Source organism: Platalea leucorodia, assembly GCF_965183815.1.
Source record: "Platalea leucorodia genome assembly, chromosome: 19".
Taxonomy (NCBI): Eukaryota; Metazoa; Chordata; class Aves; order Pelecaniformes; family Threskiornithidae; genus Platalea; species Platalea leucorodia.
In genome coordinates this window covers 6,727,837-6,987,274 of record NC_138841.1, presented here as the reverse complement: position 1 = coordinate 6,987,274, position 259,438 = coordinate 6,727,837, and the positions used below count along the sequence as shown (strand labels likewise).

At 55.2% G+C, this 259,438-nt stretch overlaps 5 protein-coding genes across 10 annotated transcripts in view; 3 read left to right on the top strand and 2 right to left on the bottom strand.

Annotated features, from left to right (window-relative positions):
• Positions 1 to 2,107: 2,107 nt before the first annotated feature.
• Positions 2,108 to 9,585, bottom strand: RNPEP (arginyl aminopeptidase). Its single transcript, XM_082330188.1, has 11 exons — positions 9,499 to 9,585; positions 9,239 to 9,379; positions 7,583 to 7,731; positions 6,861 to 6,977; positions 6,502 to 6,737; positions 5,766 to 5,879; positions 5,379 to 5,491; positions 4,918 to 5,026; positions 4,076 to 4,300; positions 3,328 to 3,470; positions 2,108 to 2,276 (listed from the first exon to the last, which is right to left on the bottom strand). The coding sequence occupies exons 2-11, from the start codon at positions 9,329 to 9,331 to the stop codon at positions 2,112 to 2,114; spliced, it is 1,464 nt and encodes a 487-aa protein (XP_082186314.1). The 5' UTR covers positions 9,332 to 9,379; positions 9,499 to 9,585; the 3' UTR covers positions 2,108 to 2,111.
• Positions 9,586 to 11,454: 1,869 nt separating this feature from the next.
• Positions 11,455 to 89,628, top strand: NAV1 (neuron navigator 1). 3 transcript variants are annotated; one of them, XM_082330339.1, is made up of 31 exons: positions 11,455 to 11,525; positions 25,863 to 26,474; positions 26,840 to 26,940; positions 29,335 to 30,072; positions 57,207 to 57,309; positions 60,732 to 61,097; positions 73,110 to 73,248; positions 73,460 to 73,757; positions 74,193 to 74,886; positions 75,001 to 75,450; positions 75,656 to 75,697; positions 75,875 to 76,026; positions 76,701 to 76,871; positions 77,452 to 77,504; positions 77,791 to 77,868; positions 78,074 to 78,157; positions 78,342 to 78,453; positions 79,110 to 79,231; positions 81,086 to 81,282; positions 81,388 to 81,550; positions 81,656 to 81,830; positions 82,050 to 82,147; positions 82,274 to 82,369; positions 82,536 to 82,695; positions 82,813 to 83,048; positions 83,148 to 83,302; positions 83,507 to 83,578; positions 83,850 to 84,046; positions 84,567 to 84,685; positions 84,921 to 85,118; positions 85,716 to 89,628. In XM_082330339.1, exons 2-31 carry the CDS (start codon positions 25,888 to 25,890, stop codon positions 85,809 to 85,811), a joined length of 6,252 nt encoding a protein of 2,083 aa, XP_082186465.1. In that variant the 5' UTR covers positions 11,455 to 11,525; positions 25,863 to 25,887; the 3' UTR covers positions 85,812 to 89,628. The 3 variants fall into 3 exon arrangements, with proteins under 3 accessions (XP_082186465.1, XP_082186464.1, XP_082186463.1); XM_082330338.1 differs by having other exon boundaries at positions 29,329 to 30,072; XM_082330337.1 differs by having other exon boundaries at positions 29,326 to 30,072.
• A 24,322-nt stretch (positions 89,629 to 113,950) lies between these two features.
• On the top strand, positions 113,951 to 119,139 carry SYT2 (synaptotagmin 2; the record flags this gene model as incomplete). Its single annotated transcript, XM_082330043.1, has 8 exons — positions 113,951 to 114,116; positions 114,257 to 114,426; positions 115,961 to 116,077; positions 116,308 to 116,475; positions 116,638 to 116,805; positions 117,228 to 117,345; positions 118,102 to 118,235; positions 118,933 to 119,139. 8 exons carry the CDS (start codon positions 113,951 to 113,953, stop codon positions 119,137 to 119,139), a joined length of 1,248 nt encoding a protein of 415 aa, XP_082186169.1.
• A 4,706-nt stretch (positions 119,140 to 123,845) lies between these two features.
• On the bottom strand, positions 123,846 to 252,545 carry PPP1R12B (protein phosphatase 1 regulatory subunit 12B; the record flags this gene model as incomplete). Of its 4 annotated transcripts, XM_082330073.1 has the most annotated exons (25): positions 123,846 to 127,229; positions 136,850 to 136,900; positions 139,244 to 139,297; positions 139,548 to 139,652; positions 140,761 to 140,908; positions 141,424 to 141,440; positions 170,795 to 170,839; positions 173,243 to 173,355; positions 173,915 to 174,098; positions 174,832 to 175,002; positions 175,449 to 175,539; positions 189,155 to 189,340; positions 189,894 to 190,079; positions 195,402 to 195,527; positions 196,826 to 196,908; positions 197,732 to 197,929; positions 201,144 to 201,253; positions 205,591 to 205,736; positions 206,306 to 206,385; positions 208,891 to 208,965; positions 210,590 to 210,734; positions 213,158 to 213,317; positions 216,732 to 216,850; positions 218,952 to 219,082; positions 252,258 to 252,545. In XM_082330073.1, 25 exons carry the CDS (start codon positions 252,543 to 252,545, stop codon positions 127,143 to 127,145), a joined length of 3,099 nt encoding a protein of 1,032 aa, XP_082186199.1. In that variant the 3' UTR covers positions 123,846 to 127,142. The 4 variants fall into 4 exon arrangements, with proteins under 4 accessions (XP_082186199.1, XP_082186200.1, XP_082186201.1 ...); XM_082330074.1 differs by lacking the exon at positions 189,155 to 189,340; XM_082330075.1 differs by lacking the exons at positions 189,155 to 189,340; positions 189,894 to 190,079.
• A 6,636-nt stretch (positions 252,546 to 259,181) lies between these two features.
• Positions 259,182 to 259,438, top strand: part of CSRP1 (cysteine and glycine rich protein 1) — a 14,490-nt gene continuing 14,233 nt past the window's right edge. The window contains exon 1 of the mRNA XM_082330042.1: positions 259,182 to 259,340. The gene's annotated coding sequence lies outside the window, so the exon portion shown is untranslated. The remainder of the gene's footprint in view (positions 259,341 to 259,438) is intronic.

Below are 259,438 nucleotides of genomic sequence, written 5' to 3'. Positions count from 1 at the left end.
GGCAGATGCATCTGGGAGCCCAGGGAGTGCTTCCAGATGCCTCATAGGTAACGAAGTCTCATCAGAGGTCGTGTTAATTGTACCGATGGTCTGCGTGTTCCCTGGGAAACCAGATCTGCAAGTGGAGGAAGGTTATCCACTGCAACTTGTAAGAATACTACAAGTTATTTTCAGCAATGCTGAATCCACTAGAGGACACCCATTTCCCAAACATGCGCGGCCTGGTTCCCTTGGTAAGGAAGACCAGGCTGATTTCAACTGTGCCGTAACCAGCCCCTTTGACTCCATTTTCTCAAACTCTTTGGGGTTTGGAGCTTACTCCTGAGCCCATCGGCGAGGAAATGTGCTGCCTCTGCACCCTCTGAGCTGGGGCGCTGCGGGCGGCGGTTTTTAGTCCCGGCTCTAGTGACCGTAGTGCTTGGTCAGAGCTGCATTACATCGGTGGGGTTTATTGTCTGAAAAATTGCAGTCAACAGCGCTGTTACATCGTCGTCGTGATTTGCCCCTGCGCTGCTGTTGTGCAGGGTGCCGGGACCGTTGCACCCCTCCGAGAGAGGAGCGGGGGACCTGCCCCATGGGCAAGGCTGACGCCTTCGGCCTGAGCCGTTCCCCCGCACCTGGGAGCGCAGGGGGGCTGCAGCAGGTCCCCGCGGGGCTGGGGCTCAGGAGAAGGAGGCAGGGGAAGAGCCGGGGCTGTTGAGGGGGGAATGGGCCAGCCTTCCCGTAGGGTCAGGCGGACGCGCGGCCCCGCCAGCCCCACAGGCACCCCTGGGTTTCCGAAGGGCTCTCGGGATGGGAGGTCCGGCAGGAGCAGCTGGTGTTGGAGGAGCTGGGCCAGCAGCGGGCTTGGTTTGTGCTTCCTAAGGCAATTGAGAGTCCTTTTGTGCTGGTGGCCTCAGGAGCCTTTCTGGCCAGCAGGTTCCCAGGGCTACTGGTGCAGCCTTGGGGCAGTTTTGTACTGGAATTTTGGGGAGCATGCTCATACTTCTGCATTTGAAAAGGAATAAGTAACGGCGTGGCTGTCTAGCTTTGTCTCAGTCCTGCAGTCTCCACCATATGCAGGCCATGCTGGCTCTTTAAAGCCCTCAAGTCCTGCTTTACTGGCGTCATTGTCCACACGCTGGGATTTATCCCAGCAAACTGCAAAGAGCAGGTCCCAGCTAAGCACGGGGCACCACCTCCGTCCCCGTTCGGGCTTGCGGCGTTTGCTGTCAGCACGTGGCTGCTGGCCGGAGCAGGGCATCACTTTCCCGAGGGAACACGCCTGGCTGAAGGCCATCAGGCTGCACAGGGGCAGAGACCCCCCCCCATCACGCTGCTGTTCGGAAATCTGCTGTTGTCACGCCTGGGTGTTAGGTCCAGGTTTATGAGAGGCTCTTGGCCCCCAACAGCTGCTCCCGCCGGCGTCGTGCAGTGAGGCCGGGCGCCGTCTCCTCCTGCCTGCACAGAGCCAGGGGCAGGCACGGGAGCCCCGGCGATGCTGCCGGTTTGCTGGCAGCTCTCCCGTGGGGCTTGGTGGGCTGCCTGCCCCTCTGCAGGGCGCTGTCCCCGTGGGGAGGCACCGCTGGTGGGAGAGTGGGATGCACCCCTATCCCCAACCCCAGAGCGAGCCCCGGTGTGGTGGGGGGCCAGACACCTTGGTGTGTGAAGAGGGAGAAGTACTCAGGGGTGCTGAAGTCAAGAGGCCCCAGTTTTGCCACTCCGCGCCCACCACAGGGCCTGCAGGGCCCCCTCAGGACCAGCTCCCCCCGTCCCCGCTGCCATGTGCGACCTGTCACAGTTTGGCCGGAGCCCAGCAAGGACCAGACCCCACTGCGGATCAGGACCTCCTTCAGCTGCCCTGGGCCCGTCCCTCCTGTGCCACCACCAGAAGCTGCCAGCCTCCCGGAGCGACCTGCACATCCCAGCCAGGGCTAGCAGGGTCCCCTCCCGGGGCACCAGTCTGGTTCCCGGGCAGGAGTCATGCTAAGGCTGCCCAGGGGTTGCTGGGAGTAGGAAAAGCACAAAAAGAGAAAAATTACAAATTTTAATAAGGAAACGTGTAGTGAGGGAGAGCGCGCTGAGGTCCTGCCGGAGGGAAAGCCCACGGAGGGAGTGGGGCCCAGGCTGCGCTAGTCCTCCGCCACCTCCAAGCCCAGGATCTTCTTGATGTAGTTCTGGACGGTGACGTGGAGCTGGGGGGCCGTAGCCGAGAAGGTCTCCATGGCCAGGGCCCGGGCTGACTCCGAGCCGCCCCACATGGTGCGGTAGAGGGGCAGGGTGTACTTCTGCTTCCCCTGCAGGGACAGAGCGGGGGTTACCCCCAGCCTCCTCCCCAGCTCCGGCAGCATGAAGCCCCCCCCAGGGCCCACCACCTCCAGCATCGCCCTGCTCGTGGCCAGGGAGAGAGCGCAGAGGAAAGGGACAGGGTGGAAAATGCTGCCCTTGGCCATTGCAGTGCTTGGAGAGGGGAGACGACCTTGACCTTAGAGAAGGAGCAGGCCTAGGAGAAGCTCAAGTTCAGTAAGGCCAAGTGCAAGGTCCTGCACCTGGGTCAGGGCAACCCCCACTGTCAGTACAGACCGGGGGATGATGGATGGAGCGCAGCCCTGCAGAGGAGGACTGGGGGCTACTGGTGGGTGACAACTTGGACATGAGCCGGCAATGTGCGCTCACAGCCCAGAAAGCCAAGCGTCTCCTGGGCAGCAGGGTGAGGGAGGGGATTCTGCCCCTCTGCTCCACTCTAGGGAGGCCCCCCCTGGAGCCCTGCGTCCAGCTCGGGGGTCCTCAGCACGGGAAGGACATGGAGCTGTGGGAGCGGGGCCAGAGGAGGCCACAAAAATGCTCCGAGGTCTGGAGCACCTCTGCTGTGAGGACAGGCTGAGAGAGCTGGGGGTGTTCAGCCTGGAGAGGAGAAGGCTGCGGGGTGACCTTACTGTGGCTCTTCCATGTATAAAGGGAGATTGTAAGATTGTAAGAAAGATGGAGAGAGACTTTCTACCAAGGACAGGACGGGGGCAGCAGTTTCAAACTGAAGAAGGGACATAAGGAAGAAATGTTGTACACTGAGGGTGGTGAGATGCTGAACAGGTTGCCCAGAGAGGTGGGAGATGCCCCATCCCTGGAAACATTCAAGGCCAGGGTGGACGGGGCTGTGAGCAACCTGATCTAGTGGAAGGTGTCCCTGCTCACTGCAGGGCGGTTGGACTGGATGAGCTTTGAAGGTCCCTTCCAACCCAAGCCATTCTGTGGGTCTATCAAAAGCAAGCGTCAACCCCCGGCCCTCCGGCACAGATGGTGCTGTGCCCCGCGCCCGTGGCACGCTGCCGCCGCTGCCCGGGGACGAACCTGGCTGTGGAGGAAGTCCTTGACTTTGCTGTACTCTGCCTCAAGGTTGTTCTTGAGGACGATCTGGCACCAGCGGAGTCGCAGCTCGGCATTCTGGGCCTTAGAGATCTTCGGGTACATCTTGCTCAGCCTCTCCACGTTGCCTGTGAGAGGGGGATCGTCACCAGCCCCGCGGGGGCTCTGCCTCTGGCTCCTGTCCCCTGCTCCGAGGGGACCCTGCGAGCCCACGCCGGGTGTGCTGTAAATCCTCCGGGATCCTCCCAGCCCCGGGCCAGCCCCAGACCCCCTGAGCCCCCCAGCACCCCCAGCTCTGGGAGCACCCCAGGCACTCGCTGGCTCCGGGCAGGAGGGTGCCTGTGTTGGGCCTCCCGGGGCCAGGCAGCCCTGCAGAGCCACGTGCCTGGTGGCTTGGGATGCCAGCACGAAGAGTAGGGAGGTCCCTCAGCAAAGAGCGCAAGGAGAGGTGAACATGGGGAGGTGACAACCTGGGGACAGCAGAGCTCCTCCCTGCCACTGCATGTGTCCCCATACGTCTAGGGACATGGTTCCCCCGGCCCCACCACACCGATCGAGGCTTCCCAGACACCAGGAACCGCACTGCTGGACCACAGTGGGGATGGACTGGCAGCCACGCACCCACGCGTCCCGCTGACATGCCCTCACGTCCCCAGCCAACTGGCTGGCCTGGGGCACAGCACCCCAAGCCTCCCCTGGGCACTGGAGCCCCGGGAGGTGCCCTGGCCCTCACCTTCTGGCAGGGGGGATTTCTGCAGGACCTGATCCAGGAAGTAGACCAGCTGGTACGTCCTCCAGGCCGTGATGTCCACGGCTTCAATCGCCTCCATGTTCAAGCCATCAGCTGCCCAGAGCTCTGCCAGCTCATCTGCTGGCTTCATCAGCTGCTCCCCAGGCGAGAGGTCGGGCAGATAGGGGGGCCAGCCCGGCGTGTTCAGCCAGCGGTCAAACTCAAAGCCTGTCACGGGGAAGGGAGGGAGAGCTGGGACCTGTTCTCTGAACCCAGCACCGGGTGCTGCTGCCCAGACATCCTGCTGCCTTCTCCAAGAGCATCCCCAGCACCACCAAACCTGCCCAGGGATGGTGACGAGCAGAGAGTAATGGGGTGAGGCCGTTAAGCCACCCTGGGCTCGGTGCGTGCTTGTGCAGTAACAGCCTCACTGCTGCCAGTGAGATGAGCCGGCTCTGGCACGGAAAGCTCCTGCTGAGCCCGATCCCAGCAGCTCCACCAGCAAACGCTCTTATCCTGGTGCTAGAGATTTGCCGGGCTCAGCTGTCCATGGGGAAACCCCACGAAACAGCACCTGAGCACAGAGCATGGACGGGATGGGAAGAATCAGGCTGGGCAGGTGCACACCCAAGCCCAGCTTAGTGCCTGATCCCAGGCCGGCCAGCGCTGCGCTGCCTCCATCAGAGCCGAGGCCAGTAGCAGTAGCAGCAGCAGCGGCTCCAGTAAAACCCACGAACCGACGTGCTACAGGGTCTGCATGGGCCATGGGACGGCTCCGACGCCCGTGGGGTGCTGGTTTGCGAAGCGGCGCCCCGGTCCCCTGGCCAGGAAGGCGCCGTGCTGACCTGGGATGGAGTCCACGCCTTTCTCCTTCAGCTCTGGGAAGTACTCCAGGAAGAAGCCAAGGGTGTCGTCTGCTGTGATGCTCTGGAACTTGAACCGGTTCACATAGGCCTGCGGGGACGGCCGGGGCATGATGCTGCATGCACTCCCCCCGGCAGTGCTGCCCGGCCCCCCCCGTGCTCCATCTCATGGGGGCTTAGTGTTGCTGAGCCCACGCCGGCCCCCGTTGCCCCCCAGGGGCTGCCCAGCCCCCTGCATCCCCCAGGACACCCCTGAGCACTGCCACCACCTGCTGCCAGCGCGGGGCCAGGCTCTGCCCTCACCTCACTCCCCCGTGAACATCTCCCTTTCCCACCTCTTCCCCTCCCCAGCCTCCCTGTTCAGCCCGTCCTTCCCGGGGCCCCGCTGCGCTCTGGCCTTCCACCGCAGGCTTTTGTGTGACCTGGCACCTCCCCGTACCGACCTGGAGGAAGGCATCGAACTTGCTCTGGTCCCCCACGAGATGGGCCAAGTAGCTGACGAAGCAGTACCCCTTCTCGTAGGGTGTTTCGTTGTACGTGTCATCAGGATTGACACCTGGAAAAAGGGAAAACCCTCAGCAATCATCTGCCCATCTGCAAAACAAAACAGCCCTCGCGTGCGCCGAGATTTCTGCTTTCTGTGCCGGGTGCAAACCTGTCGCATCCCTCCTGAAGCCATCGCCTAACTCAGGTCCCACCACCAGCGCCGGTTTTATTGCAAGCCACAAAACGCCCCAGCAGCAGAACTTCCCCCCCCCCCCCCCCCCCCCCCACCTCGCTCGCCCCCGCTCCCCCGGCCGGCTGCGGGAGGACGGGGACGCCCCACAGACCTGGCTCGATGACCACCCGCAGCTTGTTGAGCGGGTGGTCCTCCCCCGTGTTGTCCATATGCTGGCGCAGGAGGGCCCTTCCCGTCGCAGCCTCCAGGCAGGTGTACGCCAAACCTGGGCAGAGACAAGCAGGAGGCGTTCGGAGACCCCGACCAGACCCCTGCGCGCTTCGAGCGCAAGGGGTGCTGCTACGGGAGGGAAACAGCGTTGGCTTATGAGCCGGGAGAGGAGGAAACCGATAAACAAGGCATTGGGATGGCAGAGCTGCAGAGAGGCACGGCAACCCAGCCCCCGGTTAGCAAGAAGTTTTTACAGGCATTTAAATTTATCTGGATGCAGCAAATGGCACTGCAAGCGCCTGAGCTGCTGGATGTGACCGTGTGTCCAGGGGAGAGCTCAGGGTGGCTGCTATCAGCTCCCCAAAGGAGCTGCGGGAGCAAGAGGAAGGTGAAGCTGGGCAGATCGCAGCGCCCATGTCCCTGGCACGGGGCTGCGGGGGCTCCGTCCATCTCTCAGAGTGAAGGCGGTTCTGTTGCTAACACAAAACCCCCGGGGCGTTGCAGGCTGCTGCTCTTCACCTCTTCCGAGATGCAGCACAAGCTCTGGCCCCGCACACGGCGCTCGGAGGGATGCGCTGAGCCGCAGCGCACGGACCCTGGACCCGCACGGGTCCTGCCTGCGACGGCACGGCTGCATGCGGGGACTCGGCGCCCTGCAGCCGGGCAAGGCCACGCACCGTAGACCTCGGTGGAAATGCGCCTCTGGGCGTACATGGTGAAGCCCTCGTTCAGCCAAAACTCGCCCCACGTGGCGTTGGTGACCAGGTTGCCAAACCAGCTGTGGGAGATCTCGTGGATGATGACGTCCACCAGGGAGCGGTCCCCGGCCAGCAGGCAGGGCGTCACAAAGGTGAGGCAGGGATTCTCCATCCCGCCGAAAGGGAAGGAGGGCGGCATGAACAGGATGTCGTACCTGCCGGGGAAGGGCAGGCAGCTTGGGTCAGACCCGCCTCCTCCTGCGGACCCTGCTGGGGAGGGAGGGATGCTCCCTCCCCAGCCCCGTGGAGCAAAGCCCTTCGGGAACAGGCGGCCGTACCTGCCCCAAACATAAGGTCCAAAGAGCCTCTCTCCAACCGTCAGGAACTCCTCAATCACCCCATCGTACTCCTTCTTTGCAGCCTCAATCAGGCAGGGCTCGGCCCAGACACGGCTCCTGGCCAAGCGCATAGAAGAGGAAGTTTTAACCATTAGCGGACTTTTACCCTATTGCTTCATCAGACAAAAACTGCACGTTTTTTCCACAGCAAAATAAAAGCCTGCTGATAAAGGAAGCTAATGAGACTGAAAGTGCAAACTGCTGTAATTTCCTTCCTTGTCTGAATATCAAAGGGCTTCTACATGGCTACTGCGACAGCCAGGACCCAAACAAACCAGCGGCCTTGGGAAGAGACGTGGGACCCTCCGTGAATGGGGACCCGCTGCTCTCATTCACGTGCACGCGGGAGAAACGAGCAGAGCCAGGGACACCCTCGAAGGCGATGGGACCTGGCACCGAGGCTCCTCCTCGCTCTCAAGAGCAAGAAGCACCCTCACCTGGCAGAGCCCGTGGTCTGATGGCGCAGCACCACGTGCACAGCAGCCCGGGGACTGACCAGGTCATGCTTACGGTCAGCGGCTCTGTGCCTGCCAGCTCTCCAGAGCCCAGCAGTGCAGGGAGAGGCAGCAGGCAGCTGCCACGGGACAGCACGGCACGGGAGCTTCACCGCACGGCTCCCTCAGCCAGGGCTTAATGCTCGGGCCTCCTCCAGAGCCACTTACCTTGGGCCAACGTCAGCAGACACAATGTCCCCGACAGCCAGAGCAATCAGGTACGATGGGATCGGCTGGGACATCTTGAAGACGAAGGTGTTATCCTTCTGCTTCTCCCAGCTCGTGGCACTCATCACAGCTGTGAAACCCTCGGGGACCTGGAGACGAAGATAAAAACATGTTAGATCCGTAACGTACAGAGTGGGACGTCAGCTAACCCAGCCATGGACACCGCGATGTCTGATGCCGAACGTATCCCAGCACGCTGAAGGTGGCCGTGTCCATGGGCACTGCAGGTTTTGGGGTGCAGAGCAGGAATGCCTTGAGCTCCACCTCGGGACCACAGCTGCATCCCTGCGACAGCACCACTCAGCACTTCGGCTCAAACATCGGCTGGGTGCAACACCAGGACACCCAGAGCTGCTGTGCAAGGTGCCAGCGAGATAAAGAAATGCTGGAGCTGCAGGTGCTGAAAGGGCAAAGGATGCAGCTCCTTCAGATGCTGGCTCACCTCCCGTTTCTTACACAACAACTCGTCTTTCCCGTTTTCAAGCCAAAGTAGAACCCGTGGCCGATCCACCAGCCTGGCCCGAGCCCTGGGAGACTGATCCGCTCTCCCTTCTCCCAAACGCGGGGTGAGCCACCGAATACGGTTTTCTTGGTACAGAGCATCACGCCAGGGCTCTACAACAGCCAAGCCCCGCGCTTGCCTGTCAGTGGGACGCTGCCAAAGCTTTAAGGGTGGAAATTAGAGCAAGAGGCAAAGTAAATAAATTTCAGCATCACCAGGTGATGCCACCGTGTGCCATCAGCCTTGGCTTGGTGTCACAACGATAAGCAGCTTCCCTTGCCCGCAGCAGGCCGGCACGCTGGGATCGCCCAGTGCCGGTGCCACTGCGTGACTGCCCACAGGCAAGGGGGAATGTGGATTATTTAGTCCATTTTTGTACTAAATCTGGGGACCAGCGGCTGCTCCTTCCATCCTGGAAGCCCAGCAGCCCCAGCACCAGGCGCAGCCCAGTGTCACCCCCTCCTCCAGCTGTGCCCCCCAAGCTTGGCTCGTCCTGGTCGCTACACAGGCCAAGAGCAGGCATCCCGCTGCCTCGGACCGCTACGGGGCAAGAATAGGGTTTTCTGTGATAATTAGAGGAATTACTGAGCCAAGTGCAGCATCGCACGGAGAGCAGAGCGGTTTAAACACTGAGCTGATCCCAACAGTTAGCTGATATTTTGGCACTATTTCAGCCACCTTCCACCGGGAGAGAAGAGCTTTCAGCAGGCCGGCCGGCACATCCATCTGCTTGCAAGCCACCGCATGAAGCAGCACCCAGCACGCGCGGCTGGCGACAAGCAAGAGGACCACTGGAGTCTGCTGGTATTCAACTGCAGATGAATATAAGAGAGAACCAGGAGTATACATGAATTATTTCTCAGTGCCTTCTCTGCTGGGGGCCCGCAGTGGAGGCTTTGAGGTGCGACAAGCATCGCCTCCAACGTGCCGGCGCCGCGCAGAGGCCCGGGCAGCGCTGCTGATGCGATGCCCCAATGTTTCGGCGCGTCCTGCGAGGGGGCCGGCAGCCTCCCGCCAGCAAACTCTGCAAACCGGTGGGGGGTTTTGCTCCCGCCTGGGGGGCTGCGGGTCAGCGCCCCCGGGGCACCGCTTACCTTCACGGTGGCCGAGTAGGTGCATTTGACGGAGGGGGTGTCGAAGCAGGGGAAGAAGGACCTGTTGAGGACGGCCTGGCCTTGCGTGTACATGTAGGGCTTCTGCTTCCCCGCCGTCTGCTCGGGAGCGAGCCAGCACACCTGGGGAGGAGCGGGAGAGCCCCTGAGGCCGCGCTCTGCTGAGGGAGCCGCGGCTGCTCCCCGCGGTCCGGGCCTGGGCCCGCCGCGGGCCCGGCGCCCCCTCAGCTCCCGCCGCTCACCCCGGGCCCCTCGCCCGCCTCGTAGTCGATCTCCAGCGTGAGGCGCTGCCCGGCGCGGGCGGGCCGGGGCAGGGCGACGTGCAGGGCGCTGCCGTAGCTGGCGAAGGGGCGGCTCTGGACGGGCAGCCCCGTCCCGCCCGCGGGGTCCCCGCCGTCCCCGGGCTCGGGCACGACGGCGGCGCGGCGCAGGGCCAGGCTGGGGTGCGCGTCCAGCACCAGCGGCCCCGCGCCCTCGCGCGCGCAGCGCAGCTCGAGCCGCGCCGTCCCGCGCAGCCGCCCCGCGCCCGCCGCCGCGAAGGCCACGCGCAGCGAGAGGTGCAGGTGCTGCAGCTCCCACGCGCCCGCGCTGCTGGCAGAAGCCGCGTCCCGCACCGCCGCCATCGCCGCTGCCGGGGGCGGGGCCTCGGCGGGGGGCGGGGTCTCGGCGGGGGCGGGGCCTCGGCGGGGGCGGGGCCCCGAGAGACCGCCCGGGGCGGGGCGGGGCGGTCCCTGGAGCGGGGGGGGGGCGTGGGATCCGTGGCGGGGGGATCCGTGGGGAGGAGGGATCCGAGGGGATCGGGGGGGATCTATGGAGGCGGATCCATGGGGGGAGAGGGAGCGGGGGGGGAGATCCATGGGGGGAATCTGGGGGGATCTATGCAGGGGGATCCATGGGCACAAAATCCATGGGGAGGAGGAATCCGAGGGGATCGGGGGGGGGGAGGGATCTGAGGGGATCTAGGGGTGGGGATCCATGGGGGGGAGGGATCGGGGGGGGAGATCCGGGAGGGGGGGTCTGGGGGGATCTATGCAGGGGGATCCATGGGCACAGAATCCATGGGGAGGAGGGATTTGAGGCAATCTCGGGGGGGGGAGATTCGCGGGGGAGGGATCTGAGGGGATCTATGGGGGGGGATCCATGGGGGGGAAAGATCTGGGGGGATAGCAGGGCAGATCCATGGGGGGGGTCTGGGGGGATCTACGCTGGGGGATCGATGGGGAGGAGGGATCCGATGGGATTGGGGGAGGGAGATCGGGGGGGAGGGATCTGAGGGGATCTATGGGGGGAAGTGCATGAGGGGGGGATCTGGGAGGGGGATCTGAGGGGATTTATGCAAGGGGATCCATGGGTGGGGGATCCATGGGGAGTAGGGATCTGAGGGGATCGGAGGAGGCGGGGGGTCCGGGGTGATCCATGGGAGGGGGGGATCCATGGGGGGGATCCATGGCAGGGAGGGACCTGGGGGGATCTATGCAGGGGGATCTATGGGTGGGGGATCCATGGAGGGGGGATCCATGGGGAGTAGAGATCTGAGGGGATCGGAGGAGGTGGGGGATCCGGGGGGATCCATGGGGGGGATCCATGGCGGGGAGGGATCTGGGGGGATCTATGCAGGGGGATCTATGGGTGGGTGATCCATGGAGGGGGGATACATGAAGAGTAGGGATCTGAGGGGATCGGAGGAGGTGTGGGGTCCGGGGGGATCCATGGGGGGGATCCATGGCGGGGAGGGATCTGGGGGGATCTATGGGAGGGACCCATGGGCGATCAGGGGGGATGCGGGGGGGGGGGATCCATGGGTCAAGGCGATCCATGGGGGATCATCCACGGGGCGGGGGGGTCCATGGGGGATCCGAGAGGGGTCCGTGGGAGGGTCCACGTCGGGATCCATGGGGGGGCCGTGGGGAGAGCCGGGGGGGCGGGGAGGGATAAAGGGAGGGACCCGCGGGGGATCCGGTGGGGGAACCCAGGGGACGGGGGGTCCTCGGGGAGGGGCCGGCAGCCGGGCGGCACCGGGGGCGGCGGGGCCCGGGCGGGGCCGCTCCGAGGGGGCCGCCCCCGCCGCTCCCCGCCGCTCCCCGCCGGGGCCGGGCCGGGGCCGGGGCCGGGGCCGGGGCGGGCACCCCGGGGCGGCGGGGCCGGGCCGGGCCTGCGCGACTCCTCCCCCGGCCCGGCGCGGCGCGGGGTCCCCGGCCGCTCTCCCCGGCGGCGGCGGCGGCACCGGGCGCTGCCCGCGGGGCCGCGGCGGGACGGGGCGCAGCGAGCGGTGAGTGCCGGGCCGGCGGCCGGCTCTGCCCGCGGGGCGCCGGGAGCGGGGCCGGGGGGCGTCCCGGTGGGACCGGGGTGGCGGGGGACGCCCCGCCGGGGGCCGGCGGTGATGGGGGAGATGCCGGTGGGGACCGGGGTGATGGGGGACACCCCGACAGCCATCGGCGGTGACACGGGGGACGCCCCGGCGGGGACCGGGGGTGATGGGGGACCCCGGCGGGGACCGGGGAGAGGCGGGGGGCACCCTGCCGGGGACGGCAGATGACGGGGGGCACCCCGGTGGGGACCGAGGTGCCGGGGCGACGCTGCGAGGACCAGCGGCGGCAAGGGGGACGCCCCGGCGGGGACCGGGGGTGATGGGGGACCCCGGCGGGGACCGGGGGTGACAGGCAGCGGCTGTGGGGGCAGCCCCCCCGCGTCCCCTCCCCTGTGCCCCCCAATGTCCCCACCTCTCCGCAGAGACCCTGTTTCGGGGGCCACAGCATGGGCGGCCCTGGGAGCAGCGTGGCCCAGCCAGCAAGTTCCCGTGTCCCCTGGTGTCCCCCAGACACCCCCGGTCCCCGTCCCCGGCAGAGGGGGGCTGTGGGAAGCCGCTGCGGTGCTGGAGGCCGGTGCCGGTGCTGCCTGCTCCTGCCTTGCCTCCCCAAAGCAGCCCCGAGGAGGACAGCAGTGCCAACAAAGGGCGACAGGGGGAAACTGAGGCACGGGGGCTGCTGGAATGGGTGACGGTTCTCCAGAGAGCTGGCCTGGGGTGGGAAAACGCGTGGCGTGCTGCCCCACATCTCCTCGCTGCAGGCAGAGCAGGTCGGTGCCAGCAGCTCATGGTGTCTGCCCTCGTTTCAGGCACGGGAAGGTGCTGCAGGGCTGCGGGCACCCATGGGTGGTCCCTGGATGGGTGCCCAGGGCCGTGTGGTTCCAGATGCTTCGTGTCCCCATGCTGGCGTGGGGACAGCAGGGAGGGCAGTGGGGACTTTGGGGTTTTTGCAATGCTGTTTTCACCCGTAGCGAAGGGGTTGGGGGCCTGATGGCTTCTCTCTGCTGGGTGCTTGGCCACCCTGGGGATGCTCCACCGCCCCAGGGACGCTTGGTCACCCCGGCCACCCCTGGTTGGGGTGACCAAGCGTCCCTGGGGCAGTGAAGCATCCCTGGGCCCCATGTGGGATGGTTCCCATTGAGCCATCGGTGCGGCAGCCCAGCTTCGCTCGGTGCTGCAGCCAAACCGGGATGGCACGGCACAGGGAGGAAAACTTAGAGGTCACTTCGGCACGGGCTGTGTCCCCCATGGGACATTAACGTGCCGTCGCCCCGCGGGAGGGAAGCGGTGAAGACCCGCAGCGTGTGTGTGTGCAGTGGGGCTCCTGTTTTCCTGGATTTCACCTAGGAAAAAACCAACTGGGAGGAGAGCCAGGGAGCCTGGGTGTGCCGGGCTGCAGGTCCCACAGCCATCCCTGCCGGATGCCCCCGGCCGGCCCAAAGTGGGCAACCGCGTGCCCCCGCGCAGGCAGGGTTTGCCCACAGTTGCTGGGGTGCTGCCCGCGCTCCCCAGGGCTTTGCCGTAGCTGCTCACGCTGTCATCCCTGGTGCTGGAGAGTGACCGGGTGATGCCAGGGGGGGTCACAGGGACGGGGGGAGCCCCCTGCACCCCCGGCAGGGTGTGTTGGTGTCCGTGTTGTTGCAAGGTGGGGTTGGACCCCCCCCCGCTCCCCCCCCAGTTTTGCAGCTGGGGAAGCTGAGTCAGGAAATCCCGGCTGGCCCGGCCGGATCCTGGCTGAGTCATTTTGCAGGCGCTGAGTAACTGCCCATGCCGTGCCGTGGGGGTGCGGGGCTGCCCGCGGCCTCTGTGGGTGGGCACGAGCTGCCTGCTTTGCCTGCTCTGCCCACACAAGCCTCTGTCAGCTCCCTGTGGCCCTGGCCTCATCCAGCTCGCAGCCTGTGCCCACCCCAGTGCCCTCCTCACCCTGCCAGCCCCGTGCCTCAGTTTCCCCCTGCGTTTTCCTGTGGGTTTCCCTCCTGCCAGGGACTGGATGAGGCAAAAAGCTCCTGGGACATGGGCACGGGCTGGATCCGGCCCTGCAGCACGTCCCTGGCACAGGGGACCGGCTCTGAATGGGGGGAGATGGGATGGGATGGGGAGCATGGGGCTGGGTGAGCTCTGGTGTTGGTTGGGAGGGGAAGGATGTCCCCGAGGCAAGGTTTGGGCCTCCTCCTTCTGCTAAGGGGGTCTCGGCTGAGCCTTGGTGTGTGGGGAGGGGGACGGGGTCAGGGAGAGGGATGGGGACGAGGACTGGGATGGGATGGGAACGGGGACAGAGATGGGGACAGGGATGGGATGGGGACAGGGACAGGGATGGGGCTGGCAGGGGCTGGAGCAGGGCTGGGGGTGCAAGTGGGGACGCTGTGGGGTGATCCGGCCGGCCTCGCTGGCAGCAGGTTATAAATAACCCGCCGCGACACGAGGTTTTTTCCTGCCACCCCCCCTACGCTGCAGCCCCACGGACAGGAAAAAGATGTTTCCGGCTGCGGACAGGAGCGGGGCACCGGCCCCGGGGGGGACGCGGGGCCTGGGCCACGGCAGATGGGTGGGGGGGCCAAGTGACCCCCCGGGCTGGTGCTTGGGGTGCAGCCACGGAGCCTGGGGCTGGCCGGACCCCTGACCCCGGCAGGGCCACTGCAGCGCCCGGGGCCCCCGGCTGGGCTGGCTGTGGGAGCCGCAGGCTGAGCCACCAACCCGCTGCTGGGCCTGGCTGGAGCCGTCGTGGGGATGGGACGTGGTGCCACCAGGCTTGGGCACCCTGTCCCGTCCCCAGTGCCACCAGGCTTGGGCACCCTGTCCTGTCCCCAGTGCCACTGGGATCGGGCACCCTATCCCATCCCCAGTGCCACTGGGATCGGGCACCCTGTCCCATCCCCAGTGCCACCGGGCGCAGGCATCTGGCAGGCCCGTGCCCTGGGGCCATGTTCCTCCTTCCCGTGACCGGATCAGGATCCGTGCGGAGCCGGGAGAGCCAGAGCCGGTGCTGTGGGGAGGAGGGCGCCTGGCTGTGCCCGTCACACGGTGCCCGTCACCCTTGTGGAGCCGCTTTCACTCACCGATCCGGCGGGACGTCCCCTCGCCTGTGCTTGCTCCTGGGGGTGGTCTGACGAGCTCCAGTGCCAGCAAAGTGACAATGGGACGTCAGCCTGGGATGGGGACGCCAGCATGGGATGGGGATGTCACCTTGGAATGGGGACACCAGCACGGGCCAGGGCTCCTCAGCACCCATTCCCACCGCTGTGGTGACACCCCCCTCACCGTGCTGGCAAAGGGGTGACAGCCCCCCGTCACCTGTTGGGTGGCAGCCGGGGACGCCCCGCGCTGTCCTCCCGCAGCCCTTGGCACCCTGGGCAGGGGGGGAACCAGGTGGCGACAAGGATGGGTCCCCAGGGATGGGGCAGCTGGGACCACGCTGGCTCTGCCTGCTGCCCCGTGTGTCCCCAGGGAAACCCCAGCTCATGTCACCAGCCTGTCCCCAAAGGGCGGGGTCGATCCTCAAGCACTAACCAAGCCCCGAGGGTGCCAGCCGGGGGCACTCGGTGGCCACAAGTGGTGCCGAGGCCGATGGCAGCACCTGGGGAAACTGAGGCACAAGCTGCAGGCAGGTGGCAAATTGCCAACACCCATGGATCCTCCTCGAATGCTCCCAGGTGACAGATCGGCCACCAGCCCATCCCAGTGGGCTCCGAGATCTTCCCTGGTGCATTTGCCGGCAGAGCCCAAGCTCCGCTCGTCAGCAAGTGACGTCTAACGAGCTTTGCCCGGCCATGCTGCGGGGTCTGGGCGGCCATACGGACATCGGGCACTGCTGCCGGATTAACTGCCTGGATTAGGGGATGCGTGGGGGGAGGGGGGCTGGAGGAGGCCCTGGCACTCGGCACCCACCACTGTCACGACAGGAGACAATAACTGGAGAAAGCAGGATTTTCGTTAACGGGGGCAGAGGTCCCGCTGAGTGGTGCGGGGGGGTTTGGAGCTTTGCTCTGTCCCAGGGGGTCGGTGGGGATGTGGGGGGCAAGAGCTGGGGTGAAGCCGCCTCTGGCTGCGGGACTTGGTCCCCCCGCGCTGCTCCAAGCTGGCCTGGTCAATGCCCCATGCTAACGCGTCCCCTGACCCACCTGCGGCAGCAGCGCTGTCCCCCGGGACCTTTATGAGGGGGCTCTGGGTCACCCCATCTCGGTGCTGCGTTCCCATGAGCACCCGCAATGGCTGCATGTTGCTTCACGGCAGGGTCGCATCCTGCAAATCCCCTTCCCCAAAAGGCTGGGCGGCATGTCCTGGTGCCACCTGCAGTCACCACGTGTCCCCATGTAAGCGCGGTGACACCAGCCTCTGGCACCCACTGGTACTTCGACCCGCGGTGATTTATGCCACGGCTCCTGCGGTTGGGGCTGGACTCAGCCATGCCCCTGCTGCGGGAGCTGCCTTTCACGCTGGCTGTGCGCCGGGGCAGGATTTGGCCACAGAGGGAGCTGGGAGCCCGGGTGCTGCCCTGCAGGCACCAGGGGTTGGGGTGCCCCAAGGCATCGCATGGGGAGAGGACAGGCGGGGACAAGCCCCAGGGCCAGCTGGGGCAGTGGGACTGGTGTCCTGGCATCTTCTCCCTGCCGGGATGTGGGAATCGGGCTCCGTAGGTCTTGGCCATGCTGCAGGGAGCGGGTTTGGGGTGGGAGCCAGCGCTGGAGTTAATGCCTCCCAGTATTTGCCTGGATTCCCTGGGTTCCCCCACTCCCATGGAGGAGCGGAGGTGGGAGCTGGAGGAGCTGGGTTTGTGCTCGTCCCTGCATCCTCATCCTCAGCTCCCACTGGACACGGCCGCGGGGCCTGTGCGGATGTGGCCGGGCGGTGGTCACCTCCGGCAGCGGAAACTCGCCCCGCTCGGGGCCGGCGATAAGTCACGGCTTCTCCTCCACCCCTTCCCCCGCTCCTCCCCTGCCCCTCGCCCCGCTGGGCTCTGCGCCCTCCCTCGCTGCTGGCCCCTGGGGACCTGGCTCCCCATCGGGGTGTCCGTCCCGGGGGAAGGCAGCAGTGCTGCCATCCGCACACGGGCTGCTCGCTGCGGGCAGGCGGGATGCTCGAGGGATGCTCAAGGGATGCTCGAGGGATGCTTGCTCTCCCCTCTGGGAAAGCAGGGCATCCTCCATGTGTCATGGACCCGCGGTGGCTCCATTGGCCGCATCCCTTTGAGGCGGGAGGTTTAATTTCATGTGTAAGAGGGTGGTGGGAGCAGAGCTGCCTCCTGCTCTGGGACTGCCGGGGGGAGCGCCGGGCCCGGGGGGCATTGCCAGCCCCTGCTGCCTCTTCCAGCCGCGTGCGTAAGGGGACATCGGCGTCGGGGACATCGGCGTCAGGGACATGCTTAGGGTTGTGCAGATAAACCCCGGGGACGCGGCTCCCTCCGGGCCGCGTGTCACTGGAGTCTGGCGGCGGTGGCGGGTGGGCAGCCTGCCTGCTCACGCTCAGTGCGGTGACCGCTGCAACCCCCCCAAGACTGGAGCAGGGAGGTTTTTGCCAGCAGCCACTGCGGATTTACAGCTCACTGGAAAATCCACTCATCCCATTAAGGGCTCCCCACGGCTTTTGCTTTCCATTGCAAATACCTGGTTGTCACAAGGGAAACCCCCTTGGGGTGCCACCGGGGCTCTTGGGGTGCCACCGGGGCTCTTGGGGCGACCACTGCAGGGAAGAGTCCTGGCTGTGAGAGCAGCAGATTTATTTATTATACAAGGGATTATCGGGCTGAGGGGAGATCTCATCCCGCTTGCCCAGGTAAGACCAGATGGGGAAGCGTTGCTCGTGGTGGGAATGGTCCGTAGTGGGGGGGATTGGAGGGTTCAGTTGGGAATCAGAGCCATGAGTTGACTTTCCCCTATGTGGTTCATTGCCTGAAGCAGATTCGGTGTCTAAAAATGCCCCAGCTTGGAGCTCAGCTGCTTCGCAGGGAGGGATGCAGCGATGGCACATCCCCAGCCCAGGCTCTGTGTCTCTGCTCTTGGGGTTAAAGCTCCTGTTTTGGGCCATGTTATGCCCAACCCTTCGCTGCGTCCCCAGCGTTAACCCCCCCCCGCTCCCTGCAGTGTTTTTTTAAATCCTTAACCCACTTTGGGGGGGGGAAAAATAACTTTTTTGGGTAGCCCGAAGACCCTGCTCTGCCTGCTGTGGGCTTGGAGAGCTGAGTATCAGCAGGAGGGGACAGGCAGTGAGGGTCTCATCAGTGAGCACTGGGGTTGCCGGGGATGCACCGCCCATGCCGGGACGGGGGAAGACAAGCCCCGCTCCCCCCCGACCATCACACCGCACACGTCCGCGTGCGAACGCAACAGCATCTGCCGCGTTAATGCATTTCGCAGCCCCGCCGCGCAGCTGCCTCTCCCCGCCGCCCCGCTCAGCAAAGCCAAAACGCGTCGGGGGCTTCCAGGTTTCAAGGGTTGAGGACTGGGGGGGCCGTTTCCGCACGGCGGCGGTGGAGGCGAACGCAGACACTGCGACATCTGCTCTTGCTCAGAAACGCTGGGAGCAAAGGGCCAGGCCCGTGGTGCGGCGGGAACATGGGGCTAAATAAATGATGCAATCGGCTTTGGGGAGTTTTGGCCCAGACAGACGTTTATCCAAATGTCACCCGTCCGAGCGCCTGCACCTGGGCTGCGGCTCCTGGCCAAGGGCTCGATCCGGCCAGGCCGCAGCGCTGGGGGATCCTCGGCCCCACGGCAGCGCCGAGGTTTTGGGGAGTTTTGGGGAGGTTTTGAAGCCCTCAGGAGGTGCAATAGGAGATGTTGCTTTTTGGTCACGCTGCTGGATGCCGAAGCGACCCTGGGCTCTGTGGCGCCCAGTGGCTCCTATGCCGGGAGGAGCCGGCCATGGGGCTGCCGATGGCTCACGCTGGGCAGCACGGGGGGAGCGGGGAGGCCGAGGAGAGCGGGAGACCCCCAAGCGCAACCAAAGCCTCCTCCCGGGCAGGTCGTTGCCACAGGGGCGTCTGGAGGAGGTTCAACGCGGTGTCACCCCACGGCGGGGCAGCCCCACCTGGGTCCCCACGGGTGCTGGGGACGCTGGGGGATGAGAAGCAGCGCTGCTGGGGGACAGATGGCACAGGCTCCGGACAGATGGTACCGGCCCCAGCCAGGCAGCCGCAGGACGGAGGGGCTCTGTGACCCGGGACGAGCTGGGCTGGTCCTTGGGGACTTGCTCTGGTGGCCCCGGGGCGGGCGGTGGTGGCCCAACGCGGAGAGGCACCACAGGGCAGGGGCAGGGTGCTGGCACTGCCGGCCGCGGGAGTGACACCGACCCGGGGGGGTGACACCGGCCGGGGGGCGGGGCGACACCGACTCGGGGGCGGGGCCAACCGGGGGCGGGGCCAGCCGGGGGGCGGAGCCGCGGGCGGCGGGGCGGAGCTGTCCAGCACCGGCGCCTCCTGAACGTTGCCATCGCCGCGGGGCCGGGGCTGCCCCCGCCGCCCCCCGCCGCCCCCCGCCGCCCCCCGGCCCCGCCGGCTGCCCCGGTGCCCCCCCCGTGGCTCCAGCCCGGCGGAGGGGACACCGCTGCCCCGAGCGCCCCGGCGGCTGCCCCGGGGATGTCCCGGCCGCAGCGACAGAGCTGCGAGATGGGGACGGGGCGGTGGGGCGTGGAAGGGCCGTGGGGAAACCAGAGGTGTGACCAGTGCCGCCCGGAGCCGGGCTGTCCCCGAGTGGCCAGGAGAGGCCTTCGGCATCGGGGCTCCTTGCACAGGTCCCGGGGTGGGTCCCAGCCCCGGTGCCTCCACCCCCAGCCCCGCAGCAGGATTTGTGCCAGGCAAAGCCCAGCCTGGGCAGAGCTCGCTTTCACTGCCGCGTACAGGGCTTTTGGTGGCAGAGGCTGCTGCTGAGTCCAGCTGAGAGCTAAACTTTGCTCAGAGCAAGGTTGTATTAAAGTGGGTTAAATGCCTAATGGGATTGCCATGGAGTGGCTAAAGCAGAGAATAGTGCTGCGGCTGCGGGGCTGGGCATCTCTGCTCTGACAACAGGTGGCTTCTGGCCTTCTCCTCCTGCCCCAGCCCGCAGCTCATCTCTCAGCAGCTCCCAGAGCCCCCAGCATCGCCCTGTGCCAGCCAGGGCAGGCAGAGCTGGGGCTGCCTGGGCCTCCCCTCCCACCCGCACCCCCGTCTGCTGCCTGTACCCAGGAGAACCGCCCGCCTGCACCCAGCCCGGGCCATCGAACCGGCCACCCCGGCATCGCCCCTGCGGAGGGGCAGGGAGAGGGGAGCAGCGAGGCCTCCCTGGGGAAGGACCCAGCCCGGGGCCCCGGCGATGCGGGCGGTGGCAGTGTCCCAGGCGGTGACACTGGCTGGCGGGCAGGCCAGGTCCCGGCCAGGGCACGGGGGCCGGAGGGACGAGGCTGGCGGCTGAATCGGCAGCTTGTTCTCCTCTGAAGGCTCCTTTCTGCCCCTGCTTCCTCTGTTTCTCTTAGGAAAGTTTTATGTCCCTTGTGTCACAAGGAGCCTTTTCTTTGTCATCCTTCCTGAGCGTGCCGGGGAGGAGGCCGCGCTGGAGCGCAGCCATCCCTGAAGGCAGCTCGGGGCCGGATCCTGCGCGGGGCTGCGAGGTGCGCGGGGCAGCTTCGAGGGGCAGCGGCACCAGGATCTGTCCCTCGGCGTGGGCTCAGCTCCTCGGGCCGTTCACACCCCAGGGTTCACCCCTGGGCTGCCCCCCTCCATCCTCACCCTTAAAAATGGAGGGTGCTTTGCATCCCCGAGCATCTCCCCAGGGACACCCCGCACAGCCGGCTCTGCCGCCGCCCCTGGCCCCGCTGTGCTGCCGGTCCCACGGGCGTCTCAAGGACGGCTCCCAATTTACGGAGCTGCTCTGCAGCCCGGCACACCCAGGGAAGGATCCGTCCTCCTTTATTCCTATTTATCAGCCTGGTTTCAGCTCCCTCACCCCTAGCAGAGGCTGTATCAGGGTGGGGAAACTGAGGCACGGACTAACACCAAGACACCAGCAGAGGCTGAAGGGTTTAATACCTTTTTGCTTCACTAAGTGTTCATGCTCAGACTCCTGCCAAAATTACCCCAGGGGCGCGGGGCAGAGTTTCATCCCTGGCAGGGATGTATCAGCTGCGAGAGATAAGAGAGAAGTGAATTTAATCTGGCTTATAAAAGCCACCCCAAAATGCTTCAGGAACAGAGCGAACCGCTTGCAGAGCCGTTAGCTGTTCTCTTGAGACCATGGGAGAGCCGGAGGCTGGATCCCCCCGAGGCATGGCAGAGGAGCCGGGGGCTTCGGCCACTCGGCACAGCCCCAGCACGGGGTCGGGCGCAGCGCAGCCCCGCGGGGCTGGGAGGGCCAGGAGCCAGGGGAGCGGCTGTTTCCAGCTCTGCTCAGGTGATGGGTGGCTCCAAAGCGGATCTGCTTTGGTGCTGGGGATGCTCCAGTCACCCCTCACATGCAAAATGGGGGCATGAAATGAGACTTGGGCTCCAGGTCCCTGTATTCATTTCTGGCTGCTAAAATCGCACGTGTGAGATGCATTCGAACACCCGGCCGAGGAATTAGCTTGAGCTTGAGCACAACAGATGCCTCTTTGAAGGAGATGCCTTCAGGGATGTGCTGGGTTGTGTTTGTCCTGGGATGAAGGACGCGGCTCGGCCAAGGCTGTTTCATTTTCTTTCAATGTGAACACCCGCGTCTCTGTGGACGGCATCATCCGAAGGGATCAGAAACCGCCTCGTCTCTGGGCTTAAAGGTCTTTAATTGAGGGAAAACTTGAGTTCAGTGTTGGAGCCGGTAGATACTGGCCCAGTGCTCCAGACCTGGGCTCTGGAGGTAGCTGGGATGAGCATCATCCCCCCGGCCGGCAGACGGGCACCTCCAGCTGCCCAGGGAGGCTCAGCCCTGGCTCCCAGGCAGGGCTCTGCTGCCCGCAGCGCTGCTGCGGCTTCTCCAAAATATCCCCTGGTGCTAAAATACCTTGTGTATATTTGCTGCTTTCCACCACCACGGGACCAAGTGATCCCAAGCTGGTACCTGGGGAGGGGACAGGGCCAAAAACCCACCCGGTGGCTGGAAGTCCCAAAATTAAAGCATCAGGTGCAAATTTCTGGTGCTCACGTTACCCGGAGGGCGAGCGGCAGCTGGTTCCCAAGAGCTGCTCTGGGACATGCAGCTTGGGAACATGGGCCGGGTTGCATTAAAGGCGAAAGTGGTTTCCCTTTCGAGCTAATTGCAAAGGAGCCGCCCGTGTCTATCTAGGTCAAGCCGTAACCTGCTTTAGCCGGGCAAAGCGGCGGCAGGACGCCAGCGTGACGCTGCGCTCGCCCGCTCCCCTGCTGCGGCGGCACGTGGGGCGCACGCCGGTGGGACCCGGTCCCTGGGGGCAGAGTTTGGATGGGAAAATATCAATCTGGAGGCAAATGAAGAATTTGTTTGGAAGAAGAATGGGCCAAATCTCTCCTGGGAATGGCTTTAGTTTGTGCTCGTTAATAAAAGGATGGGATGAGTAGGAGGGCTGCTTGGCAGGAGCGGCTCCTCCTGGGGCTGAGGGGGGGAAATAGGGACTTGGTGGGAGTTGCTTTGGTTTATCCCTTTGGTGGCATCCCTGGGTGCGGGACCCCAGCCCGAGGGTCCGGCTGGCATTACAGCCCGGGGAGCGGGCCCGCACCCACAGCTCACCCTGCCCAGCCCCGGGGAAGCCCCCCGGCATCTCTAAAGCAGGGTGAAGCCCAAGGAGGGGTCACCCATGCTTATCCGGGCGCAGCGAAATGATGGGTGTCCTCAGAGACCCCGGAGGTGTGTGCGGGGAGGGGACGGCTCCGGAGCCCGGCTCCCAGCAGGCATTGGCATCTCCTGGGAAACCTCAACCCTGCGAGCACAAGAGGAGGATTGATTTTTTTGTGGGCAATGTGGCAGCTTTGGCTTCTGCTGCAGCCGCGGCATCGCAGCGCAGTGGCCGCTGGTGGGCTCAGAAGGGAGAAATGGAAGTTGTGTCCATGAGAGAGAAATCCAAAGTGAATAGACTGGAAAAAAAAAAAATCTGTAAAACCTGGTTACAGCCCCGATGCTACGTGCCCGGTGAGCAGGCGGGGCCGGAGGGGTGCTGCATGCTGATGATGCTCAGAGGGTGCTGGTGAAGGTGAGGTCCTAGCATAAAACTGGATGAATTATTTTTGCCCCTGAGTTGGTTGAAGAGGAGCTTGGGACTGGCTTTATGGAGGCAGCGGCAGATGATTTCCCTCCGCGTTAGGAGAAAACCCACCAGCAGCAGCCCCTGGGGCTGGAGATGTTTGTGCAAGGGACCTCGAGGGTGAAATAGGTGAGTTAGTGCCAGTGGTTTAACCCCTCGTGTCCGCGAGGCTGGAGCTTCGCCGGCGTTTGGCCCCATCCCAGGCATCCTTGTGCCTACGGGCCCGAAGGTTGATCCCCTTGGTGTTTGCACAAGGTATTTTACAGCTCAAGGCTGTGAACTGCTCTGCCTTCGGGCACAGCGCTCTTGGGGCAAGGGGCTGGGTTAAAGAGAGCGAAAAAAAGTGCAAAATTGGGGTTCGTAAGCGTGGGTTGTGGGGCACAACCTGGGAAAGGGCTGAAGGGCTTGAGGGGAACCGGTTGCTGCTGATATTGGCTGCTGGGTGGGCTGCAAAGCCGGGGCAGGGAGCGTTGTGCTGGTCACCAGCTCCTGGCTGGTGCTGGGTGCTGGGTGCTGGGTGCTGGGCACTGGGTGCTTTGCTCCCAGGAGTGACCTTTGTGGGTGCAAGGAAATTCCATGGGTGTAGGGAAAGCCCCGCACGGCCCCCGCCTGGCTCCTGCCGCCCGCCCCGCAGCACCCTTGGGTGCGGGCTGGTGCCAGCACAGGGCCCCTCACTGGGGGCTGTGGTTGCCCACCGGGGCCGGATCCAGACCTATTTGCCAGCGGGGGGGTGGCAGAGCCCCAGTGTCTGTCTCCATCTCACCCCACGCAGCGGCTCGGGGATGGATCTGTCCCAGAGACCCCCTGAGCGCCTTGTCCCACGGCTCCATCCATCGGTGCCGTGGCTCGAGGCCATGACCACGGCAAGCTGAGGCAGAGAAGTCTCAGCCAGGACGTGGGGAGAGAGAAAACCTCCCCGGCCATGTCAAAGCCTTCTGCAAGAGCAAGCCCCGAGCTGTGTGTGGCGGTTCCCTCTTCCCCTTCATTAAAATTGCCTTGAAAAGACCTTTGTAGCTCCTGGCTGGCACTGGAGTCGGCGCTGCGATGCCTGGATCTTGTCCGCTGCATCAGCCCTTCTCCCCGTGACCCATGGCGCTGTTGATCAAGTGATCCAGCTCATGCCGGTCTGGCAAAAGGGAATTTGTGTGCGTTCACCCAAGCACTGCCTGTGGCAGGGACGTGGCCACCCCGAGGGGGCTCGCTGTCGGGGATGTGGAGCAAGGCTTGGTCCTTGCAGGTTCCCAAAAGCCTGGGGGGAGCCAGGCTCGGGGCAGCTGTAGGTTGGGGAGGAGGCAAACCGGGGTGGTCTGGGGCATTTTTGGACCTTGCTCATGCAACATCCTCCACTGGGAGATGCAACGGGTGCAGGGCTGAGGCCGGGTGCCGTTCCCATCGGAGTGATGGGAGCCATCCCCCTGCAACCCACAGCTTGCCAAGAAACCTTCTCCAGCTCTGGAGAAGCTCCGTCTCGGCCGGGTGGTTTGAAAGGCGGCCAGGCTGCCGGTCCCGGGCTGCAAACAGAGCAGCTTGTGTGCAGCCCCGTACCTGGGAGGCAGCGTCCCCCCAGCCCGCCGGGAACGGCTTCGTTCGGCTCCAGCACGGCCCCGAACGCGCTCGCTGGAGCGGCCGCACAAAGACCCGCTTGTGCTCGCTGCACCCACCCGGCCCTAAGCCAGCGCTGGGGGAGAGGAACCCCCCCGTGGGTGACGGGGACTGCGGGTGGCCAACCTGGAGCTGATGGTCCCCCCTAGGATGCTCGGGGATCCCAAAAAGCTTCCGCTCCCCTCCCTGGAGGTTTTCCTTCAAGGAGGCTGAGCAGAACCATGCTGGAGCGACCCACGAAATGTGTGTCCTGGGAGATTTGTGGCACCCATTTGCCTTTCAGCTCACTGCGGCTGTACCGGGGCAAGGGGACAGAGGTTGGCACAGGCGCCTGTGGAGCCACATCTCCCCGTCTTTCTAGAGACCACACCATCCCCTGGAGAAAACCTTTTGTTTTGAGGGTTTTTTTACCAGAGAGCTTCAGGTGGGAGGTGGTCAGAGACAGAGCTTTGCTCCGCAGCTGATTTTCTTGTGGAGCTCCGCTCTGCCTGCCCGGGAAAAGCCTGCGGGAGGGATGAGCTTCTCCACTCACTGCAACTGTGCCGACATCCCTGTCACTGGTGGTGGCAAAGACGGTCCTGCCTGTCTGGGGGTGCTTTGGGTGGGATGGGGTGGGGTGCTGAGCTCCCGTCCTCATCTACACAGAGTGAAACGCCAAGGCAAGGGGACGCGGGGCACCGTCTGGGTGGTGGTGCCAGGGAGAGTCACTGTGGGGCAAGATGAGAGCAGCAGCATGGAGAGATGGGGTGGCTGGCACCACATGGGGGGATGCTGGGGATGGGGAGGGCAGAGATGGGGCTCAGACACCAATAATGGCCTGAGGAATGAGGTGACAGAGCTGGTCCTTGTGCCACTGGAAAGTGGTCTCAGGTAACCAGGAGTTGGCCTTGGATGACCAGGCAATGGTTTTAGGTGGCCAGGAGATGGTCTTGGGTGTCTGGGAGATGGTCTTGGATGACGAGCTGATGGTCTTGGGTGACCAGGAGGTGGTTTTGGGGACCAGGAGAAGGTTTTGGGTGGCCAGGACATGGTCTTGGATGACCAGGAGATGGTCTTAGGTGGCCAGGAGACAGCCTCGGGTGTCTGGGAGATTATCTTGAGTGGCCAGGAGATGGTCTTGGATGACCAGGGGATGGTCTTGGTTGACCAGGAGGTGGTTTTGGGGACCAGGAGAAGGTTTTGGGTGGCCAAGAGGGGTCCATCCTGCCTGTGGTGCAGCCCTACCTGGTGAGGGTCTGTGCCACTGTGGCCTTGCTGCAGGGACCTGCCACAGGGACCTGGGGACACGGGGATGGGGCTGCAGAGGGTCCTTGGGGGAGGACGTCACATGTGCCCTGGCCCTGTGGATCCCTGTTGGGGGACATCATGTACGTCCTCAGTCTGGGGTGTGGGATGCAGTGGCCTCCTCCTGGGATGGGGACACTGAGCGCCCATGGTCCGTGGGGGCCAAGACCAGGGTCTGGTGTGGCCAAGGGGATGTGGGTGCTCCCCCCACCCACCCCCTCGCCGTGCCGGACCCTGCTCAACCCTCCTCTCCCCCCACAGCCTCGCTGGCAGCCACCTCGCCAGGATGAACGGGATGGCCAACGTCAACCCCGCCGGCCGCAGCCACTACGTCTCTGCCATCCCGGTGCCTCGCACCGTGGCCCACAGCAAGCCGCACGCCATGGCCCCCCCAAGCACCCTGGGGACCCCCATCCCCCACGAGGCTCCATCCCCCCAGCCAGGGAAGGTGCTGGCCCCCGGCCCCAAGACCCTCAAGCCCAAAGGCGCTGGCAGAGCTGCCGGCCACGAGCCGTCCGAGGGCAGGGAGGGCAGCCCCGGTGTCCCCACCCGCGGGGCACAGAAAGCCCCGGCGAGATCCCTGGTGTTCCCCGGGAAGTGGCCAGAGGCATCGGGCAGCGGCAGGAGAGGGGCAGGCAGGGCAGGGGAGCCCACCGAGCTGCCCAAAGCTCCCCCAGCACAGGGCAGGAGTGGGGGGCAGCGGGGGGGGTCCCCCGGGAAGGGCGGCGGGGTGGCCATGGCAGGGACGGGGGATGAGCCCCATGGCGGCTTGCAGGGCAGGGGCCCCATATTTGGGTCGGGGGCCATCACCTTCTCCTCGGGCCCCCCACACAGCCACCCCGTCACTGCCACCGTGGCGCCCTTCCAGTACCGGTGAGTCCCTGGGGACGGGGGGCATGGGGCTGGGGGGGACATGGGGATGGGGGGAGGCAGGCAGGCACGGTGGGGGTGGCCATGGGGAATGGCGGGGTTGGGTCTGGGGGCTCTGCCCCAAGAGGAGGGTTCCCACCGGGTTTGGGGTGCTGGGGGTTCCTGGGGCACCCATGGGAGCTGGTGTGGGGTAGGGGATGGGCTCGGCAGGGAATGGGGTGCCCTGGGACCCCCCTGCCATGAGACCAGTGTCCCCCAAACCCTGGCAGAGTCCAGGGCACCACATTCCCATCTCCTGGGGGTCCTCAGCTGGCTGCACCCCGTGATTTGCCCCTGCTCCCCCACCCTCACCCCCGCTCTGCCCCCAGGCTGCAGGAGGACCGGGAGGAGGAGAGGGCCCCGTCCCCGGCTAACGAGTGCCCGGGCCCTGCGGAGGGACCTGACCCCGACCCCAAACCCAGAGGCCTGAGTGAGTCCAGGGGGGTTTGCTGGGGATGTGGGGTCCTGCCGGGGGGCTGCTGCGACCATGTGGGGGGCAGAGGCTCAGACCCCTGTGGCCCTGTGCCAGAACGGGAGCCGGGGCTGGAGGTCGGTGGGGCGGCGGGGGGGAACCCCCACACAGGAGGTGCCCCAACTCCCCTGGGAACGGCACGGCTGCAGCTGCCGCGTCCGGTGACCCCCGTGGCCAAAAACCTACACCCAGCGGCGTGGCCTCCCCTGGCCGCAGCAGCCACGTCGGCATCCCCTGCAGCGGCTCTGGCACGGGGGGACCGTCCCCTCCAGTGACGCCACCGGGACATCGCCCCGCTTGGCTTCTTTCCCTCCTCTTCCCATTTTCCCGGCGAGCTCCAGGAATGACCCATTTCCAAGAAACCGGCAGAGAGCCGGAGCGGAGGCGGGTGCCGCGGCACCGCTGGCTCCCTGCACCCACCGTGGGGACACCCCCTTTCTCGGGGGGCGAATGAGCCCAAGTGCAAGCTCCCCGCTGCAGTGTTGGGGAGACCCCAGTCCCCTCTGGCGCTTGCTTTTGGGGGGAAATTTTGGGGGGGGCGGCCACTGGAGGGGATGCCGGGGCGGCGGTTGCCAGGGCAGCGGCAGCGGAGGATGGCGGGATGCTCCAGGGATGTGCAGGGAAGGGGAAAAAAAAGAGCCGGGAGCTTCGCCGGGTGATTCGAAGGGACAGAAGTCGGTCAGAGCCGCGGTGGCTCCCAGCACAGCCCGGCTTTGCAGCGGGGCCCTGGCACCGCCGCCACGCAGCCAGAGGGTAACGGGGTTCAATGCTGAGCCCCGATTTGGGAAGCACCAAAAGCAGCGGCGGTGAGCGGGAGGATTTTCTGGGAGCAAGCAGGCGGGGAGCGAGCGGGGCTGGCGTGCTCCCAGCGCAGCTGCCCTGCTCGCCTGGGGAGGTTTTGGGATGAGGCGGAGGGGGTTCGGTGCTGGGGAAAGGGCCGGATCCCTTCCCTTGCTCCACGCCTCCCCCAGCCGCCCCGGCCCGTGGCACCTTCTGGGGCTCTGTCGGGCCAGGCCGGAGGGGACAGGGGGCCTTGGGAGGCCCTGGCTCACCCCGCCAGCCCCAAAATGACACGACTCCCCCAGATTTGCCCCCCGCAGCAGGCCCGCCACCCAGGCAATAGCCTCGTAGCTCAGCGAGGGGTGTAACAGCCCCCCCAGACCCAGGGCGGGTGTGCGGCAGGGCGGCTTGTGCACCCATCCCGCCTTTTGGTGCAAAACACTTTTTTTTATTGGCCCCCTTTGCTGTCCCACCCAGGCCGGGTTCTTTCGGGGCTCCTTAGCATCACCATGGGCTGAACCCCGAATCACCCGGGGTGGCCGTACGGGGGCCGGGCTGGGGGGCTCGCGCCGCCCCCGGCCCTCCCGGCTCCTTATCGCGGCAGCATAGTGATGGGCTCTAATGCAATATTTTCCAGCGGTTGCCATGGCAGCCCGCGTGAGGTCACCAAATAGACTTAATTCACCCCTCCCGAGGGACGGGTAATTAACGAAAAATGATGATAACCAGATCCCGCTCCCCCCCTTAATTCCCCCGGATCACTACAGAGGCCCCGCTGGGTTTGGGGGCCACAGAGTCCCTCGGGGGGCTCCCGGGGCCCCCCCGGGCCTTTCCTGCAGCGTTTGGGGTGAAACGGGGAAGTTTGGGCCCCCCTGGGGCTGGGTGTGCGGTGCCGGGGCTGGGTGTGGGGACGGCGGCGGGCGGGACGGGGGGGTGCTTCGCAAGCAGGGTGTTGGGGTGCGCACCCCCCCCACTGGCTTCACCCCCCCCTCCCAGTCAGCACCCTGCCTGCAAGGGAGCGGGCAAGCTCTGGCCGCGGAAGCCATCAGCGGCTCCATGGCGGGGGGGCACCCGTGGGGGGGCACCCAGCACCGCGCCTGCCAGCTCCACCCCTCGCCCCGGGGGCCCCGCACCACCGCGGCGTCCCGCACAGCCCCCCCCGCCCCCGGGCTCCCAGATGCGGGTCCCGCATCACCCCGCGGGCTCCTGCGCGGTCCCCCCCGGCCCCCGCTCCCCCCGCTCCGCCGTGCTCGGCGCTGCACGGCCCCGGCGGCGGCGCGCGCCCCCGCCTCGCCCCGCCCCGCGGCGCGCGCGCCGCGCCCCGCCCCCTGCCCGCGCCAGCCGGGGCGCGGAGGAGGGCGGGCCCTTTTTGTTTGCCCCTGACATTCCGCTGGTTCGCAGTGTCCCGCCGGCGGCGGAGCAGCGAGGTGGGGCCGCGGCGCTCATCTTTCCCCCCCGCGCCCCGCTCCGTCTCCTCCCCGTCCCGCTCCGCTCCGCCCCGGCGGGGCGGGCGCTGACGGGGCTTCTCTCTCTGTCTCGCCCGGTGTGTCTTCGGTGCCGCAGCAGCAACAGCAGCAGCAGCAGCAGCGCCCGGCGGGTTAAATGGTTGCAGCGCGGGGATGCTGGGGAGCAACCTCAAGAGCCTTCCCGACGTGGAGCTGGGCGAGGAGGAGCGCGGCTACCGGCGGGGCCCCGACGGCGGCGCGGTGATGCCGAAGCGGGCGAAGTCGGCGACGACGACGACGGCGGCGGCGGGGCCGCGGGGCGCGGAGCTGCGCGTCTTCAAGGCGAGCAGCGCGGAGGGGCGGCTGCCGGCCGGCTCCAACCTGCGCAAGCAGAAGTCGCTCACCAACCTGGCCTTCCTCACCGACGCCGAGAAGAAGCGGCAGCTCTACGAACCCCGCTGGAGCGACGACATGGCCAAGGCGGCGGCAACGGGGGCGGCGGCGGGGGGGGGCGGCCGGGGCGGCGGCGGCCCCCGCGGCCGGGAGGCGCCCGCCATGTCGCGGAGCCTGTCCCGCTCCGAGCACTCGCTGCTGCCGCCGCGCCCCGCCGGCCCCGCCAAGCCGCCGCCCGCCGGCAAGCCCAGCCGCATCCCCCGCGGGCCCTACGCGGAGGTGAAGCCCCTCAGCAAGGCCCCCGAGGCGGGCGGGGGCGGCGGAGGCGGCAAGTGCGACGACGAGCTGCTGGGCGGGAAGGGGCCGGCGGTGGCGGCGGGCGCTGAGGAGAAGCCCTACCTGAAGGTGGACCCCGAGCTGGTGGTGACGGTGCTGGGCGACCTGGAGCAGCTCCTCTTCAGCCAGATGCTGGGTGAGTGCGGCCGTCGCGCCCCGCCGGCCTCGCCGTCAGGGGATGGGGAAATGGCGGGAGGCTGGCTGCCTGAGGCGTCGGGGGCCGCCGCCACCCCCGGGAGGGACCCGCCGGAGCAGCGCAGGGCGCTGGGGAGAAGGAGAAGGGATGCTGAGGGAGAAGGTGCCATCGGCCAGCCCGAGAGCCGGCACGCAGCCTCCTCCTGCCTTGGCTCCAGCCTCCTCGCAAGGAGGAATGGCAGGTAGCGGTTGAGCCCGTCCTGCCCGTGTCTCTTCGGTCAGCCCTTGTCCCTACACCCCGCCAAAGATGATGGAGGTCGCCTGGCCGGGTGCCACAGCCGCTCCCCGCCATCGGGGTGGCTCGCCCCCGGGCGTTGACCTTGGCCGCTCTTGCCGGGAGGCTGTCGGTGGTGATGCCGTGCGTGGGGTCCGCGCCGCTGCCTGCGCTTTGGGCAGGAGGCTTCAAATCCAGAGCTCTTCCAAGATCTCGGGCTCTGGCCGAGAAGGGTCCTCCAAGGATGCTGCCGTGGGGTTCGCGTGAGCCGGTTTCAGCCCGCGGCCGCCTGCATCTTGCTATCCCGGCGGGTTTGATCCCTGAGCCTGCGCGGTCGAGAGCTCGTTGTGTGTGCAGTGGGGTTTCATCAGAGCAAGGAGCGCTGGCCCCCAGCGCCGGCCGTGCCTCTGATCTCGGCCCCCCTCGTGGGCCGCGGCGCTGGGTCTCGGCACAGGCGTGCCCAGCCCTCGCGTTTCCCTCGCGGCCGTGTGCTGATCTCTAGGAAACCGCGGCAGCCCCGGGAGCCCTCTGCTTCCCGCTGAAGCCCGCTCTCCCCTGCGTCCCAACTGGCAGCGCCTGTGGGCTCACTGGGCTCGGCTGGGCAAGCACCGCAGGAGGCTCATGGCTCCAAAGAGCTCTGTTTGGTCTGGAAAACTGGCATGAGAAGGTGGCAAATGAGCTCTGCACAGCTGTCACGTTGCTCCCGGTGCCCGAACTAGGTGGGTTTAAAGCCCTGGTGGTTGGTGGCAGGAGGGAGCAGTGGTACAGGCAGGGATGGGAGCTCCTTTTAGGGGGCCAGCAGCTTCTCTGGTGCTTGGAGAGCTGGCTCGAGATGCCTTCTCCTAGCTGCATTGTGAGCAGAGCTCTGCCGTGGGGAGAAGGGGGAGAGATTCACCCCGGCTGGGGGCTGTGGGGGAGGTTTGGAGAGGTGGAGCGAGCTGGAGTATGTGCCAAAGTCAGGCGCCTGTAAAGCTGTGCTTGTTGAGTCCGGTTACCTGCTGCACACCCTGCCGCTCCAGGAGCCTTCGGGGTGTCACAGCCCCTGCTCCAGTGCAGGGCTCTGGCACAACGTGCACCGGCGCGTGCCGGCACACCGGCATGGAGCCTCCCAGGCCATCGCCCTTGGCCCCCTGGCCGTGCACAGCCACGGGAGCAGCGGCGGTGGTGTGCACCCTGCCCGATTCTCTCCCTGGCAAGGGTCTGCCCTGGCTGCTGGAGCATCCTGGGGCTCGCTGGGGCTGCACAAGCAGCTTGTGGGAAACCACAGAGTGAGCTCAAGGCATCGGCAGGCAGGCCGTGAGGATGAGCAGGCTGGATGTGTGAGGTCGGCCTTGCAGCAGGGGCTGCGGTGGCTCAGGCTGTCCCGGTGGTCCCAGCGCTGGGCTCATGGACATCCATCCTCAGCCCGAATGCTGGGGTAACACCGGATGCCATGGGAGCAGGGCAGGATGGCGGGAGGATTTGTCACTTATGGGGCTAACAGATCTCCACCCACTGGTGGTGGCATGTCTGGGGGGATCTCAGTGTCCCCCTGTGACACTCTGCTCTTAGATGGGGATTTCCTCAGCACCCCCAAGAGAAATTCTTGTGGCTTCCCTGATGGTGCAGGACTGGCCCACGTGGGAGTGACTCCTGGTTTGTGGCAGTTGCTGGAGTACCAGAGATCATGCCTGCAGGACAGGGACTTGTGCACACGCTGAGGAAGACCATGGGTTGCAGAAGTGCTCCCAACACCTGCTTTGGTTTTTGGGGTGGTTGCCTAGACCCTGCCTGCATCAGGGCCTGCTTCAGGGCTGCAGGGCTGACCTTGACCTTGGGAGGTGTTGAGCATCCTTTTGAACTGCACTTATCATCTGAAGGCTTGGTCAGCTGGCCCGTGAGGGCCAAACTCTGCTGAGTCTGTCCTCTCAACTCCCTGCTCTGTGTATTTGCTGAAATAGATAATTTTACGAGACCTATGGACTGCCAGGCTTCCTGCGGTGGGGACTGAGGGCTGGTTGTCCACTGTCGGGTGGGGACAACGCCTGGGGTGGACAGGGCAGGAGCTTAACCCTGCTGAAACGTCGCTTTCCTTCCATGGGGCTGTACTTCTCACGGTCATGGGAGTTGTGCTGTTGAGTCATACCTATTTAACCAAGCCAACCATGACAGCCTGTGTGGTGGGGATGCCGACGGGAGCTTGGGGATGTGCAGAGGAGGGAGCAGTGTCACAGTGGTGGTGGCTGCTCCGTGACTTCCTACGTGCCGGCGGCAGAACCACGGCGGGGGATGCGCGAGCCTGGACACGCTTCTGGTCCTGACCCCTTTGCTTGTCGTCTGGTGCAATCCAGGCAGATGAAACCTTCTCCAGGGGTGTCAGTACCTTCCACAACCTGGCTCCTCAAGGGAGAGGTGGTTCCTGTGGTGGGGACGGACCCAGAAGGGGCAGGATCCCACTTGCTCAGGAGAGTGGGCTTCATGCCCTGCTAGGGCTGCTGAGTAGGGCTAGGAGAGGGGCTTTCTCCTGCTTGCTACAGGAGGCGCTTGGGAGGGAAAGAAGGTTTCTCTTCTGTTTTCATGGATCCCTTTGGGAAGAGAAACATCAGCCTGAGCTGTTTGGCCATGTCTGCTGGAGGACACCCTATCCAGAGTGGCACGTGAAGACCCACAAGCTTGGTTCGTACTGGGAAGAAAGAGGCGGGAGCTGCAAGGTCTTTCAGCCTCTGCAGATCATGTTGTCCTTGAACTGTTGACCAGTGTTGAGAAGCCTGAGCTGTCTCTGCCTAACCCGAGCTCCCTGCTCCGCCAGACACCATGGCTTGCAGAGACCTCATGCGTCTTTGGTCTCCACACCTGAGTTCTCATCTCCACCTCGTGCTCCTCCTGCCAGAAACGCTCCCAAGCCTCTGCTGGCCAAAAATACAGTTTATTTAGTAGTGGCCAAATGCTACCTCTCATTCGGTTGCTGCCGCTGTGTCATCTGTTTGATGGCACCGAAGCCTTTGTAGAGCTGCTAGAGATGTAACCACGTTTAAAGCAGAGCAGCCTGCGCAAGATGGGAGAGGTCACTGGGACACAGCAACCACATGTGCTTTGTAGAGGCTATTTCCATCATCCAAATTATACACTTCACATCAACCAAAGACCAAGGCTTCTCATCAAAGCTGGCTGGCAGCTGGGGTTGCTAATTACACCAGCGCCCGGCCACGGGATGAAGGGTAGGGAGGGCGCGTGGCCAGCGTGGTGGAAGAGCTCACTGTACAAAGCTCGCCGTGCCCATCTCTGCGTGCGGCGGACAAGAGCGTGCAGGTGCAGAGGCGCATATGGACTGCGTGCGAGTTCGTTAGCACTGGGGTGCGGTGCCCAGCCTGATTGCTGCACTTACCTAGAGGTCCCCAGAGCACCTCCAAGATCCTGCAGTTACTTTCTGCAGCCATTACCTTGGCCGTCTCTTGCTCTATATGGTGCCTCTTAAGTGGCTGCTAATTCACAGAAGCGAATAAGCGGTGGGTGTTGCATGGGCCAGAGCCCAGGCGGACACATGTGTGATCTCAGGGGAGACGGCCTTCCCCGAAATGCTCGCTGCAGGAGTCTTTGCAGCCCTGCCAAACTCCGCAGGTGCAGCTATAACCCGTCTCAGTCCTGCAGCCCTCGGCTGGCAGCAGATGGGCAATGCCACCCTTCCCCGAGTGGCCCAGCGGGGTTGTCCTTGCTGGTCAGTGTGTGCCTGTGGAGACCCCGTACCTCCGTGGTGCCGACACGGAGGCAGGGCAGACCCCGGCGGCTGGCTGGGCAGCGGGTGCCAGCAGCCCATCGGTGGCGGGGAGGAGAGCCAAGGGGCTGGTATGGGCAGATGAGCTCCTTGAAGGGCAGGAGCTTCACATCGCATCCAACTGTGGTCGGTTTAAAAAAGAAACCACAGCGCAGGAAAGACGCTTGGCTGGTGTCTGACACATCCCGTGAGAGCACGCTCCCGGCTCCGGTGGAGATGGTCTCACCAAGGTATCCCTTCCCAAGGAGATCCCCTCCTGGTGACCGTCCATGCTGGCCAGGGATGTGGTACGGGATTTAAAGGAGCATCTCTGCCCCACGGTGTTCCTGGCTGTTTAATTAAGCGCTAACGGGCCCGTTGCAGCGCTGTGCGGCAATAGCAAGGCTCCCTGGCAGGAGACCATAAGGAGGTCAGAGACCAAGTAGCTCTTCACAGTGACGGGAGCGGGTTATTGCCTCGTAAAGTGGTGCGGCTGTCCCGATATCACTGTCGTGCTAACATTATTCCTCTCTTAAGGCCCCTGTGTGATGGCGCCCGTGTGACGAGGTCATTGGGGTGGGGATTTATTTCCTTCTGGCTGCAGAGCTGGACTTCTGCATTTGGGGTAGCGATGAGAAGAAAGGGGTGAGGTATGCGGTAGGGGTGCTGCTTCCAGCCTGCTCCCGGGAGCAGACAGCGAGTAGTAGATGTCTCCTCTCTCTGGCTGAGATGGCTGCAGTGACTGGGGAGAAGGTCTGGAAATGTGACCTGACGGCCCCAGAGCTTTCTGCTGAAGCTGTTTGGGATGTGCCACATTTCCAGTGATAATGGCAGTTCAGAAAAAGTGCTAAAAAAAAAAAATAATCCAGATTTGTCTTTCAGAATTTCCCACGGAAAAGTAGCAGAGCAAACCCTTGAAGGCAAAAATATTTGACGAACAAATTCCTCCCAAAGAGCCTGAAAAGCCCTGTTCAAATGGGGCTTGCCCAGTGACTGCCTGTATCTTGCCCCCAAATCTAACATTTGTCCGCTGAGAAAATATGTAAATGAATGCAAAGTTGTATGCAATTCTGGAAATGCTATTTGGGATCTGCTGGTGGGATGTGACCACAGTGGGGCCTGGGGGATGTCCCCTCAAGGCCTCGCCCTCCCCTGAGAGCGACTGCGGAGGGTTCCTGGGATGGTTTGCTCTTGCCGAAGCACACCCATGGGTCCTGCCTGGCCCGGGTGCCTCGTAAGCAACGTGCTTCCAGCTTGGGTGGCACTGGGGGAACTGGTGGCAGTTCTGGGTTCTTCTGGAGAGTCCCTTCCTGATGCCCACTGTTACCAGCTTCGCATCTTTGGCTTCTCACGCTGCGGCACCTGTCTCTCTGCCCACAGCCCTTCCCCGGCATGAGTCCCCTCTGCCACCGCCCTGTTATGTCCATTTAGGTTACCAGCTCATTGCCTTCCTATGCAGCTTCTCGTGATGCCAGACCACAATGTCCCTGGTCCTCCCTGCCTGCTCTCACTCGGGCATCCGAGGACAGCACTTGGCTGATGCTTGTGCCTGCTGCACGGGGGAGGATTCGTTCCAGCTCAGCGCGGAGCCAGAGCGTGCACCCTCCGAGGTGTGTAACCTGTGAGTGACGCCAGCCTCTAGTGCCAGCCCGTCTGCCGTGGCCAGCGTGTGCCTCCCAGCTTGCCTGGCTGAGCCGTGGTCCTGCCTGGGGGTGACCAGGCGGTTTTCTGTAGGGCTGCGGTCTCAGGGTCAGCTCGCACTGCTCGCCAGGCTCTGAGTGTCAGGCGGACCTGCTGACATGTCCTCCGAATTGGTCACTTGTCTGGTCCAGAGCATCCTTTGTGCCACTGCGCGTGTGGCATCTGATGCCCTGCATGCGCGGTGGCAGCGATGTCTTGGGGTCGTGCGCGTGTGCAGTGTTTCTGGTACCGGTGGCAGCTGCGGTTAGAGCCTGGCAGTGAAGCTGCTGAGTCTGGATCCACTCACTGGGTGGAGCGGGGATGGCTCCATCCTTCGGGGGTGGCTTAGTCCTTGTCCTCTCCAGGCTTCGCACGTTGAGGGTGTCTGCTATGGAGCTGTGGGGACGCAGGGTGTGGGAGATCAGATACGGCGCGATTTTGCCGAATCCCCTACCCTGCAAAGTCATGTCCTCCTCCAGGCACGTGAAGCAGCTCTCCCGGGGGAGCCAGGGGAGGGGTTGCTGGTTCTCGGGCAGGGAAGCGGTGAGCTCAGGAAGGCAGAGTACGTCAGAGGCGAGGAGCCCGGCCGGGGAGGCTCGGCGCTGCCTCGTGGTGGGGTGGAGGGGCGCGGGGCGAAGGGGGAGCGGGGCTTTCCCACGCTGCTGCATTGCAGCTCGGAGCTGGGGAGCCGAGCGCGGAGGGGAGCTGGGAAGGCAGGGGATGCTGCATTGCAGGGCTGAGATTAGAAGCTGTGCAAATGGAGATGTGCCTGTGTCAAGGCGGGTGTGACACTGAAAAGCAGTGCCCAGCGCACCCGCTCATCTGCTTGTCTTTCCTCTAATCCATTTCTTCCACGTTTTGTTTCGCTCGAGCGTTTCTTTCATCCCTTACGCTGTTATTTGTCTTGTCCAATTGAGGCAGTAATGTATTTTTTATTAATTCAGGAGAAGGGCTGAGATTCATCTCCTGCTGGAAGGAGCTGCTGGAATCCACGTAGGGAAGCCCAGCACAAGCGCAGCCCGGCTGGGCAGGACATTTTCCCTGCTCCTGGGAGCAGCCTCGCGGCGGGGAGGTGGCTCGAGGGCCCCGTGGCCCCGGCGCAGGGGCCAGCGCAGCGCGTGAGCTCCCTGGAGGTGCTGCGTGGGCAGACCACGGGCAGGCACGTGCCCCCGCGCTGACCGGCAAAACGCGGGTGCATCCTGCAGCAGGGACATGTGCCTCCACCTTCGTGAACATGTGAGCACGGCAGCACTGTAGGGAGCACAGGGTTTTCCACAGCTACCTGGCGTAGGCATCGGTAACACTTACTCCACATCCCTCTTCGGTTTGGTGTCAGCCTTGTTATCTCTGTCCTAGAGCCCTCCTGCTCATTAAGGGGTGTGCGTTTTGCAGCTTTCCCCTGGTCAGTGTACCTGCAAGGGTCTGGCCTGAAGCATCCCCCTGAAATTAGAGAAGGAATTTATGGCAAATCCAGGAATTATTAGTTTCTGAAGATGTAAAGGCAGGGCTGCTCTGTCCTCACGTTTCCCCCAGGCTGGATCTCGCCCAGTGGCAGTGTGGGTAAGGAGGGGATAGTGAGCTGGCTAGGAGGGACCTTCTAAAGGGGACCCAGGAGGTGACTTTCAGTCGGGAACTGGAATTGAGGGTTTTGTGCTGCGCTCACAAAGCCGTGGTTCGCTCGGCAGGTTGCGAGCCTGACTCACTGCCACAGGTGATGTGGCGGGAGGGCTGGGCTCCATGCCAGCTCTGTTGGCTCACCAGCCAGTTGGCTGGGTTCGGCTTTGGGATGGGAACCTCTCCTGCTCGGTGAGCTGGAAGGATGGCTCGTGGCTGTGGTCCTCTGCAGCTCGTTGAAGCTGCCGGAGGTTGTGGCTGTTCTCGTGTGACCCAGGAAAATGGGAAGAGCCATGCTGTGGGTGCTGAAGCCTGCGGTGTGCAAGCTGGAGGGGGAAATGTCGTAACTGCAGCATGGCAGAGGGGCAGCACCACGCCTTTAGCACCAGGGAAAGGCTGAACCACTTTTATTTTTAGTGCCAGCCCCGCTGGGCGCCAGCCTGCGTGGTTGGGATCTGGGGTTGCTGCATGTCCCACATCTGCACATCTCGTGCAAGGTTGTGTCACCACGCGTGGCAAAGCTGGCAGTGAGACCCTGCAACCAGACAAGCTTCTTCAATAGCGCCCTTATGAAGTGCACAGTCTTGGCCAAACCCAGTCCTTACTGGCTCTACTGGGAGCCCCGACTGGCTAAAGCTGAGCTTTTGTGGAGCTTACACCTCTGTGCTTTTTCAGTGGGACTGAAATGTCCCCAGTGCCGGCGCTGCCCCAGCCCCTGCACTGAGCAGCCTGGCTCTCCCGATTCGGCGAGCAGCCGTGAAGCACGTTCAAAGCTGCGACTCAGGTACGGCTCTGTCGCTGGCTATTTATAGCCGTGTGAGCTTTCAGCATAGCCGTGGGCTGAGAATAACTCACTGATGAGACACTTCTCAAAATCACACATTCATTGCCCATGCGCAGCATCGTCGTCTCAGGCTTCCCGCATGTCGGCGTAGGTACGTCTTGGTCCTGCGCCAGCCCAGATCAACATGAAAAGGAGTTTACTCCGGTGTTTTTTCTAGCCTGGGGAGTCAACTGGTTGGTCATGGCACGGCTGCGCGGCCCTGTCCTCAGCAGGACACTATCAGCCTTTTGGGGGGAGCATGGTGGGGACCCCTTCACGTGTGGGCACAGTTTGGGCTCTGTAAAACCCACCCCACGGAGAGCAGCCCTTCCCTTTCGTAGCCTGGTGTGTGGGGAGATGTGGGCGCTGGCAGGGAGGGATGTGCTTGGGGAGCAAGGCGAGGGAACCTGCTATTCGGGCTGGGACCTGCGATGTTGAAATTCATCTCTTTAATGAACCCCTCGGGCTGGAAGCGTTAGATGCTGGCGGGGTGTTTCCAGTTCGCTTTATCTCTGACTTGGCATTATATTTCCAAGCTGATGCAAACAAGTGGAAGAATAGATAGCGGCTAATTCACATCGATTGCTGTGGCACAGGAGCTCCCCAAGGTGAGCCGGGGCTGGCAGAAAACACGCTGTGGGCCATTCGGTGGGGCGAGCGCGTCCTTCCCCAGCCAGTTCCCGGTGTGGTGCCGCGGGGGACACGCTGTCAGCCTCGCAGGCGCCCGCTCCCACATCCTGAGGCTTCTCCCAGCCTTGGTGGCTCAGAAGCTGGAGAAAGCTTTGATGGGGCGAGTACAGCATCATGAACAAACCCGGAGGTGGTGGTGCCGGGCGAGGGAGGGGCATTTCAGCAGGCTCCGAGATGGGAGCACTGCTTTGCAGGAGTGGGACAACTGGGTCCCCCCATGTTAAAACCAGGAGGAAAGGCATTTGACAGATTGTGGCTGGGACGTGGGACTGCCTGGCTCTGCCAGGGCAGGACCGACGTGGGGCCGTGGGTGCTGTGGCCACCACGAGCGCAGGACCCACAGCCACCCAGCTGTGGCCTTTTGCAGCCACCTTGCCTTTAGCCTCCTGCCTTTCACTGCACCAAGGGCGTGACGAGGAGACAGCTCCAAACTCCCAGTGCGCAGAGCAAAAGCAAGGGAAATAATGAAGTTCAGCTTCCTCCCCATCCCAGCAGGGAAGACGGACAGACAGCATCCTGGAAACATCGCTGCTGTGAGCCCGGAGAGGCGTGTGCCGATTCCCAGGGAGTCGGCCTCGTGCCACAGCTGGGCTTCAGTGGGCTCAATGCGGCTGCAGACCGAAAGGTGGGAATGAATGGAGTCTTGCTCTGTTGGCGCTCGGTGTGTTGCTTTCCTCTCCCCCTGGGCTGGGGAGGATGAGGCTGCCGAAGGCAAGCAGCAGTGGGGAGTCAATGGGGACAGCCCACGGGCTTTCTCTGGTGCTGCTCCGGCCGCTGCCAGGCACCATGGAAGATGGCTGCTCTGCGCTCCTGTGCCTCCCACAGACCCCAGCTTCATTCAAAAATGTAACAAAAACCTTTCCAAGGAATTGGAGTCACCCTGGACAGGCCATGCATTGCACCTTGGGATGGGCAACAACGAGGCGTCCTGGGGCAGAGGTGCCAGTGCGCAAGGGACCCGTTGGCTCCTGGTAGTGGTGGTTTCTCTCCCAAATAACATGCACGTAGACTTGGCATGGGGTTAAAATCCTGCTCAGCCTGGAGAACGTGTTGTGTGATCTCTGGCCAAGGGGAAGCACCGACATTTGCCTGACTCCCAGCCGCAGACCTGAGTCTTTTGTGCCTCAGGCTGTACGTAGCTGGGGGCTCACAGATCATCAGCGCGTTGTCTTTTGGCAAATTCCATTTTGATGGCTCACCCCAGGCTGATTTGAGGCTGGATATATCACTGTCTGGACCTCCTGTCTCCCACTGTCGAGTGGTTAAACGCACGCAAAAGCTGGCTGCATCCCGACCCCGTGGGGACCAGCAGCACCCACAACAAATCCCAGCCCTCCTGCTCCTCAGTCCAGCGCCGGCGGTGCTGCAGGCACAGCTGTGATGGGGCAGCAAGGGTTCCTGCCCTACGTGGTGTCTCAGCCTTTCTCCCCAGGACTTTGCCCTGTGTCGGAGCACAAGAGGCACAGCCCATCGCACCGGCGTCCCCAGCCAGCACGGCAAGGGAGCCGTTACAGCCTGACGGAGCTGGTCTCCTTCAGTGCTCCAGGCTGAGCACAGCGGCAGTTTGGGGATCGATTTACCAGCAGGCTGAGACCCTCCGTCCTTACAGGCAAGAACATCTGGAAGAGGGCAGACGCTCAGGCAGCAGCACCTTCAGCCATCTCATTTTCATTATCCTGGACCCTTTTAGCTGTGCTTTTGCTGTGCTGTGCCAAACGGCGTCCCGGTGCTGCTGGAGCACTAATATCCATCATCCGGCTGTGGTCTGTAGAGCGCTGAGAAATTTTGTGCTATTTTCAGTGAGTTTTCCAAGTTGAGCTTATTGGCTCATGGGCATCTGCTCCCAGATGGAGAACATGTGGCCGGTTCCTGCAAGGGGAGGGGAACAGCCCTGCTCATAAAGCAGCATGGGGGATGAGCGAGGGAACCTCTTCCTGGAGCCTGCGAGATGCTTTCGGGGCTGTGCAGAGCGGGGCCTGGAGGTTGGGATTTTAAAGCTGCTCCGAAAACCCTCTGCAAGCAGAATTTGCGTGGCAGCGTTGCTTGTGGTGGGAGGTCGCCTCCCGTCAGATAGCTTATGAGTCGTGGGGAAAGTACGGTAACCTGGGGGCAGGATTAAATCTCAGCTCAGCTGCTGTTTGCACTGCTGTGCGCTTCCCGGCCCTGCTTACTTTTGAAAGCGAATAGCAAGTAATAAATTTTCTGGGGTGTCGGCAAATAGTCATTGTGCTAAAACTGGTGAAACTCTTGGGGTTCCTGAAAACCTCCCTGCCTTGAACAGGCTGCACGAGCACTTGCAAAATGTAACAGCACGCAAAGAGGAGAGAAACCCAGAGCTCCAAATCAAAAGTAAATTTGCAAAGCAGCTTTTCCAGCCTCGCATTCCCAAGTGGAGCACGTTACCGCGTACAATGCTGCCATGCTGCTTTCCAAAGCCAGCCACTCTGCGCCGCAGCAGTGACCAGCGGGGCGAAGCCGCCTTCCCTTTGCTCTGCTCTCGGTTTGCTCATCGTTGCGTTCAGGGGGCAGAGGTGCTGATTTGTTTTGTTGCTAAGATTCTTGTTCCCTTTGTGGGAATAAAGCAAATTTTGTTTGGTTGAGATTCTCTATAGCTTCAAAGACAAATCAAATCTGGGTTGCCAGCTTCTTTTTGTACTGCAAGAGATGCCTGTTTTCCATCCCAAACCGTCCATGTTTTGCAGCTCAATAGCACATCCTAGACAATGGCTTTAGAAATCAGACGCCTGCATTTTGGACCCACAGTGCTGAGGCAACGCCAAGCGACGCACGGGGTGCCAGAATTCGTGCACATGGGGAGAGAGAAGAAGGAGGAAGAAAAACTTGCTCCGATGGGATGTTTCCAAGGAGATCATGGTAATGATCTTCCATTTCCATATAGCTTTTCATCCCCTTGCGGAGCGTTCTCACTCGTAAGCAGGCGTTACACACGTCCTGTGCAGGGAGTGCAGCAGCTGTCCTCAAAATGCTCGTCGTAGTGGGGAAGCTGCGGAGCAGGATCAGCCTAGGGTGGGAGCAAGCCCTGAAACCGTGGGGACACTCGGGGATGCAGGATGTCCCTGCCCCTTCGGCAGCACCCCGCGTTTGGCATTTGCGGCCGCTGGGCACAGCACACTGGTGCAGGGAGTGACCTTGCTGCTGAGTAACGGTGTCTGGGTACGTCTCAATCCTTCCCCACATCAATGTCGTGCGTGGGACGTGCCTCACATCAACCAGCGTCCAGCTCAGAGCCGCACCATTGCCGTGCACCCTCTGGCACTTGGCTCGTCAGAGCGAGAGCCCCGTTACGAGCTGTTCAGGCCTCTGTGAGCTCAGCTGGGAGCAGCAGCCGGGGTTTACGGTCAGTGCTGGAGCAGCCTGCGTGTCGGCCTGCGTCCCACACCGACACGCAGGGTGGTTTTCCTGGCTCATCCGTCCCTTTTTCGCCAGTTGAGGCTGGCTGCCGTGCTGAGGGAGCCGCGTTAGCCCAGGGAGGATTGCAGGGCGCTGCGGAGGGTCAGCCGGGCTGCATCCGCCGCTGAGGGTGTGCGGGAGGTTGGTTAATATATGATATTCCCTCGTCCTTCTGCGCGCCTCTCGCTTTCCAAGAGGAGGAAGGAAAGTCTGGAGAGCTGCTTCTCCCCTGTGCGGAGATGGGTTTGCAAAAGCCATGGTTTCTTCCACTTTTTTTTTTTTTTTTTCCTTTTCTCTTTTCCTGCCCTGGATTTTTTTCCCTGGCCTGATGAATTTTTAAACAAAAACATGGTGAGGAGAGAACAGGAGAGCGGGGGAAAACCCAGGAGAGGACACACGGGGGAAAAAGTCTGTTTTCAAAACCAGAGTGATTTCAAGTGGAAGTGAAAGTTTAGGGTGTGTTTTTAATTTTAAAATTCCAACTAATTTTAAGTCACTATATTGACAGGAGAAAATACCTCTCCTAATGCTCTTTCTAATAAACCCCAGTTTTACAAGTAGAAAAATGCTTGAAAAATACCACGGAAATATGAAAGTGAAGGCAACTGCAGTGCCCTTTAATTCCTCCATTGCTGTGTTGTGGGTCGGTGCTGAGGCTGGGTTGGGGGACAGACCCCCCTTCCCCGCAGATGCCTCCGGGTGCTTGTCTGTCTGTCGGTGGGGGATGGCAGGATTGGTCACCTGTACGCGGTGGCTTTGCACGAGGGCAGACGTGGACAGATGTGGTTCCTTGCCTGTTCATGCAGGGCACCGAGCAGAGGCAGGGCTTTGGGTGCAACGGGCCAGAATTCAGCCCAAATCTGAGCCCTGCGGCTCTTTGCCCTCCAGCTGGAGGACCGGCTGCTTAATGCTGGAGATGGTGAAGGAGGCAAGAGGGAGCACGGGGATGGAGAGGGGAAGTGGAGGCAGGCGAGGGGGACAGCTCGTGTGGCTGAGCATCACGAGGGAGCCCAAAATCTCATCGCTGGGAGGGCTCATCCTGCTCCATAAGCCGGGTTTATGCCCAGTGCCGCTGCTGGCACTTCCCGTACTTGCGACCTGCAAAAGGCCTCTGGAGGGTTTGAATCGGTGATGTAGCTGTGAGATGGCGTGGACACCTTTCTGTGCAGCGCTTCGGCCCCTGCAGAAATCTTCCCTCGCCATGTCCCACCGACGCCGAGGCGAGGCGGTGAGAGCCATTGGAGACGGGCTGCTCTCACCGCTCTGGCTCGGGTCGGTTTCTCACGGCCGTCAGCGTGGCAGGTAGATTGAGTGTTGTTAGAAAAACAGCTTAAATCCATCGCCTTTAAATTTTGCAGAGCAGAGAGATCTCCTAGCAGATCTCATTGTATTTCATACTGCAGCAGAAAAAGAAACATTTTATGGTAATTTTTTCAATGACTTTCCAAATTTTTTTTTCTTGGTAAACTGTCTGCAATCACTTACAGTGTTCCTGAAGGGATTAATTACTCACTGGAGCTCATTGTGTGCATTTCATATTCAGAACTGTTGGATGCGATGCCTGGCTTGGATCGAGCGAGGGGTCACATGGCGTTTCTTTTTTCATCCTTTTTTCCCCTGTTCTGTTTTATCTGTCAGGCTCCTGGTGTGAGCGCTCCCAGTCGCCGATTCGGTGATCGCTCGGTCGGTACGCCGCACGTGATCACAACTGACTTCCCTGCTCCGCGCTCCTTTGTCAGGGGGAAGCGCAGCCAGAAGAAGACAAATCGCTTCCTTGTTTGAGTGACTTTTGGCTGATGCTTTCCCCCAAGCTGTAGTATTGGCTCAGCTTCTCCTGCAGCGGTCGTGGCTCCGGGCTGTGCATCGTCAGTGCTTGGACAGGCCCCCAGAGCAAATTTGGGGAGAAGAGCTCAAAGCACATTGCAGCACTGCTTCCCACGGTGGAGAGGGCTTGTCCAGCGCAGGCAGCTGTTGCGCGGAGGTGGGACGTCGTAGAGGGGATAAATCCTGGCTGCAGTGCTGCTGGAGACCCCACCGTGCCGTCCTCGGAGGGTCGCGTCCCCGGGAGGGCGCTGCCTGTGGGACGGCCGTGTGCTTGGCACTTTGGCGGCACGGGGAACGGCATTGTCTCCGGCTCAGCAGGAGGGGATCCCAGACTGTCCAAGCCGGGGCATGTAACTCAGCGTGCTCTCGGCATGCTTAAACGGTTCCTGCAGCACATGGGGGACGGGGGCTTGTCGCTGTGCAGGGGTTCGGATGCCAGCGACCGCTCTCCTGTTTAACATCCAAGTGAGCCGATGTGCCTGGGGGCTTGTGGCTGCTGTCACTGCATGTCACTCAGCCCTTGGTGTTGGCGGGGGTGTGGCGAGGGTGGTGGTGGGAGCTGGCACACGGTGGAGAGCCGGGATGCTCCACTGAAATCCCTCCTGTCGGTGCTGATGCCTTTTTTCAGAGCGTTTTCCGCCCTGCCCATCCCTGGCACTGCCAAGCCTGCAGTAAAACTTGGGCTCACGGTGCGGAACAGCAGTTCTTTGCATTGAGTCCTGAAGCGCGTCAGAGTCCCTCCCCTCGCCATAACGCAGGTGATGGATTTGAGGTGAAGAGCACTCTTCCTCCGTGCCATCCCCCAGCCCCGCTGGGGTGCTGTGGGCCTTGGGGTCCCAAGGAGGAGAGCAGGGACCGAGTGGCGGCTCCCACGGCGGTGGCACAGAGCCTTCTGGTCCCAAGCATCCCCTTCGCTCCCGCGGCACGCCCAGATTTCCTGAAGGAGACAGGATCTTCCTTCTCTGCAAATCACCTTTGGTGGGAAAAACACAACTGCTGCTCAAGAGAACCTTTTCCCAGTGGTGGGGACCCACCGAGGGCACTGCGAGAAGTGGAGCAGGTTGGGAAGCAGCCAGAGGATGGCGCGGGTCCTGCTGCCGAGCGCACCAAGCCCTCGCCCCTGTTCTCCCAACAGGGAACCGCAAGGGCTAAGAATAGACAATTTATTCATACGCATCCCTCTCCCTGCGAAGGGTGCCCGAGGCACTGTGCAGCAATTAAAACATGTTCGTAATAATAGTGCCGGCAGATCAGCAGCGTGGACTCTGGAGCTGGTGGAGGATTTGGTGGTGCTGAGTATGGATGGGGGGAGACCAGTGCCACTGACCTCCCTGGTGGAGACCGAGCATCTCCCCAGCAAGGGGACGCGGGGCAGCGCTGCGAGGCGGCAGCATGAAACCCAGGGTGTCATTGCAGCCGCTGTGCCAGCTGTGGGGCTGCAGGATGGGGAGAGGTGCATGGGGCCGGCACTGCTCCCGGCTCCGGTGAGGGGAAGGCACCTTCCCCGGGCAGGTCTGGAGCAGGAGATAATGGTGCCGGCAGAGATAATGGCAGCGTTCGTGGGGTGGGCAGCGTGCTGCTGGGTGAGGCAGGGGTGCGATGCTCTGCCCTCCCTTACTGCAGCAGGGGGTGGCCCCAGGGGAGCAGGCACAGTGGGCAGGAGAGCGGGGTTCACCGGCGCTAATTTGGGTCAGCCCAGGCTGTTCCCTGAGTTACCGGGATGCCTTATCCCACCTCTGGGCAGGGACCCCGGAGCTGCTGGTTCCTGTTGGCTGCATGGAGGGTCAAGGGGACAAACACAGGATTTCAGCGTGTCGCTGTCAGAGCCACGGTGTCCTCTTCCAGCAAACCTCCTGCTGCTCGCTGTGTGCCAGTTTGTCTCTGGGAGAGTGTAGTGGATTTGCTTCGGGATGAACGTCACCTGGGCAGCGTGCGCTGGTGGGGTGGACCACCCCAAAATGTGCGATGTGCACGTCAGTCCTCAGCCCCGCCTGGGTTGCTATTGCAGATACTGCTACGATTTTTTGGGGGGTGCATCTTGCCCCGGTGCCTGGTCGGACCAGCACCCCACAGGCACCCTGCCAGCCAGCAGCGCTCACCCACCCTGCTGCTGGGGGACCGCAGGTGGAGGGAGACCCGAAGCCTTGTGGGACCCCGGAGATCGTATGTGCAGGGGACTTGTTTCCGGCTCTCTGCAGGCTGCTGCGCCTGGTGCCAGAGTGAATTTGGCACCTGGCCCTCCTGCGAGGCCGGGGCGGGGGGAGAAGAAAGGCTGAGCCCTCCCTGCTGCCCGCGCCGCAGGCAGGAGATTCAATTACCCCCGCGCTCGCACAATGGCCGTTTATCTCCGGGAGCAAAACCCTGGTAACCATCAGGGCAGAGCGTGAAGGGCTGATTAGAGGGTGTGCGGGGAAGGGCGCCGGGGTCGCGTGCAGGCACTTCCCTTCCCATTTCCAGGGCTTTCCATGGTAATGGCTCCTATTTTCCTCCGTTGTTAGGACGTCACTCACACGCAGCTCAAACGGCATCTGTCAAAACATGTCCCCCCTGTCCTTGGGGCTCCTGGGGAAGAGGGATCCGTTGGCCCCGTAATGAGCCTGACATCAATTAATCATCAGCCTTAAAAATTAGCATCGTGGCAGTACACGTTGGAGGGAAATGATTCCCCAGATGGAAGCAAAAATAGCCTCGGTTATCTCCCTCCTCCCGCGGGAGGTGGCAACAATAGATCCACTAACCAGCCTGGAACTCGTTTAAGCTGGGTTCGCCCCCCGGGGCTGGGGGAGCCCGTGGTGCGCTGCCTCCTGCCCTGGCTCATCTCTTGAGGTGCTCTTGGGGGACCACCTCGTGCGATGGCTGATGACCTTCCCTGGGGTCTGCTCCTGCCCGCAGACAGACCCTCATGGGCTGGTGTCCCCCGGGCTTTGCAGAGAGCCCAGGGTGAGCTCGCAAGCCCTGAGCCCCTTCCCGAGGCTGAGGGTTTGGAGGAGAGCAGCACTGCAGGGGTCTCATTCTTCTGGAGCTCATCCCCGGGCAGCGCAGGTGGGCCAGGACGAGGGTTCAGCCAGTGCTTCAAGGACATGTCCTGCCCCAGGCGGGCTGTCTCTTGCCCCTCTCCAGGGTGGCATCTCTGAGCAGCACCGGTGCCCGTCGCAGCTTGGCGAGTGCCTTGCCAGCTCTGATGTTCAGGAGCTCGGCAATGGGCTGGAGGTCTCCAGAGACCCCTCTGTCAGGGAGGTGACTTGGGCACCTTCCCTGGAGGTTCATGGTGACCTGGTCTTTGTGCCCATGCCATGCTGGGATTTTCCATGCTTGGAGCTGCTTTCCCTCGCTCCCAGGCGAGCTCTAACCTGAGTGAGCAGCTCTGCTGCCCGTAGCCCCTTGCAGCTTCAGTTTCCCACCCCTGTTACTCGGCGAGGCAAAGAGCCGCTGCTTTCCTCCAGCACCGGCTGTGTTTCGGGTCCGTCTTGGTGGCTCAGATAAGCAGCTCAGCACAGAGCGGCTCTGCAGGCTGCGGCTGGCGGGGGAGCCGGGGAGGACATTTTGCATTCTTGCTGGAGACGCACGAGGGCTCTTTGGCTGATCTGGTGATGGACAGACAGACCAAGTGTCTACCAGAGCCCAGCTGAGGCTGGGGAGAATTGTGTTTGCAACGCATTGCTCTGCACAAAGCTCCCAGTCACAAGGCGAGGGGGACAAAAGGCTCCCTGTTCACTCCGTCCCAGTGGGTGCAATTCCAACAGTTAAAAAGCAAATGTGAGTTGTTTGTCTGTGTGAATATAAAGCTTCCCCAAGCATGGCCGTATTCTGGCTGGGAATGGGGAGTTTGGCTCTGCTAATGACTCTGTTCTCCCTGCAAAACGGAGCCAACTCGAGCCAAGAGCTGCCCAGCCAGGCCCTTCCCTGCCAGCCCTGGTACGGGGACGTGGGCTGGGGAGGGGACAGGCTCCTGGGTCTGATAAACGCCCTTTCAGCCAGGCCTGGGTGCCTGGCAGAGAGCAGCGGGGAGGGATGAGCATGGGGACCTCTGCCTGCTGCGCTGCCGGGGGTGACTGCCACCCGTGAGCATCCTGCCAGCGCTGGGGATCTTCTCCTGTGCCTAAGGGGTTCGATGTCCTCAGCAAAAGGGAGCCCCAGGCAGGGCGGGCTGGCTTCCTTATGTCATCAGGTCTGCTGATTTGGGGCATCTGACTGCGAGTCCAAGGGCGGCTGTCACAGATCGGGGACCTCTTGAGTTGTGCCACTCCTTACCTGAGTTTGGGTGGCTGCCCTGCTCATGGGAAGGCGTGCGAATCCCCACAGCGCTGGGTTTTCACCTGGTTTTTTATTCCCAGCTCAACTGGAGAAGAAAGGGGACGGGTGCATGTGGCTGGGGGTGCAGTGGTGCAGGGCGTTGTACCAGCGATGTGCCCAGTCCTGGGCAGCCCCAGTTGTGCCTGGGAGGGGGGCAGGCAGTCGTGAAGCTGCTGCAGGACCTGAGGGCGAGCGCGGGTCTGGGGGGAATGACTGTGAACCACGTGCTGCAGCCGGGCTCGGGGCACGGACACGTCCACGTCCACACTATCTACGTGGAGGATGCTCAGCAATAACAGGGCAGTTATTAATAACAGATGGCGCCGGTGCCCGACCTGGAACAAGCGCTGTCTGTGGCCAGCTGCGTGTGGCTGCTCTAGGGGCACGTGGAGCTTAACCCCCACGTTCGTGGCAGCCGAGTGGTGCTGAGCACAGCCCCTGGACATCTCCACCCTCGCCCAAGGGTCTCCCTCCTCCCTGGCTGCTTCTGCATTCACCCAGTGCTCCCCTTGGCTCACTTGCCCTCTGGGCCACGGGGGCTTTGGAGGAGGGTTGTGCACAGCGAGGGAGGGTAGTTATGGGAGGAAGGACATGGCCGTGACCGGCCATCGGCCCTGTGCCCTCCGTCACACCGTGGGATCCCTGCTTGGTCCCCAAGATGCAGCCAGAAGCGGGTGCAGGATTCTGCCTGCGCCCACGTCCCCCTCCTCCACCAGGCAAAGCCTGGAGCGGGGGCTGGTGACGTCCCCAGATGTAGGGCACATCTGGAGGGCACCGAAGCAGTTAAGTGAAGGGCTGATTTGTGCTATAGAAACCCGCAGTTCCTTCCTTTGATCCTCTGAATCAGCCCATTGCCTCCGTCTTATAAAGCCCCATTTATCTCCGTTCTTCCCAGTAAGTTTGAAGGCGGTCGTGGCTCGTGGCTCCTCGGCAGCAGTGAGCTCGCCCGGCTTTCTCTTCCGCTGAAGCAGAATCAGGTGAAATCTCTATGGCAACTAGCAGATGACAGCAAGTCTTGTTGCCTTGGAAATGAGGCAAGGAAAAAAAAAAAAAAAACCACCCAAAAAGAGCCATCTGGAATTTTGAATTTCCACAATGTCCGACCCGCATCTGGTGACGCGTGGGGAGCGTGAACCCGCTGCCACCGGCTGCTCCAGGGCCTCCGAGCCGGGGCCCGTCTGCACCTTCTGCTTCGCCGTGGTATTTTTTTTTCTTTTCCCCTCCCTTTCTGGCTTTTTTTTTTTTTTTGCACAGGGTCTGCAGCATCGCCTTGAACGTCTGCTGGTCGCTGCATTAATGGTGTCATGTGCGGAGCATTTGGGGCGCCTGAAATCCCCGGGCTGGGTGCAGCTGTGCCACATTGCTGGCCACACGGCACTGGCACACCCCGATAACACTCACCCCCGGGGGGACAGCAAACTCCAGGGGGGGAAACTGAGGCACAGAGCGCTGCATGACCGGCCTGACCCCACTCTGCAAGGGCCCCAGATTAGGACAGACCCAAGTGGGGTGACCGCTAGTGACGCCGTCTCCATGCGCCTGAGCCCACAGGGCTGTTAACCAGGGAGTTAGTGTCACCGTGCATTTCTGCCGCTGTGTGTGCCGGTCTCCGGAGGCTCTCGTGGGCCTCAGGGCACCCCTTGGTGTGCAGATCCGGCCCATCCACCCGCCGTCTGCGACCCCCCTCCTTCCCAAACTGCGCAGGCTTTTCCTCTGGGTTCTTCTGGAGACCCACGGTGCTGGGGATGGGGTGTTGGGATGCTCCCAGCTCCTCCGACGCTTTGCAGGAGCAGCTTTGGAGGCAGCCGTGTCACAGGGGTGTGCAGCGCCGCGTGCAGGAGCAGGGTCTGCCCCAACACGGGGGATTTGGGGCGCTCCCAGCTCACCAGCACGGGGGAGCGGAGGGTGGCGTGGAGGCAGGATGCACGGGGCGTTGAGCGCTGCTGAAAAAGGAGCTGTAATTCAGATGCGCAGGTGGGGTGGTTTGGGGCCAAGCGCAGCATCCATTGAAAGGATAACCCGCAAATGGGCTGGAGGCCCGGTCTGGATCTCTCCAGCGGGTTCACTTGGAAACTTGTGTATGGGAGAGACCCAATTAACTAGATTTATGGCTGCTCTAGCCTGAGAAAGTCTGAATCCCTTTTAAAAGCTTGGCTTGCTGGAGCCAGACGGGGTCCAGGCTCCAGGTCTCTCAGCCCTGCCCTCGTTACAAGCAGCGATTCGCAAGGCTTAGCAGCAGCAATCGCCCCAGAAGTGCTGATTCGGCTGAAGTCCCGGCCTGTCACCGCTGTGCCGCTGCTAATTTTCTGCTCTCGCCTGCCAGCGGGGAGCTGATGGCCCCCGCGCACGGTGTGGGGCTGCCCCAGCCTGCGCTGGCTCTGGTGATGGGGATGGCGGATGCAGGCAGGGGAAGGGGCTTCCTTCCCCGCTGCAGCCACCTTTGGGTGGCCATGTTGTTTTGCAGAAGGGTCCAGCAAGGTGTGAGACATGGGGTGGCCGTGCCAAAGCGGGGTCCTGCCACCACTTCTCGTCTTGCTGTGTCCCCATGAGAGCTGATGCTCCCTGGGAGGCTCGGACCGTGCGTGGGGCACGGTGTCCCCACCGGCGCTGCCCGCTGTAACCCCGTTGCCTGCCCTGCCTTTTGCTGCTTGGCCTTTCCTCCCCCTGCCAGGGGTGAGTGCTGGACGCGCTGGGCTGCATCCAGCCCACCCCACCGGGGTCGCAGGGCTACGTGCAGGGCAGCAGCAAGCAGGGAGCCCAGCCTGCCCTGGCTGAAGTTGGGGATGGGGACCTGTCCGCAAGTATCTGCGGCATCCCCTGCACGTCCCCCGTCCCCGTCGGCTGTGCCTCTATGTCCCCAGGGAAGAGCACCTCCAGCTCTGCCAGCCCGGGGGCTGCTGCCTTCATCCAGGGATGGCGGCCGTGCTTCTCCCTGTCGGTTTGCTCAGGGTGTTTCGGAGGTGCTGGTCGGCCATCCGAGTACCCAGGTACCGCGTTACCCGGGTGCTGGATGGCACAGGGCTCCCAGCCCTGTCCCTGTCCCTGTCCCTCCGGGAGCAGGACCCACTCCCGACACTGCTGCAGGAGACACACGGTTGGCAACCAGCCCTCAACTCATGCCAAGAAGCCCCTGGGAATTAAAGCAATTAAACCACGGCAAGTGCTAACGAACCTGCTGCCTTCCGATGGGGTGGGGCAACAGGTTTGCAGGAAAGGGCAAGATGCCCTCCTGGGGCACTGGGTGGGGGGGACGTGCTCTGCCCAGCCAAGGTGCCCTGGGGCATCTCCTGAGACAGAGGGGTGGTTTTGGGAGGGTCCTGGTACATCCCTGGGGCGAGCACAAAGGGATTGCAGGGATGGGCCAGGCTGGAAGACAAGGCCAATGGTGGAAGCAAACACTGCGGACCTGGCAGTCACCCCACAGAGCCCCATTAGCCATCTCCGCTGCTCATTTAGCCTGTTTGGTAGCTGTTGAGGGGGAGGAAGAAAATTAATTAAGCTACAGGGAGAAGGATTGCAGGTTGTGACCATCCCCCTGCCCAGCCATCCAGGAGCGTGAATCAGAGCTGGATGTAAGAAATGCAAGATAAAGCCATTTTACTCCATATGGAAAGACTCTGCTGTCGGCGCGCCAAGACGCCGGTAACCGAATCTTACGCTGCGGGGTGTCAGCTGGGAACCCGCAGGGCTCGGCAAGGTTTGCGCTGGGCTCGGGATCTCGGGTCTCCCCTCGGGCCAGCAGCCTGGCTGTGGTGGGCTCTGGGTGCCGGAGCAGAGGGTTTGCAGGGAAAATACCAGCAAAACAATGCCTGGGCTGATTCATTCATAAACGCAGCTGGGAGCGCGGGCTGAGGCAGCGCGGTGGGAGAAGAGCGTATCTGCGCAAGGGTTTGTGGAGCCGGGGAGCTCGGCTGGGCTGGAGGAGTCTCATGGCCCTGGGAGAATGGTTTTTATTTCAGAGTTTATTAGTGTATTTTTCAATGCGCTGGAAGGAATTGAGCAACCAGTTAAAAATGTTTCACGGCCTGGGGAAATTCGTTGCAGCTACTGTGTAATGGGGGCCCACCGTAATGACTCGGAAACGCCACGAGGCCTTTTACAGCAAATTCCCGCTTGCCATTAAAATCTTTACTGGGTCGCCAGGAGTCCTTTCAGAGTCTGATCTTCTGAAATGAGACCAGTTGGGTCGTAGGGGGCAAGAAAACACGCGTCCGAGTGCCACGCTCATGCTGAGCGTATGAACACAGGCACAGACGGTGCATCCATGCAAGCCTAGCATGCTCGTGGCGGTGTTGGTGTCAGCTGCTGCCATCCTCGTGCCTGCATCCGTACACGTGGGCACACGTGCAAGGTCGCAGGCACAGGCATGCACATGCACACACGTACCTTTCTGCAGGCGGAGGGGTTTTGCCGCCATGTGGCCCGCACATGAACATATGCATGATGCAAACAAGCGCTCGGGCGGCACACACACACATGCAGGTTTCTGTGCCAAGGCACATGGGGCACACGTGTCCCATAGACGCGGCTCTGCCTGGCCCCAGCGGGAGCTGTTGGCCACATGCTCCTTTGAAATGAGCTGTCACGAGCCGTTTGGAGTTGATGATTTCCTCGTTCCTTGACGTACTTGGCCACGTTGGCAGCGCCCGGCTGCGGGGACGCGGCTGTGCCCCATCGTGCAGGTAGAGGAGCTGCCACCGCTCGCTCTTGGAGGTGATGGGAAGGGCTGGACATGAGCACAGCCCGAAGCTCCCCGGTCTCCTCCGGCCCTGGCTCTGTGGTGCCCGGCACAGTCAGACCCGCAGCATGCAGCGCCTTGCTCTGAGCCAGCCCTTCGCAGCACAACTCTCTCCTTCTTCCTCCTCTTCCTCCTCCCTGGCTGCCTCCAGCCCCACATTCTGCCTCACCGATGCTCCTTCTCTCGGTGATGGTACCTGCTGCTTCCCCGGTTGTGCAGGGCAGGAGACGGGGGCGATGGGCAGCATGTGGGTCAGGGCCGGGCACCCACGGTGCCAGGTCGCTGTGCCGGCATCCACCGTCACGTAGCAGGCAGCGCTGGCCAGCGTTCAGCACAGAGGCAGGCGATGGAGGCCATGCGGGAGAGCATGGGTGGACGATGGGGTGGTCAGGGGTGGGCTAGGGCTTCCTGCCTCAGTTTCCCCATGTGCGAAGCGGAGCCGTATTGTGTTTGCCGATGTTGGAGAGAGCCCTGAGAGTGTTCAGTTAAGAAAGGAGCAGCAGCGGGGGCTGAGAGAGCTGCCCAAGCTCCGCTGCAGGCCAGGGCAGGACCGAGAGCTGGCACAGGCAGGTTAGACCCAGCCTAGCACAGGGGAGAGCCACTCCGGCAGTGGGGCTTGGTGGCCTCCCTGCACAGGGCTTGAAGACAGCGGCTGCATCTCAGGGCTGCTCTCCTCTGCGTGGCCAGGCTGGGGGAGCACAGGGCCGGAGCCAGCACCCCCTTCCCTCTCCGACAGCAGGACGGAGCCTGCGAGAGCGGCAGGGAGCTGTGAATGCGGCTGCAAGCCAGCCTGGAGCTGGGACGGAGGGGATGGCCGGTCCCTGAGCCTGCAGCCCCGGCAGAACAGGGAACACTGAAGGACACGTCCTGGCCGTCGCTGCCGGGAAAATGTATCCGGCTGAGGCAGGGTGTCCAACTGACCCCGCTGCAGCATGGGTTGAGCCGTCCCTGCTGCTCCCCGCTCCGGCAGATGGAAACATCTGGCTGCGGGAAGCTTGCTAAATCGATGCGGGGAGGAATCCAGCGCGCTCCTGCAGTTCCCACACTCTAGCCTCTCCCAGCGGCTCCGGTTTCGGCTCAGCTCTGGCATGCTGTGGCTCAGCCAGTCCCAAGACAACCCCCGGCCCCTCGCTGCACCTGGGAAGTGGACTGCGGGGGGCCCGGTGTCACCACCCTGGCCCAGCACAGTGGGGACAGGCAGTAGCACTTCAGTGCTGGCAGCAATGCAGCCAGCGGGATGTGTGCCAGAGGTGGGCGAGCAGCTCCTCAAGTCCCAGTTTGGCCCTTTCCCAGGTGAGTGCTGCTGCTTTTCCTGGGCTGACTCCAGAGGCTAGAGTGACCTGGGGGCCAGGAGAGCAAACTGTGCCGGGCATGGATGTCTGACGGTGCCGCGGGTGAAGCTGGGGATGGGGGCCAGTGCCATCGCCCTGACACACCGGGGCTGAAGCACCCTCCAGCCCTCTGCCAGGCACCTGAGCCCTTGGATGCTGCTTACCTTGGGTGCCCTGGGGGTCCTTGCTGTGGGGGGTCCCGCAGCAGCACTGAGGGTGCAGGGGGAGGTGGTACCCACATGCCAGCCCCTCCGGCCTTGCGTGGGGGACGCAGCGAGTGCTCGCCTCAGCCCCGCTGCTCATTGGGACGGGGGTGGCTGTAGCAGCCCCGCTGGCAGCGGCGCCCGGGGAGGAGGCAGTGCCAGGCCCAAGCGCTGGCTTCGTGCCTGGGGGAATGGCTGCGGGTGGCCCCGGGGGAGGCAGCCGGGGTGTTTTTGGGAGGGAGTCTTGCCCAGGAGGAACACGCTGCCGAGCTGGCAGGGGGGTGGGAGTCGCTGGCGGCGCCAGGGGACAATGGTGGCTCTTCCATCCCATCCTGCTCTGTCCCGCCCTAGCCCACAGGGACATGGCGCTGCCAGGGTGTGCGTGCCACCTTCTCCGGCTGCGGGAGCTGGGCTTTGGGTGGACAGCACCCACCGAATGCAGCCAGGGTGGAGGAGTTGAGGGTGCTGAGTCCTTCCCTGCATGGACCCGCCCGGTGGGTGTTTTATTGCTCTTCCCTAAGGTTCCGATGTGCTTCCCCTCCAAAATCTTCCATTGCCTTACGGACTGCACGTGTGGCAGCAGTGGACTTGGCCTCAGGTTTCTGCCCTGCCAGTTCAAGCCTGAAAATCCATCTTTCCAGGCAGCCCAAGGGCAGGACCTGGCAGCTTTGAGGTGCCCTTGATCTGCCAACACGGCCCTTTCTGCCTGCCCCCCAGAGGGGCACAGAGTCCCCTTGTCCCCAGCCGCAGAGCAGGGTGGGTGCCAGCCTCTGGCACCAAGGGCCCCTCGAGCCTCCTCTGCGCCCCGGCTCCACGTGCGGAGCCCCTGCTGCTCCAGCCCTGCAGCCCTCTGCCCTTGCTGCCTGCACAGCCCCATCCTGTGGCTTTGGGGCACTGGTCGGAGGCTCTGTGCCTTTGATTAACTCCTCCAACGTGCACGGGCCACAATGAAGATTTAATAATGAGTTCATGACTTGCCTCCTACTAAGCCTTGCTCTGAGAGCTGGACCAGGGTGATCGCACACACGCAGGGCTGGGTATCCTCACATGATGGCAAGTGCTGGCCGTGTTGGGTGCCCTGTGGGCTCACCAGCCCTCTTACCCTCGTCTACAACTGGCTTTAACCTGCTTGATTTCACCTGTCTCATCGGGGCTGTTACTGCTCGTCACCACCTTCCAGGGTCCCGTGTAAATCAGAGCTGCTTCACTGGTTTTCGGTGCTCCAGCCCGGGCCGGTGGGTGAGCAGAGCCCGGGGATGCGCAGCATCACCCATGGGTGCTGCCTGCGGCGTGGCCAGTGGCGCGGTTGGTGTGTGACGGGGACAATGGGACACGAGCCCTGCTTGTGCACTGGGCGTGTGGCCGTGCTGTTGCGGGGAGCCTGCTGGGGTGTGTGCCAGCGGTGTGTCCCCCGGTCCCTGCGTCGCTGCAGCTTACACGGTGCCGTTGCAAATCCTGAAGCTCTGGTTGCCACGTTACATTAGGAGGAGCCACATCCAGCGTCCCTGGTGCCCGCTGTCACTGCGGTTCAATGGCAAGCTGCAGCTGAAAGGCTTGAAATCGGGGATCAAAGCCGCGGTGGCATGGCTGTTAGCCGCCAGGGATGCACACGAGCGGGTCAGGGGCGTGGGGGCTGGAGCTGTGGCCCTGAGCCCGGCAGCGCTGCCAGGGCTGTGCCAGGAGTGACCCCCCTCCTCTCTGTGTGTGTGTGTGCGCGCACACGTGTGTGTGGGTGTCTCTGGGGGTGCATGTGCACACGCTTGTCTGTGCGTGTGTATTTGCAGGTGTGCGTGCATGCGTGGGTGGTTGTGCATGCGTGTATATGCACGTGTGTGCACAAGTGGTTGTGGTGCAGTTACATGCGTGTGCACACGTGCAGGTTGGGGGGTGCATGCCTGTGTGTGTGCTCGCACTCCCGTGCTGTGGGTGTGCACACCCGGAGAAGCCCCAGGGCAGCCAGAGCTCAGGGGTTTCCAGCCTCTGGGGGGCTGGGTCCCACCGGCTGCTCCAGCCCCCAGCAGAAGCAGCCGCCTCTCCCCGGGCACGAGGCAGGAGCGGGGCTTTGCTTGCCCCACTCCCCGACATCTCCTCGGCTCCTGCTGGCTGTGCCCTGAGTGCACTGCTGCAGCGCCCGTGTCCCCACGCCGGAGCACCCCAGGGCCTGAGGGATGCATGTGCAGGGACAGGTTTGGGGACATTGTCCCAGGGTGGCTGCTCCTGCGTGGCCCCATGGGGCAGGGTCATAGTGCTTTGGGGACACCTGACCGTAGCTGGCCTCTGGTCACCCGCGTGGGTCCTGTGGCCCCACTTGGTCCCCCCCAGCTTGTCCTTTCTCGACCAGACGTCCCCATCCCAGCTGCAGCACCCTTGGGGGTGACATTTCATGGTGGTGCAGCTCCAGCCCGGTGCCAGCCCTGCCTTGTCCCCTCCCAGCGGGCAGAGCGAGAGCTGGTGGGCACAGCTGTGGGCAGAGGGGCGCAGGAGCCATTCACCCCTTAAAAGCCACCACCTTGTCTCTCCGCAGACCCCGAGTCCCAGAGGAAGAGGACAGTGCAGAATGTGCTGGACCTTCGGCAGAACCTGGAGGAGACCATGTCCAGCCTGAGGGGCTCTCAGGTGTCTCACAGGTGAGGCCCCGACACCAGACCCCCACCACCCTTTCCCCACAACCAGTCTCCTTCCTGGGGCAGTGAGGGAGGCCGGGGCAGCCGGGAAGCGGCTCTGCTCTGGGTGAGGGCCGTGTGGGTGGGAGGGTGTCGGCTGTGGCCTCAGGACCCTGCACACAGGGGCTTGGAGAGATGCCCCCAAACCTGTGGGGTGTCGTGTGTGGGGCTGCGGCAAAGCCCCATCCCTGGCAGTGCTCTGGGCCTGACACTGCCTCACGTCCTCTGGGGCTGTGGGGATGGCACTGAGGGGAGCCAGTTAGCCCCAGACCCCAGGGGGTCTGTTCCCAGTGGTCGGGTGTCCCTGTATGGACAACCAGAGGTGAAGGTATCCCCTGCGCCTGACCAGGTTTGGACCACAGGCTCCATCCCCATCCGTGATTCAGCTTCTCTACTCTGTAGAGGTGGTGATGGAGAAACCCTTGGACAGAGCTGACCGAATGCCCGGCAGCCCATGGGCAGAGGTGGGGCACCCTGCCCCGACCGGGGCTGGCAGCACCCCAGGGTTGCAGCTGGGGCTGGGGGACGGCGGGGCTGGGGCAGGGTGACTGCTGGGTGGTGAACCGGAGCAGCCTGTGTTCAGAGGTCTCTCTGACACGTGCCTGGGACTGCCTGGGTCCCCCCCCGGGTCTCTCACTTGAGACCACTGCAGGGTTACCGCTCTGCTCTGGACGTGGTCGGGGTCTGTACGGCAGCTCCGGCCTCCTGCCTGCCTCCCCGTCGGGGCTGAAGGGCCCGGACACTGCCAGCGGCGGGCCGGGGGCAGCAGGTGGGGAGGGGGCATCTCCCCAGGGCACCTTCCCGGCCCCCACCCCGCTGGCGCAGCCACGTTCTGAAGCCTGGGCTTTGCAGGGAGGCTGGGTCGCTGTCAGGGAGCCGGGGAAGCCGAGGATGCGGCGAACATCCTTCTCCTGGTGTTTGTTGCCACCTCGCGGTCTCTCTCGATCCTCATTTTTGTGTGGAAAGGAGCAAAAAGCAGCAATTCCCCCCCCCCCCCCCCCCCCTTCACCCACCACTCATCATTACAGACCTTCCCTGTTTCCCCCTCGATCAGCTTTGTCCAGGATGAAGCAGCCCGCTTGATTTGGCTGCAGCGATATTCCCCGAGCTGGCTGTTTCCCAGAATTATCCATTACAGCTCTGCCGTCCCTTTGCTCGGTGTAGGAGCTGGTTCACAGCCTGGCGCTGCTCACGCCGAGTCAGGGCTGCTTTGTGTTCACTTCGCGTTTGCTTTGCGTTTGCTGTGTTCGCTTTGCATTCCTCTGCGTCAAACTTCACCTGCCGCCTTCTCGCCCCAGTGCTCAGCTCCTTTGCAAATCCTCTGTCAGCCCCGGTCTTAGGGAAATAGGGCGAGGACATTAAAGGTGATTAAATTAGCATTGCTGGTGGGTTTTGACTCTTCGCTATCACTTCCTTTTCTTGATGAGTTATGAATACATCGCGTGGCAGAGGCCTCAGCCAGATCCCTGCCACGGAAGAAAACAACTATTGATAGCTCAGGGATGCCTACCCCTGCGTTCTGTCCCGTCAGTGGTTCTTAAATACGTGGGGATCTTCCCTCTTATCCCATGGCAGCTGAGTTTATTTGGAAGCTTAACCTGCCTTTGGTGAGGGCACTCATCCACCACCTTCTGGTAGCCTGCAGCAGCCTCGGCAGCGTGCTCCCTGCATCCCTCCAGGAGCTCCACCGTGGCTGTGAGCCGGATTTTCCTTTACCAAAGCTGTGTCAGCTCTTCCCCGGTATGTTGTAATTATGCATGGACCCACTAATTCTGCTCTTGGGAACGCTTTCTACAAGCGTGTCTGAGATGGATGACATCTGCGGTCCTCTGGATGTGCCCTGCATCGCCGGTGTCCATGTAGCTGCTTTGAGCTCTCTCTTTATTCCATCCACAAACAGTTCCTGGAATTTCTGTTGTTCTCCTCGCTGTGTTCTTCCATCCAGTGGCTGGGGCCTCAGCCTTCGCTGTTTCCTCGCTAGGACACAACTTTGTTCCTGAAAGACGTCATCGTACTTCTGGCAGCCCTTGCGCCCGGCTGCAGGGCCGCAGGAGCTTCCTCGGGGGCTTGCTTTAGTCCTGCTCGGAGACGTGGTTTGCATCTGCTCCTAGCCGCCGGCAGAACATCCTTAAATAGCCTTTGTGCTGCCGACAAAAACTAAACCCTTTTAGCTGCCCCTTTTAGTTCCGCTTTAACAAACTTCCTAGTTTTTTATGTAGTTCCCTGTTTTAAATTCAATACTGCAGCCAGGGTTTGGCTTTTGGTGCTCCTGCAGGAACGTTTAATCCGAGCTAGGGAATAGCTCGCTGATAGTAATGTTTGGAGCCAAGTTGAGGGCTGTGGGTTCCCAAGTAGCTGCTCCAAGAAGTAATCATTTTTGGTGTCTAAATTTAGTCTCAGCATCACTCCCTGACATGCTGTTTGCCCAAAATACACCCCAAGGGGTGCGGGGAGAAACTGAACTCCCGGTTCCTGATGCGCTCGTGGGCTCTGGCTTGCTGGAGAGCAGCACGCTTGCCCCGGGCCGGGGCAGCCCTGTCTTGGGGTGTCCCCTCCTGCCCAGATGTGGAGGTTCACTCTGCAGGGGTTCGGTGTGGGATGCTGATGCAGGGACCCAGTCCCTGGTTTGCCCCTCGGCATCCTTTCGCTCACAGCCTCCGCTCCCCAGCATGGCCCGCTGCCGCATCACCTGGGATCAGCGTGCCACCACCCCAGTTCGTCCTGTCCTGGGTCTGGGGTGATATTGGGGTGCAGACACTGAAATGCTGGGGGGAAATGGCCGAGGGAGAGCAGCCCGGGCACGGGGGAGCACGTCTGGGCTTTCCACTAAAGGCTCCCTATTAGCGGGGTTCGGCACAACTTGGGTTGGGACTGGGGCCAGTCTCCAGAGAGCTCTGGACCCCTCTCCCACAGCGTGTTTGCAGCCAGCCCTGGCGGCACCCCCAGCCCCTGCAGCGAGGTGGGTGGATGGGGCTGTGCGGGGAGCATCGCCGCTGCCGGGTGGTTGGGGCTGTAGGGAGGCACAGACCTCCCCATCGCACCCCACGTCCCGCTCCGCAGGCCCTGGGGAGAAACAGACACCACCAGGCACCGGTGGGTGCAGGTGGTGTGGATGTCCCAGTGGGTCCTGGAGTGTGAGACACTGTGCTGACACCAGGCAGGGCAGGAGGGGACCGTCCCCTGCCAGCTGAGAGGGAGGGGGTCAGGACAGACAGCGTCCCTGTGCCCACACTCCTGGGAGCCGCTGGCCTTGCCCAGCTGCCTCAAAATGAGCAGTTCTGTTTTCTGAGCACTTGCAGCCCTGGTTTGGGAGGGGGTGAGGCAGGGCACAGGCCCCCACTGCCTGCCGTGCTCTGCCCTAATCCCCCTGCACCCTGTCCTCGCAGCTCCCTGGAGATGACCTGCTACGACAGTGATGAAGCCAACCCCCGGAGCGTCTCCAGCCTGTCCAACCGCTCCTCCCCGCTGTCCTGGCGCTATGGGCAGTCGAGCCCACGCCTGCAGGCGGGGGACGCGCCATCGGTTGGGGGGACCTGCCGCTCCGAGGGCACCCCCAGCTGGTACATGCACGGCGAGCGGGCGCACTACTCGCACACCATGCCCATGCGCAGCCCCAGCAAGCTGAGCCACATCTCGCGCCTGGAGCTGGTCGAAGCACTGGACACCGACGACGTGGAGCTGAAGTCAGGCTACATGAGCGACAGTGATCTGATGGGGAAGACGCTGACGGAGGATGACGACATCACCACAGGGTAAGTGCCTGCGCCGGGGCTCGTGCCTGGATCGGGGCTCTCCTGGAGGTTTCACTTCCTCCTGTTTGGCTGGCAATGGAGGGGCACGAGGCGCAGCAGGGACGGATGGAGGAGCACATCGATCACGGCCAGTATGGCTGGGTGGATCGTGTGCCTGCATCCCAGGAGATGCTTTCCCACTGGCAAGGCAGTGTAGCCCTTGCAGTGCTGGTGGTGCTTGGGCCAGCCGGGGCTTCCCGGGGCCAGTGAGCTCCTGAGCTGGGGCATGCTGCTCTCCCGGTGTGTGGGAAGTGTCCGGCTTGGTGTGGGTGTTCCCAGAGCAGGGGGCTGAGAAAAGCGCATGGTGTGTGGCTGAGGGAGCCCCAAGCCAGAGCCCTGCTGGCATAAATACTGCTGCTTTCAGAAGCGCTCTCCCAGTTTACACCAGTGGGGCTGAGCTGCTGCCTCTGACCCTGGCACCGCGGGGACGTCCTGTGTCCAGCCGGGAGTGCTGGTGGCCCGTGGTGGGACAGGCTGGGTCAGGTCTCAGCACCCCAGCGAGAACCGGGCACTGAGGTGTCATTGCCGATGGGTGGAGCAGGGTGTGCTGCTGAGCAGGGTCCCCTCCTTCTGGGACCCCCGTCGGCCTCCATCCCGCTGCCCATGGGGCCCGGGGCATCTCCTGCCAGGTGGGCACAACCCAGCACACCCAGGGCTTGTATTTTCTTTCCAGACGCATCCAGCTCCTACTGCACTGTTGAGGTGCCCCTGGCTCTGGCAAGGGGCCAGGGTTTCAACATGTTGGAGGTTTCCTGTTTCAGCACAGGAGAAAATAAATAACTCCCACATGTGAGTTGTCCCAGAGCAGGAGGAGGTATTTGGCCTCCTGACAGTGCTGCTCCGGCCCTCCTGGGGTGGCCGTAGTCACGTCAGCTCATTGCAGGACAGAGCACAGCCCATGGCTTCACACCCATCCTGCGGGCCAGCGCTCCCCAGACATGGCCTGGAGGCACATGTTACAGTTGGAGGGGACACAGGCCGAGGGGTGCCTGTGCTGGCCTCTGCCCCTGCGATGTTCCAGCTCGGGGGTGAGGGTGTCCACGGCACTGCAGGCGTCGGACCCGTCCTCGCCACGGGCACCTTAGGGCGCTGCCCTGTGCTTGTGAACAGGGGTGCCTTGGGCTGGCTTAGTGTGGACCCCTCCTGGGGACCGTAACTCATTGCTTGGTAGCCAGAGGTGGCACGTCACCACCTCCTGCCACTGGCCACTGGACCACGGGGTGAGATGGACAGTGGGGTGGCTTTGGGCTGCCCTGGGTGGCTGGGGCCACAGCAGGTCTGGCTGTGGGGATGAAGGGCTCCACTGCTCCCTTTCTCCCTCCTTGTCTCGTCTCGGAGCTGCTCGTGCAGGCGGATGACCTTGGGGTGCCCTTGGCTGTGGAGGCAGTGCTGGGAGGGGTGAGCCAGAGCATCACTTCGTCTCCATCAGCCACTGAGCAGGCAGAGTGTGGGCAGGGTCAGCCCTGACGGGACCCTCCCCGGGCTCAGCCCTGCGCGCTGCCCCGGGCAGGGTCTGCTTCTCCTCCTGGGAAGGGCCAAGCTTTGGGAATGGAGCCCTGCACAGCTGAGCCTCCCTTGAGGCCCTGGCAGCACCACAGTCCCCTGGTATGAGTGAGGCTTTCAGCGTCACGGCGAGTGGGGCCGGCACCACCACGGCCGGGTGCCACAGTCCCTGTTCCTATGCTGGGTCCCCAGTGTGATGCCCTGGATGTGCCCCGAGGGAAATCCCCGGTGTCCTGCTGGTGGGTGCAGAGACAGACTGGGTGCTCTGTGCTGGGTACCCCTCCCCAGGATGGGTGCAGGAGGGCAGCAGGGGAAGCACAGGACCCTCTTATCCGCAGGGACATGTCCTAGGGATCAGCCACGTCCCTAGGATGTTACTGGCACACAGTGCTGTGCGGTGACTTGGTCACAGTTCCATCTCCCATGGCCCCACAGCAGGACTCAGGGGGTCCCCCAGAGCAGGCAGCATGGCAGGGCCTCTGTCCCCAGGGGACGTCCCTGCCTGGGTGCTGGGGGACGCCAGGGTGCCCTGTCCAGGAGCCTGGGTGCTGGGTGCAGAGCCAGGGCAGGGGAGCAGGGCCATCCCCTCCTCCCAGAGCCGACCGGGGCAAGGAGCTGCCTTGCCGGCCGGGGAGCACTCATCCAGCGCAGCCCCTCATCCAGCCTCCTCGGCTGGCTCTGACCTAGAAAGCAAATACTGCCCCAGGCCCCGTCTCCCCGTGCCGCTAATGCACCGGGCAGGAGCTGAGTGCTGCAGATGGGGCCATCAGCCCCCAAGCCTGGGCCGCTGGGCCAGTGCCTCCCTGCACCGCGCCGGCGCACACCCAGGCTTGTAGGGCAGTAGGTCAGAGCCAGCTGGGGGGATGCAGCGGCACGTCCCCCTCGGAGACGTGTGGGGCCGTGGGCTGGGACCCGGCATCCCCATGGCTCGCTGGGGAAGCAGCCTGGAAGGAGAGAGGGCTGAGGTAGGTGAGGCATGGCCGGGGCGTGGGGATTGTCCGTGGGGGTATCGGGGTGAATTCAGCAGGGTGGTGGTTGGGGTGAGCCCAGTCAAGAAGGCGGTGGGGGTCTTGGGGCCCCGCTCAGAGAGGAGGTGGGATGATCAGGTCCGGTGGTGAGAGCAGGGAGCGGCTGGGGACACCCTGGTGCCCAGAAGCATTTCTCTATCGGCCGACTGTGCCGGCATCCTGGCTCCTTGCCCAGCCATGCCCGCCTGCTTGTGTCCGTCGGGCTGGCACTCATGGCTCCCCTCCACCAGCAACCTGCTGCTGGTTTTGGGGGGTGGAAAGCTCTGGCTTTGCCCCCCCTGTTTGGCAGCAAGGCCCTTCTTTTGTTCCCGGTGTCACCGTACCCTCCTTGTGCTCTGCAGCAGGCAGCCCTTGGCCGGCGGAGACCCGGCACAGCTCGGGCCGTGAGCAGCCCTGCCAGGGTGTGCCCACACCACTGCCAGCACTGTGGTGTCTGAAGGGCCTGGCGCAGGCAGCGAGCTCTGCTTAACACGGCAGCGTTCGCCGGGATGGTGCTGCTCTCCTGCCCTGTCCTGCCTGTCCCTGGGGCCTGGGCAGGGCGCAGGCAGGGACAGCACCAACCCCTGGGATGTTTCCCTGGCACTGAAAGATCTTTGCTCCCTCCCTTGGCCTCTGTCGACTCCGGTTTCTACCCGGCACCACTCAGCGTGCTGCTCGCTGTTCCCTGCCCCTGGAGGGGTGCGGTGCTGCCGGTGATGCTTTCCCACCCTGGCCAGGCTGGGGATGTTTCCTGGACTCTGGAGGTCACCCCAGCAAGGTCACCCCACCGGGAGGTCCACCAACACGTGGCCACCCGCTGCCGAGGGACCTCAGTGGCTGTACGGCCACAGCGCAGCGCTGGGGCCGTGATGCAGCAGCGTGGGCGCCTTCGTGTGCAGACCTGCGCATGAATCAGGCGGTGGTGGAGGAGGCGGAGAGCACCCAAGCGGGGATGTTCAAGCCAGGTTTTGCCTGGTTTTGTCCCGGCCACGTCCTGCATGTCCGAGCAGTGCCACCTCCTCCACGTGGAGCTGCCGTTCCCCTGGCAGTCAGTGTAGTGCGGCTGCACGTTGGTGCGTCTCCCCCGTGCTCTGTGTGCTCGGGGACCTGATGTGAGCAGCTCTGGCGGGTCCTGGGTGCTGGCACAAGAGCGGGTGAGTGTTCACCACCCCCGGGTGTTCCCTGGGGCCATCCGGGATGTGGTGAGGAGCGAGCGGGGTGCTGCGAGGCTTTGCTGCGGTCGGGAGCTGGTGGGCGCGCTGGCTCCCACCCCCCAGCCCTGCCTGCCTGGGGCCATGGGGCTTCCCCCCTCCCACTCAGGACAGGATCCCAGCCTGAGGGCATGACACGAGTGTTGGCTCGTCCCTGCTTTGCCCCGCTCCGCCCCATCTCCTGGGCTTGGAGAGCGCCCTGCGTGATGTCATCCTTTCCGCCACCCTCCTTTTGTCAGATCCTTCATCAGCTGGCCCATTCCCCAGCCGCTTCCCCGCAAAGGGTGATGCTGCCGCAAGGGTGCTGGGGTGCTCTGGATGTCCCTGGGGGTCCGTCAGGCCACCGTGCACAGCACCAAGGGCTCAGCAGGGTCTGAGCACCTCCCCGTGGTGCGCCTCATGCTGCAGGGCAGCACAGGGCACCGGGTGGGGGTTGAAGGGACTGGCTGTGTGGCCTTGGCTGTGCCTCAGTTTCCCTCAGTCTTCCCTGCCAGCTGCGAGTGGTTCGGGGCAGGGCGAACCCACGTTGTGGCAGGGCAGAGCCGCTCTCGGTGGGGTTTGCAGGGTGTAGAGGAGGAGGAGCGCCTCTCACTGGCTCTGGTACGCAGGGTGACCTGTGGGGACAGGAAACCTCAGCTCAGCCGTGCACCCCAGGATGGTGCTTGTGGGGTGGGCAGCTCCCTGGGTGAGGTCCCCAGGGACAAACTGGGACAAGCTGGCTCCATCCTTGGAGCTGCTCAAATACCCCGCGGTGGCAGAATCCCATGGGGATGCCCGGGATAGACTCATCCTGACCCTCTGGCAGAGCATGGGTGCTGCCGGGCCCGATCCTGCATCGCCAAGCACAGGGCCAGGAGAGCGGAGAGGGAGTGAGCAGGGCTGGCTGCTGAGTCAGCCCCTTCTCGCTGCCATGGCTGCAGTGGCTGCGGTGGCTGCGGGTGCGCTGATGATCCGTGTGCGCTGCAGGGCCTCAGGAGTGCAGGCATCACTCTGGAGCTGATCCCTGAGGCTGTGCGTGTCCCCTGGGGCTTTCAGTGCTCTGGGGAAGTCCTCGTGTGACCCCGGGCCCACTGTGATTTGGGGGTGTCCTTTTGGGCCTTGTTTTTTGTTGGGGGTGGAAAGGCGCATCCCACCGCAGTGGTGGCAGCATCTGCACCACCATGAGCCGGGTGGTGCCCTGATTCCATTCATGGCATGAAACGGAGCCATGGCAGCAGCCTTTGGCGTCGGGATCGCAGGGCGCCGCATGGCTCAGGGATCGGCACGTGTGTCCAGCTCACTGTACGCCCCGGGCACCGTCCCATGCCACCGCGATGGTGCTGCTGGCAGCCAGGCGCTGCAGAGCCTGTGGTCCCCTCCGGCAGGGCTGGGGTCTGCCAGCACCGTTCCCCCGGCAGGGATGCTCTCGAGTTGGCACCCGCCGCCCTCCGGCTGGCCTGGCTCCGGCTTCCTCGCAGCTACTTGAGCTCGGAGCAGCCCGGAGGTGGAGCAGATGTTTGGCTCAGCTCCCCGAGAGCGGCGGGGGAGCGGCCGCCCTCCTCTCCTGCTCCAAGCAGGATTGGCGCTGGCGCTCTGCTCCCTTCCCTTGAACGCCCCTCACTTGGCTTTGGCCTGTCCGGCCTGACCCCACGCCGCCGTCCTGGCGAGCCTGTGAAGTCATTTCTCGGTGGGGACATCCCGTGGGGCATGGCCGTGGCCCCGCACGTGGCCCGGCGTGTGTGTGGGGCCTCAGCCCGGCCGGCTGGGGGGGCGGCAGGGGAGCGGCCGGGGAAGTGGTGTCGGATAAATATTTGCTGTGCTGCGCCGCGTGCCGGGGCTCGGCGGGGATCCTCCCTCCAGCTGGGGATGGGGGACAGTCCCAGAAAGGGGCCCCAAAACCCCACTGGGCACCACCACTGTCGAAGCGCCCTTCCTCTGCACTGCGTTCCAGCTGGCTCCTTATTTTGGGGTTTGGCTCGAGGCACCCAGCGGTGACCCCCGACCCCTGGGGCTGCTCGCAGCCACACGGGGCGTGTTTTGGGAAGGGGATCCTGGGGGTGCCGGGGCTCGGGGAGTGCAGGTCACGGGGGGTCAGCGCACGCCCAGGATTTGGGAAGCTGCTGGCCTCTGCAGCTCATCGGTGGGGCTGGGCGCAGGCATGGAGCAGAGCTGAGCTCACGGCTGGACCTCACACGCCAACGCGCCCTGGGGAGAGCTGCTCGGGGGGATCTGCCCCCCAAACCCGGCTGCCTGCCTGCTTGCCACCTGGGGACCTCAAGGCTTGGCAAAACCTGGCTTTGCCCCTTGCCACATGCTACCCTGCTGCCTGTGAAGGGGCCTGGCCGCTGCGGGCGGAGGTGTCCGAGGCCACTGGCTGGTCCAGACAATGGGAAAAATAGGAATTTCGCAAGCGGGCTGAGTCACGCTGCTCCCCCACCCCGGCACTGCCTTGGGACTCTCCGACCACCGCACGCGGCCGCTGCAGCCCACCGTGCCACCGTGGTGGCCCCGAGCGAGGCTTTGTGTGTCACCCTTCCCGAAACAGCCGGAGATCCCCGCACAGGGACACGCTTCCTCTGGGGTTTCCACTGCTCGGGGGGGGTCAGAGGGGTGACCCCGTGTTGTCCCCCGCTGCAGCGGGGCCGGCTGAGCTCAGCAGACCCACTGGCATGGCGGCCGGGCGTGTGGTTGGGGTCTGCGGCTGATCTCATTGCTGCAGGCGGGCGAGCGCTGGCTGACACCCCCACGGCATCGGCCTCGCTGCCTCGGGGAAATCGGACCCTGCTATTACTGCAGTCGGCAGCGCAGAGCTGGAGCAGAGGCACAGCCTGGCCACAGGTTCCCCCTTGCAGGGGCCACGCACGCTCCGGGTTCCCGTGGGGGGAGTCCCCCACACCCCTCGGGGACCTGGGGGGCTGGGGAACCAGAGGCAGTGCTGCCTGGAGGACAGGGGACTAGACCAGCTGCTGGGATGTGATGCTGATCCTCTTCTCCTGCTGGGTGAGCTCGAGCAAGTCAGCCCCCCTTCCCTGCCTCAGTTTCCCCATCTGCAAGGTCTCTGCAGTCCCCTGTTCCTCTGAGCGTGGCTTTGGTGAAGGGTGCCCGACCCCAGTACCCAAAATGCAAGTGGGAAGCACCCAGGGTTGGGGTAGCCCGGCTGGTGGTGGGGGCTGGCGCTATCTGGGGAAGTACCTGGGAGTTTGGGGGGTACGCAGGGGTTTGGAGGGGTCTGGGGAGAACTTGGAGAAATCTGTGGGGTCCTAAGTGAGTCTGCAGGGTTCTCAAGGAGTACTGGGGGGCTTGGGGGCTGTAAAGGGGCCTGGGGGTGTGCAGGGGGCGGTGGGGATCCTAAAGGAGCCTGGGAGGGGGTTATGGGTGTCGTGATGCCCTGAGGCGGTTCCTGAGGTGGGTGTGAGGGCGAAGCAGAACCGCGCCTGCCTGCGCCCGCGGGCAGTGCCCAGCCCCCCCCCCCCCCCCCCCCCCCCCGATCGTGATTTATGGAGTTAATTGGTTTTTCTGCCCCATTAAGTGGAGGAGAAGGGGAGGGAGGAAAGAGCCCCGGCTGTGCCCATGCCATGCCAGAGCAGGACAAGGCTGCGATGGGGCACATCCACAGAGCCCCCTCGGTGCCAGCGACCCGCAGATGTGGGGTGTGGAGACCCCCAGCGCACGCCCCATAGTTTCTCCCCTGCAGTGACCACAGCAGAGCAGGAGGAAGGGGCCGGGGCGGACCTGGAGGGGCTCGCTTTAATGCAGGGTGGACTTGGGGTGGGCGGTGGGATTCGGCAGCACCAGCCTGGCAGGGACATGAGTGCCAGGAGCCCCGGCCGGTGCCAGCGGGTCTGTCTGGCGTGCAGGCGGGTGTCTGTGCCGGTGTGAGATGGGTGAAGCAGGGAGACTTTGAACCCTCCGGCTCCAAAACCAGCTGCTGCTGAGAGATGGGCTGGGGGTGCTCCTTGGCGAAGGGGTCCGGTGCCGGTGCAGCCTTGCACGTGTGCGCGTGTGCCACTGCGGCAGGGATGCTGTGGCCAATGGTGGTTCTCCACCGTCGTCTTGCACCAGGCTCATGGCTCCAGCAGGGTCAAAGCTGCCTCTCCCGGCGGCTGCTGTGCTGGGCTGGCTCCCCCCGCCACCCTGGGCACCTCGAGTCCAGATTTGGGCCTAGCAAAAGCCAGAGCTGCTCCTCCGAGCGCTGCCCGAGCCAGCCGTGGTGGGGCTGGGGCAGCCGGCCAGGAGGTGGGGCGGGAGGGGACGGCGTCCGGCATCGCGCCAGGCCGGAGGGACCGCGGGGATGCGATGCTGGACGGGCCATGCCGCCGCACCCATTGGCGCACACCGACGTGGGGCCATCGCCCCGCAGCAGGGCTGCCTGCCTGCGGGAGGTACCACACCGCGCCGGGGCGGCGTTGGCCGCGAGCTCCGGCCGAGGACGGAGAGCCGCTGCGGGGATGGTGGGTGCCGGCAGGGTCTGATTGGTGGGGACGGGGATGGTCGGACACCAAGGTCGTGCATCCTTGGCCCTGCCGTGCCGCAGCACCTCGCCTCGCCGGGACAAGCACCCTGCCGCCGAGCGATGGGGCTGCGTGTCGAGGAGGGAGCCAAGAGGCGTTGGCGTTGCTTCGCCGAGGAAGGCGCGAGGAAGGAATTACTTATTTCCCAGCCTGCAGGGACCGGGTCTGTTTTGCCAAGGTTGCAGTTAACCCTCTCTGCCCGCCGCAGCCGGGCTGGCGAAGGTGTCCCCGGTGTCACTGTCCCCGCGAGGCCTCTGCCCTGGGGCGCAGCTCCTGCTCTGAAGGGAGAGAGAAACAAGGACAGAAATAGGCTTTTTGGTCGATGAAGTGCAGAGCGGTGCGGGCGTGGGTGCCCTCGCTGGGCTGCTGGGCAGCGGCAGAGCCCCCCGTGGGAGGTGGTGCCTTCGGGGAGGGGTTTGGGGGTTTTGGGGGACACTGGGGCCAGGCTGAGGGATGGCCTGGGGGGCACTGGGGCCAGACTGTGGGCTGTACTGGGGAGCACTGGTGCTGCCTGTGGGGATGTAAGTGTGGGCTTGGGGGCTCCGGGGGGCCCCGGGCTGAGATTGGGGGGCTGCTGGGCTGAGGCTGGGGGGCACCAGGGACAGGGGTGGGGGGTCCTGGGCTGGACTGGGGGGCACTGGGGCTGGGTGTGGGGACGCGGCCGCGGGGCGGTGGGCCGGGGAGGGGGGCACTGGGACCGGCGGGGGTGGGAGCCGGGACCCCGGACCCCGGGCCCGTCCCGGCGGGGGTGCGGGGGGCGGCGGGGGGGAGCCGGGCCGGGGCCGCTGCCGCTTTAAGGCGCGGGCAGCGCGGGGCGGTCCCGCCGCCGCCGCCCCTCCCGCCCGCGCCCGGCGGGGCCGCGCTGCCGCGGGCAGCACCATGCTGCGGGCGGGGAGGCCGCGCCGCGCCCCGCGCCTGGCCAGCAGGTACCGCACCGGCACCGCACCGGCACCGAGCGGGGCGGGGCGCGGCGGGCGGGCGGGCGGCCGGAGCCCGGCCCCGGCAGACAAAGCCCCGCGCCCCGGGGCCGCACCGCGGGCGCTGCTTTGTCTCGGCCGCGCCGCGGGGAGGAAGGGGGGGGACCCGGGCAGCGCAGCCCCGCCCGGCACCGCAGCATCGGGGCGGCTCCCCCCCAGCCCCGGCCCCCGCCTCGCACCTGCGGCGCGGCCCGGCCGAGCCCCCGCGGGGCTCCCGGGGCTCCGGTACCCCCGGCCGGCGGAGCTGACCCCGCCGGGGCGGGGCGGGCACCGGGGCTGCGTGGCCGACCGGGGCGGGGGGGCTCCGAAGCGGGGTGCGGCTGGGCCGGGAGGGGAGCGGAGCAGCTCCACGCAGCGCGGCCGTGGGTCAGGTCCATCCCCTGCTCTCTTCGGGGTGCAGCCACCGCCTCGGGTCGGGGTGTGCATCACCGGGACCGTGTCGGGACCTTGCTGGCCGGCGGTGGGTTCCCGCACGCCCGGCCGGTGCCCGGGAGCACGGCAGGACGCTCAGGCTGCCGCAGCCCCTGCCTCGCTGCCGCCGCTGCCCTTGAGCATCCTTCCCCCGGGATGCGGGGACACAGCGGGGCGCAGGGCCTGCGGGTGTCCCGGCCCATCGCTGCCTTCGGGGTGGTGCGGCGCGGTGCCGGCTGAAGGGAGGTGGGGAATTGCTCTGCGTAAGATGGAGGGGCTGGAGCACAAAGCAGGAATTGAGTTTTGCCCTCAGCGTGACGCTGCGGCATGGCCGTCCCCCGTTTGGGGTCTGCGGGGGGCGCTCGGGTGGCCTCGGCCGGCAGGGACCGGGATGCCAGGGCTCGGCCCTGCTCCGAGAGTTTGTGTTTGCCGAGGGGCTGTCGGTGCTGCGGTGCAGCCTGAGTTGAGGCTTTCCTTGCTATGCCGGCTGCTGCATGCACGTGCAAGTTTTGGGGACCCCTCAGTGTGCCCCATAAGAGAGCCAGAGACACCCGCAGCAGGCAACTGGCTCCCAGGCCTCAGCCTGTGGCTTGAGTGCTGTTGGGATGTCAGCTGTGACCTTCCCTGTTGCCCTTCCTTGGCATGGGGTTGCTGGGGAGGATCTGGGGTGACCTCCTGCCCCGGTTCAGCCCCCGACGGTGTGCCTGTTTCACTGGGGCTCCCTAGATGCCTGGTGCCAGGGCAGCAGGGGCTTCCCATACGCGGCTGGGAGAGCATTTGGGGTTTGCCCTGCTGGGCCACAAAAGCCAAGCTGAAGAGACCCAGCACCACGTTTGATCACAGCCATGTGTCCGCACGCAGCACCGAAGCCCTGCCTCGCTCCCAGCGCTGCCTGCGGAGCTGCAAGGGTGATGCCAGCCTGGGAGAGGAGTTTTGCGTCGTGCTCTGGGGTGGGGATTTCTGTTCTGGTGAGAAGTAACCCCCAGCACAGGGGCTGGTGGTGGGAGATGCTTGGGGCCGGGCAGCCCAGCAGCACATCCCGAGCACGTGCTCGTAATTAAATCCCTTCCTGGGCAGCAGGGCCTGCGGGGCTCTGTCCCAAAAGCTGCCATGGGGATGTAGGGGACTGTGTCCGTCCTGGCTTGGCCAGTCCCCAGTGTCTGGGAAGAGCAGGGTACACGGGGCTTGTTGGAGGGTGCTGGAGCTGCCTGCTTTGCTCCATCCTGGGGTTTGGGTATCCCGGAGGGGGTGGTGGTGGCTGTTGCTTGTGCCCTGGCACCCCGGTTGGTGGAGGTGCCCAGCCGGTGCCCTCTCCTCTGCCGGGCCACGCTGTCCTGTCCCCAGCTCAGCCAGGGTCATGGTGTCACTTGGGTGACGCTAAGCAGCTTCACCAGCTGCTGGGGCTCCGGTGTTTGCTGGGCTCCTCCTGCATCTCTGTGGCCCCAGTGTTGGGGACCAGGCGTCTCCGGCAGGCACCGGGGCTGGCTGCAGCCCCCCGGCTCTGCTCCCCTCTCCTACACCGCTGCTTGTTGCCCCCAGCCTCTTGCAACCCCCTCGGAGGCTGCGGGGCCTCGCTGACCTACTCAGCTGCTGACCTGAAAGGGACTGTGCTCATCCTGCTGGAAGATGCTCCATGCCTGTCTGTGCTGGATCGCCGTGGGCACGTGCTGTGGAGCTGGCGGGGCCCGTGGGGTGCGCAGGCAGCTGCCAGGCCCGTGGGGTGCGCAGGCAGCTGCCGCCCCAGCACAGTGCTGACTGACGGCCCCGGAGATGGGCTTGTGCACGGTCCGCTGAGCCCTCGGCATGGAGCAGCCGCCCTGGCGTAGCAGCGGTGCCCGTACCTGCTGCCTGTGCCCGCTGTGGATGCTGGGTTCTGGAGAGGGGGGAGCAGGGTGCGGCAAGGCGGTGGGTGGGGGCCACCCAAGGAAGGGTGGATGCTGCGTGGCGGCTGGTTTGTTTACTCCAGCCAGTCCCTGCCCTTTCCGGCAATCCTCCCGACCCTCTCAGTGGGGCAGGTTGCAGGGGGCTTGGTGCCAACCGTGGTGCTACCAGCCCTGCCGGCGTGGGCGCTGACCTCCCTGCGCTGCCCAGGTACCCCCCGCCCCCAAAAAACCCGTACAAGGGCCTTATCGGGGAGATACGGGGTCACTGGGGCTTGTCTGCCAGCAGGGCACCGAGCGAGTGCCAGGCTGGGCTGGAGCCAGCTGCGGCCACCGAGTGCCAGCTCCCTGCCGTGGCCCTGCAGCAGGCGCTGCTGGGAGCTGAGGTTTGCACCCCGGCAGCCCCCAGAGCGGGGAAATCGCACGGGTGGCAGGACCTGCTGGGCAGAGCTGGGGCTGGGCAGGGGGATCTGACGCTGTCTCTGCCCTTGCAGCTGGGATGAGAGCAGCTCCATCAGCAGCGGCCTCAGCGATGCCTCTGACAACCTCAGCTCCGAGGAGTTCAACGCCAGCTCCTCACTCAACTCCCTGCCCTCCACCCCCACCGCCTCGCGCAGGAACTCGGCCATAGCGGTAGGTGCCCGTGGTGCCCGGACCATTCCTGGCACTGGTCCGGCTCAGTGCCACAGCCTCTGCAGGAGGGAGGGGATGGAGGGTGCTGGGGTGGAGAAACTGAGGCATGGCACAGGGTGTCTGGTGCATCCCTCTCCCAGCTGGCTGGTGCTCCCTGGGGATGGGTTTGGGGTGGGTGCCAGGAGCACCCCTGACCTCGCTCTGCCTGCAGCTGCGCACGGACTCGGAGAAGCGCTCGCTGGCAGAGAGCGGGCTGAGCTGGTACGGTGAGGGCGAGGACAAGGCTCCCAAGAAGCTGGACTACGACAGCAGCAGCCTCAAGATGGAGCACGGCTCCTCCAAGTGGCGGCGGGAGCCCTCGGAGGGCGGCGAGGAGGGGCCCAAGGGCGGTGAGCTGAAGAAGCCTGTCAGCCTGGGCACCCCGGGCTCACTCAAGAAGGGCAAGACCCCTCCGGTGGCCGTGACCTCCCCCATCACCCACACGGCCCAGAGCACCCTCAAAGTGGCAGGTGAGACCTGATTTGGGCAGGGTCCAGCTTCTCCGATGGGGAGAGGGTTGGGTGGCGACTTCGTGGGCCTTCCCCGAGCACGTTGGCCATGAGATGCGCTGTGACTGTGCTCAGACCCCACAGCTGGACGTGGGCTGGAGGGGGTGGCAGGGCTGTGCATCCCTGCAGGCAGGTTGTGGGTCTGGCCCCATGCTAAGCCCTGCTTGCCCAGGGCCATGCCTGCCCCATGGCCTCGTGGCCACACACTGGGCTGGGGCTGGCTGGGTGCACCGGGGGCCTGGCTGTGGCTCTGGCCTAACACCTAGGGCAGTGTCACGTCCCTCCATCTCCATCACATCCCTGCACCTCTGATGCCAGTGTCCGACCTGCGCTAGTTTGCACCCAAATGTCCCCAGAGCCTCCTGGGACGCTAACCAGTCCTTCCCTGCCCACCAGGCAAGCCCGAGACCAAAGCCACTGACAAGAGCAAGCTGTCTGTGAAGAGCACAGGCCTGCAGCGCTCCTCCTCCGATGCTGGCCGTGACCGCATCACCGATGCCAAGAAGCCACCCTCGGGTCTCACGCGCCCCTCAGCTTCCAGCTCCTTTGGCTATAAGAAACCGGCTCCCACCACTGGCACAGCCACCGTCATGCAGGCTGGGGGTTCAGCCACTCTTGGCAAGATCCAGAAGAGCTCCGGCATCCCCGTCAAGCCAGTCAGCGGGAGGAAAACAAGCCTGGACGTCTCCAACGCAGCTGAGCCTGGCTTCCTGGCCCCAGGGGCTCGTTCCAACATCCAGTACCGCAGCCTGCCCCGGCCGGCCAAATCCAGCTCCATGAGCGTGACTGGCGGCCGCGGTGCAAACCGGCCGGTCAGCAGCAGCATTGATCCCAGCCTGCTGAGCACCAAACAGGGCAGCATCTCAGTGTCGCGGCTCAAGGAGCCGTCCAAGATTGGCGCGGGCCGTGGCACACCGGCCCCTGTGAACCAGACAGACCGTGAGAAGGAGAAGGCTAAGGCCAAGGCGGTGGCACTTGACTCGGAGTGTGGGACGCTGAAGAGTGTCAGCTCGCCTGAGAGCACCCCAAAAGCCCAGGCCAACCTCCCGCCGGCGGCCAAGGTGGCTGAGCTCCCCCCCACGCCTCTCAGGTACGATCCTTCCACCTCCGAGGGCAGCAGGTGCCCAGCACAGCTGTGCCCAGCACCCAGCCGTGTCCAGCACCCGAGTCTCACCTGCTTCCTTACCTGTTTTCCCCTCTCCAGAGTGGCTGCCAAGACCTACGTGAAGCCTCCCTCGCTGGCCAACTTGGACAAGGTCAACTCCAATAGCCTGGACTTGCCCTCCTCCAGCGAGCTGCACCCCCCGCACACTGCCAAGCTCCAGGACCTGCACCCAGCCGGCGGGCATCTGGCACCCTGCTTCAGCCCCAGTCCTGCCCCCATCCTCAACATCAACTCGGCCAGCTTCTCCCAGGGCCTGGAGCTCATGGGTGGCTTCAGCGTCCCCAAGGAGGGCAGGATGTACCCCAAGCTCTCAGGCCTGCACCGCAGCATGGAGTCCCTGCAGATGCCCATGAGCCTGCCCAGTGCCTTTTCAGGGGGCAGCACCACCACCCCCACCCCTGCTGCCGCACCCCCCGCCAGCACGGAGGAGGAGGAAGAGGCAGGGGAGCTGGGCTGGAGCGGGAGCCCCCGGCTCACACATCTGGAGAGGTATGGCTGGAGGGAGGGCATGGGACTGCTGGTGCACCTCTGCGGGCTCAGATCCCTCCCTGCTGCCCTGCCATGACCTTTGCCTGCTTTGGGGGCTCTTCCTGCTACGTTTCTGGGGAAAAGCCCCCTGTCCCCGCGGCTCAACCCCCAATGGCACCTTCCCTCGTCTGTGCAGGGATGTGACTGGTCTTTCCTTCCCTTCCAGTGCCAACCGCGACAGGAACACACTGCCCAAGAAAGGGCTGAGGTAAAAGAGCCTGAATCACTTTTGGACAGCGCTGGGGAGGGAGGGTGGGTGTGTGAAGCTTTCTGCAAGGGGCTGGCGGTGCCCTCAACGCCGGGGAGGCTGGGCCGCAATGCAGCGGGCAGGAGCCAGGATGGTGCTGGTCCACCTCGCCATGCCTGTCTCTGCTCCGCTCCCCAGGTACCAGCTCCACTCCCAGGAGGAGGCTAAGGAGCGGCGCCATTCGCACGCCGTCAGCAGCGGGCTCCCCGAGTCGGATGATCAGCAGGAGCTGCCCTCGCCCCCTGCCCTCCCCATGGCGCTGGTTGGGAAGGGTCCGCTCACCAGCATCGGTCAGTCCCCTCCGCTGCCAGCCCCCTTCTGCTTGCGACAAGCCCTGTCCCTCCTGCTCCCCGCCACCCCGTGCTCCCGGTGTGACTCGCTGGTGCTGCCCTGGATGCTGCTTTTCTCCTTGACACCTCAACACCCAGCACCTGGTGCTTTTGGCCCACCAAGGTGCTGGGTTGTGCCCAGGGACGAGGGGTGTCCATCACCTCTGTTTCAGGGCTCTGCCCTCAGGGCTCTGCCTGTGGCTCCCTGCTTCTCTGGGGGTCCCCAGCAAGGCAAGGGGTGAGCCCTGCTCTGCTCTTGCCAGGACCTGTGTGTTCCTGGAGGGTTTCGGGGGGTCCAGGCAGATGGATTGGGGCTGCTGGTGGGGGGCAGCGGGTGCTGAGGTGCTCCCCTCCTGCACCCGGAGGTGATGGCCTCTTGCATGGTGGTGCCCACTTTTCCCTGGGGCAATGGATTTGTTTCTCAGCCCTGTGGTTACCTTGGTGCTGGTGTCCAGGTCTTCCCAGCGTAAATCTGCGTTTTAGCTTTCCCCCAGCTCCCCTGCTTTGGGACCACAACTGCTGCTTCCTCTCCACATCCCAGCTCTCATGGATTGCTCCCAGCCCTGCTTCCCCATCCTGATCCCAGGTGCCCGGCGTGACTCTGACCCTGCCTCTCCCCCGCCTTCTCCTTGCAGTGAGCCCCACTGCTGCCGCAGCCCCGCGGATCACCCGCTCCAACAGCATCCCCACCCACGACTCCACCTTCGAGCTGTACAGCACATCCCAGATGGGCAGCACCCTCTCCCTGGCTGACAAGCCCAAGGGCATGATCCGCTCGGGCTCCTTCCGCGACCCTGTGGACGATGGTGAGAGTGTGCTGCGCTCCTGCCCAGGCGAAAGGCAGTCCCGGGGTGGAGGCATCGGGGCTCCCTGCACAGACGTCCCTTCCTCCTGGCGCTGCTGCAGCACTGTCAGATGGGTTGGTGCATCCCGTCCTCGGCGTCAGAGCAGGGGACGGGAGCCCCAAGCGGCCTGGTGGACCCCTCTGTGCTGGCATCTGCTCTGGGCCACAGCCCGCCCTGACCCCTCTGGGTGCCTGGCGTCCTTGGGTTGGCCCCAGGATGTTGTGGCAATGGGGAGGCGAGGACCCACGCAGCCAGGGACGGTGGCAGAGCCCCCAGGCTCAGACAGAGAGGAGGGTGCTGGTGGAGGGTGCTCCCCACACCCTGCTGCACGCCACGTGCCTGGGGAGGTCACCAACCACGTGCCGAGAAACGGGCAGTGCTGAGCAGCTGCCATCCCACCCTCTGCCTCCCCTGGCCCCCCGCAGAGCCCCCCTCCACTGGGAGCTCCATCCCCTGCACCCTGCTGTGCCCTGCACCTGCAGCCCCTGGGGATGCCTCTGGCCAGGGGCACCCTGACGTGCCGGGTTTTATTCTGTTGCAGTTCATGGATCGGTGCTGTCCCTGGCCTCGAGCGCGTCCTCCACCTACTCCTCCGTAAGAGCCGCCTCCGTGCTGCACCGCTTTGTGCATGGCTGGGGGGGCCCGGGTGGGAACGGGGGGACTCTGTGCATGCCTCTGCCTTGTGCCGAGCCTGTCTATGCCTCGCTGCCCTCCTGACTGCCTGCCTCTGTCTGTCTGTCTCTCTCTGCTCTCGCGCCGACAGGCTGAGGAGAAGATGCAGTCTGAGGTGAGCCCGCACCCTCTGCTCGTTGCCTGCCCCTGCCACCGCAGCGAGGGTGAGCGCCTGGCCCCTCTCACTCTCTTCACTCTCTCCCTACAGCAAATACGCAAGCTGCGCCGTGAGCTGGAGTCCTCGCAGGAGAAGGTGGCCACCCTCACGTCCCAGCTGTCTGCTAACGTGAGTCCCCACGGGAGCTGCTGCTCGCTGCAGGACACGCCGCTCTGTGTCCCTGCAGTGCATGGGGCTGGTGCTGGCCTGCACCCATAAGAGCCTTGATTTCCCCTCTCCAGCCTCTTGCACCCCACACCCAGAAGCGGGTGCTCGCCCAGCCGTGGGTGCTTGCCCAGGCGCGGGTGCTCACCTCTTTCTCCACCTCTCCCAGGCCAACCTGGTGGCGGCTTTTGAGCAGAGCCTGGTGAGCATGACGTCCCGCCTGCGGCACTTGGCCGAGACCGCTGAGGAGAAGGTGGGTGCTGTCGGGGTGCCGAGTGGGCACGGGGGGGCACTGGCGGTGTGGGAGGGTGCTCATGGGGCTGGAGGTTGCTGGACTCGGGTGAGCCTGCTGCGGCACTGCCCGCCCCAAGGGTGCTCTCGGGGTGGGCCCTGTGCCATTGGAACGCTCTCTACGGTTCCTGGCTCTGCTCCCCCAGGACACTGAGCTGCTGGACCTGCGAGAGACCATCGACTTCCTGAAGAAGAAGAACTCAGAGGCCCAAGCTGTGATCCAGGGTGCCCTGAACGGCACTGACGTCACCCCCAAAGGTAAGGCGTGCCTCGGCAGCCCCTCGCCATGGGGGTTTGCAGCCCTTCCTGACCCCCTCACCCAAGCCCAGCTGGGCTGCTCCTGCCTGGGGCTGGCACAGCGCCCCAGGGCACCCCTCACTCCAGTGAGATGTTCAGACGGGAGGCAGGGTGCCCCGGGCAGCAGCTCTTCCCTACCTCGGACCCCTGAGCATCTGCAGCCAAGGTCAGACAGCCAGAGCTGTCACTGCAGGAGATCTTGGTGCTGGTGCCTGGGGGTGACAGGATGGCCATCCTCCGCAGGACACCTCTTCACCGAGCCCTTTGCCAACGGCCCAGTTTTGGCTGCAGATCTTGGCTTTGTTCCCATGAGTGCTGTTTCTAGCCCTGAAACCCCAATGTGAGCACAAGGTGCTGGCAGGGAGGTGACCTGGGACAGCATGATGTGTGCTCTGGGCATCTCCTGGGGTTTGGGGTCACTGTCCCAAATGGCAGCACCCATGTGGTGTCTGAGCCCCACCTCATCTTATGAGGTGACTCTGAGAGCTCAGAAAGTGTTTGGGTGGGAGAAGGGAAGGGGTGCGGGGAGGAGAGTGCAGGTGGCTCTGGCGTTGGGGCAGACGCAGTTTGCTGATACCTCCTTTCCTGGTCTCTCCTGCTTCTCTCGCTGGCCCCAGAGCTGCGTATCAAGCGGCAGAACTCCTCTGACAGTATCTCCAGCCTCAACAGCATTACCAGCCACTCCAGCATTGGCAGCAGCAAGGACGCCGACGCCAAGAAGAAGAAGAAGAAGAGCTGGGTAGGTTGGATGGAGCGCTGGGAGGAGTGGGGCTTGGGGAGCTGCTGGCAGGGTCTGGCCGAGGTCAGCCCCACAAGCCAGCTGCTCTCGGTCTACCTTGGCATCGTGGTGTTGGTCCCTTGTGTCCCCTGGGGCCAGCGCCGGCGAGGAGTGTGTAGCCACCATGGATTTGTGTCTTGATGTGCCGGCCGGGACTTCTCCAGCCCCTCTGGGAGTTTTCCAGCCCTGGTCCGTCCTGCACCCCTGTTCCCTTGTGGTTTCCCCACGTCTCCCTTCTGCCTATGTGGGGAGCCGGACATCTTGGCCAGGCAGCCCCTTCCCTGCACCAAGCAGATCTGAGCTGGACGTGTGATTAAGCCTTGCTTTGTTTTGTTTCTCTCCCCCTATGCTGACCTCAACCCTTTTTTTCCAGGTGTACGAGGTAAGTCCTATGCCGTCCCCTCCACCCCGTGCCGTGCCCAGCCAGGGCCTTCGCTCCATTTTGCAGGACGGTGCTCATAACACTACCCATCCCATCCATCCCACTGGCACTAACCCCCAGCACGGGCCATCCCGGGGTCCCCCGCCGGGCTGTGTGCACCTTGGCTGCTTCCTTTCATGTTAAGGCCAAATTATGCACCCACGTGGAGGGGCTGAACTGCCCCGGGTGGCCCTGAGGCAGCAGGAGGGGCTCGGATGGGGACCTGTCCCATGGATGGGGACAGTCCCTTTCTTGCCCAGGGAAGGCAGGCACCCTCCTGATTCCCTGTAGGAAGATCTTTTGGGATGGGGACCTCACTGCAGCCCTGCCTGTGGCACTGGGGTGTGGTGCTGCCCAGCTCTGCATTGCCAGGGCTGGCCTGATGGGGACCCAAGTGGCTCTGTCCCTGTCGGGACCCACGTGGGTCCCAGTGCTCCCCTGCTCTCCTGCCATCAGCAGAGCCTGACACCCCCGTTTTTTTTTAACACTGAAATGCAACGCTTTTTATTTTGGGGACACGCCAGACCAGTCTGCCTGGTGCCTGTGGGAAGTGGGCCAGATCTTGCCTGTTCTCTGTCCCCTTTTCCTCCCACCTCCCCTCGGAGCAGGCCCTGGCCCTCCAGGGGACACAGTGTGAGCTCGGGGTGCCCGTCCTGCTGCTCTCCCGCAGGCTGGGGATGCATAAGCGGGACCCAGGCCCGGTTTGGCCCCTGTGCAGCGTCCATCTGCCCTCCCTGGCCTTGGCACGATGCTCACCTGCCCGCTGCTCTGTGTGTGCTGTGTGCATGCTGCATGCCCGGCCGGGACCCCCGGTGACATCTCGCGGGCGGCTGGCCGGCCCTCTGTGCTTCCAGGAGGGCCCTACAGGGCAGAGGGGGGGTGTGGGGCTGAAATTGTCCCCTTGCACCAGGACCCCGGCTCTGCAGTGGCTGGAGGGGGGGATGTCCCCCTAAACGCCACTTCCTGGGGTGGCTGTGGTGGGGCGAACGTGAGGATGGAGTCAGCCCTTCCCGATGGACCGGGGTGCTGGTGCAGTGCCTCAACACCCTGATGCGGGTGCTGGCGGGGAGCAGGGCTGGGGGAAGCCTGACCAGGACACGGGTCCCACTCTGTGGGGCTGTTTGGTGCCGTCCAGGCTGGGGCTGGAGTGTTGCACAAAGGGCCGTGCACCCCTGTCCGACAGCTGTGCCAGCAGAGCGGGGTTAGGCCGGTGCCTTCCCCCGGGCAGCGGTAGGGCACGGTGCTGCCTTGGTGGTGGATATGGAGCTGCTGGTCCCAGCTCAGGCTGTGGGTCCTGGGCAGACAGCGGCCCCGGGGCAGGACTGGGCCAGGTCTCTGCTTGTAAGGCTGCACTGTCTGGCTGTCCCTAACAAGAGCGTTTCCGTCTCCCGTAGCTACGCAGCTCCTTCAACAAGGCCTTCAGCATCAAGAAGGGACCCAAATCAGCCTCGTCCTACTCAGACATCGAGGAGATCGCCACGCCGGACTCGTCGGCCCCCTCCTCCCCCAAGCTGCAGCATGGCTCCACAGAGACCGCCTCGCCCTCCATCAAATCCTCCACGTCCTCTTCTGTGGGCATTGACACGACCGAGTACGTGGGGCCAGGGTGGGCAGCACGGGGTGGCCAGGGCTGGTCATGGGGCTTGCAGGCTCCTGCCCTGGACGCGTGCGAGATTCTCTCTCTTCCGTGGCCCAGGCTCTTCCAGGCCCACAGCGAGGGCGAGCCGGAGAAGAAGGAGGTGTCAGAGCTGCGGTCAGAGCTGTGGGAGAAGGAGATGAAGCTGACGGACATCCGCCTGGAGGCCCTCAACTCGGCCCACCAGCTGGAGCAGCTGCGAGAGACCATGCACAACATGCAGGTGAGGACCACTGCCAGAAGTCCTCTGGGTCTGAGCACCTCGGTGGCCCCGGGATGCTGCTGGCATCCAGCTCCTCACCCTGTGCTGTAACTGGTTCTTCCCCAGCTGGAGGTGGATCTCCTGAAGGCCGAGAATGACCGGCTCAAAGTGGCTCCGGGACCCTCAGCAGTGCCAGGCTCCGTTCCCGGCCACATCACAAGCACGTCGGCCTCCTCTTCACCACGGCGCTCCCTGGGTCTCACCCTTGGCCATGCCTTCAGCCCCAGCCTGGGGGATGCAGGTAGGGATGACGGAGCTGCTGGCAGACGGGGAAGGCCTGGGACAGAGACATGGGTGTGGTGGGAATGTGCTGCTGCTCACCTGGAGGCAGCTGTGCACAGGGATCTGCTGTGCCGCCGGTGCCATGATCAGCCGCAGCAAGATTTGGCTCAGGCTGGGCACGGTCAGGCCCGGTGGCTCGGCTCTCCCTGCCGGCACAGCCTCACTGCTCCGTCCCTAGACGTGTCTCCCATGGACGCTGTCAGCGCTGGCACCCAGAAGGACGAGCTGACGCTGCGGATTGTGGTGCGCATGCCGCCCCAGCACATCATCAAGGGGGTAAGTGTGGGCTGCATGGGGAGCCTGACCTGTCCCAGTGCTGTGGCCCTGGACGAGGGGCAGAGAGTGCCTTTCCAGGGCCACGTGCAGTGCTCCAACTCTGCACACCTCTGCCTTCACTCCTAGGACCTCAAGCAGCAGGAGTTTTTCCTGGGCTGGACCAAGGTGAGCGGGAAGGTGGACTGGAAGATGCTGGATGAGGCTGTCTGCCAGGTCTTCAAGGTAGGAACGTGAGGACCCCTCTTTTGAGAGCCGTCCTTTTACACTGCTCCACCATGCCTGACGCTCCCTGGCCCAGGTCCTTACCGGGGTCTCCTGGAGCTGTTGAACACCGCTTGCTCCCTGCCAGCCCTCAGGAGCACTGACAGCCCTGTCCTTGTCCACGTAGGATTACATCACCAAGATGGATCCTGCTTCCACGCTGGGGCTCAGCACCGAGTCTGTGTATGGCTACAGCATCAGCCACATCAAGCGGGTCCTAGACACAGAGCCACCAGAGCTGCCGCTGTGCCGCCGGGGCCTGACCAGCATCGTTGTGACACTCAAAGGTCAGTGTGGCGGAGAGGCTCCATCACTGTCCCATCTTCCCTCTGTTTCACGGTGTTGTGGGGCATGAGTGGGACTGTGGGGCATGAGTGGGACCCTCGGTCTTCCCCTGCCTGCAGGCTTGAAGGAGAAGTGTGTGGACAGCCTAGTGTTCGAGACGCTCATCCCCAAGCCCATGATGCAGCATTACATCAGCCTCCTGCTGAAGCACCGGCGGCTCATCCTCTCGGGACCCAGCGGCACCGGCAAGACCTACTTGACCAACCGCCTGGCTGAGTACCTGGTGGAGCGCTCAGGTCGGGACGTTACTGAGGGCATCGTCAGCACCTTCAACATGCACCAGCAGTCCTGCAAGGTGAGGGCACGCAGCAGCCAGAAGCATCCCTGTTGGCACTGGTCCCCGTTGGCAGCTATGCCACAGCCCCACGTGTGATGCCCGGCCCATTCGTTGCAGGACCTGCAGCTGTACCTCTCCAACCTGGCCAACCAGATTGACCGGGAGACGGGCACGGCGGACGTGCCGCTGGTGATCCTCCTAGATGACCTCAGCGAGGCGGGCTCCATCAGTGAGCTCGTCAACGGCGCGCTCACCTGCAAGTACCACAAATGGTGAGAGCCCCGCTGCACCCTCCTCCGGCGCAGTCTCCCAGGCACACGCACGCTCCCCACTGCTCTCGGCAAGATCCCTGGGCTCATGGAGATGAGGCTGCATGGCCACGCGTGTCTGCTACGCTCCAATCAGCTCTGCCATGGGCAGGGGTGATGCAGGGTGCTGTTTCTCATGGATCCTGTCTCTCTCTCTCACTCACTCAGCCCCTACATCATTGGGACCACCAACCAGCCTGTGAAGATGACCCCAAACCATGGCCTCCATCTCAGCTTCAGGTGGGAATCATACATCCCTGGGGACCATCCCCATGGGGTTGGGGGGCAGAGGCCATCACTCCTGCCCCTGGGCAGTCCTGGGGACACATCCTGGGATTGGGGACCCTGATGAGGACTGAGCCCCAGGCCTGTCCCTGCCATCCCAGAGGGACCTGATGCCCTACCCTTGGGCACGTGCAGTGTGGGGGTGCTAGGAGGTCCCCCGAGGGTGCTGGGGAGCAGGGCAGCTTGTGTGGAGCCCCAGCCCTGAACGCCTGAGTCTTTCCCCCAGGATGCTGACCTTCTCAAACAACGTGGAGCCAGCTAACGGCTTCCTGGTGCGCTACCTGCGGCGGAAGCTGCTGGAGTCAGACACAGACGTCAACGCCAACAAGGAGGAGCTGCTGCGTGTGCTGGACTGGGTGCCCAAGCTCTGGTACCACTTACACACCTTCCTGGAGAAACACAGCACCTCTGACTTCCTCATCGGTACGGCCTTGCCACACACCTCCCTCCTCTACCTCGCACTGATGGGAGCCCCCAGGGACTGGGGCAAAAGGCTCCCGAAGGAGCTTGGGGAGCTGACGTGCTGCCCCGTGTCCCCCAGTCCCACACAACCAAAAGCCCGTGGGCGGTGCACGCAAGTGTTGCTCTTCCCTGGGTGGCATTTGTTCCTGTGCCCCTTTGGGAGCTGTCACCGTGGTGTCAGCCAAGGCCACCTGTCTGACTGGCACCCTTCCTTGGGCATGGAGGAGCCATGTTTTCCCAGGCAGGTCTCCCTTTGCTTCACCATGCTTTTGGGGCGTAGAGCCCCATTACTTGCCTGGGAGCTTGCGTTCTCTGCATGTGCGTCAGGCAGATGCTGCCTGGACGCTGCTCCCAGGAGGTGGTGGAGCCCAGGGCACCCTGTGCTGCCAGGCTTGCCTGCCTTGGTGCTGTGCTGCCATGGGGCCAGTGACCGGAGCAGGGAGACCCAGCTCCCATTTTCACTCTCTGCCTTCCCCCGCAGGTCCCTGCTTCTTCCTGTCCTGCCCCGTTGGAATTGAGGATTTCCGCACCTGGTTCATCGACCTGTGGAACAACTCCATCATCCCTTACCTGCAGGAGGGGGCAAAAGATGGGCTCAAGGTACTCGGAGCTGCCTGGCATGAGGGAACACAAACCAGCGGTGCTTGGGGACATGATGCAGCAATCTAATGGGGCAGGGAGACGGGAGGCGCTGGGATTTTGGGCACGGGTGGCACCTCTGTCAGTCCCTGTGGCTGTAGCGGGACATAGCACTGTCCTGGGAGGGCGCAGGGTGCCACGTCGCCAGCTCTGGCTTGTGCTGAAGAGGCGGCTGCCGCTTGCTCCCTGCCTGCAGGTCCACGGGCAGAAGGCAGCCTGGGAGGACCCTGTGGAGTGGGTGCGGGACACCCTGCCCTGGCCGTCAGCGCAGCAGGACCAGTCCAAGCTGTACCACCTGCCCCCACCCACCATCGGACCCCACAGCACCGTTTCCCCTCCTGAGGAGCGCACCGTCAAAGACACAACGCCCAGCTCCCTGGACTCAGACCCTCTGGTACGGCCGTGCTGCGCCGGGCACCGGGAGGTGGGCTGGGTGGTGCTGGTGGAGAGGGGAGAGCAAGGTGGAGCTTCGCTTTCCCAGTTATTTTTCAGTGTAAAAAGCCTGATTTGGGGATGCAGAAACATTTTGCGCTCCTGGGAGGAGCGGTGGGTGCGGGATGGTCGCACCGGCAGGGACGCTGCACACCGAGGCACATTGTGATGTGCCAGCATGGCGCTCTGCGAGGCATCATGTCCACGTGCAGAGCCACACGCCGACTGGGGCTTGCACCTACGTGTCCTGGTGTGTCACCCTGAGAGGCTCCTAGAGACAGGAGGCTGCCACAGCTGATGCCAGCTGATGCACCGGGGCCTGGCCCCCCACGCTGCTTTGCCATGCTCAGCCTTGAGCATCCCAGCTGTGCCCAAGGCCAGATCACAGTGACAGGGAGGGATTTTGCAGCATCTCAGCTTTGCTTTGCTCTCTAAGGAGCTTCTTGGGGTGGCTGGTTTGTATGGGAGGGCAAGGAGGGCCTGGTGGCCTTGGCTTCCGCAGGCCATCCACAGACCTCTCGTCCCCCTCGGGCTTGGTGCCACGCTCCTCTCCCCGCAGATGGCCATGCTGCTGAAGCTCCAGGAAGCCGCCAACTACATCGAGTCTCCGGACCGCGAGACCATGGTGGATCCTGACCTGCAGTCGACTCTGTGAGGCCTGGACATGCCGGCCCAGGCAGAGGGGAGCTGCCGCCAGCCACTGCTCCCACCGGGCTGCTCTCCTTTTCCTTTGGTATCCCGGAGCGCGGGGCTGGCGAGCAAGTGGAGAGGACTGGGGCTCCGGCACGGAGCGTGGGGAAGCTCGGCTCATCCATGGGAGAGTGCGAGGTGCCGTCTCCCCTCCCGACCCTGGGGGTAGGAGAATCCTGGTTTCTCTTCTTGTTTTTTTTTTTTCTGTCTCTATTGCAAACTCTCGGGCTTTGGGGCCAGGGCGACCGATGTGGCTGAGCCCCTGCTCCCGGGAGCCGCAGGAAGGCCCCTGCGTGGGGCAGGGACCCCGCGGGAGCCGCTGGGCCAAAGCTGGGGGACGCAGGAGGAGCGTGTGGCCGCAGGACGAGAGCGTGGGCGCAAGGGTCTCCAGCTCCCTCTCCACCCAGCCAGGCGTAGCTGAGGGCAGGCGACGAGGGAGCTGCTGCTGTGGGAAGCGCTCGCCTCGCGCTGGCTGAGGAGGAGCGCAGCTCTCCTGGCTGTCTGTGTACGTTCCCTGTTTCACCTGCATGGCAGCCGCTGCGACCAGGACAGCCCAATAAACCCTGCGTTGGTTATTTTATTTTGTTACCCCCTCCCATTTTCCTTTGGCCGAGTCCAGACTTTGCATTGGTCCCTTTTTTGTTCTGGTTCTTTGCTCTCCTGGCCTGGAGCCCGTGGCCCGGTGCCCATCGCTTCCCTGTAAGCAGCTCCCTTTCCCTTTGGTTTCTTTTGCAGCTGTTGGTTCCACCACTCAAACCACCTCTGTCACGAAACTGGTGCTCACTGGACGATCTCCAGTCCCTGAACCCACCTCCCGGGGCCTCACAGCTTGGCTGAGATGGGACTTGGCAGCCGATGGTAGCGGGATGCTCCCAGAGCAGCCCCTTGCCTGGCAGCTCCCCCCTCCCCAAAAGCACAAGGCAGAGTCTGGCCCTGGGGACGGGGTCTGCCAGCAGGCCAGGATGCCATGGGGCATCCCCTCCCCAGGGTACCCGGCACTGCCTGAGGCCCGGGCAGGGGGAGGGTGCCGCTGCCCCATCCCTGGGCAGCCGGACGCCTGCCCTGTCCCCTCTGTGCTGGGGGGCACAACCTGCCCCACATCCCCTCTGTGCTGCCAGGCCGGGGGGTGTGGGTTAGTGAGCTGTGCCTGGGGGTGGTCCCCATGCCCCTGGCTCCCCGAGGCCCTGTGCCTTCCTGTGGCCTGGCACGGTCTCGCTGTGTCCCATGTTGACACTCTAGGACCCCCTAGGGCTGCCGCGTGTCCTGGCCCGACTGTGCAATGTCACAGGTGAGGCTCCTGGCATGGAGGGGATCAGCCCTGGTGCTGCCGCGGTGCCTTAGTCCCCGGCCGTGCAGGAAGGGGGCACAGGGGGCTTGGGCTGGCGCTGTCACAGCCTGCTCCGGCTGCAGTGGCCTATGACTGTCCCCAAAGCCAGCTTGGCTGGGATGGGATGGGGGTGCTGCCATTGGCCTGAGCATGGCCAAGATGGAGCTGCTGCCTTCAGCAGCCTCGCTTGCCTGTCCCCAAGCTTGGCTGCAGGGTGCTCTGCTGGCCAGCACCTCCCTCCCTGAGCCCCGCTGGGCTCTGGGCCCCCCTGCTCCCCTCCACTGCCATCCAGCTCAGCTCCCGCACTCCGCGGGGGCCCTGGAGAGCCTTTTGGGGAGAGGTGACCCTAGGGCCAGGTCTGCCAAGCCCATCCTGTCCCTGAGCCTCACCAGGCTGGGGTCCCGGGCAGCCTCAGCCCCTCTGTGCTGCGGCTGCTGCAGCCTTCAGGGACACCTCGCAACCCTCCAAAGCGCATCTCCTCCAAGGCCTGGCCTTGCCGCAGGTGCCGCTCGGAGGCAGCCGCCACCTCTGCCCTTGGTGCTCTCTCGGCCGGTGCGTCTTGCCTTGCCGCCCGGGGCCAGCTGGCGCATCCCGGCCGCGGCGCGTGCGACCCATGGTGCTCACTTCTCCGTCTGTCCGACAGCCTCCCCGCCGTCTCCCCGCTGCCCCCCGGGGCCGGCCAGCCCAGCCCCTTTGCACAGGGATGTGCCTCCCCACGCTGGCTTGGACGCTAGGGCTTTCCGTTTGCCTTCTCTTGTGTTGCCGCCGTCGGCTAAGGCCTCGCTGTAAATAGATCTCTAGTGGAACGCCCTGCGTGAGTTGGTGGGGCCCGGCCCTGCCCCTCTTTCCTTTTTTTTTTTTTTTTTTTTTTTTTTGGTACTCTGTGATGACTGTGCTGTGATGACTTCTTTTCTGATTGTACAAGACGCCGGCTCAGCAGCCGCTCGAGGCCGGCGGTGGGGACCCGGCTCTCCCCTCCAGCTCCTCTCGCCCTCCTCAGGGCTCCGGTGCCCAGGGCAGGAAAGGGCACGATGCACCCTTGGGGGCTGCCCTGCGCCCGGGTGCCCTGAGGAGCCCCTCTCGCTTTGCACGGCCTGCAGGCAGCCTTGGCTGGGCCTGACTTTCTTTTCGGACACCCCCACAGAGCCACCAAAATGTTGACCAAACTGTCCCCAGCACCGGCTCACCCGGGGCTGTGCTGCTGGGTGTCCCCAAACCTGTTTCCCGGGGGTTTGCCCCATCCTTTCCCAGTGCGGGGCTGCCTGTTTCCAGCCGGGTGTGCTGGAGGCGAGTGGCCCGCTGTGGTGTAAATCAGGAGGAATCCCCGAGGGGGGTGGGAAGAGCGCCCGTGCCAGCCGGCATGCTCCGGGACGGTGCATGGGGGGGCCTTTCGCTGGGCTCACCTGGCTGGAGGGGATGGGCCCTGAGGGGTTCCTCCTGGCTTACACCAAGCACCCCGTGTCCCCTGGCGTGGCAGCTGCCTGGGGGGCCTGGGGACCGAGCGTCCCCCAGGGCTGCCAGTGCCTGTGGGCTGAGCCCCTCTGTCCCCCAGGGCACGGATCCAAGGATTGCACTAACTCATCCCCCTGTCACCCCCGAAGGTGCCTGCTGCCCCTGAGGGTACCCATCACCCCCGAGGGTGCCGGTCACCGGTCACCCCCAAAGGTGCCTACCATCCCCAAGGGTACCCGACACCCCCAAAGGTGCCTGTGACCCCCCCAAAGGAGCCCGTCGCCTCCCAAGGGTGCCCGTCACCTCCAAAGGTGCCTGCCGCCCCCAAGGGTGCCCGTCACCCCCCAGGGGTGACCGCCACCTCCAAAGGTGCCCGTGGCCCCTGGGAGCGTCAGGAGCCCATCGGAGGGGCCGGAGCTGGGAGACGCCAGCGCCTCACCCTCCTGCCCCCTCGAGCTGCTGCCGCCCGGTAGCCTGAACCTTACAATTTTAGCTTTTTTCTATTAAAAACAAACAACCTTTTTTTAATTAAATAAAAGACAAAATGGACAAATTCCTGTTTTAGATGATCTGTGTAACTGACTGGGTTTTGTGTTTCTTAACTGCATGGTATTCCTGCCCAGGGGTTTTATAGCACTTTTTAAATTTCTCTTTAAGATTTTGGTCCAGATTTCTACTGCTCTCGCCTGTCTGTCTTTGCTTTTTCCTTGCCTCCTCCAAGTTTGTAAACTCGCTCCATTTTATACCTGATGTCGAGACCCAACCCCACGTTGTACATAGCTGCGGGAACAATCATAGGGAACAAACACCATCTGGACTCTTTCCACGATTAGTTGTTTTTACTTAAAAGAAATTTTAAAAGAAGTATAAAAGGAAGCCAGGAAAAGGCTTGAGGATATTATGAAAGACAGAAACAAATCCAGCCCTGCACCAAGTCAGCTCCTGCTGCCCACGCTGCCTGCACCAACCGGCATGTCTCTTCTCGGTCGTCTGTCTAACACCATTGGATTCAATAAAGTTATCTCCTGTACCACCTGGCTGCTGGTCCTGTGTCCGGGAGACCGCGGGCCTGGCCCTGCGCGGGAGCAGGGTAGGACAGTCCTGCTTGTGCCGCTGCATCTCTATCCCTGTCCTTGGTGGTCGGACTCCTGCAAAATCCGGGGGGGGGGCTTTGTAGAAACACTCCTGGTTTGAAATCGTGGCTGTTTGCAAGATGCTGGGAGCGGTTTTATCGGTCGGGGACGCCCCCCCTTCTACAATTGGGCTCCTGTTAAGTCTGGGGTGTGCAGAAATGCTCCTGGGTTGAAATCCTGGCAGGTCTGCGAGGTGCTGAAGGCGGGGGATCCCGCTCCTGGGGCAGGAGGGGCAGATCCTACCTGGAGCGTGCAGGGAGGAGTGGGGGGCTCGGGGCGGGTGGGCATCCCCGCTGGGCCCCGTTCGCCTCACCAGGGCGGGTCCCCATCGCCCCTTTGAAAGGGACGCGGTGGTGACGGGTGCCACCCCGCATCTCCAGCACAGGGGGACAGTCGGGGGACAGTGTCCCTTGAGCAGCGACGGGGTGCTCTGCCTTGCGGCAGGGCGTGGGGGTGAGGATGACGCTGCAGATGGCAGCTGAGGGGAAGGGAGATCCCGGTCCTCCAGGGGTGGCTCGAAAGCTGCGTTGCGCTGCACGGAGAGCGATGCCGGAGCAGGCACAGATGCTCCAGGAGCCGTGGATTAATCCCAGGGGGGTGGTGGGTTGTAGCGGGCTGCAGTGGCCAAGGCAAGGCCAGGAGAGGGCACATCCCATCGGCTCCGCGCCCCTGTCCGGCGGGTGGCTTCAAATAAGTTCGTTACCAGCGGGCGCAATCCTGAACCTGGAGAGCGGGACTGGTTTTGGGGGGCCACAGCCCCTCATCCGCAGAGATGTGTCATGTGCACGCTCTCCTGCCTGTGCTCGCTCTGCGGCCCTGTGCAGGCAGGATGAGCAGGCAGCAGCAGTGCAGCAGAAGGGTGCTGTGCTGGGCGCTGGGCCCTACGCGTGGTGGCCCCGTGGGGATTTCCAGCCTGACAGCCACAGCGCAGAGCCAGCGAGCCAGAGGCATCGGTCCCCAGGCACGGGGGGATGCAGAAGGACCACGCGGGGACGGCGCTGACACTTCGATTTCAGCCGGACACCTGCGTTTGGGAAAACTTGGCTGCAGGTTTCAAGGGTGACAGGCAGGGGAGGGTCCCGTCGGTTCGGGAAACAGCACCCATGGGCTGGGCGCTGTAGCAGGGATGTGGCCCCCATGCAGAGTCCCTTCAGCAGCTGGTGGGAGCTCGTGGGTGTCTCCGTGGTGCGGGGTGGCTGGTGCGGGGCTGGGAGGGCTGAGATGGGGAGCTGCAGGGCACCCGCCCTCGTGCAGGACACAGGGACCCCAGTGGGACCCGAACATAGAATCACAGAATCACAGAATCATTAAGGTAGGAAAGGACCTCTGAGATCATCGAGTCCAACCGTTCCCCTAACTGCCTGGCCCACCTCTGAACCCTGTCCCTGAGCACCACATCCACACGTTTTTTGAACACTTCCAGGGACTGTGATTGCACCACTTCCCTGGGCAGCCGGTTCCAATGCCAAACCACTCTCTCAATGAAGAAATTTTTTCCCAATACCCAACCCAACCCTGCCCTGGCGCAGCTTGAGGCCGTTCCCTCTCGTCCCATCGCTTGTTCCTGGGGAGCAGAGACCGACCCCCCCGGCTCCAGCCTCCTTTCAGGCCGTTGCAGAGAGCGATGAGGGCTCCCCTCAGCCTCCTCTTCTCCAGGCTGAGCCCCCCCAGCTCCCCCAGCCGCTCCTCCCCAGCCTTGTGCTCCAGCCCCTGCCCCAGCCTCGCTGCCCTGCTCTGGCCACGCTCCAGCCCCTCCATGGCCGCCTTGGGGTGCGGGGCCCAGCGCTGAGCACAGCACTCGAGGGGCGGCCTCCCCAGTGCCCAGCACAGGGGGACCATCCCTGCCCTGCTCCTGCTGGCCACACCGTTCCTGATCCAAAACGAAAAAATACAACATACATGTTGGGTACAGCCACTGTGTATGTACAGCACCCAGGATGCACAGCAGCACCTGCCGGGTACCACACCGTGTGTGTGACAGCACCGGGTGTGCAACCGCAGCCGTCAGGCACAGCATCCCTCGGGCACCGCACCTGGCATCTGCAGCAGCACCCCTGGGCTGCAGCACCCACTCTAGGTAGAGCAGCACCCAGTGTAGATAGAGCAGCACCCAGCAGCTCCTCCCAGGGTGACCCACAGCCTCGGTGCCAGCAGCATCTCCCTTCCCAGGGAAATGCAGCCCTTTTTCACAGCACCACAGAACGGTTTGGGTGGGTCCAGTTCCACCCCCCTGCAACGAGCAGGGACAGCTCTCACCAGACCAGGCTGCGCAAAGCCCCGTCCAACCTGACCCTGAACACTTCCAGGGATGGGGCATCCACAGCTTCCCTGGGCAACCTGCTCCAGTGTCCCACCACCACCATTATAAAACGTCTCTTCCATATGTCTTAGAAGCCCCCTCTATGTATGGAAAGGCTGCAGTAAGGTCTCCCTGGAGTCTTCTCTTCTCCAGGCTGACCAACCCCAGCTGTCCCAGCCTTTCCTCACAGCAGAGGTGTTCCAGCCCTCGGATCATTTCCATGGCCTCCTCTGCATCCACTCGAGCAGGCCCAGGTCTTTCTTGCACTGGGGACCCCAGAGCTGGAAGCGGTGCTCCAGGTGGAGCATCCATCCCCCAGTCTGTACTGATAACGGGGGTCCCCCGATCTGGTGCAGGACCTTGCTCTTGGCCTTGTTGAACTTGATGAGCTTCACGTGGGCCCACTCCTCCAGCCTGTCCAGGCCCCCCTGGATGGCATCCCATCCCTCACGCCTATCAACTGCACCACTCAGTGCGGTGTCATCTGCAAACTTGCTGAGGGTGCACTCGATCCCACTGTCTATGTTGTTGATGGAGGTATTAAATTGTATTGGTCCCAGTACAATCCTTGAGGGACACCACTCGTTACTGGTTTCCATTTGGACACTGAGATGTTGACTGTAACTCTTTGGACGTGGCCATCCAGCCAGTCCCTTATCCATTGAACTGCCCATCCATCAAACCCTCATCCCCAAGTCAGAGGCAATCCCGTTTCTGGGGGTGCGGGGTGAGCTGCCGCAGCCACATCGCACCCAGGGTGCACCAGTGCCCAGAGGGCGCACGGGGACCTGGGGCGTGCAGTGGCTTCAGGTGATGCAGCCTCAGCTGGGCTGGGACCCCAGGGTCCCCCTCCCCGCTCCAGGCACCATCTCTCCTGGCAGCGGCACGCGTGGATGCCCTGGCCTAACCTTCCCTTCCCCCCGGTGCGACGGGGCTGGCCCGCGTCGACCACCACCGTGAGCTGGAACAGCCTCTGCTTGTGTTAAGCACGACTACTGACGAACCTCCGGTTGAATTTGAGTGATGGGCAGCGCCTGCTCACTGAAGCCAGTCTGCTGTGGCTCTGGGCCACTGCGGGGCACGGGGACATCAGTCCCGCTGCGAGCGGCTCTGGCTGGAGCAGCCTGTCGTGTCCTGGAGTGGCTCGAGTGTCCCAGCTGCGGCGCCAGGGGCTGGGCGCCACAGGGGTGGAGATGGGGGACCCCCGGCTGGGGTGGGTTTGGGGTGATCCCACAGGGTCGCTGTCGCCGGCTCAGCTGCAGGGAGCAAGGGGTGCCCCAGGGTCCCCTTCCCCGCTCAGGGCCCAGCTGATGGGGACGGGGAGCCCACAGCGAGGGCAAACCGGCCGCCACCGGCCGCCTCTGCGCCCCGCCTGGGCACCGCACTTGACTCCCCTCAGCTTTTTCTTGCTGTTCTGCGCCCAAATTCAAAGCTGGGTTCCCAGGGCCCCTCTGGATCTGGGGGTGGCGTGGTGGGGGTGGCACAGTGGGGGTGCCACCGCTTACCCACTACCACCCCGCTCTCCTGTGGCCGTGGTGGGGACCCGGTCATGGCTCTGGGTCTCCATGGTGGGTGCGGTTATGATGGGTGTGGGGTGACCGGTGTGACGTCACTCGTGAGAGGTGACTGGTGTGGGGTGACTGGTGTGAACAGACCAGCAAGGGTGAGGTGACTGATGAGAGGTGATGGGTGTGTGAGGTGACAAGTGTGACATTACCGATGGTGGGTGACCAGTGTTGAGGTGACTGGTGCAAGGTGACAGGTGTGAGGTGACCAATGAGGGGTAACCAGTGCAAGGTGATGGGTGTGAGGTGACCGATGGGAGGTGACCGGTTCAAGGTGACTGATGAGGGGTGACCAGCATGAGGTGACTGGTGTGAGGTGACCACTGGGAGCTGACGGATGTGAGATGATCGATGAGGGGTGACCAGTGTGACATGACGAGTGTGAGGTTACTGATGGGGGGTGACAGGTGTGAGGTGACTGGTGTGAGTCACCCTGGTGAGGGATGACCAGTGTGAAGTGACTGGTGCGAGGTGACCGACAAGGAGTGACCAGCGTGAGGTGACCGGTGTGAGGTAACCCTGATGAGGGGTGAGCGGTGTGAGGTGACTGATAAGGGGTGACCACTGTGAGGTAACCAATGGGGGTGACTGGTGTGAGATGACAGGTGTGAGGCGACTAATGGAAGGTGACCAGTTTGAGGTGACAAGTGAGGGGTGACCAGGGCAAGGTGATGGGTTGCGGGGTGACTGGTGGGAGGTGACCGATAAGTGGTGACCAGTGTGAGGACACCCCGATGAGGGGTGACAGGTGTGAGGTGACCAGTGTGAAGTGACCATTGTGAGGCGACCGGTGTGAGGAGACTGGTGTAAGGATACCCTCATGAGGGGTGACAGGTGCGAGGTGACCCCGATGGGGGGTGACAGGTGTGAGGTGATGGTTGTGAGGTGACCATTGTGAGGTGACTGGTGTGAGGACAACCCATGAGGGGTGACAGGTGTGAGGTGATGGCTGTGAGGTGTAGTTGTGACCATTGTGAGGTGACTGGTGTGAGGTGACTGGTGTGAGGTGACTGGTGTGAGAACACTCCAGTGAGGGATGACAGGTGTGAGGTGACAGTTGTGAGGTGACCATTGTGAGGTGACCAGTGTGAGGTGACCCTGATGAGGGGTGACCGGTGTGAGGTGACGGTTGTGAGGTGGTGGTTGTGAGGTGATAGTTGCGAGGTGACCATTGTGAGGTGACTGGTGTGAGGACAACCCATGAGGGGTGACAGGTGTGAGGTGATGGCTGTGAGGTGTAGTTGTGACCATTGTGAGGTGACTGGTGTGAGGTGACTGGTGTGAGGTGACTGGTGTGAGAACACTCCAGTGAGGGATGACAGGTGTGAGGTGACAGTTGTGAGGTGACCATTGTGAGGTGACCAGTGTGAGGTGACCCTGATGAGGGGTGACCGGTGTGAGGTGACGGTTGTGAGGTGGTGGTTGTGAGGTGATAGTTGCGAGGTGACCATTGTGAGGTGACTGGTGTGAGAACCTCCCAATGAGGGATGACAGGTGTGAGGTGACGGTTGTGAGGTGACGGTTGTGAGGTGACAAGTGTGACGTGACGGTTGTGAGGTGATGGTTGTGAGGTGACCATTGTGAAGTGACTGGTGTGAGGTGACCTGTATGAGGTGACCGGTATGAGGTCACCGCGACGAGGCTGCCCGGTGTGAGGTCAGGGCGTGAGGAGACCCCTGTGGGTGTGGCCGCGCCCGCACGAGCCGCGGGCAGCCCCGCCCCCGCCGGCGGAGGGCGGGGCGGGGCCCAGGTCTGTGGGCGGGGCCTCCCGGCGGTGGGCGGAGCCACGCGGAGCCGCCGCACGCGAGCCCGGAGGGGCCGGGGCTGCCGCAGCGATCGCGCCGGTCCCGCCGCCCGCGCCGCCCGCGCCGCCGCCGCCGCTCCGGCCGGTAAGTGCCCGCCCGCACTCCCGCCGAAGTTTCTCCCCGCTGCCGCAGCGGTGCGGGCTCTGCGGGACGGGGCCGCCCGCGCTGCCGCCGAGCCCGTCCCGGGGCCGCTGCCCGAGGTGCCGCCGTCCCCGGCTGGGGTGGGCGCGGCGGTGCCCGGGCTGGTCCCGCCGCTGGCCGTCCCCGCGCTGCGCCCCGGTGCCGGAGCGGGGCGGGGGCCGGCGCTGTCCCCGCGGTCCCCTCCCGGGGCACGGTGCCCAGCTCCCCGCCGTGCCCGGCGCCCCGGGGCTGCCCGGTGCTGCCCCGGCGCTGCGCCCCGAAGGCAGCTGGGGGCAGAGCCTGGTGGGATGGAGGTGGGGGCAGCCGCTGGTGCGGGGGGCTGCGGAGCTGGCGGGAGGCACCCGGGGGTGCGGGACCCCCCCCGAGGGCGTAGGGCCCCCGCGGGGATGCAGGGCCCCCCCGGGGACGCGGGGCCACCCCCGGGGTGCAGAGCCGAGCCGCGGGTCAAAGGTGCCCTCTGGGCGCCGAGGGATGCTCCAGCTCCGCATCCGTGCGTGCGCCCGACCGCGGGTGCCCTTGGGGTTCTGGCCCTGGGGGTGGCCGGGGGCGCAGGGCTGGCCCCGGTGCAGTGCGGGGAACGCGTCCCGGTGCTGGAAACCAGTGGAAGCGGCGTGGCTGTGGCTGTGGGCGGCCGCAGGCCCCGCTGCACCGGTGGCTTCTCCGTAGCGGCCTGGCTGGGAGCCAGCTCCAGCCAGTCCCTTCTCTGGACTGAATTTCCCCGCCGCCGTTGCAGCAAGCTCCGGGATCCTCCTTCACTTCTCGCGCTCGCTGCATGCCGTCGGGGTGCAGCGGCGAGGAGGGGCTCACCCCAGAGCCGGGGGCGACAGCATCAGGGTGCTGCAGCCTTTGCACCCACAGCTGCGTCGGAGCTGTGCCCAGCACCTCGCTGCTCCCTGCAGCCTACTTTCACAGAGGGGCGGGAGTGATCCCGAAAGAGCTCTGCAAATTGCGCAGGGGACAGGCAATGTTGCAAGGTGACTGTGGCATGGGGAGGGGGACACACACGCCTGTGTCACACATCACTTCGTGGTCCCCAACCGTGCCGGTGCCTCTGTGTGTCCCTCTGCACCGGGTACTCCTCGACGCAGCGCGCCCCTGTCCTCCAGGTGAGAGTAGCCGGGGCAGCGGGTGCTGTGGGATGTCACCCGCTGCAGGGTGTCTGTCAGCAAAGTCCCCCTGCGCCGTGGCAGCCGCAGGGCGCTGAAGGACTCCCTGCCTGCTCCTCTGCAGCAGTGAAAACTTCAGTCCTGGAGCGAAGGCTCTCATTTATTGTGCGCCGAGGTGCTGCTGCAGCTATGTCACTCCTGTGCACGCTGTACGGAAGCGCAGCCACCGGCAGGAGTCGTCTCCTGCCTGCTGCATTATTCCTCGCTAGCGCAGCGCCTTGGCCGCACGCTGCCGGGGGCTGCCGGAGCCCCGGGGCACCCTCGGGGTGGCCGGTGCTCTGCACCTTTGCTGCGCTTGGGTGCTTTTGGCTGGAGGGGCTTGATGGGAAGAAGCATGGCTTGTGGTGGTCTGCGTGCCGGGGGAGCGTGGGGCACCAGAGAGGTGATGCACCCAAGGTCATTGAGGCCAGCAGTGACAGTGGGACATCACCTGTGCTGCTCGGGAAAAGCACCACCCAGTAAAACACCCCCCAAACCCCTCTCAGAGCAATGCCCTGTCCCCTTCTTGCATCTGGGTGAAGTGCAGAAATGGGTCTGACCTTGCCCGATCACCCAGCACCGAGCCCGGCTCTCCCAGCCCCCCGTGGCGAGCGCTAGTGCCCCGTTTGCTGGGAGCCAGCCCGAAGCCCCAGTGCCCCCGATTCGGCAGGGCAAGGACACGTCTGTCACCACCCGTTAGCCCGGCGGTAGCAGCAGCAGTGAGCCAGCATCGGCTGCACTGCATCGCCGCCGGCAGCCCTTGCTCTGCACCCCTCTGCTGCGCAGCGCCCAGAGTCACAGGAGGAGGGAGGACGTATGAATATATACATATATATCCTTATATATATGTATATATCCTTATATATATATGTATATATCCCTATATAGATGGTTGGGGAGGGGGGTTGCAAATCAGCTGCCTTTCTGCCGGCGAGTTGCCCGCGCCAAGCCGTGCCCGCCGGGCGCAGCGGGATGGTGCAGCGGTAGCATTTGCTGCTGGCCTCTCCCGGGGGAGCTGCCGCCTGTTCCGCGACCCCGGGGACGGTCACTGGGCTTGAGCTAAAGGCCACCGAAGCGAGCCGGGACTCCTGCTCACCCCCCGCGGGGTGGGAGCAGTCCCTTCTCAGCTTGCGGTGGTTTTGGCAAAGCCCCAGCTCCAGGAGCCGGATGACTGCAGCTCCTAATTATGACTGGAGTTTCTCCTTCTCGGGGCTGCGCAGGAGAGCTGTGAGCCGGCAGCCGTGATGTCCTCCAGCAGGATCGATGCCTGAAGCAAATAGATGGGACCCAGTGCCCGCTGGTTTTCAAATCTTCTCTTTTTTTCTTCCCTACCCCCTGGCAGAGGAGCTCGGCACTGTGCCCGGCCGTGCTCCTCCTCAGCCCGGCGGCTGCTGGTGCTTTGCCTGTGCCAATATCCAGAGCCGCCGGTAAGTGCAGTCTGGCAAAATGCTTTTGCCCTTGGCTGTGGTCGGCCTTTCCCTCCTGGGTGAAAACCTGGCTGTTCCCCGGCTCGTCCCCATGCCGGGCTGCGGCTGCCCTCGGCTCGGCTCCTGCTGGAGCCTGCATTCCCCAAAGTGCTCTTTGATTATTAGCCCTAATAATTGTGTTATCACATCGGCTGAAGTGTTTCAGATGCCAAAGCTAATTTTGCTCTTCATGCCTTCCTTCATCAGTAATGGGATTTTGATAACATCACACGTCCAAAAGTATTGGATAAACTCGGCATAATTCCCCATTTATTAATTAAACCGTAAATTAGGCAGTGTGCGGCTGGAATCCAAGATGCCCCGTACCGGTGTAATCCTACAGCCGGGGATGGGGCTGCCGCCCTGCCCGCGCTGGCCAGTCCCTGCCGGCCCTGGGGTGCGGGATCCCAGCCCCCCAAGCTTGGGGGCTGCCGTGTCCCGGTCCCAGGTGCTGGAAGTCGAGTGATGTTTAATCTGCTTCAGTGCCTGGAGGAGGAATTGTGGTGCCCCTGGATACCGATGCCGGTCTGACAGCGGGGTCGGAGGCTGGCAGAGCTCCCTGACACCCCGGGGTGGCTCTGCCGGTGCTGCAGGCTCTGTGCCGGGGCTTTGGGCAGCCGCAGCTGGCTCCGGGGGGAGCAGAGCGGTGCTGAGGGGTGAGCGCGGCCGCGCAGGGCTACGCTGAATTGCTGCCGTCTGGCCCCACACCCTGCTCTCCGGGCGCGGGCAGTTGTCCGACTGCACCAGATCCATCACCGCTGACTGCCGGCAGTTGGGCATCTGCAGCCCCACCTGCCTGGAAGGGGCTCCTGGCGCCATTGGGGCATCCTTCACGTCGTGCATCTTAAGGCGAGCTGGTGTGTTTTAATTAATCATCTGGGGTGTTTCTTGCTCCCTGGTTCTTCCCAACCCTGCAAGGGCGCAGCAGATGTGGGCTCTGGGCTGGTGCATCCCCAGGGGATACGGGGAAGCTGGGAGCAAAGCGGGTGCTTGCGGCACGAGGTGCAGGCGGGTGCTGGGGGCAGACGTGGTGCTGCACTTGGGCACGTCCAACCCCTGAGCCCGTCTGAGCCTGCGCTGAGCCGGAGGTGGCCTGGGGGATCGTCCCGCTGCTGGGGGGCCTGGGAAGCTGCTCCAGGGCCGGGCTGAAGCCACGGGGATGAGTGAGTGTCTACAGGCAGGGGGGATGCCCGAGATACCCTGGGCTGGTTTGGGGTCGGCAGAGCTGATCCGGCAGCCGATGCTACAGCAGCGCTGGTGTGGGTCGAGGCATCCCTCACCGCCTGTGAACCCGCTGCAGTGCCTCACACCAAAATGATTCTGCCAAAACCCCCCGGAGCTGAGACCAGCCTCCGAACTGCTCGGCAACGTCGCAGCGTGCCGTGGGAGATGCCTCCCATCTTCTCCTGCAGGCCAGGGGATGTCCCTGGGACAGGCTGTGACCGAGGGCTACCGGGACCGGGGATCCCTGAGGTGGCACTGCTGCTCCCATCGGCCTTCAGTGGGGAATTCAAGGGGGAAAACAACCCCAAATTTCAGTGCTGTGCGTGGATTTACAAGCACATGGACGCCCTGCGGGGCTCTGACACTGTCTCGCTCTGCTCCCAGGGGCGTTACGGGGTTTTCTCCTGGGACCGAAGCCTGGGGAGAGCCGGGTTAGTGCCCAGGGCAAAGGCACCGGCATGTGCCCACCGCTGCCCACGCACCAGCCTTGCATCACTGCCAGCAGTCTGGCGCAGCCGCTGCCTTGTGCCGCAATGAGCTGCGGTGTGGCCGTGCCAGGCTCAGCCGCTGGTTTGTGCTGCGTGGGAGTCTGATGGAGACCCTCCCGTCTGGTGGCTCTGCCCATGGGGTCCCTCGGAAGGGACGGTGGCTGCCAGCGCCGGACACCGGGAGCGGGGGTGCTTTGCAGCTCCCCAGGCAGCTGGGCTCTCTGGGTTATCCCGGTGGGGGAAATAACCTTCCCCGGGATGCACTGGCAGAGCGGCTCCTCTGTGCGGCCCCGAAAGCATGTGCCATTGTGCTTGTGCCCCCAAAATACCTGGAGCAATATAGGGACACAGCTTGGAGGGGCCAGGGAGGAGCAGAGGACCCCGCCGCGGTGTACAGGGGACCGTGCCCAGCACCAGGGCTGGGCTCCCGGCTCTCACGGTGGCTTTTCTCCATCTGCACAAGGTTTCTCTGTGGGAGTCAGTTCCCGGTGTCCTGGCCTTGGCAGTGCTTCATGTCACGATTAAATCCGCCCGGGCTGATGTGGTGCTGCATCCCCACTGATACTGTCATTGTTGTGCATCCGCCATCCCCTTTCTCACCCCAAATGCCACCAGGGTGGGTGGCCCCGGGGACACAGGGCTGTCCTCTGCCTCCGGGGCTATCTGTGCCTTGGAGCTGGGCAAGGAGCCACCAGCATCGCTCCTGAAGGCAGCCGGTCCCTGGGGACTGAGCCCCGGCTGGCAGGGAGGAGGGAGATGCTGAAGGTTGAGCATCACTGGGGGCTCCCCCGAGCCAGGAGCTGGTTTTCTGGATTTCTAACACCAACCCATCACCACCTCATGCTTGGCTGGGTGCTTTGGAGATCTCACTGGAGGCTGCAGCCTGATGGGCACGTGGAGCCTCACCCCTGGAAAAGGCACCTCGTGCTCGCGTCTGCTCATTTAGCCCTCATTCCCCTGCCTCCCATCTCAAATTGATCCACCTCGTCTCAGCTCTCTCCTGGAGCAGCTTCTGGCTCTTCCCCAGGAGCTTGTCTGGCTTCTTTTTTCTCCCCCCGTATTGATCAGGAGCCATCGCTGATGCACGGGGCCATCGCCAGGGAGTGCCGGCAGCAGGGCAGCGTTGCAGGCAGAGCAGTGCCGACCTGGGTGGGCAGGATTTGGGCGCTCTCGGCTGTGTGGTGCCTTCAAAGTGCCAGAATAACTCAGCCCATTGCCTTCTGTTGCCCTATTTAGCTGCGTTGGTCTCACCGGCAGACCAAGGCATGGCCGCCACAGCATCACTGGCACCGGGGAGCAGGCTGGGCGCCAGCAGCGCCCAGTCTCTTTTTGGGAGGCTTTTTTGGCCATTCGCAGCTCTGCGTGCCAAGGGCAGGCTGCCTGTGCTGGCTGTGGTTGGGGTGAGCCCGGCTGTTCGTCGGGGCTTGGCTGCAGCGGCCGGTGCCATATGGGATGCTCTGGTGTCCTCGAGGACGGCTGTGTCCCCACAGCTCAGGGGACCGTGCTCTCTGGCATCTCCAGGTGCCTTTTCCATGGGTGCCGTGGCGGCACGTGGCACGTGCCAAAACCCTCTGGATGAAGTGCTGATGGCGAGCGGTGCCTGCAGCCCCTGCAGCCTCCCCATGGGTAGGAAGGACGTGGGCGGCCTGTCCCCTCCTTGGCACGGGACCGCATTTGTGCCACCACACTGAGGGCTGGAGAGGCCGCAGGCTGCTCCCAGTGTGCCCAGGGCGAGGGGGACCTTGACCTCTGCTGGTGCCAAGCTCTGTAGCTGTATAAGCAGGTACCTCGGCACGATCTCTTGCTCGGTTCCCAGCTTAATTAGCGAGGCGGCTGCCTTAGTGGGGTCTCTGAAGCATTGCAGCAACACCGGATGGAAGTGGAAAGCTGAGAGCCATGGCGGGGAGGGGGGAGAAGGTGCTTGCCGGCCCCTTTGCTGCTGGCACCGAAACGCCGGTTGGCTCAACGGGGAGCGGCTGCCGCAGCGCCTGCCCCGGCTCCCGTGGGAGCCCTGGCACCAGCCCCAGTTTCAGCTTCCTCATGTCCTTCCCTTGCTGCTGGGGCAGCAGCGACGCCGGCGGTGAGGGATAGTCAGGGCCTGACCCCCCGGGAAAGGTGGGCTTGGGGAGCAGCACCCATGGGTGCCAGGCAAGGCTCTGAGCACCCGGCCGCGGGCCCCCTCTCCCCGCTGAAGCAGGCGCAGGCACCGCGTGCTGTCACTCGCCTCTTCCCCTGTTTCACCTCGGTGCTGTCCTGATTTTAGAGGCGAAGGCACAGAAAACCCCTGAGCTGTCTGGCCCGGCACCCTGGTGCCGGCGGGTGCCAGTGGCGGTCCCCGTGCAGGGAGGTGTCCCCGGGTAGGGACAAACCCGGTGGCTGCATGGTGGCCCAGGTGGGCGCAGTGCTTTGGGGGGGACCCCATACCTGGCAGGGTGCCTGGCTGCCAGGCAGGTGCCGGGCTGGGGCGATGCTGCTGCAGGGGGAGATGCTTGGTAGCCGGGGGGGGGCAGGATAGGATCCCCCCCCCCCAGCTCGTAGCATGCCCAGCCCTGCAGGTGCGTGGACCTTTAGCTGTCCGGCCGGTGCAGCCGGGACGGTGGGAGCCGCGGCAGCGCTCAGCAGAGCCTTCCGGCAGCGGGAGCCGGTGCTTTTGACTTGTGAGCATCAGAAGCCATTAATCTGGTACCCGAATGATGGATGAAGGCTACCTTTAAGACTGCATTTAACTGTTAGACGTCTCTTGGTTTTGCTGTAAATAACGCAGCTGCTGTGACACGAGAGCAGCTCCTCTATCAAAGGCAGGTGCCAGCCTCTAAAAGCACCAGTCCTTGCATTTATTTTTTATTTTACAAGATCTCCGCCAGGAGCCCGTGTCTGGGTCCCCTTCCTCAAGGCCGGGGGCTCTGCGGCGAGGAGCCTGGATCCCGGCACGTGGGGCAGCGAGGCAGGAGCTCGCCATGGGGTCCCTGGCCCTGCCCATAGCTGCGGGGTCCGTCCCCGGTGCCTCCAGCTCGGGGTGAGGGTGGGGACCCTGGATGTGACCCTGCGGCAGAGTGGGGCTGCGGGGACGTGCAGGAGATGTGCTCGCCGCCAGCCAGGCAGCTCATCAAATTTTGACAGGAATCATGTAATTCTCCGGCATGGTGACCCCCCCTCCCGAATTACTCATCTCCCGGGGAAGGGCCCGCGGTCAGGGCTGCTGAGCCCCAGCACATCATTATTTTTAATTAGACGAGCTGGGTGCCGGCTGGTGATGAGAGGCAGCGAGCGGAGCGTGCCTCAGCGGGGAGGGGGGGTGCAAGCCAGCTCCGGTTCCCATCCGGAGATGCCATCGGAGCCTGGCCGGCAGGATGGTGAGCAGCACCACGGGTCCCGGCAGGCGCTGGTGGCTGTGTCAGTAGCCCAGGCACCGGCTGGGATGGCTCAGCCCCACTCGTGGGGTTTCTCTTTGAAGGTGTTGCTGCTCTGTGCCGTGCCTCAGTTTCCCTTGGCAGGCGGGCAGCCTTGTGCTGTTCGGGGTTGCGAGGGCCGGAGAGCTCGGGGGGACCGGCCAACGGCGCCTGCTTGTGCTCAGGTGGGGGGACGGGGGAACGTGTCTCTCCGTGGGTGATGTCTCAGCAGCTCACGTCCCGTGGTGCCACTTCCCGCTACCAGAGCATCCTCACTCCATCACACCCCCTCGCCTGTGCTGCTGCCGGCTCCCATTTCCCAGCCTGGCATAAATATCCTTCTGTGAAAAGCATGGGGCTGGAGGAGCGGAAACTCCCCTCGCCCTTAGCAGCGTAAATCAGGAGGGAGGTGTGGGTGGCAGGGGGGTCCCAGCGGGAAAGCACTCCCCGAGCCCCAGGAGCTGCCGTGCCAGCCCGAGGTGCTGCTGACGGAGGGTCTGATCCGGCGCCGCTAATTCAGCTCTTGCAGGGTTTGTGCTGGGGCTGGGGAAGGGCCACGGGGCCGTGGTTTGCTGGGCTGGGTCCCTGCAGAGCCCCTTCATGCTGGGGTCCTGCAGCATCCCCGTCCCCAGCTCCCCCTCCTCCCTGATCCCTCGGTCTCCCCGTGCCTCCGCACATCCCTTGCCGGAAATTCTCTGTTAATTAAATGACCATTAGAAGCCAAGTCATGTTTTTGCCTTAATTAGACTCTCCTATATCTCACTGTTGCAAGCTGAAACTCTGGCCTGGCATGTCCCCTCTGTGTCTGACGCCAGACGCGCTGGTCCCAAATCCATGGGAGCGTTGAGGGTCTTCACTGGTGCGAGAGGCCGGAGGGACACGCAGGTATTGCATCTGCGGGTCTGGCAGAGATGGGATCTCCCCTTCAGCCCCTTGAGCTGCTGGCATCAAGATCTGGCTGGGGCATGGCCAAATATCTCAGCTCTACCCTGAAGGCCTGGCTTGCCCTGAGGATGCATCGGAGGAACGTGCCGGCTCAGGCGTCCTGCCGACGTTGGGGTGGGAAGGGGCTCCCCTTTGGGACTAGTTTGGGAGTTTCATTACTGGTCATCCAAGCCCAAGCACCGGCACGGGATGGTGCAGGTTTTGGGGTCCCAAAGCTGATGTTCATGGAGGGCTGGGGGGTCCCCACGTCTCCATCGCAGCAGGGCAACTTACAGCCCATGGGCTTAATGGGTGCCGCAGCCCCAGCTTTGCCATCCCGTAAAGGAGCAATAACTCATTGCTCTGGGCCCACGATGGCAGCAGCCCTTCGTTAGCTAACGAGCTACCCCCTAGATTGGGGTCGCCCCGGGACAAGCCAGCACCCAGCACCCTGGGCTGGGAGAGCCGGGGGTCGGGGTCCCCCTTACCCGCCTGCCCACGGCCCAGCCTGGCGCTCCGCCAGCGGCTGCTGCTGCTAATTGCTGCCTCAGCCTCATTAATCTTGATTTGTTGCTGCTTTCTGCTCTCCGTCGTCGCAGCAGCCTTCGCCTCCCCGGAGGGGAGAGGTTTCGGCTGCCAAAGCCGCCCCTGCGGAGGAGCGGGGGGGGTTTCCAGCAGCTGAATCCCCCAAATCCCTCACCCCGCTGGGGAGCGCTGAGCTTGCCCGGGTGCTGCTGTGACCTGGGACACCCCGGTCCTTCCAGACGTCCCCGAATTCCCTTCCTGGGTCTGATCCTTCGTGCAACATCCCGGCCGATGAGGGCAGAGGCGCAGCGGGGGGCTGGAGGAGAGGGGTCCCCAGGGCCCCGGGTGGGCAGTCATGGTGGTCAAATGCTTTTTTCTTTTTTAAATAGTGCAAACCTTGCTGTTTTCCCCATTTTAACCAGCCTGTTCGCATAACCCAGCAGGGGTGATTTTGCCGGTGGGCAAAGACGCCCCATCACTCATCCGCACACCCTGCTTCTCCCTGCGTGGTCCCCAAAAACTCCCACCCAACCGAGGAATTCTTGCCTATAAACGCCCCTCCCCATCCATCTCCTGCCCTGTCCTGGCGCTGGGCGCGGAGGCGGAGGAGCCTCTGCCCGGGGCAGCGGGTGCCCGCGATGCTCTGCCGAAGGGACCATCGTTGGGAAACCCCAAATCCCCCTTTTTTTTGGCTCGCAGCAGCCTGGGGGCTCTCTGGGATGAAGCCTTTTGCAGGAGGAGGAGGGATGAATGGCTCCTGAAAGGGATTTTCCAGGGTCAAAACTGCTTTTCCCAGTACAGGAAAGGCCCCGGGGATGGATGGAGATGGGATGGCGGGCTCCAGCCTGGGATTGCCATCCCGCCAGACCGAGGGGCGCCGCCAGCAAATGAAACCCAGCCCGGTTTTTAATTACACTGGCTCCGTGTAAATGCGGAGTGGGGCTCGTCCCTCTGGAGCACGGTTGAGCCGGAGCCAGCTCCCCCCGGTGTAAATCAGCAGAGCCCCTGCGAGGGCAATGGAGCCGGAGGGGTTTACACCAGCAAGGGGCCAACGCCCCGACGGGGCTCCTTTGGGGCTCAGTGCAGCTTTATAAGGGCTTTAATGGGGGGGGGTCAGGGTAGGATTTTGGGGTGATGGGGGATGAGCCGGGAGGGGGCTTTGCTGGATACGGCCCCTGGGGGGCTGTGCTGGAGATGGGACCCAGCGGCTCCTTCTAGGCCAGATGTTTGCAGCTGGGGGGCCATGCATCGGGGGATGCAGGGTAGTGCACCACGGGGGGGGTGGGGGGTGTATGGGGGGTCCGGAGGGGATGCATCGTGCAGGGTTATGCACTGGGGGGGTCTGGGGTGCTGTGTTAGGGGGTCTGGGAAGCTGCGGGATAACGTCCTGTGGGATGTGGAGGTGCTGCAGCGGTGGATTTGGGGTGCTGTGCTGCAGGGTGCGGGACAGGGCAGTGGGCGGTGCAGGGGGCTGCATTAGGGGCTCCGGGGGGAGATGCACTGTGGGGTGCAGGGGTCACGCGTTGGGGGTCCGGAGCAAGGTGGTGCAGGATAACGCACAGGGGGGCTGGGGGCAGCACCCAGGGGCTGTGGGGACAATGCGCCGCAGGGGCAGCGTGATTTGGGTGGGTGGGTGATGCACGGCGGGGGGTCCCCCCCGCCAGCCACACGTGGGGTCTCCACAGCAGCCGCCTGGGCGAAGCTCACCCTGTCCTGCTCCGTGGGGAGCTCCCGGCTGTTTCGGAGGGTGCAGGGTGGGTCCCACCATCCCCATCAGCATCCACTGTGGGTGCTGCCCCCGGGGAGGAGCTGGGGGGTCCCCAGGGGTTAGCACGGCGGGGGGGTGGCGAGAGCCCCTTCCCAGCCAGCACACTCCCCTTCCCAGCCAGCATTTATTAATGATGCCTTAACCCACACTTGTTCTTGGGCCAAGGACCGATAGAAGTGGTTATTTATAACCATCTTTATTTATTTATGTCCTTAAGACACTGTGGTCTTGGTGGAGGGATGGCGGGGGGCGGCGGGGGCAGCTCCAACCCAGTGCAGTTTTGCAGGAGGAATAAAGAGAAAACTTCAAGCGCTGGCGGAATCGCAGCGCCTGTCCTCGGCGGGGGTGGCTGAGCCCTGTTTTGGGGGACAGCAGTGATAGCGGGGGGGCTGAGCTCCCTTCCCACCTCCAGCCGGGACAGCTCCGACAGCCGCCCCAGCCCCGCCGGTGGCTGCCGCAGCTTGCAAAAAGGAGGAAAAAAAAAAAAGAAAAATTGCAAAAGAGAAAAAAAAAAAAAAAAAGGCGAGCGGAGCCCGAGCAGGACTGCATTGCAGTGCTGCCGGACGAGGCCCCCACGCTGCTCGGCCGCCCCAGCACCCTCCCGGGAGCACTGGGGTGGCCTGGCCGGGCGTCGGGCAGGGTCAGGGTGCTGGGACAGGGTCAGGGTGCTGGGATGGGCCCTCCTGCCCGGGCATCTGCTCCGTGGGGCTGGGAGCGGCTTTGCACACGCAGCCGAGGGGTTGTGCTGCCCTGGTTGTATCTGCAGCGTGTGTGGTGGGGACGGGGGTGTGACCAAGAACACCCGGAGAGGTGGTGGCAGAGAGGGGAGATGCCCAGGGACACGCTGCCCCACTGCCTGCCCTCCTGCCCCACACGCTGCCCCACAGCCTGCCCTCCTGCCCCTCACGCTGCACCCTGGCTGCCCCCCGCCTGCCCAGGCTGCCCCCCATGGCCCTGCCCCATGGCACCCCGCACCCTGCCCCACACTGCTCAGCCCTGGCCCCTCCTGTGGGGGCAGGATCAGCTCCCATCCCCGTGGCAGGGGCTGTGGGGTCCTGTGGGGCTCCAGGGAACCCAGGCTGGGGGAGCCACAGGGTCCCCATGAGCCTGTGCACCCCCCAGCCCCTCCTGTGCCTCAGTTTCCCCCAATCCTCAGCTCCGCCAGCACCCAGTGAGCAGGCGGGCTGCTGGGGCAGGTGACAGAGCAATTAATGATGCTAATTAGCTTGCCCTGTTCAAAAATAGCCACCACAGCAAGGCCTGATGCTGCCTGAAACCCCTGCCCCGCCCTGGGCAGTGCCCCAAAACCCCCCAAATAACCCCCAAAGCAGCATTTCCTCTGGCCAAGCGCCTGTGCCACAGCGTGGCCCCTCTGCAGCTCGTTCCCCCGTGGTCCCCCCTGTCGCCCAGGGCTCCTGCACCTGCTGGGAGGGTTTCTCCTTATTGCATTATAAATTATTTCCAGAAATCAATCAGCAGCTGCTTGCGGTGGCACTGAGAGGGGGGACACGCTGTCTCAGTGCTCCCCCAGCATGCAGGGGTTTGCATGGTAAATGTGCACATGCAGGCACACAAATGCTCCATGCGTTGTGCACCGTTCCAGCACATGCTCATGCACTCCAGGAGCGTGCACACACGTGCAAACATGACCCACAAGCAGCTCTGCACACACATGCACGCTGGCATGCAGAGGATGTGTGTGCCAAACATATCTGTGTGCAAGCTCTTACACAGACTGCAGGCACTGGCATGCACACACTCACGTGGGTACCTGCACACCCATGTGCACGTGTGCTTGCAAAGCCACACGAGTGCTCCACACATGCGCAGGCACTTGCACCCCAACAGATCCATGAGCAGATGTGCTCATACACATGTATGGCCATGTGCACACACATGCATGCACTGCCTGTGCACAAGGACTCCCACGCACACCCGTATGCATGCATACGCTGTGCACAAGCACTCACACACACATGCTTGCCAATTGCACAAGCACTTGCATAAGTGTGCATACCCTCATACATGCTGGCATATCCCATGCACAAGCACTTGCATGGGTGCACAGACATGCTTGCCCATGCCTTTGCATGCATACACAGACATGCATGCACATTCCATGCACAAGCATTTGCACACATGCACACCCCATACCTACACACGTGCACACGTGCACAGATGCACGCACACTGCCCAAGCATTTGCATCCCTCCTCATGCAGAAGCACTTGCGCACGCGTGTGCACACACACAAGCCGAAGCACACGCCATGCTGCAGGTGCTCAGCACCCTGCGCCCCTCGACGTGCCCCTGCGTCCCCGGGGATCGCAGCTCTGCTAGGCCGGGGCAGCGTGTGCAGCAGGATGTGAGCAGCATTGCAATCGCAGCCTGTGCCTCGTTGTGCTGCAGAGTGCTGCAGCGGGGCTGCCGCAGCCCCAAGCCTGCGGCACGGGGAGCCCCGAATCCCGGAGGGCAGCGCTGCGCTGGATGCCTGAGGATGTGGGTGCTGGAGGGGGGTTGGCTTGGCCGGGTGCCCGGCGCTGGGTGCTGCCCGCCCCGTACCACACATCTGGGTGCAGAGCGAGTGCCACGGGCTGCGTTGCAGCAGGGTGCTCCCCTGGGGTCCCCCCACCCCACGGCACTGCCCACCCCGCTCGCACCCTTGCTTTGCACCCCCTGTCCTTGCTGCACACCCATGGGAGCTTGCAGGGTGTCGGGGGCCTGGACCCCCCTGCCCTGTGTCTGTGGGCGCGGGGCAGAGCCAGGACTCGCCCTGCCCCAGACCCGGGGTGCAGGATCCGGCACCTGGGGGGCAGGAGGGGGGCACTGCCCCATGCCCGGGGCCCCCGCAAAGCCGCTGCCTTGCAGCTCTTGGGTGCTGGTGCTTGGGGTGAGGGGCAGGCAGGAGCATCCCCCACTGTCGGTGCTCAGCCCTGCCCAGGCTTTTCCTTCTTCCCAAAGCCTGCAGAGCTTGCCCCCATCCCGCTTTCACAGAGATTGCCGTTTGCACAGAAATACAGGTCAGGTCGGGGAGCCAGCGTTGCAAAAACACCGCTTCACCTGCAGCGAGCTGGAAAGTGTCCAGACTGCCCCAGGCAGCATCTGCCCGCCTGCCTGCAGCTCCTCCAGCACCTTTGCTTTCCCTCTAGCAAATCCCAGCGCCGTGACGGGGAAAAACCCCCTCGTGTTGCTCTTCTTGCAGCAAAAGCCCCGCTTGGAAGTGCTCTGGCTGCCCCACGAGGGTAAAAACCCTGTCCAAGGGGTGGTTTTATGGGATGAGAAGCAACTGTGAGATGATAGCGGGGCTGCAGGGAGCTGCTGGCCACATGACAAGCAGGGGACAGCATCCCGTCCTGGTCCCCATCCCTGTCACCCCATAAAAAGGGGCAGCGAGGCAAGCCCTTCTTCCCAGCGGGCTGGCTTGCAAGGATGCCCACAGCTCCCAGAGCCACCTGGCCCTTGGGGTGTTGAGCTGCTGGCATCAATAGCGACTCCAGCAGACGCGTAAAAATGAAAGCAGGCCGGGTGTCTTTGGCTGCTGGAAAGCTTTGGGGAGCCCTCGTAGTCCTCTGCATTAAATAACCCTCAGCAGGGTGGGGGGTTACATACAGCAGCTCCCCATTCACCCCGAGCAGGACGTGGCTGCTGTGGGGCACTTCCAGCATCTTGCTCCAGCCCCCCAGAGCCATCCGCTGCCGTGAAACGGGGAGTTGGTTGCTGCGTCGTGGCCGTGTGATGCTGATTTTGGTGTTTGCGGTGGTTGCAGCCACTCCATGGGGCATGAAGGTGGCCATGTCTGAGGTCCAAGGGCGGGAGAAGGCGCTGGTAGAGCGTGGAGAGCCTCTTGGATACTCAGCATGTTTGGGGGGCTCCATGAGAGCAGGTCCAAGCAGGTTGACCTCCACAGACGTCCAAGATGGATAAATCCACAGGAGGAGCTGGTGATAGTGGTCCATGCTGGTCTCAGAGCTGCAGGCTGGGGAGGAGAGATGTTCCTGAGGTCCAGGACCTTGGTCATTGCATGCTCTGAGTTACCATGTCCTGCACATGAGCCCTGAGGTCAAGCAGGGATCCGGCGTTGCCTTGGGTGGAGGGACCCTGCGGCGGCCTCTGGGGACCTGGCCAACACCACAGAAGCAGCCTCGAGCATCCTCCTTGGCTGCACTGCAGCATGTACCCAGCCAAGATGAGTCCCCCCCGGATGAGTCCCTTCTGATGCCATCAAAGTCCTTCATCCATCGTGGGCACAGAGCAAGACTGGACCGCAGCATTCGCCCGAGACCTTTGGGGCTGGGAGCGGGGGGTGACTGCAAGAAAAACCTCGGAGGCCTGAAAGAGCAGACACGGAGATGTTGGTGTCTTGGCTGGTCTCATCCAACCGTCTTCATGCCTGGTGTGACAAGGCCATGGCTCCATCCCCTTGCTGCTGCGCTGTGTGAGCGTGAGCACTGATCCTCCGTCACCCTCCTGCCCCGACACGGGGGGACGGGAGCGGTGGGGCTCCCCCAGGGATGGCATTTTCTGGCCTGTTGTCAATTGTCCTGGCCAAGTTGCAGGGTGATAACTTCAAGCAACCAAAATTCCTGGCCCAGGTCCCCTAAAGCGTGACCTCAACCAAAACTGTGTCTTTGGGGTTTGCTTGTTTTGCCCTCTGCCTTTCACGAAACTTTTGTGGCATCAGGAAGATGCTGAGCTCATTAAAAACACGGGGAACAAGAGCAATCGGTGCATCCCATAGCCGTTCGACTGCAGGGCCTGGCTATTGAAGCAGCTCTCGGAGATGCTTGCTAAAAAGTGTCTGCAAAACCTCTGTCAGTGGGCACCGGCAGGGTTTCCCAGCTAAGCATTGCCTTTGTGGTTGCAACGTGGCCTCCAGTTTGGTGCGTTTGCAATAAATGGGTGTTTTGTGCTGGGCTGGGGGCTCCCAACCCTCCCGGACAAACTGCAGCATGGGGAGTCGCTCCTTGCACTTTGCAAGTGAGTTTCTGATACACGTGGCTGTGGAAAACAGGGTTTCAAAATCCAGGAAGGACCCCAAAAATAGCCCCCAAACCAGATAAAAAATAGCCCCACGCTCCCCACCTGCAGAAGGGTTATTTACTGCAGCTCTTTCCTCTGCCCGGGCAGGATGGATCTCAGCAGCTCTGCCTCCAAGAGCTTGATCCTAAAGGAGCTCACACCAAGTTTTACTCCCAGTTTGAGATGTCGCCTGGCTTGTGGCACACGGAGATGTGCGTGGGGAGAGAATGAACCCACCCGTGAACCAGCAAAGGGGTTTCTCCAGCCACCCTGACCCCTGCGCGGCTGCTGGGGGTCCTGCTGCTCCCAGCAGTGCCGGTGACGGATGCCTTTCTGTTTGCTGTAACTTTGCATTCCCACTGCAAATGCTGCTGTTGGAAGGGATGAAGGATGAACCGAGAGGTGATGATCCTGGCTAACCTGGCGCTTGGATGCTGTGGGGAGTGGTTGTGCCACAGCCCAGACGGGCTCCTGGGCCTGGTGGAGGGCTGAGGACCATCCCCCAGGGAGCAAGACCTGCCACCAGCCTGGTTTTTAAGTCAACCAGATGCCGCTGGCAGCCCTGGAAACCTCAGCCCTGCCGTTGGTGCCCGTGGCTTTTTCTAAGCAGAGATGTTGGGGTGGCGAAGCCTGCGCTGGGGTTCCCCCCATGCCAGGTCTCACGTGCCCCCAAAAACTCCTTCCTCGGTTATCTGCCCTCCTGCTCAGCTCTTTGCTTCCCCCACTGGAGAACCTTTTATTGTCCTTAACTCCACCAGCACCATTAATTCCCTTGGCTTCTTGCCTGCTGTCATCTTCCCTTTGCAGGCTTGCCTTCTGCTGAGTTAGAGGGGCATTTCTTGGGGTCCAAAGCTGGGTCATAGAGGCACTTTGGGTCCAAAGCTGGGTCATAGAGGCACTTTGGGTCCAGAGCTGGGTTGTGGAGGCACTTTGTACCATCTTTGCTTGCAGGAGTGAACGCCACACTTGCAAGGCTGTGGGGTCAGTGTCCCCATCCTTGGGGGCTGCTTCAGACCCCACTGGGCTGGGGCTGGGGGTGCTGAGCACGGGGGGCTCTGCTGCGGTGAACCGAGCACCTTCCCCGTGCCCCGTCAGGGAGCGGGGCTGGTTGGGGAGCTCGGATCTGCAGGGTGGGCGGACAGGAGCCTCGAGCCACCCAGGGCACGGTACCTGTGACACGGTGAAAGGGCTGACCCTTTGATGTGCACGCTGAGCCCTCCACGGCTATGCAGAGCTGGCTCTTCCCTGCTTTCATCCATCCTCAAAATATGCCCTGCAAAAGCTCCCTGGGGCTGGAGGAAGAGCAATGTGCTGCTCCTCTCCCGTTCCCATCCTTGGAAGCTCTCCCAGGGCTGGGAGCAAGTCCGGAGGGTCCCACACCAGCGCTGATCTGATCTGAATTCTCTCAGTGCCAGGAGGCACACAAGGCGCGAACATCGTTCTTCCACTTCGATCGGTCTGCAGCTGCGTGCCGTGCCTCAACTTCCACCATCCGACGCCAGGTCGTTTTTAGGCGACCCCGCTTTCTTCTTCCCTCTGGAGTCCACCCAAGGGCCACAGCGCAGTCTTCTATCGGTTTTTTCCTCAGGACATGACCGATCCAGTTCCATCTCCTCCTCACTTCATTACTGATTTTCTCCATCCCCACCATTTCTGATGCTCGTCGTTTCTGCAACTTTTTTTTTTTTTTTTTTTTTCCGGGAGGAGGTAGTCGGCCTCCTGCCCAACCCCCATGACTTGGAGGGCCAGTGGTTTTTCTGTCAGGGTGGCCTTCCCTTAGGCTGCGTTGGTTCGCGGCACCTTCTTCAATTTTATCCGGTGCAGCCTCCAGAGAGGGATCCCCTATCCACCACCCAGGGGACGCGGCTTCTAGCCGTGCAGCCCCAGCCGAAGGACACCAGCGCTGGGTCCCTGCATAAAGCAAGGTCTGGCTGCTGTCGTGTGTTGGGTCTACAGGGTCCCTGCGTGAGAAAAGGGGGAGGCAGGGTGCTGGCTTTGTCCAAACTAACCTCACTCATCTCTCCTGGGGATGCAAACACCCCTTCCCTCATCCCATGGGGCCTTGCTGGGCGAACCTCCCCCTGGGAGTGTCCTCAATGTCCCCAGGAGGCTCCGAGCTGGCACCAGCATTGACGTGATGGCTGGATGATGCTCCTGCTGGCTTTGGCGATGTCAAGGGTCAGGAAACGTGGGGTCGGCTGGGCTTCCCATTGCTTGTGAGGGAACCTAGGTGTCCGGACCCTCCTGTCCTTCACAACCATTGGGCTCTACGCCCCTCTGGCAGAAGACCAAGCGCCCTGTTATAGCCCAGTGCAGATGTCCTCGGTGCAGATGGCTGCTCAGGGGCGCAGCCTGGGCACGGGGAGGGGTGTGGGCAGCAGGGACCTGGGTGACCACTGAGGTGACATTGTGTTTCAGGGAGCCCCTGACGCACCATGACATTCAAGCAAGCGTCCATGATGGCCCCGGAGGCCACAGCCACCACGATGCCCATGGCCACGATGGATAACTCCACCGAGGCCGCGGGGCCGGGTGAGACCAAGGAGGACATGTTCACCAAGCTGAGGAACAAGTTCATGAATGAGCTCAACAAGATTCCCCGTGAGTAGCTGCCTCCTTTTCCAGGTATCACCCTCCTCTTGACCCCACCACCGCTTGGGTCCCAGGGCAGCATGTGGGACAAGGCAGTGGGGTGGCTGGGAGGGAGCTGTGGGGCTGACGATACCGGCTTTTGCCTGCAGTGCCACCTTGGGCCCTCATCGCCATTGCGGTGGTAGCCGGACTCCTCATCCTTACCTGCTGCTTCTGCATCTGCAAGAAGTGCTGTTGCAAGAAGAAGAAGAACAAGAAGGAGAAGGGCAAAGGCATGAAGAACGCCATGAACATGAAGGACATGAAGTCAGGCAACCAGGTGACGTCCTTCTGGACTGCTTGGCCTCGTCCTGTGCTTGGTGTTGTAGGACGATCCCTCCCGGTTGAGTTATGGACCATGTCAGGGCACTCGTAGCTCAGGTGGCAGAGGGGGATGGAGCCACCAGGATCCCGGGATGGAACAGTGCAGACATGAGCCTGGAGCTGAGACAGCAGCACTGTCCTCCTCCAGTGCCCGGTGGCCCGGACGGAACCAGGCTCAAGCTGGCCTGGACCTGCCAATGCTTCACCCGAACCAGCAACTGTTAATTTAATCCTTTATGTCTCCCCGCCTTCCTCGGCGTTGCCCTCATTTCATTGAGCTGTGCTTTTAGCCGAGAGGGGAGGACCACCAGGCCAAAACGCTCACCAGCTTGGGGTTCCCAAAAAGCCGGTGATCAAGAGGCAGGTTCTGGTGCAGGGAGCGGAGCTGGGACTGTCTCCCCATCCCGGCGGGGCCAGCAGGACGGAGGCTTTGGTACCAGTGGGCTTGGGGCAATCCCTGCCATTTCAATGGCCCTGACCCAGGGCCATTTTGAGGGGGAGGGAGATTTTGGGTGTCTGTTCCTGCTCTTCAGAGCCACCTGGGCACCACGGGCATGCAGGCAGGGCTGGAGAGATGAGCACTGAGTGGAAATGCTCCATCATACCTGCCTGTCTGCACACCCCTGCGGTGGTGGGAGATGTGGGGTGGGATTCCTTGATGGAGGGTGAGGGCTGCCATCCCCTGGGGCTTGACGGGGCTGTACAAACCCCGATTCCCCACCTCGCTGTGGGTCCCTTGTCGATGCTCTCTGTAACATGGCTCTCTTCCCTCCCGCTGCTCTCGCCGTCCTCCCTCCCTGCTGCCTTGTCTGCGTGTTCCCTCTCCACCCCGGGTCGCCCTCCACGGTAGGTGCCACCATGAGCCTCCTTCTCCATCAGCTGCTTCCAGGTTGGGACAGGGGACCTGGGGACACATCAGGGAGGTGATAAGGAGCTGGGGCTCCCACCCCGTGGACCACAGCTTGGAGAGGCATGGAGAGGGGTGTCTTTGCCTTAGACATAGGAGAATTATGTTGTATCTCTATGATGAATTAATAAAATGGCCCTGCTACGCCCTTAGCACCGGCTGCAGTGCTCCCCCCAGCATGGGCTGTGAGGGTAGAGTATCCCTGCACCCTTTGCAGTAGGTTGCTTGCCTGCAGCCCCCTGATACAAGCACCAAACTTCCCCCCACTGGAGTAGACCCCGCGTCCCAGCGCCCCGAGGCAGCCCCCCACGCCATCTCGGCTGGACCAGCATCGAGCAGCCCGGGGGCTTCCCGGCAGATGCGTGGTTGTGGGCAGAGCCGGTGCCACCCCAGGGCTGCTCTGCCAATGCTTTATGTCCCCAGTGCGGGGGGGGGTGTGGTCTCCTTGCCCCTCATGGGGAGAACCCAGGGGGCTGAGAAGCCAGTAGGGTGCTGGAGGTCCCCAGCGGTGTGGGGACAGGGATGCTGGGCTGCGAGCCTGCCGCTGAGCTGGGCACCTTGGCTGCCGTTGCAGGACCAACAGGACGACGATGACGCAGAGATGGGTCTGACGGAGGGGGAAGGCGAAGAGGAGGAGAAGGAGCCGGAGAACCTGGGCAAGCTGCAGTTCTCGCTGGACTATGATTTCCAGGCAAACCAGGTGATGGAGGGGCTGGGGCTCGGCTGAGGAGATGGGGGAGTGGGGTTTGCCCAGGGAGGGTATTTGAGAGGAGAAGCCTCCCTGTTGGACCTGGGTGGCACAGGAGGAAGCAGGGAGCTGGGTGCTGTGCCACAGGGAGCCCTGCCCCACGCTGGGCTGGAGACAAGCCCTTGGCATCTGCAGCACGTAGCTGGGCCATCTCGCTGAAGACACCCCTCTCCCCCCTCCAGCTGACCGTAGGGATCCTCCAAGCTGCCGAACTGCCAGCTTTGGACATGGGTGGCACCTCAGACCCATACGTCAAGGTGTTCCTGCTCCCTGACAAGAAGAAAAAGTATGAGACCAAAGTCCAGAAGAAGACGCTCAACCCTGCCTTCAACGAGACCTTCACCTTCAAGGTGAGCCGCTTCCTACCCACCACACGGGACCTTGTCTCTCACTACCATCTTCCTCCCTGACTGTCTCCTGGTCCCATGCTTTGACCCTCACTGCTGGGAGCGGGTGGTCCTGGTTTGGGCTCCTCTGAGCTCATTGCCAGCCTGGTGGCCCTCTTTCTGCAGGTCCCCTACCAGGAACTGGGTGGGAAGACGCTGGTGATGGCCATCTACGACTTCGATCGCTTCTCCAAGCACGACATCATTGGCGAGGTGAAGGTGCCCATGAACACGGTAGACCTGGGCCAGCCCATCGAGGAGTGGCGAGACCTGCAGAGCGGCGAGAAGGAGGAGGTGAGAGCAGGGCTGGCGCAAGGCCCTTGGCCAGTGGAAACCCTTGGCCAGGGAGGCTGAGATGTGCTCTGCTTTCTGGGCCATCCCACAGTGCCTGGGATGGCGATTGCTGTGGGGTCCCACCTGAATGCCATGCATGTCTGGTCATGAGCGCTGGGCAGGATCTGTCCCTGTTGTGCCCCTGTGCAAAAGCCTTTCTCTAACAAAAATGAAGAGTTTAAATGTCTTGGGTGCTGCACTGAGACTGGCCTGCCCCAGAGCCAAGTGACCAAACCCTTGTGCCAGTGCACGGGGTGCCAACTTGTGCCTGCATCAAAAGTTGAGCAGGGTTTGGGGGGGACCTGCATATGGGACCATGTCCCAACACCGCGGTACAATGCACTGGCAAGGCTTTGATATCTGCTCCCTGCTCCACTTGGCAGCCAGAGAAGCTAGGAGATATCTGCATCTCCCTCCGGTACGTGCCCACGGCCGGGAAACTCACTGTCTGCATTCTGGAGGCCAAGAACCTGAAGAAGATGGATGTTGGGGGTCTCTCAGGTGGGCGCTGGCTCGTGGGCATCCTCCTCCCGCCCTGCCATGGGGCTCTCGGCATCCTTTGTTGGAGAAGGACACTGGGGCCATCAGCCTGGCAGGGCTCAGGGAAACCCCCTCCAGTGCCTGGGACCTCCTGCATCGGAGGCAGCCCAAAGTCTGGCTCGGGGGTGAGGGGAGATGGGCATGGGCTGAGCCCCCCGACCCGTAGGAAGGACATCGAATTTGGTCCACCACTGTGTCCAGGGCCAGGGTGCTGCAGGACCTGGGTGGTGAAAATGCTCCTTTGCCATTTGCTCCTGGTCCTGTCCTTGATTTGGGGCTGAGGACCTCAGTCGACAGCATGTTTTATGCTTGAAGAGTCTTCCTATCTCTGTCCCAGGGCTGAGCTCTCTTCCCAGGCGTCCTCAGCTCTCTCCAGACCTGCCTAACCAGGAGAAGAGCAGTGCCTGCATGGCTGGAAGGGTTCAGCTTTATTGCTGGGGTGCCCTGCTCCAGAAACAGGGGTGACAGGCCAGCACCCGGCAGTGTAACACCACTGTCCCCAGCCCTCCTACAAGGAGGATGCAGAAGAGCTCCATCCCTTGGCCAGTTGCTCCCACAAATCCTTTCCAGCCCAAATATTTTGGCTCTGGCCTCCATCCACAAACCTCAGAGCACCTTTACTCAGGGAGGCCTCCTTACCCCATGGTGCACCTCATCCTGGGCTGAGACTTCTCCTGGGCACCTCAGCCCTGGCTGATGCACCTTCCTGCCCCCCAGATCCCTACGTGAAGATCCACCTGCTGCAGAATGGCAAGAGGTTGAAGAAGAAGAAGACCACAGTCAAGAAGAAGACCCTGAACCCCTACTTCAATGAGTCCTTCAGCTTTGAGATCCCCTTCGAGCAGATACAGGTTTGTCCGATGACTTCCCTGGGAGGCAGGCAGGCAGGGTGGGGGTGATGAGAGAAGTCCCACAGCTGCCCGAGCCCATGTCCCAGCCTTCCCACCAGCCTGAGCAGCTCCTGCCGAGCTTCTGGTCTGGTCACCCATAAAACAGGTCCAGTCCCAACCTGGGCCTGGCCTGATGGTGCGGGCAGCTGGTGCAGGGGCTGGGCAGCACCCATGGGAGATGCAAACCCCCAACCCCAGCTAGCAGAATAGGGCTTTCCTCTGCTCCTGGCCCTACAGTGCTCGCCCCAGGTGTAGCAGGACCCCCCGGTGGCCCTAGGGGCATTTTGGAGCATTGGTAGGTGCCTTTTGCCCCTCCACGTCCTGCCCCTTGCCCCAGCCCAGCCCCGCCAAGCCCTGTAGCCCACAGCTCCTGCCGAGCCCCACACCACCCAATGGTGCCCTTTCCCAGGTGGCCATGTCAGGATGAGCTGGGCCCCCACCATGGCTCTGCCATCCCAGGATCCTCTGGGAAGGAAGTGGAGGAAGCTATGGGCATGGAGGGGACCCTGCCCCAAAATGAGCCACGGGGGGGCTCAGCCTTGGGGGACCCCTGGGGCGCCCTGCCGAGCCGTCCCGGGGCTGGGGACAGCATGGAGGCTGTGGAGCCATCACGGCCGCTGCGCCTTTCCACCCCTCTAACGAAGGTTTCCTCCTTTAGAAAGTGCAGGTGGTCATCACGGTGCTGGACTACGACAAGCTGGGGAAGAATGAAGCCATCGGCAAGATCTTCACAGGCTGCAATGCCACCGGCACGGAGCTGCGGCACTGGTCCGACATGCTGGCCAACCCCCGGCGGCCCATTGCCCAGTGGCACTCGCTGAAGCCAGAGGAAGAAGTAGATGCAGCTCTCGGGAAAAACAAATAGGAAGATTTGCTGGCCAGCACGGCTCGGCACGGCACTGCTGACAGTTGAAGCGACCCAGAGCTACTGATACCTCAGTTACGCAACCTTTGGTTTTGGTTTTTTTGTTCTGTTTTAAGCTGAAATACCCTTTGATGGCTGCGGAAGGGTTTCCAGACAGTCCCAATAGCTTCCAGGGGAAGAGGTTAAAGACACGGATGGTTCTTTTCGTTCTTCAGCATCTCTCCCTTCTGCTGCATGTCCCATCGCCTCCGCCTGTCATCCCTTCCAGGTGCAAAGCCACCATCATGCCTGGGACCTTCCCCGGCGGCCGCATCACCAGCCCGCAGCGTCACTGCTGCTGTCCTTCCCTTGGGTTCACGTGGGGAACCGTCGGACGTTGCATGGAGGTGATACTGGAGCCTGACAGTGTGAGATGGCCAGATCCACTGTGCTTGCTTGGGGCATGAACAGCTGTGTGGACATCAAAACGGTGGAGAAGACCGTCTGCAGGAGACTCAGGTGCCTCCTGCTCCTGCTCTGCCTCCCTCCGTCCGGGAAGGGTGAGAGCCGTGGTTTTGGGCTGAGGACGGCCGAGTGCCCCCGGCCAGCTCCAGTTTGGCTTCTTCTGGGGAGAGGTTTGCAGGGCCCCGCTGTGGTGGGGTGCCGAGCCCTCGGCGTTGCAGCTGGAGCCGCGGGGGCCAGTCTGAGCACGGGGAACCCCGGGGGGGGTCTGCTCTGAGGAGACACATGGTGGGATGTGCATGCAACGGCAGCGCAGTGCGGCCCACCACCCCCCTGCCAGGTGGCCGTCACATCCCCGGAGGCCGAGCGAGGACAGTGCTGGGTGATTTGCACGTGTCCCACCATGCTTGGTTGAAACCTGTAGATCAAGATAGTTCCACAAGGCAGGTTTACGCTGAGAGGTCTCCAAATGTGAGGGGGGCAGCCCCCGGAGCGGTGCCAGGTGCCTCCCCAAAGGCCATCGCATGTCCCCAGGGCTGAGCCCCGCCATGGGCACCCCAGCACAGCCTCGGGGCAGCCAGGGGGCTATGGGGAGCTCCAGCCCCACCGCCGCATCCCACCGTGATGCCAGTGGGGAGGGCGAGAGCGAGCCCATGGCCAACAAGGGACCAAAGCCCCTGACCTCTGTGAGCTGCTGTTCCCCACCGGGCCGTTGGCTGCTGGATCCACCCCATCCCGCTCCCCTCGGGGGTATAAGCCATATCTGTGTCCCTGACAGTGGGCAAGAGTTTCTCCGGGCCACCTCTCCCACCGTGGGACGAGCCAGGACCAAGCCCCTGTGCTGGAAAGCCAATGTTGTTCCCTGCAGCTGGGCGCGGGTCCAGCAGCCCTGCCCCATTCAGCCCAGTCTGTACTGGAGCACCGACGTGAGCTGGTGTCCCCGTCCCAGCTCCGACTCCCCAGCAGCCTCATGCTCCCTGCTCCGCTTTGCTTTCCTGGACTTGGTTTTGCAGGGTTTTGGCACAGTTAAGCAGCGAAGGGCGCTGCATCTTCAGCGAGGGGGGCTTGCAGCGGAGACGCAGGGCTCTGGGGTGCAGCTGGGGATGCCCCAGGCATCAGGGACACTGCACTGGGGTCCAGTGCCCAGGCTGGGACCTCGGTGCAGGGCATCCTGAGCCTGGGGACAAAGTGCCAAAACTGAGCTCGCCCCGGTGCCATCGGATGCTTCGGCAGCTCCCTGCAGCCCCCGCTTCCCAAAGGGCATCTCAGCCCCGACTGGAGGTGGGGAGACGATGGGGAACTTGGTGGCAGCCACAGCTCAGGGGGCTCAGGTTGGACATGGGGACGAGCCCCTTCCCCTGGAGGGACATGCAGCCCTGGGACAGGTCCCCAGGGAAGGCGGTCTCTGTCCTTGGGGAGGTTCGGGGCTCGGTTAGTGAAGCCGTGGTATGGTGGTGGGGGAGGTTGGACCGGAGACCTCCAAAGACCACTTCCACCACCACCTCGGCTCCACTTGGCCCGTGCCCGGGGCCCGGCACGGCTGCTGGAGCTGCAGCTCGGCTGGGCTGGGTGAAGGTGGCACCGGGGCCACACTGGGCTACGGGGGCTTCGTGGGTCATCAAAAGCGAGTGGTCCCGCGGGGCCCTCTCCAGCTTTAATTAGTCCCTTTTCCTAATGGCTGTGCCAGTGTCAGCAAACGAGGTCCTGCCCTGCTCCTGTCGCCACAGCGAGAAGAAATCTCGGGGTGCTTTTAATTAACGGGGAGCTGGGGGTGACTGATGCCCCTCGGCCGGGGGCACTGGCAGGAGTCGGTCTCTCAAGTCAGTCTGATTTCGAAGGCTGTCTGGGCAGCGGGGGGGCATTTGCCTTATGTGGAAATGGGTTAAAAAAGAAGGAACTGGAAAGAGCACTAAAATCCTCCTGCTGGCGGTCTGCAAGCGTGCACGGCCCCGCAGCTTTCCTTGGGAAGCAGGCGGAGGTGTGCACGCACGCCTGTACACATACACATGTGCACCCCCCATGCGCACCCCCACCCCTGCCCGCACCCCCAGAGCCGCCGCATCGCCTGGGAGCAGAGGTCCCACCCAGCTGGTTCCATTCGGACTCTTTAAGCCTCGGGGCAGGGGGGAAACTGTGACTTTAATACATAATTTAATTTTTTTTAATAAAAGGGAAAAATAACCAACATATTAAAGCCATCTGCGCTGCCTCTGACCCCCCCCCCCCCCCCTTAGTCGTGTGTAGTTAAAAATATATGGAGACATAGCTGTATATACCATGAACAGTGCATGAGATGCAGCCACGTAGCTGTAGCAGCATGGTTAAAGCCGAGCGCGGCACTGCACGCTCTGCCCCACCGCTCGCCGCCGCCTCCGGCACCTCCATCCCGACCACGTTTCTCCAGCGAGGCAGAGACGGCGACGAACAAAACTCATTGCTCGAGTGCTCTCCAGCACCCCAATTTCCCCCCCCCCCAAATAAAAAAAAAAAAATAAAACCATGTAAAAGAAGAAAATAATGCCAAGAAGCAAAGCATGCCAAGCCAGTCCCGCCAGCGGAGGGTGAGCCGTCACCGACGCAGCCATGACTTCCATGTGTGTCTTGTTCCTGTGTCTTGTCGCATTTATACCATGGCCGGGTAGCGGCAACATTGTGGCTTCGGCGTCCTGTGTCGCGTTGGTGCATTTCACTGTCAGAGCAACTTTAGAAGCCATATTAGACCACGGTGTGCCGGGCCCCCCCGGGGATGGGCACACAGGTGAGCCGTGACCCCCCTTCCCCCCGTGTGTCCACCGGCCCCCTGGTTTCATGGGGCTCAGCGGCGGAGCCGGGCTGCCAGGAGGAGCCGCATCGGCCACCGCCTCGGTGGCCATGGATGCTGCGGTCACGCTGGGTGAGGGGACAGGGCAGCGCTGGGCACAGACGCCGGGGCAGACATACCGGTGGCATTTCTGCAATGGAAAGGCTGGGATGGGGCGAAGGTCTGGTGGCGAAAAGGCTTTTTGGAGCGATTTGGGTTATTTTTGCCATGTTCGGTCAGGTGGTTCCCGTTTTGGGGACGAGAGCCGGCTTCCCCCTCTCCCAGCTGCACCACGGCGCAAACCCAGCCGTGCCACGGAGGCGCTCGGCTTCGGTCTCCTGGGGTGAAAAGGAAGCGAATCCGCGAGGCTTGGCAACAAGCTCGGCTTTCTTTTCCTTTCCCCCCCCAACCCTGCGAGGGAGGAGCGGCTCCTCTGGGAGCCCCAGGCTCGGTGGTGCCTGGAGCGAAGGACCCCCGCACCGGCCCCGCTCTGCCCCGGCCCGGCCCCCGCAGCGCTCGGCTCCGGCGGGAAGCTGCTTTTAAAGCCCCTTCCTCTTGTGTGGACTCTGTCGTTTCGGTCTCTTATCGTTAAATGGTTATTTTGTAATGATATCTGTCTCCTTATTAAAGAAACGAGCTGAAAGGAGGCCCGGTTCCCTTCTGGTCTTGCTGCTGGGGCTCAGCGGGGCGTCCGTGGTGGGGGCAGGTCCCAGGGCCGCGAGCCCGGGGGCGATGGAGGGACGGGGGCGCGAGGGGAACCCCGCGAGGGCCCAGGGCCCCCCGAAACACGAGTGTGCTCACGCGCGTGGCAGGGACATCTCCGGGCAGCCTCGAGCCCTGGCTGATCGTGGCTGGCCCAGCCGTGGGGTGCAGGTGGGGAGATATCAAAGGTCCCCACCAAATCCTTCACCCCCACCACCTACCGTTTGGTCCGTATGTCCATGTTTAGGTCCTGCCCTGCTTTGCAGAGGTGCCGGCTGCCCCTAAGCCCAGGGGGAAGAGCTCAAGCCGCAGTAACCACCCCCGAAGACCAAAATACGCAGAGGTTTGTAGAAACCTCGCTTGGGACGAAGGCTCCCAGACGTGGCACCAGCTACGGGTTTGTCCCGACCGAGCTCCTGAGCAGAGCAAATACAGGGCTTGGCACGGGGGGAGGTGGCCTGAGCCCCGGGGCGGCTCAGAGGCATCAGATGGGGCCCTCTGCCTTCGCCTTCCCGGCTGGTGGGGGGCTTCAGGGACGGGCACCCACGGTTCCTTCGTTTGAGCCCTCCCGGCTCAGGCACGCAGGGGAGCGTTGCCTGTCCCGTGCTGTAGCTGCAGCAGGTACGCAGCTGCAGAGCATTTCTGCTTTTACGGACCATTGACACCGTCGCGCTCTGGAAATCTGGGGAGAAACAGGGCGCTTTAGGCTAAACGACTTGCAGCTCCAGAAAGATGGAAGCAAAGTCAAAGCTTCTATTTTATCAACTCTTATTTTATTAATTTATAAATACTGTTGTGTTTACAAGCATCATAGATGTGAATATTATTCCCAAACTTTCAAACACAGAATACTTATAATACTATATAACAACAACCAGTAAAACAAATCATTCATCTCAGGGTTTGAAAGGCCACTCAAAAGTTGCATAAAAATACATTCTCTCCCCATCTCGTCAGCTAGTCCTGCTTCTCCACGGAGTTTATTTACAAAGAGCCATCATCAAACTCGCAGCCACAATAGGCGGGTTCACCCCAAGCAATAAAAATGAATTCACCCCAAGCAATTGCTTAGAAAAAAAGCGTTGTGTTCTCCAGTGGAGATCACGTCTGGCAAATGCTCTGGTTCAAATAGGGATCAGTTTTAAAAACTGCTTGCTTTGCACTCTGTCCCAAGCGCAGAGTGCAAGGTGTCCTAGCGTCACCTCCTCAGTGCACTGGTTATGTCAGGCATTAAGTGAGACCAAAAAAAAAAAAATCATTCTCAAGAATTTGGTTTGCAGTTGCATCGTCATCACGAAATCCTCACAGCTTTGGCTAGTCAGCAAGACTGAACCGTTGGGGGGTCCTCTACCCTCGTCAGAGTTCAGGGGATAATCCAGTGCTAAGCAGACACTTCAGCTAAAGTGGTTTGGCTTTGCAAGGTGCCACGCGGAGGAATGAAGCCTTCCGCACCCTTTGCATACCGTTCCTTAGGATAAAACGCAATGAGTGTCCTGATAGGAAGGGGCAAAACGTCAGCGCAGGCTGGATTTGTCAGATTGGGTTGAACCCGCTCCCTGAAACAGATACCAGGCTTCTTTGCGCTGCCAGGAACCTGCCTCGTGAGAAGAACAGCATCTTTAGCCTGAAATCTCGTCCCTCGTCCTGCTGGGACGCACGACCTGAGACGCGCGCGTTGGCACGCCAGCGCTGCGCCGGCCACCGGCAGCCCCAGCAGGCGAGTATCTTCCTCTCCGCGTGGCACAGAAGGGACTGGACTCCTGTTTAGAGCTGGGAGAGCCCAAGTCTGAAGCAAGGAGTGGGTCACCAAGAGAAAAAACATCAAGAGCCGCAGAACTACTCACATAAAGAGTGCACCAAGTGGGAACGGCGTGCAGAAATAGCATTGACTGGATCTCAAGACTTAAAGCTGTTAAATATAGCAGGGTTAAAATAAAGTAATATAAAAAGGATGCCTGGCTTAGGCAGTGCTCTGCAGAAACCCTGATGCTGTTACCAGCTTTGGTCTCTTCCTCCCCAAAGCGCAGCAGAGGAAGGGCCTCAGTGTACCAGGAGACACGGCATCTCGTGCCGTGGACACGTAACTCCGCTGGCTGAGGAGCGGTGGAAGAGGAACCTCCGTCTAGAGCTGCCTGGGAAAAAAACGGCAGCTCTAAGAAGAGCTAGAGAGGTGGAAACAGGCAGGACGGGGAGGGGAAGGGGAAAAAATGGAGAATTAGGGGAAAAAAAACAAAGAAAAAACCCAAGGGAGAGGAAAATAAACACGCTTTCTGAAGCAATAACCAGCAAAAGGTTCCAAAAAGCCCAGGCTTGGCTGACAGAGATAAATTTTACCCTGTTGAGCAAGCTCAAGAATTATGCTCACGTTCAAGTATCTCATCTATCTCTCTCATAGCGGAAAGAGTCCCACCAGCCCGGCGGGAGCCGCGAGCCCCCAGTCAGCAGAGGTGGCCAGGAACGTAGGTAGAACTTCTTGATGGCAACCTCCAAGTTCAATGACCGAGACTCCAACTCTCAGCCAGACGGAGCAGGGAAATCAAAGGACAAAGGGAATGGAAGGACAAGGATGGAAGGATGTAGATGGGAAAGTGGTTTGGATACAGCAAGAAGTCTCTGAGAGGGAAGGTATCGTTCGAGAGAACGGGGAAGCTCAACAGATCTGATGACAGGTTACTGCTGCTATCATCAAAATCACACAGCACGTAGAGGAGCCACTGTCTAAATGCCCATAGAGAGAACAATTTCAAACTGTTCTGAGTACGTGTAACATTAAAGAGTTGGGTTTTTTGAGGTTTCCTTCAAGGTCAAGGCTTATTGCAAGCTTTTGACAGACTAGAAGACTTTCATCCTAGCGATACAGTTACCAGCAGCCCAAGGGCAGCTCCTTGTCCCTCTGACACCAACACACCCACACCCTTCCAAGGCATGCGGGAGGACGAGCGATCGCTGCTTCATGCTCCTCTGCCTTGAAACCCAGCTTCTTCACCAACAGACGGGTGGGACGGGACTCTGGCATTGCCCCTCTCTACAAACCAACCAGCGCTGCCTTTCACTTGGTCAGCCTCCTGCTGCAAATCAAAGCAAGGTACCTGAGATACCAGCCCAGGCTCCTCTGCAGGGCTCTGCCTTCATGAAGGTAACAGGAAAATGTCCCGGACGGCTGTTGGGGGGGGGGGCTGGTTTCTGGTGTAGGCAAGGTGATTCACGCTCACCTGCATGTGAAAGCAGCAGAGGATCTCTAGGGGTTCAAGCTTGTCCTTCAGAAAGCTTGGCAAGTATCTGCGGTACGTCCTATCCCGAGGAGGAAGAGTCCAGATGCAATTAGCAGATGCTACCGAGACAGGAGCTCTGGAAGGATACAACGCGATACCAAATCACCCAGGCTGCGGAGGAAAGGCGGGGTGAGGGGTAAGGGGTCTGACGCCGAGAGCCAGCGCTGATGTTACTGAACAGGTTCGAAATCTTATATTAATAAGACTCGGTCTACCGGGGCGAAAGAAGAAGGTCTCTGTGTAAAGCTTCTGTCGTCAGCCTGTTACAGAAATCAGCCCTGGTGGCTTTCACAGCATCACATTTCCACCAGAGTCCTACATCTCGCGTGGGTTGATGTGCATTCTCAGAGTCCCAGCCCACGTTCACATTTCCCACCTGCAAAGGGCTTGGATGTGCTGGATTAGTTCTTTAGGTGTCACTTTTTAAAGTAGGAGCTACCTACTCCAGATCGGAGTCCAACACCAAATACTGGGCTTCTGGAAGAAGACATTTTGGCAGCTCAAACCCAGTCCTCATGTTTCTCTTCTCCCTTGAATAAAATGTCCGAGATACCACAACATGCTTAAATTAAAAATAATAAAATGGCAGGGGTGTGTGTTGTGGGGGAAATAAGGGCAGAAAGGGAATGTACAGCAAAGGGCAGGGCGAGGCAGGTGTGGCAGATTGATCCCACGGCTGAAATGCTTGCTGTACTTTTGACAGGAGGAAAAGAGGGGGGTAGGGCTTGGCGGCGGGGTTGGCAGCTCGTGTAGGGCACCCCTCTTCGTCCTGCCTTTGCTCAGGCTTCCTATTTGGAGAGCTTGCTGATGACACGAATGAGGGCTCCGTTCTCATCCTTCAGCCTTTGGTTGTCCGACTTCAGCTCTGTCAAAATCTGCAGAGAGACAAAGACGAGGCGGGGTTACGGCGCGGCGCTGCCGGCTGGACAAGCCCTGTGGCTCAGAGGGAACAGCGGGGACGTGGCAGCCCTGCGGCCAGGGCGGCAGCCGGATGCTTGGCTTGTGTCCTTCTCACCGCTGATGTGCCGCAGCAGCGTGCCGAGCTTGCCTTCCTGGACACCCTCCACCCAGCGCACTTTTAATATTGACAATTTCTCCGTAACACCTCCAGGATTTTTACAACCTGGGCATCAGGAGTGGAGGGGTCGAGAGGGGACTCGAGCACAGCAAAGAGCCAGGGAGCCCCTGGAGCTGGGAAAGGCCGAGGTGAGAAGCGATGCCACAGCCTCAGCACGGGACCAGGCTGGGAGGGCAGGAACCATTTCTGAGCTGTGTCATCCCAAACCTGTTCCCAGAGGCTATACAGGGCTCAGCAGGAAACTATAGAGCTGTTTTTTCTGATTTGTTTTTTCCATTTTACCAGGACTAGAGTGGAAAACAAAAGGTCTGAAATTCTCACTCAGGACTGGACCAAGCCTGGCTTGCAAAATCTCTTTAGAATAAACCCAAATCTCCTTGGGATCCCGTAGATGTTTAATGCAAACGCGCATGCCACAGCCAGACTGGCAGAACATACTGACGCTGGAGACACCTCCTCAGTGCTCGAGGCTGGAGCTCAACCAAGGGTCGCAACACAGACAAAAGCCAGAGAGCTTTTGGTTGGAAATAGAGAAGAAATAGCTTCGACAAGACCTGCCCACTTCTCATTGGCAAAAAGCCCTCCCGACTCCCCTTGCTTCCCACCCTGCAGGCGGGTGACCGTCGGTGGAGCGTCCCCCGCCGCTCGGGGGCTGGAAGGAGGCCCCACGCTCCCGTCTCGGGGTGTGACACAGAAGGTGACACTTGCACCGCGGGTGCCAGCAGCCCTGAGGGGACCAGCCCAGAGCCTGCTGGAACAAGCCAGGGTGGAGCGGGGTCACGTGCAGGCGCGAACGGCACCGGTGGGAGCTCAGCAATGACTTGAGGAGGAATTCCCCCAAATTCAAAGTTCCCACTAAACCTTCTCCTTCCTCGTAAGCTGGCATTTCAGCTCTGACCACAACCTCCTGCCCGTTCCTCTCATCTGCAGCCCCTCCATGACCACCGCCACCGAGCGCAGGCAGCTCCCGGGGCGGACGCCAGCGCCCTCCGCTCCTGCCGGAGCAATTCCCTCCTTTCACAGTCAGGCCAAGCCACGCTTGGCCCCAACACGCCCGACCCCGTCCCCGCTGGCGCTGGTGGTGGATGCTCCAGATGGGAGGTTTTGCAAGAGAGAGAGGAGGGGGAAAGTGCAGCGTGGCGGGATACTGCGGAAAGGGTACAACTGTGCGATGGGCTGGCCGGAGCTTCAGCTAGTGATGCTGAAGTGTCTCACTGGAGCCAGCGGTGGTGCGACAGGCACGTCTCCATGACAGGGCTGTCACCAGAACAGCAGTCATGACTCCTTATGCAATTTCTCACGGCCACATGAGAGGTATCGCCCATCACCAAAGCGCTCAGGAGCCCAGAGAAAGGGGCAGAGCGCTTGCTGTCTCACTCCGCACTCCTCTGTTTCCTCCTGAGCTTCACCAAACGCCCCCAACACAGCACGGTGCCTTCCAGTCCAGTGCACCGCGACACTCCAACTGGGGTCTGCGGGTGGACAGTCCCTGTCCTCTACGTCACTGCTTGCGGTGGCCTTGCAGTCTTGAATGTGTCCATCACTGCAATACGGTCGTGATACGGAGTTCTGCCACTTGCTTTGGCAGGGAGAATCTGTCACAGGTTCCCAGAAGCAACATCAGACAGCAACCATCCCGGCCCTCCAGCTCACTGGAAGCTCTGATGGTGGCTATGCCTTACACATGTGCTTCAACACAACTTCGGCGATTTATTTGAAAAGGAAGGAGCATAAGCGCATGTAAAGCAAGTGCTTCTTGAAAAGTTTCCCAGCTGTAACCCCACTCCATCAGTTTCCAGTGGAGCTTTCTGAAAACTAAAAATCAGCCTTAAAAAATTTCATTCCTCCCCGGCCAAGGGCATTCCTCCCTTTGAAGCAAAGCAGCCTCAAGTTGGATAAAATAAACGGCACGTGAAGCAGGCTGGTAATGCAGGGGCCTGAAAAACCAAGCTTTATAAATGTCTCATGGGAAATGGCACGGAGCGGCGCGGCACAGCCCGCAGGGGACGGCGAAGCTGACCGCGACGCAGCGTCGGCATAAAGTGAGTTTTGGGCTAGAGGCTGGTGCGAGCAGCGGTGCTGTGTGCTACCTGTGACACTGGAGAAGGTGGCACTTCAGAAATTACGTGGATTTTGCAAAATGAGGTTCTTTGAAAAGCACCACTGCTGCAAGAGCGTGGTTAACTCTGTCAGAGTTTAAAACAGTGACATTACTGCATAGCTGTGATGTCTACAGGCACCGCTGAGACGAGGTTTACAGGTACCAGCAACATGCTAAAAGAGTTGAAAAAAAGCCAGCAGGGCTTGCAGACACGCGGCTCTTCTCCAGTTCGGGCACCAGCAGCGAACTGCAAACCTATAAGCAAGCCGGGAAGGATCAGTCCGCCCGCGTGGCAGCCAGCCTGCACGAGAGACAAGGCACGTCGGAGCAGACGGGGTTAGCAGGGGGAAAGCCATAATGCGAATATTTCCTAGGAGGAGAAGAGAGATGGGTGACTTACGGCTTGTGAAACGTTATTTCCCTGAGTCTGGCAATAGTTTTGCTCAATTTTCCCTCCCAGATCTCAAAGCACGTTGGGAAGGAGAATGACTTAAACTCACCGCTTGGGAGAAGGAATGAGTCAGTGACAGGTTCGAGAATACTTTTGCAGATTTAAACCAGAAAAAACGGTGAGATCGTTTAACTTGACCATTTGCACAACTGGGGCCACCTAACCCAAAACACCCCTCTCTCCGCCCCTGCGATACACGCGTGGTCTTGAACTGAGACTCCTGGAAAGGGGAAGCCACAATTCCCCTGCTTGGTTTGTTTCTACGGTTAATCATCCTTGATATAATTTGTGTGCTAAGAATAGATTTTTTTATACCTTAGTGCCACTTCCAGCCCACGAGAGCATACTGCTTCTTCCTCTTTTTTAAAAAAACAGTGGTCTGACGGGGCCTGAATATCCCTACTAACCTGCAAAAGACAGGCAGGGCCCTGAGAAAGAAGCATTTACAGCTTTATTTTAGCCAATGAAGGAGCAAAAAAGGACGTAATTTAACTGCGTGTTGTGCGAGGGCAAAGCTTACAGAAGGCTTGTCCTTGGATTTCAAACACTAATTGCTCTGCACTGAATTTAAAACACAAGATGAAAAAAAGTGCATCTGGGCGGCCTCCGATCGCGTCCCCTGCCTGGCAGCCAGGCCGCCGCAGGCAGCGGGGACGCTGCAGCCCGGGACCTCAGGCTCAAAAACCGAACTCAAGACTCTCCTTGAAATGAGGGAAGGAGCTTGTTCTCTTTGCTCAAGTGACCGAGACAACCTGCTGAGGACTGCCCAGTTGTAGGCTTTCTACAAAGCACTTTCCTGTCTAAAACGTGCATTTTTCGTAACATCCCTAGAAATTTATTAGATTGTTCATTCTGACTTTGGATAATCTTATTTTCTGGGTGCCAGCTTCTCACTGAACTAAGTCCAATTAAAAAAGGATTGTATTATGAGCCGACGCATAGCATAAACCCCCTGTTTCGAGGTAAGGTAATGGGGAAGGTAATGGCTAACCCACTGGCACCGAGAAGCCCCTCCAAAGCCATTTGCCAGCGTTAAGCCTCAGGGAAGCAGCTGATCCGTCACTCCTCAGTAGCCATCTCAGTGCCATCCACCCAGCTCCACGCCTTCACGTCAAGGCAGGGAGCCCGTCCTCCTGTTTCTCTCCCGGATGATGGGAGGCATGGACCCCCTCCACGGGGACAAGGCAACCCCCCGCTGCGGGCGGTTAGTAAGACGGCGAGGTCAGCATCATCTGCAAGCAGAGCCAAAGTCAGCAGGACCCAACAGCATCTCCAGCGAAACCCTGCCTTCAGCCGGGCAGCAACACCATGCTTTTGGCTTTCGGAGGATCCTTTGCCACATGCTGTGTTTGAGCCACACGCTTCATCAGACACCCTCCAGAGCAAGGAGGCGAGGGGGACGAGCCCGGCCAAGGGAGGGGAGACCTGCCTGGAAGAGTGGAAGAGGGAGGCGAGATGAGCCGGCGGGAAAGCAGCTACAGCTCCTCTGATTCGGAGGGCTTGGCAGGCAGAGAAAGTCTGGCTACGACCCGGGTCAGAGCCCTGTTTTCAGCCAGCAGTTGCTCATTCATCTGCCTCAGAGTGTGAATCTGTTTGAGCTGGTGGAGATTCTGCAGAGAGTGAGAGGAGTGGACAGAAAAATACAGAGAAAACACACCACGAAGACAAAAGGGCACAGAAACGTGAATTTAGTCCACAAGCAGTAAAAGAAAAAAAAAAGAGAATAAAAGAAAAATTAGTAGCAGTGAGTGCTGGATGGGCAGCAGCTCAGATGCATATGGGGAAAGCCTTAGAACGCACTGAGGATGTTTTGGGAACCATCCCTTTCTCCAGGGGCCCCCAAAGCCTTTAAAAAGGTCAAATAAAGGCATTTCCCACCACAAAGCAGGACAGTCTCTTGCAGGTTACCCAGTTTCCCCAGACGGTGAGCTCCAGCAGCACACAGCCCCTGGACTTGGGAACTACTGTGAGAACTATCCCCATTGACTTACCACCTACGCAGGCTTTGAAAACACTGCTGGCCACTGAGAATTTCTTTAGAACTCCTTTTCTTCGTGTATCCCTAAAAGCTAAAGCAGTCTTGTGTAGCAAAGAGTGAACAGAGCTTGATGGGAGATTTTAAAGGTACAGACTGAAGCACCTGAAAGTGTCACTGTCCTACAGCAGCCCGCCGAGACACGTACCGCGTCGGCTCGCGTCCCTCGTCCCTGCGGCACCTGAATGATGGCTCTTGGGTCTGCTCAGGCTTCAGTCCTGCCAAAAGGTCTGGGGCATGTGGGGGTTTTTCATCCCTGCCCAGATTCTCCCTGCCCAGATTCAACTCTTCTCTGTTACAGGGCTCAATTTCTCTCTGATCTCCACAGGTGACAAGTCAGAACCTTAAACCGCTCATTTTAACTAGAGGAGTTTGAATGACAGCATCTCACACAGGAGGCACGTGAAAACATGGCATTCTTGGTTACGAAAGAAACAAGTGGGCAAAGGACGGTGTAGAAATCGAGCCCCAAAGCTGGGGCTAGCACAGGTACAGCGGCAACAGGGAGATACAGAACATAAAAGCAATGAGGAAGGCAAAATGGGAAAATGGTAAAAGCCATGCAGACATCACCATTTCTACAAGGACGACATTTTTCCTGGTGATGGTAAAGCGAAACCACGTGCTGGACATTTACATGAAGTACAAACACGCTGAGGGCTGCAGAGCTGCTTTCTGAGCAGCATCCCGTCCCTCCGGCCTCCTGACAGCTCGTGGGGCAGCGGGGCCACGTGAGAAACTCCCCTCCACGGTGGAGGGAGCACAGACCCCGGGCAGGGGGACGGCGGAGGGGAAGCATCAGTGAGAAGGGTTGTTTTAAGTTCAAGTGAAAAAATCCCAGCCCAGAACCAAAGCAGCTTCTGTCTTGCCTGCAAACCAACATGCTCTTCCCTGTGTCCTCCTACTCGTGAGCTTGCCACGGCAGGGAGGAGACGGCGGGAAGGGTCTACTGGGAAGGGGATTCCTTTCTGCCATTTAATTAGCAGAAAGCGCTCAAAGGGAGGTCACTGTCTGTCCTTAACCAGAAGCAGCACGGGCAAATCTACGGTGATACGAAGAACTTGCATGGACTTCCACCCAACTTGCATGACCTGGAGCTGGCTCCAGTTGGTAAGGAACCTGCTGCATCCCAGGACATTTTGTCCAAGGGCTCATTCTTGTGTAAAAGCGAAGTATTTCGTGTAGCCCCATCCATCAGCTCGATTCTACCTACCGAAAAGCACTCCCTCCGCTCCCCGTTAAGGAATCGAGATACCTCATCCAAAAGCCTTGCAAAACCAATGGAAGCAAGGCAGGACTTGCAAGCAAGGTTGGACTACGCCAGCGCGACTCTGACACTGGATAAACCAACAGGTCCTGAGGCAGAGCTACAGCCAACAAACTGCCGGAGAGCTTCGGGGACATCTCGGCAGCCAGATCCCCACTCCCCAGACCTCAGCCATCTATCCATCACTTAACCCACCCGAGCTGTGCCGACTCCCGCTGCGTTCGGCAAGGACACAGACGGACATCACCCATCTGTCCTGTGATAAAGCACACCCGGGAGCCGCCGGAGGATGGTTCATACGGGAAAAGCCGTTTCTTTTGGTGGTATCGTGGATTATAAACGTCCTCTGTTTTATCACAGGGAACTCAGCTGAGCATCGGGCTGGCAGAAAACATCAAACCTATGTAAAACAGGGTGCCGCGCTACGCAGGATAGAAAGGGTGGTGATCGTTTCAGAGACCACTTTTGTTTTTCCATACCAATACAGCATGAAACCTCAGCATGGCAAGATCAGACAGGGCTCAGCCTCAGCACACTGCCACAGATGATAAAAAGGCTCACTTATGTAAAAGTGTGTGTGTGCTGCAGGTAGGACAGCCTTCTATTTACCCAAGAAACCTAGCAGAGGCCGGGAAGCTGGGACTGAAGCCAAGGGCGAAGACCAGGATCTGGATGATACCGCTGTGATTGCTTATCACTGCTTGATACTTGGCTTACCGAAAGCAGGTTTCTCAGTTCAGCTCTACCTGCCTTCAATTAAAGGATTTTGTGCCTGCAACACTAGGGGAAATAAAAATGCCCAAAGCATGCACAATGTACAAAGCCAGGAGGTGCAGTGCTGCTATGGAATAAAGAAGCTTCTGTGACCTTCAAGAAAAATTGCTGTGTTAAGTTGGGACCTCAGGCACTTGGCATTGAATTCAATTCAGTGCAAATGCTAATTTTCTTTCTCCTTCCTCAGCCAAGTTGCTGTATCTCCGGTCAGATTCTGCAGTCACTTAGGAAAACGCTGCACGGCTCTGTCACCTTCGCAAGCGCAGGTCTGCAGGAGCAGCTCCGGCACCAAAGGCTTCTTTGGGATCACCGAGTTTGTCCTGCTCCTCTCCACTTCTTGATTGCTTCATTAGCAGTGGTGAAACTCAGGAAAGGAACAAAGCTCGTTACCTCAAGCATAGCCTGAAGTACAAAGCGTTTCTGCCACAGAAACCCAGGACCATCCCGTGACCACTGCTGTGCCTCCTCTTCCTCAGGAGTCAGCTGCCAGAAGAGGAAAAGCCCTGGCCAGGACATCTGATGCACAGAGCTGGACACAGACACCCCGGGATTAAAAACCTGGATGTGAGCCATGCTGGACTGGTTCAATTCAAAGAGCAGCGGGAAGAATCCCAAACCCCACAGCATTACCTGAGAGCTAATAACCTGGCCTGTTTGGATGTTGCCCCTTGCTGCTCTCCATGTTAAAGGAAACTGGTGGATTTGCTTAAGTCGCTTATTCCTTCTGGTTCTGCTCGGCAGCCACTCAGCTAGCGCAAGAAGCAGGAATGGAAGTCTAACCAGAATTAATAGATTTGTTTTCCTGGCTCAGCTTCCACACTAGGGATTAACACAGACGCTCTGTGGAGGTTATCTCATTCTAGGTAAACACAGCTGGGCTGACTCTCCCGCTTTAAGGCAGGGTGTAAGTGGACACGAACGCGCTTTCCTTAGGGACTTGTCCAGTTCCACTTTCTTATCTTCAGAGATTTCCTACTCCTTTTATTGAGTGGCTGTCAAGAAAGACATGTCACAGCGCACACAGGTACGTTTTTGCAAAAACTAGTGAAAAAGTAGAACCTCAGAAGAGATATTTTCAACTTTCAGGTCTATTCATTCTCCTAACAAAAGGCCACTTTGGTTGTTCAGTGCAGCAAGAACGCAGCAAGAGCAAAGAGCGAGCACCACTCTCGAGGCCCTGAGAGCTCCTTTTCAGCGAGACCACAGGCTCCGTTAGCAGCGACCAGCAGCTTCGGGGCAATATAAGAACATGTCAAACTCCCAGCAGTGCTCCTCCTTTTGCACCAGCTTGGCTTCCATCGGTCCGCAGCTCCAGACCACCCCAACCAGAGGCGCTTTGGATGCATCCCGCAGTTCCTACAGACACCTTCTGTCATTAATTGTTTTCCGAACCAATATAAATGTTCAAAAGCGACAGGCCACTAGAGGACACCAATTTGTCTTTTTACTCCATGGACTGAGCTGGTTTGCAGAGTGATCTGCATAGCTGAAGAAACAACACAAACCGCTGCTGTCTGCATTTTCTCTTGAAGGCCATATTTCTGTAATGACAGGAAGGTCTTTCTGGAGTTTCAGGCTGCTACCTGTTCAGTGAACAAAGAATTTGGAATTTAGGCATATTGAGTCCTTTCTCCTTCCCCTTCTGGCTAGCACATCCACACTTATTTTCTCCTCCGTGAAAGAACAAGAGATCCTTTACAGTAAGACACCACCAAATCGTTCTGCTACTTATTGCAGTAGAAGATGCAGCACAAGCCAATGGGTCCTCTCAAAGTCGTATGCTCGGTAAATATATGAAGCTTCAAATAGAAACATAGAGTTGGAACCTCCTCCGGGGTGGCAGGAAATCTTTTCCATCAGTGCACCGCGCTGGGAGAGCTCACAGCTCTCAGACGGGGTCCTTCCTTCTTAAAGCAGCTTGGTCCCACCTGGGTCATGCTCAAAGGGAATGAAAGCGCAGGGCACAGAGCAAAGGGGGGCATTCTGTGAATACGAGCATTAAAATATAGTGTAAAATGATGGAACGCTGCAAAATCAGTGTGAAGTTTTAGGTGTACTTAGGTGGTAAAACACACTGCTTCCCGCTCTGCGGTGCTCCCCGCTAGCCCCGTGCTCGCAGGGCATCCAAGCCACGGCAGGAGGGGAACCATCCTTCGAAGCAATGCCCCGAGAGAGAGAACGCGAAGGAGCAGTCGGTGGCGGCTGTCTCGTGACAGTAAGCCATGCTGCACGTTTCACCAGGAAGCAAATTCCTCTTTGCTGAAATCTATTCCAGGCTGACTTACTGACCCAGCCTTCCAGTAACATGCTTTAGGAAGGGAGCACAGAAATACAATCGCTCTGTGTTTTTTTCCTGGCTAGCGTGCGTGATCTCAAAAGCCAGCTTTGTCTTCTTACCCCTCTGGAGAGAACCACAACGGCTTAGCTTGGGCTGCAGACTATTCAGAGCACAGAGGATCAGCACACTGAAACTCATCGATGCCACAAAAGGTTAGTTTTGGAAAGCATTAAAGGAGAACAGCTTTCACAGTTCTCAGATCAAACAGCACAACAAATTAAACATATGGTGCAATCAGATGAATGATAATAGGACAGTTTTATTAGTATGTCATGTTTGGAGAACGTGGCCATTAAAGTAAGTTCTGACTGCATACAGGAACACGCTCAGAGGTAACACGAGTCCCTTCCCACGTACACCTTTAATATCCTACTCCTGGGTTACAATCCCAAAAGATATTAACACAAAGCATAAAAAATGGAATAGGCAGAGCGAATAGATTATTTCCTACCTTCATCTCCTCTTCCATTTCAGAGAGTTTCCGCTCCAGGGCTCGCTTCTCCTGTTTACAAGGATTCATAACAAAGATGGTCACAAGGATTTAAAAGAAAAACTTACAGCACATTTTCTTTTAAAGAAAAATAAGTCTTGTATTTCTGTAGGAGCGTTCACGGGAAAGCATTTCAGAGTAACGCACAGGTTACAACCAGGAGCTGATCAGATGGGACAGGCAGCTGGTAAACCAGCAGGCGATACGCGCAGGACCCGCTTCGGCAGATGTCTTGATCCTGAGCTCTCTTTACAGCCCTTCAGTGAAACTATCCCCAAAGTGATCCCAGTTTTCAGGACTTTCTGATATAATGGGATTTTGAGCTCTGCAGGCGAAGCCATGGATTTAACTGCACCCACTAAAGGAGGCAATGAGAAAGCTCACCGAGCCCGTCAAATAAGAAACAGCAAACAGGGAAAGGCGCCTGGAAATCCTGCTTCTCCCAGATTAATTTAGGGCCTCAAAGCTGTAAAGCTGACTGCTTTCAGCATATTTTGGAAACTGCCAATTACACAGGTAGGCTTTGCCATGGGAGTACTGGTGGTGGCCTCAGTGGACAGCTAGAGCCCTTGCCTAGAGGGAGAGACCCGGACCCCATCAATGACTTCTTCAACGTGAGGGGGCTCAAACCGCCCCAGGAAAGGGCACCGAGCGGGGGGAAATGGCAAACGTGGGTCAGAACAGGCTTTACACTCTCTGCCCCGCTTGTTTGCGCTCTGCAAAGAAACATGAGGCCAGGAGAGCGAGGGAAACACAGCTTTTGAGCGTGGCCGTGGGTGATGGGTTCTGGGTCGCTTTCTGTCCACAGCACACTTCATCCAGGGATTCGTCAGTGCAAAATGCATAAGCCATCCTGGAAGCAGTTAATGACATCTTCACTGAGAACGGTCGGGCACGCTTTTTCTCTCTAACTCGCAGAAACCCGTATTTGTGGCTGTCGTGATCCTAATTCAACAAAAGCGATGCAGGACATTGCCCCAGCTTGGAAGCATCGCATGGGTGGGAGATGGGACGCGTGGTGTGAGCTCCCTCCGGTTGGGGACGTCCGCTCAGGGCAAGTGCTCTGACCACCACGCTCTTTTTTTTTTCCAAAAGAAAAGCTCCACCCATGTCACGACTTCCCCCAGCAGCTATGTTCAGATGACTGGCTGCGTGTTTGATAACCCCGCTCAGCCTGCTTTAAGCACGCCATCAGGCCCACGCAGATCAATGCTTTGAGAACCTCAGTCTCGGGGTTCAGGCCGGTGCAGAGATGCTCGGCTGAGCTTACACGGCAGTGCCACGGCCCGAGCATCAGCTCAGCTTCAGCAACCTTGGTAACTTCAGCAGTCAAAGCCCGGCACCTGCGCCGGTAGGTATCACACCCCCCTGCCGCGGGCTGATGGGCTCTGCCTAACTGTCCAAAGCGGGGATCCTGAACGTCACCTCCTCCGGGTTATATCTGGCAAATCCCGGGAAATGTTTACACATAAATAATTAAGGTCTTTCATGGTAGAAATTGAATTTAAACACAGGGTTCGACCATCCAGCAAAGCTCCTAAAAATTCAGGAGATGAAACACTTCAGGAGGAAACTCCACTTCAGGCGACCCTCCAACATGTGACTGGTCGTTACTGAGAAACTGGAGCCAGGCTCCAGCTTTAATTAACCACTGATGGCCATCAGCTGAAGCAGGGGAGGTTCTGACTAGATATAAGGGGAAAAAAAACCAAAATCACTATAAGGATAGTTAAGAACTGGAAGAAGGGGCTGCAGCTGTGGAAACTCAACACTCAGGTCTTTGGGAAATGATGGGACAAAGCCCTGACTAACCTGGTTGACTGCTGGGACGCATTACAGATCTTGGGTCCCTTCCAACCTGAGCGAAGCCACGGTCGCTTAAGGCAGAGATTTAGCCAGACACTGTCCGTTCGGCCTAGCTTACTGCAATGAATCTGACTGCTCAATTAAGAGGAAAGAGCATTCAAACATTCAGATTTCCAGCCTAATCATAAGACAGACACCCAGCTAGTGTCTTGCTTTGTTCCCCCTCCATCCCAAAACAGTCTTTATTTATAAGGATCAAGAATGTTTTAAAGCATAATGGCCCAACAGTCTCTTAGCGCAATACAATACAATTTGTTGGTCTGCAGCTTCCTATAAGAAAAGAAAGAAATCAGAACTAAGCTGATTTGCAAAGAGAGCAGGAAAGTCTCAGACACCGAAAAGGTCAGAACACAATTATCACTGTGCACTGCTCCACAAGGCAAAAATATAACTTATCTTTTAATTAACACTTTCCTTCAAGAAATTACTATGCCCTGCAGAGCAACACGAGGCAAAGATTCCGACTCAGAAGAAAGCAGAGACACATACCCTTTTCTCCATCTCCAGCATGCTGGACCGGTCAGAAGTTTTCTCCTGTTTCTGCTATGTAAATGAAAAATAGAAAGCTATTAAAACTGAGGGGCATTCACAGGATGCTACACAAAGGCCTAGATAGCCTACAGATGCACTTGCCCGGAGAAGCAGCAGTCTTTACAGAATCACTCACACTTATTTCTGTGAAAAATAACAGTCTCCTCTGTAGCCCCTTCCTTCCCAAGAGCTAAATCCTTTCCCACGCTGGAACATGCACTGGCTTGTCACGGGCCGGTCTAGGAGCCGGTTTTTACCTTACCTGGGTTGCTTTTTCCAACTTTGATTTGATGTCAGCCAACTCAAGCTGGGCTTCTTGCAGTTTTGACTTCAGCTTTTGATTTTCAGACAGGGCGGTTTCATATAACTGAAATAGGAAACAGAAGATTTCAATTAACCAGGCTGCTCTCCGGCAGACCCAGTTCTGCCGCGCTGCTCCGAGCAGCCGCACGTCCTCAGCACCGAGCAGGGGCAGCTGCGGGGTCTGCGTCGCTCCCCCGCGTCAGGATATTAGACGCAGGGCACACAGGCCTAGTTTGGATGCTTTCCTTGTGTTTTCATAATTCATATGAAATAAGAAAACAGCTGTTTAATGTTGTAGGGTGTTTAAACACAGCCAAGAGGCAAAGAAAAGGGATGTTTTTAGTTTAGGTAAACAACCATGCATAATAAAGTACTAAGTTGTGTAGGCTGGATGTTATCTGAGCCTACAATTCGGCTGTGCTCCCCAACACAACACACCCTAGTTGCTTTTGTGTGCTTTTAATTTGAAGAGGAGGAGAAAGAAGGACAATTTTAGGCCACTCCAAAATGGAGTTTTTCCCTTCGCCTCCTTCAGACAAGCAGAATTTCCATCCCTCTACGAGGACAAACTGGGCATACTGCCCGCCTCTTCTGGCCAGACATGTTCATGAAGAAGAGCGGGGTGCTGGGGTGCTGCTTACCATGCAAGGCTTTTCGGCATCGCAGTCATTTCAGAATTAAGGTCATCTTAATCTGTTTACTTTTCATATGGTCTTTGCATTGCTGGTAGACGGGCATGGCAGGCCGTATCACTGCCTTTCAAGGATTACGTTGAAAGTTTCAGAGATTATAGAAAAAATAATTCTGGAATGTTATAGCGGCAGAAGTAATTGTGTGGGGATACGCGTGCTCGAGCCATGCTGGCATGCTCAACACTGTCTTTTCTTGGTCCTTTCAAATCCCTCCCAGCATTTCTCCAGCCGGACTCCTCAATCCCCCTCCCCCAGAGAGCTGACTTTGCACGGTGTCCTTTCACCCCTTGCCCTTTTTCGACCCTCCGAAGGGCTGATGCATTTGAAAAAGGCTGGTGTGACTTCCAAAAGCAATGGAAACAGAGAAAATGAAAATCAACTTTTTCTCTTTCTTTCCAAAGACTCTCAGCGCAGGTTTCTGCAGCAACAGGCAGCTCCTAAGGTGCATGCAGTGACAATGATACGTTTAAAGAATCCTACTTTTTTATAGTCCCTGTTGCTCTCCTCTTCTGCTCTGCTGCTGAGGGCGGCTAACCGGTTCTCCCTCCGGGTGTAGGCACTGGAGCGGCTGGAGGCACGATCGCTGTAGGAGGAGTCACTGGTGGTAGGGTTCGTAGCTGCTTCCAACCTACAACGCGATGAAGATCTAGCACCGTGGAGCTGCTGCTGCTTTGGGACAGCCGGCGCAGCCCGACCGGCTGGGACTGGAGGCCGCGGCAGCCCCAGCTGAGCACGGGCGCTGGGACGGCTGCGAGCACCCTCCACCCCGCAGCAGGGCACCGCTGCCGCAGGCGGGCAGCCACCACCCTTCCAAAAACTGGAAAAAATCCCGTGGGTATCAGCCCAAACCCCAAATGGGCAGTAATTTCCCACAGACCTCTCACCTTGATGGTGGAAATGGGCTCCATTTCTAACAGGGCACAGAGGGTTTTTTCTCTGTAGAGTAGCTGTTAAATGATTTGGGGAGCAAAGGATGAAAGCAAACTGGCCCAACGGTTGAGCTAAGGTAAGAACCAAATGGCCAGTACCTGCTTCAGCTTATGCTGTTGATTTGAAGCACAGGGAATCTCCAAAGCCATACAAAAGCATGCTGTCAATACATATTAAATAGAAAAAACTCCAAAAAATAAAATTCTTTCTTACCTGGAAAGTCTTTCATGCTGGAGGGGAAAAAAAAAAGACAAAGAGAATTAATAACGAGGAGAATTAAAAGTTCAATTCAAGAACTGCGGAGCTACCACGCAGCAGCAATTTCCCACCCCGACACCAGCACGTAGCTCACAACCAGCTCAACAGCATTGCTTCCCATGCCCGGACTGGGAATCGCTGATCCCTGCCTGAATCTTTTCAACTGCTTCAGCTTCTCTGAAGCATTTCAGATTTCATTTCTTTTGCTAACCTAAAACCTACTGAACCTTGCTCTTCAAATCCTAGTTTCCAGAATTGAAATCCATTCCTTTGAACCAAAACTAATCTATTGTTTCCCTTTTTAAATCAAATTATTCTTCTTGACTTTGATCACTGTCCTATGCATGACGGGGATGAGAGGGATTAATGGACCATGATAGGCAGAGCTTGCTGCGTATTTGTGTTGGACTCCAGGAATCACAAATGGTACTTTTTGTCCATGGGCAAGTACCTCCCCCATGAAGAAAAGCTTCACCGTGGCAAGATGACACACCGCAGAAGCGGCACGAGGAAGGGAGAGGAGCCTTCCACCACCCAAAAGGGTGGATATGTTGGTTGAACCGTGTCCTAGGTTCTTCTTTCCCCGTCAACAACCACATCACCCCTGTGCCGTCCTCAGCGCTGCCTTCGCTGCAGCCCGCGATTGCAGAAAGCAAATGGGAATGGCACGGGTGTGCTGCAGGACACGCCGCGCTGACCTGCCGCCTCCGTCTCCGCAAGGTTTCTCTGGGTCTGGCGGACAGTTACTCAAACTCAAGGTGCCGTCAAACTCTTTTTCAGTCCCTTGAACTGGAAATGGAGCCCGATATTCCCCTGCTAGCTTGATTAGCAGCGTCATTTCTCTGAGTGAGCACAAACCACCCGCAGGCGCTACCAGTTATTTCCCTAGATCCTTTTTAATAAGTGCAAGAGTCAACACAAGAAGGACGTTACAGAGAAGATGAGGGGTCAGGCTTTTAGTGCCCAGACATGCTTGTGCTGGAGGCTGCGCTGCCTAGCTACACCACTAAATCTAGTGCCAAACGCCTTGCTGGGTGGCAGATTTGCTGCCTGTCTGGCACCCCGGTGTTTGAAGACTTCAGACCTCCTGCTCCTGCCTGGCACCCAGACGATGCCTCGGATTACTGGGCCGGTATCTGGGAGCGCACACACCACGGACAGCTGAATTAACTCGCCCCATTACAGGGAGGAGGGTAGACAAGCGACCCTGCAACCTCTCCGCTCAAAGCCAGAGGACGACAGGGGCAAGGCCCCGAGCAGCACGGGCTGTGCCGAGCCTGCCTGCACCCTGCCCTCTGCTCGCCAGGACGCAGGGACCCGGCTACGTATTACGTATAACTACTTATTAAGTTTTTAGTTCAGCCTGCGCTAATGTAGCCCTCATCTTGAATCCTGATTCAAGACAGAAGCCTCCCCAAGGCATCCGCAATCCCCGCTCGCTCTGCAACACAGATCGCCGATTTGATCAGCGAACAACAGACAAACTGAAGAACCCCGGCACGTTTGAAGCCTTGCGGATGGACAACACATTCAGCCAAAGCCGCTAAATGCAAAGCCCAAAAGGACGAGCAAGTCCTGCTATTAGAATCATAGAATCATAGCATCGTTAAGGTTGGAAAAGACCCTTAAGATCATTAAGATCATCATTAATTAAGATTAATTAGCACGTTCTCCCTAGAGCTGCGCCCGCAGGGCCACCCTCGGCCGGGCTCCCGGGGCAGCTCTGGGTGCCAGCCCCATGCTGTAGAGATGGTCACCAAAGCTCCAGGAGCCTGTCCTGGTGCTGGCATGGGTCCTGAGCCACGGCAGCGGGTCCAGCCCCGTATTATTTTATTTTCTCTAACCCCCTCTCCATGCACCAAAAGCTTTCTTTGCATCATACAGGTGAGAAACCACCCAAGGGAGACGGCAGCCGGCTTTCCACCGTAGCTAAGCCCCGCTGCGCTTCCACAAGTGATGTTGGATGCTGCCTGGGAAGCTTCGCGTGGGGCCACGCGCCCGGCAGCTGCCTGCCGTTGTCACAGGGACGTCTGCCTGCTTGTCCGAACGGCCGGCGCTTGGGCCGCTCTCCGTAGGGAGCTCAAAGCCAGTAAGTCGGGAAGCAGTTTCCGTACAGCTGGCCTCTGGCGATCTTTCTAAATCATTAGAAAGATTTCCCGTTTTCAGCCACAAACACGTTGGCTGATGTCTCCACGGTCTTCTGTTAGCCGAGTTTCCGACATTTGCCTCTTAAAAGCCTCAGCTGCCTGACTGCTCCCTTTTAATTTGGGCCCAGCGACCCAGCCTCCCCTACTGCGCGGGAGAGGGGAATTAGGGAGCGATTAACAAGCCTCTCGGTGAAAGTTATTTGTGCACTTTATGCTAATCCCCTTTAGTGACGACTTTTCTCATGATGACAAACGGCTAGGGGAGTAATCCACTGAATATCAAGCTTGCATTTATCTCCACAAACGCACCTGCTAATGTATTTGAACAGCGCTGAGAGGGCCCACACGTGGCTGGGCAAGGCAACGTGGAACCAAGCAATGAAGCCTGAGCAGGTCCCCAAGCCAGCCTGCGAGCTTGCAGCAGGAGGGAAAAACCATTTTTGTCTTTTTTCTCCTCCAAAGAAACCAATAATTTCCACAGAGAGAGCAGGGGTGTGCTTCTGCGAAGGAAGGGTGGGATAAGAAAGGAATTCGTTTAAACATAGCTGCTGGGAATGGTAATGGGGGAAAAAACCCAAGTTTATTGTATTTAAAACCTTCCTGTGATGGACACTGAGATGACTGTTTCAGGCTGCGATTGCCTCTGTGTCTCCGAAGAGAGACAGATGCTCGATGAGCCAGGGGGACCCGCGAGCATCCCTCCCGCCGCTGCTGCCGGCACCAGAGCAGAGCAATCCGGCAGCGGCCCGCTGCCACCCCCAGCACGCGGCAGCTCCCCCATTTCTCCAGCCAAAACCTGGATATTTCTTAGCGCTCAGTGATTTCTACTCCTGCGACTTTGTCTCCCTTTGGGCTCATTTAAAGCACATCCCTGCGCCACGAAACGACTCCAGCGTCTTGCAGAAACAGCACGGAGCTACAGGAAATCCCTGCGTTCGCAGCCGTTGGGAGAGCCGGCGTCTTGCCCTCACCCTTCAATTTTCGGGTGCCTCTCTCAGTGTTGTTTCAGTTAAAAGTGGTTATTTTTGAGACAAAGATGGTTAAGTTTGAGAGGAACTGGATAAAGGCTGAGGTCTGGAAAGCAGAGCTGGAGCGAGATGTTACAGCGGCTGTTGGAAGTGACCCTGCCACCATGAAAGCTGCAGAACGGTTTTCATCAGCGGATCAGTCTTCTACTTGCTGCTACCTTCAGAGAAGGAGAGGAGATTTATTTATTTTGTTTTAAATCACTTTCTGGCTCAATATTTTCCTGCATTTTTCACAAAGGCCAGCGTTCGCGCGGATATTTCAAGGAGCAGCTTATTCAGGTGTCTGGTTTTTTTAAATAATGGGGAAAAAAATCCTGAAAAAAAAAAAGTTCCACTTTGCACCTTCAAAAAAAGGCTCCAGCTAAAAGAGGTGACACCGAAAGCAGCAGTTCTTAGCCCAAAGAGAGGCTCTGATGCCCGAGTTAAACAAGACGACGACTAACGCCTCGCGCTCCTGGGAGGCGGCCGTGCCGTGCCGGGGGCGTGTGAGAGGGGAAGCGTGTGCCCTACGTGCAAACACTGGACCGGGCGCTGAACTGAGACATCCCTGCTATTTGCTCAAAGACAGACAAACATTTTCAGAGGCCACTGGGACATCACATTGGACACGTATTTGCAGTAGAAAATTGCATCTTTCCGGCTCGGTTCTGCCCTGCTTTTGGCCATAGCCCCCTTGGAAGCCCTTGCCACGAGCTTCCAGCTGCACCTGCACCGCAGCTCAGCAACCGCCTCTCCTCCGCTCACCGCCCCTTCTTTTAAACATTTTTTAAATATTCATTTAAACTTCTGCAGCATTAGCTGGCTCATTGAACTGTGTACCTAAGTAGTGAAGAAGGTTGTATCTGCTCGGAGATGCCGTCCCAGAGCTGGAAACTCCGAGGTCAGAGTCAGAAGGTGAAGGACAAAACTCTCCCTCCTTCCCTTCTGGAAAGAGAAGCTGGGGATAACCAGAGGGAGACGAGAGCCAAGGCACCAAACGTGCACTTATTGACTAAGCTGGTGCAAGAAAGGGCTTTCCCTTCTGGATTTTTTCTTGACTGAATACCATGCAATTTGTTAAGGTTAAAAAGCAGATGCTGAGAAGCTGCTCTATCAACTCCACGTATGCACTGGGTTTTTTTTTCTTCCCCTGGCAAATGTGGAACAGCACTGTCAGTTTTGCCCAGACTCCTTCATTTCCCTTGCGATCCAAAGTTTGACTAGAAACATTAACAGCCAGGGAAGCACCGGGTTGTGAAATTATCCTTCCTGCAATCTAAACAGGGTCACGTCGCTGCGGGGTTTGGGGCGGGGGGAGGAGGACCCCAGGGAAAAGCGAGGCACTGGAGGCGGCTGTCCTGATTCAGAAACCAGCACGGCAGCCAGCGCTGAGCCCGGACCCCGGCACTCCTGCTACAGAGCACCGAGACACCCCAGGGGATGACTTTTAAAGGAAAACTTAAAAGCCCAGAGCGCTTTCAGGCGTGCTTGCGACCTTTTGGTAATCCTCAGCTCTTGGACCTCTCACCTGAGAGAGCACATCGTCTTCCCTCCCGTCCGTCTCACGGTGGGCAGCGCATTCAGGCAGCGCTGGGGGTGGTGGAGGGCAGCAAAGGGGTCCGGTGCGTTTTGCCAGCCCTCCCGGACAGGGTCAGAGACGATTCAACCCAGGTGGGCTGGCAAAACACAGGACGTCTGAGATGGGACCTGAGCAAAAGCGCAAAGAGCGTCGTACTGGACTGATCCTCCCCGGGCACGCTGCTTTCTTCTGAGCCCCCCAGTTCCCGCTGTGCTGATGGTGGCCGATCCCAAGGCAAAGGCTCAGCTAGGCACTGGCCGCGGCTTCACTCGCCCGGACCGCCGGGATGCTGCACGGCGTCAGGAATGTCATACGGTTTTCATTTTAGAAATGTGCTCGGACTATGGAGGGCAGGAGCCTTCCCTTAAAACTCAGAAACTTTTATAGCTGTTAGGAGTTCAGTAAAGTATAATTAAAACCAAATTCCTCGCGGGAGGTTTAGATAAAACGCAGCCCTGAAATGCAGTGCCAAAAGGGGGATCGGCCACTGCTCTTGCCAAGTCAGAAATTGGCCTAATTGCTTCCAATTGCGTTCTTCTGCGGCTGGGATCTGACCCAGCAAAGGCAGAAAAAGTCTATTTACATTGTTTCAAAATAAAAAAAGAAGAAAAAAATAGATGCTTTGGGAACATTCTATGCTTCTTTATCTCCAACTTCAGGAAAACGTGCACTATTTTAAGATAGTTCTCAAGGAATTTATTTTGGCGTGTTTTGTCTCAGAGATCCTGATCAACGCTTACGATTAAATAACCACCATTTAACAAGATCCTGGAGCGGAGCACAGCTCCGGCCCCGCTGTCCTCCCTTTTCTTAATCAAGAGGGGAAGTTTTAGGAACCTCTCGAATTTTATTCTTGTGTTGGCAAATATCCTCCTGGTGACTCCTGTTTGTTTTAGAAATTAAACGTAAAATAAAGCCAGCTGCTTTTGGGGCCAGTTCTTTCCCTCTGATATGCAAAAGCCACCACGTTCCTGCAGTTACGCAGCTCCGCTGCTCCTACACCTCCGTAGGTTTCCGCTCCTGGCTGCGCTGACGCAGGGTGGAGGTGACAACCTCCCCGGGGTGTCGTGCTGCTGCGGGCAGAAGTCTTCCCGGGGCCGGCACAGCAAGAGCCGAGCTGGGAGGAGGAAAAGCGATGAGGAAGGAGGAAAAGCGATGAGGAAGGAGGAAAAGCGATGAGGAAGGCTGCCTGGTACACCCCGGCCCCAGCGGGTCCAGCTCCGATCGGCATTCCCCTCCAGCCACGCTTGTCTTTCAAGTCAGGTATGGTTGGGGTCACGTTTGATTTTCCAGCGGGTGCAGAATCATTAGAAGGTCTGGTTGAACTCTGCTTTTGATACAGTTTTTCGAGGTCATTGCCTCCCTCGGAAAGCTGCTCTGCTGACCTGAGAGCTGTGGTCTGCTACAGCGTCCCGCTAGCTACAGCTGGCGTGATGAACAGCGCTGCCTTCCAACTCAAGTTTGCATTTGTGCAAATGCAAGGATTACAAAATCCCATTGATATGATTAATAATCCAGCGTAGCCAAACCACCTCCATATAACCTCCAACTCCCAAAAGCCTGATGCAAAATATGTTTTCACAAACTATAAATCAATAAACTTTGCTTAATAAAAACTGCTGTTACTGAAGCATAATATTAAAAGGTTCTCCAAGATGGAATAGTGGCTTTGGCAGCTGGCTGCAACAGATCACATCATTTTCGGTACGGCTAGCACGGCTTTAATCAGAAACAAATACATACGGCGGTAATGGACTGATGACCGCATCTCCTGCCATCCCAAACACATCCGAACGTTCGGCAGTCGTACGCTGGTCTGTGCGATTGCCGGCCTCTGCCTCAATTCCCCGTGCCTCTCGCGGCCCGTTGGCTTTGCAGCAGCTGCAGTTTATTACCGCTGGCTCTTGGGGATAAAACTCGCCATGTACAACGTCAAGCTGGATCGTATTTTAATTTAGTAAAGGCCACAATTCAGAAAGCCGGGTTTGTTGCTCTTATTTTTTTTCCTTCTTTTATAAGGGATCAAATTTTATTGGTGAAAAATTTAATTTTGCAAAGCGACATGATCTTAGACAAAACTCTCCAGACATGAGGAAATAAAAGCCACACAGCCAAGTGACACGAGAAGATATCTGCTCCTAAATTTCTTCAATATGAGAATGCCACAGGTCTGCAGGCAATGCCATAGAATCATAGAATTGTTAAGGTTGGAAAAGACCCTTAAGATCATCCAGTCCAACCGTTAACCCAGCGCTGCCAAGGCCACCACTAAACCATGTCCTTAAGCACCACGTCTGCCCGTCTTTTAAATCCCTCCAGGGATGGGGACTCAACCACCGCCCTGGGCAGCCTGGGCCAATGCTTGACCACCCTCTCGGTGAGGAAGTTTTCCCTAATACCCAACCCAAACCTGCCCTGGCGCAGCTTGAGGCCGTTCCCTCTCGTCCCATCGCTTGTTCCTGGGGAGCAGAGACCGACCCCCCCGGCTCCAGCCTCCTTTCAGGCCGTTGCAGAGAGCGAGGAGGGCTCCCCTCAGCCTCCTCTTCTCCAGGCTGAGCCCCCCCAGCTCCCCCAGCCGCTCCTCCCCAGCCTTGTGCTCCAGCCCCTGCCCCAGCCTCGCTGCCCTGCTCTGGCCACGCTCCAGCCCCTCCATGGCCGCCTTGGGGTGCGGGGCCCAGCGCTGAGCACAGCATTCGAGGGGCGGCCTCACCAGTGCCCAGCACAGGGGGACCATCCCTGCCCTGCTCCTGCTGGCCACACCGTTCCTGACACAAGCCAGGGTGCCACTGGCCCTCTTGGCCACCTGGGCACCCTGCTGGCTCATGTCCAGCGGCTGTCGACCAGCACCCCCAGGCCCTTTCCCGCCGGGCAGCTCCCAGCCGCTCCTCCCCACGCCTGCAGCGGTGCCTGGGGTTGCTGTGCCCCCAGGGCAGGACCCGGCCCTGAGCCTTGTTGCCCCTCACCCCGGGGCCTGGGCCCATCGCCCCGGCCTGGCCAGGGCCCTCTGCAGAGCCTCCTGCCCCCCAGCAGATCGACGCTCCCGCCCGACTGGGTGTCACCTGCAAACTGACGGAGGGTGCCCTCGGTCCCCTCGTCCAGATCATCGATAACGATATTGAACAGGACCGGCCCCAGCACTGAGCCCTGGGGAACACCACTCGTGACCGGCTGCCAACTGGGTTTGACTCCATTCACCACCACCCCCGGGCTCGGCCATCCAGCCAGTTGTTTACCCAGCAGAGAGTGCGCTTATCCAAGCCGTGAGCAGCCAGCTTCTCCAGGAGAATGCTGTGGGAGACAGTGTCAAAGGCCTTACTGAAGTCCAAGTAGACAACATCCACAGCCTTCCCCTCGTCCACTAAGCGGGTCACCTTGTCATAGAAGGAGACCAGGTTCGTGAAGCAGGACCTCCCTTTCATAAACCCATGCTGGCTGAGCCTGATCCCCCAGTTGTCCCGCACGTGCCGCATAATGGCACTCAGGATGACCTGCTCCATGACCTTCCCCGGCACCGAGGTCAGGCTGACAGGCCTGTAGTTCCTCGGATCCTCTTTCCGACCCTTCTTGTAGAGGGTCATCACATTTGCTAACTTCCAGTCAGCTGGGACCTCCCCAGTTGACCAGGGCTGCTGATAAATGATGGAGAGTGGCTTGGCCAGCTCCTCTGCCAGCTCCCTCAGTATCCTCGGGTGGATCCCGTCTGGCCCCATGGACTTGTGCGCATCCAGGTGGAGGAGCAGGTCGGTGACTGCCACCTCTTCGACAACTGGGGCTTCAGTTTGCATCCTATCTCTGTCTCCCAGCTCAGCGGCCTGAAAACCCCGAGGATGACCAGTCTGACTATTAAAGACTAAGGCAAAGAAGGCATTAAGTACCTCAGCCTTCTCCTCATCCTTCATGGCAATGTCATCTTCCTTGCCCCTGCAAACGCTCGACCGGGACATTTCCAGGTGTTAGCATCAGGTATTTAAACACCTATCTGGCCAGCAGCCAGGATTCAAGCTGCCTAAAGCCAACTTTTCGGCGTGAAGCATGCTCCAAAATCTGGCGAGCACCTCCTCCAGCCTGCAGCCACATGGCATCTCCGTGGCAGCCGCTGCGGCCACAGGCAGCGCTTGCATGGAAAAGGGGTTAGGGCCGGTTTAGGTTTGCTGACCCGGCTGTATCACGCGAAGCATCTTGTGCTGTTAGAATTAAGACAGTTTATATTGTTCTCCCCCCTCGTTTGCTTCAGACTAAAATAGCTCCAGACCAGCTGCCAGTCAGTGATCTGAACCTGGAGCTACTCTCATCTATTGGCGTACCCTGTGCTCCAAAGATCTTACTTCTACTGCACTGCAACAGTAACCTCAGCAATTCGAGGTCATTAAAAAGAATTACGATTTATTGTAAAAAAAAGAAAACAGGGGGAAAAAAAAAAAAGAAGAGTCAAAAAATCCCCAAACCAGCAACAACCTAACAATTCCCCAAGGTCCATGTGTTTTTGTTTGACCACCAGTTGCAGCTCCAGTGCATGAGGCCCCACCGGTGGAAGGCTGCAAGGACAAGACGCATCTGTCAGGAACGGTGCAGGTACAGCTGCTGGTGCCCTGGGGAAATGGATGGACCGAGCTCTCTGTCTCTTCTAGCCCTGTTTTCTATGGGTTTGTATTCATTTTATGAAAAACAAAACTATAATGGGCTCCTGCAATGGAAGTAAACATTGGTTTCCAGTTCAGCACTTTGAAGTGGTTTGCTGCCTACAGAGTTTCCACCCGCTCTCCCCATCACTTCCCGTGGCCGCTCGTTCCCATCCCACAGCACCTCCCCGTCCCAGTTGTGCCAACGTGCTCGGTTTTGTGGCTGTACCATGAGCTGACCCAAATTAAAGATACGCTCTTTCTCCTTTTCCCTTCACCCCTTTTACAGTCCTGACTGATTCCTTGGTCTGCTGCAACCTCAAGTTGTCGTCTGACCTTCTGGCCTCCTTGCCCTGGGACAGGCAACGATTTCAAAAGCTGAGCCATCACAAGCGATCGCTCTCTGGCCGCGTAACCAGCTTCTTCAAAGGCACCCACCGCTGACCAGGCGGTAGAGGGTCAAAATGTGAGTTTGAAATGAGGCTGTAGCGTTACACCGCGTGCTTCCTTCCGAATCGTCTGTGACCATTCAGATCCTTTAACAGTTAACAGACTCCCTGCTATGGCTTTGGCTTGGATCAATTCGCTCCGGCCCTCGGAAGGGAGGAGAGCTGAAGAAGAAAGTTTAGCTGCAGGGACACAAGCCGCTTACCCCACGGGTCACAGCACGTGCCCTGAACCATTTTATTTATACATCCAGATGCGGCCAGAGACAGGAGCATCACCTGGCCACCAAGTCACCGCAGGGGACATCTAACAGGTGATGCCCTAAGAATGGCTAGAAGTTCCCGATACGCTTCCAGATACGGATATTTACAGAGGAAAACTCAAAAAAACCCCAGAGAACAAACAGAACCCAGATGGATTTCATACTGATACCCATCTACAGAACACGACGCTTGAGAAATAACCAGTGATAAACAAATCAGGGTGCTGAAGAACACAGACTGAGGGTAATTGCCTTAAAATTCAAGTTCCAGTATCCCACATTCCCTGCTGGCTAACGGGAGAGGAGGTAATAATTTCCGCAAATACTGCGTAACTCGTCAGCAATCCAGAAATTAGACAGAAAATGTCATGAGACAACTTATTTGACCCCATTTCAATTTATGCAGCATCATTTTTATCACAACTAGAACAAGTCCAAGCCACTAAATGGAAGCCCAGGAACAGAAAGGTTCCTGGAGAGATGTTTTCATCACGCTCTTTATTCTCTAACGCAGTTGCAGCAGCAGCAGAGCAAGCCAAATGATTCATACAGGTCTACCTAATGTGAGAATAAACCTGTTACCATGAATATCTGAAACAGGATTAAACCTGTTGCAAAAGCACTCACGGAGTGAAAACTGACCGTCGGACACATTTATATTCAAAACTCTGCGAAGGCTGTAAGCTGATTTCTTCCAACCTCTCAGCCCTCCTGGACATCTCTCACTGATTAAAAGAAGTCTGGTTCGGCCACGTTACCAGATCGCTAAGATTTTATACTATTATTTATGTATTAATATCCAAACCATGCTGGTTTTATTTGCATGCCAAGCACCTGCAGCTCAGATGGCGATCATTTTTGTGCATTAGCTTTCTTTTCTTTAACATTTGCTTTGGATTCTAGATGTACGTGTCCATATCAAGAATCACACCCCGATTCGATGCGTTTGCTGCCATGGCAATCACTGCTGGGAGCAACCACGGGCTCGATGTGCAGGCTAGCTAACAGAGACGGCAATTTGGAAACCGTTGCTTTTTACGCTCAAGTATTACTATCAAGTGACTCGGTGAAAACATATGTCCCATAAAAGGTGATGCTCCCGCATCCCATATTCCACTTAGTGCGGCTCCTTCAGGCACTCCAATGAAAGGCAGAATAAAATCAATCAGTACAGACCACTGAGTATACTTAAAACTTTACTGCCGAGCCCTTACTGACAAAAATTCAGCTGGAAAGCTTAAGTAATAAGCGCTGAAGGCGGCTTAATGAGGGAGCGATCTAACATCAGAGGGAAAAAGCCTTGTAGTGAAACCGTGACTATGGCCAGAACCAGAATTATGTAGAGCTTCTCGAGGAGCGAGTAACAACCAAGCGGTGGCAGGCAGAGGGATGCAGCCGCCACTGAACGAACGGCACACACGCACGCTGACGAGGGTTTTAAGTTTTCATGGTCTTTTTTACAGAAAAAAATATTGGATGACAAGACAAGAAGGAGCAGTCTGTAAAAGAAAGGAAGGTTGGTTGACAAAGAGGTGGGAAAGGAGGGAAAAGCTGCCGTTACAGCCGGCGCAGGCAGGTGGGACTGTGCATCCTCCTTAGCTTTCATTCTCCCACCTAACCGATATCCCACGGAGAAACGCAAGGCTTCTGAAGTACCACAACGAACAGATGAATGCGCCTAAACACAAACCGCAGGGTATTTCCTATGAAAAAACAACTGCCTTAGCACGAATAGGATTTTAAAAAAGAAAAAAAAAAAGAAAAAGAGAATTCAGTCCTTGCTCTCACTGTCATCCTTCCAATCCTGCCATTTGTATGCTTGCTTATGCACGACAGGTTTCATACCCTGGGTTGCCTCTTGCACCCTTGGACTGACTACACGAATAATACTTTTCTGATGAAGAGAAACCTTGAGCTAAAACAGTATGGTGCAAAACTCGCCATGAAAAGGTACCCACTGCCGCAAAAAGAGACGCTTTTGCCAAATAATGGGACGATCTGAATTGATTTCGAAGGGAATTTCAGCTTCCACTTTCTAGCAACATCCTCATTAAGGCAACCGAAAAGGTGGAGCTGGCGACGGCAGCCCTGGGTGACTGAACAGGATTTACTTGGCTATTTCTGCATTGGTGACTGTAATTCTGGGCTGCTCTAACACAAGAAATAAGTACGGCAGCTTGCGGGGGTTCGGGGCAGGAGGACAGCGCTGGCCTTGCCCACGGAGGTGCTCACACCCCAGGCTCTCCTCTCCCTGCCTTTTGCTCCCCAGCCCTGCTCAAGGATGTTGCCTTTCTTAGGCCTGGTACGAGTTCACCGCAAAGCGCTCACCCTTCTCAGCTGTGCGCTTGGGGAGATCCCAGCAATTAAAGGTGGAAAAAACCACATGCAATATTATCATAACACCTAAGGAGGAATGTTACAAGCGGCAGGGCAAGCGCAGCAGGGAACGCCATAGGAAACTGCTTTGCAAACGACATCTGAATGCAGCTCTTTGGCACCCGTACTTTAATACGCAAAACCTTCTTTGCTGTGTCTGGTTCTCTAAGAGGTTTTTCCATGGCTGTACCATGCGTGAGGCTCCCTGCCTGCGCATGTGTTTTCGCACCCCTGCTCAGCTGGGAACGTTTAGAGTCCCCAGGTCTGCTGGTATCAATCTTGACTGGGTGGAAAGACGAAAGACTCCAAGATATCGCATTCCTACCTGTTTTATTAAGGCGGGTGGCACCCTGCGGCAAGGGCTGCTGTTACTGCGGGCATGAGGGAGCGGGTGGGGGGATACACACATGGCACAAATCCATAAAAAACCACACTCCGGTATTTCTCTCGCTCCTGCCAGAATTACTTTGTCTTGGAGAAAGAGTTAACTTGGATACTTTGTTTTAGCCTGAAGTAAATCCTTCCCTAATGAGCCTTTTAAGGCATAGGCTATTTCCATAACCCAGCCAGCACCAGGACTGTTTGCTATGCTGACTCGTGAGTCGATGCTGCTGCACTCCCGGTCTGCCTTCTCCCACATCGATGCTCCGGAGCCACAGCTGGCACTACCATTACTACCGCAAGAACCACCAAGATTTCCATGCTCGTGTGTTTGCTTTCACCAAAATCCCACTGCCAGGAGAAGCTGGGGGAAGCTCTTCTCCAGGCCCTCCCATTCCCACCACTGCCTCTGACCTCCCCGGCAGCTCCCACCACCTCCTCCAACACCCACGGGGCCCCCAAGGGCCTGCAGCCCCGTCACGGCTACCGGCAGAGAAAACCAGCACCTCCTCATAGCTTGCACCGCGAATACAGCAGTCACGGCTCTTGCGAGATGTTTGTCACTTGTTTATATGCCCAGATGCATAAGGGGGGGAAAGTGAGTCAGTCTGCGTACGCCGAACATGACTGATCTTAAAAAACTTGAGTTTTGAAAGAAATTAAACCATTTTCAGCTTTAGTCTATGAGTAAGAGCACATTTGAAAGGTTCCCCACCTGTTATTCAGCTGGTTATCAAGACTGAGGCAATTACGGAGGAATGGTAAGCACGGCTGTAAGAACTGATGAAGACAGGCCATCGAAGCACACGGGGACAGTTTTAGATTACCTAAAGTCTCCCCAGAGACACTCCGACGGCGGACGGGAAGAAAGCACAGACTCGGGCTCCTGGGTTAAACAGTTAACAGCCCGCGGCAACCAGCAGCCATGAAAGCCATCGAGGCCGCAGTTCCGGAGGTCGGGGACTGCTTCCATTACAGCCCAGCAGCGGGTTAAAACCCTTTTTACATATATCGGCAATGATTTTTCCAGACCGAGATCTGTCACTTCAAAAGGAGCAGAAAATGCATATCTGATTTGAGCAAACACCAGTGCTCAGATTAATTTAATGCTTACATCTAAAATTAGCCTGCCTTTTTAAAACTAATTCCTCCAGGCTTTGACTCCAGCATGATAATATTTCTTGATGGCGAAGAGACTGCCCGTAGAACGATACGGACCCGGGGAGTCTCGTGATAGCCTTTCGCATGACTCCGGAGCTACTAGCAATACTGTTATGAAATGTTCCCAACTTTCAAACACCTCGGTAGGTGGGGACACCAGCTCCGGGCTGGGGAGGACTGGTGAACTACCTCGATTCGCCTCCTGCTACAGGTGGTTCTCTTTTTTTTGTTGCTGTTGTTGAAATTATTAAACTCTACCACAGGTCAGCACAGCCCCAAGGGTGAAAGCTGGATAGCAAACCTTGTTTCACCAGCAATATCAAAGCGCTCAGGGGAAGAGCGCGGTTTAACGAGCTGGTCAGGTTTTGCCTCATTTTCATCAGCGAGGTTTTCTTCCAGCCATAGCCTACCTGGAGAGCAATGCTTCTGGGAAGAGCAGGGTAAGGGAGAAACTCTCATCACAGCAACTCCCTACAGCCATTAATGCAAAGAATCCCAGCGCAAGGGCTCGTGCAGCTTGCTTAAAACCTGTTGCTGCAGAGGCACCTTCCCATCTGTCATTAAACCACCCTCTTTGCAAAGCAAACCACAGACACAGGTCTCCAGGGGTAAGGCAACAAACCACCACCGCCGCGCTCTGCTCCGAGCACGTGCCGAGCAGGTCTCCGGGTAATACAGAAAGGAAAAGGCTGCTTACTCTGAGTGTCTTTGCGATCGGGGAAGGAGAGGACGGGGGAGAATCTGACTGAGCCTTCCTGCTGCGAGTGTATTCTTTACTCCTGGTGTACAAGGACGACATGGCCTCTCGGGCTGGGTGTCTTTGAGAAGCAATACAAGTCTTGCTCTCCCGTCGCTCTATGGCGCTGGGCAGGTCCTTCCTCCAAGGTCAGAACAAACTAATTAAACTATTCACAGCTCTGGTAATTAAACCCTGCTGTTTAGGGTGTGTAATTTTAGGCATTAATCTGCTGTAGGGAGAGCTGAGGCTCCACGATGCTTCTTGTCCGAGAAGAAGAAGAGAAAGTGTCAGGGACTCGCTGTGCTCCCGCGCCGGGCGTTGCTCCGTGCCAGCCTCACCGGCCGGGCCCCGTCCCAACTCCTCCGTGAAAGGACATTTCCCCTCGTCCAGAGTGCGTGCCGCAGGACCAGAGCGATCCCCTCCCGAATCTGCAGGAGGCAAAAACTCCCGGCTCAAGAGAGCGAGCTGGAAAACCGGCTGGGTTTATCTAGACACGAAGCTTTTGCCAAAAAAGAAAAAAAAAAAAAAAAAAAAAAAAGAAAAGAAAACCAAAACCTGTTTTACTCCGGAGCGCTGCTGCGAGCTCTCTGCCGTCACTGCGCAGAGCTGCATGCTTTAAGCGAAACACGAAAGCATAAATCAGGAACAAACGCTGGTTTGGAAAGGGGCAGTCCAGATGAAGTTGTGTTTTGTTCCGTCCTCCTCCTCCTCCCGGGCGCCGTTACCCACGCGCAGGCTTCTCCCGGCCCTCCCTGCCGCTGCCTTCTGACATTCCAGATCCTGACTCGCTCCGCGAGGAATGCTGGAGGGCAGCCAGCAGCAGCGATTCACTTTCAGCTTGGGATTTGGGCTGCTACTTGTAGGGAAAAAAGAGGAAAAAAGAAACAAGAAAAAAAAAAAGAGGGGGGGAGAAAAGAAAATAATATACAAGCTCCCAAGGCCTGGCGGGCTGCGAGCAGGAGGTCGGAGGCAAATCGACGGCACTTTGCAAAGCTTAAATTCCAGCACGCGTTTCACAGCTGTGACAAAGGGAGATATTTTAAAGGACACGGAGCAGTTCGTACCATGAAAGGGAGGGCACACTCATGCAGCACAACAGGATTTTTGTCGTTTGCTCCTAAGCCTGTTTGGAGCTGCGAGAAGGCGACGCAGAGCTTGTGTGATGCACGCTCATTCACACGAGCGTTTGGGACCGAGGAGGAGGGGAGAGGAGCTCGGAGGAGAGGCAGAAGGGTGGGGAGAGCATGCACCTCTCGACAAACTTGCAGCTCGCTCTTTGCTGAGCTGTGCTGCTGCTGCAGAAGCTGCAGTGCCTCAGAGACAGCAAGACCGCTCGCTGCAGAGGCAAGTGGATGTCCCTCGTGTCCCATCTAAACAAGCGCATGGGATGGTCATTTGAAAACTGCCCTCCAACACACAGCGGGTGCGCTGGTTTAAGAGCTCTTGCACACTAAATCCAGTCTTGCAACCGTAAGGTTGCAAATCTACGTTTTTCTTTACTGGAAAGGCATCAGCCCAGGTATCTGCACTGGAGCAGTTCCACCAAGGCAGCGTTAACGAACCAGTACCACCCCGAAGGACGTGTCCTCATCCAGACGCATTCACACCCACTCGAACTGGCTACTGACTCCCAGGTGCCTGGAGTTAACCTGTCTGCAGCACACGTTCTGCTCCAGCTCCACAGGCTGCTTTATCATGAAACACTTCCCGGCCAGTGCAGAAGAATATCTATATAAAAATAGTTTAAGAGTATTACCACACTTGGCTATCTCTCTGTTGAGCTGAAATATTGCCCCTTTTTTGCACACTGCTTGGCAGCCCTGTAATTTTACTGACATACACAGTTGGGGAAGGGTGCTTGGAATAGCAGCTGCATTAATTTCTCCTGCCATCCAGCATCTTCACTATCCGGGGCGATGCGGCATCGCTGTGCGACCACGGAGAGAGGGAAGCGGGGCTGCAGGATTGTGCTTCTCTAGGAAAGTCACTTTGAGATCAGGTTTCTACTCGATACCTCATCATGAGGAAGGAGGGGATTCATTATTCACTGACTGCAGGAGGCAGGGGTGGGGGGAAGAAAAGTTTGGAGAGGTCTAATTCTGCCTGGCAATATTTCTGCATTCCCTTTTAAAGGTATGGAAATGAAGTCCAGACACAGAAGGCGGCAGCGACAGGCACCCCGCTGCGCCGGGAGGCTGGGGCAGGACCTTGATCTTTCCAGCTTCCATCTGTTGCTCTCATCACCCCCACCTCTCCCAGCAGGCTGGAGTCCGACTGCCGTACAGCGACAACAAGGTAATTCAGACATCTTAAATGCAGATTTATAGAACTTGCACAGGCGGGCGATCCTTTTGCACCAGTCTCAGTTTCTGGGGTTTCAAAACAGTACGAGTAATTGAAACTGGGCTAACCCGTGTGGCCACCAGCAGACTGGAGTGTCTCAATCACAATTACAAGGCTGACAAAGCCCAGCTTAGTCACTGAGGTGGAGTGAAACAGCTCTAAATTGCAGGGTTTTGCTTCCCCTCCCGTCCAGTCCTAAATGCACCCTCGCCGCATCCCTCCGTGGTCACGTTTCTGCTGAGGAGGGGCGGGAAAGCTCCAAAATCAACATTTCAGTACAGAACTCACAGCCCGAGCCTCAAACCAAAACAAAACCTGAGTTTTCTATTCCCTACTAATTAAAAGTTAATTAGTCATCCCGTGCAGATGCTTCACAGATTGACAAAATGCATCTTGGTGGACAATAACTCATTTTAAAGAGAAGCGGTGGCATGAGAATTAGTATCCTTATTAGCCAGGAGAAAGACAGCAGAATGAGATGCAGTATGGCAAAACATGCCGGGTTTCATCGTTTTTTCAGCAAAGGTGCCCAATTTATGGGTTTCTTCCTGCTGTTTTGTACAGTTTACTTTCAAGTTTTCCCCTGTGTAAGTACAAAACCCGACTCTTCCTTAGCAGCGCCGTCGTCCTGATGTTTGTAATATTCAAGGTCAGGGTTTAGATCTGATGGTTTCTGTCTGTTAAGGATATTCCTCGGTAAGAAAGAGCAGCCTGCTCTGGGCTATAGCTGTGGTGCTGCCTACTTTGCTAAGGAATATTTATACAGCTATCGGAAAGACTTGCAAAAAACCATCTTCCACGACGAGTGCTTCCACAGCCGGACACAAACCCCCGACGGCCCAGGCTGTAACTTCATCCTGCTGCGTGTTTCTGGGCAACATCACCTCCAAGTTTCTTCTCATCTTCGAGCACGGCGGCACAACGGCACCATAGGACAGTATATCGCCTATACTTAGAGCAATGGTCTTGAACGTGATCACTATTTTCAGACACCTTTCCTTTTCCTTTGAGATGGCTGTCCTCTCCTTTCCTTTGGTAATGACGTCTGTGTTTGTACCCAATTTTTTTAATTAGTTAGAGAGGAGGACCCATATCCAAGAAAATGACATCCCAGAAAAAGGATGAAGCCCTGAGCTAAATATTTGAGGGGAAAACACACAAACACCCCTTTTATCTGTGTTGAAAATCTCCACCTACAGAATGTGACACTGATAAAATAAACTTAAGCAGCTCTATAACTTTCCAACCTGCAACAGACAAAAATGGGAAACAAAGCTAGGAGTTAAAGCCAGAGCTGCAGCGTGCTGCTCGCCGGCGATGTGAGCCCACGGCATGTTCTCCGGGAGCGCAGAGGAGAAGGAAAGGAGAAGCCCTCTTGGGAGACCAGAACTCTAATAAAACTTGAAGGATGAGGGCGAGTAGTTGGTATTTTTGGAACAAATTATCCCCAAACTATCTTCTCAAAGTCCTAGCTGTCACTTGCCACATCAGCTTTACCACACTCTTTTGTACATCACTGAATTACTTTCCATTCAGCTGACGACTTTAATTCGTAGCCAAACCTCTCTATCTCCCCAGCGCAGGCACGGATTGAAGAGCACGTTGGCGTCTCCAGCTAGACAAGGCTTGGCTGATGGGAGGCTGAGCTGAAGACCTGAACTGGGGCTACACAGCCCCAGGATGCTCTTTGCACCGCGTACCTTCCTGCAGGGCCTCCTGGGCTACATCTGTGAAATTAAACACAGCCAGGGGCCACCGCTGCCCACCAGCACACAACCCTGCTGTTGGAGGGTCTCTGGCACCGTCTTGTCCTTGGCCAACCAACGCTCTTCCATGTACAACCTGGGCGCTCGCGGGGACCGTTCCCAACAGGAGCCTTGGATGCAGCCACGCCAATTTGGAGGGTTAGAGGGTTTGGTAACGTGGATGAGCCTTCATTGCCAGCTGGCTTCAGTGCTAGGGAACAGTTTAAGTTAGGCACGTTGGGACTAACACACTCAGCCTTTGAGGACGGGGTCTCACCGGTGGCATAGCCCCTTCCGTGACCCTCTCCTACGCCGGGCCAAGGAGTGCAGGAACAGCAGGGCTGTACTGCAGGGACACGAGATGCGAATTATAACCCAACTGGACAAGCGGCGAGAGGGAGAGGCAGGCAACGCGCTTCATGTTTTCCTTTGAACCTGTTGCTGAGAGAATGCTGCTCACTTCTCTTCGAGAAGCAGAGAACTCCCCCTAATCGCTTAACGCAACCCCAGACACCGCTGGTACCCCCTTCCACAGAGTTTAGTTGTTTGCTATTCAATTAAAAAAACCTTCACAATCCTCACTTCTGGATTTCCCACCTGGAGGAGGGGAGTGCGCTGTTTGTGTGGTGAGTCATGTTCCAGTCCAGGGAAACACTGAAATACGTAATTCATATTTTACGCAATACTTAAATCGATTCTAAAGCCACATTTCTTTGCATGACACTCCTCTGGAGAAACAGAGCAAAATAAACTATCCTGGCAGTTGTTTCCAGGAGCCAGGCTACAAAGCCATATATACCCATAAAACAATTGTTCTGGGTCTAAAGTAGTTCTGTAAAAAATCCAGAGAAACTTAGTTTAAACATGAAAACCCCATTAACTATTGAGCTATTGACGCGGGCTATAGAGAACAGAGTCGAGATTAGATTTCCTATTGCTTTTATGTTACTGCATCGGCATACAAAACTGCAATCCGTAGTGTAAGAGTAGTGCACCTCCTCTTTGTAATAACATTTATACAGGGGGCAAAGTTTAATAAAGCCTGTGACTCCCTTCACCTCAGGACATCCTATATTTGTGATTATTTAAGCCCTAAATAACGCGCAGTCTTTGCACACAGTAAGTGGTACCATTGCTTTGTCCCTAGAAGGGTTTCTTCCTTGCCTTGCACTTGTCTTCCGATATGTCCACATCAGGCACGAGCGTTGCTATTTGCAAAGGCAAAGCCCGTGGTCAATCTGAGACTGGGTCTGACGAGCCAGGAACACCGGTTTGTTTAGCACGCAGGGCTCCACAGTCAGATGCAAGGTTACGGTACCGGTGCTTACCGCACCTCGGGTACCTGCACACAGGCGTTTCTTCCTCTGCATGGGATCTTCCAGTAAAAAGTCTCTAGAGTATTACCAAAACATTTGGAAAGGAATTCACCTGCAAAGAAAAGGCTGAGTCTTGTTAACCCTCCTGCTCTCACATCTTTACTCACTGTACCCATCGCTTTTTGTGCAAAGAAATTCTGCTGGTTCTGTAGCGAAACTGTTTGCTGCAGTGCACAATGAGTTGATTTGGAATGAGCAGCCCTGCTACTTAACCCAGGAGATGGGACGAAAAGCCGGTCTTTAAAAGTTGTAATAACAAACCTTCTTTTTTTGCACAGCTAACTCTATTACCTATGAACGGTAATCCAGTTTGCAGATACGCTGTCAGAACCCCGAGGGCTGAAGAGCGGCTGCCGTTACGCGGGACAACTCAGGGTCAACGCTGTAGCAGCTGTATTCACCGCAACACCCAACCCACTATTATTCTGGATAATGAAAAGTTGATTGAAAATACACGCTCTATAAAAACCACTTTAAAGCACTGTAAATAAATCACTTTAAAATGATATGCAAGCTTTAACAGGTTCAATTATAGCTTTGCAGGGTTTATTTAGAACTGAAAAAGGCAGTAACAGTTATGTTCAGCAACAGAAGGCTGAAGGGCTGTAGCAAAGAAATTATTGGTCAGGCAGTAAGCGGTGTTGTAAACGTGATGTGAAGGCACTGCAGCAGTTTGCCATAAATGGAATACAAACCCGAGAAGCGCACGGGCTCTCATCTGCAGCGCACTGCCTCCGATTCCCATGAGCAGATCCCGCGTTATGGCTCGCGGTTAGGAAGCAGGAGGAAGGGATCTTCCTCTCCTCCCAACCACACAGACAGCAGCTGACGGTCTATAATTGCACATATAGCATCATACTTCCCCCACTTTTTATTCCCATCACTAAATTTATCATAAAAAGGCTGGAAGCTACACCTATTAGGCATACCTGGATTAGCAGTAAGCAGTAGAAGCAGATAATTTTAGTGTGGGTTGAGAATAGCGCATTTTAAATATAAAACTTCAGAATTCTTTTCTTTTTGCTTTCTTACAAATATAGAAAATAAAAAGCAGTAGTGAAGAGAGTTAAAAAAGCACCGTTCTGAGCACAGGAGCATCATTTTAGCACCTGTAAGTGTCAAACTAGGCATGCAGGAGAAAAGCCTTCCAGCCGTTTTGTGGAGCAGAATTGAGCTTTTGGAAGAATGGACAAGGCGCCTTGAGCACTCCAATCCAGCATTTATAACAGGATGAGAAGCAGGGGTGTTCACCGACACCTCTGGGGACCTCCCTAACTTCAGCAGCTGAGAACGGAATTTACAGAGAAGACTGCAGAAGAGGGAGAAGGATTTCATTATCTTGAGCTCATCGTCTGCAGAAGGGATGATGGCGAGAGCTTACAGCAATGGATGGCAATGGTAGCGATCATCAGCAACAATAAACCAACGCTGCACCAACAGACTCCCCGTCGGAGGCAGACAGATGCGGCAGTCACTACTTTGCCAAAAATAAATGTCTCCGAGACCACAGATTTGATTCCGTTCAAGGCTGTAAATGCAACCACGGTTCCAAACGCCGCGGCCTGGGGCGATCCCAGCACCGTGTATTTTCATGCCATAATCCTACACACCCGTGGGAAGGCCGATGTCTACAGATCATTGGCTTCATGTCCACCCAAAACCTGGCTCTGTCCTTTCACAGTCAGGCTTCTTTCCCAAACTCAATACCATGTTTTGTTCAAAAAAGGCAGCATGATAAAATCTGGAGAGATTTTCCACTGTCCACTCAGAGGTCCAGTTTAGAGCATTGCTCATGCCAAAACTCAAGTGATTTCATCCAGTTACTACCATTATGGATAAAGCAGCGTTAGCACATCATATTTTCCAGTTGAAGTCGTTCAGCAGTTGCACCCTGCGAGTGTTTACTGACAGGTTCCCTCTTCCCCGATCCAGCTTTCTTGCAAAAGATGAAGAAGCACAAACACGCCGAGTTACAAAGGAGGAATGCAGCAAAAATTTGCAAAGATATTAACAGGCCATGTCAGGGAAACCGAGAAAGCAAACACTAATATAAGAACCAGATGTAAACATAGCTATTTCAAGCTAAGGGACTTTCCAAAACATGACATAGAGAAATAGAAATCTCAGGGCGCTCACAACAGAGTCATGATCCATTTTGCTCTTTATCTAAATTCATCAGATTCTGCGTGCCTCCCACCCGCCCCAGCCACTCCACGGCTATAAAGCCTTGCTGTTAGCTTGTCTGTGGAAGCAACTGGCTGACACAGACCAATATTCTAGGGCCAATGGCCAAACAGATGTATAACTTCAACGCATTGCTATCTAACTATGCTTCGAGCCTATTTCTGGCCTTCCTTCAACAGCAGCAAATTGTGGTGCAGAAGGTTACGTTCGCTCCCAAGGATGAAATCTAGGAGCAATGAAAAAAAGCCTATATATATATATATAAAAATAAAAAACCAACCCACAACAGTGCCCAGCATTAGCTACATGTTAGGTACCTACTATAATGAGCAACAGAAATGTGCCGAGGTGTGAATTAAACCAAAGCTGGTGGGAAACTCCTGCCAGGAAGGAGTTTTGCAGCTGAAGGATTCTCCAGCACACCAAATAATGAAGTAGCTTCTGCCGAACAATGTTACTTCTAGCAGGGAAACTCCATGTCCAAAAGCAAAAAACTACCAATGACTTTCCAAATATGAGGCTTTTTCTGAAGAGAAGCATGTGGGAGGGTACAAACTCAGAACAAAAAGTGACCTTTTAAAGACAAGGGGGACAAACAGCATCACCACACTTGCATCACTGGAACACACACTTTTTCCTACAGCGGTAGTTTCCAAAGGACATTTTTATTGCCAGGGAATTTGACTTCAGTTTTCCAAACAGATTTAGATTACTCTTCAATTCCTTGTTAACCATCTGGCAATACAGCTTCTGCTTTTTGCTCCTTTTGGACATATCTGGGAGAGAAATCATTTACTACCTAAACGTGAGACCGCCCCATTCCGCACAGTACGCCCAGGCAATGGGGACTGTCGGCTTCCCAGGGGCTTTCCAGGGAGCCACAAAGAAGCGTTCAGCAGCGACTGGTGAGAAGGGCGTTAGCAAGGAGGCGCTGAGTCTGACAGGTTCCCGTTGCATCTGCTGGAGCCACCTCCTACTGCCCACGCACGATTCTCCTGTTCTCTACGGCGGGCAGCCGTGTCAACACGACACAGCCATGAAGGGCTCCCAGACATCTACGGCTGGGTGCAGGAATTTTAAATCAGATCAGATTTTTTGGAGGATGTCTTCAATCACATCAAGAGAGACATCCTCCCCGCGGCCTGTGGGATGACTGACAACGAAGTACGAACATCAGCTCCCAGAGGGGCAGAGAACCTGCTATAAGTATTTAAGCAGTTAGGGATATTTTCCCTTTCCATAATTTTGAGCATGTCATGATGAGACAGTTTGACAGTTTCAAACAAAAATTAACATGACACTCCTTTGTACAAGCACAAACATATGGTGTTAACCTTTAAAAAGTCGAAAATTATAAACACAATTAGACATAAACCAATAGTTAGATCTGTTCTGTCTTTGGGATATGGTCCAGGGTCTGGTCCTGTCTCCTGGAGTGGCTGCGCCACTTCCACACTGTGCTGGAGGTGGAGAGATGCATACGCATGGCGCTGATCCTGCTGCCACCCTACCCATCCCACTGCTCCCGCTTCCTTCTGGGAAGGAAGCAAAAGGATCCCGGGACACCTGCGAGAGGGCTGCCACGTAGGCAAAGGGACAGGACCCTGGGGTGGGATGGGATAATTTGAACCGAGTGCACAGGCCTGCCAGCGATGCCAGCAAAAGCCAAGCTATCTGGTGGGCATCCGATGCATTGCTAACCTCAGCTCGATTGCTTCAGGAGAAGTTCCTTGCTGACAACTGCGAAAGATCAGTCACCGCAGACTACGTTGAAATTGTGAGAGTAATTTGCTAAACAAGAAGCTAAAGCATAAAGTTACCTCCAATAGTTATGAGTCCATGACCTTGTAAATCATTCCTGGAGGACTCGCTATTTTGCTTCGTCTTCCTGGGACTCGCAGATCAGATTTTAGCTGGTTTTGTGTTACTCATCTCCATCGTTACACCTTCCCAATTCAGCAACTCGGTGAATTAGAGGAATTAACCTGAACACATTTAGCTGTAACCCTGTCGCCTACATAGCAGACTTGGATTGCTTGGCTTTAAGCACAAACAATATGTTTTCCCAGAGCCGTAAATAGGAACCGGGCAGCCATGCTGATGATTTAAATGCTCTATCAACAGGGAGAGTAGACAGCACGTCTGATGCCCTTCTCAAAACATTAAGGTTAAGAAAATCCAAAACAAGCGTATTAGGCTGGAGAACTCATGAGGCAAATCATCTGCGCAGATGTGAACGTTTTTTGTAGGAATATTTGCAGAATGAATGTATATTTCTATAGTGTCTTCCCCCTCCACCTCCCAAAGAACCCAGGGCACTCCGAACACAATAAAACTGATCTTCACCATATTTAAAGCTCTATGGCAAAACAGTAGCTCATGCTCTTGCAGCGATTTTCTGCTGTTTCAGACTCAATTTTATACTGCTAGTTATACACGTCTTAAAGATCTCCTCTCCCTGCAGCATACACAACCCATTATAGCATTTTGTTTATAAACAGGACTAAACAGAGCCAATCTCTCACAGTCTTACATTACATATAATTAAATGCTCTATAATTTAACTACAGTCACGCAAGTGACACACAGTACCACCTACGTTCCCTTGGACGTGGGCCAGACGGCTTCCCTCCCACGTCACGCTGCATCTATGCTGGAAGTAAATATTCAAGGGTAAAACCAGGGAAAAATACTTGCATCCTTAGTCCCCAGGAGGGACCCTGGCCCAGTAGCAATAAGGTATAGGATGAACGGTACCATATAGCGCTATCTAGATGGAAAGATTTGACTTTCTTATCAGCTAGCAAGAAGTTCACCTATTTTCTTCCCTCTTAGTAGTCAACTTTCCCTTGGATCTCAGCAAAACGGCGCAGCCCGGGAAGACATACCTTACCATATTAGGCAATCTGAGTCCAGAAAGTGGAGGACTCGGAGCCTTCCTTAGCTTAAAAAGACAGTCCCCACGCATGTCCGCAGCCTGCCCAGCACCACGCTTCGCTGCTGCATCGGGGCAATAAAACCGCGGGGTCCGGGGCAGCGGCTAGGACTCCTAGGGCTCCCGATACACGCAGCCTGGCTACGGCAGGCAAGTCACAAATGGCTAACTAAAGCCATTTCTGATCTTTTAGCTGTTTATCAAATCCCTCTTTTAAAAGAGGTAAACAGCACGATTACAAAAGCTAAATTGGAAGTCTCTGTGGAAGATAAAATGCCACTAAAAGCAAAAATATAGGTGAGAAATAGAACATACCAAAATCAGGACTCCCAAGTCATAACTCTGAAACAGCTATAACATGAAGACAGTTAGTTTGCATAAGGAATTTTCCAGTTCATTGGTCTTCCCTTAGAATTCATGGAATCAAGCTTAGAAATTCAGTCCTTCTAAGACAGAGATTTAGTTTTCATTAGTATCCGGCTGTATCTGGAGATTTCATGTTAATAGTACAATTAGGCAGAACATGTAATAGTTACAAAACAGAGTGGGCTTGAATAGTGTTTTGTGGAATTTAAAATACTCGTGTTTCATAAATCGAAGTACAGGGAGACAAGGATGGAGCCTATTTAATACACTTACTGTGGTCCTAATCCATAATCCTATGTTTCAGTGTTATTCCTGCACAAAAGTTAATTCCATTAATGTGCCTGGGTTTTATACTGCGCTATGCAGACTGTCCTAGAAGAAGTTCATGAGAACAGATGTTTTCTATGACACTTTTACTGCTCAGAAATTGTTACTTTACCAACATGACACTCGGTGCGTTCCCCTGTATTTACAGCTTTCCTTTGCTGAACTATCTAACACCCGGGTGAGGCGCACTCGTCATGCCAGTAAAGGGAAAGGCAAGGGGATAAAATGCTTTAAATAATTACAAACTTTTTTCTTTTTCTGTTATGTATGGTATGCCATTTAAAATACACTTTTCTTCCAAATTTGTTCCCAGTTTCTCCTGCTGCGTAACAGCGATGGCAGAAGTCAGGTGTAAGTCAAAGCCAGAAGAGCCAGGGATAAGGAAAACCCTCTCCAAAATGTAACATCGAACCACTCTCTTTTGTCTTCACCCTTATCCTTCAAACGCTGCGCCCCGAACTAGAGCCACCGATCTCTGCCTGCCCTGACTGTGCTGTGCTTGTACTCGCTGCCCCTCCACGAGTGGATTCTCGCTGATGTTTCAGAGCCGCTGCCTTGCAGGGAGCAGGAACGGCTTCCCAGTGCAGCCTGCCCACGTGGCTCAGGCCGGCACTGACAACGGCATCTTTCGGACTCTCACAATTTTTAATTTCTGAAAAACAGAGACTAGACTGTGGCCAAACTTTTTTTCCCCCCACCTCTGGTTTGAGCCCAGGTTTCCCCAGACCGAACAAAGGCTCTTTCCTCTACATACCCTTCCCAGTGGAACCACACTCTCCTAAAGCTGCTTCCCCAGAGGCTTTTTCCAGCTGAAGTCCTTGTGCCCTTGAACATTTATTCCACAATAAAACTTTTTGTCTGCTCTTCCAACTTTCCACAATGCATCCAAGCAGTCTGCATCACAAGGCGAAAGGCGGGGTTGGTAGCAAACCATATGAAGGCTGCCTGACACATCCTATTAGGAGACCGCTCGCAGTTGCCTAGAACTCAGCCAAAGCGTCTGGGCTGCTTTCCCACGCTGGTACTCCTAAGTTTCAGCCAAAATAATTCCTCCACTTCTGAGAATCAGAACAACATGTATTTGCTCCTTTTTCAACAATTGCATCTACCTTTCCTTTGCTGAACTCCAGCGCTGCATAGTTTGGAGGAGGGAATTCGAGTCGGGCCTTTTTTGGCTCCCATGAAAATCTTCCTAATATCAGCCAAGAGAAAAACACTGGAGGAAAAAAATAACTGCTCGGATAAAATCAGGAGAATCTTTGGGGGTCTGCAACTAAAACAGGACACCTTGGTGTATTCATATTCACAACTCTGATGGTGGCACCTCCCATTCTAATGATTATTATTATTATTGATGAATTAATGATTATTAATTGTACTTTCTGCTTGATACTAGCACGTAGCTGCTCCATGGCTCTTGCCAGACTGATGGCCAGTTAGCAGGACAAATCTCTCTGATTTGGATGTGAAATAAACAGGGGAAGAGTGATCAAGTGACGTGCCGCAGGAGGCAAGCGGTGAAGAAAATGAACTGGAAACTAGCTAAAAGCAAAAGGACTGGGAGAATGGGAAAACCAGCACCATCGGAGTGGAAGGAGAGTCGAAACCAGGGTCTAACGTACATGAGGTGTGTAAGAAAACGGGAACGTTGCCGTAAAGCACGTGGGCAATGGGGCCAAGGGAACTGAAGGGGAGTTGCTCTGCTCTTAGATGGGAACCCACAAGAAAATCGTGGGAAGTATAAGACAAAAGGATTCCTTGCTATTAACTTGGGGAAAACCAGCATCATTAATTGCAAGAGGCTCGGGGACCCTGAATTTTTGGGCAGGAACATATGGCGGGTTCTTCGGAAGTGCAGTTTACCCATTTACAAGAGCAGTGAGGACTGTGCTTAATTCAGCAATTTTAGGACTAGACTCTAGGAAGCCTCCAAACCTGCAGCCTCAGATACTCCGATACTCTTTTGTCTTAATTTAGCTAATCTGGGACAACTTCCCAGAAGAACAAGACATTCCCAGCGACTCCAAAACATGACTGCTGGAAACAAGGTGTCCCTATTATTATTACTTTTTACACATTACAAAATACCCCTCCTTCAGTTTTATTGTGAGATGGCAGAAATGTCAAAACAATTTTGAGGACGATAAATGGCTGAATCTTTCATGCAGGGTAAGTGGAAGATTTAACGAAGCCGCATACCGCTATGAACAGAAACTCCTGGGGGAAGAGCTGGGCTACGTGAAGCAGGCGGTGCTTCCGTGGGATGGAATATCCCACGTTTCACGTCGCAAAGTAAGCACTGGGAAAGCCAAGGCTGGCACTGAAAGCTGAGCACATGCTAAGGGCCATCCCAGCACCACATGAGTCTCTGGTCCCCACAAGGCTCACCGTGACTTGGCCCCATTTTGACCAAGTATTGCAAAAAGAAAAACAAAAACATACTATGAAGAGCATTACTGAAAATTTTCAGCAAAGAACCAGTTAACTTTTCAATAAAATGATGCTTCAATCACTCTACTGAATTGCAAAGTATGTGGAAAGATGACTGTAAATTCAACATTTTCTGGCAAAGATTAAACATCACACAAGCAGGCTGACCCCTAAGCAACCTTAAATTTGCTTTTTTTCCCAGATCTTGCACGTCATGCTTCAATAATTTGGAAATGTATTTAGCTTTAACATTGTCAGAGTAAGTCATGTTGTCAGGCTCAAATGTGTTTTAGACAAAGACAGACAAAACCAAATGAAACCGAGGCAATTTGGAAGGACTCAATAATTATTATAAATGAAAAGAAAGGGTCTCGAAGGATAACAAGACTATTGCAAGAACAGGGACAATGAACAACCTCTGATGTCTTGCTGGCCAAGACAATTTCCCGCAAGAAAACAAATCCATGAGGAGACAAGAGCGCAGATTTTAGAAATACAAAACATACTGTCCAAAATAACAGCGTCAGGGTGATTCTGAGACACAAGGTCATGCGCCTTCCTCGGGACACCTGACAGCCAGGCTCCCCAGCCACGGCAGCTCCTGACAGCGCTCTCAGTAAGGCACTGCCCCCGCTTCTGCTCCAGTCCCTCCAGCTTTGAGAGCTGCCTATGCAGCTCACGAAGAGCCAACTTTTGAACTTAGGTCAGTCTGTAGATATTCTTTATCTTTCAGACGAGAAACCAGTAAGCAATTTGCTACTCAGAACTACCTCCCAGTTCGTACTCAGCTCCTGAGCAGAGCCTGAAGCTCTCGTATAAACAAGAGTAAAGTCATAGAGGACTTCTTGCCACCAACGCTCAAGAGGGAAACACCAACTATTTAGACATATGTTTTCACTTACCCGAGTTTCCTTCACTTCCTCATTTCCATCAACTTCATCATCATCCTAGGATGAAAAGCAAACAACATAATTAGGCAGCCTTAGAGACAACAAAATTTTATCACAGGAAGATAAAATGTATTGCTTATGATTTGATGTTAAAGCTAAGAACACTTCTGTCAAAAGAAATGCCTGTCTAGATACTTTTGGCTGATTATCAGATCAGGTTTGGTTACCTAATGGCCATTTAGAAGATCTTGGTAGTGGGGACAGAATTACTCTCTTGAGACAGCTACTGTAATCCGAATGCTCCTGAAGAGTCAGTAGGAGAATTATTTCCTTAATATACTTAGGGAACAAAGCTGACGGTTAAGAGGACTGCATGTCTGAAATGCTGACATGATACTGCCTTTCAAAGAATATCCTCCACTTCCAATAGACTCCAGGAGGAAAGACTAGTCACACCATCCAGAGGGACCTGGACAAGCTCGAGAAGCGGGCCCATGTGAACCTCATGAGGTTCAACAAGGCCAGGTGCAAGGTCCCGCACCTGGGTTGGGGCAACCCCCGGTATCAGCACAGGCTGGGGGATGAAGGGATGGAGGGCAGCCCTGCCGAGAAGGACTTGGGGGTGCTGGTGCGTGAAAAACTGGACATGAGCCGGCAATGTGCGCTCACAGCCCAGAAAGCCAAGCGTCTCCTGGGCTGCATCCCCCGCAGCGTGGGCAGCGGGGCGAGGGAGGGGATTCTGCCCCTCTGCTCTGCTCTGGAGAGACCCCCCTGGAGCCCTGCGTCCAGCTCGGGGGTCCTCAGCACGGGAAGGACATGGAGCTGTGGGAGCGGGGCCAGAGGAGGCCACCAAAATGCTCCGAGGGCTGGAGCACCTCTGCTGTGAGGACAGGCTGAGAGAGCTGGGGGTGTTCAGCCTGGAGAGGAGAAGGCTGTGGGGAGACCTCATTGCGGCCTTTCAGTACTTAACGGGGGCTTGTAAGAAAGATGGGGACAGACTTTTTAATAGGGCCTGTAGCGATAGGACAAGGGGGAATGGTTTTAAACTAAAAGAAGGTAGATTCGGACTAGGTATAAGGAAGAAATTTTTCACGATGAGGGTGGTGAAACACTGGAAGGGGTTGCCCAGAGAGGTGGGAGATGCCCCATCCTTGGAAACATCCAAGGCCAGGCTGGACAGGGCTGTGAGCAACCTGATCGAGTTGGAGATGTCCCTGCCCCTGGCAGGGGGATGGACTGGGTGGGCTTTAAACGTCCCTTCCATCCCAAACTATTCTGATTCTATCCCAGATAGCTTGCACTTATGCAGCCTTTCTGTAACTCACTGCCTCTTTCTAACAGCTCCGGGATTTCATGGAGCAACGGTAAACTACCATGGCAGCACATCTGACTCCGCATCGAACTCAAGGCATTTCAGAAGTTGTAGCTGCGGTTTCGTATAGGGACAATGGGGAAATGAACTAAAACTCTGAGAAGTGATTTGCCTTCTGCTCTGAAGCTAGCAATATTGCTACAATGATCCAGTAGACAACTGGGCAAGCTGTAAAGCATTTAACTACAAAAACAATAAACAAAATCACATTTGGCATGCAAGTGAAAAAATGTAAGAATCATTTGAAAATAATAAAAAGGGGGTGTTTGCAGCAAGTCTTTTAACAGAAATGCTGAGGTTTCCAGCAGGGCCTTGTTCAACTTGTCTGTAACTCCAAATATTCAACATATCTACTGTTGCCACAGGGAAGACCACTGGGGTTTTTTTCATTGTATTGTGCAGGAAGCCTCTACCCCGGGGTGTACGAGGAAGGCTGTATGTCCATAGCTTGACCACCATTGTTGCAGACCTCTTAACCACGATTTCATAATACTTATTCTCCTGCTGAAAAAGGTGATCTATTTTCCTACCTGAGACTCTAACCACGGTTTGGAGGGCTGGATTTCTTCCCTCAGACTGAAGAAATCCTTTTGAAGCCAGGACTGAGTGAAACGACCACAACGCGGACAGCTCTTCTGCCTTTATGCTGTGTGTGTGTTCTCTGCTGCTGGTCAGGGGATCCAGACATAGGTTTTATTCCTTATTGTCTTCCTTTTAGGGGGCCTAAAGCGTAGCCAAATTTGGGCTCAGAGGAATTTGAAAATACTTCCAGTGGCTCATGACCTCCTTCTTCCAAAGAAACTAGACTTCTAATCTCTCTTCTCCCATGTGGGCTCTTTCACAACTGCGCAAGGATCAGACTGATTTATGGCTCAAGAACAGGCTTCCCAGAGCCTGCTGCTCGCGTTTTACAGGGGCCAAACAGGGATGCAATTCCTTTGGAAGTGCCAGTCTGGAACAGAGTTGGAGAGGGAAGGACTAATGGGAAATCAACTGACTTGGAAAGAAATCTGAAGCTTGGAATTGGAAGGAAATTCACCCTGAATATGACAGAATGAGTTTCTCTTCTCTAAGGAACTCAAACTTACATCTTTTGTCGAGAAAATGATGCCGGTGCCTCTTCGCCTCTCTTTTGGCCGCCGCCTCTCTCGGATTGACTGTTTGTTCGGAGATCTGTCGTCTAAATCCTGATCTTCACACTCTGGCCAAGCAAAGAAAGACTGCTTTGGTTTCAGTGATTTACATCTGTGCTTTTGCTAAGGTACTGGGGCTCTTTTCAAGCTGACCAAGGTCATCTTGGCTTGTGTTGTATTACAAAGGAGTTATTAAACCAAATGAAATGGAACCTCAGTGCCCTACTGGTTACTCACACTCCTTCCTTTATCAGAGCCCAGAGACGTCACCCTGGCTCTCAGCTCTCCCCAAATCATCCCAACTTACCCCTATTCTGAGGACGAAACGTCCTAGGGGAGTCGCTCCCCCCAGCTCTAAGATCTAAACGCTCCATGGATTACTATCTTATTTACCTATCCAAAATGGAAAACATCCTTTTATCCCTCTCTGTTACAAGCAACAGGCTGTATCCTGCATTAGGATTTCCATTTAAACAAGTAACATTTGTTTTCGGAGGTGGCAGCGCCCCATACCGCACCCCTCAGAATAACAAGTAAACTTATTCTCTCTGCCTGTACACCCTGGAAGTTCTAAAACTCATGAAAATCCCTGAGCTTTGATTGTTCTTCATTCTCCTGGGTACATACCATTTTTCTCCATCTCTGTGGCTGCACCTCTGAAGTCTGCTGGATTCACAGAGTCAAGACCTAGATACTTATTTGTTCGAGTCAGGTATGAACTTGTATAAAGGAGAGGTGCTGACGTCGAAGGAGATACAGGTGTTGTTGGTTTGTCTGGTTGTACCGGGCACCTTAATCGCCGATAGACAGTCTATAAACAAAGAACCACGACAAAAAGTTAGTAGAATGAAGAGGAACTAGCAGATTTGGGATTTCAGGGAACTGGGTAATCTTTTAGAGTGTAATGTTTTCTTCACTGCTGCTGGAAGTGATCACCTCCATCCGCCTGACCAGGTTCATTCCATCAGACCGGGATGAATCTTAAAAGCATCGTACAGCTACAATGTGAGAGCACTTTCCCATTGCTGGGAAGTCTGGGATCAATCTCTTTGTCTCTACTGCCAATAGCAGGACAAACAAGTTATCTAATAGAAACAAATGATTTAGAGTAAAAAAACAGAAGTGATGGCAGAGGGAGAAAATTGGTCTCTCCAGCTTTCCATTACACACAGAACATCTGTGGAAAAATGTGCACACAAAGCCTCAGTCCAGTCTGCACAGCAAGGATGGATCCAGGCCACGTTTCTATCATTAGCCTTCTCATTCCACTTTCTGTGATTTACACAATCTTATTTTCTGGCAAGAGACAGAAAAGTGAAACTCCCAGCAGAGACCAAAGGAACAGCAAACCTCCAACACCTGTACATCCACATCCCTCGTGCAGATCGCCGAGCTGAGGTACTACTCCTCAGCATTACTTCTTTCCAGCGAGCCTACCCCCCTTAAGATAAACAGGCATCCCCAAAAGAATTTCTCCTGATCTCAGCTATCCTAAATGGTTTCATTAACTCTGAATCAATGGGAAGCGAGGCCAGGAGGATCACCTCCTCATCTGTATTTCTGCTCCACCGTGACCGGGTCTCCTGCCTCTCGCTGCTGTCCTCAGCAGGCTCAGTGCTCTCAGCTTTCTCGCTTTGCTGTTCCTGAGCTTGCCGCTCTGCCCGAGACCGGCTAAAGGTTCGCTCTGCCTCCTGAAGGTCTGTCAGCGTCACACCCTGGGGAGAAAGTCAGAGAGAATTTTTAAATTTATGCGATTAGATTTCAAGTCTTCCAGGTCAGTTCAAAACGCCCAGCAGGCTTATACCTGCCCCGGCTAACGTGTCATCTTTATGCTAACAGAAAGAAAAGAATTCTGTTGCCTTTAACACATTTCTCAGTGTACCAGCCTGGTCGCTGACTCAAAGCAACCCAAACATACGTGATCAAGCTACCAACTGAAAGGCAGGTATACTGCAGAAATGAGAAATCTCACTCGTGTGCGATCGGGGGTGTATTTTGTAATAACCGTTGGCAGGAACTTTTGCCAGAACCTCTCCAACACAGTGTGAGGGTAGACAAGCCCCTCGTCCTAAGTTGTAAAATAGAGCAAAAGAAAATCTTGACTCTCTATACATCAGCTTTCTTCATCCTACACACAAACACGAGTATTTCCATTCTTTACCTGTGTAGACCTGCGGGTCTGCCGGGCCTGCCTGGATCGTGCCTTCCTCAGAGATTCTGCTTCCTCATCCCGCACCGGAGTCAGATATGACCTGAAAAAAAAAAAAAAAAGGGCAGAAGAGGTTAAAATAAACACAGATGCTCTGCCTTCCTCTCTCTGCGAGCTCTTGAGCTATTATTCTCCTTCATATGGGCAAAAATAATTTTAGCTCCATCTACCAAGACTACTGTCATCTTCTGCTTTGGGACAACTTTCCTATGAGCATATGATACAAAAATGCTCGCGTTACGTTCTCCGTAGAGTCTCTAAATAAACTCTTTAGTGTCGGACATATTCTGTTAAAAAAAGGTGCAATTATTTAGTATATTATTTGCCCCATTCCATGTCTTATTGCATCATTAGGGGGAAAAAAAACCAACCCAAACCACATCTCGTTCAGATAAAGATCTCAAGAACAGAAACCCTGCACTGGCACATTCCTCACACCCCCCTTCCTGTCATTATATTCGTGATCATATTCCTGCAATTTGCTGTCTTCATCAATATGAAATCCATCATGCTAGAAGCTGGCTGAACTGCAGGCATATTATAAAAACAAACCACCTTGAACAAAGCTGGGGAATTAAAGAAACGACCTTCACACACCGGAGTAAACAGAGTCCCTTAATACTGAAAACCACACAGTTAAAATACAGAGCTGGTCACCACAGGATTTCATTAAACTGGGGAGATTTCGAAAGAATTATAGACATGAAAATATATGAACTGAACTCTCCGCACTGGCATTGACTGCGGAGGAACTGGAGAGGAACCGGGCAGTGCTCCCGCAGCGTCGAGGATCGCCCAGCGGTAAGTCTGATTTCCATACTGGCGGAGTGGCTTCCATCTTAGGCAAGATTAATTAGACTGGGCTCTTCAGCCTGGTTAATAGGGAAGGATTATTAACACTGCCTGACCGTACAAGGATGAGGGTGCCTGAACCGCAATGTTCTTTTGTAAGTCTATCACTGCCGCAGGTTAACAGAGTATCAAGGATCTCGATACGCTCAAAGAATAATTAGCCAAGTGAGGGATTAAGATCTATCAAGGAATACGCTTACTTTGTCCTTGGACTCTTTCCCTGGTTCTCCACCACAGACCACTGTCACGGAAGAGGTAATGGACTGAACAGATTTTGCCTCTGATCCAGTAAGTTAAGACGTTTATTAGAAAGAGCACTAACTTTGCTGCACTATGGCAAAACCTCAAAGAATCACAAAACCTGGATCATTCTAAAATCATCTCCCGCGATGGCTTTTATCCATCTTCACGACCTTGTGCTGATTTTAGCCAAACACAGGCCGACCTCCGGCGCTGGGCAGGGCGCACCACCTCCTCGGGCTGTTTGGAGGCACATCCACGGGAGGCGGTCACCTCCCGCTTCAAGTGTTGTGGGGCTCACGGGAGAGTCTTCTCACCTAGAACCGGTGTCAGTATTTGACCCGATAAATCACGCCCCGAACTCCCCTGATCTCCAAAGACTACAAGGAGAGCGCGAAGGATCGATCGTCTGCGCTGGCGGTGCCTGCGCTGCAGACGGCTGGAGGGGATGAATCATGCTCTGGGAGCTGGCTACGGCGGAGACGTCTACCCCCGAGCTGGCCGGGCTCGCTGCGCTGCGCTGCGCTGCGCTGCCAGGGTGCAATTTATCACCTTCGGAAAGAGCCTCCAGCACAGACCATGTGAATGCCTTGCAGAGGAGCTCACTGCTTCCCATTGATTATCCGGACAGACACACTAGCCGTGATGGATACGCCAACGCGGGAAGTGCCTAAAATTCAGAGGGATGATTGCCTCCCAAGACTTCGCTGTTTCAGGGACAAAAAAAGCTGCCGTTTGATGAATGAAAGCTGTGCAACTCCTAATTTTGCAGACAAGTAGTTCCCTTCTGCTCTCCTTTATGCAGTGCATATGTGCTACCCAGGTAATGGCACATTAAGGAAACAATAAGCATTTTCTGCAGCTTTTGACACAAGCAGAATAGCTGCTATTTGCACAGCATCCAGAAGCAATAAGCCACCTACAGGAAGAACGCATTTGCAAAATATACTGCAAATTAAGTTCAGAGCAGTAGTAAAAAAAAAAAAAAAAAGAAGTTCCTGAAACACATAAATCAAGTAAATTTGTAGCTAAGCGAGGTGGACAGTTTACTGCAACAGCTTTGAATCGGTAGAATTTACGTCTCGTGCTCTGCAATGAGGACACAGACGTGTAGGAGCTCCATACGTACGACGGGAATAAGAGGAAAGATGAGCCCTGCCTTTGCCCAAGGAGGCATTCAGCTCGTACCACAGCACCTACGCAGCCGGCCACGTCGCGCTGGGTCGGGAGCGCTCCTGGTACGTGTGAGCGACACGAGGTCACGCCTACGGCCGCTGAAATGCTTTTGCGCACAACGAAATAATAACTGAACTGCCTGCCACGTGTGAGAGAGGACAAAACAGATTTTCCGAGTGGTTTCAAAAACGGTTAGGCAAATCCGCGGAGAACAGGTCAGCATCAGGTACCGAAGAGGCGGGCGGGCAGGCTGCTGCGGGGCCGTGAGGGCGGCTTTGCGGCAGGGGCGGGAGAGGCAGCTTTGCAGGAGCACAGCGAGGCTGCAGGAGTTCCCTCCATCCAGTGGTCAGCTTCAGCTTTGCGTACAGATACAGCAAGAGAAAAAACATTTTCTGTCTCTTATCCTGTCATCCTCCAAGACTTTTTTTCCTCTGCTCTCCCAGAATTTACATAAAAGTAGGAATATGTTAAAACATCATTAGCAATTTTGGGTGTCCAACCTCTAACAGTGACTTAATCTTCAGACAAGCACATTTTGCAAGTCAGAGTGGCTCAATTTGGGCTGCAGCCTTTATCGATTGCTAATTTTTGGTTTCTTTCCATTTACACAATTCCCCATTTCTTGGAGCTCACCCAAAGCCATTTTACAAGGATGAGATAACTGAATTTTCGGTAACAAGTCGGCAGAGCCACTGCACAGTGACGGAGCTGGTTTCTCTGAGTAAGCAGCTACAGCCTTTTCCTGGCGACGAAGGAAGGTGGCCGTGCTGTCAATATTTCAAACGCAAACAGCAGACACCACACCTGCTGGCAATTCAATCACGGTTTTGCTGTACTTGAGGTTTTTTTGTGTTTTGTTTTTTTTTCTTTGGGGGAGGGAGGGAGGATAAAGACAGATTTTACAATTGTAGGTGATGCTTCACTTTGCTTACAAGCTGAATTTTAAGAGACCTGAGTGTGCTAAATGGGATGGAAAAAAAGAAAGAGAGAAGAAATTCACTGAGAGGAGATGCAGCCACAAAGCCAGGCTGGGCTGGATGACGGAGGGAGAGCAATGCAGTGCTCTCCAAAGCAGAAAACTTGCAGATCGCAGCACGCAGCGGGGCCAGGCAGCAAACGGGGTACGAGGCGGTCTGTAAACAAGCCACGGAGTTTTCCATGACGTTTTCAAGAAACCCATCGCTTGCTAAAGTGCAGTATCTATGTAATCCTATTAATTCAAGCAAATATCACTTGATCTAAGCAGATCTTCAAAGAAACGGTCCTATGCATTCGATTTGCTTGCAATAAGCTTTCTCTGAGATACACGAAATAAGAGCAGCCATCATGTCAAGTTCAAGGCGCGCGTAAAGCAGAGCAGATTTTTCCCAGAGTTTCAGTTGCAAGCACAAGCAGCAGAATATAAATTGTCAGAGATGCGTACGTGAGAGTCAGCAAAAACACCGCCGAAGTTTACAGTTCCCAGAGCCAGAGACAAGTGTGTCCTGCTGCCGCAAGAGAGCTGCAGGCTCGTGATTCGTGCATTAGCTAGAAAGAAGCTGGGAATGGAATGATGAACCTGGCTCCCACTTAAATCTTCCCGTTTTCAAGAAAACACCTATTAGTTGCTCTGTTAACTCTTTTAATCAGGACAGTGCAACACAAAGATGGATCCCGACTGCTCATCACCATCTCAAGGCAAAAGGAGCTGCAATAAAATACTCAGAGAAGGGGAGATTCAAAACAGGGCAACAGTAAGCCTGGATACACAAGCTGGTGAACGGGGAATACAAGAGCAAATCTGTATGTTAGAGAACCTGTGCCAGAGACAAAAAAAAATGAACATACTGTGGAGAGAAACCCCTCCCAAGTAACGGGTAAATGATGCAGAAAAAGAAATGACAATCTCCTGTTAATTGGTGCACAGATAGCAAGAACAGATGATGAATTTCTCCAAGAAACACAGAAGCTTCTGAGAATCCTTTTCCAATGCTGGTCTCCATCCTGTCCTTCCCGAACTCCTTCAAGCACTTAGAGACTGAAGCATTTGGGGCAAACACCCCCCCCCCCACGCGGAGCCCTTTGGCAGGGCATCGCCCAGTCCCGGAGGGAGCACCCAGAACCTGTAAAGCCGAAGTTTTACGTTTTCACACTTCAGTGACCCAGCACTGGGAAAGCACTCGCCTAAAAGACACTCACCTACGCGCATCAAAACTTGGCAATGAGTTTGGAAGCTAAACGTTCATTAAACGCTACAGCTGCCCTTTTGTCAAAGCGGATTCAAGGCACTTCAGCTTGCTGTCAGCACACCAAAACTTGAGCTGCACGCCCCCACGAGCTGTAGTGGGCCACGATGGGTTTTCCCCCGTCTCCATCAGGCCCTTCTCCAATAAACCCACACTCCCATAGCAAGCGCGGTAAGACTACGAGTCGGCAGACAGGAGCTACAGGGCACGGGGTCTCTGCGAACGCGGCGCTGCTGGTCGTGAACGGGGGTGATGCTTAGTGTGGCTCTGTCCTGGTCTCATCTGGGATAGAGTTCATTTTCTTCGTAGCAGCTGGTAGAGTGCTGTGTTTTGGGTTTAGGATGAGAATAATGTTGATAACACAGGGATGTTTGAGTGGTTGCTGAGCAGTGCTTACGCTAGGCAAGGGCTTCTCAGCTTCCCCTGCTCTGCCCGGTGCACAAGGAGCTGGGAGGGGGCACAGCCAGGGGGGCTGGCCCAGACTGGCCACGGGGCTATTCCATACCCTGTGGCCTCATGCCCAGTACAGAAACTGGGGGAAGAAGAAGGAAGGGGGGGGGATGTTCAGAGCGATGGCATTTGTCTTCCCAAGTCACCGTTACGTGTGATGGAGCCCTGCTTTCCTGGGAATAGCTGAGCACCTGCCTGCGATGGGAAGGAGGGAATGAATTCCTTGATTTGCTTTGTTTGTGCACACAGCTTTTGCTTTCCCTATTAAACCATCTTTCTCTCAACCTGTGAGTTTTCTCACTTTTACCCTTCCGATCCTCTCCCCCATCCCACCGGGGGGGAGCGAGCGCGCGGCTGCGTGGGGCTCAGTTACCGGCTGGGGTTAAACCACGACAGGCTCTTCTAGAGGAAAGCTTGCCAGGGGCAGGCACCGCTCTGCTGGCCCTCTCCGACTCCTCTCATCTCAGCCCAAATTCTTTTTCTAGTTTAGGAGTGACTCTGAACTACGCTCGCTAGACTAGAAACTATAGTGACAGTTTTCTTGGAAGCCAGGACAGACTGTTGGTTCTTCCAGCTCTGGACGATACGGGTAAGGGGAGCCAGGCGCAGGCTTGGCTTCCTGCACACAAAAAGGCGCGTTCAGCATACGGACAGCCGTACAGATATTCAGACTCTAAAACGTTTGGAAAAGCTTTTCTTAGCAGTACAATATCATTATTCCAAACGCTGCAGTAATTTCAAAAAAATCGTTATTGTACATCTCTCTCATACGTATATATATACACACATAAATATATATACACACACATAAATATATGTATACACACACACACAGAGAGTGAAAAAAGGAAGACAGAAAAAAAAAAAAAAAACCAGCAAAAGCCTCAAGTACTGATACTGTTCCCCTGGAAACAGTGGGAAAAGTACAGCATCCCAGCAATGCATTCCTACAAACTGGAAATTTGCCATTGGCTAAGAAACTCTCTATACGCTGGGGGAGGGAAGAGAAGCGAGCCCAGGTTTCGCAGGCAACAATGCTGACAGCAGTCCCCAAAATACAATTCCTTACGTGGGATCACAAAGTATGTACCCAGCAGCAAGTCACCCATCGACAGCTACATAGAATCGGTCAGAAAAAGCAACTTTCCTGCGTCCTCATCCAAGTCAGCAACAGCTTTCGGTCCTTCCCTGTATTTATCCCTCTGCTAACAGGTTCCATGCATCAGCCCACCGCAACTGAAAATAGTCATTAGAGAAACTGCCGTGGAAAGCTGGCTGCCTATAATTTGAGAAGAGCATCCAAGAGGCAGGAGAGGAGGGTAACGTGTCAGGCTGCAAGTGCGGGAGCTGGGAAACGAGGGGAGAGGCAGCCAGACAATGCCGAGTTATTTAAGAAGCTGAGGACGGAGGGATAACAAGATTTCAGGATCATGCTCTTAAAGCATTTCACAGCTGGCTCAGAAAGGCTTGGCTGAGTATTCACCATCTTCAGGCCTTTGCTTTTCTCTCTCAGGTTAGTTCTGGCTGTGGTGAGCTGTCGTTGTGTTTCAATCTGGACTGTGAATTCTCAACCCATGGAAGTTTAAATGTCTGAATTTCAATCATCTATTTACAGTACGATTAGCAGGTTAACAAGCACACGATGAAATTTTTTATTTGCAACAGCTTTGCTTTGCTCAACACATTCAGGTGCTGATCCGAGAGATTAAGAGCCTTCCGATCTTTGTCACTTGTTAATCAAAACAAGTACCCTTTATCCCTCCTCAAAACTCACGCTTTGATGTGATGTTTACAATGGGTTGAGGTTACACGTATGGCAGCCGATGCTCTAAGACTACTTCCCATCATCCAGTTCTTGACGATTTTATGCGTGCTTTCCCATCTGCCCATGTTCATCTCTTTGTATGCCCTTCAGAAAGCAGGGCTGCTGCTTTCGTGCTGTATTCCTACAGCAGCCAGCTCCACGCTCGTCCTCTGCAGGCTGGACTACGGCAATACAAAGCGAGCAGCGCTCTAACTGCAGCCGCGGGTGGGAAGGCAGCCCGGCCGGCTCCCAGCCCCAGGCGCTCTGTCGTTCCTCTGCCAGGAGAGGAAACCACGGCATTGGTACCTACTGAGAAAGAGTTTGGGGCTCAGGGAGACAGCACATAGATTGGAAGCTTTTAAATGATCGATATTATCCCTTTGCATGAATTAATGCCACTCAACATCACGGTAAAAAGTGCAAAGGCAACAAACATCACATTCCTTAAACCGGCTGCCTCGGCTGGAGAAGGCTTGCTGTTGCTGTGAACCTAGACCTTTAAAGTTTGTCCATAAAAAGGGAAAATGTACGTGTTTAAAAACAAGAAAACAATCCAGGAAATTTTTCTGCAAGAGAAAAGCAAAGAGTGCTGCAAACACAAACCAAAGCAAGCCAGCAACGCCTTCTCCCTGCCGAACCTCCCGTTAGTTGGTGAATGCATTGGCTGCGACCGCCACAAGCTCAAAGCTTTCCAGGCTGGAATATTCTGCGAGGGGTTTGTGTTCAGCATAGGACATTAGGTGTCAATATACGGCGCTGAGCAGCTTGTCACTGCGTCGCAGAACAGCGCGCACTACTCTGCAGTCCCCACGGCCTGCCTCTTTGCATTAAAAAAATCGCTGCATGAGACGGAGCGGGATGAAACTCCATCTCCCGCCAGCTGATGAACGGACTGCAGGCAAAGATGCGAGCGTCCGGCCTCTATCAGTATTTCTCATTTTCAAATGAGCCAACACAATTTCACATTTTAAACAACCTCAAGCAGACCTATTACAGCTTTCCAAAAGCTAGTTTAGACAGTCCGAAACAGGGCAGGAAACCTCTGGGGGGGGGAAAAAAATCACTCGGCAAAAATCGGCATATTTGGGAACTTGCCTTTTGCAACTAAAAATGAAATAAAATCCAAACTTGAGGATGATAAAGAAGATGCAGCTCCTGAACTAGATAAGCCTTAGGAGAGATGCTGGCTTGGCAAGCACATCCGAGCAGCCTTCGCCCGCCACCTCGTGGAAGCAGCCACGGCAGAGACGCCCGAGCGGTCTCCAGGAGGAGCAGGCATCAGCCCCAGCTGAATTACAGAAACCATTGCCGAATATGAATAACGTATACAAGATTTCCATTTCCTACTGAGCTAAGATTGCAATTTCTTAGCATGTGGCAGTGGCTTTGGTTCAATTTCAAGTGTCCACTCTTCTCAGGGACAGAAGATTTATTAAGTTTGCTCCAAAACTTTCCCTATAGAAATCCCAGGGTGGCTACGCGGCTTCTCCACCTGTAACATCCACGGGTCGGTGCTGTGGAGCAAAGGATTTAACAGAATAGCTGACTTTGTGCTAAATGAGCTCTCAGCTGTACTGTCACACAGTATCGCCACAAATATTTCACGTCGCAGTATTTCTTTAGTTTAATGGCCATTTTTGGACGCAGGGAAGTACTTGAACATGTCGAAGTCAGTAAACGCCCATACCCTGAACATCCAGGTAAGGGAACCCAGATGGAGCGGGAGCCCTGGCTGCAGAACTGGCCATCAGACAAATGTGCTGTTAGACACAAGGATTAAATACGTCAAACGCGTCAGTGGTTACAATTAGTAAGCAAAGAGGAACTGCACACCAATTCTGCACGTAGACCGGGACGGGGAAAGGCAGTTTTACCTTCTGCTTGCTCCATGCTGCCAAGCTGCAGTTCTTTTACATTGGTTAGCTCAAGTGGTCCCTGCTTCGCTTCCTTGACCATTCCTGGAGGATCCCGCATATATTCCCGCTTTGAGTTAGCAGGCCAACCTACAGCCGGGGCTCCTCCGCCCAAAGCAAATGCCAAAATATCCCCCCCGCCCTTCCCCTGAGCACTGGATAAAGTCAGCCGGCAGCTGAGCACGCAGCAGCACCCCTGCTCGCCTTCTTTACAGGAAAGAGGGCTCAGCAGCAGTGACCCCCATCCCACACCTCGACCTTTTTCCAAATAAAAATGCAGCCTGATTTCTGATACAGCAGGAGCAATCTCGCCTCTTCCCAACATGGACAACCCGATGGCCGGCAGAATTGCTGCCCTCCCACGTCATCTGCACCAGCAGCCTTTTTAAAAAAGGACAACTTTATCTGAAAGAGATTAACTGCAGAAGCGTGGCAGATAAATGCTTTCAACAGCAGGTGCCAGATGATTGTTCAGTTCTTCACCAGAGAGAGACCTCTTAACTTTTTGTTGTCCGCTGCGTAGTGCGGATGGGAATCTGCCCCTCGCCGTGCAGCAGCGCTTTGCACGAGTGTCCCCACCACCCCGCTTCCCGGGGACCCTTCCCAGGGGAATTAAGACCACTCAGCTTTACATCAGTCAGGGACACGGATTACAGAGTCAAATACTACCGAAAAGCCCCCAAGGTGGTAGCGAGACAACGCTCACGGCTTTTTCTACCAGTTCCTCGCAAGTGACATTTAAATCCCATAGTTTCACTTTTCCAGAGACCGGGGTTTCTTATTTTTTTGGCAGATAATAAGGGTTAACAGACATATCGGGCATCTGTGTTCACCCTAGAGGAGTCATGCTCTGAATTTGGACAGGACAAGAATCACGAGGTAAAAGGACTTGCCAAAAATTGTTCATCTAACAGCACTGGTGGAGGAGGATTCAGTTATTAATATATTATTAGTATATGCTACTATAATTAGCAGCTGGATCCTTAGAATGAAGGAACGAAGAATGAAAAATAAATTCCTCTTGGGAATGAAGCAGAAAAGAGAAATGTTTGCTAGACACATTCACCTTGCGTGTCAGTGAACTTTCTTCACCTGAAAAAAATTTCTAGGGGACACCTGGGGGGAAGATGCCCGGCTGAGCACAGCCGTCAGCCCCCGAGCTGCCAGGAGAACAAGCCCACCTCACTCCTGTTCTTGACGTATCTGAAAAACTGGTCAGCGTGCATGAAAAAATAAGGAGGAGAGCGCGGTGTCTCCTGTCTCTAACTAACAGCTTGCCCAATGGCAAGGGCCACCACCGTGCTGGAACCTTCCCGAGGAACAGGAAGAACAAATACATATATAGTATAAAGAAAGTGGCTGGGGGTTGGGGAAAGAGAGGAAGGACAAATTAAAATCCTAATTTTTACAAAACCAGGCCAGATTTCAAATTCAGGAGTGTCCTTTTAAGCTGGTCACACAACTGAGAACACAGACTTGGGAGCCGCCTTGCAGAAGTTCCTGGGCAAAGCTTGTCCTACCCCATGCGACAGCTAACCACGAGCTGCGGGATGCACGGTAGCCTTGCAATCTGTCCTGGGAACCAAAGCTTTCATACAATACGAAAGGCTTCAGCAAGACCCAGACCTTCCTTTCAGCACCAGATGTTTCATGGCAAAGTCACGTTGCAGCTTGGCAAGGTCTCCTGCAGACCCCTCCGCGCGCAGGGGACGCAGCCCCCAGCAGCCCCCAGCAGCCCCCAGCAGCCCCCAGCAGCCCCCAGCGCTGGAGGAACCCTCTCGAGAGGGGCTGCAGCACAGGACTGCGGCAGAAGATGTGGCCACAGAGCCCTGCGCTGAAACTACACGGGCACAAGGTCGCAGCTGAACTTTGCAAAGGAGCTTTCGGTGGCACTAGAGGCCGCTGTCATCCTGGATGAAGGCGGATAATCCGCCAGCGGGCTGGAACCACCAGGACCCCCGGAGTCCCCACCACCTGCTCGCACCAAGCGGAAGCCAAAAGGGTGTTAGTTTTGCACCAGGGTCTACGTGAGACGCTGTAGGCACAGCATCCACGCGCTTGTAGTTCACCCTTAGCAGAGCCAGGGCCGTTTTGAGTTGAGCTGGACAAATGCATTTGCAATGTGAGACAATTTGATGCTGGCAGGAGCTCATCAAAACGGCCAAGCAGCAAATGTTCATCACTGCCTCCCAAACTCCCATGAAAAAGAAAAAGAAATTGCCTGGCAAAAATATTGACTCTGGAAGATGGCATGTTTCCAGCCTCTCAGCACCAGCACGCCGCAGTGCTGCAGCGGAACGAAGGGAGGCTGAACGTGCAGCTGGGTACATGTAAATACGCACAGCGGCGGCTTGGCGGAAGGTCCAGGCCGGGCGGCTCCAGCTGCAGGCAGCCCTTTCCCGGGGCCGGCCAGGCAGACAGACCGCACCGCGCTCCTCCCAACGCCCGTCTCCTGCGCTGCCGCCTTTTCTGTTTTTTCTTTCCTCCCCTCTGTAACGACCTGAGGCATGATGCACGCTATTTCCCAGCTACTGGAGCGTTTGCTGACCAATTTAGCTCGCATACAGCAGCAGGTAAAACACCACGGGTGAAGCGCTACGGTGGGCCAGGGCAAGGCTTGCCTGCCACAAAGGATGCAAAACAGCACTCCAGAGCACTTTGCTGGTTGCTCCTCCCCAGACCCAGCAGTCTCTTCTGCTTTAACCTTTTGGCTTCACGCAGATAATTTAAGACCACAAGTTAGGAGACATCCCTGTGATCTAATATTAGATGATAAGCTTGTTTATGTTTTTGTTGCTAAGAGAAAGCTGCAGCTTTGGAAACACTGAAGCAGACCAAATGCTACTGCAACAGCTGCCAGCGGGAACTGAAATCCATACATTGCTTCCCTGACAACTGTTTGCCATTTTCCGTTTTTATTTTATTTTACTGGAATTGGTCTCCTTCCAAAATAAGCTCTTCCCATTTAGGTGACCTCTCCTGTTTCTCTAGGTCCGTGTTTCCTAGTTCAAAATGTGCAGGCAGCTCCCCAGTCAGCGTATCCCGCTGTTAGAACGTGCGTTCATAAATAAGGTTTCCTCCACCCACGAGCACAATGCATCATTGCTGTGCTTTTCTTTCCTCTCGGTAGTTTCAAAGCATCAGTTAAAGGTGGGAGGAATTTTCTGGCGTTTCTCTTTACATTACCATAATTCATAGGAGACAGTTCTCTAATAAAATGCAGGAGACTTAAACAGATCTTCTATATTATTTATAGAAACTGATTCGGCAATAAATGCCAATGCAGTAATATGAATAGATGCTCTTTTGGGCATCTACAAGTGCTATCGCAGTCAAGTTCCCTGTCTGCAGCCAGTGCCAAAAGTCTGGTGGGTTTTGTGGAGCCCACTTCTCCTGGGAAAAATCGAAAGCTTCTGCAACTCGATTCTGGGCTTGCCAAAATGGAGATACTGTTGTGAAACAGCCTGAAGTGTGAACTGAAAGCACAATACTTGCTCTGTCCTCTTTTGCATAATCTCACTTTGCACCGGGAGTATCTTTTGGCAGCTCATCTCAATTCAATTGCAAATGACACCAAGCCAACTGACCCCTAGCAAAATGACAAGGAGTGTACAGAGGCTAATATTAAACCTAAGTGTTCTTACAGACAAAGATACTCTGCAGTAGCTATTTCAAAGCACGTCCCTGCATACCGAGTTGATGAATGTCGCTCACGCAGAATGCTTGCAATACCTTCAAAGCGCTCCCTCTGCTAGCTCGGGAAAAAAGGAAAAAAAAAAAAAAGCCCAAACAGTATTAAAAGTTTGAGTATTTTCCAACTAGCACAGACCACCTTCCTTCCCGGATCTGCTGCAGCTGAAGCAAAGAGAAGCCGGCAGCAAGCACGCCCTCCCTCCACGGGAGAGGCCAGGTAGCTGGCTGCAGACAACATCGTGCTGCTGAGCTCCACCATCTTCATCTTTGCAAGCTGATAATTTCCATTAGTGCTTTTCACATCCTTTGGCTTCAGGCCATTTAAAATATGTCAGAATACCATCTCCAGCCAGGAAGGTCTGTATTTTAAGAAGTTGTTATTTTAGTTTGGAAGAATCTAGTTACTGAAAACACTCCTCGAACTGGTTGCTAGTTAGAAATACACAGTTCATTGCTGCATTTTATTTATTACCATTTACTTTCATCAGAAGAGACAGATTTTGCAAAAGGTAATCTGTTGGCAGGAATAAATATGGATGATCTGATATTCTGTACTTAAACGCACAAGGTAAATTTCCTTTGAAAAGAGCACCGGCTACCCCAGGTTTACATTTCCCCAGTCCCAAAATAACATCATACGATAAGAAAGAGATACCACCACTTAGATTCAGAGTAATTCAAAATGCTGCTGCTGCCGGGACAGCCTCGGTTGCACAGGGTAGACTTCTACCTCTGTGCCAAGTCTTCCTTTATAGTCAATCAAAAGAAACGCAGGCTGCCCGAGTGCGGTCCATCCACTCCTGTACCGCACATCTACACGCTCCAGGAATGTTCGTCTTCTCCCAGTAGCTACAGAGGGAGCCTAGGGGACTCGTGCAGCAAAGGTCCCTCCATTGGGGCATACGGAAACTTCACTGAGCAGAATCAGAGGGATGGATTTTATCTGAACGTGTCTCAGTCCAACGCTCTTTCTCAGATGGGATTCATGTTACAGAACCTACTGCAAGCGGCTACCGGGCTGTCTGTCCCTCCATACAGAGAGGCCTTAGGGACTGAGATTAGCAGCTGAGAGGACTACTGAAGAAAAAAGGCTGAGATGCTGAAAAGACAAGTAGAAAATTATGAAACTCAATTTAACCTACAATCCAGCGATGACTCAGTTCAAAACCTTAAGATGGAGCAGGGGCAACGGCCTGTTAACTGCACACAGCACCTAAGAAACCGTTCTCGCACCCCCACCATCACCACCACGTGAGACCTGATGACAGAGGAGGACCACCACACACCGGCACTCTGCTCACTAACCTTCTGCGCTCCCTGGCTTCCTCAGCTGAGAAGTCCTTTCCTGTAGTGGAGGCAGCACCGGCATTCGCAATACCGTTAGCAGAGCCGAGTATAGCACGATTTGTGATTACACCTAGGGGGGTGCTAGCAGAGATGCCCTCTGTATTTTTCTCTACAGCAGAATCAGTTTGTTGCCTGAAAGGGGCTCTGAAATAGAGAAGACATAATGGAAAGCAAAGCAAGTGAACTCGACCGCTGACCGAGACCAGCCACCTCCAGGGAGCATTGCCAGTTCATTCTCCTCGTTCTAGACTCGTGTTTTTGTAGAGAGCAGCACACATTCAAATGAGGTTTTAAAAACTTGAAGAATAAGCAGGAGGAATTCATAGTCTTCACACCCCTGTTTGTAGCAAAAATGATTAGAAAATGTACCTGGTGAATAAGCAGAAGGAATGAACTCTGAGAGCTTGTGCACTGAACGCCCAAGAGCAGCCTGAGCAACGCATTGCGTCTCTGACGGGGTAGCAAGAGGGCACAATCGCCCACTCCGGTGGGTGAAGAAGCTAAGGTCACACACGGGCTGCAAACTGCCTGCTGGTGCATAGGCACTACTGAAACCGTCCAACCTAACCATTCTGGGCTTTCTTATCGGTGCTTCCCATGTGGAAGCACATTTCCAATCCATAATCCACTCCAGAATTCAGAACTTCCAACCCAAATGCTGATTTTCTGCAGCGTTATCTCAGCTGTGAGCCGTTACCTGGTATATTGGCGGGCTGATGCAGTAGTGTTCGCACCGAGAGATGTGGGACAGGAAGAGACAGGTTGCCACGGGGTGCCCAGGGAGGTAGATGAACCCATGGTAGTGGGTGAGGTAGCTAGAGATGTATTGCGACTGGCTGAAATGTAGGGACTGCTGAGGTCACTACTTCTACCAAATGAAGCACTGTAAAACATCACAAAATCACGTCCTTCAGAGCACAGTAAATATTCAACAGAACATCACCACAGCTGGGCTCTCAGCTGGAAAGGGAGCAAGTATTACATCTTAGCAAAACGTTTGCAAGGAGATTAGAGAACAGCGGAGTCGCTGCAGGTTGCTCACGCAGGCTGGCGCTAGCAGCACCCCGCTTAGCTAAGCCCAGCGGAGTTTCAGTGAGAGAATAACGGCGTGGAGGTGAATCGGTGAAGATCAGGGAAGGGAAAAACCCTACTGCAGTGAAAGCGGTGCATGGAGAGCACCCCTGCGTACTGGGGAAAGGCAGAAACAACGAGCAAGGATGAGGTTGCTTAAAGCAGGGAAGGAGAGAGTGACATAAGCAGGTCTGGCTGCATCACCTCCTAAGGATGCCCAGGACTTCCAGTTTTAAGAAATTGTCTTCAGTGGCTTAAAGCTTTGGCAAAGATGACCGGTTCAGGCTTTAATTTTCTTTAAGGCATGTTTGGCACAAACTCTGTATTTCTGGAAAATAGCTAGCAAAATTGTCCAAAAATATTCAAGAATGAGTAACGGAAATACATATTTTGCCAGTTTAAAACAAACCCCTTAAAACCATTATTACTGAAAAGCTCTAAGTGTTTAAGTGCTCCTACTTTGGAGAAGAGACAGGAGAAAAGGCGGAGGGCTCTCCTACGAGGACGCACCCTTTCGCTTTTTCAGAGAAAACCCACCCCAAGTGGGCGAAGTTGCACAGACTTGATGAAATCTGGCAAAATCTCCTTGTTGCATGTGCCGGAGCCCCACAGACGGGCTGCTCGTTGTCTGCACAGAGCAAACGAGCACGCATGCATGACCTAGGACCCTGCCACGCCTTTCCCAGCAACTGGTATTCCTGGTTGCTACTGGTCAGACTGGGCTGTCTGCAGGATCAAAGGCAAGGAAGACTGGAAGGCTGCCTCTCACCTCCCGCATCCTAATGACTCCCAAGCCAGCACACACGGAGCACGGAGGAAAGTGGTTGTACCAGGAATAAAAGCTGACCTAGAGCAAAAGCAGACCGGGACAAAGAGCTGCAGGTTTCTGGGAAAGCCAGGGACAACAGACTGGAACTGGAAGTCAACACTAGAGCAAGAGTCTGAGAGAGCAGCCCAAGGCTGAAATAAAACTTGAAAGGGGCAGGACAACAGCCAAGGACAGGAGGTCAGAGGAAGGATCCAGTCCAATCCACTTCTGCACCCAGTTTATAAATCAGTTTTATAAGCCAAGGCCCCCAGCCAGCCCAGGACAAGCAGCTGGTCCTTAGACAGCCAAAGGAGAGACTGGGGCATCCTGGAAGGCCTCCACGGGGAGGAACCTTACATTTGGGCTCTTCAGTTGATGGCTGTTTGCCATATCCAGGTCACAAAGGAACAAGTAAGTTATTGTCACCAGGTAGCAACCTCCACCGGACCCTAAACAAAGCTTCCTCTGGAAAGCCGGCCCCTGCCCGGAGCACCGGGGAGCGGGAAGTCCTGTTGGAAGCAAGTGCCTCCCTTCTTGGCGCTCTGCACCAGACGAAAAGGCCAAGCCCTGGAGACGGGCTGGGAGGAGGCGAGAGCGGGGAGCTAAGCCTGGCTGGTGTGGGCGTGCAGAGCAAGCAGCCATGAAGTTGCAGAAATGAGTGTACGGAGAAGACGATGGTAGGGGAGCGTGCGCCAGGGCAAGGAACAAGAGGAAGAGCAGGGGAAGAGGTGGTGGCAACCCTGGGGGGAGCTGGGTAGATGTGGCGCCATCCTAGGAGACCCCAAGGCAGAGAGGCTGCGGCACGAGGGGCGGCTGCAAAAAAGAGAAGGAACTTGGTCAGGAAGGGAGGACACAGGAGGGTTATTAAGTAAGACCTGGCAAGGACTGTCTTTCAGGTGGGAAAGGTGATGGGTGAAAAGGGGAGACAAGAGGGTGGAAGCAGCACCAGGTGCCTGGTAGAGCAGAGATGTGGGGGAGCTGAGAGGGGAAGATGGAGCAGGAATGGAGGAAAAGAGCGTGGTGATGGCGTTGTGACAACGTCTACGTGCACATGCCCTGGCTCGGAGAGACGTGGTGCTGGGGCATCGTGCTCACGCTCCTGCTCATGAGAAGGGAGCCGAGGCATTGCCAGCTCTACAGGAATTCACCTCCCCACCCCGTCACCTTGCACGGGTGGCACTGCACACGTTGCGGAGGACTCTAAGGCATTTATTCAATTGGTCACATTTGATGTGAACGGGACCAGAAAATTGCAAGAGAAAGGTTAGCTGGGGAATCTTGTTAATTAACAGCTGTGTTCATATGGATCTGCAAAAAGGAAGATTATGAATTTATGCTAAAGAATTTAACGTTAGAAATAAAAAAGGCACTGACACACTGCTACTCATTCTCTAACATAATCACCGTAACATAACCACCAGGGAATGAGCAATGAAATGGAAAGCAACATTTCAAATCAATAAAAAGAAATACTTTGGAAAACAGCTAAGGCAAGTAGAATTCAAAATCTTAAAGCCTTCAAAACCTTAAAAAGCTTCCACATATGCTAATAAAAAAGGTTTGCACAAAACCCCTAACTATTTTTTTGAACACGCTGCCATAGGGCATTGCAGAGATCAAAATAGGATTTGCTTATGGAAGTTGGCCACAGCGGTGGCTATTAAGAACAACAGTTAAGTATAACCCCTGGCTCCTAAAATCACGATTGCTGGAAGCAAGGAGAGCGTGGGAGGTGGAAGACTGCTCTGAAGTTATCCTCGCTTTTGCAACTTGTCCCTCAGAACCAGTCGCTGTCAGAAGCAGAGTCTGGGCTGCACGGACTGTTGGCCTGACTCGCTGTGATGGTTTTTATGCGAACAAAACCAGTAAGAAGGTGTATCTGCAAATATGTAAAATGAAGGAGAAGCTAACTGTGTGCAAAAGTGATTTCATTTTGGTGTGTGCGATCCCTTCCTGTGAGGCATCCCTTACGGCTGATGTCGAAGGAAGCATGCTGAATTAATCCAACCCGCTATGCCAGTTTTCCTCCAAATCCTTTCATATACAGGAGATGGAAACTGGCTGTTTGAAGGCCAATAGGCACTGAAATGGAGAACAGGCTGTCGGAACAGGGTTCTGTGAATTTTTGGGCTACTGGTACCCCTGCAGAGAAAGCAGAATGAATGACAGTCGCTACCGTTACAGAGACCACTTTAACATTTGCTTCAACTAAAGCTGAAGAACGTTTGCAACGTTGCTGCAAGTTATTTTGTCCCCTTTTAGAAGAAAAGCCATTTTCAACATCTTAAGATGATCTGATGCTGTTGTTTACTCTTTGTTTGGGAGTCAGTTAAAGCACTTATAGAACGTAACTAGGTACCTTTATTGAGATTAGTTAAATGCTAAGGTAAAGGGTAACTGCAGAGGTACAGAAGTCATCCTCTCAGTAACATCCACGTATGTCGTGTTCACTTTAATTCTTCCTCTCTCAGAACAAGCTCTTATCTTTTGGAGTTGCGTTCGGAGTTTTGTTAATAGTTGGCAATGACAAAGAGCTCATCCTTTAATAGGCAACCAGGTTCCCTTCCTCATCTTAGAGGCTGGTGCACAAGGCTGGAGAAATCAGGGGTTCAATCCAATTACATTTAATTTCTCTGTGCTCTTCTGTAGAAAACCATACGTGATAGAGGTCAAATTGATCATGGTTTTACCGTTTGTGCATACAATGCAAAACCATTGATCTCTTTAAAAAAAGTACACTTTATTTCTACCTGGCAAAGCTATTCTCTCTAATTGCTTGTAAACCAACGCTCTCCTATGAAAGGCCAGAATTCAGCCTTTGTGACAACAAATCGGTATTAGTGAAACACCACTGCCAGGCAAAGCCTTCGCTGGTCTCTGTACAGCTTATCAAGGAAATACAGTACAACTATGTGAATGCAATCACTAAATCTGGTTCGGGATTAGCCGAGATAAACAGTCAATGTTTGTAAAAGTTTAACGGACAGCCACGTCAGTGACGTTAGCGACTGGACTGTCTCTCAGATTAGGGAACAGTAATGCATGCCAGCAGCAAGAGACAAAAGTTTTCCAATGTAATCAGCCACGGCTGGTCAGACTGCCTTTAGAGAGAGACAAGCTATGGAGGCTGGCCTGTCATCATGTCCCAGGATAGATGTGAAGTCACTGGAATGGATCAGCAGATCCGAAGTCTACTGCTTGAAGTGGCTGTTTCACCTTTTGTGGAAATGGGTCTGCCTGTGCTCAGCAATTGGACAGACATACCCTAGAGCACAACTTACCTCTACCAGCCTAAGGACTAGAACACAAAAAATCCGCCTCTTCCCAAATATCTCAAGCAATTGTTCCATCTTCAGGACAGTTATTTAGTTCAGGGTCTGGAATTTGGTGAAACACAATCTAAAACCTTGAAATATTTCTGCCTTTTTCGTTAAGCACAGATCAAATGGCTTTGCGGCGTGACATGTTTATACATGCTGTTTTGATGGTTTCCAGTATTAGCTAAAATAAAAGTGAGGTGATGGCACTGTACATTGCAGAAAGGGCTGATCCTCCTCCTCACAACTGAGAGGAAAACTCAGTAATGTATTATTTGCCTTAACAGAGCAGAGCATTCATTCCCCTCACTCAGAGACAGCCATTATCTGGTACTTGAAGGAAACTGAGCCTCTGCCTTCCAAAGGGGTAAAAGATACTGCCAATTAAAGAAGTTATGCACAGGATTGCTTTCCTGATTCTGCTTGCCTAGTTTACCAACAATCAGCCTCGACAATTTCACATACGCTGTGTAGAAACTGCTTCCTTACTCCCACAAGAAAATGATTGGAGCCATCAGTCTCGCTGCTTAGCAAGTGCTGTAAGTCATGCCCAAGAACACTGCCACTTTGCTGATAATGGTGTCATAAACATGGACTAATATAAACCAAAATTAGAGATGAGCTACAACTTACCTGTCAATAGCTACTTGAACAATGCTTTCAAACTGTAATTACTTTATTCTCTTTTTATGATCAATTTTTGCTTTATTATCTAGCCATAATACTAGCATAAAACTGAGAAAACACTTTGCATTTGAATTATGTGAACAAGAATATTTAAATTCAGTTTAGCAATTTACAAATCAACAAAAATGATGGCCTTTAAAAATACCCTTTAGCATGACAAATGTCGGCAAGTCTTCATTTTTATTCCCTGCTCTCAGCAGAAGAGTGTCCCAAGGCCAGTTACGCTGATGCAGTAAGCAGCAAGCAGAAGGCTGAAGTTGGGAGGCGTGTTAAAAGTAGAACTGGCTGCCTGGGAACCCAGGTAAGAGAGAATTGGACATACCTTTTCAAGTAGGTAGATACGTAGGTAGTAGGTGCACCAGAATGGGGAGCTTCATTTCCCTTTGATTCATCCCTCCACGGCTGCCGGGTGTAAGAGCCGCTCCGCACTAGGTTAACAGCTGATTCTCTAAGGCAGGAGAGAGCGCAAGGTTTGTTTAGAAAAACTTCGGGCATCTGCTTTTGGCTCCTTTACAGTTCCACAACACAAATCCTTCCCGTACACCTACGGGCACCGTTGTCACAGGTGACACAACTCACTGGAACGCCTCTTCTGGCCTTAACATCAGTTTCTGTTATTGCCAGCTGCATTACTTAAGGATCGCCAGATGATGTGATGTTGTGCGTAACGAGGAACAAGATCCTTTTTAGTCAGAAAACTTGCAATTGAAATTTAGATTGTCCATAAAAGTAATTTAACATATTAAATAACGTCATTTGATATTCTCTCTGTTGTATCAAACAACATTGCGTAAACGGACAGATATTGCAACTGCAGGGGAAGTTTTTATTCTTGAGGCATCCAAGCAATGACAGTAAAGCAATGCAGTATGGCAAATCCTTTGCTATACTTAGCAGCAGAAAACAACAAACAAAATACTTAGCAATACCTAAAACTACTGGACAAGTTATCAATGAATTACTAGTAGTCCTATTTATCATAGTCATCTGAAATCAGGGCTCCTTTCCCTAACACACACTTTGGCAGTACGTCCTATTCTTTTCTAGTCTCGGACAGGACCTCGAGCTCGTAATGCAACACAATTCACTCATCAGCCCGCAATTATTTTTCAGTTGCCGTGTCCATGTTGATGCTCTTTCAGACACCTGTGGGTTCCACGAAGTGAAACTCAGCTGCTTTGAAAGGAAAGAATATTGGGAAAAGTCTGCACCACACAGTATGTCTGGGCACCATCTGTTCATGGAGGCCAATTCTCCTCGTTCCCTACTTTACCAAGCAAAGGACACTTCGCAGCAGTCAGCTGGATATGCCACTCAATACGAGCCACTGCCAAAGCCGAGCCACTGCCAAAACCGCTCAAGCTTATCAGCAGATACAAATTGTCTGCTAAACTCCAACTCACAGTGGCTGGCTGAGCTTAAGCAAGAACGCAGCAGGGAGGTTCCAGCGACAGATCAGCAAAGAATCCCAAACTGTGCTGAAATTCTCTCAGGGTGGTCATCTGCCGTGACTGCTTCACAACAATTACAGTTCACGATGGCTTCTCTGTATGTGCCTTTCTACCACGATTGTGGAAGTGGCTGGAAATCAGAGATCCTACAGATCAGAGATAGCTCTTGATATTGTGAATTCCCATGTACTTGGGACTGCTGAGAAAAATGTATGAAGCATGAATATAGAAAAAAGGTATTCCGGAGGAACTATCGACAGGACAGATGCTGAGCATTAAGTTTAGTCAGTCTCACCTGTTTTCTTTTTCTTCTATATCGCTCATACTGCTTAGTCTTCTGGGGGCTATTGTGGCAAGATAGCTCTTGTTGTCTTTATCCTGGTGAAGCAGAAGAAATACTTCAGCTGCACATCTGTTACACTGCCAGCATGTTCAGTGACAGCTAAATTCATTTTCAAATTTCTTCAACTAAGAAAGCATTCTCCTGTCTAACGACAACTGGTTTAAGGCATTTTCTTGGGCAATACGTACCACAGCATAGAAGTATCAGTTCTGAAAATTTCCTGAAGAGCACGCAAGTGAATAAAAGCAGCTTCTAACTAGAACTACTTATAAATCATAGAATCACAGAATAGTTTGGGTTGGAAGGGACCTTTAAAGGCCATCTAGTCCAACCCCCCTGCAATGAGCAGGGACTCTTCAACCGGATCAGGTTGCTCAGAGCCCCATCCAACCTGATCTGGAACGTTTCCAGGGATGCAGCATCTACCCATGGGCAGCAAAGTTACAGCTAGCAAATACGTGGGACGGGATTCACAAATACAGCTGGTGGATACAGGAGGAATCCATATAGATGACAGCGAAGGAGAATTTCCACTACAGGTATGTGCTACACTGTCTGGATTAGATATTTTCTCGTAAGGAACAGGCCATGCCAAACCAGCAGCCCTTGTTCACTGGCAGCCCACTCCAAACTGAGCAGGAATTAGGTCAAAGGGGCACCGAACTCCTGTTCTACAACAACAACTGATAGGATAGGAATAATTTTCAGAAGAAAAAAAAAGAAAGAATGAAAGACACCTAATTTGTTATGGATACAAAACCCAGCAATAACTCAAAACAAAAGGGAAAGGGTCTTAAACCTGTGAGGTAAAGTCTGCTCAACTGGGATGCACTAAAACATCTTTGCTGAGAGCCAAACCTTTTCTTTGTTGTCTAATAATGCAGATATCCGAGGACTTGACGAAGAACGATAGATAGAAGAAGTCTTATCTCTCTGCGCCTCACGAGTAGCAGCGACTTCACTCAACATGTTGTGACTGCCAGTCTTCCGTAGCCCCAGCCGCCACGACGAAGGTGACTCATCCTTCTGCTCGTCTGACTTGCTGAGCCAACTGAACTGTAGAGGAGAAAAAGGGACATCTGGAAGAAGCAAGAGCACTGCAAGGCACAATCTAAGTTTTGAAAGTGTTTCAACAAGCCTCAGTTTTTGTTGGGCTACACCTGTAAACGTAAGACGGAGTGACTTTGATTTCCTGCTTGGCTTAATTACAGGAGCTGGAGGTGAACTCACAGGGATGCAAACTGCTGTAGTGCCCTGAGCCCCAAGGACAGACCGTGAAAGAAATCTTGTGTCATTGTGCAGCTCCCTGTGCCTACACAATGCCCTCCTCCAGCTTTGCAGAAAGACTATAAGGAACAATGAAGCTTTTCTTAGCACCTGTTTAGGAAGGGGGAATTATTCAATAAAGGCAGAAAACCAAAAAAAGTAATCGACCCTTTTGGGACTAGCTGCAAATAAAACCCTTACACAGATCAAACTGGAGAGAGTCCAGGAGAAGTCATTGAGATCATCAGGGAGCTGGAGCACAAAACACATAAAGGGAGAGACTGAGGAAGCCTGGCTTGTTTAGCATGGAAAAGAGAAGGCAAAGAAAGGATGTAATTGCTCTGCTACTTGGGGGGGGTGGGGTTTACAGGGGATATGGAACCAGACTTCTTCTCAACAGTCTACAGTGAAGGGAGAAGAAGGAACAGATACAAGTTCCAACGTGGGAAATCCCAGCCGACATGAAGGAAGACATACCTCCCGGTAGGAGCGATGCTGCACTGGGACAGGGAGCAAGAGAGCGGGACATCTCCATCCTCAGAGACTTTCAGTACTCGGCTGAGCTCAGGTAGTTCAAAGCAGCATGACATAGGCTTGCAGCTGGCCCTGCTTTGAGTAAGAGGCTGGACTACGGGACTACGCCCGTTCTAGCTTAAACCTTCCTATGGCCAGGTAACTGCATATTCTATACGTACTACAGAATGGACCTTCGTGCTCTTTGTTACATGAAGCACTTCTGACAAGCATATATCATTCCTCAAATATACAACTGCTTAAAATGTACAACTTTAGTTATTGTTATCAAGTCTTACAGAAAGATGCCTACTGCCATTCAAGAATGGAGCCTGGGCACCACAAGACAGGGGCTCAGCACCGAGTTGTATAGGAAATAAAGCAAGCAGAACATTAGGAATTATTGGAAAAGGATAGAATATGAAACACAACACCATTATGCCTCTGCGTTACTGCAGGGTACAGTCACACCTTTGATATCACGCACAGCTCGGCTCCACAGCTCAAAAGCAGTATAGAAGAAGGGGAAGAGATTCAGAAACAGGCAACAAGAATGAGAAGAGCAAGAGAGCTTTTGTATGAGGAGTTACTCAGTGTATCGGGAGTCTCCAGGCTGAGATACGACCAAGGTACACAAAGCCCTCAGTGGCACATAGAAGGGTGAATTAGGATCAATTATTCCTTGTTTCTTTCCATAAAGGAACTAGGGGCAGCAAACAAACTCAGAGTGTGGCAGGCTTAAAGAAAGAGGTGCTGGAAGCTCTGTATAATATGTAATTAAGCTGAAGAACCCTTTGCCACTGGACATTATGGGATCCCAAACATCATGGACACTCAAAAAATGACTGTATACATTCATTGAGGAAAAGTCTAACAGGCTACTGAATACAAGAAATACCACAGGTTCAGCAAGTCCCTGCAATGCAAATTGCTAGAAGGTGGGAGAGAAGTCCAGCTAGATTCTGTCTTCTCTAGTATCTTTTGATGGCCACCGTCAAGGGCAGGATACTGGGCTAGAGAAGGTTTTTGGTCAAAGCTGATAAAAGCGTTATTATACCATATTCTACATAACACAAAACATCTGACATTATCCAGAATAAATGAAGCTACCGGGGAGCTCTGCCCTCAAACTCATTGACTCAAGACTGCAAAGATAAAATTATCACTGCAGTATTTTAGCAGTGTTTCTTAGCTAATGTTATTTTAATGCAGATGCACAGAGTTAATCTCCTGTACTCCACTAATTCCAGCACTTCCAGTCTACTGAGCCACACAGCTCTAACGCTTTAATGTAGTTTTGACACTCTCCTCGGAGAAAGCTCAAATCCACAGCAAAAGCTGCCTTCTGTAATTTCTGAACAACACAGGAACAGCAAATATTAATAATTCCATAAATAGAGGGCAACACAAGCACTCATTTTCCCATATAAAACCCAATCTGACAAAGAAAGTTGCAGAAAAATCAAACGTGTAAGAGAGGGTAGAGTAGCCGATTAAGTGACTGAGGTCAAATTAATAACTGCTTTGCACACAGGCCCTCTTCTGTACCCTAAGAGCCTTATTCTGGGTTAAACAGCTCAAATGAGTGAGACCAATACTCTGCAGCCGGGAAAAGGTTAACTGCAGTGCTCCCACTTCCCGGTATCCTTCTACCTTCAACACTTGCCCTGCTAAGTCAGCCTGAGTTGAACAACGCCCAGAGGAACTCTATTTCACTTGATCTAGACAAGAAGTTAGACTTAGTAGCATGTCAAAAATAAAAAATTGTGACTAAGCAAGAAGCATTTTCCCCTCTAACATGTACCTAGTGCTTCAGACTTTGGCAAGGTGCCTGCATTGTATAGCTGGCCTCCATATTCTAGTGCAAAAAGAAACCAGAAGCACAAGATACCAGTCCTCAGCAGAACACAGAGTCTCCTGGTGCCATCTAGCTGAGTGACGTGAGAGCTGGAGAATTCAGATAAGATTTCAGTAACTCTACTTCACCTTTAAAAAGCTTTCATAGCCTAGCTATCTAGTCAGATGCAAACTTTATCCTCTCTGCTTGCTGGGCCGTAACATCATGCCACTAAATCAACTGAGTTTGGCAAGTCGGAGGCACTTTAGATGATGATGCCAAATTCACTGCTGATACATCAGCAGGAACCAGCTTTGGTGAAAGATCTCCTGCTGGCAGGAGATTGGCATCAGCTATCCCAGAACCGACAGCGACACAAAGCACTTGCAGTAAATAGGGTTTCTCTTGTGAACAGCGCAATTTGCTTCAGAGGGTAAGAGTTTCAAGAGGAACCTTATCATACAAACATCCTCCTTTGTGCCAGTACTGTACTGCTGTTAACACAGCCTCTTTATGAAAATTGCATACTACCACACTTTCCTAAATTCACGTCTTACAACTCCTCCGAAAATCAGTTTCAGAGCATCCATTTCCCAGAAAAAACTACTGCTTTCAAGCTCTGTTGGAGTCCCCATTGATTCCAAATTCACTTACTCTTCTGGCAGATGCAGTGAAGGAGTTGGGCTCGGGTGGTGGTATTTGCTCAGTGATGCTAGGCCTGGTTTCATGGCTGGAGTGGTTGGCAAAGGGCTCTTCCTTCCTTTCTACAATTTTAAACAAGAAGAGAAACCAAACGTTTCAGTATTGCACTTCCGCAGCCCTTCTTTACAAGCACAGTGTGCACTAAACTCAAGTTCAGAGTTGCTGTGACCTCCGTACACCTTAGATCATAAGGATGTCGTCAGTGCCAAGGCGAAATAGGTCTTTCTGCAAGGAGGCTGTCTACTTACTAAAAAATACGACGGATACATTTGCCAGGCAAAGCTTTTGAACTTCATCCCCACAGACAAGCAAAATCTTTGCAGAAAGCGCCTCAAGAAGGACAAACAGATTTGTTGTTTATTCCCCATTTTGTTTCCTCTCAGGGGTTGTTCTTCCCTTGTGACACCCGGGAAGAAAAGCCGAACGGCCGCCGCTATTGCAGTGCGGGAGTGCGCGGTACAGCACACGTCCCCGCGTGGGCCTGGCGGCGGCGGGTTTCATTGCATGGTTCTGCTGCAGTTGCTTATGCCGGCGGGCAGAATTTCTGGTCTTCTACAGCAAAATCCATTTTTCTACACAAAGCTAGGACTGATTCCCAAGAAAAATCTTTAACAGGGCTCAAAGCAAGCTAAGTAAATGCTACTAAAGCCCACAGCTGGCTCCCTGCTTGTTAGACAAGTGCAATCATCCAGTATTAAAATTTTTTGTGTATCTATGCACCATGCTTGACATAAGAACATCCACCAGATATTACCGGGGGAGAGTAAGCAGAAACTACATCTCAGGCAATAGGTTCAATTGAGAGGAGTGCACAGGGCTCTAAGACAGACTATTTACCAAGCACAGCCACATGCAAGGTGCCTGAGAAATGATGTACCTACACCAACAAAACAATGTTTTCCTCTCCCAGCTACGAGTGCCTCATACAGTCACAGTTTTGAAAAAACAAAGTCATTTTAAGTGTAACCACCCAAACAGTACTAGCAAATGAGGTATGTGCAGTGAATAAATATCTTCTATTACACATAAAAAGCAGTTTGGAACGGAGCATCTGCGAGGATGGCACCTTGGCGCACGAAGATCAATCTTTCTGAAACAAATATTCTCACTCCTAGAATATAGGATTCAAAGGACATGGTAAACAGAAAAGAGCAAGCCAAGAAAAACATTTAAAAATAACAGGCAGTTAGCAGGACTGACAGATCCAGAATTAAAGAGACAAAGATGCATCTCCCCAGGAAGGTCTGCATGCTGTTGAAGTCTCAGCCACCCTTCCCTCTCTCTGGGTTACGGCAGAACTTCCATCCAAGTCGTCTCCACAGAGTATTTCACTTCTCGAGCCTAACGCGCAGACGCACCGCGCTTTCAAACAGCCCTTTTAGGAGGGGCAGCAGATTACCCGCTTCTCCCTGCAGGCCTGACTTGGCATTCAGCAGTCCATGGAAATGCATACAGACAAAAAATTACATTCTTCCCATTTGCTGATGTGTTGAGAGCAAAGCCTGTAAAGCACAGGAGGATCCTCGGCGTTGCAGGAAGGGGAGAACAGACCTGACCTGACAGCCAGCAGGCTTTACAGGCTGGGCTAGGCGGTGACTGGTAGCCCGTTCTGGAAGTTTATAGTACAGAGGTCAACTTTTAAGGTCAAGCCTAATTACAAGGGCAGAAGCTTAAGCGGTAATGACAGGTTGGAAAGAACTCTCACTGTGAGCAATGTGACCGAAAGGAGTCAATTGCAGAAGAAGGACAGGCAAAAGTACCTTGTACCGGCAGCGTGAGAGACCGCACGACCATGGGCATCGTCGTCTTTAGGGGAGGATCCCACTGTTTATTTTACTAAAATTTCAGCAATAAACATGATGAATTCCAATCAAGGGAAACAGGTCGGGATTAGCTCAATCTCCCCAAAACAGGTGCCGTGAGACTGAAAATTTAGTTCTCTGATTTGGCATAAACATCACATCTCTTAAGCGTTTTCAGGGTGTTTCTTTTTTTTGTTTTGTTTTGGGTTTTTAAACATTGAAAGCTTCCCTGGCCTGCTTTAATTCACAATAATTACCTATCGACGACCACAGAATTTTATACTGATCTTTCTCTTGTTTATATACAACCCAATGCCAAATTGTTAATTGTACTCAAGACGAATAAAAGGGCATTACTGCACTGAGCTGCCTTTGTTTGAAGAACACAAATTTCTTACAGACTGTAAGACACACGGTACTCTGAGACACTCCAACAATTTCACTGCTCACCTCTTCAAATTTCTTCACCTCCCACGGTCTGTGCAAATTCCACAAATTTATCACAACCTGAGACCCTTCAAAACATACTTCAAAGCAAACTTCTGGATTATACTGCCAGCTTCTACTTTGTCCCGCCTTGTGCTTAGTCACCAAAGGAGTTCATTTTTTTGGATTTAAAAAGATCACTCATAACAATATTTTGGCTTTTTTTCCTTCCTTCATCTGGACTTTGAACACTTTAGGACAAGAGTCGTCTTCTATCTGTCCAGCACTGCTTAGAATTACAAAGCTATGTGAATATGAAATCTCAGAAGAAAATGAAGAGGAATAAGGAAATAATTTCCATGTTTTCAAAAACATGCCTCCTATATCCATCCAAGGATTTAAAATGTCTAGCAGATAAGAAAGCATAATTGTTCTTAAGATTGTGTTTGAAACTAGTAATACTGTGACATTTATAATTTTCTATGAAAAGCTATTTTCATCCCTGCTTCTCTTTGGAGTCCTCCTATAACATGTGGGCTGATACTGTTCTCTCATGAACCTCGTTTTAAAAAGAGTACCGAAAATGTGCACCCCGTTCGCGTATGCAACAACTAAGGATGTCTACATCGCGCTGGACAAGCTCACGTCCATTTTATTAGAGATTTGAGAAGTTTACAAGGTCAGGTTTCAATTCTGATTGAAATTTCTCAAAGGCGCCAATAATCTCTCTAGGAAAGGAGAGCACAGGTAACAAAGCCTGAAGCTCAATGTTTAATCGTTACCTGAATGCTTTGCGTCTTTGATTTGCTTTAGCTTTAGTGGTTTGAAATAGATTAGTATAAAGTGCTTTGCTCGGTGAATTCACTCAATAAAAAGACCTGCTCTGGCTTCACACAAAATTGAATGCCGAGTGCTGCAGCACCTCCCTTGCTGAAGGACCTTATGCTGTTCCTGAATCAGTCAAACACCACGTAGCTCCGCTTCGGACAGCTATACGTACGCTCGAGGTGTTTTGGTCAAGTTCCTACCACGTTTATTGGCACATAGCTATACCGGGCTGCTGCCTAGTAAAACCCTGATTTATAGAGCAAGTAAATGTGACTTCTACTGCATGCCTGTTTCTACCATCGACTCCTCCACTACATTTGCTTGATTTAAAAGCCGAAAGATTATTGCACTGTGTTACTGTCGTACTCAACTTTCGTAACTACCAGCCGGGATTCTCAACACCTCTCATACTGCGATAAACACCGTAATTGATACAATTAGAACACGGGTGACAATTTTACTGGCACAAGAAGCAGGACAAAACTTTAAACTACACTTCTCTGCAAGGACTTCTTTATTAGTATACTGGGATATAGGCGAAGTAAGCTGATGTTAAAGTAGTTTAACCATTAAACACATCATAGTCCAAGATCCATCTCTCTTTGCAGAAATATTAAGTACAAGTAAGTCTTGGCTTACTGTAAAATTAAGTATCTTTATGTAAACTTTCTGTGCTGCACATACATGCTGTTCAACTAATTAAGGAAGCCTTAGAAATTATGGAAAAAGAACGAGATTGGAACAAAGGAAGGAGGATGCCAGCAATATACCATAACGTAAAGGCTAACGTGACTCGATGTATTTAATCCTTGTTTTCCAATGTGTTCTGCAATTATTATACATCACAGTCAGAAAAAAAGTTCCTCATCTCTATAATTACACAGAACAGCTTCAGCCCTTCATTTCATTTCTCCGATCCAAATACAACGGGCTATTCCCTTCCTACATGTTCAACTGCATTTCCACCATCTTGCAGTAACTCAAGTGTTCATCCCGAAATTGGCCAACGAGAAAAAAACCTACTGTTTAAGAATAACCTGTGAACAATGCACTATCTTAAATTCAAGTGAGCTGGAAGTAGAAATTAAAGTACTATCCACAGCTTTTTTTTGGAAAAATTATGCTGACTTGGGAGCTAGCATTTAGATCAGCCTTTTTAGTACACTAGCTACGGATTCCTCCATATTCTATACATAGACACTGGAAGTAAGACTTTCAGGATGTCTTTAACAACTACGCAAAAAAAAAAAAAAAAAAAAAAAAATCCCAACCGAACAGTTCTCAGATGGATGCCCTGACATTGCTAGGCTAATTATTAAATCCAAGACTGTACTAAGTCTTACCTGACTCCTTTTCAGCATCTGATTCTGAAGCTTCATCTTCTTCAGCTTCTTCCTCTTCTTCAGAACTAGAACTGCTAGAGTCCTTGTTCTCCTCCTCCATTTCCATGGACTTCAGCGTGTCTTCCTCATAAAGAATCTTCTCTTTGCTGCAAGATATAGAAATTTTAAGGACTACCAGATGAGCGAGTTATTTTTGAGTTCTACTTCTCAGGAACACATAGATATGATTTGCTGCATACAGAACAAGCAAAAGGACAAAATCCATCTATAGACTCAACATCCCAGCACTTCCAGCACTGCCCATTTGCCATGGATTCCAATGCCAGTCTCACATTTCTGAAATTTGCAAGCACTTCTCAATCAAAAAAAAAAGTGGTGTCTCTTTTCCTCGTGCAACACAACCCATCAGCTGGGCCGTACCGCTCCGTGCAAACTGCACGAAGGTGCAGTTCTCAGCCCGAAGGGCAACTTGATGCAAGAGCAGAAGCGGGGGGACCAAGCACCAGCCCAACGCCTTGTTCTACCATTCAGTGGTATGTTAAGAAACAGCTAAAATTGTATGTGGGAGAGCTCAAATTTAAAAGAAACCATGAAATGAACATCAACAGCAGCGAACTTTTTTTAAACCAGCTGAGGCCAGCTGACTGCTAACAGACAAAGCTGGTCTCCCATTACTCTCTGTGCAGCTTCTTTTCAACGGAGGAAAGAGACGTACTTGGTGAAGAGTCCGCTCTGAGGCTTGCCGTTCATGTCAGCTTCAATTAGCTTATTCCTCGTCTCCTTCTCACTTCGCAACTGTCAAAAAGTCCAAGAAAATTGGAGAAAGAATGAAGAGACATCTTAACAAGCCACCTCAGCACAATCCAATGATTACCACAGCATAAGGTCACCCCAACCTCATTAGATGAAAAATACTGTGGATTTGTTTAACAAGCCAATTCAACAGATGCACATCTGCAAGAGCGCTGGATGTCTTGGACTAGAGCTCCATAAGGGCACGGCTACACGCCCAGCATGTCCTTAGACTCAAGCTGCAATTTAATAAAACCTTCAGAGAAGCCTGCAGCAGCCCCTGCTGAGACCCAGAGTCAAATCCTGCCTTCCACAGTACTGCCCTGCATCTGCCCACGCAGACACAGCGCCGGAGGTCTGTCCACATGTGTTTGCATGCCCATGAAATCAGGCTAGATTCAGTTAAAAATGCGCTGCCTTTGTAGCTGTTATTTACTTGCTCTCAGAGGAAAGCATTCAAGTATGCCCTGTACAGGCAGCTGATGGATCTCCCACGAGGATGGGTCACTTCTTAAATCTCTCACTTGCCAGCATTAAGTCATCGCACAAGAATACCTGTGATCACCGCAGCAACTGAAACATTTCGCCCAGAGAGCAGCAATTATTAATTTTGTCACCACTGATGGACAAAACACTAACCAAAAAATTGTTTCAGTACCTTCTAGAAGCACAGACACAGTTGAGGTAGAAAAAGGGACGGCAATTAGAGGCTCACTTTTAAGGCCGTCTCTTTTGCGTCATGTCTAGCCTAGCTAGTCTTTCTCTTTTGACAGGAGCTGACACCAGGTACAAGAAGCAAAAGCTCTGCAAATCCTGAATGTGGAAAAAGCTACACAGAGTCCAGTGAAGAGCCCAAATTTGGGGTACAACATGTTGTTAAATAGAACAAACTGCTGGAGCACAGCAAAGGGAAGTGCAGGGAACAGCCTGCTCCATTCCCAGGTATTTCAGAGACTGGGAAGAAAAGCCAAACCCAAATCAAATGAATTGCTTCCAGCAAACAAAATCCCCTCTTCTCTCCAATAACAGCAGCAAATCTTTTAGCAAGGATGGCATATTTGCTCTGCTACAAGCTTTAGAATTAAAAAAAAAAAAAAATCTGATTTGAGAGCCATTTTGAAAGTAAAATGATGTACTTGGAGGAATGTCGTGGAACTGCCTACTTCATCCTTAACAAATATAAGTTTTCTATTTTAGGTGATAAAAATGACACACGATAAACACATGATAAAATGGCATTTCTATTAAAAAAATCATATCCACTAAAAAAAAAAAAAAAAAAAGGTGTGATAAAATCTGGATTCTTCTCTTCTTCCCAGTTCTACTATAGCTTGCTACACTAATTCAATAAATGGAGAAGGCCTTTATATAGTGCTACCATAGAGAGAACAAGGGGGGTTGCTGCCCCTGTGAAGCAGGCCTAAAAATGGGCTAGCATCCACCCCAAAAAATTCTTGTCGTTGTTTTGCTTTTCTTTTTCTTTTCTTCTGAGGAGTGCAGTTATCTGCAGAATCCTGGGGTAGTGAGATCGGAGGAAATCCAAAATACAACACTGATAGTATTTATCAGCACCTCATTTAGGGAGAAGCTGATCAATTTTTAAAAAGTTTCTGCGAATGTTAAGGATGCTATTTAAGGGTGACAGCAGCTGTGTTATGATCAGAGCTTGAGCTCTACCACCCACATTGTCAGTTCCTCAAAATACTTTACTGGGTTTTATCAGCAGTGTTCTCATTACGTCTGTTTCTGAATCCAACGTTTTAAATGATACTGATTTTAATTTTTTTTAAAGAAGGCTGGTTTGTTTTTTGGAAGCACCCAAATGAGATAATTGAGCAGACCAGATGAAATAGGAAAAAATGCAATCCAAAAACAACTTTCTGGCTTGATGATTGGCTTTACTTTGACCAAGATATATTTTTGCTTTCTTTTTTTATGCCAACTTTCTGCTTATAACCCGTTCCAGTATCTCCGTTGCATTATGAAATGGCAATTTAATATGGTTTTGAAATCACCAATTTTTTCAGTCCAGAATTCCCTGAAGTTCATAATTTCTTCTCACTCAATCAAAAGTCTCCCTATTGTAAGAAAGGCAGACACGGGAACAGATCTCTTTCTCAACACGGACAGCATATTTCCTTAGATGCAAACACAAAGCTGACTTGGGTAATCACTCATTAAGAAGAGAGCAGTTTGATGCTAGAGAGCTTGCCAGCTAACAAAAGCAACTGCATAATAATAATAATTCCAAAGATGAACTATACATTCCTTACCAGTTTACATAATTCTGCATGTCAGCATGCTACTGACCTTCTTGATGCAGTCATCCAGTTTTCTAGATTTCTAGCTATGAAAAATATTGGTGTAATTAAAGATTCCAAATGACTAACATAAAAAAAAAATAGCTGGGCCTCAGCTTCCTGCGTCTGTTGACGCCATATGTCTTAGAGAGAACCTGTGCGTGAAAAGGTAATTGGAGAGGTGGAAAATGATCTGCCAGGAACTCACCACAGTCTGTTTCTTCTGCAGCATTTCTAAATGCTCAACCAGCCCCTCATCGGCCACGTCGAATGGCGTCTGGCCCTGGTGCAGTAAGAGAAGACAAGAGGACATCCGATAAGGCACGGTGTTAATATTCAAAGAAGCACTATTTACCAGTGAAGAACAAAAGTGGACATGCACCACATCCTCCCTCCCCAAACGCTGAGTAACATACTCGTATCATGCCCGAGGAGGGAGAGCCACGCAACAGTGACGGCAGTTTTATCACTCAATCCGTGATCAGAGCAAACTTAATCATGGAAGTGCAGTTCCCCAATTGCTACTGCTCAAATCTAACAGCCAGGACTAAGATATTTGAATTTCCAGGTTTCTAAAAAGGACACTCTTGTACTGAGAAGGAATGCGATCAACCTGTTCTACCGTATCGTTGTGTATTTGAACCTCCTGAAAGGCTGCCAGTCATCAGCAGGCAAAAAACTGGGGAGCCACCTCCACATCCATGGGTGTTTACAAAATAAACCAGAAAAATTACTTTGGGGCACAAAACAGGAAATTAGTTAGATTTTCACCGTAACTAAAGCTATAATAACCATTTAATTAACAAATAATGAAACCTACTGGCTAGTGATCAGATAAATACAGGTTGCCTTGGCCATCTGACCTAGCAAGGTACCAATCCTTGACTGGAAAGAGCAGGTAATGCAGCAAATACAGCTGTGCCTGTTCCTTTTCAAGTCTAGCACAATATAAAATCCTCACACACTCTGAACACTTGGGAAAAGCACCTGATAGCACTTAAACCAAAAAAGATTCCCCATATTTTCGTTGCCAAAGAGCTCACCACACTAAAATGGCTCCTTCTCGTAGAGCCATTTCTTTTACCGCAGTTTCCAGTACAGACAGATGCACTCAAACCATACAGTGCCAGGCTTCTCTTATCAAATTATCTCGCCTGCTTTCGTTCCCCGGTGCTGGCCCAAGTACGGACAGCCCCGTTTCCTCCGGCAGCAGCGGCCACGGCACAGCTGAACCCGCTCCAGCAGGAAGCGGCTCACAGACACAGCCTGGACGTCGCAGCAGGGAGGGGAACACAACGAACCAGCCCGGACAAGCACACGTCAGCTCTTGAAAAGCCACGGGCCCTTCAAGGAAAAACTTCTAACTATTAGGATAGAAGAGGAATTTTTTTTCCTCCTTTTCTTTTTTTTTCTTCTATCCTATTTTTCTTTACTCATTTCTCACAAATCTGAGTCAATTTTTTAATTTCCTTTTTTATGACTAATATAGTAGAACAGGAAAGTTTTAGAGCTGCCAGTTTCTCAAGGATTCACTAGTTTCCAGTGCCTTATACCTCAATATTAGCATATTATTTTGCACTCCAAGACTGTCATCTTTATTGTTGTTTAATTTGTCAGGACTGCACTAAAACAAGACGACAGATTAGCCCCCATCCTTTCCTACAATCTTACTCCTAGAGTTTAATCACTGATCTTTTCCATTAACACCTGAAATCTTTTCTGCCTCGCTCCAGTCAAGATTCTTTATTTTCTGACACTTTTAAATGCTCCAGTGCACACACTAGGAGAACTGCTCATCATGTAACTTTGTCATGGCACTGGATCAAGCGGTAGGCAATAAAGTCGATGATATTCATCTGGCTATAAAATACATTAGACAAGTTGTGCCGACATCTGTGCGTACTCACCAGCTTGTTCCTGACGTCCATGTCGCACAGTGCCTCAGCCAGGATGGAGCAAGCCTCCTTCACCCCCCAGTGCGCAGCAGCATGCAGCGGAGTCCAGCCGTCGTTGTCCTGGACGTTCAGATTAAACCCAGCCTGGATCAAGAGCCTGAGGAAAGAAGCAATATCGATTTCTGCCCACCCGAGACTGACTTCTCGACACAGAAGAGTTCACACCGTGAGCCACGGAGTAGGTAACGTGGTTCACAATAAGCCAGTAGTTTCTGAACTTGTTTATTCACCTAAGCAACGTCCCACTTGATGCCCTTTTCTGTTACAGTTGCAACAGAAAAATGCGCAGTAAATGAACAGAAAAGTGACTTTGCTGTAAAACCCGCTGGAACGTGTCTAATTGATGGAAGAACACCTCAATTTCTCATCTGGCATCAGTGACCCAGGCTGAACGCCTGCTCCAACGGACGAGAGACACCAGGCTCGCTCAGGCACTAAGCAAACACACCACGTCTCTGCAGACTGCCATCCCCACAGCAAGCAGCCACGCACAGCACCCGGCAGGACAAGGACATTTGGTAACTGGAGCTCAGTCTTGGTTCTACCAGAGCACAAGGCCTCGCTGTAGGAATGGTCCATAAGGAGACGATGCCAGCAGGACTGCCAGGTAAGAGCAGTGACATTACTGCGAGTGACAGATGTGAAATTTGTAAGTTAAATAACGCACATTTGGGTTAAACAACCCAAAATGCATTTTTGCAGACTAGTCCTTGCACCGTTAAAGCAAATCTTACCCAGGTGAACCTGCCTGGGAACACCCTCGCATCACATTCAGTGCTGCGCACCTTCCACCCACTCCCTTCTCTCTCAGACCAGCGCGCTGGTGGTGCACAGCGTCGGGAGCTTGAATATTTAAAACCAAAACAAACAGCAGAGGCAGCTGTAGTCTGAAGCTTCACAGACACAGGCGCACTGGTACACCAGTGATCGGATGAAAGTACTGAGCGGCTCACGTATCAAAACCGACTATTATCCAAGTTGCTTAAATATTGAAGAACATCCGTGGGGAATTCCGCAAGTCCTTTAAAAGTGCTACTGAAAATTTCCATATTGTGGGAAATTCCACCATCCAGAGCCACCTTTCTGCAGCACAAGGGAAATCCAGCACGACACCAGAATGGCACCAACAGTTTTGAAACTCCTGCAGCTTTACACCGATGTGTTACTGTGCTAAATAAAACACAGTCATCCTATAGCAGCAGTGTGTTTCTCTGTGAAAGAAATTTTAAATTAGGTGCTGACTTTATGTTCATTTTCCAGCTGGCAAAAGGGAGGAACATAGCTGCTAAGAGACTCAAGGTCACAGACAAATTCCACGTCTCATTTGAGAGTTAGCTAGCTCCTGGCTTTCAGCCCCTTTGGTTTAAGTCACTGAAGCTTTGTATTTGAACTTACAGGGTGGCCATAAAATACACAAGAGTGAAACAATGTCAGCTCTCCGTGAGATCTGTTTATCATTATAACAACTAATGCCAAGGAGTAGCTGTCCAGAACTACTCACCCTGCAAACAGTGAATGCAGCCTTCATGGATGAGTACTGGATATACAACACTCCGCTGAAAGTCCACGGGACCAACACCTCAAATTCAGGAGATATTACATTTCTATTCCACGTGAGCTGTGTTAGATTAGCGCTTGGACACGGTACAGGCGCAGACAGCTTATAACTCAATTATAAGCTCTAATGAATGTATACAATTAGGAAACATGGAGAACAACAAAATGACCGGAGCTTGATAAGAAACAGCTCCTACACATCTAGTTATGCCACTTAAAACTATGAAATTAAGGATCAAGACAGATGAACACTTCCAGAAAGGATTTTAATGTGGGCAACAGAGTAACCTTGCTGATGTTTATGGGCAGCTCCACCCATACATAAAGAGTAGAGAAGAAAGCTTTATTGTTGGAAACCTGAATTTGACCCGACCTGTAAAAATATAAATGCTTTATTATCAGGAAACACTACACTGGGCAAGTTTATGTTCATAAGCTTGTTATTGCCAGAGCAGCAGAAGCAGAACCGTTATGTGTTGGAATCCCTCTGTCACGGCTGATGGCTGCAGGAGCGGTAGCATTAAGGAGCAGGGGACGGCGAGATTGGGGTGGACGCTGCATTTTCCCACTACACTGGTCATGTAAACTGCTGGGGTGTTTGTGATTGTCATGCAGCATGTCTTGTCACTTCGTAGGCTGAAATTATACCTTTATCCCCTAATACTGTTTAACTAGCTAGTCCTAAAACTGTTACTCTAATAGCAAAAGTTAAACCTTCTCATTTACGTCTCTCTCTCTGAAAAGCTTTCTTCACTTTAAAGGCCTAGAGGTACGAAAGGGAATCTTCCGGTCCCTTCTAGATGAACCGCTATGGTTGGGCACATAAATCTACAGAGCCTTTTGAGAAACAGCAGCCTGAAAAATCTCAGTATGAAACAAATTTCTCTCAACTATAAAGCTAGATGTGTTCCCTACAAAAAAGAGCCTTAACTCAATGCGTCAGCCCTGGGAAGGAGCTCCTACCTCATGACTTCAGAATAGCCCTTTGCCGCAGCGACATGAAGAGCCGTGGCACCTGTTCGAGGCTGCTTTATATCTTCAATTCTCCCGCTGTTCAGCCACTGTCGGGCATCCTGCAGCATTTGCTGCTCCTCTTCTTTTCTTGCCAGGTCTAGGTCTACACCTAAGAGGGCGAAGCACAGAAGAAGAGATTAGCAAGTGAAAGCTCTCATGTACTTGTTAAACTTACCCTATGTTTCATTTGCTATACAATATTACTAAACTATTTGTAATCTTCCACAAAAAAAAAAAAAAAAAAAAAAAAAAAAAAATCAGCAGAAGCATCCTCTAGGAGTTGGGAGAACTCCCGCATCACTGACAGAGACTTCAAAGCTGTCTGACTTAAAAAATCTGAAAGTTGAGCCACTGGTTGCAAACCAGCCCAACTAACCAGCTCAACTCTGACCTGAGCACGATGGGCGGAAGGATTGCATTCCAAACATGCAGTGTCCTAGACTGAAACAAGAAAGCCATGAACAACAGCTTAACAAATGGAATTAAATTATAGTGAAGTATAATCTACAGTGAAGATCTGAAGAGATGATCCTAAGACGCCTCCCGCAAGAGCAGCACGAGCCCAACGCTACGCTCACTCAAAATCCAGTAGGCTCTGCAAGCTGCGCACACAGAGGTCTGTACTGCACCAGAGCCATTCGTGCCAGGCACGCCAAAAGAAATATTTCGTTAATTCCACTGAGCAGCAAACCACCAGATTCTGACAAAACACAATTCTAAATCATTTTGGGGATAGAAGGCCAAAAAAAAATCTACTCTGATGGCTTAAGAGATCTGCTTTAGAGGAAGTCAGACCAAGTAAGCTCATCAACACACACACCTGGCATACCAGAGACACGGCTATGGGGCTTTCCGAGAACAAGGGGGACAAGTTTCCCACCCTAGGAAACAACTGCTACGCTGTGGAGAGGCCAGGTGGGTCTGGCTGAGGGGCTGTGTCATTTGTCACTAAGCCAACAAGAGGAAAACTATCCTAGACTTATTTTCGTAAGTGGAGTTTTCATGATAATGAGGTCATGTAAGGACAATATATCCATCCGAAGTACAATACAGCTCCAGACAAGATTAATCAGACTAGAGCTCGCTGACTCAGGAAAAACTATGAAGGAGAAGATGACAAATCTCAAAACCCAAGAAGGGTATTGAAGAGCAACTGTCCCTATGGATTCATTCTTGCAGTGTAAGAGCGACATGATTCCCAATTAAATTGTGGGGCATTAGGTTTAAAACAGAAGAAAAGAAAATACTTATCAACCCAGAGTCTGAACTGTGAAACCCACTACCGCAGAGTGTCGCAAACGTTAGAAATACAACTGGGTTCAGAACAAGGATTAGACAAATTTGTAGCTATTAAACATAATGCTATACATGCCAGGAATTCCCAAGAAGGACTGCACACGTTCATGAAACAGAGCCGCGGGGGATTCACGAGCACACAGAAAGCCCATCTGGCTCAGGAATTCCTTCAGGCACAGTGGCTGGAGGCTGGGAAAACGTTTGGGAGGGGAATCATACACACTTGTCCAGTTGTTACAGTTTGCAGCAGGCATCTGTTGCAGACGGGCTACAGAGCCGGATGGATGCTTATTTAAAGTTTATACCACATTTACTCCAGCAGTTACGATCCTTTTAAATTGTGTCAATGGGAAGCTTCTCGGTGGAGACAGATGGTTGTTTCAGGGCATCTTAGCAGGACGCCGCTAATGTGGTGAAGCAATGAAAAAGCCCAGCAGAATCCCAAGAAGTGTCAGGCAAAATATCTGCAGCTGAGGCAGAATCACTGCCTCAATGTCCTGCAAGGTCTCGGCCATGTTACTGCCACGTGCGGTTCTCGATACCCACTTTAAAGAGAGACAAGTTACACTGACGTAAAGAAAGGATCTCGGTCCTTCTGGGCACCCAAGGAAGCCTGACTGCAGAGAGGAGACAGGCATGGTTTGGACAGCCCAATAAAACAAACGCTGACTGTAGACACAATTCTTCTTTTTTAAATATGTGAGCAGACTAAATATAAGGGAGAAGGGCTATTTAAGCTTATTTCAAAGTGCAGGGAAAAGGGGAACAAATTATGAATAACCTTGTCACAAACTAGACTAGAAAGTGAAAAGTTTCTATTTACCAGAAGGAACATGATCCTGCATCAATTTTCCAAGAGGAACAGTAACACAAATAACAACTAGCTCTCAGATGGACAGCTACAAACTCACCAGTGGAACAGTAACACAGTTGACGAAGTAGCAAGGGACTGATCTCTTCCAAACTATACCCAAAAATAGCTTCAAAAATAAAGTAACCATCATGTGCCAAGCAGAATACATCTGTTAGAGAGGACTGGATTCAATCCAGCACGCAAACAGCCCCAACACCAACCCGCAGTCATAAAATAATCTAGATTGAAAAGAATCTTTGGGGGTCTCTAGCCCAAATCCCGGCTCAAAGGAGGGCAGCTTCAAACCCAGATCAAGTTGCTCAGAGCTGAATGCAGCTGAGGTTTGACCACCTCCAATGACGGAGATTCCACAAGTTCCTTGGGTCCCTGTTCCAGCACTTTCCTGGGAAACATTTTCCCCCATATGCAGATACATACTGATGCAGTCAGAATGTCCCTTGTTCAAACCGATGACTTTTTCCTCTCATCCTGCCCTGTGCAGCTCTGAGAACAGCCTGGCCCCACCGCCTCTACGGCCTCCCTCAAGGTAGTGGAGGACAGCAGTTAGACCCCCCTGTCAACTTGCTCTTCTCAAGGCTCGATACGCAGTCCATACGTATCCGACGTGGACAGTTTGGTCTGTATCAGCTCAATTTGCCTCCGTTCATTACTTCGGACAGAGTTGAGATAAATGCATCCTTCAAAAACGTTCTTGATGAACTTCATAGATAGGGTTTAAACTTCTGCCACGTACGTACAGGCAAACCACTCACAGATTAATTTCATGAGTATGAAGAAAATTTTACACTGATGAAGCATTTCTTAATTATACCACAAGTTACACAGTCCAAGACATGTCGTCTACCAGTGATGTTTTTGCAGGGACAGCACAGGGAGCAGCCCCTCAGACAGACATACCTGATGAGAACGTGGAAAAGGCAGAGCAGATGGGCTGCAGAAGAAGTCTAGGGAAGGATCAGGATAAAGCAGGTCACTCCAGGCCAGGCATACTCATTTCTCGGTTGCTACCTTTGGCAGGGCTGTAAATCTCACCTCTGTATTATCAAGTCTTAGTGAAACAAGACCTTTCATTGATACCAGAGGTCAGAATCTCACTTTAAAAGCAAGCAGATCTAATGAATCGGCTTTCAGCACTGTGGTGTCTTGCTTTGAAGAATCCTGCTAAGGACAGAGACTGCACACCGCAAGCCTTCTGCACCTGTTCCACTGCTTGGCTACCGAAGCAAAACTTGTCTCCTGCCTTTTGGGCCAGTTTTCAGACCTCTTCCCCTCCAGACAGTCAGCCAACAGAATCTTCTTAGAGAAACTCTTAGAGGTCTAACTCTCACATACTCAATCCCACCCCTGATTTACCTCGTTTCTTTACTTGTTCCAGAAGCAGGTCCTTCATGGCTGCTTCCTCTGCGATGTCAGACGGGACTTCACCTTCACTGTTCACAGCAGCCACATTGGCTCCATGACTAATTAAGTACCTACGTGAATGAGACCCATACCAACGTATTAGACCTTGTGTGCAGGCTCCAGCGCAACTCACACAGTAAATCAAGCAGTGGAAGAAAGTATTTGGCTTTCTCATTCAAGTTCAGTTACCAAATGAGTACCTTATCAAATTTCTAGCCTAAAAAAAGTTCATTGTTAAATGCAAGGTCCCTGGTCAGTGGCTCGTAGGTTTTGTTTCTCTACAGTTATTCAAATACTCCTGGTTCTTGCACTAACCTGACAGATTATATATTTTTTTTAAAAAAGGAAATAATAATAATTAAAAAAATGATAAGACAAGCCATCATCAATTTTCTAATTTGTCTTTTTATAACTATACCAAAAGTGCATTCAAGAACAATTAATGTCTTCTTCAGCTTGTACATCTTGTAGCCAGTAAAATTCTGGGAAGTAAAAGAATTATCTGTTTAAACACACAAATCTAGGAGGGTGAGGTAGGAGAAGGTATTTTTGCTTGGTTTTGTTTTAAAATTTATTTTCAATGCCTTTGAGAAATAGTTATCGGTATTCAAATTTTGGTAACTTTTTGGTAGCTGTGGTGGACTAAATGTGTAAGCACGGTATGACTGGTAAAGAATAATAACATCTTTCATTTGAAGAACTAATATTTGGGAAGAAGAAAAAACAAACTGATAAACGATCATCCAAAGAGCTAAGAATTGTTCCAGGAGTACAACACAGAAATAAATGAGCCACAGAAGACCTTTTCATCAGATTATATTGTAGAGGGCTACTTTGAGAACTACTATTGTTTTCCCTTATTCTTCTAACCCATAATGCAGCCTTTAGCTCAGAAAAATTATTTCACTTGGGAAACTACCATTTACGTTTGCCTGTTCTTTGGTTGCGGTTACTCTAGCACTCCAGGTCACGTACTTGAGCAACTCTCAAACTCTCAGAGCAACCTGTTGGTGCACAACAAGTAGTCTGGTACCAGTACCCTCTCTGGGACCAGCAGACCATTAGTCCTTCGGGAGCATAAAGAACACTCTGATCAGATGCAGAATGTTATTTCAAACCCTGGAACCAGAAACTGTGCCAAGAAGAGTCAAATCTTTGTCGGGAGTCACTTATAGCAGGTTACTGCTTTGCTTTAAACATCTACTGCACAAAACTCCCTTATATTTACTGTCTCTTCTTTCATATGTATTTTGTTTGTAGCTTATCTAATCTCTCTATGGCAGGCCACAGAATTTCACCTGGTTATGTCCAAACTGAGCCTGGTATCTTGTGTTGCAAACAAAACAAAAAATTAAAAGAAGATAATGCTCCAATTGTAAGTGGGTTAAGTAACAAGCAGTTACTTCTATCTGCTTCTCCATCTTTTGTCAGACAGTGTGCAAGAAACAGAAACATAAGATCTGAACTTGAAGAAAAAGAAATGATGCTGTTGGCATACTGGTGACTGTGGGGCCCAGAACATTGCATTTCTCTCTCGAAAGCCTGCACACAACCGCAGGACTGCTCACGTAGGCCTGGCTATGGTGAGAAAACGTAGTCGCTCTGCAAAGCCTCAGAGCGAGGGTGAGCATTGGTGCAGTCCCCCTTTGAACTGTTTTATAGTACGCCATGTATCTACTCTTTGGGGGTTACACCAGAATAGCTATATGCGTGTAGCTACACTAACAGATATTTTGTACAGCGACAGAATTCTTTTCAGTTGGAGGAATAAAAACCCAAATTGCTCTTAGGTAACACTTAAAATTCTACACGGGCTCCCCGCTGACGGAGGCGCACGGCAAAGACCGCCAGCAGCAGCAGAGCTGTGCTTCATCACCCGCCTCTGTATTAGCGTGCCTGCCTGTCAGCCATCGTGCTTCCCTCTTGCTTGGCATTTTAGCTAAAGTACCTAATGAATCATAAGTCACTGTAATGGGATCAGCAAAAGGCAACCAGTTGCAGGCTCCGCCTTAATCCTCGCAAATTAAGAATTCAGTAACAGGAGAAATGCATCTATTTGCAGCATCGCTTCCCAAGCCGTTGTATAAATCTCAGAGCATCAACCGCCTGTGTACCTGCTCGGAAGACGTGGAAAGCGTTATCAATACCCCGAATAGCCTGAAACTCACTCACTCTGCTATGTTGAGATAGCCACACGATGCCACTGCATGGAGAGGGGTCCAGCCCTCGTTATCTTGCTGGTTCACATTGGCTCCATTTTCTACAAGGAACTTCACCATGTCCAGGTTCTCATCTATACAGGCCTGCGGGAGAAGGGGAGGGGGGACACCCAGGAGAGGGAAGGATTGAAGAGAAAAGGAAGGAAGAAAATAAAAAAAAAAAAAAAAAAAAAAGGTGTTGGTGTTAAATCAAGCGTACAACCTCCATTTGCAATTTATTGGCAGCAGGTAATTCCTGGGCTGAATTTCCCACACTGTGAGCTCGCACACCTTAAAACTTAAGGTAGCATGAATTTGTGAACTAAAATAAATTACTTTCAGAACTTTCAACAATTAACTGTAACTCAGAGCCCTGAGGTGGAGAACCTCTAAATTTGCTCAAGCTTTACTTCTCACCAACCGACCTGTTTCCTCCCTCGCTCCCACACCGTTACCTCCCTGGAGCGCAGAGGCGCTGTAAAACGATACATCTGTATTGGGTTTAGGTAGGGTATCAAATTCCTCTAAGCAAGGCAAGCTATGTATTTATTTAGGATACGTTGTTCCCTCAAAATGTCAATGAAATAACATCATAACAATGAACGAAATGAGATATCGCTAGCGGTAGGGATGAGCAGGGAAAGCATGAGCTCAGGGAGCCTGACTAAAGCAGACACCTGTATAGTGGATGTCGCCCTTTACAGATAAAACCATAGCAAAAGCAGAATTTTAGAGAAGTTAATAACTTCTTTATTCAGCAGTATCTATGCATTTTCCTGACTATAACAAAGTACAACTTTCCCTGTTAGCTCTACAAACCACTGAAGAGAACGACAACCCTCTATTAGCTGCTGTAGTAATTCCAGAGCCTGCATTTACAGAGACCTGCTAGCTTTGAAGTTGCCAGAAGAAAAACCTAGCTAGATTTTCCAGTCTCAGCAGTTCTGTTGGGTGGAATTCCTCCTTCCTCAGATTCCTGGCTACAGCACGTTCTGTGTTGCATTTACAGTTCACTGGAGGCTGCTATTTAAGGATGAGCTGGCAATTTAATACATACGTCCAAATGCACATGCCTCAGCTGAGAAGCACCAAGCGTGACCAGGAGGCGAAAGGACTGCCTTTTACTGCGTGTCCATCTACAGGCACAAACCTGGCTCCTCGTTACTAGAGAGGGAATCAGCTTGGTCGAAGTTCCTCCAAAATCTCAGCGCTCGATCCTTCTGCACAGCTCGATGTGGGCACATCTATCAGATACGGCAGTCAGATGACTTCCAGATGATCGTTCTTCCAAAACAAGCAACGCTGACTATCCATTCCTACCCTCGCAAGTAAGGAAAAGGAGGAAATTGTCTCTAACCAATGCCCCCCCGCCCAAAAGAGACAATCCTATGTTATCCAAGGCATTCACCTATGCTGCATGGCTTATTTCAAGGGAGAGGCATGTCCTACACCAGGACATCCAACTCGTCGTTATTTCTCCTGCAAGTGCAAATCCCAAACTAGCCTTTTACCCCGCAAACACAAGTTACTCCCACATTTGCTTGGTTCACAAGTAGCCATGCAAAAGACCGGCTTTTAAATCTCCAAGGAAGCCCCTAAGGAAGCACGCTCCAGAAAACTAACTCCTAGCACAGTTACTTGGCAAACACGAGAAACCACAGGGTGCATCTATGGCACTGGGAAAGGATGCCCCAGGAGCAGACTCAAGCACCCAAGTCCCGACGGAGCCTATGCTGAAGTGTTAGCATGTTTCCCAGCCCTGTTTTAGACTGGTTTACCTTAATCTTTGCCAGAAATACACACCCATAATTCTCGAAATAGTTTACTTCAGGGACTGCTGCAAACACAGAATGGATGAGACTGCTCCCGAGTTGGCTCCGTCCACCCTGCTTGGTCCATCAACACTCTCCCACCCTCAGGCACGAAACAGCTTCATCCTGTAAACCCAGCTCTGGGGGACCTCCCTTAGGTTATTTCAGGCAGTAGAACTGGAAGAAAACCCAACAACCCAAACCAAAGATCCTGGGGACTGAAGAGCATCACACAGAGGCTGGAGGAGTCCCAGGTCCAAGCACAATGGGGTAAGACATGGTCGGGTCCGAGCAACATGGATGCAAACCAGGCTCTGCCACCAGCCTTCCTGAGGTTTGTTCCTTGGTCCTCCTCTGTTTAGATCATCTGGTCCAACCCCCTGCCCAACGCAGGGCTAAACCTGATGTTAGATCAGGTTGCTCAGGGCCTGCTCCAGCCAGTTTTTACTGTCTGCAAGGATGGAGACTCCATGGCCGGCCTGGGCCCCTGTCCCAGTGCTTCACCGTCCTCTCGGTGGGTAATTTTTCTTACTATCTAATCAGGATTTTTCTTGCTGCAACTTATGCCTCCTGCTGCAGTAGTACAGATGTAGACTCTAAGTCTCAGCAGGTGATGGAGCAAGAAACACGAGCCAAATATTCCTACTGTACAGGGGGCTACTGTGTGCCCAATACGCATGCGATTCATTTTAAGACATATTCTAGAAGGGATACACTCCTGATTTCCATAATCCTGCCAACTACGCAAACAAATCTGTTAGTGGCTTACGTCCGTAACAACGCCTTCGAGTGCAGTAGGAAGGTAAAGTATGCAATGCACACAGAGGTGGACGCGGATACAAAGAAACACAATAATCCCTTTTCAGTTCAAGAGGCAATTTTTGGGGAATTTGAGTCTGAGCCTGCAAAACTCAGAGCTAATCTGTATTTTATTGCCACCCATATTTATTGTGATATACTTCAAGTTTTCTCCCCAACACACCTCAAATAAATTACACTTACAACCTTATTGATGAGTTATTTACGTTTTGACCTGGGAACACAACTATTACATATCACTTTTAAAATAAAACTGACTTCATCTAAAAGCATATTGCTCCGAGAATAGCCAAGAAAAGTTCACCCACGCAGTGGTTTCTTTTGAGCACAATCACTTCGGGCTGACTACAGAATTATAGCCGCGAAGAATTTTATCAGAGTGGCTCTGACAAAGCAGCGAGGTAGACGTTTCATGCCTGCGCATACTTACCGCTCTCCTTTATTTGTTTAAGTATTACCCGCAGTTTGAGTGTAAATCTAAATTTAAACTGAAGAATGTGCCTATATTGTGAGCTTTGTACATATTTGATACAGAATTCTGTTTACATTGTTTATCATTTAAACCACCCAAATACACCCACTACATCTGCACATGTTGGGAATCGGCCAAGAGAAAAGACCAGTTCTTGCTCATGCCACCGGATATAGAATCATAGAATCGTCAAGGTTGGGAAAGACCCTTAAGATCATCCAGTCCAACTGTTAACCTGTCACTGCCAAGGCCACCACTAAACCATGTCCCTCGGCACCACATCTCCCCAGCTTTTAAATCCCCCCAGGGATGGGGACTCAGCCCCTGCCCTGGGCAGCCTGGGCCAGGGCCTGGCAGCCCTTTGGGGGAAGAAGTTTTCCCCATACCCAACCCAACCCTGCCCTGGCGCAGCTTGAGGCCGTTCCCTCTCGTCCCATCGCTTGTTCCTGGGGAGCAGAGACCGACCCCCCCGGCTCCAGCCTCCTTTCAGGCCGTTGCAGAGAGCGATGAGGGCTCCCCTCAGCCTCCTCTTCTCCAGGCTGAGCCCCCCCAGCTCCCCCAGCCGCTCCTCCCCAGCCTTGTGCTCCAGCCCCTGCCCCAGCCTCGCTGCCCTGCTCTGGCCACGCTCCAGCCCCTCCATGGCCGCCTTGGGGTGGGGGCCCAGCGCTGAGCACAGCATTCGAGGGGCGGCCTCACCAGTGCCCAGCACAGGGGGACCATCCCTGCCCCGCTCCTGCTGGCCACACCGTTCCTGATACAAGCCAGGATGCCACTGGCCCTCTTGGCCACCTGGGCACCCTGCTGGCTCGTGTTCAGCGCTGTCGACCAGCACCCCCAGGCCCTTTCCCGCCGGGCAGCTCCCAGCCGCTCCTCCCCACGCCTGCAGCGGTGCCTGGGGTTGCTGTGCCCCAAGTGCAGGACTGCACTTATAATGTGCAATATACTGGACTCTAAAATGAAATACCTGTTTAGGTGCATAGAAGAGCATTAAATTTCTGCCTGTTATTGGCCTCATTGTTCTGCTGGTCCCCGTCTCGCGTGGTTCCTATGGAATGCACGCTAGGAACAGAAGGGATAATGGGATCAAACCCCACCTGTTCTGCACGGAAATCTGCAGTAATTTGACTCGCCTGGCTTCTGAGGAGAGAAAACGATGGCCAAGTGACAAATCTACATGGGTGCTGACAACAGCAGGCATTCGCTCGCTTCCCCAAGGGAACCCTAATGCATTTCATGCTCGCTGTTTGCATTGGCCACAAAGATAAAGTCAAGCACAAAGGTGTATTAAGTCCTTAACGGAGCACCACTGTATTCTTTAATATCTAAGAAAAATAACCCTCACTCCACCCTTCTGCACATACATATCATGAAAAACTGCTGTTCAAGTTATGTGATCAAGCAATGTGACACTGCTTGGCAAATATTTATTTTAGTATTAGTTAGTGACACATAAGAATAGAAATAAGCACAGAGTTAAGTAACACAAACAGTTTTTTAAATGACTCGAGGCTGCGTTAACATTAGCAGGTATAACTTCTTGCCTCCCTCAAATATTGAAATGCAATAATTTTTTGCATTTTTGTAACATTGCAGAACACCGATCATATTGGCCCAGATTTTAAAAAGCGAGGTGGAGAAGGAGTTTCAGAAAATGGCGTTCGACAAACAGAGGTGCTGAATAACCCCTGTTCAGTTCTGAAAATCTCATCGTTCTCTCATGTAAGAAACCATCAGGCATAGGATTATTTGCATCATTTTTTAGTCCGACACCCTAAAAGACGACACTGCTTGCATCTTAATATGCTATGACATATTTCACACATCTTAGAGCAACAACTATGAGGCCAACATTGACATAATGAGTAAAACTGATAATTTCTAAACATCTCCTCAACTTTAAGAACTTTAGAAAACATGTATAAAAGTTATGGCAGATTAAAAGGCAGCTTTTAGGGGTTGCAATGTATTTCTGTGTATACTTTTAAAGTATCAACTGATTAACACTTACATGTTATCACAGAATTCATACTCGCACACACATTAATGGTATTAATCGCTTCATACATGACATTGTTTTACCAAGCTATAAATTCAAGAACAGAAATTCTCCCTGTTCAGAAGTACTCAGGGCACACACTCGCCCACCTAAAATGTTTTAAGAGCCCTGGCTGCTGATACCCCTCCAGAAAATCTCTGCTGCATGTTTTACTGTGTGTATCTGCCGAAATTAAGCCCTGCAAAACACCACAAAAGAAAGACGCCGTCACTGAGGCTCAGAGGGCAAAGCTCAGCTTCTGGCTAAGCCAAACGGGTTACCTGAGGTTACTGGAGGAAGGAGAAGAGGACAAAGAGGAAATAAAGGAGGACACATCTACTCCTTTTAAGTACTATTAATCCTTCAACCTTAAATTTAGGAGAGCGGCTAAGTTTAGTAACCCGAGAGGATCTATCGCTATGCAAAGTTCTCCGCTTTTATTTGATACAGCGTTCCTTGGGAACACTGCAAGAATAACTACAGCGGACAGTAACGGTACAAAGCAGCCACCTGCCCCTCCAGCCCCCAAAGGGAGGAAAGAAAGTCAAAAAAAGCTGGTTGAGAAGTGACATTGCCTTTTCGGTGGGTAGTTATTTAATGGGAGGAAACGCTCCCTCTCCTAAATTGCCCTTGAAATCTGCTTTGCATGAAGAAAAAAATACATACACGGATAGGCTTAATTCTTTCAATTTTAGGCACCGCTAACCCTCAGCTGCTCGGGTACATGCAGAAGAGGCTAAAAGCAAGGTTAACTACACAGCAGAGCATTTTTGTCTCTAAATTTTTAATTCCTTCTTTATCTTCTTTCTCCGTAAAAGATATAATACAACCTTCAAGGTGATGCGACAGGGTGGGAGTATGCGGTGACTATCCTTCCCTCTAATCGGAGATCTTCAGCAGGCTAATCTCTTGCCATCCTTGTATTTTTCTTGGCAGTGGGTTAGCTCCAAGCGCTTCTGGAACGGCACTAACGTATTACAGTTTTAGCAGTCTTTGATGCAAACTGCATCCAGTGCCCAGAATTACCCACTAACCACTCAAAGAAAGTTGGCTCATATGATTTAAATCCCGAGCATCGCTGGGCAAGCCTCCATCCCCAGCTCACGGTGTTCCTTCAGCTCCTGGCAGGGGACCAGCATTTAGCGGTTTTTCCATAGGGAGGAAGTGCTCAGTTTCTAAAATTTGCAGATACGGCAGATTAGCTTCCCCCTCTTAGATAACAGGTGTAGACCTTTACAGCCAGGGACACTCACTGCATATTTTTTTTTTGCCAGTAGCTATTGCCAAGGCATTCTTCTTTCGAGCATGAAGTTTACATTACAGTAACGTTTCCTGGTGTCCCTCGTTTCGTTACGGAACAACTCTGCAAAACTCGGCTCGTCTGGCAAGGCTTGTTCAACAACAGACAAAATCTGATCTTTATCTTGAATGAAACCTCATTATTATGGTAGTATTGTTAGCGTTTGCTCCTTCCTCACAGTGTACAGAACACACAAGCATCGCCCAACTTCTGATGATATCAGCAATGCAACAGCTCCAACTGCCTGCCAAGGTTTCTGGTTTGCATATCTCCTGGGCATCCCCCACAAGACAGAGATAGGAAGATCAAGGAGTAAAAGGAGCCAGATGGGATGAGACCGAAGGGTTCAGAGGACCAAGAATCAAGCTCCAACACGGTGTAAACAGCATCATACTGCTCACTTTCTAGGGGGTGCATCACGTTTAGCAACCCCCAGCCTACGAGGGGTGTTACATTCCCACCCTATACAGGATAGCAGGGAGGAGAGCAACTAAACCACCTGACAAATTCCTAAGAACTTGCCTGGGATCAGCTGAGGGAGGGAAAAATAAAAAAAAAAAAGCACCTTTTTGCCTCTACATGGAGAAAGGGGGATGGTTACAAACCCGGAATAACACAGAAGCTGTGGCAATAACAGCACATCAGCAATGCCTGCTGTCACAGGCACCCACATTAAGGCAACTGTTTTCCCCACAACTGACCCAGTACTATGGTAGTTTAACAAAAATACACGAACAACGTTCAGTGCAACTGTTGTCAGGCAGAGGAGTTCTCGCCAGCACTTCAGCTTTACATTTCAGCATTACAGCTCCCCAGCAGCGCGGGCGCTTCAGCGGCCGTCTACCTGCCCAACTCGGTAGCCCTGCGTACAGTAGCGCATCTAACAAGGGCGAACTTGGCCGAGAGCATACTGCATTTCTAAATGCAGCCCCATTGAGTAAATATTTAGTTTACAAACAGTATGTCACATCAGCCAGTGTCATATGATCATGTAATAAAATAGCAGCACTCTGCATACAAGAGCTTGAAATCAAAGGCAGCCAGGAAACCTGTAATAACTGCTGTGGTTTTAATTTTGGCTATATTTAATTCCCTGGTGCTCCCTCCTTGGCCCGTCAGAATTTAAGAGACAGAACCCATGCATTTTCTTGAGGCGGAAGAAAGATGCAGGAAGGGAAAAGAAGAAAGGGCCACTGGCTTGGTTCCTGCGGCACGTGTTCCTACTACGAGCACAGCAGTCCCGTGACAGAGCCCTGTCTCGGTGGCTTCTGCTGCGCAGAAGAGTGAAAATCTCGTAATCCCACCACTGGGATTCTCGGGTAGCAATCCTCATGGTTCCTGCGTAGAAATCACACTTGGCAGCTCCACTCGTCACACATCAATACAATAGGTAAACTAGCTAGTCGGACACACGCCGGCTTTTTTAATTGAGTATTAGAGATGTCGGGCCAGTAGAGGCCATGCTTCATCTCTTCTTAATTACTCCAGCACTCATCTCTTGAGCCTCCCAGGAGCACGGTACCTCTTGGCCTGTGCAAAATGCTGCTGTTAAATCAGACGGCTCGTGAAACCCTCATTATTAATTCTTTTACCAGATTCTCCTCCAATTCAGAAATCAAGTGCTGATACCATCTTCAAAGCTCTTTATACATCCAGCCCTCCCCGACATGGTTTCTCTCCCTCTGTTCCGTCACTGATCCCAATTTCTCTAACTCTCAAGTCAAAGTATTAACAAACACCTCTGAGATTCTTCCATACTACCCTACATCCATGGTATGGCATTCTTGCACTGATCTTCAGGACCCTTCTCCATACGTCAGTTTGCCCAGAAAGCCACTCCATTCTTCCATACGGTGAAACAGTTTGTATTTTAGACGACGAGATCCTCAGAGCGTGGACCATCTGCAATTGTTTAAAGAGCACCCAGCTCTCAACACACAACAGTGCCACTCGGGTAAAGAACAGCACCATAGATACCATCGAATCACTGCAGTTGGGAAGGACCTCAGGAGACTTCCAGTCTAATGCCTCCTGCTCAAGGCAGGGTCTACAGTGAGTTCTCACCAGCTTTCCAGGCTGGGGATGAGCGTGTGTATGACATGTATGCGTGTGCCTGTATCTACATATATACACAGACACTCGTATTTATCCTTTGTAAATCCAGGGAACTTTACAATGGTGGGGAAGGAGTAGTATACACAGACGCGTGCCATGTGTCTGCAGCCATTCTGATCCAGAACTGACTCACCTCCAACGTTTAGACGCTTCATTTGCTCAAGCCTCTAGTTTTCTCCTCCCGAATGATGTGCTCACGCTAGAAACCTGACCTAGACTCCTATGGGTGGCAGAGGCTGCACCGCCCACGAGCTACAACAGATTCTGCATCAGATATGGGGCGACAAAAGTGGGTTTTGTTCATGCAAGCCAAGCACACCCTTTCCTCACACTACCACTGGGACGGTTTTTGACAAGATCAGACAGATCCACATCACACTCAAACCGATTAAAAGGTTTTCTTTGGGCTAAATGAAGAGCCAGAGAGTTACTGCAGTGAATACGGGCCATAAAAAGCACTAAACTAAAAGCAGAACATTCTCTGTGTGCATGCAAATGCCGTCTTGAATTCAACCCGAGACACCCCCACAGCTTAAGTAGGTTTAAGTCCAGGTTGTCAGGGTCCCTCCTGCCCCAGCCGTATGTTCCCACACCTTGCCTTGACAAGATTTATTTCATCCACATTTTCAAAGTGTAAAGAAACAGATGTACCCAGAGGGTGTTGCCTGTCTAAGCTAGGTGGGATGCACTACCCTCACAGTACCTGTCCTTTCCCACTGCCTGCAGACCAGCATGAACCCATTTACAACAGGGTGGGATGAATCCCACCCCCAAGGACTTACCAGCACTCACATGAGAAACCTCCAAGAGCCAAGATTTACCAGGTCGCTCCTTAACCTGAGGCTTGAGATGGTTTTCTTTACCCCAACCTTATGCTATATGATTAGTGCAACTAGAGCTTTTTGAGGAGTTTTAGAAATGGTTAAAGAGTTCCTGCAAACCAGAGGATGAGACTGATACCAGCAGCAACGTTAACTGTTAATACACTGGGCTGGAAGAATTAGCAGGCCAGTTAAGTCATGCTGTCACAACACGTAGGTCACAGTCAAAGGGATTAAATGACAAGACTTACTTCTCTACTGTTCTCCTGTCATAAGTCTAAAATATATGGAACAAGGTTAGCCGGGAGATGAAGGGAGCCAATCTTCCACTGAATGCAAAGTAAGAGTAAATATATGATGTCAACATATAGTGCAAACCAGCCAGCGCTCCACACACGAAGGCAAGCCCGATGACAGCTGAACAGCATCAGGGTTAAATCTGGGAACACAGAGAGAGGAGTTCACAGAAAACAAAGAGAAAAGCACTCCCAAAATAGCCTCGCAACTGTCACCACTAGCGACTGTCAGCACTGGAAGGTATGACCTTGCCATTGTGTCTCATGATCACAGCTCTGCTCTTAAGGGGGCTTTTGTCAGAACCGGCACTACCAAAAATTCCACTTCCAAGTGACCCTGTATCTCCAGCAGCACAGATTACACTCGCCAGTGATTTTGGGAAGAACAAACAGCTCTTACTGTTGCTCCTGCAAAAACACAGAGCTTCCGTACCTTCCCTTCCCTCTTCTCAGCCCAGCTTTAGGGTGTCCTTACGGCTACGACATCCTGCACGGGCACTTCTGTACCACGGACCCAGTTCTAAAATCTTTATCCCTTAAAATCCTTGTGCAAATCTGACACGACCATATTAGAGCCAGCAGAAAGAGGTAAATTCTGTTTTAAAGAGAGCAGGGGGAAAGGGAGGGAAATGAGATAAAAAGGGTATTATTCATTTTCTCATCTGATTAATTAGCTATGTTGCTTCATTTTTTAACAGCAGTTGAGTCATACTTCTCATGCAAGCAGGAAAAGAGATATGGATTATGTCAGATTTTTCCATTGGAAAAAAAACCCCACAACTAGAAGTACTCAGCAGTATCCATGCCAGTCATCAAAAGAAACCAACAACAAATCTGTTAGAATGATTAGCACAACAAAAAACCCAGTAGAGCACAAGAGAAGAGAGGAATACGTGCAAAGGCATAATTATTTCATGAGAGTAGAATTTTCAAGATGAAATAGCAGCACAAAATGTCAGGTAGAAAACGGCTTCGAACAGAAGCCACGTTTTGAAACTCCATGCCTTCACAGATGCGCTGGGGACATAGGCTTATTTAAAAGGAGGTAGATGTAAGTATCTACTGCGCTAGACTATAGATGGCTTAGCTAAATGTCTGAAATTCTTTATAATTATCAGGACTTCTGCTTTAGCTATGCAGCCACGGTGTGGCCAGCGAATGCTGAAGCCCCACGCTTCACTTCACCACTGGCCGGTACCTATCTGCTTTCGCCAAGGTAGCCCTCAGCGTGCCAAAGCTTCCAGCTCTGCTTCGTTAGGACCAACAGGAACCACGGCTGTAAAGACAGAGAAGGTCAGCTGGACGGACACGCTCCGTGTTACTGAAACGGGAAGAAAACGGGAAGAAAGTTAAACCGCCCTGCTTCTACTTCTGCTAGGACGATAGGCATAGGCAGGCAGGATTGCTATCCTTTTGCCCCTCATTTAACATTTCTCATCAAATATCATTTTGGTAAATGTAGGAAGATCAGCGAGGGCCACAGACGTAAGTATTTCACTATGCAAAGAGCCACAAGGATCAACCCCTTATGCCAGCCCCTCCAGCCTTGTGTTATTTGTGCTCCCATGTGCCCAGCAACCTACACTGAACTCCTCTCGTTCAAAGGGGACCCAATACAGTGATTTTCCACTTCCATAGTGCTTTTCCTCTGCAGTCGATGGACTGGTTTGCCATTTGCATTCACAGACCAGAACACATAGCTCTAAACCACAGACAGGCCATGTGGGACTGACTTTAAAATCCAGTCTAGATTATCATTTTACTCCCTTCCTTTTCATCATCTTCATCCCCCTAATTCCAACATGATTTTTAATACCCATTATTTCAACAGCAGTTGGAGGCTAATACTTTGTACCATCTGAGAAGAGTTTGAAATGAGTCCAGTACTTGATCAGCTGCCAACACTAAAAATAAAGTCTTTCTGTCACTAAAAAGCAGGGACTGCCAGTTTTCTAATGGTGTAGAGCAGCATTAGTTTTTCAAGTCTCACCAGTTTAGTCATTCTGACCACTAAGTATGTCATTTATCTCCCACTCAGCCAGTGCTCTCTGGCACTGGATCAAGACAGTATATATAAAATCCTGCCCTTAAATTACTGAAATCTTAGTTCCTGCCTGAAATAACTCTACATTTCATAATTAGAAAGCTCACAAGCATTTCACGCCTGTGTGGAAAATGGAAATTTAGCTACTGCAGGTTAGCTTAGCAAAGAACTGTTCTGCTAACAACTCCCTTGTTCTTCAGCTCTACAGGTGCTGCACCAGTGTAATACTGAACCGATTTAGCGCAGTTCCTAAAGGCACTTTTACAATGCAAGCAAAATATATACGCTGTTCCTGCCGTCAGCTATATTACATAAATATATTCTAAATTTCCAAGATGCAACCTTAGATCAGCTTCAGCCAAACTAACATGGTCTCCTGCAGCCCAGGGCTGACACTCGCCCCGTTGTCTTGAATGGCCACCGGAGGTTGCAGAGCAGCGTGGTAAGGCCAATGCCAAATGAAGACTAACCTTGTCAATAATGGGGGGGAAGTCACTTTTCAGCCCACTCGGCAAGGTTACTCCACTCACACCATACCTGCTAGAAGGTCAAGATGGGGTAGGAAGGCATGGCAGGGCCCTCCGTGCTCCAGCAAACAATCCGCTATGGGAAAAGTCTCTCTAGGTCTTCTCCTAACTGGTCAGAGACATGGGAAAACAGCTGCAAATGATTTTAGCTCTAACTTGGCAAACTAAAGGTGAGATTTGTGTTACCTAACTATAGGCCTCAAAGACAGACGGAGAAATCTCCGCTGGTCACTTCAGGCTTACTTTAGTCTCTCCCGTGGTAGGATTTTGCGGCAGGCTCTGCTGGCTAAAGCCAGGGCTGCCTTTGTCCTGCCCTGGCTCACCCCGGCCAGCAGACCCTCTGCCCCGGCAAGGGGCATTGATACTCATTTGATACCCCACTAAACAGATCCAGGAGCTAAACTGGCTCACAGTGGGACCAGACAAGCACTTACACTGGTATGAAAGGTGCGTGACAAGAGCAGCAGGAAGGGCAGGACCACGGTCGTCTTAAGCTGCCACATAATCATTCACTTGGACATCTTGCTTATGTCAAGACAGACAGCTCACGCCACATATGGCCCGAGGAAAAACTGTTTTTTCCACAGAGAAAGCAACAAAGTCACTCCAGGGCTAGTATCGCTTTCACAGAAACCCAGCTCTTCCGTACGGATGCCAAAGTTTGTGTAGGAGAAGTACCACGAGCTCCTACAAACACCAAGAAGTGCCCAACTACCACTAAGTAAGGGTGAAGATGATAAAAACAGCGGCTATACGCAGAAACACCTCAACACAACTGCAAATGAAAAGAAAGAGGAGATTCCTTTGGTGGAATCATAGACAACTTATTCAGAAGCAGAATATCAGGCCCTTGGTTTCTGTGCACATCATTGTCTTGCAGCCACATCAGGTTTTGTTTCCAGAGCTGAATCTCACCTTTGTGGCCAGAAAAAAAAAAAAAAAAAAAGTTGCTTTATAAAAAGAAAAACATACACTCAATAACTCTACTTATTCATTCTCATTGCCAACCCTGCAGTGGCTGGAAAAATTTATATTTTCTTCTTCACAGTTGAAGGTTCAGGTGGGTAAATACTCCCTAAGTATCAGTCGCACGTGCTCCCAGGGGCTCAGCAAAAATCATCGCTAGACAGACACGTAGCAGCTTGCTCCGTCACGTTCCAGTCCTGTGCAACTCACAGCCTTCACATTCAGGCAAACGAGTGGTTTTTCTGAGTTTTGCCGTTCTTTCTGCCCGCTACCTGAACAAGAGACTGGTGTCCACCACGGCTCAGCTGCCGCCAAGTCATTCCCAGCAGGAAAAGGCACCACGTCAACCACCGGACACAGAATTTTCTTCGCGGCATAACAATGATGGAGCAGACAAAGACGGTGCTGGATAAAGAAATCTTTCTAAAAAGAAAGTGATTCCACATTTCTTCCTGACAGGACCACAGCTAAGACTGTGCAAGCATTTCTGTTTCCAGTGCAATCACCTGGATTTGCAATGTCACTTAACATGGTGCAGCTTTAAGGAAATATTTTCTTTTAAATGCTAGTGAAACCTTGATATAATTTGCTATTACAGCAGAAATTAAGCTATATATTTTCTTAAAACATAGCAAAAAAACCTGTTTAAATACAGCAATTTAAGGTCTGGGCTCTGGCTGGCATTTTTAGAGCGGTAGGTGAAGGAGAATATAGGAGTTCGAAGTCCTACGACAGAGTCTGCAGATCCCTTCAGTAACAAACTTCTCAAGAACTCCCAATACTGGAAAAAGACGTGTGCTCGATGTATGTTTGAGAATCCGGTTCGCACGAGTTTAAATGTCAACTACACTTTCAGGCAGAGTTCATTTGAACTTGCCTTTCTTCACAGGAGAAAAAGAAGAAAAAAAAAAAATCAACCGACACTGAGGGCTGCTCAAGCCATAGGAAAGTGTCTTTGTTGGTTTGGGTTTTTGTTTTTGGGAAACAAACTAAAGCAAATCTCAGCATGGCCACCAGTAAGAAAATCATTCACTGATGACTTCGGAGCCGATCACCCTCGTGCTGCCATCAGCAGTCCAGACAGCGGCCAGGGACCCCGTCCTGGTGATAGCCCCGCAAAAAGAGGTGGTGGCAAAGACGGCACTGAGAGCAAGCGATCTGTGAAAGAAAACGACCGTAGAATAAGGTCACTGAAGAGGGACAAGTGCTGCTTCAGTGACAGATCTTTGCCAGACCCTTGCACAGACGCCTTCCCAGAGCAACCGAGGACCGTAAGCGTATGAAGGACGCTGCCGTGCACTGCACTCCTGCCAGAGCACGGCCCCGGATATCTTGCTAGTTTGAAAGACGGACACAACTAAGGGTGTCCGCTTTCCCCAGTGATATTAATGACGCTTTGAGTCTAATCAAGAACTGTGGTCTCTGTGATCAAAGAAATACAGACCTGATACAAACTTTTATGTTTTCGTAGGAGTAACGTAAACCCAGTTCCTTGCTCCGACGCCCTGCACATGCTCTGCATGGCTTAGATACTGGCAGCCCGGTGATTGAGTGCTCTGTCAGGACTTAGGCAGCCCTGGCTAGCAGATGCCGAAAAAAGGACATAGCCAGAAATGGAGAGAGCAGTGAACGCACACAGCGAAGGGAGGAGTGGCGGGGGAGAGCAGGCTCTCCACCTCTTAACTACCACGTACGGAAGGAGCAGCCAGGCAGACCGACCGGGCTTACAGGTGAACTGCAGCAATTACTCATCCTTAAAGTAAATCAAAACCCGGTGGAAGTCCAGCTAGAGGATGGCAATTTCCATGTTTATTGTGCATTAGCCTGCCTTGAAGGTGGGTGGCACAGGCAATCCTCAGAAACAAAGTACCATAACCTGGATGATGAACAGGAGAAATTTAGGAGAGGGCAAGGTTTGCTGACAAAGCCCAACTGCCAGAGCCATGAAACAGTCTCACTTCTGAGTGGATCACCCCATTTCTGCAGGAGAAGGAAGAGAAGCAAAGAGCACCGTGCAGGGGGACTTTCAGAGGCACCACAACGCAGCCCCATCTCCGTGCCAGCTGCGAAGGCAGGGCTCACGGGGGGAAGCAGTGAGCTGATGGCTGCGAGAGCAGTCCTGCAGATGGGTCTGACTCGCTGGGAACATGCCTGCATGTCCCCCAGACCACGGACGCACCCGTTTGCAGGCTGCGTTCCCAGCTTGAAGCAAGAGCTAGGCCATGAGCAAGAGATTTCGCGATCAGGCAGACAGACAGACGGGTGGTGATAACCATGGTGGCTTGCCTGCTGGAGGCATGACAGACGCACAGCCAGGAGAGGCTCTAGAAACAAAACGGGTTGTGTTAGAAAGTTGGACAGTCGGACTTCTTGGGTCACACCTGGAAATCACATCACGGCTACGTGTAGGACCAGACAAATGGACAAGCGGCAAGTGTCTCAATGTATGGCTGCGAAGGTGGAAAGGAGGAGTCGCTGGGAAGTGAGGAAACTCCTGGAATAGAGAAAGGGAGAGATCTTATCAAACCCCAAAAGAACCAAGCTGCTGGTGCTTGCATTAGCGGATGGTATAATACAGAAGAGTAGATGCATGGGAAATTGTGATATTTTGGCAAAGAGCCACCAAGGCTTTCACAGAGGGAAGTCATACGACAGAAAGCCACTGGAGTCCTTGGAAGGGTAAATAGGCACAAAGCAAGGGAGATGCAGGTGATACAATCCAGAGGCTTCCTAAGGGCTTCTCACCAGGCCCCTCAAGACACAGAATTGCATGGGCAAGAGGGAAGATCCTTGCACGATTAAACATATTTTCATGATGGGGAGACCAGAAAAAGTGATAGATTTTCTTCCTGGGGATCTCTGCAGAAATCTTTCCCGAGGTCTGTGCCGCCAAATGTATTAAATAAAGGATCTGGAAGAGGAGGTGATTAGTGAGGTGATGTTTGTTGATGAAACTATTCAAGAGGGCAAAGAAAAGGACAAACCTGCAGAAGAACCTTACAATACTGAGCAACTGGTGATAAAACAGCAGATGAAATCCAATGCAGATAACTGTAGAGTGAATCACGGGCAAAAAATACACCTAACGTCATGTAACAGAATGAAAGGCTCTGAGCTTATTACTGCCATTCAGGAAAAAGCTCTTAGGATTATAACAAATAGCTGTAGGAAAATATCAGCTCCAAGCTCAGAAATCAAAGCAAATTCTAGAAATTATTTGGAATGGAAGAAAACAAAATAGAAAATATCATTAGGCCCCTATGTAATGGCACACTACATTTTCCAATACCATAAGAAATTCTAGTGTTCACAACTAAAAAAAGATGTGGTAGGCATGAATAGGACATGAATCAGAAAAATCTTAACTTAAAAAAATGGGGGGGGCGGGGGAGGAACCAAACAACTTTCCCCATTTTCCAAAAGCATTTCTTACAGATTTCTGTGGCATCACAAATATGGTTTATACTACTTGTAGGGCACCACAGAAATAAACAATGCTTTGGGGAAAAAAAAACCTGGCTAAAGAAGAATTCAGAAAGATAAGACAGGAACAAGTTGCAAAAGGTTTCGGGAAAAGAGGACGCTCGCTCGACATCCGCTCAGGGCTGCGGTAACCTCGACCCACCGCAGCTGCACCGGCGGGGACTCGGTCTGCGCAGCAAAGCACAGGACTCGGCACAGACTGCAAAACCTTGAGCCTGTGTAAACAGTCTGAAAGTCCCATCAGCACAGCCTAACAAGGTCCAGCTCTGCTCCTCCTGTTCAACAAAAAGGTAGAAACAGAGATCACATTTTACTGGTGTGAGGTGACACCAAAGCGAAGAAGGTGGAGAGCTCCAGGACTCCAAGTGTTCCTGACAAACGTTCTTACAACAAAGCGCAACGGGAAATTCCTGCACTTAGGTGGGAGACATCTAAAGGCAAAAGAAGGACAAAAAGGACACAGTACTAGGGTGGATCACTGACTAGATACTCACTCAAGACAGGGTGAAAGCAGCCCAACCACCGCGCCGCGGTGCCACAGGTCTCCTTCGCGTGAGGGCAGCTCCGCTCCTGCCAGCTCTCGGCCACCGCGGCCAACGCACCACGCCGGCTCCGACAGCTCCCACGCTGCAGGGAGCACGCTGCTTGCTTAGGGTCTTAATCTTTCAAAGCAACATTTACTAAATATATTGTCATAGCATTAATGATTTATACCATTACTTCTAATTTTGCTTTACCATCCCCTCATCTCCCTCCCCACTTGCTAATTAAGGCTTGGCTGAATGACTCAGTGGGGTGCTGCTGAAGAAGAAAGCAAATCTCATTCTGGAATACATTACAGACAACTGCTGTTAGCAAGGCCCTGAAGAAAATTATTCTTGGGCTGGAGAGATCTCCACAGAAGTATCACATTCAACTTGAAAGCAACACACTCCTAAGCAGCCCAGAGGAGAACGACAAGGCTCACCGCAAGTTTAGAAGACATCAACTAGTTGGAAAGGTTAAATAAAACCAGCTTTACTGTATCTAGGTAAAAGAAAAAAAAGGTTTGAGGAGAACAGAGTCTTCCAGTAGTGGGAAGGCTGTTATGAAAGGGAAAGCAACTGCAACCAGAGGAAAACAAAGAATTCGGTTTCATTTGGAAGAAAGTAGAATTGGGTCAAACACTGGGAAATGCTTCCTAACTGCTCAGCCTGCCAGGCGCTGGAGCGGGCTTCCAGGGGAGGTGCAGACGGGCTCTTCATGAAGATGTTTAGGAACGGATTAGTTAATTGTCTCTTGGAAAAAACTCTGAGAAACCTGCTTGTGCCTTAGTGCAGAGGACTGGACCAGAAAGGTCTTCCGTCATCCCTTCCAGCCACGCACCTGTAACCCTACAGCCGCAGCAGCCTGCCCTCACCGCCGAGGCAGCACGGACTGGAAGAGCAAAGGACAAAAACCCAAACAAGCGGTGGAGGAAAAGGCAGCTTTCAGCATCGTACAACAGAAGGAGAACTATCAAAGCACTGCTCAAAGAAGCTGAAGGATTAGGAAAGCAACTCAGATAAACTGGAGAAGGGGTGAGTGGTTACAATAACTGAGACCAGGCCACAGCAACCAAGGGAAAAAAAAAAAAAAAAAAGAGCTGGTAGCTTTGTCAATAACAGGTATCCCCAAATATCCAAGACTCTGAGGGTTTCATCACCATAACACTGTACTTTAAAAGATAACCCTGGAATCAGATTACATTAAAATGTCTTTTTTTCCCCCTAATGCAGCAGTTCTCGTTTTGGACAGGGCTTGAATTTTTAAGGCACTAGCACAATTCGCAGGAAGCTGGGCACAACGTCAGCACATGGATCCCCTCCCGATGACTACAATCAATTCTTTGTTCCTTTTCACTTTCTGTAACATTGAACAATTTTCTTAAAGATTAACAGCACCTAAACTAAATGGAAAAGAATGGATTTTGTGGACCGACTGAGTTGTAGACTGAAGACAAGCCAATACTTGAAATAGCTATAAGACAATATTTGGCCATAAGCATAGGGCTTCTTCTATAGCCGCTATTAATAAGGGATCAAAAATAACTCCTGCAATATGCTCTGAAGTTTAAACCTTGGCTCTGCTGGCATACAGGTTGGCACGGTCCTGAAGTCTCTCATCAAGAGACAGACAAATTTACCACTTATCTTTTTCAGCGTGAGGGAACGCTTGTTCAGAATAACTCGAGTGATATCAATTTAAAAGACAAACCATTTCGGGCTGCGAAGGTCAAATTCTGTTTGTCAGTCATCCAAGAAAGAAAAGAAAAGCTAGTGCAACCTGCGAAGTAAAGACGAAATCCATCCTTCGCAAGAGTACCTAGATACTGTGTTCAGTCAGATACATTAGTTCAGGCTACTGCAAGCCAGGAATAGAAAAAGGCTCAAAACCTCATGGATTAGCAAGGTGATATCCCATACATACACATATTCTTTCTTCTGGGTTAGAGGACGCTATGAAATATAATCTTCATGCCACTGCTGCAAGTTACCCAAAAATTCAATAAAATTGCCTATTAAATATAAAGCGTAATTGCCCACCATTTATGCAATATAGTATTACTTAGCCTTCTAAAAATCACTGGGTTTTAATTTTAAAACTATTGCCTTAACATTTGAGAAGGTATTTGGCCTTATTCTCTCCTGTCTTATTTCTCTTCTTGACTCTAATCTGTAATAAATAATGCCTTTTTAATTATTCATTACATCATAGAGGGAATTCTCCTGCCACTCCATCCTAGAGCCTGGCAATCTGTAGCTTCACTTACAGAGTTAGAATTATACCCATCAAGCAGTTTCTGAAGGTCTCTCAGCTTTTGGCATGAACCATGTCCTAAAGCAATTCGTTCCACAGCTGAATTTTACACTGGATAAAAAAAATATGCGTTTTAAAATTGTGATGTCCTTTAATTCTTCCTTGTGGGAAAAAGCAAACATTCCTAATCACATCTTATATGTAACCTTGGCTACCTCTATCATATCTGTGCTTGTGGCTTTCCACCGGTTAGAAAGAATCGCAGACAGTTTTGATCTTTCCTTGTACAGAAACCACTCCGTGACTTTGATCACCTTGCTGTTATTTCCCGTACCTTTCTATTGACTACATTTTTTGAGATGGTAGAAAGAGGACTGCACAAACTAATCCATAGATGGGCACAACATGAACTTATACTGGCTTTAGGACTTCTACTTTATTTATTCCTTTCTTAACAATTCCTAATGTTTGATTTGCTTTTTACCCACCGCAGTACTTCCATGCTATCACATTAAATCCCCAGAAAACCTTTCCCAGCCTGTAACAGCTGGGTTAGAACCCACTGCTTCCCCGTAAACATTACTCCCCATTTACTGACCAAATTTTGCCAGCCATTTTATCAGCAAATTAGCCAGTATTGTGAAACCTGTCACTGCCAGCTTTCATTTTATTATTCTGAATAAGCAGCACCATCAACAAACTGTACCTCACTCTTTATTCCACACATACGGGTGTGCAGAGCAGCACGGACCCCAGGGGAGATGCACAGGATAACTCCCTCCTGTAAACTGATCGTTTACTCCTAGCCTTCGCTTTATCTCTTTCAGAAAGTAATTAATCAATGATAAGATCTCTTTTTATTTCACAACAGCTTTGTTTCTTAGGGCTTCCACAGAGGGACCTTGTCAAAAGCGTTTTGGAAATCCAAACATACCACCTCAACCAGATTTCTCCTCCCCACGTGCTTGTTGACTCCTTTGGGTTCATCTTTTCCCAGGGCCTTCTTGGAGTCCTTTTTGGAAACTAGCACCGCACGGAGAACTGTCACATCCCATCGACGTGGTCCTGCCGCAGGGATGGTCCTCTGGCAGTCGGTCTGTTTTAAGTGCTGTGTTATACACAACGGATAATAGCTTAGGGACTTCATATGCCAGTTCCTCCTGAACAAATACCAGCTGGTGCTGAAGACCCGACACTTTTCATTTGCCTGAGCAGTTCTGGAACCTTTTCTGTCAATGCTGCGGCTTGGTAAAGCTCAGAAAGCTGAATTTTTATTTTTTATTTTAATAGATCTTTGTACAGGAAAGACTGAAGGTGTGCAGACACAGTATCGCTCAGAAGCAATACAAAACTGTTCAGCAAACAATGGCAAAACTGGGACAGATCTGTCATTTGAAGCTATTTAGTTGAGCTGAATCCAAGACTCAGGCTCTCCCAATACTCCCCAGAAAAAAAAATGATACTGTGTGTTCCCCGAATACAGCGTATATCTATTACAGTGATTTATGATAGAGAGGAGAAAGCACACAGGCCGCCCCATGTAGGAGATGATATGTCATAAGGAACAATGTATCATTCTTTCAGTTTTGAAATAATTAGGATTTAAATTCTCCTAAATCATCACTTTTCAATTTTCTTCATTGAAAGTCCCCCTGTCCATAGACACAACACACAGAAGTTTGCACAAGCTCTACTTGTCCGCAGCAAACACGCTCGCCCTCGCGCACCCGCCTCTCTGAACAGGTTCCACCTTCCAGTTCCACGTGCAAGAGGCGAGACTGAGGAACGCGCGCGTGACCAGGGAAGGGACGCAAACCCCAGCAGGAGAGGTGCGGGTATCCTCACCCGAGAGCTGGAAGGCTCGCATATCGAGCCTTTGCCCAGAGCTCTAACACACCCAGTATCCAAGACGCAGCTCACCTCGCACCGGGGCCGGTACTTGGATGACAAGTAAAGACTCTGAGGAGCTGCAGGAGAGACTGATTGCGTTTCAGCTTTCCCCCCAGGTTAATTAGACTGAGAGTAGCTAAGTGACAGAGGGTCTGGGAAACAAATGGCAGTGGGTAGGCAAGTGACATGGGGACAAGCTCAATAGCTCCAGGGCAGGCCAAACCCCTGGAGCCGCGTTTTGGTCCAGAAAGCGGCCGGGCTGCCGCAGCGCAGCACGCACACCTAGGGGACACAGGAGCAGCCGGCACGCGGTGGAACTGCCCAGGAACAGCAGATGAACAGGAGTCAGATCCCACCCGGGACTACCGAAAGGAATACAAAGCAACAAGTTGTCAAACAGTGCTATTTTCCTCACCGGTTCCTTCTCCTCCTAGCCAGAGGCTACTCACCTTGGTCCGAGGGAGAGACTTAAGCTGCCAAAACTCACTCTCCCCTCCCTGCCCCGCTTGCAGAAAGGCTGGTTTACAAATCACAGGAGCTGCTTAATCCTACCTACCAGCCAGGTTTCCTCACCTGCTGGCAGGAGCAGCGCTTTGCCTGCACAAAGGTTTGGCACTCAAAGCTACTCCTTAAACCCAGCTCCCCAGGGCAGCATATCCATCTGCTGGGCAGAGGCTGGGCACACGGGGCCAAACAGCCCTGTCCGACTCTTCACAAGCTTGCGTGGGTGCCAAGGTTAAGCAAAGCTGGACCCTAAGCCATGCTTTTTGCAAGAACACAAGCTAAGCCCTGGCTTATGGCAGCTCACTCTTGCAGCTGATCCACAGCGACCGAGCAGCCATCGCTCATGGGCTGGCTACAACAGCTACAGCTACTCATCCCCCTCCGCAGAGCCCAGTCTGTACCCCAGTGCCTCCTGCACCCCCCTTCCATACTGGGATGGCACCGAGCAACACTTAATATTCAAAGTGCAGCAGTGATTAAATTGGTAGCTGGGCTGCAAGTAAAAAGGGCTCCACTAAAGTGGACTCAGAAGCCAAAAATGACGGTTGAGCTTGCTTTATAGCATTTCCTACAGCGTCAGCCATTCTGCACACGGGCACAGCAAGAAGCATTCTTCAGCAACTGGAAGACAATTGCTAAGCCTATTAATAAAATTAAGGCAGCCAAGAAAGATAAGAGAATACCCCTAGCCTTAGGATCCACTGATGTCCGTACTGCAAGATGGTTAAGAAGCGTTTACCAAAGTGGTAGTAAGAAACAGGAATCCACGATCATCTTCTCCCTTGGGAGATATTGCCTGGCAGTACTTCTTATTGCTTGCCTACTCCGGAAGGAAAGAGGTCACAACATGCCTTAAAACTGAACTGCTGCTGACAGATAAGCAGTTTTGAATCGTTGGTGAAGTCATTGCGCAAGTTTGCACCAAAAAGCAGGGCATCACAGGTATGAGACGACAGCAATTGCTCACTCGCCATCGCTCAGCCGTGCTCCTGCAAGACCGAACTCTGAAGAAGCTAAGAGACAAGTCAACTAGAAAGAACCTCTCCTATTTCCCTCCTGGCAGGGACCTCACCTTAAAACTTAGATTTTTTAGAAAGGAAACAAACAAACAAAAGGGAGCTAGATAAGGAAATCAGGAAAATACCCTAGAAGTGTTCAGTTTGCTGCGCACATGAGTGTCTGACCGTCGCTGCAAAGAGCTACAGGCAAGGAAGACTGAAGTTTCAGGCACTGCATACTACGGAAGCGCTGCAGCTGAGAAGTTTGCTGCGACAAGACGGGCACGCGTGCTAGAAGGAACGGACTAAGGACAGTTCCCAGGAAAAGCAAACTGGTCCTGCTAGCTACATTGTGCAGCACCAGAGCCCCAGCTCAGACAATAAAGGGGAAGGAATGGCCGTGGATCGCTTTTGGGACAGGGCGGGATGCAGACACGGCTGAGGGAGCTGGCTGATGTCACTGCAAAGTCACTGTCGTCTTTCAAAGGTCATGGTGACAAAGGGAGGTTCCTGATGACATGCAAACACCACCCATCATGTAAGAAGAATCCAGGGAACTACGGGCCTGTCAGTCCCACCTTAGTCCCTGGAAAGGCCATGTAGTATCTTCCTGAAAGCTATTTCCAGCCGCATGCAGGAGGTGGTGGTGACTGGGAACAACCAGCAGGGATTTACCAGTGGCAAATCTTGCCGAACTTGATTGCCCTCCACAATGACAAGCTGGCTGGGTGGATGATGGCAGAGCGAGCGCGGTGCACCTTTGACACCGTCTCTGATAGTATTCTTAATAGGCAAACGGGCGAGAGCTGGACTATGGAAGCAGACTACGAGGCGATGCAAAATTATCTAGAATACCAGGCTCAAAAGATGATCAGTCGGACAAAGTCCAGCCGGCAGCTGATTACCAGTGGCATCCCTCGGGGTTGATACTGGAGCCAATACAATTCAATGTCTTTATTGACAAACTTGATTAACCCCAATTATGGGACAGAGAGCACTCTCGAGAAGTTTGCAGATGACACCAAAGCGGTTGGCGTGGCTGGGTGTCCCAGCTGAAACCAGGACACTGAGGCAGGAGATTCTTCTCAGCGGGACCTACACAGGCTGGAGGAGCGGCCTGACGGAGAGCTTGTGAAGGTCAACCAAGGCAAACAGAAAGTCCTGCCCCAGGACAGAGCAACTCCTTGCAACAACACAGACTGGGGCAACTGGCTGTAAAGCAACTCTGCAGAAAAAGACCTGCCAAGTCCGCAGGGAGGCAGAGCAGACAGATGAGACAGTCAAGATAACCGCTTTTATGGACTATCAATATAACTGTCTGGAAGAGACTGTGACACACAACATTGACTTTCTGCTTCTCAAAAGTCTTTGAAAGAGCAATTTGGAACACAATTTCTACCTTTCAAAGCTTGTGCATGGTACACAGATTCCCCTAAAGGCTAACAAGACTGATGAGAATATCAGCACGCAGTGAGTTGAGCTGGCTGGAGCACGGTGCAGCTCAGTCGGCTTCCTAAGAACACAGTGAAGAAGCACGAAGCGAGACAAGAACTGAAAGCCAGCATCAAGTGATGAAACCAGCTTTGAAGGTTTAACCTAGACGCTACCTCCTTCGGAAGCAAGTCAGCAGCACTTTCTAACCTCTCTAGAGAGAGCTATTTCAGCTCAGTATTTATAATTCTGCTTGAAATACTTGCTGTAGACTGCTTAAAAACCACCTCTTGCATCAAAAAAGGAAGATGTTGTGGTAATAGGCTAGAACGTAGCGTTTTGCATGTGCCATCAAGTTGCTTTGAAAGCATCTTTGCCAGTGTAATCATTTTTGGTAACTGAAATGGTTATATTAATGCAACGTGTAGATCATACCAACAGTACAAACATCACTTGCGATGTTCATTAGAAGACTCAAGCGAGGGCATGCGGTTTGCTAGCACAGGAACTTCTGCGAGTATGATCACATTGCTCTAAAAAAAAATTAAATCAGACACTTGGCAGGTCTGTAGTGTTTGTATGACTGTCACGGGTGCAGTTAAACTCCTGCCCGGGCTCAGGACACGCACCTCTTCCCGGACAGGTGTAGGCTGTGCTAATGCAACCACTGAGCTCAGATTTGGTTGTTATCCACAAAAACCCCAAACCTGTCTACGCTGGACGGCATGTCATCTCGCTTACGGAAACCAGAGAGCAAATGGGGTAGAAAAACGGCTTGTTAGATAAAAATTTAGAACATTTCATCCTCTAAAACCACCACAGTATTTAAGGTAAATATTCTGATGATTTCTGTTGGCAGAGGCAGGGTCTCTGTTAATGATGTATCTCAGAGCAGAGCCGTGGCTCTACCAAAACAACTAAAGCAAGCCCCATTACTGACAGCCCGCTGGGTCAGAGCTGCCCTGCTCCAGCAATCTTCCAAGGGAGAAATCCCCATTAACATGCCTCGCACGAAGCATCAAGTTGTCACTCCATAATCAATAATTGGTTTGGGTAAGGCTGACGATTCATACGAATTCAAGTCCTGGAAGAGGAAGAGAAACCTGCTTCGTACTTTGACTTCAGAATGAAACCAGTGCAGCAGTACTTCAGGGCGCATCAATTCAAGTGCAAAACCAGTACGGTTAATTCGGTGCAGCTCCGTGTGCGGGCCGTCCCAGCTTCAAGCTGGTTTACATCCGTTTGGGTGATGGTATTATATTTACACGTCCAAGCTAAACAGATGTAAGCCAGGTTAGGCCAGCAGAGCCCACACACAAAGCTGCATCAGTTCACTAAATCACTGTTAGAGCCACCTCTTGCTAAACCAGCAGTTGTGTTTAGACAAGGCCTGATACTACGAGTTGGGGCTATCGCATGATTTCCGATGTAAAAAAGCATAAAGCTTTGTAACGAAATCGCATTAACTGTCTAAGACAGTGAGGAATGGCAAATTATAAATAGGAGGTGGCTTCAGACAGATTCCAGAAATGGATGGTGAGCAATCGCTGTGGCAAATCAATGCTCCGGCTCAGAGTATCGGAGAAGGGCCAGGTTTAGTTTTACCCTGAAAGGGCAGTGACACGTAAAAGGCTCACGGCAGGTGGTCATTCTGCATTCTGTACATTTCACGAAGATTTATGAGCAAGGCTGAATGCTGGAAAAGCAACGCTGAAACTGCTCGTGTCCCTCTGCAAGGTCAGCTTACTGTATTATGGAGACATTTCTAGTGAGACTCTTACAAGTTAAGACTGTTCTATTTTTTTCAGCTACAGGAAACAAGGTATTAATTAAAAACTGTTAAAAAAATCACATCATCTACACTTAAAGAGTGAATTTTCAGTTATTTTCAGTTGTTTTCAGATGAGCAAAGACTATGAGAGCTTAAAGCTGGAAGGAGACTGATCTTTCAAAAATTCGTTTAACATGAAAATATTTAACAAGAGTGCACCTGGATGTCTTTTCTAAAATCCTAGTCATTTGTAAGTACTGTACATTGTAATTATTACGAACGAACGCTGTCATGAGAAATTGCATAGGTGTCTGAATCAAGAATTTTGATGTTCGTGATTGTCAACAGCTTGAAAGAGAGGCCTGACTCTCAGGATTTGGCTGTCAGCAGTGCAGGGTATCATTCTCACCAGCCTGGGAATCTAGAAAAGCAAATTTCCTCTGAAAAACATGTTTTAAGAATTAAGTATTTAAGAACGGTCCTGTTCCATCACAGTAAGAGATGCATCTCTGGAGAGAAGGGAGGAAATAAAACTTTGGCACCTATAAGCTGTGCAGGTTGGAGCTCCATCACACAGTCGTGCTCTGAAAAGCTCCAACAGCACAGGCAGATCACATCGCCCTCCATTTTCAAGAAGCTGACGGCAGCTTGAAACGTTTCTCTGCACAGGCCTGTGTGGACTATACTCACCACGAAGTTGTTCTTAAATCCCTTCATGCTGAGGTGAGCCCCATAAAAACAGGCACCTAAGTCCCCACCAAATCGTTCCCTCAAAATTCTTACAAACTGAAATTTTCCTGCTAAGGCACATTGAACACCGCCTCCTGCGAGCTGCACCTTTCATCCCCATGCAGATCAGTTTGCTGCAGCCCAATAAAGGAGATCGCAGGGACAGCTGTTGCACCTCCCTTCAGAAGGACAGCTGAAAATAAACCGCAGACTCAGATCCCAGGATTTACACTGGGCACCTTCACCGTGCTGGGGCCATACCGTTATCACTAGGTCAAACAGTTCACTCGTTTGGAGAGCTTGCCATGGGAGGGTGGGGGCTGCTATTCCCCTGAAAGGGGCTGGGTTTCTCTTTCGTTCATTTTTTCATCCAGCCCTGTGCACAAACACAATTTTTTAAAAACCAGAGCAGACATTTCAGAGTATTTAACGCTGCCCCTGCCCTCCTTTGTATTCAAAAGTTTGAAAGAAAAGAAATCTCAATTTATACAACCACTTACATAATATTCCCCTCTCCCAACCTTCTTGAAAAGATTGCTCTAATATGCACAGTCTGACAGGCCTTTTTGACTTATGGTATATAATAATCCTCAATGGAAAGCTGGCATACCAACTCAAAAGTCTTCTATTTTAATATTAGCCAGTTATTATCTCAGTATATTACAACACACAGCACTTAAGGTGTCTCACAAGCTCCACAGTACCTAATCTGAATTCTAAGTCTCTAAACCTGTTTGTAATAGAAACAGCTCCCAGCCCCTAAAACTCACCCTTAAAATAAGCAAGAGGCATTATAAATTACAAAAATAATACCAGGATGACGGTAGTTTCATCTAGGTTACAGCTGAGAGAGTTCTGCACATAAGCGTTGCCTTTAATGTTTCAGCCATGCCAACAGGAGCTGCAAGACACCGCTCTGGAACAGTGACTGTTCCAGGCACTGCATTCATTGCTCATTCCGGCATTTTTTGCTGAGCTGGCTTTCAATCTTATCAAACAATGTTGATTCAGACAAGTATGCAGCATTAAGGACTTGTCTCCATCTCTAATGCAGGCTCAAGAATTTTATTTGCAAAAGTCAGAGAGCTTTCAGCATCTCTTAAGCATAACAAGCTTTCCCTGAAGTACCCTTGCTTCCCAAAGGCGATTTCCACGTGGGGCCAGAGCTCTGGACTGCCCAGCAGCATTGCTGTAGAGATGAGAGCTTTTCCACAGACAGCACGAAGGGACCAGGGCCGTCACTTCTCGCTGCCGCCACAGAGGAAGTTGTAGCTGCAAATCCTAGCAGTTCACTTGCTCGCTGTTTACGGGGAGCAACAGAGCTTGGCTCATCTCATCTCTGGATAGGATAAACAGAGGCTGAGGAAGGAAACAATGAAGATGCACATTTCCCATCGCAAATATCCATCTACTTACTAAAACAGAATAAGTTTCCTCCCAGCACCCAGCAGCTGAGTGAACGCCGTGGTTGGCTTCAGTTTCCCGAAGCCCAACTAACCAGCTGAGAAACTGCCCCGAACCAAAACAAGGGAAGGCTTCCTCCGACTGCGGCAAGGAGCAGCAGTTCTCCAAGGCTCTACCGCCTTCCAGTTCAAGGTTAGGTTGTTTAGTCTAGAGTTAATTCTGCCCACTTAGGAGATTGTTTTGAAATAGAGATGTGAGGGACAATTGAACTAACCCACAGGGACAAAACATCGAGCCAAAAAAGGGACTGAGTAAGCCAAAAGCAAGAAAATAAAAGCATAAGGTTGGTAAAACAGCACTTCAGATTTTAACTAGCTTTGTCTAATAAATTCCTGGTGTATTGTAGGTAGCTTCCAAGCCTTCTCACTTTATTCAGAGTATGTACTATTGTACTCCCATTTATAAGTGAGACCCAAAAAAAAAGTATTTCACTTACCCTAGTGATAAACCCTATTTTTGACAGTGTCATATTTCAGTTTGATGAGCAGTGTTAAATACAGTTCAAACAGCTTGCAACTTCTATTTCCATTGGCAGAAGCATACCTTCGGAAAGAAACTTTGCAGAGTGCGGTGGAAAAGGTAGGACTCTCCCTAGATAACCTTCTCTTCTAGGATTAATGTATTTTTAGGCAATGCAGCCACCCAATCTTAAAAAATGCAGCCTGATGTATGACACTATCATCACCGATTAAGAGATCAGAAGCTAAAGTACAGCTGTGATGCCCCGAACATATGCATATGTAGTACCTGAACACTTCATTCAAGAGCTTTCATGCCACTGTACGCTGTCTTATAGCCTCACGTTTCAAGGCACAAGCTAGCTTTTACCTTTTGCTGATTAAGAAACTTCTAGAAGCGGTTGCTGCATGAGCACCCTGTGTGGGTAATGACTGCTGGATCTCAGTTATCCTGTAAAACAAACCCAGGCTGCTTCAGCCACTGCTGCGGTTCCAGCCCTTTGCTCCATGCTCTCTAGCAGTGATGTCCTAGCCAGAAAACACACCAGTCCACATAGGAACCCTCTCTTCCCTCCCCTCAGCCTCCCGGATTTTGTTCCGGTGTTAGCACCTGGATGATTCTCCCAACAGTCTCCCGGCTGCTGCCGTTAAGAAGAGCAGTCTGTAACGCGTTACCCCGGCTGTGTTTTTGGACTGTCCAAAAATTCTGCTGCCTTCTGCTTTGCTAGGACTGCACATGACGTTTGGAAGCGAGTAGAGGGCCAAATCTGCTGAGCAGCAACCAAAACCTGACCAGCCTTAGCCTGACATGGACGCCGCTTTGCAGAGCTCTGAAGAGCAACCAGGCATGCCTGCAGTTTTACAGTTCTGGCTCAGAAGCAGGAACAACTTAAACTGGGACTGCCAGAGGTCACAGCCTCCGCTATCGAACCCAGAATCACTGCACGAGTACCTGACTTTTCCTGAAGCAGCTTCTGAATAACCACAGGTGCCCAGCACCTGAAAATAAGTCAAAAGCAAGTGCCAAGGTACTTTAAGAGAACTGTAAATGGCAGAAACTCAGAAGCTATTTCATGAGCAACTCACTCCTCCATGGAGCAGGCAAAAGGGAAACAGCGAGTAACTCATCAAAGGGCAGACAAAGGATAAACCGTCTTTTCTGTTGCCATCGTTTGTGAAGCAGTCCTTAAAGACAAGCAAGCGTTGCCTATTACATTTGGAGATGCCTTCCCAACTAGAAGCATCAGAATTTTTTTCCCCTTAAGACTCAATTTTCGTAAAAGTTTACTCTTCGGTTCCTTCTGTCGCTCAGGAGGAAGAGATCGTTTCATGGCCACTTCCCACTGTTTGCAAACACTAAAGAAGTTCAACTGCGACCAACAGTTTGTTTCACCTACTGGTACTGGTTTTCTTGATGATTTCTAAATGTTCACTCGCATTTAGCGAATATCTCCCTTTCCATTCTGCATCAGACACAAAACCATTGCCAAAAATACACTGTATTCAATGACTTAAGTTAATCACTGAAAATACGGGATCGATGTTCATCCAGAAGCACTCTGCAGGCACTGAGGTAAAGATACACGGGTAACTGAAGCCACAGTACAGATAGCAGACGCTGGCCTGTGGCGTAGGTTTATGCTGCACCTGATGCCTCCAAAGAGGAGGACGACGCAAGCTGGAGGCTCAGAAACAGCACTTGTAATTTAAAAGGTTATTTTCAAAATACAGCTTCATAGCTATAAATAGCAAAGACAGCTTCACACCCAGCAATACACAACGGTTCTTAGTCATAGTGGCCCAGATACTAGAGAAAGGGTAATTTTACCTTGTTGAACACCACGCAACATTTGGGGCTACTGTACACATCAAACAAACTAACCCAATTTGTAAGATTGGTCTTAGGTTTTGTAGAAGCAGATGCCAACTCCAACAAATTAAGTCAATTGACTTTGTTAACCCTTCCATTAACTAAAAAGACATTTGCTTGTACGGAGCAAGTCTCACTTAATACTAAGTTCTTTAACCAAAGAAAACAATGTTTATCCAATCTTGCCTTCAACGAAGCAAACTCTTTTCAATGTGTAGGATTTCCTTCCATACTGCATGGCCGTTTGGTTTCACAAGTATTAAAGGAGAGCAGATGGTCACTACCATCTGCCCTGTATCTCATAATGTTATGTTTCTAATACTAAGAGAAGTTATTTAAAAAATCCTCACGCGTACTACATTCATTTCATTTGTCAGCCAGCACCCTGGGGACCCTCAACCTAACTGGACCTCAGCTAACACTTTACCACAGACAGTAGCATTCCCCAAGTAATATGAAAACAAACATATTTTGGACACGTTCAGAGATAAGGAACTCATAACACCCTCTTCAATCACGATAATAAACATTTTCATCTGATACAGATTTATAGAGTCAAGATACACACGTACACCAAAACGTCTAACAAACCAGTGTTTGTTCCATTTGGGTGTGCAAGAACATCTCAGCACTCTTCGGCGTTGGCTGAGATATGCAGATGAGAAAATGTTAATACATCAGTGGGACACTGGAACAAAACTTTCATTAAATTCAAAGTAAGGGCAACCTCCCTTCCTGTAAAGTTTCTGAAGAAACACTTCATGTAAGAGACTCACTTGTACAGCTAGCATCTGCTTGACCACTCACTCATCTAAAAGCTTTTCCAAGTATCAAGCCCTAGGTGTTACTGTTCAATGTTACCTGATACTTGGCTCCTAAGACGCAATTCTTTATGCATACAGAATTATACTTGCAGCCTGCTTGTCAATACACGGCCTGTCATATATTCAAGAAGTTTGACCTTGCAGAGATAATTGCCCATTGTCTGATGAGTCTAATGCACTTCACCATACACTTTTGGCCAAGCGTCGCATTACGTACATCAGCAAGATACCCGGATACTTCTCAAGAGATCATAATCAATCCTGGCTGGAAAGCCCTGATGAAGTCATCCCAACTCTACCGTACTTCTGTCCCCCTTAGCTTCAGCCTCCTTGCTTGTCAAAGTGCTTTCAATAACCAGCTCTTCAGTAACTGGCTCTTACTCGTGTCTATACGATTACTTATTTATCTGATCATAAATGTATACATGCTGTATTGGAGATCAGTTAAGCAGTGTAACTTATTTGCTATTGCTATACCACACACAAAAAAAAAAAAAGCTGAGCCGTTAAGAAGTTCACTGCTTTCCCAACTGAAGTCTTATTCAATCTGGTGGTCCTAAGCTCCCATGCTCTTTGCTTCATAACTTATGTTTGGAACTCCAGAACACAATGAATAAAATATCACTGCCCCTTGTTCACTGACAGCCACGAGCAAGCGAGCTTGTGAACCGAGCTCTTAAATGTCCCAAATGCTTCAGTTCAATAATACCAGCCCAGCACAGAAGAAAGCCTAATCAACTCAATTACTGTCCTGCCATTTGTGCTATTAAAGCATTATTCTTTACAAACACATTATTTCCAGATGTTATTCCTGGACTGTGCTTCTTTTCCCCATCCCGTCGCTACACTGCATGCTTAATCTACGAGATCTCAAGCTAAGAAAATTTTCTTCCTGAGGCTGGCCCGGATTCAAATCAGATTCATTTCACTGACCAGATGCAACAATCTGGGACGCTGATTTCACATGCCCTGCTAAATTCTGAATAGCAACAGGTTTCCCAATATTAAAGGGTAGCAATTTCACATGCTCCCTTACATTCCTGTTCATTTACACAACAGCAAAAGCTACAGATGAAACACAGCACATGTTTCTAGACAGGCAAGGCTTTAGCACTCCGAAGCTAACTTCTGCAACTGCTTTTGTATGATCTTCAGCACATTTGGATGAATATTAATAGAATCTACGTCGCTTATCGGAGATGCGGGAACTCTCTGGTCTCTGCAAAGGTTGCCAAAGAGCAGTTTGGGCAGTTTCAAGGCAACTCGGATGTAACGCAAACACAGAAGCGGACAAGACGCTTCTGACCTTGCAAAAACCGCGCTCCCCACGGGAATTTTTCCTAGTACTGCTGCTATTTCAGCAGACCCCAAGCACAAAGTCAGAAGTTTTCCAAAAATTAATAAATTGGCCGCCTAGCCAGGCTCACAGCTCTGCCAGCCCAACGCTTTATTTTGCTAATTAAGCTACTTAATATCCCTGTGAGAACTCGGTACATCAAGCTGCTCGACTGGAATACGCTACCACGCTCCCCTCCAAACTAGGTCTCTGCTTTAGACACGGGCTACATATGCGGGATGAGGCTCAGATCAAAGCCCTCCATCACCACTTTGTTTATAAACATCCCAGCACCGGCGCTGCAGGTTCGGCTCTGCCCCCCCCCCCCCCCCGCCAGCACCGGGGGAAGCCTCTGAAACCCTCGTCGCCCCCCGGCCCCGGGGCTGAGGAGGCGAGGGCTGAGCCACCCCCAGCCTGCGTCCCCCCTTCCCGGCCGGGGGAAGCCTCGCCCGGCGGCAGGCGAAGGGAAGGGACCGCCGGGCCGCCACCCCCCCGCCCCGGGCCCGGCTCCCCCCCGCCGAGCCCGGGCTGCCGGTACCTGGTGCAGGGCTGTCAGCCCGTCCACGTTGGTGGTGTTGATGCGGGCGCCGCGGCCCAGCAGGCGCTTCACCTCCTCGGTGTCCCCGCTGGAGCAGGCGGCCAGGAAAACGGCGCCCTCCTCGAAGCGGACGCGGGACCCCCCGGCGCCGCGATGCCGGCCCCGGCCGCCCCCCGCCGCCACCGGCTCCTGCTCCGTCAGAGAGCCCTTCCAGCGCCGCAGCTGCTCGGCCCGCCGCAGCCGCGCCGATTCGGCCCGCTTCCCGCCCAGGTGCTCCGGCTCCGACATCGCCGCCGCCGCACTGAGGCGCAGGGAGCGCGCCGCGCCTCAGCCGGGAGCGGGGCGCAGCGCCCCCGCCGCCATCTTCGCTACGCCCCCGCCGCCGCCGCCGCCGCCGCGCCCGCGCCGCCCGCGCCCCGCGGGATTCTGGGAGATGTAGTTCCCGCCGGCGGCGCCGCACCTGCCCGCGGGGCGGACACAACTCCCGGCGGCCCCTGCGCGCCGCCGCACCTGGGCGCGACCCGGACTACAACTCCCAGCGGCCCCCGCGCGCGGGGGGGGTGCGCCTGCCCGCCCGGCGCCATCGCAGCGCTCTGCCCGCCGCGCCGCCTCCGCTGCCGGCGCCTCCGCCCCGCCGGCCGACCGCGGCTGCCGTGTGCGGCGTGAGCAGCCGGCACCGCCCGGCCCTGCCCTCGTCTGCGGGGCAGGGAGGGCCGGGGCAGCCCGCGGTGCCCCTGCGGGGGCCTGTGGGGACGGGGGAGGGTGAGGAGAAATGGCTGGCAGAGCAAAGAGCCCGGTCTGTCAGGGAAACCAGGCCGAATCTGGCAGGTCCAGCTGCCCCTCCCGCCCACGCCGGTGCCAGTGAGACAGCCAGGAGGATGCTGAGCTGCCAGAGAGGCCGTTCCCGGTTTTTCCCGTAGTTCACCCCCCAGCCTGGCCCTCCCCAGGCGAAGGCGAGCGGCGTTCGGGCGGCACCAGCTCGGGGAGCTGCGAGGCGAGGAGCAGAGGTCTGCCGGGGCAGCAGCACCATCGTCGCAGCCGCCAGGCCCAGCGGGTCTCCATCCCCCGGGCAGGCACCGGTGTACCTGCCCGCGGGGGAGGAGGATGTCTGCAGGCCCGCAGGCTGCTCTCTTCCAGCTCTACCCGCTGTAGCCAAACCAAACCGTGAACGTGTTGGGATGAGATGGTTGGGTTGGCTTCGTTGCGCCTTCTCTGAGCCCCCTCTCGTGGCTGGAGCGTCCCGCTCGCAGCACCCTGCGGTGCCTGCCTGGCTCTGCTTTGGGAAGGTGCTGAGGGTCGGTCTCTCCTGGCAGGCAGCTGAGCACGGTTTTCATTCCGAGTGGAGGGGCCGCCACTCTTCTTCAGGTTATTTTGCGGTACGGAGCTGCCAAACAGAGGATTTGCCTCAAATCGTTCGTTAGAGTCGTCGCAGAACGAGCACACTGCTAAATGATCGGTGACAAATCCCTCAGACCAGCTGGCATTTGCTCATTAGTCTGAAAAAAAAACCAGCAGTTTTCAAGAGAGTTTCAGGCAAAACCCAAGGAACCACAGTGCAGTGTATCTGATATCCCCAGCATGCCAATTATTAGGAACCACTCTAATGAACAGAGTTAGGGGCCACATTAAGGGCTATTAAATATTCATAGAAATGCCAGATCACGGTTCATTAGCAGTCTAAAATTGCAAAACTGGAGTTAGAAGTTACTAGTATAGAAACGGTACAAGGAAAAGGGCTTCACACAATGTGCAGTTTAGTGTGGAGCTCCTGACAGCAGGGCACTAAGGATGCTGGCCGTTGAGGTGGGTTTAAAAGCAAGAAGACAAATTAAAAGCAGTAAATCAATCAAGAGTCGTAAATAAAAAGTCACTGTCTGCGGTTGAGAAGGGCTGCGGGTTGCTGGAGGCTGGGATCCCTCAGCACACGCTCCTGGCGCCTGCAGGAGGTGGGGTGTGTGCTGGGTCATGTTCAGCGTGACCAGCTACCACCTTTCCATGCTTTATACTGCCTTCTTCCCAGCGGGATCCGTTATTCAGGATGAGCATGCTGGGTCCATGCTGGACCAGGCCTGGAGCTCCTTAACTTTGCATCTATTGCCTCAAGAATTTGATGACTTCTGGCTGCATGCCAGGCTGACGTGAGCCTTAGCTCCTGCACAGTGATGGGCTCAGCCATCTTAGCGGTTCCGCTTACGGTTTTGTGAGCGCCTTCCCTGTCTTGCAGATAAGGCCGTCCCGTTTCCCCCCGCGGCTGACAAGACCACCCCACGCTCCTAGGAAAACTGCCTGACTGAGACCATCAGCCATTTACGTATTTAAAACATGCCTTTTATTTTCCTGACAGGAATTTTACCCAGGCAATTTGGAGAGATTTCTGCATTTGTCTAGGATTCCTGGACATCTGACTAAGCTTCTGGATGCTGAGAAGTCCTGCACAGCCACATCGCATGAGAACTGGCTGTAAATCACACGAACAGTGATCCGAAAACTTCTGGCATACGTTCCGTTGCTTCTGGGATGCCGAGCTGCTTTGCACGTGCGCAGGTTCGCCTGTGTCCCCAGCCTGCGGGATTCCCTCTGCACGCTGGTGGGTCGGTACCGTGCCTTCCTGGAAACGTCGGCTGTCGTGTGTGCTTTCGGCAAACTGCCTCCACTCTGTAGCAATCGCAGGCAGAAGGATGGCAGCCCTATTCCAGATCTGACTTCTCTTGAAAATGGAATACATCCCCAGACAAAAAAAACCCAACTTGGCTGGAAGAGGAGACTTGTCCGTGACTACGAGCCTCTTGCCATCCTTCCATCATCTCCGATGCCCTGGATCCCCGACATGTGTGACTACCGTCCCATCCCTGCTTTCCTATGATCTATTCCTTCAAATTCAGCCCAGCTCTGGCCTTCCTCCTATTTCAGCAGGGAGTTTCTGAACAAAAATTCATTATTCCAGGTCTGCTCCCGGGATGATCAACATGAGAAGGCATGGCTCGGCAATGCATCTTCCGGATCCTGAGCAAGAACCATGTCTGTGTGCTCCCATCTTTAAGTACCAGTTGCCGCCTTTTCAGTCTCTCTCTGAATTTCCTTTAACTGCTCTATTACAAATAAAACTGCTCTATTACAAATAACTGCTTTATTTATAAAATCAAATCACTTTCTGGAATGGTCTAGATTTGTTCTTCCTACTCACCTCTGCTAGCAGCCTGTTTGTCGGAGGTTAAAAAAAAAACATTTCTTGGTCCCTTTATGTTCACTGAAAAATAATTGTACACCACCAGCCGTGAGAGCCGTGGTAGATCCACACGGGAATCGGACAGCTCGCGAACTCCGCTCTCGTTGAAGGTTTTGGTTACCCTGACATTAGCCTGTGAATACTGCTGGGTTTGTTTCAAGCTCTTAACGGCATTTTTGATGCCTTGATTGTTTTTGGTCGCTCCTTTTGGCAGCCCCGTCCCAATCCACTGGCCCAGGACACTGGCTCGGTCCTCTGGTGTGACCGTTCCCACGTGCCCACCCGCGCGAGACCTCGGCACCTTTGAACCGCACCCTTGTGCGCAGATTCCGCTGGGTGAAGCCGAGCAGGCGCTTAAGTCTTTCTTGGAAATAAAAACTGGAGCGGGTAAAATTCCCAGTTAGAGACTGCAGGCTGAGCTGGCTTGGGAAGCTGGGAGCCCTGCGGAGAGGGGCGAGTGTCACGGCCTTTCCCACTCCCACGTCCCGCTGCCGGTGCGACACTAGATGGCGTGGGGACCCACGGCAGCCGCCCGGCTCCGGGCACCGCTCTGCCTCCGTCCCTGCGCCAGCAGAGGAGTCCCTGAAGTGCAAACTTCGGGGCTCCTGCATCCCCCTGGCTCTGCTGGATGCTGCTGGGGAGATGGGGAGGCTGCAGCAAGCGAAAGGGAGAGGACAGTCGAAGCCAGCCCCGTGGTGCGGAGTCTGAGAGCGGCACGTCTGGCAGTTGGGGAAGAGGCTGGGAGGTGAGATGTGATGAATTTTGGATTCTCGACCCTCCCAGAGAGGGTAGGGAGTGTCCCTCTGTCAGTCGGCAAGGCGTCCCGCCGTCCGTGCTGGGGAGGGGACAGGCCTGGGCCGCGCTCGCTCGCCGTGGATGGGGTTGTGAACTGCACATCCCTGGGCTCCTCCTCCAGCCCCCTCCAGAGCAAAGCCCAGAGCCGGGGTTTGCAGCAGTGAACCCTGAATTTTGGGATGCAGGGACCCTTTCTGAAGCTGACAGCCAGCTTTTGATACACCCACTCCACCTCCTCTGGAGAAAAGAAATAGGGGGATGTGAGCCTCCGAGACCTGACAGCCGCTGCCTCACACCGGTGGGAAGCCAGCTGGAGGGGGCAGGTCCGTCTGAGTCCGCTGGCAGCTGGCATCTGTGGCACCGCCTCAAGCACCCCGTGTTAGACACGTCCTCTGAGTCATCTGGCAGAGGTTTCCCAACCTCCAGGGGAAAGGATGCTCATCCCCGCATGCTGCAGCGACGTCAGCCCTGGGGTATGTCTGTAACTCCCTACAAGGCCTCGGGGAACCCTGTGGAAGGTCCGTGGCCACCATGACCAACTGCAGTGGGTGATGTCAAGGTGCTCATGTCACCATCCTCTTCACAGTGTGCCAATGTGCCTCGTGGCAACTGGTAATGCCCTGCTCAGTAACGGCTGTACCCTGTTAACTAAGACCCACACCTTCCCTTCAGTGGGGCCCCGAACGCCCCGTTAGCACGTTCCTAATGCCACCTCTTCCTAACGTCCCCAATGGACGGGGTGACCTGCTGGGCTCCGAGCTGTTGGACGGGCCATGCCCAGCAAGGCCGGGTCCTTCAGGTCACCTCTGCTCTGCTCGTCCGTGCTTGGTCAGGGGCTGGGTACCCTGGCGAGCGACGGCCCTTCGTGTGCACGCCCGCACGGCAGCACGGCTCCTCTCCCGCTTGCAAGACAAAAGCCTTCCCTGCACACAGGACGTGAGCAGCACGTTCCCCTCGTCATCCTCATCCCCTTCCTGTGTTCCAGGCCTTGGTTCAGGACCAGGAATTTCTTACCCAGAGTTCAGGGCAAAATTACTGTCGAATCTAATGCCAAAGTTTTCCAGGTCCAAAGGAAGCACCTCCCCGCTGCCCTCCCAGCCCTCCGCCCTTCCTCCCCAGTTCAGTAGTGCACTCCCAGCAGCCGGAGCCGCCTGGGCTCCTCAGCCGTCCTGCAAACAGGCTGCCTGCCCTCGGCGAGCCGCTGGGGCTCGGAAGAGGAGGATGAGTGGGAAGGGCCCCATGAGCCCCAGAGCGCAGAAGACAGCCTCTTCGTGCCAGCTGCCTTTTTTCTTTAATGCCTACCTACAATTTTTGAGTAGAAAAAGCCCAGGCCAGGCAAGAAAGATTAAATAGGAGCTTTTGCTAACTGCATCTTGGCCTGGATTGACAACCCTGTCCATGGCCACAGCAATTAGGAGCACTGGAGCATCCAGCCTCTCTCCATCCTCACCTACTACAGGGGCTGGAAGATCCTCATGGAGCACAGATGCCTCAGGGACTCCCAGGGCAGAGGCTCAGGGTGGGAAGCGGCTACAGACACCAGCAACACCATTCCCTTCTCCTGGCTTCCCCTCCCAGTGCTGCCTGTGGAGCTGCTCCTGGAAGGGGCTGCCTTGTGCTGGCCTCCAAGTCCAGGTGATGGAGCACTGATGGACTGAATCTTCTTTGAATCTTCCAGGACACCAAAAATTCCTAAGAAAGGGAAGATCCTTTCTCTGTCTAGTGGCACCTGGTTCCTGTCCCTGTGTGGGGTTTGCTGGGCATCGGGGAGGGTGTCCTGCTCCCCTCCTGCCCTCCTGTTGCAGCCAACTTCCATGGGCAGAGGGGGAGCACTGGTGGGGGCCGGATCCAGGTGGATGTTTCCCAGGGGCACGGAGAGGGAGAATTTGTACCCCAGCAAGGTGAGAATCAGGCAGGGATGAGCACACAAGGGAACGTCCAAATGCATACTGGGATGGGAGGGTCCTGCTGGGGGGTCTGAGCGCGCAGCGGCGACCAGTGTCCGACAGACAGTTTGGTGCTGGGTCACGCTGCAGGGCTTGCATGTGGACCGCCCTCGGCTTTTCACGGTGGAAACAGCATGACCTGGAGCCTTAGCATGCTTTTTACAAGGTCCTGGGCCTTCTTGGGCTCCCGTGTTGCCCTGGCACAGAAACACACAGAAAAAAATGGAAATAGCAGCTTTGTAGCCCCGCAGCCACACTTTGTAGCCCTGCAGCCACACTTTAGGCTGCTCCCGGGATGTTTGGGCACGGAGGGCACTAACGTGTGGCGTGAGGGTGCGGCAGGGTCTGCGGGACATCGGGGAGCTGGAGGCAGCATCTCCGCTCCCGCAGGCACCGAGGCGGCACGGTGCCCGTTGTGCTTTGACCTTTTCGCCGCTCGGGGCCCTCCCTTCGCGGCGCCGTAGCCTGCCATCCAGCCGTGCTGGAAGGGTTTTCCCAACGCCCCTGCGGCAGCCCTTTCCCTCACAGTTTCGTCCTGTGCTTTCTTATCCCCCCGTCCCTGCACCCACGACAGCGCGTGGTGGTGGGCTTCCACGGGAAGCCGTTGCCACAGACAGTCGCTCCTTGCTCCCCCGTTCTCTACACCAAGAGATGGCAACTTTTATTTTATTTTAGAGGAAAACTTTCAGCCTAACGACATACCGACCTAAATACCTGACAGGTACTACCGACGGCGCACACGCTTGGCCACCAGCCTGCGGGCTTTAGGGTCCGGAAGGGTGGGAGTGGGACAGGGTGGGATTGCCGGCGGCGTGGGGCCGGGGCTGCCGGGGTGGCAGCGGGGCAGTGCCGGGTGCCGGGGCGGGGATCCCCGGTGGTGGCGGGGCCGGTGCGAGGCCGGGGCCGGGGCCGGGGCCGGTGCGAGGCCGGCCCGCCCGGTGCCCTCCTCCGGCGGGCCCTCGGGGCGGCGGCCGCCGTGACATCAGTCCGGCCCGCCTTCCCCCGCCGCCGACAAAAGCCCCCGGAGCCGCCGCCGGCCCCAGCCCCGCTCCCGACACCGACCCGGCCCGCACGGCCCAGCCCAGCCCGGCCCGGCCCGGCCCAGCCCAGCCGCAGGTAGGTGCGGAGCGGAGCCTCCGCTCCCGCGGGAGGCCCCGCTTCCCGCTGCGGAGCCTCCGGGGCTGCCGCTCGCCGCCCGGCCCGGGGCGGGCCGC

Bases quoted from the DNA above. Each gene is read 5' to 3' on its own strand.
- NAV1 (XM_082330337.1), top strand. From the start codon at position 25,888: ATGAACGGGATGGCCAACGTCAACCCCGCCGGCCGCAGCCACTACGTC. The intron at 57,310-60,731 runs GTGAGGCCCCGA...CTGTCCTCGCAG, and splicing joins GGCTCTCAGGTGTCTCACAG to CTCCCTGGAGATGACCTGCT. The intron at 82,370-82,535 runs GTAGGAACGTGA...TTGTCCACGTAG, and splicing joins CTGTCTGCCAGGTCTTCAAG to GATTACATCACCAAGATGGA.
- RNPEP (XM_082330188.1), bottom strand. From the start codon at position 9,331: ATGTACACGCAAGGCCAGGCCGTCCTCAACAGGTCCTTCTTCCCCTGC. The intron at 6,978-7,582 runs GTAAGTGGCTCT...GCGCTTGGCCAG, and splicing joins TCTGCTGACGTTGGCCCAAG to GAGCCGTGTCTGGGCCGAGC. The intron at 6,738-6,860 runs GTACGGCCGCCT...CTTCCCCGGCAG, and splicing joins GGACCTTATGTTTGGGGCAG to GTACGACATCCTGTTCATGC.